Genomic DNA, 205,226 nt, shown 5'->3' with positions numbered 1-205,226 from the left:
ATATTTCTCATTTTTGTTCTCTCAATTCACCACAGAAATTATTTCAAGACTAACTTACAAGGTATTACAGAAGCTAGTCTTTAATTCATACCGTTTTTGTGGATTCTGGCAGCAATGAGGTAGATATAGCCACAGCTTATATTGTTTCTACAAAAGCTTCATTAAAATGATATGTTTATATATGTACTAGACTGCCTAAGAAACTGCAAAACCAGCAGCAATCACAAAAAAGCACCAAGATTTAACTTTTAATAAAGTCAAATTTAATATTTAGAATGAATGTCAAAATATACAGCAGCAAGTAGATAAAAAGTGCTGCTCCAGCAAATAAAGTTTGTTTCAAGTATTGCCCAAGGTGTAATAAATTCTTGTTTCTGCCTTTTATTATGCCTATTACTGAGTGTGACAGAAAAGGATAGCAAGAATAGAGAGGCAAGCCAAAACCACAGCAGTGTTTCAAAGTCCTCGGGAAAAAAATAAAAATAAAAAAAAAAAAAAATAAAAAGCTAGCAAGATTGTGTGAATTCATTTCCTGGCAATTTTCATCATAATGGCTGTAAATATTTTACCAACATAATGGCCTAGTATGGAAAACAATTAATCAGCAGAAGAAAAATTCCTGCGAGAAATTAATTCTACCTGTCTCTTCCAAATGGTGAACAGAGCAAAATTTAGGGCACTGCCTTCTTGGATAAGCTCTTTTTGCTGAAGAAGCAAGTTTTGCAGGCCAGTAGGCAGCCTCCAGAAGCAGGTAGGCAAATCAGATCTTAATTTCTAAAAGAACCTATAAAGGCGATGATGATGAAGACAAGTGGGTACTTGTTCAGTCTGCCACCTTGGCCCCTTCATGTAGAATTTTTGCTATTCACACTGACACTCTCTTTCAGTAGGCTAAATAAGATAAGGCAGTGATAAATTAAGAACTTGGCTAGTTGCCAGCCATGGCCTACATGAGATTGCAGGTATATATTAGAAGGATGTTCATGACAATAAACAGAAAATTATATTGCAGACTCCAATGAGGAATATAAATGCTAATACAGGTGACATGCAGAGACAGAGATTACCTATAATTAAGTGGATTTCTGATATTAAAATGTGGAATTTAAGTTTTCTTAAAGCTTATTAGAATAGACCAAATTCAAACTGTGTAATTATTGGAAAAGATGCACTTTAATTGTCATTATAAACTCAAGACTTTGTGAAAGTGTTAAGAAAGTGTGTTATGTGCATTTGGTTAGAAGGGATTCTGCCAGCAGTGCTGAAGTATAATGAATATCAGACCGCAATCAAATCAGTGCATTCAAATTTCATACACTTATGAGCTTCTAAACCAGGGCAGAGTTTATGGCTTTCCACGTATTTAGCTACTATTTCGTGCATTTTATCCTCCTTCACCTATTAATAAAATTGCAATTTTATACAGGAGTACATTCAGTGGAAAGTTTCCTTATCAATCATCCTTTTCTTCAGCTTCATTATTTTTTCTCTGAACTCCACGGAACTTCACTAATTGAAAATTTTTAATATAAGTTTCTGCTACCCTATTTCAAGTATGTTTGTAAAATTACGTGTGCATCTTTAAGAGAGAAGATTTACATTGCTCCACATTACTTTACCGGCTTTTTACTTAATTTGGTGGAAAACAAAGGCAGAACTTGTTCCCCATTTCAGAAGCTGTGAAGAACAACAGATTCCTTTTCCTGAAGGTAGGATCTTTCCACGATAACGTGCAGTTGCAGTATATGCTTTATTTTTCCCCTGAAAATATATACCTCTTCCAACATATTCTACATGTCTTGGAGTGGGTATCCTGTCCCTGTATATGCCTGTAAAATAGCAAACAGATCATACTGAAAAAATAACAAGAGCAACATGATCACTAACCTAGAATTTTGGTTCTGTATCAAAACACAGCAAAAGGAACCTACGACAGAAATACTCTTTCCTGTATATTTCTTTCCTGAAAGGTTTAGCATCCAAGAACTGAAAATGTTTCACATTGCTTAGTTGTCCAGATTATAATTCAGAGTACAATGACCCTAAACCTAGCATTCAATAATTAAATTTATGCAGTTATATTAGTTCCAGTTGTTTTGCTAAATCACTCAGTCCTAGTTAGTTTGTAATTCCTGTTTCTAACTACAGACTTGGTTCCAATCCAGATTCATATGCGTTTAACATCTGAAAATGGGGCAGCTTATGACAAGGTGCTTCTCCCTGACAAAGGAGCTGCAGAAATTTCCACTTCAAACTAGCCATCTTTCTCAAAGGGGCATTCAGAGAGAGGCATCTGTCTTAGTGCTGCGTAACTGTTTCAGAAACAAACTATCCAAAGGAAAATAAAATTGTCAGACACAAATTGACCCCAGCTACTGCCCTCAAATGATGACTGATCTAATACTTCATCATGACTGAGCCATAGATATGAAATTATTTCATGTAGTGAACAGAACAAAAAAATAATGTGCAAAAGGCTCCTCAAATTTAGAAAGAGCTCTTCTGCTTGCATATAATTTTATACATCTTTCTCATAACTCCAAGACACCAGGGGGATTTGTTATAGCCTCATTGGGATTCCAGGTTTATTAAACCATTGAATTAACTAGATTCATCCATGCATGCGGCTTATTCACCTGTGAGAAATTTGAGTAATACTTTTCATAGAATATGCAAGACCAGATTTTCAGCCAACCTCCAGCCCAGCCTTCATGTTTGTCCTTGCAAATGCAAAGTTACAGATGTAAATATGAAGACATAGTCAATCAATTTATTCTTAAGAAAAACTGTAACTTTAATTATTTATAGATGCAAACATTTACTCACCAAAATGCAGATCTGGTGGTATAAATCAGAAGTTTTATATTAACCAACTATTTGATATTAAGTATATGCAAAGCAAACAAGTGGAACAGCAGCATTTTGTACCATATGGTGCATTTCATTTAATGAAATTAAAGTTCATCACCAGTACAGTATGTTCACCAAGACACCATTTTTGCCACAATATATAATAGATAAAATTCCTGTACTAAGCGTATGTTCACTTTCATTGTTTTTCTGGCCATGTATATAGACCCAAACATATACATGATGAAACACTGGCTCAAAAAATTTTACACAGAGAAGACTAATGTTATGCAATCTGTAGACCTAAACAGATTGTAAAGGCTTCAGGGTTGAATTCCTGCATACATTGCTAGCTAATACTCATTTCTGAGAAGGACTGGGATAAAGATCACATCATGGAAGCACACTGAATCAGAGTGTCACAGCAGTCAATAGAACCAAAGTGACAGCCTAGTTACAGAAAGCACAACAAGCTGGTGTTAGTCCTGCATCTGTCAGCAGGGGTGTCATTGTGTAACCCCAGCCCCACAGAGCCACACATGCACTCCCCAGCAGTGGGATGGGGGAGAGGATCGGAAGGGAAAAAGTGAAAAAATTCATCAGTTGAGGTCAAGATAGTTTAGGAGCTAAAGCAAAAGCCACACTTGTAAACAAAGCAAAACAAGGAATTCATCCCCCACTCCCCTGGGGCAGGCAGGGGCTCAGCCGTGCCCAGGACAGCCGGGCTCCCTCACACGTAACGGTGACTTGGAAGACAAATGCCATCACTCCAAATGTTCCCCACTTCCTCCTCCCCTCCCATACGCTCCCTACGCTGAGCACGATGCTGTACGGTGTGGGATGTCCCTGGGGTCAGTTGGGGTCAGCTGTCCCGGCTGTGTCCCCTCCCAGCTCCTTGTGCCCCCCAGCCCCTCGCTGGTGGGGTGGGGTGAGAGGCAGAAAAGGCCTTGGCTGGCTCTGTGTGAGCCCTGCTCAGCAGTGAGGAAAACAGCCCTGTGCTACCAACACTGTTTCCAGCACAAATCCAAAGCACAGCCCCATACCAGCTACTATGAAAAAAATTGTCTCTAATTCCAGCCAAAACCAGCATGAGGGTCTGCACATCTCACCCTGGGACATACCCAGGCATCACTCCCCCATCAAAACCTTTGCATGTGTGTTTACAGATGTGCACGTTCTAGTTACAGTTGCTAAAGACACCTCCTACTTACACAATTCTGCTGAACGGAGTTGCTGTATACATGTTCAAGTGTACCATTGTCACTGAAAACACAACTTTTGTACTAGAAGTGAACCATTGTTGAGAAATTGGAGTAATAACTATGTATTCTAGGAAAAGAGAGTCAGGACTGGGGTTTGGGGCTACTGCCTGGTTGTTTTGAGAAAATGAGGCTGGTTTTGGATGAGCATTTTCTGTTTCTCACATAGCATAATTTCCACTCAAGTACTCTGTGCAGGTCTTTGTGACATCAGAGAAACAAATTACTAATAAGTTAATTCTGGCATTAATAAGTCTGAATAAGACATATCAAGAATAATACAATCAGTTCAATTCTATATACTGGCAGTCTTTACAGTTCAAGACTGTAAGATAGGCTCAAGACAGAGTACTCTTCTTCAAAGGGAAGAAATATTAGAGGCATTGATAGGGGTGAAAGGGACTTAAGTCCTACATGTAACCGTAAAAACTGAAATATATATATATATATATATGCGCACACACACTGACACTGAAGCCAAAGTCTCCCTAATATGGATGCCTTAGCATTCTAAAGAGTAACTGCCTGATTTTCACAAGTACTCCATGTCCACTACTCCCAGAGGTTGGCCCTTACTGGTATTACAATAAATGTACAGTGAAGTGGACTCTTCTCTGTTTTAGTGGAAGAGAAAATTGAAGTCTTTCTACATCATACTGTAATTTGCAAAGCAACATATATGATCATCTATAAAATCAGCGCAGTCTTCAACACATAGAAAAGTTATGCAAAGTTTATGGTAGAACTCTCAAGTGTAATATTCTTCAAACACTAAACTATAAAAAAAAAAGAAAAAAGTGTCATTCTATTATATTGGAAAACTCTAAATATAATTAAAAATCAGGTATTATTCATCACTAACTTAATCCAAGTGATGGAAATTACAAAGCCCACAGCTGCAGTCTGAAGACAGAACTCAGAAAGGAGTTCAAGTTTAAATTTCTTTTCCAGAAGAAATATTGCAGGTACACAAGCCACATCTAATAGAGAACTGAATTTCAGCACCATCACTGCAGCCTAGATCTGGAAGTACTATGAACATTCCTGATCTAACAGGCATGCTTAACTGTTAAGTTTGTACGTATCTCTATAAATTCAACAAGTTTTGAAAAATCATAAGTTTTGAGTCTCTATAATGATCACAGTGAGGCTTTTTAAATTCTGTCAAGTTGTCTTTAGTTCTCTAGCCACATGTCTTCCAAAATACCATTTCTGGGACCACTGGTCACTCCAAAGATCATTTTATAACTTTAAAATGGAGTCACCAATTTTACTTAATCTGTTATCAGACACTTACAACAATGCTATAATAATTGTCTCTTTTTAGATTGTAATATTAATTAGTGTTGCAGATGAAATATTTGACATGGCTATGACTCAGTAACAGTTTGAGATTTATTAATAGTGTGAGGTGGATCAAAGGTTGAATTTTAGCAGCACCTAATGATTGACCAATTTAAAGATTAACAAGGTGATTTGGTAGAATATATTATAATTAAAACAATGACTTAATTGCAAAGTTGAGAATTACAAGATTCACACCAACTTACTACAAGGTATGCTAAAACAAAGTATATATATGTACATATGCATAAACACAAAACATCCACACAGAGACAGACAGAAATATCTGGATCCAATGAAATATGTAGACACCCACATTCATGAAGACAAATGTGTATATTCAAACACATAGATAGGTAGATAGATAGAAAGGTGCAAGGAAGAGGCTAGGTTATAGTTAAAATTTCCCTGTTCTCAAGTTTAGAATGCATCGGTATTCCTCAATAGACAATAATTGAACCTCAAGAAGTCTGACTTTGCCCTGGCCCTTAATCAGTGTTTTCAGCAGACGGTCTTTAAATCTCAAGGAGTTTATGTCTGAGAGGCATCCCGACTCAGGGTAGATGCTGGTCACAGCCTGCAGTGATCTAGGGCTCAAAGGGTCTTGCTTAGGGTTGTTATCTATATGGTCCAAGATATTTGACTTTCATCAGGTAGTCTTCCATTTCAGCCCAAATCAGATGACAAAATACTCCAGTACTTTCTACCAGATGCACAGGCCCAGAACTTGCTAGATTTTGAATATCACCCTCTCTGGGCCATGACCCAGGTACAGATGTCCTAGGCTGTCAGGAGGTGGTTGATTGCCCTTACTCTTCCCAAGTGACAGGGGAGGCAGAGCAAGGTGCACTAAGGGGGTGCCTTTCCTTGCTGGACCTTGCCAGTCCTCTGCCTTTCCCATTCCACCTTGGAGGAAATCGCACCAAGCGCTGAGCGGCCCAGGAGGTGAGGGGAGTTGCACCACCACAATCAGATAATGGAAAGGTTAAGGTTGTTCTCTACATAGAATCATAGAATCATTTATGTTGGAAAAGACACTCTTAAGATCATCAAGTCCAACTGTTAACCTAACACTACAAATTCCACCATTAAATTATATCCCTGAGTGCCATGTCTATATGTCTTATATATTTTTGTTCTTCCTTAATGCAGAGGTAAATCACAGCTCAAGTCATAACATAAGTGATATTTTCTTTCTTTCATCCACTCTATATTCAGTGGTATCCAAACCTAGTCCTCTCATTTATTCTGCAGAAATTTTAGTATTTTCCAGTTCTTCTATGTATAGCCAAAACCAAAATCTTTCTTAGCTATGTTGCAGAAGGTAGCATTAGCAAACCACAAAATTACAAAAATAAAATCTATACATTAATCTCTTCAAGATAAAGTTGACAAAAATTAGTACAAGATCTTTTCAAAGCATTTTGCTGCATAATACTATGCAAAATATGTTAGCAAACATTTTCTATTTAACAATTCTAAAAGGGGTTATTCACCCACTTGTGATATCACAAGCCGCCTTACATACAGTCAATTGACAACCCATGAAAGTCAAAGAGATTCCTGCATGATCCCAATGGAAGAACAATGTTCATACATCATTCACAGGAGTGGTTCACAGCTACTAAATACTAGATCCAAAGTTAATTAATGTAGTGCAGCAGGATAGATCTGGAGGACAAGATTGCCTGTAATGTAAAAATCAGTACAAATCCTTAAAAAAAAAAAAAAAAAGAAGAATTCTGTAAATTGTCAAATTTCTGATTCAGCTCCATAGCATGAATGGATTGTTTTTAGAAATTTTTCTGGTGGGGATATCAGTTGAGATTAATGCATTCTCTACACTTAGAAGTGCAACTCCACTCCTCCACACAACTCATTCAGGCCCTTTCTCTGCCAGTTTGTGTATGCCATATTTGAAGTACCATGATTTTAAGAGGCCTCGATCTAGGTGATGTTTTCTTACCTCTCAATGACTGTTTTCAGTGTTACCTGAACATGCACATGAAAACATTTAAATCCTTGTATATCTACCGGGAACACGGTTCACTTTGCTCCTGCAAATAATTGTGGATGCAAAATTAGTGGCTGCTGTCTATAACTGTTGTTTGTAATTGACAGTATCAAGAGATCTTATTCAAAGGCTTAGGCTCTCTTGGACTAGATTCTGTAAACATGTTGAATGAGATGTGTGTTGAATGAAAAGATGTATTTGCTTGTTGTAACTAAATAAAACACAAGGAAAAATCATTCTTACAAGATTCTTATGACACTCAAAATGTCAAAGGACTTCCATTTATCACACAACTGAGATACTTCAAAAACCCTCAAGGAAGAGACAATAGGCTAGATTGTTATTTGCTACAACCTATGAATGCTTGAATACTTTGAATGGAAATTCTGTATCATTTATCTTTTAATAGAGATGTGGAAACTGTGACCCAGCAAGGTAAATGGAGTTGCCTGAAACTACCCAAAAAGCGACTGGCAAAGGCAGGGAATGAGTTCAACACAGTCAAGCTCCACATCACATTGAACACAAAGTGTTACACTACAAAAGTATTGAAAACTTAGTATCACTGGTTCTAATTACCACTACATATAGTATTAGTATCTATAACATGTAATATTGTTGTGCATAACATACATAACTATTTACAAAATATTACTTCACACCTCCTCATTTTAGAATGTGAATCAAACCAATATGTCATCTCATAAGTGATGTGTAGGACAAATGGATGTATCCCAAATGGTGTGAAATTATTCCTTGCCTGAACAGGTGTAACAATGACACTTCATTAAGGGTTATGAACACCAAGGTAATAAAAAAGTTAGTTTTTCTATACTTTTTAAAAATGAAAATTAATAACATATATTGGTGATAAATTAAAGATAGCAATTCATGGTTTTAATTATCATATCTCATAAATTATTTACTAAAGCTTAATAGAAGTCATTTTAATGGCAGGAGAATTTAATGTCTTCACAGAAATGCACTAATAAATTTGAACCTCCAGCACTACAATAACTTAGTTCACTATTTACTTTTTGCTAGTTTCACTGATCTTATGGACAGTAAGTCTATTAAACTATTCCTGCAAATCAGGCCTGCCAAATACATGCCCAGCTCAAAGCTGGCATATATGCCAAAAAAAGAGTAATCTAAAACATAATACTAATCACATTTCTCAGTTTTTTGAGATTTGCTCACCTAATAGAGCTAAACAGCATTCACAGGAAAGGGGATTCAAATACAAAAACAAAGTCTTCACCTTCACAATGTAGAAATGTAGAAGGTTAAATACAGAAATGAAGGTTTGAGACCACACTGCAAGACCAGAGGTTACTGAAAAGAAAATGTAGACCAGCAAGAACAAGACAAAGTAAAAGTAACAATTCTGTTCTCACTACCAGTCAGACACAAATTTTACCTCAGTCCCAAACAGAAATTTATGTGAAAAGCATTAGAATCCAAAGGGAAACAAAGCCAAAAGAAATCCACTTTTCTTAAGAGTTATAACATTTGCAGGAAACCCAACACTGAGAGCGTGGAAAGAAAAAGACCATAAGTTGCTCCCAGACTACAAATATACTAGGATCTCAAGGAAAAAGCCAATCTAGATACTACATATATACTCATTAATTCATAGACATAGCATTTAGCATGGTTATCTCTGATTTGGATACTGCAGGACTTGAGTCTCACACAGAAAGGACACTCTCAGCTTGAGGATTTCAACCCCTGTCTAGGTGAAACACTGCTCACATATCTGCTGTAAGAGCCTAGGCCCGTCAGCACCACCTCTGCTTTGACTACAGCTGTGAATTTAGCATCACTAGTCTGGCCACCTAGTCCAGATGTTCACAAAGCGGCTGCCTTTCAACACCTTTTGAGAAACCATGTCACAGGCCTCCCCCCGACCAAAGCAAGCAAGTTCGTTGCGGGAAGAACCCCATTACCAATACCTGTGTAAGGCCAGCTTACACAAAGAGCAACATTTGCTCTTTGCCACGCACCTCCTAAATCATTCAATGTAATTCCTTTAAGGAGACAGAAACTGAAATGTGCTCAGAAGAGAACATTTTCCCTCCAGGTGTCCTATTGGCATCTGCTGTCACTATGTTCAACACAGGACTGAACTATGCTCTGAATGGCTACACTGACTCATTCAGTGCATTTCATGTTAACATCTCTTACTTCTAATTACTGCTGCTTGGTAGCATGGGACAACTGGCATGTAGAGCACTCCAGTAATTACATTTCTTATACTGCTTTCTTTTGCCATCCTACAGCTTGCTTTCTTCCCTCGTGTCAGAGTGTTTTCTATGCCCTCATAAAACATATTTATTACTTTGCTCTAGAGATCTCTCACAAGCAAAAAGTAGGTGGATTGGTACTTATGAATTAGTCTTGGCAGTGCTCCTTTGCCTCCCTAGATCTGGTAGAGTCACAATTACTTTTACAATTCTCTCATTGAGTAGGATGTAAGGAATGATGACTAAACTATGTAGATTTAGTGGTGAACAATTTTTTGACAGGTTTCTCATTTACTGACAATATCTCGCATCTGAGTATCTGCCTGACTTTACTGAGGTTAGCCTCATGACACTGCTGCAAAGCAGAATGGAATGCTATTTTGATTTTATTCATGAGGACTGAAGCTTGAAGATGTTGAGAGACTTATAAAGTCAATTACAGAAAGAGAGATTAATTCTGACACCTCGTCCACCACATTAAGTACCGAGACCTACAGTTCCCTACTCCATCCAAATTACACAAATCTGAAGTTAAATAGTCTTCCATCTGCATGTATTTGCCACCCACTTACTTCAAATTATCTTATCCAAGTCTGTTTTACATTACACCTCCCAAAACATTGTCTTTGCCTACCATGCTTCAAGTTTCAATGTTGTGATATATAACTCACACATTTGATTTTGCTGTTTTGGGTTTTTCTCTTTTGCACTTCAGTCTAAGGCTAGAAGGAAACCACAACTACTGTTTTTTGAAGGGATATTATATATGAGTCAAAGTTATTGGAAGCATCTTAACAGGCTGAGAAATTAAATGACATGCATAGAGGGGAAAAAAAAAAAAAAAAAAACCAGTAAAATCTTCTTCCAAAAGAAAGAGATGGCTATTGGGTTTCTTCTCCCTCCTTGTCTGAATTTTCCTTTATTGGATGTATTAAAGCTCATGTAATAATAATATTATGACTTTATAAATTAATATAGAATATCTTTTTTAGCTTGAAATGCCTATGGCTTAGGCATTTAATTTCTTCCATAAATGTCTAGATACTGACACAATTAGGTTTTGATACATAGATATTTCTGCTTACTGGAAATCTGGTAGCAAAAAGACTCCACATTTTGAATGGGCTCATAAATATATATCGAATTTAATTTTTTAATACACAAAATCCATTTTCCTATTGTTTGGTTGGTTTGGTGACTGCTTGAAAGAAATATTTTCTATAAATATTTTTGTTTTGTACAACTAATTAGTCCATAAATCAGTACATTGTAATATGACAGAGATTACCCTGAAGCCAAGAGAGAGCAACTGATTGAATGTACTTACCTTCTTCATAATTCATCTATCTCTAATGTCTCTGTATTTTCTTCTGCTGCTTTCAAACATTCTTACTACTTTTTTCCCTCTTCTCTTCAAATATATACAGCAGTTTAACCAATAAGCCTGCTTTCTATTAAACACCAGATTTTGCCTGTGTTTTTAACCAAGTGCAACGGGCTGATGAAGTACATAAATAAACAATAACCAGATAATCATAGACTAATCAGTTTGATTCTGTAGTAGGCATTTTTAGATGCTTTCCATTTTCACATTATTTATTAGGACCATTTACTGATAATAAAATGTGCCAACTTTCAAGCAAAAACACGCCTCTAAAAGAGGGGAGAGGAACACCACAAATGTAAAATTCCTGCCACAGATGTCAAAGACTAATTTAGAAGTCAGTTCAGGATGGCAACTATATTAAAAAAAAAAAAAAAGTGTAAGCACATGTTAAACTTGGAGCATGTACTTTAATAACACTGAAGCCCCCTTTAGTGTATTTTTTAAATTCCTAATCTATAATGCCTACTTTATTTTCCTCAGATGGCTTTCAATGGATAAGAAGAGGTAGGATTGTTCTGAGGCACTATCACTTGTGAGTTGCATGCTATTAGTCGTTCAGCCCTCTACAACTTTAAAAAACAAACAAAAAACCCCAAACAAAGACAGGCATGCCTTTGTCACTATTTCTTCTGACTTAAGTTCCTGAGTGGTAATTCTTGTGTGGCAATTAGTTGGCAGTCTTAGTACAGCTGCTAAAGGAGATGTGCACACTGATTAACAAAAGCTATCACTGTTTTTTCCCTAGCTGTCAATCTTAGCAAAGGAAGCCAAGTGGAAGTGGAGTGAAGATGAGCTAGCCTTGCATCTCTCGAAACCAGGCCTCAGAGAAGGAGGAAATAGATTGACAAAACAGTATTAGGAAACATAGAACTTCAGTGTACACGATGCCTCTATTCTGTGGACAATTAGGATTCATTCTCCAAGGACTAAGCAGTTTGCATTCATTAATGACCTGCTCCAGAATCCACTAAATGGAAAGGAAAGCCTCACCTTGATTTCAACAAAACAGAATTAGGTTTTAAATTTGATTGAAAAATTATTTCAGGAAAAGAAAAAGTAATCCCTTAGGCATTATCTCTCTGATCCTACTATAATCTGCAACATTTGTACAGTTCCATGTACTATTTATTGTGCACTTAAATTATTCTCATTTGAATGTTTCCACAGACCCAGCAGTTCTGGTGACAAATGTCTTAATTTTAAAAGCTGGTTTGCATGGCAGGCACCATTTCTATCCAACAGAGAAAGGAACTCCCTAGCTGAAGCTGTTTTCACCAACAATTTGTTTGCCAGCAGCATATTTTCCTGTTTAATCCGTGTTAACATTTCATTCAGAGTTATCCTAACTGGCATGTATTCTATCTGATAAACATCTCCTCTTTTCCCTCACGGAAACATTATTTATTTATGATATTATTGTTACAGACAACTAAACAGCCAAGAGGGAAACACATTTTCTTTTCTACAAATACCTGCACATGCTGTTAAACCTGAATCATTTTTCTTATAGAAACATCTAAAACTTGGTAAAAGGCATCCTAACATGTCTTTGGTATCCACTGAGAACAAGGAACAAGGACAGAAACATGCAGCAGCAGAAAATCAGCAAGGGTTCAGGAAAACGAGGAAAATAATGACATTTCAGGTTGTTAAGCTGATAGATGAAACCTTCTCCTTTCTGGCCCAATTTGTCATGACTCCATGACTAAATGAACTAAACGGCCCCTATATAAAATGACTCAAATTAAGAGCTGCTTTCATTCATGTTCTCTGTATCTTTACCAGCATAGGAACTAGCTACTGTATTATCAGGAAACCAGTACCCATACATACATTGAGCTAACACCAAATAATCTGTGTTGGAGGTCACGGTGCCCTGAGGCTGCTTCATGACGGAGGCTGAATTAAGGAGGAAAAGATAATACAAGTCAAAATTACCAAAGTGCTTAAGAAGCAAATACCCTTAAATTCCCTGTCACTTCACCAGTTCTACCACCTATTGGATCCTTGATGACAGAAACGCATCCATTTACAAAAGGACTAAGACCTACATTTGTTTCATGAATGACACTGAAAGTCATAAAGGGTCATCAGTTTAAGTCACTACTCTGCACCAGACTGGGTTGGCAACCTCCCGTGTCTCTGAAGATCCTGTTCCATCCAGGGTCTGTACTTTTATCAACATAAAAAGATTTTAGTGTGTCTACCTGTAGGTTTCCCACCATTCTTTCTGTATGATCTTGGTCTCAAAATGCAAGCTACTTCATCACATACAGATCTTCAAACTTTGTGACACAGTCCAAGACATAGCACATACTCTCAATTATTATTAACTGACATATTCTTGAATCTTCTCACACTGGGATCAAAATTTTTCAGATACAGATAGGTTAGCCTCTGCAAAAAGGCTCAAGTCTAAGGAGCAATAAGACAAAAACTGGAACAGATGGAATGCATAGACTTCCAACAGCAGGACAAGGGCAACTTTTAAAGACGGACTGAACTGTAGATCTATTATTTAAGTAATACATACTTATGTGCATTGGAATTATGTAAGTGGATATACATACATGCTCATGTGCTTATAGTATTTGCTTACCAGATATTTTATATGGCTTTCCAAATGTTTCAATTCTGTTACACAGGAAAGGATTCGCATATTACGTGAACATACACTTATAACTGTGTTTGAATATCTACCCACCTGCTCATTTGCAAATTACTAAGTTAAATCAACCTTAGCCTCTATACTTTTTCTCAGCCAAAGGATGTTTCTCTGCCCATTACCTGCTTCTTAATATAGAAGATGTAGAGACCTTCTGGAGTCCCTCATCAACAGAATCTGTTTCATTGATATAGTCTTTTGCAGAAAAAAAGCAATGCACCCTGGGAATATTAAATACAAAAGTCACCAAATAGTCTTTTCCATACAAAGTGAGAGCCACAGTGCATAAAGGCATGATGGCAGCAAGTGCAAGGTGAAATTCTGTGCAAAACTTGAACACATACCTACAGTCTGTGACAGTTTTATGAACTGATGTCTCTGTCACTCTGAGTCTGTGCCTTGACTATAGTTGTCCATGTTAATTAAAAGAGAGAAAGAAAGGGGTACAAACCTGTGCAACCAAAGCTGCACTCCTCAGAGGCTGAGCCTGTGTAGTGCAGAGGAGCCACTGCATCACCTCTCAGCCAGGGACTGTGAGGAGCACCCCCAGCAGCATGGGGCAGGGGGGGAGGCAGGGAGAGCCAACATGTGGACAGAGGGTGGGTGAGAGGGTCAGTGATGTGGACAGCAGAAATAACAGTTACTGGCAGGTCAAGGGGGGAAACAGGTATACTTCTCAAAAACATCACAAGCATCATTGACTAATGTAGAAAATTTTTAGTTTAGCCCCTAATTAGATGTTTTTGCTGCATGCCACTGTTCTTGAGAGCAGGTCAGCTTGCCGATTAGTAAGTCCTGCCTGATTAATGTTTCTCTGCTAAATTAGAAGAGCCATGAAGCAGGTCTTACAAAAAGTCAAAAAACACCCCAAAAGTATGGGGGGCCTCCATACAATTTTGAAAAACAGATCTGGTTTCTAGTACACCTTAGAACTTTCTAAGCTTCTTACAACACTGAGCAACTGAGGGTGAAGGAGAGGAGTGATGTTTATAAAGACTTCTTAGAACCATTTGTTGGTTGCATTCTCAGACTCATTATTTGCCTAACTCCAATTCTAACTAAAATCACTGGGACCGCTGACTCAGATGGCAACAGGCCAAACTCAGAATGCTTCCATTCAGTGCACAGAATTTGGCACTACGTGGGCTTTCCACCTAGTTGTGTCAGCACAAAACAGGGAGGGCTGAGAGTTTTAAATCGTTCTATGGAAAGTGAGTATCAAAGTCTTTTGGCTTTAGAATAAACTGATTGTTCTTTAGATGCCTTTAAAAATCCAAGAGTTAACCATCATCATCATCATTTTTACTTTTACATACATATACACACGTATACATAAAGATATCTGCATAGATACACAGCACAGTACTCTAACCCCCGAGTACTGCTCCTTACTCAGATTAGCCTGACATCTTGTGGCTCTAAGGAACATAACACTCCGTATAACCAAACAACTAAAGACCATCCAGATGCACATAAGCATACGAATGCTTGTATAATTTAGGCAAATACGAAAGAGCTCTTGAGCAATGCAAGACAATTATTTCACTTAATTAGGTGTGACATGGTGTCAGCATTGTGTTCTGATAAGACAAGATGGCATAGATTTGTAAAGGCAAACCACAGTTACAAAAAACGCAGAGCTTTGGTTATCTGGACTACAACAGACAGTATTTTGCTCAAAACTATGTACCTATCTAATCTGAAATAAGAATTGCCAGGATATCTGCAGTTGTTGTTCTGATATTGCCATGCTAAATATTACTTTGATTTTTGTCACAAGAATCAACCCACTCCTGCTGCAAGAGCAGAACATTAGTGCAGCGGACCACGGGGTGGGGGGGGAAGGGGAAACACCCATCCTAGGAAAAGTAGCTGCTTTTTCTTTTCCTAAAGAAGTTGGTCTATTGATTCATTTTCAATAAAAGTAACTTGAATCTCAGGAGAAGAAAAAGATTTTTCCTTTTAGGAGGATTTGCTGCACTGTCTGAAGAGGTTTTACACTGACCTCCTGTTCTCCTTTTTGGCATAAAGAACAATCAAGAAATAACACAGAAAAAATAATTTGTGCAGTTTGATTAGTTTCCACACCGGATGTTCCCACATATATTCACATCTCCCCAACTCTCTTTCTCCAGCCAAGAGTGTGTGCAGCTGGTATTTCTGTATTCAACATCAAAGTTATTTAACAGCACTATTAGCATGGGGGGGTTACTTAACGGATCCCACCACTCTTCTCTGGGGGCCTGCTCCTGTTCCCACTGAAGTTAAGGCACCATAGCCACTCATTGTCTTCAGAGGGACAGAAAACATTGCTGGAAAAAAAATTTATCACTCTGTTACATACCAGCGCTTTCACCTCTTCCAGCCTATGATTTCAGTTTAATTTTCTTTCTGGTACAGTAAGGTGCTGTAGCTGTTCATTGATCAGCTCTAGGATTTTCATTCTTTGTGAAATAGATTCCAATGACAAACAATTTTTAAAAGAATTGCAACAGATAAGACCTGTTGCTTGTCTGTTAATTAAGTTTTAATGATCGTAGATTTCAGGAAAAGACAACCACAAAGTTGAATCTCATTAATATACCAGTGACTGAATAAACCTCAAAGATTGACATGAGTGTTCCACAATGAAAACAGTCATGGGTTCCGGAAAATTCACCCAAGGCAAAGACAAGTTGGAAAGCCAGCCCACTAAGCTTTCAGATGGCCACATTAGCAGAAATTCTAAATTCCTAAATCATCTTCTGTTCATCAAAAAAAAAAAAAAAAAAAAAAATTCTTGATTAATATTGACAGAAATGCTGCCATAGCCTTGGAACTTTGTGGTTTGTTCCAGTTGCTCTGGATGCAAGTGAAAGGCTTACTGTGGGATGCAGAAAGGAAAAATTTACTATCCCTTCCTATCTTATTAAGAAGTAAATTATAAGGCTGTATACATTTGCATTTCTAGGAACTGAGCATATGTGAAAATTTTGCAGCCAGTTTGTCTTCACAACTTCTGTGTCTTGTTGCAGAAGACACTCATGTGGGATTCTTTCATAAAGGATTTATGCTTTCTTGATGCAAATTAAAGGTGATCTGAGGTGGAAACATGCTGGTGGAAGCACTGCAGTAACAGCTGGAAAATCATCCTGTATAGCCACAGTGCTGTCCATGGGGACTTTTTGCCGCTAGGTTCTCAGTGTGTGCATCTGAGGACCAGTCTTTTCCATGTGGATGATCATTTAGAAAATAATGTTAAAGACAACTGAAGGGCTCTGATTATCAGATGAAAGCTGTTACTCCCTGAAAAGAGCCATTTTAAATAATTAAGATTAGCCAGATTACCTTAGATAACTAAAAGCACAAGTAAGGAACATTGCTTTTAGAAGGCAAGTAGTTGCAGGAACTGGTCGGTAAGTAGTATGCGATTTGAGAAGAAGGAATAGTCTGTACCTACCCCTGAAGTCCCTGTAAAGAGCCAAGATGCAGCACTGCACTATCCCAACACAGTACAACAGGGTGAGGGCTGACAACAGATTATCAAAGGACATCATGGCTTGGGCAGGTACTACTGGGAAGTAGGAAGTTACATAAAAATAGGACATACTGATAAAGTAGCCAGAGGGGTCTGGGATAGGTTCCCTCAAGGAGCATAGGGAGATGGCGAAAGGAAGATTAGCAAACCAAATCCTCCCACCCTGAAAGGGACAAGCCTTAAGCAGAGAATCTCTTCAGAACAAAGAAGGCAGTGGGCATCATATGGGTCTCCTGAAGCCTTAAAGGCAAGTTATAGGTACAATTGTTCAGACAATTAGATATAAACAAACCTCCTGCTCCATTGCTGGTTTGGACTTGAAATGTCACAATGTTTTAACACTCTCTTGTGGTAACTGCTATTACATTATAGAAGTCTTGTGTAAAACCAGGCAGAAAATGAAAAGGACCCACAAAATAAATACTCCGTTGTTTTCCTTCTCCTTGTTGAATGAAGTGAAGAAGGGCAAAGCAGCACAGAATTAAAGGCAATTTACATGGCTAAAAATGTCTGCATACTAATCATTCAAAGTTGAATCTACTGTGTGAAATCCCATTTCCTGAACTTTGCTGAGTTCTGCCACTGACTTCAGTGCAGCCACAATTTTATCCAGAAAATGTATTAAGTTGAACGCTTTGAGAAAATAGAGGCCTGCTAGCATGTTAAGATATGAGGAACACGGCACACCTCAGATTTAAAATAAATAAATAAAAAAAACTTTGCCATGAGAATTTTTCTCTTCATAGGGAAATAAAATATACCAGCACATTAGCTTAATTCCCCTCCCTCCTGCACAGCTGATGCAAACTCCCACTCTTCCTGTTATAACAGGTGAAACACCTGGGCCTGTTAAAGCTGTATGAGTGGAACCTGATTTTTAACATTCCAAAGATGCAGATAGGACATGGGATTCCCAAATGCATCTGAACACTCTAAAATCTGGCCCACAGGTCCACTGGCAATGGAATAAGAAACAGGATGTTTTATCATGTTCCAAAATATTCTTGAGAGATAACAAGTGAATGCAAACAAAACATGAGCAGGAGAGTAGGGTTTAGCAAAGCAAAGGAGAACTTGCACAAGCAGAAACAATGCCAGAAAATATAATTTTGTCCCTTCCTCCCAGTAATCAAAAAGCTTTGTCATCACAAATGCTTAGAGAGACTATATGGCAACCAAATGCACCCCTTTGCACCCCCCCTTCAGCAAGCTCATTTCAGTTGCAGTTATAAAACATGAACATAAAAAGACTTCAGTGAACCCAGGAGAGAGCAGATGTTAACTACAGCAAAATGGTATCAAAGCCAAACTGAAATTGGTTTGGTCCGGTTTTGCATGATTAGTTCAGCAGTGCTCCCAGATAGCGTAAACTACAGGGTAGGCAAACGCTGACCATTTGACAAAGATATATGTGGACTTGCCCATCCCATGTAACCAAACGTCACCCATGTAGTTATTAGCAATTGCCCTTAAGCTAATGCATCATATGTCTTTTTGACAAGAGTAATGGCTGGGTTCTGACAAAGAATAATTGTCATTTCAATTGAAAATGTTAAAATATAACCAAAATCAAACATGAAATTATTAGTGAAAAATGTAGGAGATGACAGAGTGTATAACTTTTCTGGAATTGTCAGCAGCTTGACTGACCTTAATTTAGTTCTAATAAGCATTCAATGCAGTATAAGCCACAAAAGCAAATGGAAATGGTAGTTAGCTACAGCTCTTTGAGATGAGGGTGCCCTCAGTGCCCAAGGAGCTTCAGTGCTAACCAGGGAACAGCAGCACTCCTAGGAACTCCAGTTCCCACCCAGTCTGGGGCTTAATGGCCTAATTGTTCAGTTTTAAACTAACTTTAAACTGTCAAGCTATTGAAAACACTGAAGCTATACAGTGCACTAAAATGAGGAATAAGACCATGTCCTCCAGGGCTAGCTGCTGTGCTCCTCCAGCACACCATTTCTGGGAAGTAATGAAGAAAGCTGAACAGTAAGTACTGCAAGTATCTCCTTCCAAACCTCAGACTTCTGCAGTATGCCATTGTCTCACTTTCAGTAATTGAAATTAAGCTCTCTAAATATTCCAATCAATTACTTTTTGATTTACTGCCTTCCATGGCATCTTCCTCTTTCATTTATTGGTGTACTTGACTTGTACTTCCTACAGGGACACTGTATGCTAGAATTATATGTCATTCTTTTAAAATTTCTCTTTCCTTCCAGTGCAAGTTGAGGCTGTACCATGTAGGTTGCCCCTGAACTAATCTCTTTTCTCCCTAGTCCTAGAAGAGATCTCTGCCTCACTGGCTAGCAGTTTTTCTACCACAGCAATGAGTACAATATTGATCACAAGCTCCCCCTGTCTCTGTAGGACTGCACTAAGCATAACAAGTTAACAGACTTAAACATCTTCCAGCACAAATTTAAAACACGGTAGTATCTAATTTCCTACATTCAAATGCACTGGTTGTAGTCCTTGTATCCCTCTGAGGAATAATGGATACAAATCATGAGTGGACTTTGCCCACGTTATCTGTAGCACGGGGCAATCCAGACTTTGGGATTGTTCTTTTTATGCTGGCCACTAATCATTGCCAAACAAGTCAGCAGATCCTTGTGCCAGCTGCAGGGCAAATGGGTGATGGAAATATCATTACAGCAGCTCTTCACAACCCACTGACTGTTGCATCACCTTACTGATCAACCGTTACTTGTTTTGCAGTACTTGAAAATGTAGGTGTTTTCTTAAAAGTGAATTTAAAATATGCCTTTGCATTCTACACAGCTCTCAAAACACTCCATCATTCGGGCCCATTGCTTTATCATTGTTACTCACATAGATCATTTTTCTTGTGTACATAAGCCCTCACCCCACCCCTCCCAAATATTATGCTTTTCTTCAGCAATAGAATTCTCAAATTCTCAAAATCAATCAATTTCCAACATCATTATAAAGAGGGAGACCTTAAAAAAGAAAAAGCCTTTGGGATAGTAATCTCAACTACAAGTATCTATTTTTCCCATGTATAAACATTGAAGAATACATCCTTAGGTCTAAGTATGATGTTACTTGTTCTTAAAGTATTAGAAACTAGTAAGGAAACCATGCCTACACTGTATTGATAATTCACAAGGCCAAAGCAAGAGACAGGGTGAGGATTTTCTGAAGTTTTAATTAAACCTAAGAGAATCAATAAAACAATTTGTTTAGTTCCAGCACCTGTTTTTAGGCAATATCTTCATGCTGCTGCTTGTTTAGTTCTATTAGAAATTACATGATCTGCTCAGCTGCAAAAGACTATTGCTTTGTATGTAAAACCAGGCAAAAGTACTGGCTGCTTACAGTGGATTTGTAGTTACTGTGAATAGTGCCTGTAAACAGTCACCCGACTTGAGCGCAACATACTGGCATGCCTCAGAGAAAGCAAGCAAAACAAATCAACAGTCATATAGCACATAGAAACCACTCAGCCACTTTCTTTGTCAGGTAAGAAACGTTCCAAGTCTGACAATATAAATAACACAAGAGACCACATGCTTTTCAACAGCTCCTAAGAGGAAGATTAAGAAAGGGTAAATAAGAGAAGAGGAAAATAAAAGAAATTTGATAATGCATTCAGGCAGCTTTCTGCTATATAATCCTTTCTGTATACCTAGTAGGAATTCTTAGGTACATGAAGAATTCTAAAAATATGAAAACACTTATCTAACTACTAACCAGTGAGCACTCACTGCTCCAGGGCACTCCAGAGCGCAGCATTCACTGGTCAGAGGTTTTTTTGCCACTGAAAGAATAGTAAGTCTGCACTTGACCATTTCTGCCCATGCTACAGAAAAGAAACACAGTCTATGCAAGTGGAATCTTTCTCACAGCCATCACCCTGGAGAGTTTACAACTTATACTCTATGGGATTTAAACAGAGCATCTTAGAATCCTTGTTGACCATTTCTGTAATACTCATAAATTACAAATTCCCAGCAATATCTATTGTGTCTTTAAAAGTGAACATCATCTTATCAGAGACTATAGTAACTGCAGTATCGTAAAGAAATCCTGGTTCCATTCAAGTCAGCAAATTGCCTGAGCACCTGCAGATTTCTTTTGCCAAGGTTCATAGTTCTGTTCACCTGCTTAGTGCATAACACTTCTACAAATAGACCTATAGCTCTTTAGTACTGGTAACGGCATGTTTTTCTTTTCAGTATGTTTAGGTTGAGGTGTAAGCTTGATTTGAACCTCCTGACATTGTTACATGTAGAACAGTTGTTGACCATCTTTTATTATTATGAAAGTAGATGGAAGATTGCCTCTTTTTTTTTTTGTAATTCATAACACTAACATGTTTAGTAAGAATGACATTAGTTTCTCAGTCTCAAGAATTCACGCACAGAGAGACAAAACAGTCTCTTTTCAGCTAACAGAGCTTTGTTGCCTTTTGGGTAAATTGTAACTGAATCCAACAAAAGAGGAAATACTTGGATTTCTTCTGCATTTAGTGTTGGAATCAGAAACCCCCAGCACGCAATACTGAACAGGGAGGATGCAGTCATAATTAATGCTCCTCAAACTTTTTTGAGCAGATTCTTCATCCTAGAGAGTTTTGTCAAAAATATCGGGCATTCAAATTACAAAAAGCTGTTCTCAAAGCATTTTCTTTAAAGGACAACAGAGCTGGGTAAAAGAAACAGATCTTGATTTTTGGTCTACTTTATTTCTGAAACTAGGATTACTGTAGCTTTTAGGCTCAGCCTTAGGAATGCTTAGCTCCCACTGCAGTAATTGAAGTTAAGGCCTCTGTGCAACTTTGGGGTTATGTCTTTAACCTCAGCTTTCATGCATGTGATACAAGGATGCCGACGTGTTCCTCCCTATGCACTGAAGACCAGTTTGCTTGAGATGCATCTGGAATATAATTTTCTGGACAGTTATTTTATGTGGTTGCCAAAGAACTATGACTTACTCTAAGACATGGCCTCAGGCACCATCACTGCTGAAACTCATGCAGCTGAATAATTGTCAAGAGTACACATCTTGACTGATCCATACAGCTTCAGTTTGCGTCTGTCCTTTTGACAATGAAAGCTCCACAGGTACAACTGAACTTATGAGTTCTGGTCAAGCTTGAGCTGCTTCCAAGATGGTTGACTATATTCTACATCCCCATGGTCTGTGCTCCAGATATTTTTTTCATCTTAGAAGCTTATAAGAAAATATGTTTCTAGTGTTATGCTGGAAAGCGCAACAGTGAATTCTGATCTTGAAAGCAACCCGATTCATTTGAAGGATATTTCAGAGTTTTCCTCCCTCCCTATAACAAGCTATTTTTGTTGCATGATTACAATAGACCGCCTAACTAGAAAAACTGTACAAAATATTCTGAAATAATATAAAATCTCTGAAAAAGTTCCACTACTCAGCAGAATGTTGTTAAAATAAGTTTCTGCTCCCTCTTACAACAAACTTCCTCCTGGCCTCACAGGAAGCCGAACCCAGTGTCCCATAAACTCTTATGTAAGAAAATGCCACCACTGAGAAGGTGATATGGTGATTCTTTTTTGGGTTCTGTTCTCACCAAAACGTTCAATATGGAACATTAATATTTTTTCAAAGAAATACATGAAAAATACAGTATTTACAAGAAATGCTCATAAAAAAAAAAAAACAGCAACAAACAAACAAACAAAAAAACCCCAGCAAATGTTGATTATACTTGATTAAGCATGTGTTTTGCCACTGCCTGCATTCCATAGGGTTTTCATATATACGCACCATGCTGTGTTACTGTACTGGAGAGTTCTGAGCTCCTTTAATATGTATACTTCAACAAGTTGAAGTTAATGCTCTACTAAGCATTTTTCACACTGACTATATGAGAAAAAAATGTGAAATGCTTCTTGCACTGGTAAGTATAATAAGAAACTACTGCCTAAGGCAAGGTACTCCTTGTGAAAACCTAACACAGGCTAGCAAAAGGCCTCTCTGGGTATTGCCTCCTAAAACAGGGATGAGGGGTCAACTGAAGTGTTCTTTTGTTCATGTTGTTAGAGGAGAGGGACAGGAACAAAGAAAACAAAAAAAGCGTAAGAAACCAGGGAAGCAATATTCAGGCAGAGAAGAAAGCCACAACTGAGATTTAAAGTGTGGGGGTTTTTAACGAAGTATTCATCAGGAACTGCGATCACTGGAAAGAAAATTGATTCTTGGTCTGGAAAACAGAAAAATTTGTATACTCTTTGTAAGTATACTGGCTGCGTCAATGAAATACACTGTTTTTTCCCTCAACTTCTTATCCTAAAAGCAGCAAGATTCTAAATACTGGCTAACCACACAAACCACAAAGAATATTCTGTATGTACATCTGAATGCATATTAATGTAACACAATCTTATAATACAGACATAGCTATAACTTCAGTGTCTAGATACTATAGTTTTTAGAATTTAATAAAAAATTAATACATCAATAGAGCAAATCCTGACACTTTGCTAACTCTTTAAAGACAGTGTGGAGCCACACAAGGACCCATTAATATTGACCCCAAAACAAGTAGCCACAATGAGAAGAGGTTCAAGCACCATGTCAAAGTTCAATCTGACGTATAGTGGATCATGCACATGCTCCAAACACCAGTCAAGTTAACAGGTTCTGGATTTTTAACCCAGTTTCATTTTGTGAGTGGAGACAAGCCAAACTCCAATGACACAGGGAAGAACAAACAGTGTCACATCACATGCCAATTGTTCTCCAGGCACATTCTGTTATGTCACAGGTTAATCATTGTCACTTCATGCAGCCACACATCACACGGTCCATTAATTATTACTTAATGTCACTAGACTACTAAATGGTTTGATGAATTCTATTAGTAATTAGAACTGCTCATGCAGTGACATTCAAATAAAACTCTTCCCTTCACAGTGCATTCCTGATGAAGTGCCAGAAAGAGAAAATACCTAGGTTTAGTTGTCTTACTGACTAGGTACATTTTATTTGGACTACAGCTGTTGTCTCTGCTTGTTATTATATTTCACTGATAACTACAAAATACTCATGACAGTCCAAAAATTGAGACTAAGTTCAGCTGTATGTAAAACAAACAATTGCATCTCTCTATACATGTTTAGAACAGAGAAAGAAAACCATGCCAAAAGCTAACATTGTTATTTGTTATTAATCTAGGAAAAGTCAATCAGGAACAAGATGCGCTCAGACACCAGGTAGAATTAATCGTAGCACTAGTATTCAATCATTTGACATTAAAAAAAATATTGCAGTCAAGCTGCTTGCTCATTTGCTACTCCCTCTTTTACAGACAAATTTTAATATTACAGTACTTTTGCAAATTCTGCATGAGAATTAAATGAACTGGTTTTATTTTAAAAAAACGTAGTTTTGGATTATTTGAGGGAAGGATGTTTGAAGTGAAGTCATATCTCTCAGAGCTTTCCTTTTCCATTTGTTTGGAACAGGGTAGAAAGACATGGTACCTGAGCTGCTTTTCCTGTTAACCCTCCCTGAAATCAGTGCATATTTAAGAAAAGTTTTGATTTTGATAACACTGCATATGTTGCAGCAACAGTATGTTCTATCAAAAATAAACTTACAAACTGTAATAATGCTGTTTAGTCCATGCCTCCCACTATGAACCAACTCTCAAGACAGTGGTTTTACACAACTTTTACACTACTGTGAGCTAAATATGAGCCAATTGCAACTCCTGAAGAAACTGTTTCAATTCGTAAACATTCAAACTGTATATTTAGCAACCTGCTAGCTCTATGCTGGATGTTCAACTTACTACCGTTCATATATCTTTTCCTCTCTATATTGGTGTAACATTTCTATGGGATTTTGGCAAATACCAGCAGCTGACTGAAGCACTGCACAGCTGAGAGGTAATTACAGAAAGGTAGTACAGGGGGAGATCCAAAAGAACATGTGGTATGTATCTCGGGCATCTTTAACTAAACTATCCCTGACATACATTTAGCTAACTGTATCTTAAAAACATCCAGTGCTGGAGATTGCACAACTTCCCCAGACAATTTTGCACCTAGGTAGCTTGATATTCAGAAAAATTCCCTAAAGACTACATCTCCTTGCTCCAGTTCAAGCTTATTTTTTCTGATACTATTTACACTGACTATAGAGAACAGTTTAGTTTAAGTTATATAAAACCTTTCACTTATTTGGACGCTATTACCACTACCCCCTTTAGCCTGTTCTGTAATTTGGTACAAACAACTCCAGTTTCTTCACACTTCCTTGTTAGTCTTCAGGAATATTTTCAATAAGACCATATCTCATAAAAAAATTTAGTGCCCAAAGCTGGACAAAGTACTTCAGCTGAAGCCTTCCAGAAATGAACTAAATTACACCACATTACTATATGCCAAGACAGTATTTACCTTCTTCATAGTAAAATCCTGTTAATTTATATTCTGTCCATGATTTTCTTCTACTTTTCTCCCTCAGTGTTTTAATACAGTACTGCTTCTTAGCCACAAGTTGCCCAGTCTTAACTGGTGTAGACAATTCTTTCCACCTGTAAATATAACTTCATAGACATGCTTATTTAATCGCTGTCTTCTTTTCTAAATTACCAATTTATCAGTATCCAGAAGTGTTAAAATCCTGTCCTCCAGCACACTCACAGCCCATGCTTGCATGACCTCACCTGGAAATATTTTGAATATATTTTCTAGACAAGAAGTAGTGTTTGTCGGAAATGTGTTTTTTGGGGGAAGGTCACATTTGAAATAGATGTCCCTGAGCACAGTATAAAACTGAACTCCCTATAGACAGACTGAGACCCTCAGAGACTTGCAAGTGAAGAATGTGCAAGCAGGGAATCATTGGTTTTGGAAGCTTGGTTCTTCTAAAGCCACGTGGCTCTTTGGGGTACTAGGCAATATTTTCCATAGTAATCTTTTGCACACTTTTATGAGAGTTTACTAGCATGTCCTAGAAGATACAAAATTAAAAGGTCTTATTTATAAATCTGAGGAGTTGTAATCAGGCTTTGGTGATAGGAAGACTAAGCGTGCATTCCCATGTTCTGGAGAATGTAGGAAAAAAGGTACGTTCTCCCAAAGTGTGAATCAAAGTTGCCAAGACTGAAAAGCTCCATCTAAATTTTGTTTAGATTGTTGGGTCTGGAAAAAGTCACAGTGATGTACTGATTTGGAGAACAATCTGACTTTTAATCTTTTAAATTCCTATCTTTACCTGATCCAATTGGATGTGCTTACATTGCTACACAATTCTAGTAACAATAAATCTCTCTTTTTAAAATAAAGTATGAACAGAAGACCTTATTGCATCCTCTGCTTGGAATTGTTCTTGGGAATAGAGCAGTTGATATAATAAGTAATGAAAGACTGGTCCTGTTCTTCCCTCAACAGTAAAAATTAATATTACCAAAACAAAAATCAGGCATGACTGCTTTTATGATCTGCCTATACTTTTCTTCTCTGCACATTCCTGACAACTTATATACTTAGGGGATTAGGCATGTTAACTTGTAACACACCACCGTTGAATTTTATAACAGTCTTTGTGATTTTGGGGGGTGTAAAGAAAGAAAAAAAAACAACCCTCCCTTTCAGTGTGTAGTACATTCAATTGTTCTTTCAGCTAAAACACTCAAATAGATGACACCGAAGAGTCACACCCAAAACATCACAGAACACAGTTACAGGAAATTTTATCTTTCATCCATCACAAACACAAGGCAGTCCAAGTGTAATGAAGCTATATTCAGAGATACGTCAAAATGAGCGATTAGAACTGGCCTACAAATTCTTCTGAGGTAAGTTTCCCTCACATTAAAACAGAAAGTTTTCTGTATCATCCTTATAGCAATTTTGAGTCTATCTTAAGCAGTAGGGCAGAAAAGGAGAAAAAGCTACCCAGCCACAGCATTCACACTGTATTTAACTAACTGGTCTTTCTGAGATATCAACTTTAAATAGCACTTAACAGGAAGGGGAAGGGAAAACAAACTCCAGATTCCAAAAACAAATTATCTGTGAGAAGAGGTAAGAAAGGTGTTTTGTACATCACCCAGTAACTTAGTAGGGTAGGGGCCTCCTGGCACATTCCACATTGTTAATAGCTTACAAGCTACAGGGACACTGATTGTAAAACTCCTAGAGAAAAAGGTTCCTTCAATTATACATATTTCCTTTAGCCTTACACATGAGTAAGAATTATAATCCTAGGAACAAAACTGCATCTCCTTGAGGAAACCTTTTAATTGCTTTGTGAAAAAATACAACTAATTGAAGACAGATTTATAGAATTATCTGGTAAAACTGGGATCAAGTCCAAGGGTCCTTGATCCCTCTACCGCATTAGCAAACTTTTCCTATATTGCAGCATTAGAGAATTTCTGTTTCCAATCCAGTGCTATCAATAGACATATAATACTTTGGGCAATCATTTAGAAAAGTTATCATGCACCAGGTTGTTTCTAACACATATGGTATCAAGTTTTTACTTCTTGCTCTTTGATCATCTCTATTTCTGTTCTTCCTAAATCCACATATTATGTTATTAATATAAAAAACAGTTCTGAAAGAAGCAAACCAGCCTCATGGCCCTCAGCAAACAGCCACCTCCGAACCTGCCATTTGTTGTAACTATGAGTTTACGTAAGGTCAGATTGCAACATTTTAAAATGAATTCACATATTTTCTGAAAAGCACATTACCAGGTAAAAAAATTGTAACCCAGAAAAAGTGACCAATAACTCAAACATTTCAGGAGGCTTAATAAATAAAATTTAACTTCACAGTCATGTAAGCAGCAGAGATCCTTATAATGAATGGGCAGAATACACTGCCGCAGATCAGGAATTATAAAACTAAATTAGAAACCCAAATCTCATTTGCAATAAAAACAAAGAGTGCTCTGTTCTTGAAAAGGATGTTGCTAAGATAATTCAATGAATCATCCTTCTGCAGTCAATTTCTGATGCTAAATCCTTTTTATATTTCTATTAGCTAATTATACATGCATCATACATCTCAGTATTTTGTGAAAAATTAGGTATCATTAACATCTCATCTCACACCTTTAAGTTAAATTACTCAAAACTACACTTCCTCCATATAATGGACACCTAAGTAAGAGCTAGAATTTCATGGCACATTTCAAGAAAGGCTAGGGAATGTATTGACTTCTTTCTCTTAAATGAATACATCCCAAGGTTCCAAGTTGTATGCCAGTGACGGCCCTACCTGAATTTGATTAAGGACAGCTACACTTGTGGCTTGCTAAAGCACCGTGCATTACATACACACACAGCATCTCCGTCTCTCATTTTACCCTTATACCTGCTGTACTGGGTGAGGCCAAGATAGTGTTAGCTTTCTTCATACTAGCTCTTACAGTGCTGTGTTTCAGATCTGCAGCTAAAACAGTGCTGAAAGCACACTGATGTTTCAGCTGTTACTGAACAGTGTTACACAGCACCAAGGCCTTCTCTGTTTCTTACTCTGTGCCCTCCCCTCCAGGGAATAAAAGCTGGGAGGGGACACAACCAGGTATATGACCCAAACCAACCAAAGACATATTCCATGTCGTATAATGTCATGCTCAGCAATAAAATGGAGAGGAAGGAGTGCTTCCTCTGTCACTCAAATGGAACAAGCAGTGCTCTCTGAACAGAACTTGAATTTCAGATAACATAGTAATGTAAAGCTCTCAGTAGCCCAGGTTGTAGCAAAGAGACAAGAGTTCATTTACTGAAGTGTCAATACAGTTGGTGACGGCACTAGTGCATACATGGTATCTGCCATTGCAGCTCTTTTTCTAAAGTGTTGGCAATATTAATTATGAAATAGAAACAAACATTTTTGCACTGAACATCCAAGTCAACAGAACAAAACCTGGGTCTGAGGCTGGGTCTTTTGCATAAACAAGACCCACTTCTTGCTAGACAGCACCTCTCTCACCTTTATGAACTGTTAAAACTGTGAGAATTGACCTTTTCTTCTCCTTCATAGAGCACTTAGAGTTTGCCTGTGAGGCAAAGGAGAAAGGTATCCTGGTTGGCATAATTTTCATTGTTCAAGTTAGATTATTTTTTTTTCAAGCTGAGATTTTCACATAAGATTCCAAGCCTTACAATTGAAAAAAACTATTCAGAATGCAGTCACAAGTGATTCTTATGCCCTAACTACAGTGCTTTCTCTCGCTCATCAGAGGACACACATCTCTTCTCACATATAAGGGGAAGGAGAACATCTGTGACTGACTGTGATATTGTTAACAAGAGAATTTAATTGGGAAACATTTTTGCATCTTGCATTAGGTGTGACTCTTAGTTATGTGATATGTTCATGGGTGACAGGAAAATTATGCCTTACATCTGTAGAGATGTGTAAATGCCTCATTAAGCTTAATAACTATCTGTTAGGAGGGCAGTTCCACAAGAAAATATCTGCTACTGAAAAATAGATGGGACAGAATGAAATAACATTGCAATTATATCATCACTGACCTTGCTGAATTAATTCACCTGTCCAGAAATCTATTTATAAACATATTAATAATTAATGTTATATTGTAAAAAAATGCATAAATGGGTTACACCATTAAAAGGTTATCAGGTAGTCCATGAAATTAGACACAGATTATATTTTCAGATCTGAGCTCAATTCAACCTGAATTTGTATGCTAATTCACATATGACAGAAGGAAAAAACAGAAGGTAGAAGAAAAAGGACATTGATATGAAACATGACACATAAAAAGAAACTTTTTAAGAACAACTTTTCAATGAAAAAAACTACAAGTATCATCTTTGACAGACAAAAATCAATAGTATATGACTGATTCTACAATGTTCTCTATAGCTAAAAAACAAAATAAAAAACGCTACCACCTTCCTGGACATGGCAGAAGGCAAATTATCCTGATAATAAAAAGCTCTCAAGGAAAACTATACTATCCCACTTACATTGACAGCTCCATTTTACAGCTAAACAAGGATTATACAAATCTGGGAAACCAAAACAGAACATTATCAGCTTCTACTCACAATAAGAAAGTGGTTAGACAAACGAAGCACAATCTTCATACTAGCCAACTGTGCATTTTGACACATACCATTAAACAAAAAATTAACCAGTTTATTATATTTAACATATTTACACAATAGTACAAATCAAAGTACTGTAACTCCATTATTGCATGACAACAAAACCTCCATACAGGCAAAAGTAGCACATGAAAGACACACTCCAGAGTATTTAGGAAGTCTTTGGTACTCAAAATATAGTTTAAGATGCAGCATTAACTCAATCAATACAGGGCATTAAACACAGACAATGATATGTAGATTTATGCCACAAAAGTCAGTTTAGCTATGGCTTTCATTCTTCTCAAAGGCTGATTACTTGACTCAGGAATTGCTTAAAAGCCTTACAGCATCTTTAGGATGGAGAGACTACTCAGATTTATTCTAAAAGCAAGATGTTGAAAATGACTGATGTATTTCTCAACTCATACTGAATTAAACTGCCTCTTCTCAGAACTATATGACAGCAAAGCACTAAACACTTCATTGGCCTAGAGCCTACTCCTCTACCCCTTGAGCAGGCAAAACTGTGAAAGAATCAACTTTGTCTGCTTAAGGAATACAGGATCAAGCTCATAACAGACAATACAACTGCATGGCAAAACATGATCAAAGACGGTATACTATAGTCTACACTGCTGTACAGATCATTTACAAAATATGTTTTATGCATAAACTACATACTTACAAATGCTCTCAATTGTTCCATCAAGTAATGTACTCAACACAATCACAGTTCACATAATTTTGAGGTAAATCCTTAAAAAATTAGAGCATCAGCAGAGATTCATCTGCAAGGCTGAATCTCACAAGTGGAGAACTTCCAATTAGAAGATCCTATGTTTCACCTGGTCACAAAGCAGTGTATGCTAGGTGTAGCAGATGGGTAAAATTCTTGCAGAGATTAAGGGGATTATTGTGAAACCTCTGTGCCGTGCTTGGTTTTCCTGATGGCCAGGAGGAGGCCAGAAAGAAGCAAAGAACACTGGGGACAGCCAAAAAGAATCTGAAATATGTACTAGCAGATTCTGCTCTGTTGATGAATAGTAGATATTTTATTGATTGTAGAGTGGGAAAAAACTGCACTATCAAATAGTGCAGCATCTGTGCACGCTAATTGCAAGAGGTCTATGTGAAAAGAGGACAGGGAAAGACAAAAGAGAGGATGTGGGACAGGATGAATTAACTTTTCTTGATGGGTCAATGTTACCATAGAAAGAGAGATTTATTTTTTCAGAAGTTTTCAAGCCAGGTTAGACATCATCTAAAGATTCAAAACTGCATATCCGAAGAAATTACCCACATTTATTTTAGCTTGTAACTACAGATCTTCTGGCCCTCCATAAATATTAAAACACTGCCTAAGAAGGGGTGGACATCACTTTACACGGCCTGATATTTCAAGCTAGCTAACCTAGACACATTTTTTCTTGGGGATGTTCATAACATTGCAACAAGACCACTCACTCACTGAATTGCTGTTAACATCCCAGGGAACAAGAGAGGAAAGGGCATGAAGAAGTCTGCAAGCATTACCTTATAAGAGCACAAAAGATGATAGAAACTCCTGTCTAATTAGGAAAAGACATTTTAAAGTTGGAAGCATCAAAGCTCATCTGAATCAATCAGAGGTTAAGATAAAGTTTTGTTCAAGAAGTGACATTATCTTGCATTAGTATATTCTCCTGCAGGTCTACAGTATTTATTTAATGTTAATGCTGAAAATTTTAAAACTCATCTTGTCATGACTATCCTCAGTTGCATTTTTATATTCAGCTGCTTAAATGAAAAAACCTTACCCAAAAGAAGTTGGGATGACAAAGGAAGGACCCCACAATTTCACTTTGTGGATACTTTTCAAGCAATACCACATCACTACACCTTTTTAAAATATTGTCTTTAAACAAATTGTTAAAAGATTTAGGCAGGACTTCAAAGTAGTCAGTTAGCTAATTATATATGCATGAACATTACTCATGTTTACTACATATTTCCTTCAGAAAGTTTTTGTGAGTGTAAAAATGCTTGTAAGGTGGTAAGTAGTTTGATGTTTCAAGACAAGTCTACTGACTACACTTTATGCCCACTGGAATGACTGAACTCTGTTTTCTGCATGCCATGATAAGGAATAACAAGCCTTCATCTCCTTGTACCATCACAGATGTTAGCTAGAAGAAAAGAGACTTATTAAATATTCAGCCATAGCTAGTATTCATGGTGTAGTACAGGGTGAAATGAAAAGGAGCATAAAGAAATTTGTTTTCCAGAGATCTTCCGGGAAGGTGAAGGTTGGACTTTGTACTGATCCCCAGTGATGACAAACTGGCAGGTTGTTTCTTGCACAGCTCTGGGCAAGGTAATAATCTGTCAGCACAGACTTCTCCATAAATCCCAACATTAAGACTGGAAGGTTCAGACAGACAAAAATGTTGCTGTTTAAATACTTAACAAGACCAATAACACTTTGAAGATATTAAATGTTTACAATCCCTGAAACTGCTGGTCAGCAGAGGAAAGTTTTTAATTCATTCGTCTTCTTCAACATAAGTTGATGGAAACCAGCCCACCTAAAAAGGGGAAAAGCAGAACAAAATAATACATGAGATGCACAGGTTTTTTTAAATGGCTGAACTAGGCAAAACAAGGATGGGACTCTTCAGTAAATATAAGAATAAGATTACAAAGATAAACTTGACCTGACACAGTTAGGGTAAGTACTCAAAAGAATAACTTGCAGATATGACAATTTGGAGACTAAATCCTTCTCCAGCCCCTCAAAAAAAACCCAAACAAACAAACAAACAAAAAAAACCAAACAAACAAACAAAAAAAAAAAAAAAAAAAAAAAAAAAAACCAGCCAAAACCAAAACAAAGCAACAAGCAAACAAACACAACCCACTTTTGCCCAAATTGGAAGTCTAGACATTCAGAAAAAAAGTCTAGAAATGCCAAGAGCAGAAGTAGTTTTACTACAGACAGGATGCTGCTATTTTTTGAATGAGCAGTTAAATATTTAACAGGCTTCAGTTAGGTCCAGAAAATCCTCTTACAAAGGAAATAGTGACCAATTTGATTGCATTACATGGAGTTAAGTTCCATTGCCACCAACAAGAGTTCTAAATAAGATAGAACTGGAAGGCAGAGTCCAGTGTTTCACACTTCATAAATTATAACATTATCTCAATTGTGAAATTAATGATGTGTCAAATAAGGGTAATATAAGACATACAGGGAAGCAATGTCATGTATTTCTTACTGTTTTATCTATTCGCTTTAGGTTTTTCACTCAGACTTCTTTATACCTAAGTCAATTTAACACTCATGAAAGACCTCAAAACCAAACCTAGAGCGTGATTGGAGGCAGTAACTGTATAAATTTAGTTTTAAGCTACCTTGCCAAAATATCTCCAGGGGAGAGTTTATGATCTCAAGTCCAGGCTGTGAAAGTTATCAGAAAGAACGCCAGCATATAACAGGGCATACTTTAGCACGTGGGCAGCTGCATTAGAATGAGAGGCTTAGTTTTCTTCACATGTAAAATGTACACTGAATGACCACCATTTCTTCTGCCTCCCTGAATCTTCTAGTCTAACTGATCATTTTCACTTGAAGATCATACCCAGGCTCATGTACATATAAAAAAAAAAAAAAAAATCTCCAAATTGCATAAAACAGTAAATCTGGACATCTACTTCAACAAGACTTGCAACTTTCATATCCAGCTTCCATCTGATCTACTTTCTTCCACCTCACATTCCTTGACCCTGCATCTCAGCCCTTTAGACATGGAAACAGTAGCCTCAAACACATCTGACTCATGTGCATTAAAGAGCAACATACTAAGAATGAAATAATAGAACTTTTATAGATCAAAAGTGAAACTTTACTTCCATGCAAGTCTCAGAGTGCAACATAAAGTGACTTTGTAAAATTCAGTGCTAAATATGCCACTTCATACCAGCCACATTTTTATAGATCAAAGAAGCAACCTCCTATAAAAAAGGTGGCTGATTTCATCACATTGTAGGCTGGAAATGTAGAAAGGTGTGGAAATCACTCAGTGTTAAACTGCTAAACAGACTTCCACAGCATCAGGAACCTGAGCTTTGGACCCCAAATACATATGTGCAACAGTTCAAGAAAGTTCAGTCGTAGTTGTACTATTAATCCTTGTTATTTTCCAACCATATAATCTTGCCCAAATATTCAGCCTGGTAGGTCACATTAAATAACCAATTAATTTAGATGCTGGGAAAGCTGCCTGGCAAGAGTTCTGCCTGGCTCATATGAAACACAGATGAGAACATGTATCTTGTGAATTTAAACATACAAAGAGGGTTTATGATGTAGGAATACACCTTATTTTTCTTTTACAAAATTAGCATCAGTGAAGGCAGAAATAAGACAAAGTAAAAAACAAAAAACAATCTTACCCTTCCATTTACTTCACCTCTCCACCAGCCATTCGCACTCATCTTTGTATAAATTTTTACAACATCCCCTTTTAATAAGGACAGTTCTCTCATGTCTCTTGCACAGAAGTCATACCTGGCTATGGCAATGCCTATCACCTTTGGGCTTAGCACTGAAATGAAACAGACATTAATGGTATTAGGGTTTGTTAACTGAAGGCTACTAAAGAGCAGTACAGTAAAACATAAAACAATGATTTCACAACATACACTGGCATCCATGTAATGCAAATGTGAAAGCATCTGCACTACACAGATCAAGGTTTAAACACAGGTGAACGGTGTAAAAGCTGAAGGAATTTTATGTGATTTTTTAAAAATAGTTTTGATTTTTTTAAATAGATTTTTATTTTTATAAAAAAGTCAAACTAGATGAACTATAAATAAAATATCCCCCACTATGCAACTGCTAAACAAATTTGCAATTATTGTATTTTTGTGCTTCATAATAAAACTTGCTGCCAGTTAGATGCATCAACATATTTTACAGGTCACTAGTTTCTTTCCAAAAGAATTATTAGCATTTACAGTTGATTTAACTTTAAACCTCTAATGAAGCAAAACAAACAGAATAAGTTGCTGGTCTTTCAAAAACAGCTCCCAAGTTAAATATTAATGCACTTGAAATTGGAAGCTAGCATCAGCATGAGCAAAAAAAGTAAAGAGTTTCCACAGGAAATTTGTATGGATCATTTGTTACAATCTGCATGAACATCGGCTGATGTAAATCTACTCTTTTCAGTAGTTTATTCTGTAAATCTCCAATGAATTTGTTCTACAAAACTGTTAATGAAGTTTTTACTTTAGAAAACCTTTACAAATTTTTTCCTAAATTTCAGTTAAATTAATACTTAAAAATTTTGAGCTACATCAATATTTAAGCATTTTGCCAATGTAAAAGCCAGATATTTTAAGCAATAAGAAGTTGTTAAATATTTTTAAAAAGCAAATGTGAAAAAAGCCTAATTTCAAAACCCAATCCTCTTCTCCCAAATAATTTTACAGGAAATTATGTTTTCAACCTTGATGTATAATGTCCAAACCTGCAAAAGGAATCCTTGACCCTTCCAAAGAGGTGGGCATGGCAACTAAGATACAAAGGCCTCTGTCTTGGGCAGTTTAGAAAAAACATCTACTACTCTAATGCATTTTGTAGTTGGATTATTTGGTCAAAGCTTTTTTTTTTTTTTTTTTTTCTCCATTAATGCCATTTTTTTCCTACGTAAGTCACTGTAGATAGGAGTTCGGAAGCACAAGCAAGCTTCTTACTGAAAAGATTTCAGTAGAATTCATCATATGATCATGATGGATGACTTGATATAATGCATATATAATTATCTTTTTTCTCAGAACCCTTTCCAATTTTTCAGAAATTGTCTTTAGGAAATACCATTAAGATTCCAGTTTTAGTAATGCCTGCAACAACGTAACACAAAGCATTCATAGCTAGTTGCCTTCAATTTAAATCAGGAACACAAAACATGGTAAACGAGCTAGAAATTCTCCCCAGTTTTTGCTCTGCTTGTATTGAAGAATTTTTCTGACCCCACTGGAGATATTTCACAGAAAGAGAGGCTTTTGCATAATAGTATTAAATATATAAAAATCATTATATATTCAAATACTTTGAGTTTAAAGAGACAATATAAACAATTTATTTTAAAATAACAACAAATACTATGTTTAAAATATTATTAGATATATCACAAAATCAGAATGCCTAAAAAGCTCTTTTGGCAACAGATGATGGCCACTTATATCATGCCATTTAAGTTTAGTCCAACGTTTCAGACTGCTCATGTGAAGTATGCTTATCAGACTCTTGGTACAGGATGCTATATAAAAGAGAATTAACATCTCCATAAATTGTTTAATTTACAATATAAATATGTTGTAAAATTCTAGGTGATATATTAAGTAAATTAAAGCTCAAACAATCTTCTTCCCCTCTAAGCAAGTCAGATGTAGATGCTACTTGTTTAGATCCTGCCATGAATGTTATGTCCTATACCTTATCAGCATTGCAGTAATCAGTTTTACAGGGATAGAACACATCATGGACAGCAATTGTTTTGGAGAAAGAAAAAAAAATAATAGCAGTTATTGATTGTAAGGTCAGTAACCATTCATAGGTGTGCAGCAATATTACTGGCAGATTTGGGAAAGCATTGCAGGGTGGAAGGAGTGATTCTGGGGAGCAGGGTATCATTTCAGATTCTAGAAAGGAGATAAAGGGGCAAGGAAGAAGATTACACAAGGTGAAGATGAATAAATTTGGGAAAACATGGAAGAAAAGAACTAAGGAGGGGAGAAATGCATGGAAGAGTAATAAAGAGGGAAAATACTGAGGAAAAAATAGGATATAAAGAGGGGCAAATCTGGTGGAAAGGAGAACTTCTCTTTTTCAAGTTGTGAAATCAGAGAGGAAAAGGAGAAAAAAGCAAGAGAAATCAAAACCGTATATCTCCAAAAGTCTTGAGGCAGAAAGTAGGAGAATTTATATTAATTTAGAATCCAACATCTATATTTTCAAATAAAAGTGATCCTCATGTTAGGAAATATATAAAAGGAAGCCAGATGAGATATGGAATACAGGAAAATTACAGTACTAATCTTGGAAAAAAATATTGACCACATCTCTCTGGTGACATAGTCACAAAAAAAGCTTGGGCAGAGACTATTGGTCCTGAATTCCCTATCAGAGCTGTCCCAGGATAAATGAAACTTGAGGGACAACAGTCAGCATATGAAAAGGACATCTATACAGATGGGAGAGAGAAGAAACACTGAGTGAAGGAGGGAAAGAGGGAGAATGAGGAAGGAGAGAATGGGATTAATAGCAGAGACTGATGAAAAGAAAGTGCCCGACATCAGTATGTGAATGAGAAATTAAAGAGGGTAAAAAAAGAAAGAGCAAGAAAACAGAAATGTAGCTATTGAGAAAGCAGCAATAAATAAACTTTGTGTATTAGGAGGGAACTACTCAGAGGATTAACAGGAAATAGAGTGCAAAATCTGAGAGAGGTAAATAAAAGGTACATGTGTGAATGAGAAAAGTACACTGTTGCTTAACCTAGCTTTTCCTTCTATAAAGAGGAGGAGCAGAAAAGACAGGGAACTATAGTCAGCTTTGATTCACAGTAGAGTATGTTGGAAAAGTTTCTCATTGACGGTGAGATAGATGTACTGAAAATTAATTTTAAGACTAGTTTGGGCCACTTATGAAGGAACTGGGGTACAAACAAAAGAGGTTCCATGTTATCACAGCAGGCTGGTCTAGCTTACCTTCCTGCCCATGCTTAAATTCCACAAGGGTCAATGTATCATTATAAAAGCTGTGAGTAGTTGTTTCCCTCTCCTGGTATGGCCTTCTCATAATTCTGCAGCTATATCCCCTAAGGGTTGCTCCTGTGTATTAGTCTCTGCGCTCCTTGAAGCAATGTACATACACTTGCACTGTTTAACCAAACCTCAGTTCTATTATACAAACATGGGCAGCACCTCCAGTAGCGCCCAGTAGTCTGCTTAACCCTCCTCCTGTGTTACCAACTTCCACATCAGCAGAACTAAGCCAGCTCTGTGGATCCTTTAGAAAAATAAATACTGCAGTATTATGAAATAAGTTATTTGTTCATTTAATGTAAGCAAATTCTTTGGCTATTTTAAAAAAGATGGTTTTACTAAGAACATATGGAGTAATGTAGCCTATCTATCAGAATATAAAATCCCAAACAGGTCGATAAATTAAGAATTACTAAGCAATACTTTCCTTTAATATTTTGTACTTGTATAAAGAAATACTTTACACACCATATTGTGATATGCAAGGTATTGAATCTTTACTTATTGTGACAGTCACGTAAGAGTTCTCTGATAAAGCAGTTTTCCATATGAAAATAGAAATCTAATTATAATTTGTTGAAACCGTATATGGGAATACATAGAATGTCTGATTGGCTTAAAGTAACCCTGAATCTTGATTGCTGTTCCACCACTGTAGGCCACTTCATAATTTTGTTTTCATGGAACAGATACCAGTTTCAGTAAGAATGTACTTCATGATCAAGTACTGTGCAGCTAAATGAAAGAGGTTATCTCCTATCCTCACCCAAAAGGACAGAAGCTCATAGCATTTACTCATAATAAAGGGCCAGAACTTAACTCCTTTGTGTTCTCTGATTCAAATGAGGTGAGTGCTCCAGACATTCCAGCTGAATGTCATGACCACAGAGTAAATGGCTATACATGAATGGCTTTCTATTCATCTTTTCTACAGATGAGTCCCTTTAGATAGTAAATGTCAACTGGAAGAGTGCCCTGAGGCTTGGAGTCTCACTCAACGTTGTGACTACTGAGAAGAAGTAAAAGTATCTGCTTTTGGAAGAAACAGACTCCTAAACAGTGAACAACTGAGGGGCAAAACATTCAAGAGCAGTATAAGACATCGAGACTGAAATCCCTGACATGAATCAAGGGAGGGCTCATCAGAGACACTCTCAGCACAGGCAAGCACACTGGCCATTCTACTACTGAGCTGCCAACTACATCCTTTTCCCCCCTAGAAACTATGCAAAGCCTTAAGAATCCATCTCAGAGCACCAAGCAATCTGGATGACCTCTGTGGGGCAGGCATAAAACATACTGCCTACTCCGATCTCCTAGTCAGACCATGATTATGGCTACATCTGTGTTCATACATGCTAGACACCTCCCTCTCCCTAGTGTAAAAGCCAGTCTCAATCCTTATTTGCACAACCTAGGCCAAGTCCTCCACCCCCTGTACACAGAGGTGTGTCAATGTAACATGAGTGAACACTGTGTTCTCAACAGTAGTAGCTCCTTCCATACAGTCCTTGATGGCATTTACTTTCCTGCTAGCAAAATTCTTTTTGAATTGTCCTGCAGTGCAGTTCAACTCTTTGAAGATTAGGTCTTAGACACCAGAGCAAGTCATACTGATGCACTAATTGAGACTACCACTGCTACTACTTGAAGCATTTTTATGCAGTCTCTTAGTTTAAAATGCTTGCATCTATTAAATCCAGTGATGGTTAAATTAGAATAAAGAAACCAATATTTAGAAAACAGATGGGTAAAAATTATTAACAATGTTAATGCAGAATTTAAAGAAAGCATTTTCTACAAAAAAACTACTGTATTCTAAGATGCTACTGCAGTATGTTTTGCTACAGGGACGGGACGAATATATCATTTATTGACAAGCAGTGAAATTTTTAGGTTTGTGCATTTGAACAAATACATTACAATATATATAGCTTGTAGATGTCAACTACATAGCAAATTAACAGTCGAGTCATCACTGAATCTGCTGCAACTATTGAGCTTTGCAACACCTATTCAAACTGCTTATTGTAGCATATACTTTTTCAAAAGTTAAGAGTTTGATTTTTGTTACACTCCAAGAACAACATGTAATAACTCCGGTTTTGGAATCAGAGAAGAACTGAAGTATTAGATTCGTCCCTTCCCTCACTTGCTGCACACAAAAACAACAGAAGCAAATTTAGAAGAAATATAAATGCAGTAAAGCAGTACCTGACCAGAAAGGAGTGGAGGAAGGGGGATCAAAGCTGTAGTCTGGAGGAGTTACAAAAGAAAACCCACAGAACAAAGAAGGGGCTTAGAGAAAGAAAGAGAAAAAGAGAAAAGCAAAAGAACATTGAAATATTGGCACAAAATTTAAATAATAGTTTTTTAACTATATAATTCATTGATAATAAGGAAACTAAGGTTCCCTACTGAGGATGTCTGGAAGGAAATTGACTATAATAACTAGAAAATTTGGATCTATGATTTAATTTTTAACAATTGCATTTTTCAAAGAGTAAAGTAGAAAGAAGACACCCATTCAGGGTTTCAGAGAAGCAAATTAAAACTGCAGACTCTTGCAAATATTTTCAGATTTAACAGAAATTTTTTTCTTCTTTAGTTTTGTGTGCCCCACTTCTTAACTGTACAAAAGCAGGAACTCATGCATACGCAAGAACTCCTCTTGAGCCCAGGAAGACTAGTCACATGCCCTTAATTAGGTATATAGTTGAACTGGAGTTTCATAATATCCATGGGGAAAAGTATGCATTTTGCCCTGATAATCTTTAACATCAATAGGAATTCCACAGCTAAATTATATCCTCTAAGGCCCAAACAGTATTGCTCATCTTCGCAGTTTTCCCTGACTTGAAAGAAAACCCTCGAGCGAGAAAAAAAATTTTGACCTAGGCAGAACCAGCACATCATCCTATTCCCTGTAACAGCTTCCTCAGGTGAAAGGTTAGCAGTGCACTTGCTCTATTGTCAAACCAACCTAGGGTCAACATATTTTTAAAAACAAAATTAGATTAAATGAAGAAAAATCACTTCAAATGGAACTAGTTTGTTGACATGTTCTCACATTTTGTCCCTCTTTTGAAGAGGCAACCAAGATATTTAGTTTTCCAAGTCTCATAAGGTTGGGATCTTTGCTCCCAGCTGTGATTCAGAAAGGGAATTCTATCCTCAACTAGATAAATGATAATGTAGCCTCTAAATTATGCCTGTTAATATATATAATTATTGACCAAGAGTGTTCCTTAAAAATGTAGCAGGGTTATATTCATCACATACAGCTGTTTCCCTGAACTTACTCTTGCGACTACACGTGAAACAAAATAATTTTGCTTCAAAATGGTTATTTGCAGGAATGACAACTAGAACTATTTTATGCAATGAATGAACAAAGAATCTATGGAGAAGGTAATGATACAGTTTTGTGCATCTTACCTGGATGAAAATAGGTATGTTTGTGAAAATGAAAATAAAAGCACAAATGAGTTAAACAGGAGTGATACTGTATTTTAACATAAGTCATGGGTTATTTGTTTTAAAAAAAACACAACACAAACCAACAGCAGTTTAGGGTAGTATCTCAAAGTAATACAAAAGAAACATACTCCAGGGCCTCTTGTGAACTAGAAATTCCCTTCAGATCCTTTACAGTGATGATCCTTTTTCCACCTCTGATACTAAATGGATTATCTCAGAATGCATGAGGTTATCTGAGGAACTCCTTTATACTGGAGCTAGGAACCACAGATGACAGCTCTGTATGGAAATACATTACAACAACCAAAAAGGTAACTTGACTGAAGTAGTGTGCTCACTCTTAGAGACAAATAACTGCCTGTATTTCTACTGGAATACAACGATAGTGTGCAAAAGTATCATGCAAGAAGAAAGACAAGTTAGTTGCTATATAGGGGGTGGCTGCTCCTCTCCTGTCCATACATTATCATAATTTTTTAAAAGTTTTTCTGTCCAATCTAACTGGAAGTTTGGTTTTACATGTGAAATTCTGGACAACTAAACCTATGCAGGCATGGAAATCCTACTAGATCTCTACCTGTAACTAGTCCGTTTTTAAATGTTATCAATACGGGTCTTGGTGTCGGCTTTTAAGGAGAAAGGCTAGGTTCTTTTGTTTCCTTAAGGGTTGGGGTGACATTTATTTTATTTTACTTTATTAACAGATACTTTTACACAGTTAATAATGCATTAAGTAGTAAAATGACATGATATAACTAGTTAATGTACCTACTCCTAGTTTATAGGTGATGCAAAACAGTCGCTTAAATAGTACTTGGCTTCATCATTTAGGTTACATTAAAATCTAAAGTTCATAAAGGCTCAGATTTCTCAATATGATTGTGCTCTACATCAGCAGACTGGAATAAAGTGCAAAAATTATTCTGTAGAAGAATGTCAACTTTTATTCCATTTTTGCCTTTATTTCATTAAATGGTCGATTACCCCTCTAATCTAATGTAAGTATTAGTATTTTTCTGTGTAGCAAAACAAAATTTGATCATACTATGTCTAGAAAATCCTAGGACTGAAAAAATAATAAGAAAAAAGGTACCATTTCCCCCAAACTCTTCCTAATTAACTTGAATTTCTATATTGAGAGAAGTAAATGTCTGACAGCTTTTACAACCACATTAAAAGTGTACAATAAACATCAGAACAGAGGGGGTGACTTCTGCAAGACCAGGAGACTAAAAAGCAAAGTTCTAATTAAAGTGGGAAGCCAAATTAACTATTTCCACAAACTGAAGATTTTTGTTCTAAAACTCTAGTAGATGCTGAAGGGAGAATCAAATTCCCTGAAAATTTAAGTTACAAGGTGTTCAAGGTGTTTTATTATGATTCCTATCAGAAATTAGCAAGTAAACTGAAATGCTACTTGATTCTCTCTTTCCCTCAATGGGTAAATGAAAATATGACAACTACCAAAAAATAATATAATCCTTTCTCACATTGTTCTAGAAAGTGAAGTTAATTTGGTATTGCCATTCAATTTCACAGCAGCTCAAGACTTTGGCAGCAGAAAATTATACAGTTCTGTCGAAGTCTACACTGATTCAACTCATGTTTTTTTAGAAACACTTTTCCAACTTATTTTGTCAACTTCATATGCTAAAGACAAGCTGTTTTGAATAAGAAACTGATGTCTTTTGAGAAGATGGCCTCATTAAAAATATCCAGATAATCATGTGAATAGTATAATGCAAAACAGTGAGTTGAAACTCAAAAACCTCCTTAAAATCAGCTTCAAACTGCTAAGGGCCATTGCATTCACTAGCTTCATCCCCATGCTTGTTAAAATATGGTGACATTGAGTAGTTTACCATTTTTTTTCAGTTGTACAAGTCTTTCTCTCTCTTCATCTGACTTGTCTAGATTCCTTTCAACAACTGTTCTTCTTGCACTCAGATTAAGTGGGAAGAGGTCAAAAAAACCAGCTGTGTGGCAGTTGTCACAGAAGGCTGTGAAGTAAACTCAATCTCTGACTGCTGACACATGACTGACTTGCTTCCTCTACTAAACCAAACTGCAGCCTAAATTTTACCAACTTCTTTCCAAATTCAACTCAGCAGGGTTCACACAGTCTAGATGCACAGTTATCCTAACATCAATTTGAAAAACTAACAGGATAGCTTTACAACTGAGCAGCATGGCTCACAGATGGGCTCTTTGGAAATTTTGCTTAAAAACAGATCAAACCAATCAATCAAACAAAAATGCACTCATGGGGACGTGCTAACACCTTAAAAGAAAACTGCCAAATCCATTAAATGACAGCATCATCCAGAGACAATCTAGGTAAGCTAGCAGAATTGTGGAAATCTATTAGATTTTATATGAGGAGTATGAGAATTGAGAGGGTTTTTTGACCAGTTTGGCCTAAGACAAAACCTGCCAGTTCCCACCAGCATAGTTTGTAACAGTAAATGGTTCATATTTACTGTAGCAGAGATGCATTTTCTCTTCCTCTTGACTAAAATAAGAGCATCCTACACTCATTTCTCTTGCTCTTCCATACACTGCCTAAAAGATCTTGTTAAAGGAGATGTTTTCTTTTGTATGTGGCTTGAAGGTAATAAGGATGCACCATAAGTCTTGTATCTTGTAAAGCATTAAATGATTGAGCTAATACTATTGCAGACTAATAAGTTGATGGACCGTACAGACACATTCTAACTGGCCTAAGAAAAGAAAGAAAACAAACTGATTCTGCTCACAGTCAATAGTAACCAAACAAATCCAAAGTAAATTAATCAAGGTATACCCTCTCAACAATTAAAGCCTTAATGCTGTGCATTGGCAAGGGATGAGTAAACCACAAAAGATGACAAGAGGAAGATAGAAGCAAAGGGGGAAGAAAGGATTGCACAGATAAATTCACCAAGAATGGAGATGTACTGAGATACAGCATAGCAGGGAGACAACTGACAGAAGGCCTGGGAAGCAGTGAAAGAAAACAGAAATGGAAGGAATAAAGAGGAATTGGAAGATAGAGACAGAATAAATGAAATGCACAGACACACACTGGTTTCTTAAAATCATCTGTCCTAAATTATCTTCACTTTAATTAGGAGAGGAAGAAAGTCTCCAAAGTTATAGAAATGTTATGGAACAGATGCAAGCAAGTAAACAAAAGCTCACAAACACAGCAAGTGAAAGTAACACATCCAGCTTCATCATCACAAAGACTAGACTGGACTCTACAGCCTTTCACAGCAGTTTTCATATTGTTAAAATCCCCATTAATTTTTATTTTCCTCTTACTATCTGTTGAATTACAAAAATACAGCCACTGTCTGCAGAACTGCAAATCTAATATTTGCTCTTTGACAGAAACATCATATACTTTCCAGAAGCCAGCCATGTGGTAGTTTTTATCATTGGCATTGAATGTGTACATGTCCTAAAAATCATGCTAACTTCCATGTAAATTGTAATAGGTTAAATAAAGGATACCACATGTATTGTAAATTTTCTCAGTTTATTTCTAAAGTTGAAAACTTTTAAACTGCTATTTACATTGTACAGTAGTTCATTTCAGAAGCTTAGCTGCTAGTCATAAACATCTAAGGTGAAAAGGCAGGCGTAAAAATAATTATGATACAGTAAATCTAATGGATTTTTTGAGAAATTTATGTGGTGTTACTGAGATGTTACTTCATATGGCTACACTAAAAGACTGATTTATTTAAATCCCTTTTTAAGGATTAGAAATTGTCACAGATATTATTAACACTTGTAGCTGCATGTATGCAAATGTCTGAAAAAACTAGGCAGGATGCAGTTTAATCTCTCACCAGCATGCCTAATAGATTTTTGAATATCAGGAAGATTTTAAGTTTGGCAACAAGACAAGTTTGCTAGACATGTTTATAAACCTCCTGGAAGAACTGAGTCTGCTTAGCTTCAAAAAATCCAAGCTAAAAGCATTACCATATTAATTGGTTATATGTCAAAAATGGAAAATGAAGATGTTTAAAGTACCTTGTCCTTTTAATATTTATATGACAGAAAATAATATACAAAAATTTATAATACTCACAGTTGCCACCTGTTCTGTTACTCCTTTGTCCCACTGAGTTCTCAGATTCTTTGTATGGAAATTGAAGAGTAGTATCCAAACTTCGAAAACCTTCTTTGAGAGAATGGTGCTTATAGTATTCTACAAGTTCCTTTCAGAAAGGAAAAACACTATGTCATTGAAAATTGAAATCACATTCTTTTCAACATTCTGGTGTACAGTCAATTTTATCATACAAGTAACTTTATTTTATAATACAAAATCCCACAGTACATGTTTAGTTTTAAAAAATCAAGTATCCTAAATATTGACTGCTTTTGCACTGTCACATAACTGGTTTGGGGTTTTTTTTGGTTTTGTTGGGGCTTTTTTTAAGTAAAACATTATTGTCAGAGTCAACACTTATTGCTCCTTTGAACCAGGCTGAGCATGTATTTGCTTTTCTGAAGTCAGGCAGAAGGCAAGGTCAGCTGCTCTGGTAACCACCTGTTTTTTAAAATTTCTTTTGGAATGACAGGTGATATTTATCCACACAGGTCTGAAATAAAGCATAAAGCTTGTATATAAGCATGTAAGTCAACACCAAATTAATGAGCAGATACACAGACCATGTTAAACTTCCAAGGCTCTGCTATTAAAATTTGTAGGGGGGTTTTTTGTTCATTGGTTGCTTTTTTTCCAGATAGTGAACACTGACTGAAAAATCCAGCATTTCACATTCCCCTTGGGTCCAAATGAAAAATTTGTCTCTGTGTGTATATGTGTGCATATATACAAACATACATATGGACACACAGACAAATTTTATATATATGCACATAAATACATATGTAAGAAAATACAAGAAGCTGGATCAAATAGTTTATGTAACCAAGGAGATAAGTTACTTTAGTTTCTACTCTAAAGAAGGCAACACCCACCAAAATACTGACAGCTCATGTTACTCCTTTGCAATCTTCAACCCCTGCCATTGTCTCTTACATTTGAATTCGCCCTAATAATGTCAACATCACACAGTTTGTACACAGAGCCTAAAATAACATTAAAAGTGACCAGGAAATTCAAAGGAAACGTATTTCATCTGATTAATGACACTCCAACTGCGGGTTTTCACTCTTCAGAAATGCAAGCACAAAGCAACATATTTACTGTAAACCCTTCACTCCTACCAGTGACTCAGTTATTCCATTCAACTTATTTACATTTAGATTTCCAAAATCAAAGGTGACCAAGTCAAGCTTAGGTCAAATAAGTACATAGTACTGTGTTCAATCATTCAATCAGTTTAAAAAATAAAAAATTAAAAATAAAAAATTATTAGCCTACAACAGCCTACATCAGTGCTATATTAATTCCAGCCAAACAAAAGGACTCTCAAATTATTTAGTTCAAGTGCATAAACCATAAATTCTTGATAACAGTCTGAAGATGATCTTCTGAACTCTGGAGCACTTCACTCCCCACTCTGTGAGCTGTTGCATGTCTCTGAAACTGATTCTAAGGGAGAGTCCAAAGCTAAGTAAAATCTATACCTGCTTTTAACAGTTGATAATCACAGACCTGCCAGGCACTCCAGGTAAGCAGAAAGGCCAAGAACTGTTTGGGCTTTGCTGTCTGGTATCAGCACAGCATGCAAGTGACAATGTCAGTCAATGCAAGTGACAAAGTCTGTAAGAATTACGCTGTTTGGTAAAGATAGTAAGAATTTCAAATGGACAGATTTTATTTTTCGGTAAAGTAAGTAAAATGGCTCCAAACTGAGAAAAAAAAATTACTTTGGGTCACGAAGATTCAGTTGCTTGCTTTTAAAATCTTAGTTTTTAATATCATTCTTCCATGAAAACAGTCAACAAACAACTGGCCTCTAAAACATTCAGTAGCAAGCTTACAAACAGGTAAGGTAAGTAGACGCAGCCAGTGTGGACGGGGCTCCTCTGGAGTCTGTCCCATGACCATGATTCCCATGAGCAGCAGAGCTCACCTTTCACTGCACCTTGGCCTGCTTTACACACCCAGCACATTTTAATTACTCTCGTGAAAGTTTTTAAAATGTCTATGAGAGCTAGGTACAAGAGTTGTTCTACTTTGGTTACCTTCAAAGTCGTACAGAACACTGTGTTACTGCAGATCACTACTTTAGGTTTCCATGGCTGCTGGCTTTGTCTCTCTTCTGCTCTCAGTTCTATGCAGACTACTTTTGTTCCTCTCTTCTTCCAGACACTGTTACTTTTTCGCTTGCATCTACCCAGAACAAAGCAGTTGTTCCATAGCATATGCAAACAGTACTTACACTATCACTTGTCTATTTAACTCTCAAGGGAAGATTTCATAATATTCTAAAATTGAATTATGAAATTACTTTTTCCTAATTGAATGTTAGCAAGGCTAAAGTGGTTGCGATGAGGCCTTTACACTCGAAATTTCTTTTGTCCTCTCAGTTCATGGACACAATGCATATTCTTTTCTATTTCTTTTTTATCCAAGTTTGTGTCCTGTATTTATACCTCTGATTGTTCATCTCTATTTTGTAACCTGCATCAGTGAATTAAACTGCATCATTGCCAAAAAGGTACCTGGCAGCATGCGAATCCAGCTCACATGCACTGTCAAGATCCTGAGAGCACTCATATGTTCACATCAGTTTCTAATGAATCATTTGCACTGTTTGCAGACTAAGTAGGGACCTCCTTCATGCATTTCAGGAACACCATGATTTCTGTTGCTACTACTGATAAGATCCTAGGGTCCCCAGCCCTAAGACTAAACATTTCACTGGTTTTGAAGTGTCAAATGAAGGCACAGTGCAGAAACACCATAGTGGATTCTTCATCGGGAAATCTCTGTTCTTTCCATTCTAATGAGCACTTATTTCAAATAGGGTCAGGCAAAGCACAGATTTCTGCTTGGTTTTTTACCACTTGCAGGATGCTCTTGCTTTACAGAGTATCAATGGTTAAATGAGACCCATTTCTAATGCTTCCTGGTTTTAAAGCTCTTCTCCCTACTCTTGTTTTGTATTGTCCTTCATTTTTATTTATTGTTTTAGAGTACTCAGATATGCATGCAAGAAGGCTGCAGCATAAGTTTTAATCCAATTGATTGCACTAAATATAATATATTGAATGAGCTTCCTTTAACAATGCATCAGAAAATGCTTAAGCCATAAAATTTTACAAATGCACTAAGGTAATTTATTCAGACACCTTGTATTTATGAGTCTTGTCTGAGGAAAATGAGCTATCAAGAAATTCTTTCAAATTAAAGTTCAAAAAAAGGAATTTCTTCCTAGTACAATATGACTCCGACAAAACATTGAAAACTCACTGATCTGTGCAGCTAGAACACCAAACTCTTATTTCTGGAAACAAACGATGCCTGTAGTTGGAGTGAAAGTTAGTGAGAGCGCCTGTTTTCTGTGTTGTTACTATAGTTTGTTAGAGTGGTTTGTTGACAGAGAGTAGAAATCCGAAGTAGCCACACAGTTGTTTTAATTCAGACTAGTCGATATTGACTCCAAATTACTAATATTCCAACAAGGATTCATGTGCTATTAACAGTTTAGACAGCCCCATTCTCTAGCTACACTTCTTTGCCCGGTGCACCAGGACCAGGAACACCAGCTGCTCCCAAGTTTTTCTGGGCTCTCTGACACACCTGCACCTTATATCCTTCTCCCTCTGAACTTACACATCAACAGATATTATTTATGTGCACATGGACGTGTGCCAGGCTGGAAAGGAACCTTCACCTTGCTCCTTTTAGGGATCAATACTATATTGAGAAAGATTTCCAAAGACATCAAATTCTCCCTTCGAGATTCAGCCTAACTCCATAGCAGGCTGATGGGATCCCCAGATGGGAATAAAATTCCTCCTCTCTTCTACATCACTGCAAGGGACAGAGTCCAGTCCTAAACGTAAATATGAAATTTTATGTACATACTACCATCACTTCGAGCATATTCCATAAATGTGAAATATTATTCCATTAGCAGGTATGGACACAACTCAAATCCCTCACTCTCACAGTCTTCTGTAATTTCACAAACCAAAGTATTTCTCGTTAAATGCAACAGCTACATAGAAAATCACACATTGTTAAAAAGCTAATCAATGCTTACCAATAAATTTTTAAATTTTCTGTTTTCTGCAATGTGGAAAAAGCCATCTCTTGTTAAAATCTTGATGTGTTTCACTTCATTATTGTACCTGTGGGCAATGAATAACTTATGAATATAAATGTGTTTTTAATCAGACACAATCAATAATTACCTGAGGGCATGCCCCGATAACACCACACAAATAAATACTTAAGAAAAAATGTATATCTGTGCCAAACTGAAGTTGACATCTAATTAACCAAATATATTTATTAAAGTACAGCTGAGGAGGTAATCTGTATTCAGGAAAAAAAGTCAAAAGTAACTGCTCATTTTAACTGGGAATTTGCATTTACTTCTTACTTTTTTATTCATGTTGATAAACAACATGAAAGCAAACAAGCCCCTCAGAATAATTTGCATCCACAGAATTTATGAACCCACACTTAGTGAAATGTCTGAGTTGCAAAGGGCTTCAAGTTCTCACTGAAGTCAATGAAACACTCTTGTACACTTCAGAGAAGCAGATCATATGACCCTGCAAACACTTGCTTACTAGATCATAGTTTTTGTAGACCCATTTTCTATATCTGCATTATAAAACCATTGCTACCTTCCTAATATAAATCCTGGGTATTTTTGTCAGCAGCTTCAGTTTTCCTATACTGATTCTCTTAAAGGCTGTGTATGATGACGTAAATTGAAACAGGTTTTTGTATTCCTTATTTATTTCAATTAATATCTAGACATAAATGAAAACAAGAAAACTTTCTGTAGAAGATCTTATTCCACTTACTTAATACTAATTGCATATTCTCCTGACTCTTTGGTCCGGTGTCGCACCAGGTAAGTGCTATTTACTCTGTTAATAAGTTCACTCTCTGCTTGCAATCTTTCCATCGCTCCTGCAAACCTGTAACAGAGAACAGTAAAAATTGCCTGATTTTTTTTAAAGCTACAAAGAAAGGTCTATCAAATATGCAATGCAGAGTCCCAATATTCTGCATATGATGGGGACCTAAAAATTCAACAGCTGCAACTGAATACCACACTTCCAGATCTTTGAGTGAGGAATAAAGCCTAAAAAAATTCTGCACTGGGGAGGGTCTGTGTGAAATTCTTAATTAGAAAAGTACTTGTGCACACTTGAATACAATGCCTGTTAGGGAAAGTACTCAAGCCTGAGCATTAACTGAATAACTGCTGGCTTGAAGAGCTCATAAAAACATTTTCCTGAATCATGTCTTGCAAGTGAAACAATAAAACACTGGTACAGAACTTCTGAACCTCCCTGAGTTCTATGGGGATTTATCTTAATAGAGTGGAGAATCAGCCACCGGTAGTATATTATGTTGAAAAAAGACCTGTACAAAAAGTTGGTATTTATACACACACACTATTTTATTTGGTTTCATAATTATTCATAACCTCTAAAGGATAAAGTATAATGGGTAAACTAAGCATCTACAAGGAAAAAAAAAAATTCAGCCTAGTATGTCTAAATTTGAAAGACATGATGCTTAGAGTTGAAAGCCAAGACAAGTCAGTCACCAATCCTGCAGCCTGACTGCATAAGCAGATTTGTGCTCTGCCTTGCTAGTTTGGGTGGGACTTCATGAGATGCTGTCAGCAGACATTTATTTGCAAAATGAGAGCTTAAACTGTTAATTGAGAAAAGTGATCTAACTTCCGGGGAAATTATGCTTACTTTACCATTTTAGAAAGTAGTCTAAAGGCAGTCATCATCACAGTACACAACTATGTAAAATTTCATACTCATACACAACTACCAAATAGAAGGGAGCTTTAGATATTTAAAAAAAAATAGTGATTTTATGAAACACACTAAGGAACATGCATTTTGAAGTTTATCACAAAATACATGACTTTTTACAACAGTTTTCAGCCTAAAGTAATTTTTCTGTTAAGTATTACAAATCCTTAGAAGATAAAGACCAATCTCAATGATATGCTGCCTTCTAACAAAATTATAAATAAAGCAAATGTTAGAATTTAATTTAAAATACCAATTTTAAATACTAAACATTCTATCTGGCTTGTTATGAAAAATCAGTATTTGCTTAGATCTGATTCTGATTTCACTTTTGGCAAATTAGAGGAAATCTGAACTTGCGTCTAAATGACAAAGCATAAAACCAGTGAAAGAACACAAGTGATGCTTATTCTGTTCTCTCAGAGTCACTGTGTCTTTTTGAGAAGTGAGCTTAATTCTGGTAAAGAGTTCACACACTACATAAGCACCAGACCAGCTGTGGTTGTAGTTTTGATACACTGTCCTTTTCAGTCTCTATAGTCTTTTGTTCTTGCTTTGGTTTGTTTGTTTGTTTGGGGTTTTTTAATAGGAAATGTAGAATTATTTACAAGGCAAGATGTATTTAACATTATTGCTTCTCTTTATTCACTTAACATATAAGATCTACTTGCATGCTTCATATTATATTCATCTCTTATTACCCTGTTTCAGACCTCTGGGACTAAGGCTGCACACAGCTACAGATTTGTAAACAAAATGTCAAAATCATTAAGCACTTTACAACATCAGAAATGCTTTTAGGCAATGCATGGTGTTGCTTTCCCAAACCATTACACCATGCCTTCTTCAGAATCCTAGAAAGGTTAAACCAATATAAATTAAATTGTAATAAACACAATTGCCATTCTATGACTGCTTCTATCAAAGTGATTCTTGTAAGACTAGACAGTGACTCACCACAGTTGTGAAGAGTAGTCTACTGGTTTAGGAACCTAGGACATGAGAAGATATAAGAGAATGAGGATCAAGATTTTTTACTAATCAACACAAATTATGCAGCATTCATCTAATTGTCAATATCCAGATGAAACAAATTAAAAGAAACAGATCATCTAATTAGTCTGCAAGTCTATTTTCTTTCGAAGGAAATTATAATAAAGGACAATATTCCATACCATTCTGAAAGTAGTACAGAATATTTTAACTCTTTGCTGATGTGACAGATTTATTTTCTTTACTTAATAGAACTGTTAGAAGTTTTTCTGACAGTGCCTACATTCAAATTTCATAAATAAAATAGCCCAATAATACATATTGTTGAAGAGTATCATTAAAATGTGCATTAAATTTACAGTAACATGTATAAAATTCACTTCATGTTTTCAGGATTTTATGACCTTAGAAAGATTGTCTACTAGGAAATACAGTATATAATCTTCTGAGTGTGTTGAGTTCACAGATTGTATTGTATGACATCATTTACACCTCTGTATTTGACTTGGTTAACTCTTGTATTGGTTTTGAATAAGCATGGAATTTGATTCAATTTTAATTTCAATTTTTAAAAGTAAGAAAACCACAATCAGTTTGCAAAATGGATGTTATACATGCACATAAGCATGTGCACAGATGAAGTTTATACGGGCAATATGCACAGTGTAACGATCCCCATGAAAATCAGCATTTCATCTTGACCATCTCCAACTGGTGTATGATACTCCAGTATTACCCTGTTGTTTTAAAACATGTGAAATTTGAAAAGTGCCAAAAAATTTATTTTAGTGGAAGCTTAGCATACATTCTGCAGAGTTACAGCCTAATGTAATATATTCTTAGATAAGCAAATGATTTTATTTTTTATTTCCTTATAGTAAAAACAATGAATGTTTTATTATTTTCTGGAATCTAAGAGGGGGAAAAACCTACATTCTTCTCACATTTTTTATTCATGATATATAGAATGTCTTCAACAGAGACTTGCAAACACAGATAGAGACAGCCATTACTATACAGGCCTAAAAACTTAAATCAATTACAATTCCCACTAACTTGATCTCAGGTATCAAACCAAGATCTCCATCAAGTCTCTACACCTGATCTTGAAGTAAACTCCAGTGATGGAACAAACTCTGCCCCCTCAAAAAAACAAACACAAGAAAACCAACACAAAAACCCCACCTCCCTGAATATTTAGTCACAGTATCATGCAGTTAGGCTTTCAAGAGTCAAGTAATGCAAAATTTTTGTGTTAACATATCCAAAACGCTATGGTATATTCTAGCAGTATTGCTGAGGTACTAACAGGCAGTTTTTGAATGGAAAAAAAAAAAGCGGAATACGAGGATATGGAGCGATTATTGAACCAGGATATTGTTAATTAAATGACAACAGGCAATTGAGTTGAGGGAAGGTGCAGAGGAATATTATATTTACGACCACTTGCGCTGGTAACTTAATCTTGCAACCTCCTCAAAAAAGCAGTTAGTGGAATACAAAATTCCTAAATTATTGAAACAAGAATTGTTACAATTTCACCATTTTAAGGCTCTCAACTTCACGCTAAGGAGCCTCAACACTAGAGTTATATAATGCACTTACTCCAAATGTTTCACTTGAAACACTGGTTAAGTATATTCTTAGTTAACTTCAGAACATTTCTTTGTTGAGAAAGTTCTCAAAAAACTTAGAGTAGGAATTAAATTAGTATTTATCCTAACTTCTCTTTCTCCACAGAAGTAAATAAAAACTGCTCAGTTTTTGTGATAGAATAGGGTTTTGGCTAACTTTAAGTTTGCTTAAGATGTAAATTCCAACCCTGCACTGTTAAGATTAATTTCCATGAATCAGAATTTGCAGAGTTCATAAAGCTCTGCTTACTGCCTTTGACATAATGGTCACTCAAAATAAATACACAACCACTTATTCGAAGTGCTCAACCCAAAATTTCTGAATTTTACAGGACAGCCCAAAACTCACATTTTTTCTCAATAACAAAGCAGACACTAGCATGGAACACATTAAGGTTCTCTGTGATAAAATCAGTCACGTTCTGCTTGCACAACAGTAAATCTATTCAGGTATTAAAACAGTCATTAAGTTTGTCCAGGTCTTGAGAGAGAAAAAGGAAACATGTATTACTCCCAAACAGTGTAGACAAAGGGCCCTCTAACAGAAGCATTTGTAGTGCTGGTTGTATGCAAACCCCTTGGAAGTGCAGGGGGCCCAAGACAGCCAGGTACTACCACTGGCAGCAGCAGCAGCTCTTCATATCCGTGCAGCTACTGATGGTGTTACTTGGGTACTTCTGACTCTAATGGTGAGACTTGGAAGAAAATTAACAGATTATGAACATGCTGACAAAGAATTCCTGTGAGAAATGTTTTAGTGAAGCAACCAAGTGAGACATTTCAAGGCCACCTAGGCACTTACAGAGTCTTTACATGCTGTGAGATATTTCAATAATATATTTAATCTACAAAATAATTGCACATTTAATGATTTGTACTATCCCCTATAGTACTAATTAAATAATATACATTCTATCAGCAGCAGAAGAAAGAATAGTTTAAAAAAAATATATTCTTAATTTGTCAAGTAGTCCTATTATGTTGGAAAGGACATAAAAATTCAAAGACGGTTTAAGTCCATTCTCCAGAGCAGTTAAACAATAGATGAGTAGTCTTTTCCATTAATTTTGAATGGACAGATATGTATGTAATGAGAGTTGTTCATTGTCATGAAACAGAGTAAAATCAAACATTATTTCAGAAGCTCTTGGTTCATATTGTGCTATGTATCCAACACCTCTATAGAAATGAGAAAACTGGAGGAAAGCTAGGAGAAACAGATACTACTCATACAGTGCAGAAAATGTCTGCTGACATATACTACTTATTGCAAAGAGGAAAAAAATTGTTTATAGGTACATCTGTGAAAAGTATGGAATATAGGTATTCTGGAGCTCAGCAGTTTTTCATTCAATAGTCATTCCTAAAGTCTTTTGATGTATGTATTTTATGCTGTTTCTGGGCATTTTTATATCAGCTGGTTGTAAAGACTGTTAGACTTAATAATAACAGTAAAAGTTATAGCATGTTTAAAAGCTGATAGATGTTTCAGTATCTTTAACTGCATCATTTATCATAATAAGATGGTTATATTTCATCCTTCCAAGTTAACAGTGGTGAAGCATCAATTTATCTTTTTGTTCTGATCATGACACCAGTTGGTAACATTTCATGAATAATATTTATTCATTCTGTAAAACTGTATTATTTTCAAAGCTCCTCTAAATAGTATATTTTAAATTGAGCTGAAAGCTTTATCACTAGAAAGCAATCTTCACAGCACCCCAGTAGCAGTTTTCCTAACTGGATATCCCATTTCATCTGCTTTAAAGCATAGAGGTGGTTCCTAAAATGTTGCTACAGTTGCTGTCAATGATACTATACAATGACTGACTGTGTGGCTCCAAGAACCTGGTGCCAATACACAGCAGGTACTGCCTGTGCCCAGAACAGCGACACCATGGCACAGCAAATCCACGACTTTTACAATAAGCAAGGGGTGGAGAGAGGAAAGCCAAGTTCATACAACATCATCGTTATTACACATCTGTTCTCTCACCTAACATAACATACCTTGCTCCTACAAATATTTTGTGCATCACTCCAAACAAAATTCTTAACATACAGAGTACTAAAGATGTCTCAAGACCTGCTAATGTATTTATACTCTTTAGGATCACATGTATATTTATTTTAGAAACCAAGGCACAGTATAAGCCTTAAAGGCATACCGAAATGCAGCCACTAACAGCTGATTCCACCTACTTACAAACCACTTAAGTAGCATATCTCAATTGCTGTAATGAATGCAAGTCTACTGATAAGTCAAACTTTTGTGAATCAAATTAAAAGAAGGTAAAGCTGTCTTGAAGCAAAGTAAGGAATATGATTCATTATTGGATTTACAGGTTTACATTAAGCTCAACAAAGGGACATACAGTAATCCGATGCACAGTGCTACAGAGGGCAGAGTGAAGGAGCAAGTGTACAGTATATTAAGGCATCATCACCTCTGTAAACAAAACTCTTGAGTATATATTATAAAATATTTTTTATTATTCTTATCCTGAACTTTCCTAGATTGAGAACATCCTTGTGTGAAATAAAGGCAGACAAGTACACACAGAGAGGAGAAAGCTTACTGAGCCATCTGAATTCAAAGTTTTATATTAGGTTTATGCATTTTTGAACTCACTACTTACGGTGTAATCCCTCTTTCTAACTCAGAGTGACTGAGGAATAGATCAGAAGCACAGCATTCTCGCCTTACTGCTGGGGAAGGAAGGAAGCGCACTTTCACATAAAACGTGTTTGTTTTATGCTTTGGAAACTCTTTAGACAGTTCAATTTATTAATATTCCCACAAGACAAATCTGCCTCTCAAACATGTTTTCTTGACAAGTCCTATTTGCATCCAATAACCAAAAGTATTAGAAAGTTATACTTCAAGCAATACTGAACATAGCATGAAAACACAAAGGAACTAGAAATAATATGATTTTCATAAGGTAAGATTAATAAAGCAACGGTATGAACTAGGCAGTTTTTCTGTAGGACAACAAACAGAATTAAATGATTGTTCTTACACATGGGCTAGGCTTTACTGCATCACTTGGGAAGAATCCAAGCTCTCCTGTTGTTAGATTTCTGCCCTAAGGAAAAAAAAAAAAAAGTTCTATTTTTGATACATAATAGGGATTAACAGTAAATAATAATACATGCACAGAGATTTAGGACAGTAAGAGTATATCAAAAAGTCTTTAAAATAAAATGCTGTTCTAATAAAGTGTTACTCAACAGTTGTGTGGGTTTTGTTGTTGTTTTGGTTGTTTTGTTTTTTTTAATTTATGTAATTAAGTAATAATTATAGCTGATACACCTCAGAGCTCTGAGAGGTGAGATGCAAGAAGGGGGATCAGAGCCTGGGTTGTGATTCCCAGTTCTCTCAATGTCTGCTAGTGTCTGATCTCTTCATTAATGTTAATTATCTTCTTTCAAGTTACTTCCTCGTCAGTTAGCATCACTGTCGTGAGAGCTGTCACACTGCAACATTACAGATCCACAAAATGACTACAGCATCATGCAGCAGCAGCTGCAGCACCTGAGGAATCATGCTAACTCAAACGGCAATTTAGGGCTAATAATCTGCCAATTCAGACACAATGCTCTATAGTTAAAGTTTCAGTAAATGATGCAAATGATTGGAAATTGGTTAGGCACAAGAATACTAGCAGAATTCAATATTAACTCTCTGTCTATGATATATTCACAACATGTTGTAGATTCACCCACACAACTGGGAGACCAGCTGCAGAAAAACATCCAGCACAACCTAAACTGAGCCTTTTATGCAACACAGCTGCTACCCTGAAGTTGCATGACCACCAATTTACTCCCAGCTTCTAAGAGCCAAAAGTGACCTGATCATCAGCAAGGCATGCTTCAGCAGCTCACAATTCAACACCAAGCACTCCTGAAGAACACCTCCTCAGCCAGACAGAACAGCAAAATAAAAACACCTTTCCGGTCCTAGTAAACAGTTGGCTGTGATCATGCTGACCACATTTTTCAGAGCAGGGCAGAGCACACAGCTAACATTTCTAAACACAGATACATAAAATGAAGGCATCCAAATACGTATTTTGACAAACAAATGTTTTCATTTAACAGATTTTTAAAAGTACATAAATGCCTAGCCTCCATTAAATTTAATATCCTGACCACTAACATCATATACTAACAGCATTTGGCAATGAGAGTAAGGAGGAGTACTTTACAAGCATTGTAATCTTGAAAATTATATTTATTTTTTATTTTTGATGGCATACCTGCAACATAAAAAACTAAAAGGGGAAAAAATGCTTTAGAAACAGTCATGGAATTTCTTTGGGGCTTAAATTCATTTTGTTTCTGTAACACTAAATGCGTAATTATACCCTTATACCACCATTCAAAACAGAATTCAGCAATTTCAATCAGGGTGTAGCTGAAAGTAAAAGCAAGAATTAACAAGGCTTTATGAAAAAATGAAAGCATTCCTTCATTGTGATACCTTAAACACAATAAATGAGTGCACCATTTTCCTAGGGAGATCATTATGCAATTTATCACACACAAATGGTAATCCCAGTAACTGCCATCTTTACCAAACATACAGAGAAGTGCAGAGGATGCAGAGGAGAGAGAAAAGCAGTTAATCGGTAGTTAAGCTACAATATACTGAATAGCAATGATATTTAAAAAATAATTATGTGCAAACAACTGACAGTCTTACAGATCTAAACCTATGTTCAGCAAAGCTTCCTTGCCCTCTTTCCCACCATCTGCTTGTACACAGGTTACCCTTTGCACCCATATAATTCTATTTACCCCTGAAACATTAATACCTCTGCATTACAGACTTAACTTACAAGCAGGGCTCTGACACAGTTTCCCATCTAAGTGATACTTATTTACAATACTAAACTCATCTGAAGAGCAAGTGATCACAGTCAGCAAGACAAGCCACTGAATAAAATAAATTAATGAGAAAAAACATCTGAAGGAACACAACTGAGCATTAGTTTTGTATGTGCCCACACACCATTGCTATTCATGAGAAATATTTCTATAAAGTGAAAGAAGCTGAACAAGATAACACATCATGCAACCTATGTCCACAACAACTAGAAAGCAGCCAAGCATCAACATTTGATGAAGTCAGGGACAGACCCTTGTGATACCTTCTGAAAGTGCAAAAAGGGACATTATTTCAAATAGTTCAATAATGTTTCATAATGTTTATAGTGCTTCCTCCTGCAAGTCTGGATACTTACAGGATTGTCTCTAACTGTTTTTCCAGAAATGTATTTGCACACTCCAAAATCTAAAATGAAAGCTAGTTTTGATTTGCAGACATTTAAATGCTTCAATCTGCACTGAACTATACCAAACTGAGCTGTTCTATGACCTAAAGTAAAAACTAAAAAAATAAAAAAAAGGCACATTACAGCCACTGAAGAAACTGTAGCATGTACAGAAAGACTAGACCATGGGAGAATATCATGTATCTGCATTACATCACCTGACTTAGATACTGCTAGCAGTACACAGTGATACGAATCTCATCTTAAAAACCCAGCAGAGCAGTGAAGATCATGACATTAGCTGTTGTTTGTACTAGCTAAATCATTACTGCAATGCAGACATTATCATGTATATACATTCAGAATAAGGAAACTGAACTGCAATCCATAGGCTGTATTGTAACATACTTGTTCACTTTCACTTTAAGTATTCTGTAGGCATCAAGTCGATAGCACTTGCACCAGAAAGTGAATCATCTGGAGGTCACTGAACATTAATTGAAATGAAGTGGTGAGAAACTGCATAATCAGTGGACAGATTTATATGAGAGTATTAAACATTAAGAAATACTCTCTGCCCAAGCAATAATCCTACATTTTCCTTAGACACCACCACTTGTTGGAAGATGATGTTCTGTACAGCTGTGGGGCACAGAAGTGTTGCTTTGTTGGGCTAGAAGAGGCTCCAAGGGAAGTATGTGTGCTATGAACAGTACACCAAAACCAAAGCAAAAGCAGCATTAGAGAAGTCACACAGACAGACTCTCTCATCAAACAAAATATCCCCAAGTACTGTGACCAGTACAAAACTTTGCCTTTGCATTTTGAGCAATACCATGAATGTAACAAGCACTGAGACAACCCAAGAAAGGCTCTGTCTTCTGAAGACAAGCTTCACATGAGATAACTGTAGATGGCTTTGTTAGTTAAATAAAAGCAGATCCTTAAGCAGAACAGGGTTTGATTTATTACACATTGCTGAAGGAAAACACCTCACTTGAAAATGCTCTGTCAATAATGAGCTCATATGAATAATTTTATAATGTCCTTAGGAAACTATGTTATTTTGTTTACTTTAGAAATCCTGGCTAAATTCATCATGGCTTGTTGTCTTTCATACACAAAACCATGACCTGTTGTCAGATGATGATTTCAAAATTTAAGATCTATCCATCAACTCATTAACAACAGCAAAATTATTATGCCACCATACTTCACTTCTGCTAATTATTTCTTTCTACTTTGTTTCCTGCTTGCTAATTGCTATTGTTTGTTGAGTAAGCATTTCCCTTGAACACTGCCCTATCATGGCTTATAGTCACTGTAAAAGCAGAAGCAAAGGACTGGACAGAACTTGTTTTAAAATGTGTATTATGTATGTATTATTACATCGTGTATCTAAATTATTGTATTATATATTAAAATACATATTACATGTGTGTATACATATAAATATATGTAAGGGTCAATTAAGCCCTTCAGTCCATTTCTTTCAATGACAGTCTCAGCAAAACTAGAGGCTGATTCATAACTGTTGTACCTGTTTTAACAAGGGAGACTTTCTGAAGCCATTTGACACATTTGCTCTAAATTTCCAGACTGCTGCCTGCTATTTAGCTAGGCAATGCTCATTAACCTCATTGGACATGCACAGAACTAGAACTCCAGCATAGTTAAAATTTATAAATTACCATGTCCTTCACCCATTTTTCTTTTGTTTACTGCAAGGTATGGTGAAAAGAGGAGGGAAACAGATGAAAAACTGCAAACCAAATCACAAACCAAAAGGAAAAGACGGCACTTTCACAGTGCTGCCTCCCCAGTGTTTCAATTTTAGATCATATTTACAAAATATTTAATGCCTTTTGTCTGTTTACAGCAGGACCACTAGCTACTGAAGCATAAGAATGTACATCTGTAATGGCTATTACTTGATAGGGGTTTAATCTGCATCAAAGAAAAGCTGGTTTTGAAAAAGGAAAGAATCAGTCCAAGAAATATTTGTATTCCTTTGGCATACTTGAGAAACACAATTGCCTGAGGATGGTGGGTAATGGCAATGCAAATCTGTGAAACTAGAATTACATTATAACTTATGACAGGCATTGCAGCACCCCTGAAAGCCTACCCTCAGGTTAAGCAGGTAGCAATTTACTCAAACCAAACTCAGAAGAGGAGACAAATATTCACATCTCTAATAAAAATCTGACTACTTCAAAGCTGCACTACTACGGCTGAAACAACTAATAGTGCTCTGGTCAAGACAGCTGAAATTTCCATTGAAAATACCAAATTTTCTCCTCTCTCCACCTCCAGCCCGCCCCTCTTCTTTTCCTTATTTCATTTTACAAGTTATGGTAGCCAAGCACCAGCTAGGCAAGCAGCACGGGTCTCCTAGTCTTGCACCTTGACTGAGGAAAGAAAAGTTGTCAAGCACAAGGGAAACGCATGGGTATCAATGTAAGACCAGCCTTCTCTTTATATGCAGCCAGGTGTTTACTGAGGAGAGTAAAATATCTTGTGACAGTATCAATCGCCCCTATATTACACATTCTCTTTGAAGAAAGCTTAGGTTTTGGATGATACCAGTGAAGAAGCAGAAAGCAAATTCATGGAATTCAGAAACTATTATCCCAGCCATTTTATTGTGTCTGTGATAGCTCAGTTTGCCTCTCAGAAAAGTATTTGCTGTTTCATAAAGGAAAAACCCCATACTTCTGGTTTCCAGACTGCAAAACAGGTAGATTCATATGTGTATATGGTCTTGAATTAATACAGAACTTACAATTGCTCTATGATCATTCACACATTATCTTAGCAGAATTTTAACATCTATCAAAGCACATTTGATTGCACTTAAGATATAGGTTAAGCACTTAGTAACTTGTGGTGTTTATTTGACGTACTTTAAAGAATGCAAAAATACTTAAACCACACATACTTATCTATTAAAAGCACTTGAATTTCTAAACTGAGTGATGGTCAGCTTAAAAATCCATTCTAATATTAGTCTTGTAGGGCAGTTGTAAATTACTCTAAAGCACCTCTTGAATAAAACTTACAGGTTTTAATACAAATTGTATTTTGCAGGCTTTTTCCTTATTATGCATTTTAAAATGCAGATGTTATTACAAGACTTATGAAAATCCGTATTAAGCAGTCTGTGACAAGAGAGCTTGGGAGAAAAAAAATTTCCTGAATGACACTAATGGAGATGACAATTTCCATTAAGATTCAAATCTATTACCAATGCTTCTGGGGAAAAAGCCTCATGCACTTTCCAGCTTCTGCTAGTTAAACACAGTGAGTTTTTATCTAAATCCTTTAGCATGATAGGTACAAATAACATCTAAGACAAATTCCAGTAGACTGAGTTGATGGATGTATATGAACATGGCAACAGAATCAGTCCCACAAGCTGCCAATAATTCTGGCTTGTACTAATTGTATTAGTCAGATGATTACCTTCTAGTGAGTCCCAAATCAAGAATGGCATGCTCAAATGCTTCTCTGGATCAGAACTCAAAACCTGGCAGAACTAAGCCCTACATGTAAAGCTATATAGGGCAAAATCTGTCAACAAACATTTCAAACAATTTATTTTTAGTGACATGAAATATCTATGGTCTGCTAAATAACGGGGTTTGAGGGGTGGGATTGGTTGCTTGCTTTGTTTGTTTGTTTGTTGGGGGTGGGGAAGTTTACAGTTATTTACATATTTTTTTAATAGATAAAGTGATTCTATTGTTTGTAACTTCCCCCAGGTTACATGTTGTTGAGGATGATGCAGTGACATAGGAACAGAGTTCACTGATTCAGTCCTGAGGAGTTTTGAGAAGATTCAATCCTAACTGAAGCCAGAAAAAAAAAAACAAAAAACAAAAAAAAAAAAACATACAACCTAACTCATGTAACAGATGAAGCAGTTTTTATAATTATATTCATTAACTTATTATAAACTCAAAGAAAAAAGAAAATCATGAAGACAAAGACAGGAACAACAATTCAAGACAACATCAGATGCTTCCCAGTTGTTGTTCTGTTAATATCCTGAAAATTTTTCTATTTAACTCTATTTCTATGTCCAATAATATCAGTAGTACACAGGATTCTAGTACGAACAATTAAGAAAAATGAGACATGCTTTAGTGCATTTATCTTTAAAATGAATGCAAGAAAGCACTTTGAATATGTTTCTAGCTCTCAATTCAAAAGAAATTTCAGTAACAGTAGTAGTGATGTGAATCACATGATACTAATTTTACCATCAACATAATATACGTTTTCCACATAAAGAATTGTCCTTAACTGACTTGAGAGGTGATCAAGAAGTTTAGGTGTGGTTCCATTTTGCAGAGCTATTTCTTTCCCCTATAAATCTGATATTTGTAACTGGGTTTTGACCATACAGCTTTTAGTTCTGCTATGTTAGAGAAGCAATGACTGAAAATGCACAGGACTTTGCTGTTGATGTGCCAAATGCTCTCCTTAACTCTTATAATTTCACTAGAAGGACTGCTACCAGTGCTATGTTCTTGAAGATTTATTCAGCAGGACTTTTACTTGAAGGCTGCAAGAAAGAAGCTTTACCCAACATGGGAACGACCGGCAATTTAAAAGTGAGAATAGTTGTATTAGACATTTATTTTGGGTATAAAACAAAGATACTCATTTGTTGTTCAAAAAGGAAAAAAGTTGCAAGAGCAATGTATCAGTAAGAATTTAATATCTGGGACTGATGGAATACAGCCATTTGCTAAATAATACAATACCTGCCAAAATAAGCTATGTGCATCTCCTCTAATTAGTTCAATTGTGTCCCCAATCTGGATATGCAATGGTGGACCATCTTGTGTTGCTGGCTGTGGTATTCCACTGTAGTTTCGAATAACTTGCATTTTTGGTAAACCTGAACAAACATAAAAAAGAAACAAACAAAGCATAAGTCAGTATATATTTTTAGTTAATGACAATTTATAAAATTGTAGACCACAAAAGCAATCAATCAAAGAGACACTATGTCTTTAATAGGTACCTGACTAAGTCACTAAATCAGTGCCTTAGTATTGTACCATGTACAACCTAATTGAAAAGAACTACTTTGAAAAAGTATCTTTGTCCTCCCTTATTTTGAGAATAAAGTTGATTTCACATCTTGGGAGGGTCTTTCCTCTCCATGAGCACCCCTGGCTCTGCATAAGGTTCAAACATTAAGGCTATTTTTGTAGTGCAAGGCAAAAATTGTGATGAACTAGTATTAAAGACACCAATATGGATAACCTCATCAGTTTTAGGTCAGTAAAGCCTACTGCTGATGTGAGCATGTCCAAAAAAGTAAGGATGACAATGAAGCCTTGTAGGCCTCTCATAAAAATATTTTTTGATACACATAGCAAAGCCTGGATCAATTCCAAGTTTAATTTTCAAGACAAGAACTCTAGCTGCACACTAGTCCTTCCACATTAATACCGGGTGCATCTAAACAGCTGATACTTTAATTACATTTTTAAGGAAGCAAACCACTTCTTGAGACAGAAGATATTTCCCCCAAGATTAGTCTCTCTGCCTGTACAAAGAACTAAACAACTTTTTATAATATAGTTCAAGAGCCTTCCACAAGCATCTATCAAATAGGGAGCTGGAAGAGAAAACTCTGGGTACCGTAACTCCATATTCTTAAAACTATAAAGGCATTAAAAAAACCCAACCAAACAAACAAACAAAAAACAACACACAAAGCATTATGGACAACTAGTGTATCACACAAAAAGAGTGTGCTGTGATATTACAAGATTACTCGAAATCAAGTGAAGTACAACCCACTCCATAACAAACATAGTAAAGACTTAAAAGCTTTTAGAAAAGCATTTTTTTCCAGTCTTCATACTGCCAAGGAAAGCATCATTTTAACAGAACAGATGTATTTTAAATTACTCTCCCTCCATCTTTAAATAAAACTTTCTGTAATAATTTCCCTGGTTTTAACTGCACACGGGATACTAAAAATTGCTGTAGTTAAGGGGGGTATATCCATGTATAAGCTTAACCAGAAACTTCTTGGTTAAGTAAGATTTTATAAGAATGTATAATATTAAATAAAAATAAGAAGGAAAGCATGCAAACTTAAGGTAGCTGAGCTGCCATATTTAAATAGTTTCTTGCTGGAGAGTGATGATTAACATAATTCTAACAAGAAAGGCCTACAAAAGACCTATTTCTGTTTCAAGATCACTACTATAATTTAGGTGGCAAGAAATACAAATATCCATGTTCTCCTCTAACTTGTGTGAAACATGAAAGAGATCACCTTCAATAATTACTACTCTGTATTTAAGAATAAATACTAATCCAAAGTGCTGATGAAACATTAAGCAAAGTAGTACCAGGTCTTGCATTACTCAACTCAAATGACACCATAACTTTTACTATTTCTTCAAGTTATCCAGCATACTTAAAATTAGCACCTAATTATTAGTTAGTCATTATTCCACTTAGGTAAATACTAGACTTAGCTTTATTTCTCAACTGAAAGCTGTCATGCTTTTAACTACAGATTCAGCATCAACAGATGTTGCATCTAGTGCATTGCAAATAGAAGCAACATTGCATACAAGTATCTACTCAAAGCTGACAACTTTGCCCTAATGCAAAGGATCTTCCACATCACAATATAAATGATAGCTCTGCATATGTGATAAACAAACTGTAAGCATGCACTCGTCTTAGAGACATACCTGGAAGTCAAGATAAATGCACAAAACATTATTCATGTTATGAAACCTTTTATCAGGCAATTTGGTTTATCACATTTTTAGTGTGCAGACACAATATACTTAAAAAACCGCCTTTGTATTGATTGCACCAGAAGATAATCACGAAACATCATGCACTTTTCAGTACAAGTCCTGGGGTTTTTTAAAGATATTATACTGCTAAAATTATTCACCATAAACACATGTAAAATGACTTCTCATTTCTATTTCACTGGTAATTATGATTATTGGCATCTGTGATAACCAGGCCAAGAGAATGTGGGAAAAAAAAATCATGCTGTGTCAACTAGCAGAATTATTCAAAAGGTAATACAGAATTAATCATGTTAAAACATATCATGCCTAGAATACTCGTGTATAATTCAGTATGCTTAATTCTGTAAAATCCTACAGCAATTTTGATTATAAAATTCCCTTGGCAGATACAATGTTGGAAGTTTTGATCTAACACCTTGACATCACTAGAAATAATCCTATTCATTTAAATAGGCTTTCAGGTTAGGGTCTTAGTCTTAAGAGAGTTCATTATCTTGCTTCAGATGTCTTAAAACTTCTTTGCCATAAAGCCTGTAGAAACTGTGACAACTACAGTGTGGATGAGCTACAGCTGTTCCTTACTATGGTTACCAATAAATCTTATTCTTTTACTACCTGTTTTTATCCAATTGTTGTGTTTGGTCTACTTAGGAGTTCTTTGTGCTCATCATTGTCTTTGCTATGAATACACATTGCCTAGCGCAATATATACGCACTATCACCAGGCCTATATAAACCAGCATCTAGAATAACAAGGATACACAGCCAGGATTTCCATGCATTGCAATAATACAGAAGAATACTGTGATTTGACTTCATTGATAATTTTATTACTTTCATTCATCCCTTTTAGTAATGATACTGTGTGCTAGCTTCAAGACCACTGATCAAAGATGCATGTAGAAACAAGGGAAATTATTTTCTGGTGCTGATTATTTAATTACACATTACATTTGATTCAGATTCTGAAAAGTACTTTGTACCCTGTAGTACAACAACTGAAGGTAAATTCACTCTTCAACAACAGGAGTGTCTGAGTCACAGAGAATACATTCATTTCAATATCAGCAATACCAGACATGCACAGATAACCTGTATTGATCAAAGATATAAAAGCAGTGAATGTGCAACTAGTATGCTTTACTTGTTCTAGGAAAATATCATGAAAAGGACCTGTCCCTGCTACATCATTTTAAGCATTCTTTAAAAATCAGTTTTTCCAGGAACAAAAAACTAAATTAAATCTTTAAATCAATCAGAAACAAGAACATACTGTTCTGGAAGAGCTATTCTTTCATGTATAAATGTACTTGCAGAACTTTCCTTAAATCACTATTAAGCACAGAAGAAATAAATGGGGTACAGAAAAGTTAATAAATTGAGTTAAAGAGTCAAAGAGCTCCAAACAAAATACTCAACTTTCTTTTCACCATATAATTACAGATTTGATATTAGCTCAAAAACAATTTAGCAGAATAACATTGAAATGGTGTATATTTTATTGGGCAGAATCTGGTCAGCCCCTCACCTCCTGACCTACACAAACTACACAGGGGTGTGATGGATCAAGTTCCATCCATCATTTTCACAGGAACCAGCTCATAAAATCTTTCAGTTGTTTAGCAAGCTTATCCTAAAACTAATTTGTTTGTTCCTACTGTTCATTTCAAAACTTTATTCTCTGAGCATCTAGAATCTTCTTTCCAGTGTAAATTAGTTCATGGCCAAATTATATCCATCTGGAGGCAACAGCCTGAATAGTTCTTTTCCTTCTCTGCATTTATTTTCATAATATAGTTACAGAGAGCAATCATACCCCTTTTTAACCTTCATTTTGCTAAGCTGAATGAGCCAAGTTCTTTTAGCCTCCTCTCATAACAGATCAATTCCTCTGAGGCAGTATACCAACTGTTTTACTGAAGTTGAGACAGATAAGGTCTAGAATATTTTCCTTGTCTATCTTGAAATTTTATTCTTATTTGACATATGGATTCATCACAGATATATTCATTAAGAATCCTGAGCACTTGTAATATAATACTGCAGACAAGAAAAAGCTGTATGATACAGAAACCCGAAATGTTTTAAGTGTAATAAAGGATTATTTCTGATAGAAGCAGTAGAGAAACCATTCATTAATGACTAATGATCAGCATTAGAGACACTGCCATTGTGATGTACATAGCTACAGTACTGAGAGTATCTGACAACTGCTGAAAACTTCTGGAAACATATCTGGGCATAAAAATGTTACTCGTGAATATGTTTAAAAGCAGATAAAATCCCAACACAAGGGACAAGGTCAAGATTTCAGCCACGCATTATTATAATTAATGTTAAAAATCTCATCGGCTTCTGTGAGGTCAGATTTCCACATGACAAAAAGCTTGTCAGGAAACTTCCTAATTTAAAAATGCAAAACCACCCTGGCAGTTTCCAACCTTGAATTCAAAATGCAAATAGATCCAGTTATTCCACCAATAAACAGTTGAAATTCACTGAACTTGAAAACCAGGAAACCCCCAAGATTCCTAGAAAAGTCTTCATAGCCAGGCTCTGGGTCACAGACCTAACACAATTTGATGATCTAAGTTGTAGCACATGAGAAAAGCAGAAAGCATGATAGTGTCAGGGTTTACAAAGCACCAATTTGGCTATATTATAGAAAAATAAAACCTTTAATAAACCATACCAAGTATTTGAGTATTTAATCTCATAGTTATGAGTCAAGGAAGGTCACATTTTAGAATTTACATAGTACATAATAACTTAGAATACCCATTATATATGAAATGAGAACATACAAACAAACTACTTGTACTCACTCGCAGCAGCTCTGCACCTACAAACAGCAATGAATGACCCTCAGTTTCATGTGGAGACTCAAAAATGTTATTTTTTGCTAACAACATGCATAATGCATGTCCTATGATGATCTCTCCCTGTCAAAATTGATTTCAGCATCTGTTATTTCTAAGTACGCAGAACGTGGTTTACGCTTTGGGCAGGGATCATTTTAACATACAGAATAATGACATAAAATATACCGGACCAAGGTTCAAAAGTGAATTTGTGGGTATACTATACATTATTAGCACAAAGACCTAAAACAGCTTTGTCTGCATTAAACATCCATACCTAGTTAATAAGAGTCTTGAAGGAAGACTGTCTTTTTCTCTAGGGAAAATATAGCCTTGTCACCAAATATTTATAACCTGATCCAAAAACCACTAATGGAATAGAAGAAAGCCTCCTGACTTCATGAGGCTGTGAATCTGAAACAGAATTTTAGACTAACTGACAAGGTCACATCATAATGTTTCCAGAAACTCAACCCAATGACATTTGCCTTTCCTATAGGAAAAGACAAGAAGTCTCACTAATTCTGTCCTTTCTTTCACCAAAAGAGAGGTTTGGGTGTCTGTTTGGACACTCTGAACCTGCTTTAAACCTTTCCGGTTTATTTTTTTTTAGCTACAAAAATAGGGAATGCAGCTCTGCTAAGGAACAGACTGACATTTAGTGATTGTTAAGCCTTCCATAGCAAAGACCAGAAGAAATACTCCATCTCAAATCTCAGAGCAGGTGCACCTCCAGCCATCTTCACCCTCTAACCAGAAAATGACAGCAAAGTAACTCATGGCAGTATCTCATTGTCTCATTAGATTAACTATCTGAACAGTGACCCAATGTGTCATGAATCATTTTAACAGCACAAACTAAAGACACACAGGCAAAGGAGACCTTGTATTTAAATAAAAGTGAAGAAATCCAAAAATTAGTATTTACACCACGGTAAATCAAGGTAGATTGTGAATGGTTCAGATCAAGCATAACTGCAGATAATACAGTAACAAGGAGTTATGATAAAAAAAGAAAGAGGAAAACAGATGGGTTGATAAGGACAGCATTATGAAGAGCAGATGGACAGTTATACACGCAATCTAAGCATCCATGACACAAAAAACATCAGCTTTGCCACCCTTTTTGGCAACACCTTGGTTCAATTCTAATTTTGTTAAAATCCAGTTAAAGGGAAGCTTTATTCTGAGCATGGCCTAACAAAGGCCTTTGGCATTCTCTGTGTGTTCTTCAAATCATCTCTGTTAGCTTCAGTGTTTAAAATTCCAGTTCCTAATGATTTTGTTGCAGAATTAACAGTAAACTGGATTCTCCTCTCTTGCATTTATCAAGAGAGCTGCTTCTTAATTCCTAATCAGTGTCATCTTTCTCCACAACCAGTGGAAGTCAACAGTTTTGTACAGTTACTGTCAAAGGGAAAACTTGTCTAGTAGGACTTCTCAGCTGGTGAAGAGACATGAGAAAAGCAACGCTACATTATCACTTACAAAAAAACACATTCAGTTTCTGGGGCTGTTTACTAATGATGTGAAAGAAAACATGTAGGTTTTTTTTTTTTTACTTTTAGGCTGAGTACTTATGACACAAATTATACAACTCTCATGCATGGAACATGCCAGCACAGTCTTTTAAGTGCACTCTTCAGAGTGGCGATGATTTAAATAATTACTATTGGACAAAATTAATACAATGAATAAGCACATAGACATACCTCGAAGAAGATATTTTAATTGAACTTTTAATTCTCCCAGTCTTAAGTCATTATTTTTCTATGTCATCATAATTAGAAGTCTTAATTTTAGATATTGCTTATAACCTTTACATTCAGGCAAGCTGACTGAAGTGCTGACAGTGCCTAAGAATCGACTTTGAATATTTCACTTGTTTATCTTCTCTTTAGCTGTTTCATCTTTGAGTACTGTTCAGTAAAGTCTCAATATTTTTCATATGACTAATCACAAGCCCCGAGTTTGCTGCTTGATTCAATTTTAAGTCAAAAAACTTCAGAAGGATGATTACTAAAACATTTAACAGTTACCATAAGCCTTACTCAACTAACTGTTTAAGCTTCTGTTTATAAAGGTATATAAGCAGAGAAGTCCTTGCATGCTTGCTTCCCCAGAGAACTCGCAAGCACCAGGGGTGGGCAAAAATCTTCACTATCTCATAATTCAGATGACAAATTTGTAATGTACTCCAGACCACATCTGATAAACATTCACACTTCTCTTTCACTTCCACAGAAGCAGAAAATTTAAAGACTGTCATCTGACAGGACAAATAAAACTACTGAAGAAAAAAATTTTTTATAGTCCTTGCCTTGCTTTCTTTGATTGCCTTCCCTCCATCGTTCCTACCATTGTACCTCCTTAAAAACTTTATTCAAGCAGCATTCAGGATCCCCTCCAGTGCTTTACTACCTGTCATATCTTCTATAATTATTCAAAGGCTTAGTTTTCCACCAGTTTTCCTTAATGCTGCTTATAGATATGCTGTATTCTTGGCAGAGACTTCTACAAAAATGGTCAACCATCAACTAAAATCAAGATGTGTGGGAGGAAAAATCTGTCTGCTAACAGTCTGATCAACAACTTGCTATCAGAAACAGAAAAACACCACAACTCAGGAAGTCCTTTTGCTTCTTCAGGTTTTGTAGACCTGATCATTGGCAAAAAGCCCCCTGCTAAGTAGCTGTTTCTCCATTTTCCAGTTAAAATCCACACAAAACTTGGAACTACATTGAAGATCATAGCAAGAGTTGATTACAAGGAAAATAAACAAGTCTAGCTATGTTACTCCATTTACAGGGTTGCATTTCTGAAATTGAGTGACTGCTGAAAATATTTCTAGACGGATTTTGTATTTTTTTTACATTAGTTTGTTTTGCTTAAAGAACGATGCATAGACAAACAGACATCTTTCCCTGCTCTGAAGATCAGTATTTGACTTCGCTCACATGTTTTTTTCAGCAAAGATATTTGAAGCTAACTCTCTCTTTAGGCTTAGTGACAATATGAGCAGCATTAATAAAATCAGCCACATGGGAAAATGGACACTCACTGAGGTGGACAGTCCCCTCTAAGTAGCAGCTTTAAGTTTATTGGTCTTCCAAGTCAAGGACAAACCTAACGCTCAGCTCAGTGCTCCTATAAATACAGCTAGCATTGATTTTGAACAGAAATAAGGAATTTAGCTAAGAAAATTCAGAATCCAAACTGAAGTTTCAAAATTTATTTTTTTTATTTAGAAAAATAACTCTAACAGAAGGCATTTACTTACTTAACTCCCAAGCAGGGACATTTGGCACATTGTGACATTCATTTTAAGGAATCTGGGAGCTTGCCTCTGTGCAAGAAAAAACAGGCACTACAGAAATGCTTCTCATCAGCAATGTTTTTAAAATTAAGAAGAAAAAGCCATAAAGGCTGCCTTTCGCAAAAGGAATGAACCTATCATTTTTGTTTCATGCCCTTAAGCGTGGTTCTCCTCACAACTCTCACAGATTCATTCCTCAGGTTTAAATTTCTTTTTTCTTTCTCAAAACAGAAGGAAAAGAAACTTGAAGATTTGGGAAAGTCAAGGGACAAAATGTTACAACAGAGCAAAAGCAATGTGAAAATTAGTGAAGTATACTAAGGAAATAATCTACTGACATACAAATGCCAACCCATTCTTGTTTGCACAGCAAACATTTTCAGAAGCTGTCTTAAGCATCATTAAAACACTCATTCTCTTAAAATACATACATTTGATTTTGTACATTCACATGTAACTGCAGCAATAAAGGAACCCACTTTCAGAAAGTCGGGAAACAAGTCCTAGAATGATCAAATACCACTAGCTCGAGCTGCACTTGACAAATTTTTTTAAGTATTTTTTTTTTAAGCTTGACATAGCAACTTATGCACATTAATTTAGAAAACCTAGACATGCCCTAGATGGCTAACTGTGGATTGCAAGTGCAAGAAAGGATGTTGAAAATAATAGAAATTTTATGTGTGATTCCAGCACCATGTCTGATTATTTATACTCAAACCAGGTACCTGGCATTTAAAACTGTGATGTCTGCAGTTTGTCCTCTCTCAAAAAAGACAGGTCTCTCCAGGACTGCAGTGAAAGAACACAGAAGAGAGCTAGGAAGGTCACTGGCTTTATAATCGTCATAACTACATACATTTCATATATACATTTTTGATAAATTAGAGTAAAAAAATCTTTTTCTTTCACTGACAGATCTTTGTTTCCCTTTCATAGCATGTCTTCCTCCAAACAAGTGTTAACGACAAGCTCTCATGATCTGTACAATTCTAACTTCAAACGCTTATTCAGGCAACTAGTCCTTACTTGCAGTGACATCAGCAGCTATCTTTGTGAGAGAAATGGATTCTGAAATTGTCTAGATTGAGAATCTCAGCACACTGAACAAAAGTTAGAAATGGTTGAGTGCTACATGTCTTCTTATGTGAATAAACAATAAAGAATAATCAACTTTCAAAAATACAATTTCATTAGTTTTGACAAAGTAATGAAATCTCATCACTTCAATATAGTCTAGTAGGTGAATTGCGTATATAAATTTTAAAAATAATGTTGCCTCAAAACTAGAGGCTTCTTTATTTTCTTTAAAATTGAGCAAACTAGAGTTTTGGCATATGAATTAAGAAGTGTGGTACAAGAGGTGCTGCTTTTTATAAAAGCACAAGGTATGAAAATTAACCAGTGATAATTATCACATCTTTTAATGTGGTGCCATAGACAGACATGGCATTCTAAAATGTGTATTTGTTCAAACAAGTACTTGCCCTGAGGACCTAACAACTTACATTGGGCAGATACTATAGATGAGCTACTAAGGTGTGTCCAGACAGTAGTAGATTATGTGCAGAAAAAGGCTCTGAAAAAAAGGGACAAATCTCAGAAGATAAAAATCCATTATTCCATAGAAAATATTACTTTGAGATATATTTTTAATACTACCTTCTGCCTGCCCAGGGATGATTCTGCAGCAAGTGGTAAGAGGAAAAAGGCTGGAGAAAAGAGCCCCACTTTGGAAACTGAATTTAATACTGTGAAATGTCATGAATCTTGTAGAGGACCTAGGCATTTTTCTGTTAAGCATTCACAGACTAAATAATTTTGAAAATAACTTGCTCAATTAAGCATAAACAATCATAAACTTTGTCCTTTCTAAAAAGTAAATATACTGCAGTAAGAGTATGATAGCCAAATCACACCTACAGTATGTCTGAAAGCATGGCAAGACAAGAGGCAGCCCTACCTTTCAACAAGCCTATTCGGCACAAATGGAATTAGTCATGCTGCTGAATACACTCTACACTTCAGTGCACAGATACTGTACACTAAAATAATAATCTTGTCCAGTAAGATGCTAACCGTGCCCAATACAACCCATGCCACAAAACACACACCTATGCCACCTAGAATATTTCACAAACAAAATTTTAAAACAGGTATTTCTGAAAACGTGCTGAGATTTTATTCATCAAGCACTGCAAAAACGAAAATTAAATTATCTTTCATGAAATGTCTTTTGTGCTCAATATTGACTAATAACAGCTGCCTTTAGAAGATCTTACTCTCCATTTCTGCTGCTTACAAGAAATAAATTTTCTGGCAAGGGAGAAGTTTTAAATTATTACATAATGTGAAGGGGAAGAGGCTGATGCCTGCAAAGCAGGCAGGTTCCAGCAAATGACAGAATCATCTTGCTTGCACGCACCCTCTACATAATCCTTCAGCTTTTCAAGTTAAACACTCTTGTGATCTTCCTCTTGGAGCAATAACAGTTCTTAACTGACATGCAAAAAAATTTCAGGCCATATAGACTTTCTTTGCATGGAAGCATCTGTAGATGAATGCTGCCAAGAATTACAGCTTTTTTATATTAAGCAATGAAAAGACACTTGCTTTGGCTGAAATAAACCTGCTTTCAAAAGTATGCCTACAGATTTCTGGTTTGTATACCTTACAGTGACTAACTTATTTTCTGTGGGGAAAGTATATAACTTGCTTTCATTACAAAATATTTGTTTTCTAAAAATAAAAAGGATGAGTACATATTTCACTATTACAGTAATGTAGTTAAAATTGTTCATCCCTAAATTACATATATGTGTGATATTGTTTTTATGCTGCATACTTTGCACATTTGAAGCATTGGCAATTTGTGAAAATAACACTTAAGAAATGTAAAAAGCATACTATTTTGTGATACCTCTAGCTTTTCCACGAATCTGTAGTATCCCTAGCCTCATTCAGTTGACATACCTATACACAGACTTTCAGACCACATTCTAAGTATCTAATGAGTATAAAAACGTATATATCTTGCACATTATCTGATCTCACTATCTTCATTTAGAAGTTACCCTTTCTTTTATAGCAGGATTATCATACCAAAAATTATGTACTACTATGACACACTAAAACTGCAAACTGCCTCCTTTTTTAACAAAGAAAAATATTTTTGCTTTGTAGTTAAAATTTCTCAATTTTCTATGTTTACTTATAAATAAATCCTTAAGTATGGTTCACATGATGAATAAATAATAAGCAGTAACAGGGTCTTGTTTTAAAGATGAAAATGAAAACATAAAATAAAACCATCCATGATCATTTGACCTTTGTTGAAAAATCAAGGTTATTAGTAAATTGTCATAGTCAATAAAGCTGGGAATCAAGTCCAGTCCCCTGTGAAGATGTCAGCCCTGCAGTAATAATCAGGCTCCATCTTAAAACCTTTTTCTTTCTCTCTTTCTCTGCCCTCCAGCAAATCCTCATATATTCATCTTCCCAATACTGAAGGTTCTCCTTATATTTTCTGTTTCCAGTCTGAATGTGGATTATATACTCCAGCAAATATTGGGTAATTTGTTAGGACATAAACCATACCTGAAAGCACTCAAGCATATGGGTTGATGTTCCATCTCAACCTGGGACGAGTGTATTCTCTCACACCCCCACTAACTGTGCAGCCACAGGACTGAGCTGGTTCAGCAACCCAATCAGAACGAAAATTACTTATTTCCCCATCACTGCTGCTGCCACCACCACTAGCTCCCATGCCAAGTCTTCCATTACCTCACTGAAGAAATTTAGCTCTGTGACCAGATGATCATTAGATTCAAAAGAAAGGGCAGTGAGGGAACACCTGGGCAGGAAAAAGCACCACGCCATGTGGCAACAGCTGATAGTTACATCAAAGAATCACCAGAGATCAAACTGACACCAGCAGAACACCCAGAGTTGGTTCTTTCTCCCAAAAATACTGCCCTGACAAACAACACCCCTTATGCACTGAAATCCCAGCATCAGCTCTTTGAGCTTTGTCGATCATTTGATGTTTCCAAGATGTCTGAGCCATGTGCAGAGCAATGTACAATTACAGGATTTAAATCAGTATCACCAGAAACAAATGCCAAAACCAGCACACAATGCACAAGAGCAGTCAGAGATTTAAGTCTCCATCATTCAGACTCATATTCTTTTCCTTTTGAGCCTTTCTCCTTATTTATCCTATTTTCTCCCATAATCAAGCAAAAAAAGAGCAAGGGGGAAAACTACAGGGCAACTTCTCAGGTCTTAGAGGAGGAAAAAGAAAAAAAAAAACATAGAAGATGTAGTGACATAAAGTGAATTTCACTGTACTAAAATGATCACTGTTCATTGAAAGAAGTCTGCTACTGCCAGGGGAGAGATGTAATTCTGGAAGGAAAGCTGTGGTCCATATATGCAGCCTTTGTTTTTGAATTATATTTCATGTGATTTGTTGCTGTCAAACCCAATTAAGGAAAAAAATCAAGAGCAGTAAACACACTGGTTTATCATCTGAACTAAAAGACATAGTCACTCATGCTCTCTCCTCACCCCACATCTCCAATTCCAAATGTACTGGTTAAAGAATAACCCCCTAAAATGTTAGTGGAACTGAGGCACATTTTCAAGGCATCATAGAATCATATAATGGTTTAGATTAGAAAGGACCTTAAAGATCATCTAGTTCCAACCCCCCTGCCACAGGCAGGGACACCTTCCACTAGAGACCAGGATGCTCCAAGCCCCGTCCAACTTGGCCTGGAACCCTTCCAGGGAGGGGGCAGCCACAACTGCTCTGGACAACCTGTGCCAGTGTCTCACCACCCTCACAGGAAATAATTTCTTCCCTATATCTAAACTAAATCCATCCTCTTTCACTATAAAATCATTACCCCTCATCTTACCCCTACACCCACTGATAAAGAGTCCCTCCCCATCCTCCCTGTAGACCCCTTCAAGTACTGGAAGGCCCCTATAAGGTCTCCCTGGAGCCCTCTTCTCCAGGCTGAACAACACCAACTCTCTCAACCTGTCCTCACAAGGGAGGTGCTCCAGCACTCTGATCAACTTCATGGCCTACTCTGGACCCACACAAGCAGGTCTGTGTCCTTCTGATGTTGGGGGCCCCAGAGCTGGACACAGCACTGCAGGTGGGGTCTGACGAGAATGAAGCAGAGGAGGAGAATCCCCTCCCTCAACCTGCTGGCCACACGTCTCTTGATGCAGCCAGGGTACAGTTGGCTTTCTGGGATGTGAGCGCGCATTGCTGGGTCATATTTGGCTTTTTACCCACCTGTACCCCCAAGTGTTTCTCCACAGGGCTGCTCTCAATCCACCCATCACCCAGCCTGTATTTGTCCTTGGGATTGCCTCAACCCATGTGCAGGACCTTGCACTTGGCCTTGTTGAACCTAATGAGGTTTGCATAGGCCCACCTCTCCAGCCTGTCCAGTTCCCTCTGGATGGCATCCCTTTCTTCCAGTGTGTCAACTGCATCACACAGCTTGGTGTCGTTGGCAAACTTGCTGAGAGTGCACTCAATCCCACTGTCCATGTCACCAACAAAGATGTTCAACAGTGCTGGTCACAACACCAAACCCTGAGGAATGCCACTCATCACTGCTCTCGACTTGGACATGAAGCCATTGACTGTAACTTTTGAGAGCAACCATCCAGCCAATTCCTTATGCACCGAGTGGTCCATCTGTCAAATCCATGTCTCTCCAATTTAGAGTCAAGGATGTCATGTGGGATAATGTCAAATGCTTTGCACAATTCCAGGTAAATGACATTAGTTGCTCTTCCCTTACCCAGCAGTGCTGTAACCCCATCATAGGCAGCTACCCAATGAAGTTACTATAATACCCTGATACACACTAAAGCTTAAGAAATGCAAGTTATTAAAAGTGCAAGACTGAATATGTCTTCTATTTATTTGCAGGTCAGCAAGAGCTGCAATGATGGCTGAACTCAAGTGCTTTCTCTGAATCCCTTTATAAAGGTACGTTACCTTTTTTTCCTGGATAAATTGCATCAAAGGTTTAAAACAATTGGGTTGAATCAATTGATTCTACTGAAAAAATCAATCACCTGAATTTTTATACTGTCAGTACTTTGAAAGACTAAGTACTAAATAAATCCAAATATGAAATTGCTGAGTAGTTTAATTATGATCTGCAACCTATTTCTTAAAACAACCTCAGCACCATATAAATAGGAGGTTAAGTGTGAAAGAAATGTTTTAAAGCAACTCAGTTGTAATCAGTAGATGTCCTAACACAGACATTTGTATGAGACAGATTGGTAAAGCCTACTGTAAAAACAGAATTTGCAAATATATGGATAAATATAATGTAAAGACTTAAAATACTTTTTAAAGGAAAATCGGGGACATTGTTTAGAATTCTTTGAAGTAGACAATGAATTTGAGGTTTAAGATTATATATTTATATGGATTAGCAAAATAATTTTAACAGGACTCACTATGAGGCTCTCTTCCAGTTTTCATATGAAGCAAAGCTCCCTCCAGAAAAATAAGCAGCAAAAGGAAAGGAAGTAAAAGGTTGAAACAGTAACATTTTTTTCAAATAGAAGATGGTTTCCAAAAGGGTCACCAAGAGTAATTCATGCTTTGCCTTCCACTGTTCAAAAAAGTAATAAGCAGTATTGAAATGGGAGTGAAAGTGGACTAAGTCTTGTAGAAGGTGCAAAACTTTGCTTTAAAAAGAACACTACTCGCAAAGATTTAAAGGAAGATTTCATGAAGTACCTGTACAATAGGATTATAAATCACAGCATAACTTTGGCTGGAAGAACCTTTGGAGGTCGTCTGGTTGTAACTTCATGTAACAAATACAAAGTAACATATGGGTTGAATATTCACACATGATGATGGACTCTAAAACAGCTACCATCATATAGACAACAGATCTCCGAGTAATTGCTAAGTATTCTTTAAAATCAGTTCTTTAAGATCATAATTCTGCTGTGTATCAATGCTAAGAAATTTCTCGGAGCAGACCACAGAACTAGAAAGACAAATGACTCTTGGACCTAGAAGCATGTAGACAAGCAAACAGGATGGTCGGACATACAGGATAGTCGGACATACAGAAAAGCTTCTGAATCAGAAGAATTAAGCAGATAACGGCTCTTCAGGCTAAAAGAGAGATGAGTGGAAGGGATATGACATAGACAACTCATGAATGGCATAGAGATACTGACCAGAGATAAAGTATTCATTATTTCTTCATTTATTATTCACTTCCTTGATTCAAAAAAATAGGCGGGATCATGTTAATAGGCAGCAGGTTTAAAACAAACAAAGAAGTACTTTATTCACACAACTAATTATGAAAGTAAGTTAAACGATGTTGTGAACACCAAGATTTTAGATTGGCTCAAAAAGTGGCAATGAAAATACATGGAAGAAAAACTAAGAGCTAATTAAAAAAAAAGCACACGGTACTGGGGGGACTACCACAACATCTTACTCCATATTCTATCCTTAAGCATCCATTTAATTGGCTACTGTTGAAGAAGGGATCCTGGGCTAGATTGGCCTGCAGCCTAGCTCTTCTCTGGGAACCTCAAAGAGGTGAGCAGATTAAAAACTCTCCTGAAAAGCAGCATCAGTTTCTCAGGCTCTTGCCTCTGGCCCCTTCTACCAAGCTGTAAAACTTTCCTCAGGCAGAAGGCAGAAGCAGTTCTGGGAGCTTCTCTGAATTTTCAGCAGTCTTTTTTCTCCCATGGGATGGCTGCTTTCAGTTTTACAATGTTTCCCAAATTCTTTGTGTGAGAATTACTTTGAAGTAGTGATCAAATACTGATTTAGTTAAATGAGTGAGCCACAAAAAAAGAAACCATATGCTTTAGAGTAATGTTAAAATTCAGTAACTTTTGACTATTTTTAATCATTCATTGCCTTATTAACTTTGTTTTGCCTTCTGAGAATAACAGTACCCTGAGGATTAAAATCAGATATGAAAATAGATGGGTAAATGCAATAGTCCTCTTGAAGATGAATAAGAGATTTCTAAGTCCCACTAAACTTTATCAAAACACTATGCAATTTCTTTCTACTTGCCACTGTAACTAAAGGCAACTTTGGGCCATATGATTACTGCATATGCCTTTCTCTTTTTTTTTTTTTTTATTATTATTATTATTAGCGCTGTACTTTTTGTGTATGTGTGTATAAAATGCAAAACAGCGTATTTTTTGTTTTATTGGTCATACTTGTATGCCTATTTTGTCCACTTATACCTTACTCTTCTCTTTTATTCTGCCTGCCAACTCTGCTCTACTTATCCATGAACAGGAATGTTTTGCTTAGAACAGTCCATGCTAAGAGTGTTTTTACACAGAAAAAGAGAAAGATATTGTAGGATCTTTAATCCACTGCACCTTAAAAATTATGATAATACATGCTGAGCACGTATTAAACACCATTATTTCTCCAAGAGAAAAATAAAATGTTAGTTGCTCAAGATATAGAGACAGTCCCAAAAACACATCCAATAAGACAAAAGAGCCTAAATTACTCAACTACAAACTAATCTTGCAATCCAACCAGACAAGGATGAAAGAGTTTGACAAAATAAATGTATTTCACCCTTTGGCATCTAGGTCTTCTGATGTTTAATTAAAAGAAAAGGCTAAAGGCTATGTTCTTCTCTGAATGTTAGCTCACTGCTGAGATGCCAAAGGGACAGGCACCTTTCAAAATACCTCTCCCCAACAGGAATGTAAAAATAATTTTAATTTAAAATATAACAACCCAAATAAAAAACATTAAACTGCATTTGAAATGCTTCATTGGAAGACAAAACTCTGCTTTGCCTTCCAGAAATGCATTAGTGGAAAATTTCTTGGTGCAAAACATTAGACATGTTCTTTCTTGTATCCCAACAAAGCTGAATTCATTATTTTGGGAAGCAACGATAGCTCAGAACATGGCACTAGTGCTGTAATAAAAAAAAAAAAAAAAAGCAAAGATCCTAAATGTAATGTGTACTTATTGAAAATGTGAGATAAATTAATTTGATCTCACAAATTAGGTGTCACAATTCAGTGTATCTCTGAATTCAGCGCTGCTGAGATCCACCTGGAAGAAGCCATCCCATTAACTGCTCCTAAGAACATGGTGACCACAAAGAAATTCACTGGCTCTGGTCTCAAACCCCAACACCATCCCAGCCACATGATCTAAAACCCGTTAAAACATGTCTACCAATACTAAGAGATGGTCGGTTACAGCTGCAATTGGAGTCCTTGAAGGACTCCAGAGCCTTCAGAATTATACAGCACATCATCAAGCAGTACTGCCTCTCCTTCTGTGAAGGAGTCTTCCTTTTGTAGCAAGCACCCTCCTAGATGCCCTGTTAAACTAGTTCCTACCTGCAATTTACCTGGTTCACACAGATTCAGAGAGATATGCACTGTATGCTTTATATGCACCTTGAACAAAGTATACAGATGCTGCGTAGAGAAGGAAAAAACATCCATAACCCAATAAAACCCAGCCAAAACTTAAGCATGTGTGTTATATATATATATATATATATATATATATACACACATATAATCAAAGGTCATTTTTTGTTCTGTAGCTTAATATATTAACATGTAGAGAAGTCTTTAGCTGCCTATAAAATCTGGTGCTCCACAAACATTACAAAATTATTTATAGGGAAAACATGCAGAACCATATATACTTTGTTATGATTGTTAATTATTAGACACACTTTCAAGAGAAGTCAATGTTTGAGTGCCTTCAAGTCTCTAAAACAGTAATTTTTCTCTTTTTTTTTTAAGCCATATAGGCTGCTTTTTTATCTATAATAGGAAATTGTAAAAACTAAATCAAAAGGACATAAACAAGCAGGTCATTCTGGTTAGTCTACATGCAGCAAGTCTTCAAGTCTCCTGGTCAGCTACAGGATGCAACGGAAGTTTTACTACAATGAACCTTATTATGCTATCCCACACCAGCAAGCAGAAAGACCTCAAACTTCACTAGAGGAAGTTTTGTGAAACATTTCTCTTTCCTCCAGTATTCCTTCAGGCTTTCCCTGATTCAATCTACAGTCAGCTGCTCCTTCATGTACATATTCATTTTGACCAGTCATTAAAACACATGGTTATGTTCAATATAAACAGCATCTAAAGCTGAAAAGAATGTCTTACATATACTTTAGTATTTCAGTTCATGCCATCACATCAACTCCCCCAGAAGCTTTTCATAGATATTTAACAGAGAAAGAAATAAGCCTGTGGGACTCTGAGCAAGATCCTGAGGAATGATGCAGAAACAAGTGGACTGCAATGGTTTGATCTACCCAGTCTGAAAGGAAAGACAAGAACTATTAACAGGCAATTGCTATTAACTCCTGCATTTTATTGACAGGAAAAATAATTAAGTAACACTACCAAATGTCTCAGAAAAATACTTATCCATGTATTTCTTGATTCTATACACAGAAGCTCCTTTACTGAAGGAAAAAATGATACCTTGGTCTAATCCATCCTGATGAAGATAGTCATAATGAGATACTATTAGTGACATCAGTCAGCTCCTCACTTCTCATAAGAAAACTAAACACTGAGGGGTTGTTTAATACTGACTTCTTATTCTTGGTAGACTTTTTCTGTGGCTTAAAACCAAGACGTTCCCAACAAGGATACTGACAGCCAGTTAGTAACGAGCAACCAGAGATGCAGCCAGAGTCACAGGTAGCTGCCCCATTGCAGAAATGGAGAAATAAATTCCTGAATACCAGTTTTTCAGCACTGGGCTTCACACTGCAGAAGGCTATCTTTTCTTATCCATGAAATTGGGTATTCTCTATACGGGGCTGAATGAAAAAGACAACTGCCAATCAGGATTACCAAGGACTTGCCTGGATAGCTCATAAGCCAAGAAAATGAGAGACATGATTCAAATTCTCAGTTGAAGAGAGTAGTTTTATCTGTAACTATAGGCTTGGCAAAGAATTATCTGCAGGTTGGGATATACCAGCATTTGAATTTGGGCCAGAGCTTGCTTTTGGCTGGGCATATGGTTGGAGTGGCACTGAAATGGAAAACTGAGTTAGACTTGCATATCATATAACACGCTGTGTCAGAATTTGTTGAAATATCTCTGTTTAATATGCCTTGCTCTTATCTGAAAAGGAAATTTAAACTGTCAATATTATACTATCTCCCCTAATTTCTACTATGAAGACGAGATGCCATCTTTACCACAAAACATCTGAATATTGTTTCACTGCTTAGTAATCAAGTACATATAACAATGACAAAACCTAGCTAAAAGATTCCACAATCCAATTTCAACAAAATATAAAGCACACAGTAGCTCATTTCCCACTATGTCTTATTAAATAAACATATCTCCAGTCTAATTAAACAAACATATCTCCAATGCTGTACTTCTCCCTAGACAGATTTTTTTTTTTAACATATATTTCAGGCTATAAGACCAGCTATTTACTTCAGATCCTTTCCTTTATAATCTGTGTAAAATCAGTATTACAGGATTACTTCACAAAGCAGGTATGGACCAGACACCGATGAGAAATACAAGTACCCTTTTTAAAATTACTATTTGAACTTTGAGCTCCCAGGCTCAAAAACAGCTTTGGCCAAGCTATTGCACTGTATACATTACTTGTTAATATTCTGTCTCTCCCAAAAAAAACAGTCAATATTCTACTCTCTTTGAAAATAAAAGATCTGTTGGTTCTGTTCCTCAGTTCAGAACTAAGGTTCTCTAAGATTTAATCCATGTTGATAAAGAAATGAGCTATTTAAGAAGTCAGAACATGCTCAGTGACATTCTTTCACAGATCAGATTTTGAGTTTAATCTGCAATGAATCTTGAATATAAGGCTTCTAGTGTTCTATTTTTACCAAGTTTATCCTTCTGATATGAAATATACTTTCACACTTTTAGAAATTCAAGTTCCAATATTTATATTAGCAGGAATGTTTAGGGTAAAACTAGTTTTAAAAACACCAAGCTGTGAATCGATCACATTTAGACTCTTTATACCATTAAAAAAAATAAAAAGATAGCAACATACACTGTATTATTCCAACAGCTGAGAAAGAGAAACAAAATAATTTTTACTCTTATTAAAATGCATACAAAATTATTTCTATTAAAAACACTAGTTGGATTGCATCATCGTTCTCAAGGAAACATACAAAACCTTAATTTATGCTTATGCATATACATGAATGTTCCATTTGTCATTTAAGTCAATAGTGCAAATCACACGCTTAAAATTAAACACATGCATAAAAGTTTTTATGACATCCCTTACACAAGGGGAAAAAATGTTATATAATTATCCCTCCATATGCCCATTCTAGGCAAAAGCTGACACCAATGTAATCACTTCTCAAATACATTTAAGCAGAATCATGTTGTTCTACAGTAAAATGCAAACTCTAGACCAAATTTTTCCTGGCTTTATAGGTGCAAATACATTTATAGGTTCATTCTCTCAGTGGCTTTTATTATCTGCTGATTAATCCAAGGAAAGGTTATCTAAAACCTGTCTCCCCTAAAACTTAGTAGATAGACCAATTCAGGAGGCTATCTGCAACTGGACCACAGGCTGAAGTCATAGTGCACAGCATAAAAGTTGTATTTTCTTTTGATTTCTAATTTGTTCTTCACTTGTACAGCCTCTACACACATTTCTTTCTGTACAGTTTCTGCACATATTTCTTTTCTCATGACTGTTTCATTTCCCAGGAATTTCTCAGCTTCATCATACATTATTCACTTCTTCTACCCTTCTTATTCAGCACAAAGCAAATCTCAAGGAGGGAACTGTCACTGTCAAACTTTAACCAAAGTCCAAAGAAAAACAAATGAAACAGCCATGAACAACTTATTGCTCTTAGGGTACTTCAGCTAGATAGGTTCCTCCATCAGTGAGCTTTACCCACAGAAGACAAGAGATATTTTAATCCAGTATCCTCACATTGTTTTGTTTAGACCATCCTTCTACTCACAGTACTTCTCATCAAACTTAAATGATTTTTCATTCAGGGCTAAGCTGTGTCAGTAAAAGTTGAATTGGACTCTAACTGGCATAAAAAGAGAAGCACAACTCATCAATTTGGCTATGCTATGCCTTCCACATTCATTATTCTTTAATAAAATCACCAAAGACAGACAAGAGACAAGAGCATGATGTTGAAAAGTTTGTTCTAAAGTACTTACAGCCCAAAATTATTGTATTTATTGCTGATATCAAACTCCATCAATATTTAGTCACTGCAGATGCCAGTTATTTATTTACAGCAAAAGCCTGCTTTCTTAAATTAGTACCCATGCCTCAGCACCATAACATGCAACACTGGTAGCAGTATAATATTAAACATCCAAAAGACAAAACAGTCTGGGCAGCAAACTGGGGGGATTTTTCTTGTTTTTTCTTTTTTTAATTAAAAAAAAAAAAAAGACAACACATGACTATTTAAATATTATCTTTGAATTTGACTACCTCTCTCAATAAAAAGAGCACCATAGCACGAGGATTTCCAGAGATTTTTATGCCAGTGTTCTTGAAAAGCTTTTAGGATCAATGCAGTAATGTATGTCTGAAATAGCCAATCTGTTACAAGTGCTGGATATCCCTCTGGATAGCATCTTCTGTCTCTCAAGGCAATGTGCAATCTGATGAGCAATATTACTTAGGATATGCAAAAGAGATGCCAAGAGTTTACCAAAGACATTTGTGTCCTTAAAAGTCATCTCCACCAAGTTACAGCTGGACTCAGAATGCATCTGCTGACAAAATGCAAATAAAAAAGCTCACTTCATTTGAAAACCTACAAAGTACACGTACGGAGCACAGTAGTATCTTTCATACTATTATTTATTTTTTAAAAATTAATGTCAGAAGCAATTCTGTAAGACAGTCTTCTGCAACGATATCTCTAATAAAGGGACTTAAACATAATGCAAATATTCTGCATTTCTAGTGGCTTTCAAAAATATAACAGGAACCAAGAACTTTACTCAGTAACACTACCCCAACAACTCAAAGAACTATTATGTGTAGGTAAAGGGACAGGGTGGGGAGGAGCAGAAAGGTATTTTAGGCATTTGTTACACACACCTTTTAAATGTCTATTTCATTCAACTACTCTGGTGATCTGAATTGTACTTATTCTTCAATAAAAACTAATTTTAAAGTATCCTTGTATATGAAGATCACGTAAATACTTCTATCAGATTTCAACAGCAAGTAAAACCACCAGTCTAATCAAAAGGTTCTCAAAGCTAAATTACCTGAACTTTTTAGGAGTCTACATGAGACAGGTCTGTTTAAGGATCTGGACCTCTAAGGACTACTTTCCAAGCACACATTACACTTCACTGCAACATATGCTACTGAATGGGAAGAATTCAGAGTCCCACTTGGAAAAAGTGTTCTCATCCTCTTCTGCATTATTTAATTGATATTCTTGATGTTTCCCCCTCTGTATTTATTTTCAGAGTTACAGGGTGCTCTTTTTTTTCTTTTTTCTTTAATAACTTCGGTCAACAACACACAGAGCAATCTAGGAGTATCATGAAGCAATTTTTTTTGCTAGAGGGAACAAAGCGACGATAGGTGTTCCAAAACATGGCAAAGGTACGTGACTAAGAAAGGTGTGGTCTGCTTCAGCTAGTTACAACATTTAGACTTTCAGAGCCGAGGCAGCTGCAATGCTAGTGGCACAACCAGCATTCCTACTTCTTAAAAAGTGCTTAGCTCTGCCAGGCTGTAATGTGGTGTATAGAGTTGCCATCCCGTTTAATGTTTGACTCCAACTACTCTCAGGTGTCCACATCTAGAAATATTTATTAATCCACATCCTAGTTTTATTCCAAATAATATCTGCATAACAAATCTCCAGTAATTAAACTATACAAGAAACATAAAGGACAGAAATGTAATTACTGTAAAAAATTACACTAAAAATATCACACAGTTACACTGAAAACCATTGAGTATTTTATACAGACACATAATGGGTCTCCAGAGAAAATATTCACCCACTTGAGTACACAGTTGGTAAGCAAGCATTTAATTTTCTTAAGGGCTGCTGCTGTCATAATTCCACGAAAGTATCTACTATAAACTAAGAGGAAGAATAAAATCACTTTGAAATTCTACATAAAACTGCAATTGGTTTATGCCTTTTAGAAAAGTAACTCATATTCAATACAGCTAAGTACCGAGCACCACTACAGTTAAGAGAGTTGAGAATACCCAGAACTTTGCAGATCATAACCTAAGCTTTATAAGCAACTGTCTGCTTTTCATCACTTCGTTCTTTTAAAACTGCAGAGTACAGCAGGGTGGGTCATGTTAACCTAAACCTAAAGCCCAGAGGTGTTTCGTTGTGCAGACAGAACTGAAGCATTGCTTAAAGAAACAAGGGAAAAAAATTAGAGTTCAGTCAGCTGACCTTATCTTTGAAATCACAAAGAGAGCAATCGCTTTAGACCTTCACAACTTTAGCAACAAAAAAAGTTCTCAACATTGTGTGTATTACAATGGCATTCGTAATGCAACTTGATAAAGTGAGTTACAGCTTTCTCGCTCTTTTTATTTAATGTTTAACTATTAAAAAGTCATGACACAAACCTGGGTCCATGTGCCTAGAGTTTCTTCTAATTCCATTCGTTCGTTTCTGCATAGCAAAAATACAAATCAAGGATATGAATAAACATGTTTTCATGTAGGCACACTACACTCCTTTCATTCCCACAATCTACTAGGCAAAGCTGGTTTTCTTAAGTTATTTCCCCCAACCACCACCACAATTATCTTTATCTTGCACAAAGATCATACTTTGAAAAACATTCTTACTCACGTAGATAGCTTTTTCATATATCCTATGTTTTCTGACACTAGGCTCAAAATATTCTTAGTCAGGAAGAAGGTTTGTTCATACATCAACATCTTGTGATACCAAGAACAAATTTATTTTTTAATCATTTGTGAACAGAATAGTGGAAGAATATGCAGCTTGGCATTATCTGCCCTAGATAACGTCCACAAACACAAAAGTATCAAAGCTGTTTGTGCTGCTTTAATAAGGTAGAAATTTTCACTATTGCTACTTTGTATTAAGGTAGCTAGAATTTCCTATGGAATTCTTAATTTTCTTATTTCCTGGTCAAGTACTTAAATATATTTAGTAACATGCCTCCCTCCTTCTTTTAAATTTGGATGAAGCAGAGCTGTGTGAAATCAGAAGCTCTCTGACAAGACTGTGACTTTTTTTAAAAAAAAATTTAATGTATTTTAATGTATCCAAGAGACTTAACACGGATCCCTGAAAATTTCAACGTGAAATAATGCATATCTGCGAACTACTGATCTGCTTTTGCAAACTTGTTTTGACTGGTGGCTTGCACAAAGGTTCATGCATTTATTTATTTTTTAATCAAACCAAGCAGAGAAAAGCACATTGCATAACAAAGGGAACAATTAGGTTGCTCCGATTTACTTGCAGTTGATATAAGCTGATGCAGGACACACACCAAGGCAAGCCAGAAAGCAATAACCTGAGGCACAACCCAATTACTAAACCCTGTAGCAAGCTGGCAAAATGAAAAGCTTGGTTTAAAAACAGCTTTCAAACTCCTGAGTCTTTGGACATACTCTCGCTGTACCCCACAACTCGAACTAAAGAAAGGATTCAAGTTTTGTTTCAGCTGCTGTGGAAAGAAAAAAAATTTGAAACTGATGCTGGAATGAAGGTAATAATACTGAATAAGAACAGAAGGCTCAATTATATCCTAGTTATTTTTTTTTAATGGAGGCTGTATTGCTGATCAGGATTGATGCAGAGTGGTAAGTAACTGCAGATTTGCACAGGAGAGGAAAAGGGGCAGGAATGGGAAAAGCAAGCATGAAGGAAGATACAGGTATGTTTAATTGAAATGAAAAAAAAATATAATTCTGTGATAACTTAAGTCATATGCACCAAAGAACAGGATGGAAAACAATTATAGGAAATAATTCTTGAGCTGTATGAACACATGCTCAATACCCTTCAATATACTACAGTACTAGTATATTTTATTACATTACTAGTATGAAATCTAAAACTAAGTTTTCCAAAATGACAGATCCTCATCTATGCTCAAGTTTTCTTCTGCACAGAGAGAGTTAAAGCAAGCACTTAAACAAGAGTCTTGGTAAAAATAAAAGCAATCCTGACATTTTGGATCTACTCAGTAGTCGATAGCAAATTGATAGCTCCAGAAAGGAAGCCATTTTTTCCTTACAAAAAAGCTTTATAAATCAAGCTAGGGGGTGAGAAGCCAAGGAGCGGGAGGAATTTGATACGACCACTATACATATTTTCTTCATCCAACCACAGTATCTCCAGCACAGTCAGGTTTACCGAGTCTGACAGCATCATCCACAAGGCCCAGTAAGCAATCTGTTCACAGCTCCCCAGCACTGCCTGTCAGCTGCAGTACTGGGAGAGCATTAGTCAAAAGGACCATGCTGTAGTTTCCGTATTTTAGAGTGCCCTTACTTAGCAGGTATTTTTAGGTAGAGACCTAAAAAGCCAGGCAGCAGGTGGCAGAAGGCACGGCTGAGGGAGCAGCAAGGACAGCAGGCAGGCAGCAGCGTCTCGGGCACAGGCACGGTCTGTGGTAGTGCAGCCCTCTCCTCAGCCGGAGGCTCCTTCCCCTCTTCCCCTGCCAGGCCCCCAGGAAGCCAGTGCCCGCTGCCGCGGCCTCTGCCCACCTGAGGCCCACAGCCAAGGAGCTGCCAGAGGGTGCTGGGGCTCCCCTCACGGCCCCCAGCCCTGTCTGGGGTCACAGCAACACCATGACAGCTCACACGTTGGAGAGCACACATGTGGTCAGCCCTGCGCATGACCCCCCCACTCCAGCCATGTCAGCAGTAACAACCTTCCGATTCCATTACCCGTTCTAGTGATAGCATCAAACACATACATGCTGATGGAGAGAAGTAGCATACATGCTCGTACTTTGTTCATGACCAGTACGCCATTTAAACAGTTAAATTACCATAAACTTCTGATCTAAAATAGATGCTAAAAACTATTATACTCTACATCTAAAGTGCTGCCACTCTTTCGTCAGAACTGCCAGACAAAACCCAACTGCCATGCCCTTCTGTACTTCAGTGAAAATGCACCAGGAGCTGAAGGAAAAACAATCCGGGGTACCTTGCAGACTTCTCGGGCTGACAGCAAGGTACACTATGTGCACCAGAGTAGCCCCTCTGTACAGGGCCCATTTTAACATTCTTTCCAGATCATATAAACTCCATAACAACTAGATACCTCTGCAGATAAAGTCCTTTTATGTTTAGAGGCAAACACTGCCCTGCTGATCCTTTATCGCCCCACAGCCTGGCATGGCAGAGACTGGTAAACTAGCATGTTATTCCAGGAGGACATAGTAGCATATAAAAAAAAAAAAAAAAGATTACTTTAAACTCTACTGCCAGATTTGCTCTAGGAACAGAAGCGATCTAGATATCAGTTGTGAAGCAATGTAGTTTTTTACCTGTAACTTAAAAAAACACATCTTCACCCCTTCCAGTGCTCTTGGCATTAAGCCATACCAACTGAACATGGAATCACACTTTGAACAGAATACATTTATATTTAATAATGAATAGCTTGTTTAGGACAACTTATATTTTCCACCACTCTAAAGGAATCTGTTGTTAAACGCAGAATAACATACCTGCTCCAACAGCACATGCACAAAGTAAATAAGGAGCTCTCATGTCACTGACAAAACAAACATCACATGCAAAGGAAAACAAAACCTTACCTCATGTTTCAGGTTCCCGTGTTCTGAAACATAAGTAAAAATTGGCATTATTGGTGACTGTAAATCTTACGCTTTTTGTATAGTGATCTCAGCCTGTGCTGTGTTGCATTACAGAAAACACTGCTGCCTTCTTTCGCTACCTGATACCTGCAGCCTCCCCGGCAGCCGGGGCTGTGCCAGGTGCTGTTGTGCAAGCCCCACTGCACCCTCCGTCCCGCTCATTGGTCCCGCCGGCTGCACCGGGCCGCGGGAAGGGCTCCTTGCTGAGAGCCACACCAGCCTGGGCCGCTACACTTTATACGTTTTTAGAACATTTCAAAAATACTTCATAAATATTGACGCATCAGGGATTCAAAAGCCACAGTTTTTCATTGCAAGCCAAGTTTACACCTTTTCTTGCTTCTGTCTTTTCACTGCATGCCAGTGTATATCAAGGGAAGGTGTATACCTTTAGCTTCACAATTTTCTATATTTAGTGTCTTTAAGTTCAATTCAGCATTGCATTAGTACACCACAGACTCTGAAGCCACTGGTGTTTTATTTGCCTCTTTCTCTATTAATTTTCTTGTACTATTTAAAAATGAGGAAAAAAAAAAATTAAGTACTGTGGGTGATCAGAAATGCATCAAGACGGTAACATTTTTGCACGCACACACCATCACACATGACAAAAGACACAAAAGGATATGTTTTTACATTTTTCTTTGAATGTCTAAACTAATAACAGGTATACTCTAGATTTTGGTTCAGTGCCTTATCAAAGCATAAACAGCTGTATTTACCTGTGTTCACTCTCTAGCACTGCACACGCTGTTGAGGTAAAACACAAAATGCACATGCCTGGTCTGTACTTCATCACATTTGAAAACTTTCACTGTAATACCTTGTAAAGAGTAAGACATATTCACTGTAAACCAACTAAAAAGAATTACCTGCAAGTAGATTTTTTTGTTCTGCCAAAAAAAAATATCACATTAAATAGTAAAGTGTGGGAAAAAAAAATCTTTGGCTTTCTCGCATTGTATGCAAAGATGATAAGGCATGCCAAGACCAAGCACGCCAACTGAGGATTCTGGGCTGGGCTGGGCCGGGCCAGGGAGGCACAGCCTGTTTACCACAGGCAGAGCTCTCTTCTCACGTACACTTTCAGTCACAGTTTGCTCTCTCATACAGTGCACCAAAGATACATCATCTTGTCATCTGCAGAAAATACTTTTATGATTATAACCTTTCCAAAATTATTAATTTGCATTTGTATAGTGAGCAAAGAGAAGAAAAATAAGCCCACTCAAAGAAGGAGATATAGGTAGACTACTGAGGTTTTCTAAGGAGCCTGAGGAAATTATTTGCCTAAGTGTTGCTGAAATTCAATATAATTTTGGTATTTACTTTGGTATTACAATTTTATATGCCTTTCAGAATTTTTGCCAAAATCTGAATAAAATCACCTTTTTTTGAATGTTTCATCTGAGCATTATAAATGACTTCAAATGAAGGGAAGTCATTTAGGCAAATACTTGTGGTGGGGAGATAGGGGGGGCACAACTTCAAATCCAGGCTTAGGGTGTTTTTTGTCGTTTGGGTTTGGTTTTTTTAATAGCCCATATTTAGCTCTGTAAATCTCTTATCAAAAAAAAAAAAAAAAAAAGAAATAGAAAGTCATTCTATCCTCCAATGGTAGTTAATGTAATGGCTGCTGTTGTATATTATTTTTATGTCTAGGAAATATCCCAAACCCAACTAGATGAATTAATTGCACTTGGTGATTGCAGCATCCCAACATTTTTCATAATAAATAATTAAGAAACTCATTAATTAACTTTCAATAATTGGATTCAAGAAATCACTACACAGGAAGGTAATAAATACTCCTGATAATTTGCATAAAATAAATTTAATGAAAAGGAAGGTGGGGAGGGATTGGGGATTGGATTAAAAATAAAGCTCAAAACTTTACCAACACTGATGGGCCAAAATGCCACTTGTCATTTCACTGTTAACACTTCAGGAATAGAAAAACATCCGGTATCTCTATTTCCACAGAAAAGGCTATTAAAAAAATAAGATTTATGCTTATCTTGTTATTTCATTACAGTTTGAATATTCCTGTATTTCAGAATATTCTGTATTGAATTATGTGAATTGCCCCCTCATGAGAGATCTTTTTTCCAAATGTCACACAAGTATAAGAGCAAAAAAACCTCACTGCTATTTATTCCTATTTTTAGAAAAAGATGAATGTCTGAGGATATCCACCAGCAGATATTTTACACATGACAATTTGAATTCAAGTTCCTGCTCATCACCAACATGCCAATGAAATTATCAAGTGAGCGAGTTCTCAGTTCTGACAGCTAGTTACTTTTATTGCCATATTTCAGCACAGATTTTAGGTTTTTTGATTATTCACTGAGGCCATGATACCACTGGGTCACATTTTTATAATTATATTTTACTACAAAAGCAACAGGAGCAGAAGCTGGCCTCTATAAGTGAGGGAGCACAGATCACAAAATGGGAATAAACTGCTCCTCAGGGATGCAACAGAGCAGCTGGACTTACATGCTAACTAAATGGAGAGTAAATAAAAACGGTATGTAGTAAACTACTAACCTTCCTATTTTAAAAGAAAATTCAAAATATTTAAAATGCAAGAACAATAAAGTAAGTCACTTGGAAGAAGCTGTGGGACTACCTGCTCCTTTCCGGTCATTTGGCCAGTCATTGTGTAATCAGAACAAAACCAAATCATGACCTAGAAGTACTACAGAGTAGGACTCTGCACACACTATCAAGCCCCCTAAGTGACTTCTGTTCAGGTTGAGCAAGAACGTTAGTTAAACAACACAACTCAACCTTTGTTGCAGGTAAATAAAAAGCGGCACAACTCCAATGAACATTCTGAGATTTGAGCATTTACTTGTCAATTCTGTTGACAGCGTAGGGTTGGAGGAGAGCCGGCAATTTTGCAACTATTGATCAAGCCAGCAAAAAGGTAAACAGTGAAAGCTGCTGGTTTCTTTTTACATGTCAAAAACACATGCTTTTTATGAATAATCTCTAATGTGCTGTAGCAATAAATTATTACATAAACAGCATGGAGTATATTATTGGGCATATACATTACCATATGAAAGCAACTCTAAACTTAACCCATTCATACGGTAACATCTTTCAAGTTCACCACACAGTTCAAGAAACTTCTTTTCCACCTAAGGAAATATAGTACTTTTTCAAATGGAATTATCTAAAGGAGAAAGGAATCATGCGTAAGTTAACTAAAAATTACGATAAAAATGCCCAGTTAATGTTTTTCTAATCCATTTATGCCCTGATGAGAGATGCTTCAAACATTCCCTAGGAACAATGATATGAAGAAGAACATGTTGTGGGCTTGGCACCATATTTAAAATAATGAAAACATTTTCAGATACTAGAACCGTTACTGGAGTTCATTTAATTGAAATATTCAATAGTCTGTGGAACCAGCAAACATTTGTGTGTGAATACTTAATTCAATATGATTGGATGGACTTGGAAAAAGTCCAGTCTGGCAATAGAAACGGATTGTGAAGTCTGATGTTTTAGACTAGGAAACAGACTGGAGTTTTGCAGTATTTTCTGGGCAGACTGACACTGTTTTATCAATCCTGAAGACCTCTGCAGAAGTTGCAAGGGACACAGAAAAACCTGTACAATGAGAGTGGGAATAATGAGGGACACAGTCTACTACAGGTGTGTGTTACTCATGCTCACTTACCAAAGGTCCCACTCTTAATCATTTCCAAATATAAACCCTTCCAACTAGTGGGAGAGCATCACCAGATAAGTAAAATTGTCCTCTGCCTTGAAATGAGGCATAGGAATGCAGCTGAGAAGCCGGAAGAGGTAGAAAGGGGACACGTCCACATCAGACACCAAAGAAAAGAACACCACATATGTCCTTATAAATGGCCCTATCAGAGGAAAACGTGCATTCATCTTGTAATCCTTGTGTTTAAGGATTTTGTAAGGCCTTGTGTTTAAGACTGTACAATCAGACTTGAAGGAGTTCATCAGAACATTAGCCAACAAAAAAAGGGGATATGGAGGATTTCGAGTCACAGAAAAATTAAGCGATAGGGCATAAAAGTAAAATATATGAAAACGCAGAGGACTTCTTGAGCATGTACAGGGCCGCACTTCAGGGAAAAAAAAAAGAAGTTAAATCAATAATGACAGAAATGAACACAGAGACTTCAACCAGCACTGCTCATTTATGGCAACAAGAGCAGGAACAATAACAAACAAACAAACAAAAGGGCTAAATGCAGACATTTTAATCAGTTGAAATAATAAATAGAACAACGCTGCATCTTTTATCACTGCAACTTCTACAGTCAGTTGAACTGGCCTTCTTTGAAGCAAAACATCTGAAGAGCTGGCATATGTTTGTGTATAAGGCATAGCATGACAACACAGTAATTTATCTTCAGATTTTGTCAATTTTTCTCTCATAAGTGTATCATCTAAATCTGACACTTATTAAACTTGTCATTCTGAAGGTTTCATCTGTCTTTGGATGGCTGTCTTTTGAATTTTCACAAACTGTGACTTGGAAAGAAATACAAAAAGATTTCATCCACTCAGGGAGGTTCTAAGCATCATTTCAGAAAGGCTAGCAAAAACATCTGCTCAGTGGTCTAAAAAGAAAACAAAATCTCAGACTATACAAAAAAGGAAAATGCTGAGGAAAATTCAGATGTCTTTAAGAAACCTAATGGTATATTCTCGTTGCAGTGTTTCGAATTCTGATCACCCCTTTTCAAACAGACCTCTAGAAATAAAAGAAGTCTTCCAAATAGGAATGAAAATTCTTTGAGGCATAGAAAAAGTTCCACTTATAAAGAGATAGTTTTAAAAAGTTTAAGACTATTCAGTTCAGAGATTATGCTAATAAGAGGTCATGGGAAGTTATAAAATAATTTATCATATAGAAGCAGTTGGTCAAGACTTCCATTGACTCTTCTCACAAAAACCCACAAAGTCACATGTTAAATTAAGAAGATAAAAAGGTCAAACATAACCAGGATAAGATATGCAGCCTACAAAAAAAGACAACAAAAAAAAGCCAAGCAAATTTTACAGAACTCACTATTCCAAAATTTCTGAAACACAGTTAGATAATTCTGTCAATAAAAATAGAGAAGCTATGCGAAATCATTAACAAGATATAAAAATTCTTAGAACACAAAGAAGATAGAAAAGATAATTTAACAGGGTGAAGAAAGTAGCATCATTCCTAGGCATTGCCTACCACACAGAGGATTTTCACTTTCCTGTGAAGCATCTGGAATCAACCACTGGCAGAATGACTGAACACCAGATTAAACAGACCACACATATATCATGTGATATATATATATTCCATGTCTGTGGCCATAACTAATAGCACATGACTGGGGAATAATAATGTCCAGTGTCCTAAAATGATGACTGTTTCATGTCCATTATACCCTGTGAAAAAGGCTGCAATAGTCCCCTAGAAACAGAAGAAATACATAGCGATACAATAAATGTTCTAGGCATTTTGCTACTATTGAAGCATTCCGACTATGCTCCACAATTTCTTAGCTAATAGCGCTCTAGGCCACCTTTGCTAATTTCCCACAGGAGCAGAAAATGACACCACTAGAAAAATTAAATTTATCATAAATTAATTTCTCTAAAGATTTCAAAAGGGAAAGCTTCAAAATTAAAACTGTGTTATAATTTTGTGCATGCAGAGCATACTTTTTCCACAAAATGCAATGAAAATGTTGAATTTTACATGATATCTTTGTGTCTGCATTCCTTTAATAACATTTCGTAACTTAGCAGGCATGGCAGATAACTTATGGGAGACTTCATTTCTCAGCATAGCTCTGGAAAAGTGAAATCGGAGCTCTGGAAAATCGTTCATACTAAAGTTACACAAACCAATATTTAAAAGACTCTGAATTGTCCCATCCCTTTCTGGATCATTTAGGGAAGCAGGAACTGATAAAGCTCCTCCTTAAACCTTTCCTTACTCTGTGCACATTATGAATGGGCAGCACTGCTCAATCAACACTTCTTTTAAAAGGCAAATAAAGAGTAAAATGGAAAACAGTAAAGAAAAATCTCAACATTTCCCTTGCTACTCATTGGTCAAAGTCCCTCCTCAGGTGGAGAGAGGACACATTTTCAGCAAGGTGGGCAAAACCGTTCATCCGTTCCATATTCATTCATTTATAGAGCAAGGGGGAGCGTGGCAAGAACTGTAATTTAGAGTTTCCTTTTGCAGCTATGTAAGGAAGCCACAGCCTAGCACCTCCTGTCACGCTGCCTCATAAGTAGGTGGAAGATACACAACTCCTCTGGCTTATATTAGAGGTACAGCAATCTGGGAGCCTTTGCATAGAAGAAAAATAGACTGAAAATGGAAAGAGAAGTTTGAAGAGAGGACAGAGAACAGAATGCTTGGATATAAGCTAAACACATAACACAAAACAGTATTAACAAACCAGTTGCTTCCAATTTCACTAAAGAAAGCCTCAGTAGAGTATCATTCTACAAAAAACAGGGCAGTGATTTAAAGTAAAATCCAAAATAATATTATGCTTCCTTGAAGTTGTAAAATGATAATTTATTCCACTTACAAAGCAGTAGAGATTTGATTATGTTGTTTATTTCGTTCCCTCTAGCAAGTGCACAGCATTACTTAAGTATATATGCAGGATAACAGCAAGAAATCAGACCTTGCGTTATCTAGGCATTTATGGTCATTCTTACTGATACACGTTGCACCGTATGTGTCCACAGACCTTTACAGAGGAATAGAAAGACAAGATCCTGCCCCCCGGGGTCCAGCTATCCAATTAAAATAAAACCTATAAAAACAATTAAAACAGAAGGTGCAAAAGAAAGAAAAAAGTAGAAGTAGGGGCGGTTTATACCACAGAAGATAACTCTCTTGTGAAGAACTGTATATGTTTTTTCTACTCTATTAATTTAGTTGCCTTAAAATATTTAAATTTTAAGTATTTTTTTCTTTAGAATACCCATAGGAAGCTTTATGAAAAACCTGTTTTCCAAAAAATATTTCATTGAGAAATACTACAATTGACTGTATGTTTTTCAGATCTACAGAAGACTATTTTTAAAATGTCCAGACTTGGAAGACAGCATGGAAAACCTCCAATACAGGAAAGCAACTGAGAAAACAAAGTTCACTGACTGCAGCAGAAGTCAGTACGTGCCATCCTGATGATTTCATGAAAGAATGAAGCAGGCAAATAGCAAAGCGAGCCAAAAGCCAAGTAGAAGTCAGGAAGTAATGCTAACAGGGACAAATACAGAAACAAGCTTACACAGTTTTGAAAGGAACAAAAGCCTAAAGCCAAAATATTGAAGCAGCAGCTTAGTGAAGAGCAGTAGATGAAGTCAGGATGTAATTCAAGCAGTGGGAAAGAGACACTCTCTGCAACAGCATTTTGTACAAATTGTAGATAATAATGTCAAAAAGAAAATAACCCAATGGAGGAGGTTGCAGTAGGTTATGTGAGATACATGAGAAACTTTATAAACTATGATGAAATAATTCGGGAAAGGAATGTAGAAGTTTTAGAGAATTAAGAAAGACAATTAATTACGAAACTTCACCAACATATACAACTACACTTTCCAGAAATCACCATGTGTTCCAATGGCTTTTCTCTTTCAAATACATTCAAACAATAGGAAAGAGAAATTCGGGGGATGAAAGGGGTGGAAGGGGTGTTTCTCAGTTGTCCCCTCCATCAGCACCAAATCATCTCTAGAACGAAGAAACAATAGTTAAGAACCTGGACAGAGGGAAGACTCCAAAAAGGCACTAGGGTTATGTGACTAGCTGACGGGAGTGTAACAAGCTGACTGTCACCAGTTGAGGTACAAGGAAGGGAACGGAGCAAATCACGACAGCTAACATTTGGCATTTGCAGCGGGAGATCCAGGAGATGTCAGAGACAGAATTACAGATACAATACTAAGCAGGAAGGGAAGAGGTCATATTTGGAGTCATCTGAGGGAGACCAAATGATAGCTGAGGTCAAGAGAGTCTTTAAGGTCCCAAAGAGCAGAAGAATAGGGGAAGTGCAAAGTGACAATGGCCAGGGAAGAAACTCACAGAGTATAGCAATCGATTAAAAGAAAAGGAAAAATATGGTCCTTAGATGTGGGAAATAGAGAGCCATCAATCACCTTTTTGTGAATATTATGAGTAGACAGAAACCATGGAAACCAAAGAGATGAAAGAGGAAGCTGAGGCAACACAAACTGCTTTAGGAGTTGAGATGTAAATATGAAAATTGGCATAGACATAAAGGGAGAACCACAAGGATGATAGATGATACACTGTACAGTAGGTGTTACATATGAGCAGATTAAAATGAGCGCAATTCCTTGTTGTATACGACATTGACGGAGAAATTGGGTTTGACCTATAACAGTTCTCTCCTGCTTTCAAACATTTCAATTTAGTAGCAATAAAAATCCCTATGAATTCGAAAGGCAATTCTAATTGTGCTTATAAATGGTAGTTTCACAAGTATGTATGTTACAATAAACACAAATTAGAGGTAAATTAAACCTTAATTATATCTAGCAAGCTTTATGTCCTAATTAAAAATGGTATTCTAACAATAAAAATGACTTACCACCTGAATTAGCTCTGCCACAATTGTCTAATCTTCCTAAACATTCTTTGTGTGCTCCAGCTCCACACTTAGAACATAAATAGCCTTGATAAAATGTTCCCCTGTAAAATAAAATTAGGTAGTGATACATTAGAGGTGATAAATTCCATGCATAAAGGAAGTAAGAGACATGGCAGACCGTATTAAAAGTCATTTGCTGTTCTGCATAATGATAGTCCTTAAAGGCTCGAGAAAAAGTGACAACTGACAAGCAGCTCATCTGCCTTTTGTCACTACTAACCATTTTAAAAATCACAACCAGATAGTTTTTCTGGACTACTACTAGAATAACAGTCTTCATTTCAATTTACCCCAAAGCAACTTTCACACAGTACAACTGAAATTGTACCATTATGTATCTATCCTACTATAGATCTACAGTTCGTTTCATCTCTATGTGAATTTGCCTAGACACCATGAAGAGTAAGATCCATTTCAAGAGTTGTAAGTTTGAATATATATTTAAGCATTAGGGAGTTTATAGGCTATATTGCAAACATTCTTGACTTGAAATTTGTTCATTAAAAAAGAAAAGATAGATATCCACGTACATTTTAGTTAATATTCAGAGCTGCTAAATAAGGAGTCACTTTCCTTACTCTAAATGTTCTCCAATTCCCCTTAATGAATTGGAATCTAAACTTGAGTCTGAGGAAACTGTTTTATGGCTTTTCTTGTAGGTACAATTCAGTGAAGGGCTAACACAGAAGCAGCTTTTTACTTGTACCCCCAAGCAATTATATGAGTTCCATCTACTGATGTATCTGCTTATTCATCACGCTAGACTTGTTTGTCTCCAAGATTATCCTGACCAGTTTGGAGTGATTATGCATCCTAGTCTAACATGACACCTTCAGCTTCAAAAGAAAATTGGATGTCTCTCACAGAATCCAGGATTGAGCAAGTTAAACCTGAACAAAATGTACAGTAACTGCTATTTACTACAGCAATTTCTAGACTGTTATGATGAAATATATTTTTAATTAAATTCAGAAGCTCAGTATTTTTAAGTATTGGAATACACAAACTTAAAGACAAATAAGTACAAAGTATAAAAATATTTTAATGCAGACTTCCATTTTTATTTTTTTCCTTATTGCTGCACAGGAATGCAAGATTCTCTATATAAAAGTATAGGACATAACATTATCCTTCACTACAGATGCTTCTAAGACAAGGATTCTACCCCCACTTAAAGAATAGGCACTAAGGTTCAGATTTTTTTCCGAAGTATTTACACGTTAGCTTATGTTTGAAGCTTAAAATGACAATCCATTTTAAAAAGTGATTTAGGCACTTTATGAGGCTAAGTCCAGTAGGCTTTCAATACAACTTAGATATATCCAGGTGCGCGTCTATATACCAGAAGGTAGCACTTGGGGATACCAAAGCTATCTTCAAGCAAATTCGCATGCCTATGCAGAACAATGCAGCATCATGCAGGCTGTGTCCTGAAAGCAAGACAGCCGTTTCTCAGCAACAGCAGTTAACGCAGTAACAGAGACGCAGTGACTCAACTATACTGCTTCAATTTCAGAAATCAGCCCTGCCATCTCGAGGTTCAGGATGTCTGCACCACTCTTCATAGTCACTTAGACTTTACTGCATTGAAGGGGGGGAAAAAAAAATAATCTCTGAAAATCCAGGCCAGTCTCACTGATCAGGAGAAAGGTTGCTAAAGGAAAAAATACATGAGGTTATTTTATTCAATGCCTGTCCTTAACAAAAGCACTACCCATACTTCATACCCCATATGCCCTTTCTAAAATTCTGTAGCTACATTTTTTTGGAATATCAACAATACGCAAAATAGATTCATATTATAGAATCATTGAATGGTTGAGGTTGGAAGGGACCTTAAAGCTCATCCAGTTCCAACCCCCCTGCCATGGGCAGGGACACCTTCCCCCAGCCCAGGGTGCTCCCAGCCCCGTCCAACCTGGCCTGGAACCCTGCCAGGGAGGGGGCAGCCACAGCTGCTCTGGGCAACCTGTTATGAGCACCTGAACTGGCCAAATTTTACAAAGCTTTTGTATGTCCAACTCACACTATGAAATTTAGATTCAATATATACCCCTATACCATTGGACATTCCATATTTACAAAAAAAACCCAACAAGTTAGCTCCTAAAAGACAGCTCAACCAATGAGAAACTACAGATGTATAAGCATGTGTCTTTCAGAGGAAGGAGGGAGAAAGCATGGAATTTCTTAGTTTGAGTTAGCCTTAAAAATCCTTGCTCATGAATGCATTAGTTGCCTGCTAGAACTTCTTAACTAGCTTTGCAATATCTATCCTCAATTTGTCTACATATCTCCAGTTGAGAAATGCCTGTTAATGCCTCACAGTTATTTTCTGTCTCACAAAGCAATCTCTCCATAGCAGACATTTATGAGCATCATCTTAATATGATTTTCTGAAACAAATATTCCATTTGTTCTTGTAACTGATGGTCTACAGCAATGAGCCCCATAGAACAGCCATGGTAGTCAAAACTGTACAAAATGGTTGTCATTTACTCTTACATACCCTAACTCCTGTATTAAATAAAGTAATTCTCATAAAAGAATCATGATAAAGCAGCCTTCTGAAAAAATGAGGAGCATCTTGAGGTTTTGAGATTTTTAACAGCACTCCTGTTAATGTTTGGAAATTTCATTATAAAAACTTGCAAATGCAACAAGAAATACTACATATGACTTCATGGCTTGTCTGTCTTGGACAGGTACCCAGCCAGCCATGTGTTTCCACATGCTCCTTTGACTCAGATACTTCACCTGGGGGTGGGGGGAATCTTACCTCAGAAGCATCTGACAGACTTTGCAAGATGTCACGCGACTGAAGGTATGCATTTTGAACTCATGAAAGCTTGTATCCGCATAGTCTGGCCGTATGTTGGACCTAAAAAAAAAAAAAAAAAAAATGAAAATCATCTTTAAACTGATGAATTCTAGAACACAATGCAGCATTCACAGCAGAACATCTGAATCCATGAACAACTAGTTCTGTTTACACTTTAATAATATCTTCACCGAAGGGAACCACAAATATGGACTTTACCACACACCTTGAAATGAAATCTAAATTATTACATTATGCAGACCTGGTCCTTTAAAACACACCCTGTAACTACCTTAGCTGTCACAGTAACTAGAAAACTATACACCAAAACAAACATCATCTGGTTTTAATTCCTGTTCAGGTAACTAGGATCAGTTTATGGAGCTAAAGAACGCTCACTTTTTCATTCTCAAATATTTTGTTATGGGGATGTACAAGGAAGAGCAGTTTGTACGGAGAACTACCACATTTGAAAACATGAGCAGCAGATTTGGGACAGTTAGGTCACAGTTGTGCAGCAATACACTGGATAACACAAGTGAATTCAAAAGCAATTAGAAAATATTTGGTGGGGTTTGGCTAGTCTTTCTTAAATGTGCTTCCCAATGCCTACAGCTGTTGCTACACACACTTATTTTAACAAATAAAATAGAAGATCACTATTCACACTGCTAAGATACCAACACAATATTGGCAGACTTATTTCCAAAGACCATATATATGCACAAAGCACTGGTCCATTACTGTACATGTGTTTTTCTCCCTACTGATCCCTTTTAAAAGCAAGAGTATAATTTTAAAGTGACCCACTCATCATTTTGTTGTACTGGTGACCGTTTGCAGCCTTATGTAAATTTTATTAAGTAATCCATTCAATTTTTTCAGTCATCTTCCCCATTTCCAAGACTGGGGGGGAAATCAGAAATTTTCAATTGATTTATTATCGGGTTTTTTTGTTACTCAATAACATCCCCAAAATATCTTAACGCTATCCAAACCAGTAACACTGAAATGCTAGCTGCATAATTTAATATTAAGCTAGACTGTATCAGACAAGAAATATATATAGAGAGAGAGTAAGGAGTAATGTATTTTTAAGTATTATTTGTATTACAATGCTTAGGATTCCATACATTTCTGGTATTTTTCTAACAAAAACATAGGAATGCATGATGCATAGGAATCAAAATAGGAAAAAAATCCTGAGCATGTGGATGCAAGAATCAGCAACACTCAAAGGAAAGACCAGAAGCTTTTCCAACACACAAAAATACAAATTCATGCATTAAAGTTGAAGATACTTATTAGATAAATTTCATTTCTATGTATTATAAATAACTTCTAGACTATAACATAGACCAACCACGAATTGTAATGAAACATAAATACAAGTAACATGCAAGCATCAATCTCTTCAGGACTGAATGAAAAGGCTTATGAAAAAAACATTTTGAGAATCTCTTTAAGTACCTAATGTCAGAAAGGTCAGTCTTCTAATCTAACTGCTGAAAATTAAACTGTACTTAAAAAGCAAATGGGATTTCGCTTTTATGCTTAGGAACAAGCTTACACTCAGTACTGTTTTAACTAGCTCATTAGTGTCTCTCTCTCTGCTATGATATGCAAGATGTTAATACCACAACTGCTGCTAACTAAGACAGGCATGGATACTACTCATTCACAACAGGAAGGTACAAGTATCAGGATAAAATTCATCTCAAAAAAAGTAAAGAACTTCTTAAACCATAAGAACGGCATATCATTTCGGGGCTGATAACTCTGCAGAGCAAGGCATTTTTACCAAGGGGCTGCTAAAACCTCTTAGGCTACACACAGTTAACTATGGACAATCCTGAAAACTCCCTAGAACAAGTACTTACACTCCCAACAAAAGCTGCTTTTTGTTGACTGTTTGGTTCAGACCAGGACAGCTTGCAAAACCATGTCAAAAGTATCAGCCTAATGTGCCAAGACTCATCAGATTTGAAAGCATATCAAATTAATCCTAACCATCTGATCATTTTTCAAGGAACAAACTAAAAAAAAAAAAAATTCCATTCCTTTAATCAATCATCAAAAATAATAAGCAAAGTGTATGAAAAGAAAAAAAATTATAACCTCACACAGTTGTTTAACACAAGCACATGACTATATAACTTCCTTTTGTACGTAAAAATTCTCTTCCATTCTTCTCTCAGGCTATCTTCCACAAAGATCGAAATACATTAACTACTGAAAGTATACCTCCTATTAACAGAACAAAGATGACACATTGTGTTTATTCTTCTTTATAATAAAAGTATTATTTAAGTTTCTTTATATTTTATGAAGCCATTTAGTTTCATTTTACAGTCAATAGTAATAGTGATTCTTGAGAGGAAAAAAAAAACGTAGTGCTAAAATGGCAAAGAATTAAGCTGTTGCCTCACAGAAGTTCTGTCACAAAACCCTCCACCTTCTTTCAATGTAAGTTGTTTTATTGCACCTGTAGGCTAAACTATTGGATTATAATGTTCTAAACAAGACAGAAGATTTATCCAGTTAAACTGACTTAAAACTTTGGCTTTCTACTGTATGCTAAAATTTGGATACATTTGTCCAACTTGCATAAGTAGAGAAATAGAAGACTGAAACATATAATACAATAAAACTTTGCTATTTAATGCAAACTTCAGTTTATCTTGTCCACTATTACATACAGGAGGAACTAGTTTGGTTCCAAGTACTACCCAGTTCTTAAGGACCATAAAAATGTATCATGAAGAGTGGATCCTTCAGTTTCGTTAAATCCCACCAGGTTTCATTTTAGTGTTTTTAAGATTCTGATGATTACTTCAACAAATTCTCTATCTAAAAATCCATTCTTTCTTCACCACCTACATATCTTTCATATTCTCTACCACTGGACTACCATATAGCTTCATGTATTTCCTTGTTAGCCAAAGGCATGGTAGCCCAAAGACCTTTTAAAATAGCTTTTTTTTAAAAGACATAAGCCTGAGTAGCTCATAAAAGGGCACACAGCAACTATTCATAAACCAAAAGGACCTTTTAAATTTTGCTAGCCCTTCTTTCAACCACTCAAGAGATATATTTTTTCTCCCTTTTTTCCCTAAAGCCACATCACCTCGAAGGAAAAACCTAAAAATCCCAAACAACAAAAGTTTAGTGAATCAAAGGAGATGCCACTTAAGTGCATCACCAATACATTAAATTATTATGGAAGGGACTGGAGCCTCAGCATATTACAGAGGATGCTGGGCAGAAAGAGCAGGAATCAGCAAGAGAAGAATCCTAATCTGCTGCTCAGTCTTTCTTTTTGTGCAGACTTGGAACATACTTCCAAGCAGTTGTCTTAAAATGAATAATGCCATTGCATTCACTGAGAAGAGCAACATTCAAGTTTTCTTTTGTCTCTTCCTTTCTATTTCTAATCATTCATTCTAATTGTCTCAGATTTTAGGTCAAAGAGGAATGGGAAAATGTCTTGTGCTTTACTTCAGTTTACACATCAGTAAAATATATTCTCAAATTTCAGAGTCCATCATATTTTTAAAAGATCAGGATTTTACCCGTTATCTCATGATTCTCTTCATAAATAAATATTCTATTAAAAATATTAATATTTATATACATTGTTATCAGTTGATTCATGTTATACAACAAGGCGTTTTATGACTTCTCAAAAAAAAAAAAAAAAAATCCCCTGAAAAAAAACAGCATTCACATTTATGTAAAAGCAAACTTTCCAGCCATCAATATTCTCATACGGGTAGTAGAACAGAACAGTGCAAAATAAGAAATAATATGCTTACTCTGAAGACAGAGTAAAGTAAAGCACAATATAGGAAGGTAATTAATGATACAAGAAAAAACAGAAACAACTACAACAGAAAAAAAAAAGATAACGTGTATTATCTACTATAAATGTAGAGGTGGAATAAATAAAGTTTTGTAGAAAAATATGTATTGCACAGCTAACTGTGAACAGGAAAACTCTTGCACATTCTAATACCTGATCAGTCATGGTGCATTATGGCAAATCCAGTTCTGCAGTCACATTACATATCACATCAGACAAGTCTGAAATAATCAGAGATAATGCACTGTAGCAGGATATATCAAGTAGCAAGTCTTTTAATGTAAAGTTTGGGACTTTATGCATCTAGGAGTTTGATATTTTAGTTTTCAATATATTGCTTTTCAACAAATCAAAAATAATGCAAAAATAACCTAACTCGATACCATATGAAAGTCTCCAACCTGAGATTAAGCACAATTCATCTGTGACTGTCTAAGCACAAATACCACAAGGACCGTAAGAAATATTTTTCCACAAAACCTTTCACACTGAATAGCATATACTATTTTTTGAGTTTTTAAATAAAGCTGATAACTTCAACAGAAAAACAGCAGTCACAGCATAGCATACAACTTTTCATAGTCATGTCCAACCACATAGAAGCTCTTTTAGTTACAGCATTCAAGCCTTACACTGATACCCTGAGAACACAGACCAGAGCTGCCACAACACAGTAAAGAGAACATTTCATCATTCTCAAATCTTCTTTTCCCTTCTACTTCCCAACCTGTGGGCATGTTCCAAGACACAGAGAAAAACTGAGTATTAGGTCAATATTAAATTAAGCTTAATACTAAGTATATTTTCTTCTTCAGACAGATGATTTCTTGTGGAGTGGGGAAGGAACCCACACATGACTGTTATAAAATTTCAAATATATTGAAGCAATTTCTGTGGCTAGCATTAAGATAATCTAATTCAGGACTTAAACTGGGTTCCCTCCTCATCACAGTCGAACAATCACCAGCTAAGCCCTCTCACAGGCTTCTCAGTCCTCCCCTTCCACAACAACTTCTACTGTGGGGTGCCCCAGGCTCACACAAATTAGAACTTTTATCCATTTTTGACGTCGAACAATCTTGATGAGTGGCCAGAACAGGAAGTCACCCAATAACCAGGAACTTAATCTGAGATAAATAATGACAGGGAACATGTTCCTCATTTTATGGTAAAACTCTGTCTCATTTCTACAAGCAATGTGGGGAGTCAAAAGTAGTTTCCCTTCCCCTCTTCTACTTTTTTCCCGGGCTGTCTTAACTCCTACACTCTAGCAGAGCCAAAAACATCAGGATACACAGAGTGAATCTGATATTAGGAAAATTTTTCAAATTCTCTCCTCAATTCAGCAGCAGAGTTTGCGTCAGGGACAACCACGAGTGCCCTCTCCTGCATAGAACTGGATCCCCATAACCAGATTTACTCCAGTCACTACAGCAACGTCCTTGGGCTGCCCCTGAGCCTTTTGAGTAAAGCTTTCTCTTTCCAAGTTACTCGCTGAATATTAATCCCACTGGGACTAATTCACTGCTATACCAACAACCCAAAAACCTGCAGATTCCTGTCTTGCTAGTCTCCTTGGTCATTTGGACACACAATTCTCGTCTCTGTATCAGCCATCAGAGCCACTCTTCAAGAAGCAGAATGACCATCATCTTCAGTCAATCCTACATCTCTGAACAGATCTTTTGTCTGTAAAGTTTGCAGTGTTCAGTGTAGAAAAGAGTTATCCAGGTATCTTATTCAGTTGCCCTTGATATCATCAGACTTCAGAGCACTCCATTTTTGCTGACCTTATGCATAAGAAGCATTTCCTTTTTAAAAATACTTCTCCATGTTTGCAGTGACACTTCTTTCTATTGACTCTTACTGCTCAGAAAAGTAAATTGATCATAGGCCTACTCTGTCTTCATCCACCCACATAATGCAACACCTTCATAAACGGCGTCAGAAAGCATCACATTATCAAGTCCTCCACAAGCTTTTGCAGTCAAAATTCATTCTAGTAAGACACTTCACCTAGATTAATGGCACAGCTGACCACAGAGCACTGCTATAGATAACCAAAAACTAACTCATTAGACAAGACACCTAGGTGCTGTCATGGTTTGAGCTCAGAGAACCACACAGATGCTCACTCCCCCTTGTCCCCCATCACTGAGAAGGAGAAAATAAAGCACAAGGGTTGGTGGTTTGAGCTCAGATGGCAAATGAGCACCATGCAGCTGCTTACTTCCCCCCCCAGCTCTGGGAAGGAGAAAATAAGTAAAGGCTTGTCATTAGACATAGGACAGGTAGGGATGACTCACCCATTATGGTCACAGGCTAAAGACAGACTCAGTAGGGGAAGAAAAAGAAGAATATAAATTTAATATAGACACTAACAACAACACTTAACAGACAGGATAGGACAGTGAGAAGCATTACATCTTAAAAATAACTTCCCCTACCCCTCCCTTCTTTCCGAGCTCAGCTTTTCTCCCAATATCTCTACCTCCGGTCCCAGAGCACCGCAGGGGGCAGGGAATGGGGGGTTCAGTCAGTGCTGCTGCTTCTTCCATCTTGAGAAGAGGTTGGGGGGATGTGTGGAACTTCTGGAACTTCTTCCCTCTGCTCCAGCATGGTCCCCCTCTCCCAGGAGACAGTCCTCCACAAACTTTCTCCAACTTGGGTCCCTCCCACCAGCTACTGTATTTCCCCAGTTGCTCTGGTATGGGACGCCAACTTTCTTCAGCCGGAGTCCCTCCCATGGGCTGCAGCCCTTCCAGAGCTGCTCCAGCATGGGATACCTCCACATGCTGCAATCCTCCCAGTGCAGAACTATGACAGCAGCGGCTGCTTCTTCACACAGGATCCCGGCCTCCTTCAGTTATGATCACCTGAGACAGTGTGAGGCCCCGCCACAGACCACATGTCAGTGTCTGCTCCACTGTGGACCTCCATGGATGGCAGAGGGAGCCACCCTGCCATCTCACCACAAGATACAGGGGGGTCTCTGCTCCAGCACACTTCCTCCCCCCTCGTTTCCTCCTCCATTCTTCCACTGACCTCGGTGTTCACATAGATGTTGTATCTCCTCACAACTCCCAATCCTCTTCCCAGGTCCCCTTCTTAAATACATCATCGCAGAGGCACAGATGATTGCCTCGGATTTGGTACAGAGGTGGGTCTGACTTGGAGCTGAGGAAGCTTCAAGGAGCTTCTCACAGGGGGGCACTGCTGTAGTCCTCTCCCCTGCTACCAAAAACCCCACCACTCACTCAAACCCAGGACAGAAGCCTATTCCCATGCCTACAGAACAAGGAATAAATTATTTCTATTATCCTACCTCAAAATACCAAAAATAATTGGACATATGAATAAAATTAAACAGTTTATGCTACAGTTTTCTAACTCTTTCCTACAGCAGTTAGGATAACAGATCAAAAACTAGAAGTAATTCTTAATACTCAAGACACAAACATGTCACAACCAAAACAACAATACTTAAGTCAAAATAAAGCAATGAACCTTGGCAATCTAGACATATCCAACCGTGTAGGTTCTATATGTCATCTTACAAAACTGAACTTGGATCAGCTTGGGTCTAAAGTGTTTGCAAGATGCATACTGCAATGAAAAGTGTACACCATCAGTATTAAGCAGCTTAGATGGGATTTGTTACGGTCATTTTCTTACTTAACCAAAACCATATTCTGATGAGAAAACATTAAGATCAAAATGTACCTGAATAGCAATAACATACAACAGGCATTTCGCTACCTTATAGCAACAATTTAATTTTTTACCAGCACTCTTACATTCATGTTTGTTTCCCACAAGAAAAAACATACAGAGTACCTTTCACAACAGGTTGGACTAAACAAATTAATTTTAATTTCTTCAGTGGCCTAAGCACAAATATACTTTCTTTTACTGTCAGTTTAAACTTCCTCTACACAGTTAAACTTTACAAAATAAAATGCACCAGGAAAACTGCTCAACTTTCAGCCCCAAAACTCTATCTTCTCTCTCTACTAAATATGTAATTACTACAGATAACATGCCCCAAGATAATAAATAAAAGGCTAAGAGATAGATTACTATAGCTTCTTCATCCTATTTCTCCATGTGGAGAAGCAACACGTTAAAATCCCAGTCTTTATTTCCATAAAGGCCATATTTCTATAGATATAAACAATCTAAAAAACCTCTTATTTCACAAATTTTAACATACTGAGTACATCTTCCCTTGAATGTTTTCCCCTTCAGATGTTTCAGGATTACCCTCACAGTCTTTAAGAACTATTGTCTCAAGCTGGTTTTGCATGGTCATATTACTGAAAGCCTACTGGCTCCTAATATATCTGACAAAAAAATAAAATAAAATAAAATAAAGGAATAAAATAAAGTATTATGTTGATTAATTAAATTCTTATAGCAAGTTTAAATTTTAAATAGAAAATTAATGAAATGTAAATCACACTGCCCCAACTGAAAAAAGCACACAAAAGAAAAGAGGTGGGATTATAAAAATTTAAAGAGTAGAAGCAACTAGATTCTTTAGTCTTTGGTTCCTGGTTATGAGTGACAATCTCATAGCACAGCACTAGCAACAAGAAGGTATCCAGCAGCAGAGAGCACTAGAAGTCTACCATGTTGTGGCTTCATATTCTGCAAGGAGTTAAAAGAACTTCAGAACACAGCAAGACGACAAATTCTCATCTTTCGTTTATTCTAAATGTATTTACTATTATCTTTAATGCTACCAGTTAAAACCTGTAGTTTAGGAACCCTGTCTGCAAGGTCCACTGCTGTCCTCCATAAATGACCAGATCTCCTGTCCGTCTTTCTCTATTTTGAGGGTGATTTTTTTTAATTACTTCCTTGGCAGCTTTTCAATACTAACTTGACTTCAGCAATCAAGAGCAGTACAGATTCCCCCATCCCTGGGTCTAGGCCACTGAGAAGGTGTTGCTTACACCCTTTAACAAAGATCTCAATGTTGAAAAATTGCTTCTCTGGAGTACTTAATTGACAACTCAGCTTCTCCTTCCCAGACTTCAAGAATTTTTAAATGAAATTTTTATCTTAAACTGGAAGGAAAAACTTATTATGGGGGGCAAGTAAAGAAAAACGTTTGTCATTCCTCGGATATATACACATCATTTTTCTACCACAAAAAGCATATACACGCTTAATTGCAGCACATGTGGGAAAATAAAGAACAAATACATCACACGGAGAAATGCAAGAGCAACCCTTTGCAAATGGATCAAGAAAGCTCCTTTCAAAAGTGAATTAGCTGCAAAACAAGACAGGATACCAACAAGAGCAGGTGCTGACCTAGGCACTGTTGAGTAGATCACTTCTGTTAAATACAGAGAAAGCAAAGGCATTGTAAACACTGACTGAATTGAGCCATTTGTCTCAGGGGACTGACAATAAACTTCACACATATCATTTAAACCCAGAGATGTTCCTCCAGATTGTCATAACTCAGTGGGACTGTCAACTTGGATGGAAGAGGAACTTTATCTTCCCCCAGCACCAATCTCCCAAGTGTGTCTTTTCAGAGTGACCTGGAACAGCAGAAAGTGCCCAGATACGGAAGCTCTTGGGTTGGGAACAGGCTGTCCAACAGAGTCACAGGTTCTGCATAACAGTACAGTGAGACAGCTGCCCTTTCTTTGGGGTTGACAGTTTCCCCCAAAAAGGTAAAAACTTGCTAGGACATTCTAATGGCACTTCTTGGGTTTGGATTTTGACTCATTTTTGCAGAAATGCTATTTAAGTCAAGTTTTAAAGATCTTTTTCCCATATCAGTCTCCTCGAGAAATCCAATCATGTCACAAGAAATTACACAGTGTTCAATTGTATGTAGATGCTTACAAAATATCCCATAATGTTTTACGTGCATTATATTTGAAACTGCGTAGCCATTTCACTTGATTAAAACTTGGCTTTAGAGAATAGTTAATGTATGTATGCCCACCTGTGAGCCCAGAGGCATAACAAATAAGCAGATGCACGAAGTATCAGATAAGGAGCCTGCAGTGAATTGCAACTGGTTTAAGTAGTAAAAGAAGAAATACTACAGGGAGCTCAGATAAAACTCAATACCTTGAACTCTCCTCAACTCTCAACCCTGAGTTAGACCTTTGCATTTGAGAGCTGTTATTATTCTGCACTCCATGTTATGCTTATAATAATTTAAAATGCTCTGTACAGAACTGTTCAGAATTATGGACACCCTGAGCATGAACTGCTGAAGAACATTTTAAAGTGTATGTGACATGAAATCTGATGCTGTATTCATGCAGTATATCCTATAAAGAAAATGGCACAGGTTAATACCCGAGGACACTGAAAATTTTCATTCCAGTTTTACTTATTGTATTAATTTTTGACAACACTGCAGAAAATGCATCAATAGACCTGGATCTGCCATAAGTGTTTCTAAGTTATTAATTGCTAAAAGAAATTATTTATGAAGACACGCTAAGTTAAAATTCCTGTTTTGTGCCAAAGTGACCTCCTTTCAAAATTTTAAGCACCTTTGAAGTTAGCCATGACAACTGGTACTAAGCAGCTAAGAAAATTTTGGAAAATTTAATTAGACCATAGAATATAGCTAACTTAAAACATTTGAATATGTGACTAATGTAATAACATGGACAGCAGAAGTTAAGAAACAGAAAACCATATTTGTCACTGTTAAGACAAAAAGCTTTCAGCCAAACCTCATATGAGAAATTTCATGCAAAGCTGATCCCAAGAGATGCTCAAACTCACTCCCTGCTCTGATACACAACAAACTTCCTCTAGAATCCTGTTCCTCGCGAACTGCAGAACCAGCCCTACAGTTGCACTATCCCTTCTTTCCACACAAAACATTCTGACTCTGTGCTACTACCACCATTTCAACAGATTACAACATACAACATGCTAGCATCTAATTGAAAGGCACTCGTGTAATAAATTAACATGAGTGCAGAGACACAACCACAAACAAATAATACTTTTTTGATCTTTAGAAGGATTTATTTACTGTAAAAAGGTGAAGAGCGAAACTGGCAATCTTAAGGAGTATTCTCACTAAGAGGTGGTCAATGCCATCCACAAAGGATGATTTTCAGCTTCTTTTCTACCTTCTCAGGAGCAATGCTGATTACTTACAGATAATTAATTTTCTCTGTTCCAGATAGGCTCTTATATTTCAGAATCATCTTTGAAGATGCTATTTACTAAATTAATCAATCAATCAATTCTCCATATGGTAATACTCAAACATTCTGGTTTGTCACATCAAAGAGCCTCCATCAAGATGACACGTTATATAATTAAATTTACCATACCACAAGTAAATTGCGCTTTTGATCAAGAATGCACAACTTCTAAGACTTTGCTAGCAAATTTGCTTATTTGATCATATGATGAGTGGCTTTTTTGAGATCAAGGAAATTATCTTGTTAACTTTTTGGAAATGTACTGCATTGTTTCAAACAAGATAATGGCTCTTCTTCCTTATCAGCCTACTTCCCTGAAAAGTATGGGAGATGGACTGCTTTGAGCTAATCTATTCCTGGATAACGTTTTTAAACCCCATCAGATAGGAACAAAGTTCTGTCATACATCAGTATTTGTAAATCAAAAGCATCAGTACTTTATATACTTTAATATTCACTGGCTGCATCTTATTTGTGAAAGTTCTAAGTCTAACAAATTCAGATTTACAAAGTTGCTTGTCTTGCTAAGCCTTAGATATTTTATCATATATTTACACTTAACTGAAAACAAATATTTATGATTTGGCATAAAAAATGTAAAGATATAGTATGCATACAACCCTAAACTTGTAAATTACTGGACAAACACCTAAATCTGCTAAGAAACCAAAGTAGCATTGGTTTACAGGGAGAAACTAGGATATCTAACCATATAACCAAAGTATCAGGACAAACATGTAATGCGACATTCCATTTTTAAAGACTGAAAAAAACTAAGTTTGTGCAAAAAAAACGGTATTTAGATGGTGGTACTTTATTTTTATGATGTAGTGTCACTACAAATTTATTTCACTGAATTTTGAGGAACCCTTATTAATTTTCATAGTAATATACCTCACATGTTGTAAGTTGTAAAACCATAAGGACTGGGAAATCTTTGATTTTTGCAAACCAGAAAACATAATATCAAAGTGTATTTATCATCTCCAAGAGTTTACAGACTGTTTCCATAAATTCTGGTTTGCTTTCACATTCTATGATGTGCTTACACTGTGCTCTTCATCATATACAGGATGTTCACACAGTTCTTGCTGTGTCTGGAATAATCTAAAGAATTTGCATAACTATAAATAAGTTGTGAATGGTTGCTTATAACCCTGAAAAACATTTGATCAAAAACAACCGGAGGCATAGCAAAGAACAGGCAACCATTCTTCTTTGACAGACATGAACTTGGCATTCATTTTTGCAGTACTGAAATATTTATACTGATGGAGAAGCCCAGCCAGACATGTTTGTTTATTGCTTTGGTAACCTATGTGAGGTTGGTATAAGTGAAACACCTTTGCAAGCTATTTGAAAAATGCAGCAGATATCTAAGGCTTTTAAAGTGTTCTGATAAGAAAGCTTTAATTTAGTATGTCAGTGTTCAATATGTCAGAACTCAAATATTCTCTCAGAAGAAGTCTTAATGCATATGCATTATTAATGCACTATCTGAGGGAACAGATCCATTGGAGCTGAATCTGACCAAAGTTATTAGTCACAGAGTGCAAACCAGATTTGGAAATAGGTATGGTAATAGGTAAGAGAACACTTTTCACCTACCTTGTTTCTTATACAATTTTTCTTTACATCTTAGACAACCAATGAGCTCTATCTACAATTTATATAGCTTGCCTGATCTAAAACGCTGCACACACACCTATCAGTTTTGAGATTCAGTGAATCTCTGGATTATTTCCTTAAAAACAGATGATGTGTTCTGAGTCCCTTGAGTTACAGGGAGTGAATTTATGTCTAACTGAAATGTCAATTTTTCAAAAATAGAATGTACCTGAGCTGCTGCACAAACCCTGTAGTGACCTAAAACTTAAACACAGTGTAATTACAGCTAAAATCATTTTTTTTTGAGGGCTGTACATCTTTCATGTCTGAAATCTATTTTATTTGGATATTTAAACAAAAAAAAAAATCATTAACTCCATGCAATTAATGCATACCCTAATCACTATAATGATCATGTGTTTCCCACTGATTTTCAGGCATTACTAATTAGACATGACATTAATATTGCAACTGCAGTAACAACGTCAAAGCAGAAACTACAATCATAGTACTTTTGAAGGTGAAATTTTAACTAAGTACATTAAAGAAAGGCCTGTTCCTCTGCCTGCAATATGTTGTCATGCACTTCTCAGTTTGTTGAGTAAAGCCTAATTAAAGGGCATGTTAGAATTACAACACTGTTGCATGAGACTTTGAAATATTGGTTCTGTGCATCTTGAAATGCAACAGTACTAAACTCAGGCTGACAAGGCCCTGAGCACCCCTAAGCCCTGCAGCAGGCTGAAGCATACAATCTCCACACACCCCTTGCAACCTAAATTCTTCGGTGATTACCTTTTAAATTGCGTTTCTGTGTAATATGTTCCTATCTAGGAATATATACTGAAGACAAATTTGCTGATGGCCATTTTTAGAGTGGATTACAAAGCACAACTGAGAAACCAGAAAAAGACTTAATTAAATTAGCAGACTGGACATCATGATGACAAGATAAATTCAGCACAAACCAGCATAAGCTATTGCATGTTGTATTACACTAATGGATTCAGATATTAAGTCAGTGGGAAAATACAATATGTGGCCTTTCATGGAAAAGGTCTCTGCTGTTGTGAAAAAGACAGCACACACCTGCTCTATGCTCTGCTGTGATCAAGAAACAAACTACACCCAAAGAAATATTTAGTGGATGGAAGCAAATGTTTAGCATCAACATGAGACCGCTGTAGTAATAATTAATATATTTTCTTTCAGTATTTATTCTATCATGCCATTATGAAATAAAAGAGAATTAAATTCATCACAGCAATGACAAGAAAAGCAGTTGCCACATAAGAAATTAAGCCTGATAATTAGTCAGCTAAGTAGTTCCAAAGTAATATAACTGAGGTATATACACACATACAATAGAGGAGAACTTCAACTTTCAAGGAGTGTTTTCTTTTAATAAAGAATTGTTAGCATAAATTGACACGCAGATTAATCATCTATTTTTAAAAATAAGCACTTTTAAAGTAAGAAAAGCATCTCTAGGAGAGCTTTCTAGAGGACAACAGAAAATACCAATCAATGCTCCTACCTTTTAGCATAACTTGAAGAACATGGAAGTATCAAATGTTTTATGTAATTTGTAGCTATTTTATGAGATATTACATATTTGTTCTGGTTCTTCTGGTTGTTTCCAAAACAGGAAAAAAAGAGATGAGACAGGATATGCTACTAGAAAATCTACCAAAATTGTGTCTCACACTTGCAATCAGTTTTTGAGTTTTTAATGGTTTAATTACAGCAAATAAACCACGCAATTTATCACACTGCTGACAAACTTTCACTTAATACATGATGTCTCTAATTTGGCTGAGTAATTTGGTGCAGTAATTTGGCTGTACACTTCTGTTAATATTATCCTGGATATGGAATGACTTTTCATTTAAACCAATGCTACTTGGCATGCTAAAATCAAACATTCCACATCTAATATAGTAAAGTCTTTGTAGTGCTACCTTTTAAAAGGTGCTTATTTACCCATACAGTTATAGACTTATCCATTACTATGAACAGAATTCCAAGAACAAAATAGCAACTGCTCAAATTAACCACTATCACTGTTAAGCACCACTTCTCTTCCAAGGCAATGAGCGGTTACACTCCCCCTGTGCATGCAAAACTTCCCATTGCATCAGTGAGGGAACAGGCACATCAAGAGAGAACTCAACCATATGATGGATCCTGTTAAAACATCTTCCACTGGTCTCTGCCTGCTAGCTTTACGAAAACCTCTCAAACTCAGCAGATTTATTATTCTAACCAGAGTTTCAGCTTCAAGAGCTTGACTGTAGTGTTAACTGTGCTGCCCCAGTGTCCATTTTATTGTCATCTAGAAAATCTCATGCTCCCAAATAATCAGATATTTTACGTTTGTACACATTTTTTATTTTTTAGAGGGGTGGAGGGCTGGGCCATGGCAGCAGGAAGGAGAGGAGGGGACACAGCCTCGACTGTGGAGAGTATTGTGAGTAGGTTAATAGCATCAAATTCAGTGCAGACATGCCACAGTATCATTGCTGCTGAGGATGTAGTGTATGAACAAGCTTCATCAATAACCCTCGTGAAATTCTTAGGAAAAATAAAAACTGCGGTGTTTTGGTGTTACATACTTTCTAAATAAAGTAGTAGTCTCAGAAAAGCAGCAAATACATACTGTAGCAACAGAAGTGCCATATGAATAAGGACAATTTATTCAGTTTCTTGTGACCAGTAACCCATCGTTCCCAACCCCTCTCACAACAAAACAACTCACAATATACCACAGTAACAACAGAGCTGGCTAAGAGATAGAATATTTTCACAGGTTTGTGAAACTAGTTTTCTAACAGAAATTTACTAGTCTGAGAAGTAACACTCTGGAAATTGCACTAGGATTTCATCCTTCCTTCCTTTAAAGATTTTCCATATCAAATGTGTCTGATGTATTCCTGCCATCCAAACCTAAACCAAGTCCAGCCAGCAAAGCAGTGTTCTCAATTTCATACTTCATCAATAACATAAGCTTCCCAATGTGGAGACAAATTCTCATCTCAATGACACCAGCATCTCAACAGCAGGTGCCTTTTCACTACTATAACGATCATTACTGTTGTTCATACACTGGTATAAACAGCTAAGCTCCTAAAAAATAAAAATAAAAAAATTACACTCTAGCTAACATGGTCATGCCAATAAAGCTGTTTTGGTGGCAATGAGGTTAATTCTTAATTTAAAAATATTAAGAGAGATCCTAACTTGTTGCCTTGTTATGTTCTTAGATTAACACTTGTACAGACCTGACTTAATACAGAATGCTATCCTGAATGCAACAAAGTAGCATTGAAATTTCTGTCTGGAACTCAGTAAACAAAATCATTTCTGATAATCAAAAAATAATGTAATTCACCTCTTTGACTGTGCTGGTTCTGCAGTCTCAGTAAGATTTTTAAGTTATGAGAAGTATTTTGCACATGGAAGCAGCAATTATAATTGAGTATGATGAATAACAGCATAATTTCAATCATGGCCGCTTTTCAGAGTAGAATCACACTAGGACAGATAACCTACATGGTAGACAATGAGATCCCTGAAAACAACACATCAAACCAGCAAATTGTTCAAAACACTTGCCTTAGCTTATTCCCAAATACAAACTCTTGTGCCTCAGCATGCATCAGACCATAATTATCGCTACATACACTGAGATATGTTTTGGGAAAGCTGATGAGGGAAATATGCTATGAAGTCAGACTCATGTAACAGACATGGGGGAAAGGTATAAAAACTTTGGAAAGCATAAAAGGTCCCCATTGTTTTCAATCCTAGTGGTTATAAATATAAGGAAGCAAAAGCATTGCCCGATGCAAATAATGCCATTATGTCCTGTTGCACCTCATCCCTGACCTGCAGCAATCCTGCTGCTCCAGTTCCCATGCCTCTGCATTACAGCCTTCAGTGGGAAAAGATTAAACTAGAGGTATAGGATTGCGAGAAGCACAAACATCCATGCAAGACAAGGCTGACACAACCACTCATTTTCAATGACCAACTCCATCTGCCCAAGAGGAAAGAGTAGCACGTGAATTTGTCAACCCTTCAGGTCCCGTTTGTTCTGCTCACACAGGGAAACTGGCAGCAGTAACCGCTGCTCGCAAAGGCGCATGCACGAGCAGCTCGGGGCACTGGCTGGTGCCTAACGCTGCATAAGGACATGCAGCTGCACTCACTCACCTCACACACGGCAGTGAGAGGGCATTCCTGCACAGAACCATTAAAGTGTTTGGGAAGAACTGAAGATATGCTCCTGGGAAAAAAACATAGCTCTCTTACTGCCCTCCTTGGCTGACTTGTTTGGGTTGGTTGGGATTTTTTGTGCACTGAGACAGGACAACTGAAGAGTGATCAATACTTGCGATGCTACACCTGATAAATCTGAATTCCTCAAGCTTTTCGTACACATTTTACCTATGTTTAAGTAATTATCAATGCCAGTGCACAAAGTGTAACAGGGAGAGTGCAAGGACATAAAGAGGCAAAGTAGTCAGCTTTCTGCAACATACTCATCATACTAAGGTTTTAAATAAATATATATATATAGTTTATGAGCGAGTTTCACTCTTATAAGCTCATAATAGCCTTTTTTCCAAACCCACATACTTTTACCATCATATCCAAAACAATCTTTATTAATGCAGTCTCTCTATTTTCACTGCGAGTATCTTACTCCCCCTCACACTTTTTTTTTTTTTTTTAACCATAAAGTAAGCATTGCCCTGTCATCCGGTTCTCTTGTTCATATATTGTAAATTTAATCAGAATACCTGAGGTGTCAATAATCATGTTTGTCTTTCTGACAAGGATCAGAAATGGAAATAAAGCTCATGCTGCATAACAATAATGTAATCCACTGTGGTACACCTGAAGAACTTTTCAAGAAGTATAAAGCAACCTCCTCCTTTAGGTAAAAACATATAAAGGAAATCAGTCTTCTGAAACTAAATTTAATAAGCCAAGCAACTTCATCCAAATACTAAATAAAACATTAATTAAAAGCCACTAGGAAAGATGCCAGAATCCCCTCTCAAATCATCAGCATCATCTTTCAAAAATATATTTCAATTAATCAAAATAAAAATGGGAGGAGAAAAAGTGTCACTATTATGTTAGATATTTATTGCTAAAATAATTAATATTTCCCCCTGGTTGCTTAAGACGGTATTACTAAAACAGTCTTAGCACCCAAGTTGGAAATTAATACATAGCCTAGAGTGCCCTCTTTCTTTTCCAAGAGGAGTTTCAGGGAAATAATCTGTTCATGAGGATGTTAGTTCTACCTCAGCAAGTCAAATAATATAGGTAACTAGGCTGTATTAAAAAAATCAAAGCATGAACACAGCTCAGCATAATTTAAGTGATATCCTTACAATGGTGATGAACGTGATTCTACTTTAATAAAAAGATACTTACAGAGCCATCTGGAATTGTTCAAGCCATTTTTTCTTCAAGTCTTTAGTTTTGCAATAAACTTCTAAACCATTTTGACCTTGGATATGAATGAGGTAGAAGCCATAAGACCACTGCATAAAAAGATTGGCAATACAAACGTCATCAGTTATGAAGAAAGGAAAGGCGGGGTGGTGGAAAAGAAGCATAAGCATTTATAAAATTCTTAGTTCCCCAATTCTGGGAACAGCAAGACCACATTATTGTGTTCACTTAGAAATTACTTACTCAAACATTTTAATTACATCAAAATAAACAAAGTTGATACACCTTATATTTACTTCAGCTTACATTTAAGCATCAAACTTTGGAAATAGATTGTATATACATTCTGAACTCCTGCAAGATGTTTCAAAATGCTGCTAACAATACACATTTTATATGAATTAGCAACAAATATTTACCTTCTTATTTTCTTTATCAGTAGTAGGGTTATTTGTAATTTTGTATTTCTGAAGATCTATTATTTCCTTCATTTCATAATTATCACCTCTCCGTTTGCAAACAATTACAGCTAGATCAAACAAGAAGATATGCCTATGAAAATACAATATAAAGATGGTTAAAAACACTCCAGAAAGCCAACACCCAAGGTCTTACTTTACATACCTTTGCCCATGGCACTTAAAATTTTGAAGGTGAACAACTAAACTCCTGAATAACGAAACAAATAATACTGGAGGTGTTTTTGCTAGAGACTTACTACTTGCAAGGGACTTGGGTGATCTTAGATGATAATGTAATAGCTAACTTCCCATGAATCACTTTGTAAATTCATTTGGTAAATGGTGGATAGGTTCTGTGAATGCACAGTGAAATGAAAAGTACTCTGAAGAATCATTGAGCTGACGTCTAAGAACGTTACTTTACAGGCTTTTTAATAGAAAACATCAGAAGTCTTGCCATCACCTGTCTTGCCTTGCACGTTTATCTAATGTAGTTATCCTTATTTCCCCATCACCTTGAGGTCTTCCATACTGTAAGAGGGAATGATTCTGCAACAGAAGTAATATGTACAATTCAATATTGCAAAAGTGTCAAGATGACAACATATTCATATGTTAGACCACTCATTCCTCTTACCCCCAAAAAAAGGGCTTTTCAGGCCTGAAAACACCACCTTTTCCTCACTTTCATCTAAACTAAATACATTAATTCATCAGGCCAGGCCATTCCATTTTTGTCTTCAAATGGGAAAAGTGTTCCCATTACAAAAACACCTGAGTCACTGTGCAAATACAAAACTTTAACTATGCAAATATAATTTAACTACAGACCCCCAAAATAGCAGAGATTTCTGGACTTAAATATTCATCTCATTCTAAACCAAGCAAAGCATTCTTAAATATTACCAAGAATACTATAATCTCATATGAAATGGGGAAAAAATACATCTAACAATATATTTGATCAAAAGTGATTTAAAAACTGTATAAATGAAACGTATCACATACCAAATTCTCTATTGATAGTTGAAACTGTCTAATTTCACGGAGTGTTTCATTATCTCTCTTCACTTCATTTACATATTGAGCCAAGTCCTAGAGCATCAACAGAAAAAAAGAAAAAACAGTTTTTCACAACATATCACTTCAGTATATTATATTGGTAAATTTATTTCTAATTTTGTCTTTAACTTATCTGCATATTTAGTAATTTTTTTAAAAAGCTACCTTTAAGGTTCAAGAATTACCAACATGTATGTCTAAATAAAGAAGGAAAAAAGCTTCTGCTTATCTTCAATCATATTTACAACTTTCTTCATCATATCAATTGAAATACAAATTTAGTAGCAAGAAAGAGGGAAACACATAATAAATTGTAAAAAAGGGCTGATTTTTTCTGATTTTTGTTAATGTCTTGTTTTCAATATTAAAGATGTAAGCGTAATTTATGCATCACACTGCCAAAAAAGCAGTCAACAACATCCAATATCTGGGAATAAAACAGAAGGTAAATAAAGCATATAGTAGAAAACATACGTAAGGCAACTCAAAAGCATCATGTAAGGTTTAAACATATCATAAGCCTGGATGCTTATTAGGAGAGAAGAAGCTACTGCCCCAGTAGTAGTGGGATCTTGCTCTTCCCGTGGCACAGCAGCAAGAACCCATTACACATAAAAATTTAAAAGGGGCTTTTAACAGGATATACTACCTGAAGTCGCAGGTTGAGATCATTACTGTCCCCTTTACCAGAACATGTGCTTGTACACATTTCACTAAGCCTTTAAAATGATCTGAACATGCTTGAGTAATACTAACAATTTCTGGGGCTTCTCTGTTTATGGTTAAAGGTGAAGAGTGAGCAGAAGAGGTAATTGGTAAGGTCAGGGATGCTGAGAACAGCAGCTAGAAAAGCCATTCTGATCTTCACAACTTGCCTGTACAATATTCCTTCAATACGGTCACAAATTTGGAGGGTGGGAGAAAAATACATCTTCTTCCTAAGACCTTTTTAATCAGAATCTAAGAATAGCTGCAGTCATTATGCTGGCTTCCCAAATGAATCTGTACTGGATACGTTCACATCAATCTTAAGAGAGTTAGTGTAGAAATTAAATAACCTTTCTTCTTGCTACTAAAAGAAATCTGACAGCATAATCTTTCCTAGAGTTTTCTTTCTTGGGGGGCAGTACCACTTTGCTAATAGTTTTTCCAAAGCCATTTTATTTTCAGCAGCCACACCACAGTTTTTAGAAGCAACATACCAATGCTGCAGTTACTTCTACCACACTGGCACGGAGTATTGTAAGAAGGTACAGTAAATCAAGAGGGAAACAATGCTGCAACCTTAAGAGATATGCTCATACCTCGATTTTTTGGTGGGTTGGGGGAGGGGTGGGTGGTTTGAGGGGTTTTTTTAATTGACTGCTTATGTCCTACTAGCCAGCACGTAAGTGCCACAGCAAGAGATTTCTGATTTGGTCTTTTACTTTCAGTCCAACAGCCACCAAAAACAATGAAGCACGCCAGCAAACAGGAAAGAAAAAGGGGGACCAGGGGGAATAAAGGAACAGGGTTATTTTCCTAGCCAGTTTGCAGCAGCCAGGATGCATGGCTTGCCACTAGATGGAAGCAACACTGTGCCATCCCATTTCAGGCATCTCTCTTTGGGAGATTAAACCGCTGGTGCTCTCTGCATTCGCTGTACAAAAACAGACAACAAAAAAGGGGAACCAAACATCTCATTCATGAGCCTGTCTGTATTCCAGGCATTCAAGGCAGACAGTCACATAATGACACAGCTGTGTGACCCAAAACTAACCTATTCTGACTTCAGCATCTTATGTGGACCATAACAGATTACAACAGGAGATATGACCTATGCCATGTAGGCTTCTTCCCCACTTTCCACACAAAGGATAGAGGAAATTTCACAAGTCCAGCACATGAATCTCACAATTCATGCCATGTAACCAACTGAAGCAGAACTGTGCTTCATTTCTGACGCTCTGTGGTGGAACACATAGTTTTTTACCTTATCCATAAGGCAGTAAAGCTATTTTATAAAGCATTTGTTCGTACCACTTACAGGTGAATATACAGTGACAGATGCTTTACCTCCAGAAAGACACTACTGCTTTCAAAGGTAAACCACAGAGATCATGTTAATAGGACAAAAGAAAAGTCTTATGAAGAAAGATAACAGTCTCTATCTCACTGGGAAACTACTGACCTTGATTAGAATCGACTTAGTGGCAGAAATATTCCTAAATTTTGGACATGAGACCAACATTACTGAAACACTTATTTTTCATCTCATTGTATGACAGAACAAATGATGTAGAAGTAAACTGAAATAAGGAAGCTCCATTTCATAAACCCTCCACTTCAGAAAACTACTGAACTTGTTTACCAGACTTGAACAAAAGCCCTCAAACTATATATTTGCCCTGACATACTCACAAAGCTCATAGTGACCTGTGAAAATATGTTTGATGTGCTAAGAACAACATGATCTCCTCCAGGAAACATAGTTCTGAGCTACCATTTTAACCGCCAACAAAGACAAATACTTCATTGCCATGAATATTTACCTTCATTGCATCAAGTGCCAGTTTTAGATTTGCCTTCTCCATGGGATCAGTAGTGTGCTTCACCAGCTCCTGTGGACAGAGCAATTAAAACTTTTCACCCACTGTCAGTTTATAAATTGAAGTTGTCATTGCTCATCCCCACTGTTCCCCCACCCAAAAAAAAGAAAAAAGTCAAAACCAGAAAATGCAACCCAGGAACTCACATCTTCAACCCCATAGTGAGCAGCCTATAGCTGAGTGCAAGCTACTGCAAACAGGTTATTATCAACTGTTTAAGGAGGACTGCTGTACAGCCTAAACACTGACTTTAGCTGATAAAGAGCCATCATTAGAAGCTAATTTGGTCTGTCTCGCACTTAAAACTTACCAAATCAGATCATTACTGTATGTGCGTGCTGAAAGCACAGGTAAACACCTGAGTTCATTTGCACGTTACTATACAGTATGCCATCCCATTCCAAAGCATGGAATCGTCTGTAGAGAGAGATGTATGCTTGCAATAAAATCTCAGCTAAACTGTGCACTGCTTAAAAGAAGGCACTGTCTCATTATGCGTAAGATAAAGCTCACTCAGAAGACATATTTAAATCAAATGTAAATGTTGAAAGAATTTTTTTAGCCATATCCCATATGGAAAATAAAGGGGCTTTTTTGTTTTTTATGAAGTGAAAAAGTAACCTCTTGCAGTTATTTCTTTATAATTTGAGAATTATACATTTCAGCTAACATAAGAACTTGATAAAATCACAGGAAATGAATGAATAAGTATTTATACTTCACATTTCAATCTAAAAATTTACTGGATTTTTTTTCTTTCAAAACCTGTTAAATATTTCCTTCTTGTACTACGAGTGTCACACAGAGCATAGTGTCACATTGTATATCATCTTTTCATAATATACAGGTTGAGTATAAAATCATGACTCGGATCTCACAAGATTTTTTTAAAAAGCAGTTGTACCATTCATTTTGTTTTTTCCAATTTTCCATTGATCAAAATGTTGATGACTTATTTACAGAAATAGTTCAAACAATTTAATATTATAGAATGTTTGTTGCTCTGCACAGTCAAAATTATGCTTCACATACAAGCAGTACATCTTTTTAAAATGACATTTTACAAGCATCAGCATGGTTGACAGTCTAATATAGTAATATATTTCTTTGCAGCTCAACTAATGAGTCTCCTGGCACAGCGACCAAATTAAATTTATAAGACTCTCCAACCTTATTACAGGACTAACTGCAAAAGCTAATGCTTTGTGGGTTATAACAAGAAGTATTTCAAAATAAATATGGCTTTATTGTAATTTATAACAGTAAAGAAGCATCTTAAAAGTATGCTTTAAGTATGGTCCAGCCTCCTCTTTTTGGGGGTAATGGTTCACATTTCAAAGTACCATGATTATAGTCTGGTACTACTAACCATTTTAAACATACCGAGAACAAAAGGTTCATATATTGAGGAAGAAATTGTGTTTTATTCTTTTTTCCCCAGGTATGCTTCAGCTCTGAGGAATGCTCTCTGAAAGAAAACGCGCTTCACTAGATTTTGTTTCGTAACAGATCAGCTTCACATCCTTGGAAATGTCCATTACCTCCCTTTGATAAAGGCCTTCAGCTCTCATTCTTACAATCCACTGATGATAAACAATCACAGCTTTGCTCTCAGCCCCCTTAAATTTCAAAAATAAAATACCTGGAGCAGTAGGTGATATTTTAGAACTCTCTGCATTGGAACCACCAGAAGATCCCGCAATGTAAATTTCCCATTATTGGCCCTCTTGGAACATTCCTAGTTCAAAGCAGAAAAAAGTAAGAGGGATAGAAATTAAAATATTCAAGTGATATATATGAAAATTCAGTGATATATGCACCAAGCAACTATATGCAGCTTGAAATAAGAATATCAACAAAATGAAGGAAAACAGCTAATATGCCAATAATAGCTAAGCAAAAAAAGACTGTCTAGACACTTGCTCTTAGATATTTCTACAGCATGAGAAAGAACAGAACACACATCACAAAGACAACAGAAATTAGGTGTCCTATTGAACTACAAAAAAAATTAAAAAAAAAAAAAGATATTGTCTATAAGCAGAGAGAAGGTGACAAATATTACATCCATCTTAAAAAAAAAAAAAAAATCTTGGAAACTATAGGCCAGTCAGTCTCATTTCAGCCCCTGCAAGAATTATGGAGGAACAAGTCCTCTTGGAAGTAATTTCTGGGCACATGAAGAAGGTGACTGAGAATATCCAGCTTGACCTATTTGACTTCTTTTCACAATGAAACGGCTAGATCTGTGAAAGGGTGGGGAGAGTCCACCTTGACTTTTCCAAGACTTTCAACATCAGCTCCCCATAGCATCCTGATATCGAGGCTGGGATGCTATGCTCCAGATGAATGAACTACTAGGTGTATGAAAAACTGGCTAGATCAGGAGGCTCAAAAGGAGCAGTGACTAATGTTTCCTACACTACCTGACGGACAGTTGTAGCTAGACCTCCTCAGGGGTCTGTCCTGGGACCCCTCCCATTTAATATCTTTAGCAGTGATCTGCAGGAAGAGACAGGGAACACCCACAGCAAGTCTGCAGACACCACCAGATTAGAGGTGCAGGTGACACTCTTTGGAGCATGTCCAACAGGTTCCCCACATGAAGGCAGCAAGGCAAAGGCAAAGGCAAAGTCCTTCACCTGGCATGCACTAACCAGGGACATGCTAACCCTGAGGGCTGACCAGCTAAGAAGCAGCTCTGCTGGAAAGGATCCAGGGGTTGTGGCTGACAGCAAGCCCTGGGAGGCTGTGGGACTAGGGCTTGTTCAGCCTGGAGGTCCCTCCCAACCTGAGTGATTCTACAATTCTGTGTTCTCGGCTGACGTGTCATGATAAACAGAAGGATATCACTACTGATCACTTCCTGAAAAAAACCCTAACCCTACTGATGTCAGTGTCAAAACTCCATTCACTCAAGTGCCAAGATGTATACCACAACAGCTCACATATTAATTTTATCAGAGGCTCCAAAAAAAAATGAAAAGGAAAACACATTCAGTCTAGATAGTTTTTCATCAAGAAGTTTTTGACCTTGATGTAAGTACAGCATATGCATTGAAACATATGGGGTTTTTTATATGTATATATACATGGTAAAAAATACTGATACCTCTAACTTCAATTTAACATCTTCTTTTGTCTTAGAGATGTTGTCTAAACATGATATCGCTATCTCCACTTGACTGCAGTACTGTCCATAAACAACCAATCTAAATCAAAGCAAGAAATAAAGAATAAAAGCAACATTTGCTTATTTAAGAACAATCTTTGATCATTTTTCACAAGTACATGGTCAACAGTCCTACTTTCGAAAGGAGCAGTGCTTAAATAAGCAAGGATAGGATTTAGCCACAGACTTCAATGGGCAGCATGAATACAAGGAAGAATATTCAAGAAAAGACAATTTTGATCTACCTTCAAAATGCTGTCAAATCATTGCAACTTCCGTTAATATTCACATGGGTATGTTCTGATAAATACAGGACTCATATATAGTATTTACAACATTGTAGATTTCCAAGGTTGTAATGAATAAATCCTGTAGCACAGGCTTAACAGGATTAATTACAGCTATCCTTTAAAGAACTTGCAGGTTATCCAGGCTGATCCATCTCCAACAGTTTCTACCAGGTTATATCATGTGATCTCTCAGATCAAAACAATAGTGTATGAAAACTCAAGAAATTTTCATTAGTTGTCAAGGGCAGCAATGCTTCTTATAAGAGCCTGATTTTATGATAGGAGTTTCTTGCCCCTCTTTGAAGTGCTTCTTCCTGCTAGTCTCATTGCAAAGAGTGCTGTTTTAGTTCACATTTTCCTATATTTCTTGATGTGATTCCTTCTGTGTGCTTTAAATTGGGGGGTTCATTGGGGTTTCCTAAGTTTCTTTTTCTCTTCCCTAATCTTTACCGGGTTTTGGTTTTTTGTTTTTTGTTTGTTTGTTTGTTTTAATTCTTTTTTCACAATTAAAGTAATGATACTGATTTAACACTTACCACTTCTGATTACTTTTATTCACTACATGGTTAAGACACTGAGTCTACCTCCATCTGTTTCCTTTTTGTATAACATAAACTTGAGGTTTCTTTTCAGTGTCCTCTGTTTCCCCTTCTAGCACACATTTCAGAAGTACTTTTGAAAGCTAAGCATTTTCCAGAACAACTTCTTGTCCCCTAATCCCCTCCTACAGCAGCAGAAAGCCTAACTGCCTGGGAAATAACTATGTCCTGCTCCAACATATAAGCTGAGACAGAGGGTCTCTGAAGAAAAGACTGTTTATGGGCAGCCTGGGACACCCTCCTCCCTCAGAAAACTACTCTCCTGTCTAAGGCTTTCTGGATGCTGCTGGCTAATTTCTCACGAGGCTGTTATTACTGCAACAACCTCCTTCCCCATCATCCTCAAGCAAATCCAATTAGCTCCCCACAGGCCTTTCCTGCTCTGGTCCCAGAAGGAACTAATTTTTAACCATAACCCAAGGGTTACTCCAAGGTAGGTCAGCACTATAACCCACAGTACAAGCGTTTTTCATCTAAGTACCACAGACATATAAATTCATCTCTACAGTCCAACAGCTGTTCAGTGCTGGCACAAAAAACAATCTGAAAAGGTGGGTAAAAAAATTGGCAATTAGCCTACAGGGCCTGGCATGCTGCCACAGCTACCCTGTTACCAGCTTAGCTATTTTTCACAGTTTGAAGGTAGAGTGCATTTGCTTTATTGTCACACCTTTGACTGCAGGGTAAGGTAAGACCCCAGTCTCTTCACTTTTGCACCTGCTTCCTCTTCTTTCAAGTTACGGCCTCTTCTGTTTTCCTTAACATGGAATAGCCTTAATATATACCCTTGCCTTATTTTCCCCCTTCTTCCCCTTTTATAATAATTTATCCATTAAACAATGCAGGTACACTCTATGAAATACCTGGGGTTATTTGCATGAAGAAAATGCTGTGCAAAATAAGCTATTTTTTTCATAATACAGATGTTACCTGTCTATGTTTTTTATTTTTTATATTGGCAAAACTGGTGGTAAGAGGGAGGGCTCATACAGCAATAGGTTACATTTTGACTTCCAGGCTCAAAACACCAAATACTAGCTTAGTAAGTATACTGACGTCAAATTCAATCCTGTTTCAGAAATATTCTTCAACAAAAATACAGTAAAATACTTTACCAAATTGAGTAGAAATCATCACAATAAATAAGAGTGCATAAATCTTACCTTTCCTTGTAGCTAATAAAAATCTGATATAGGTTCTGATCATTTTTGTTAACAATGGAATCATTGATGTCCTGTGTTAGATTCCTGTGAATTTTCACCAAATCCTTAAAAATAGTAATGGGGAGAGGGTAAGGTTTTTAAAAACAGAATGACCTAAAGACTTAAATATAAAAATAAATTATTTCATGCTAGATCCATTATTTTCAATAAATTGGAAAACAGATCATTTGAGAGTAGAACCTAATTTCAAGGTTTGCCACGTCTTCCATATATTGCAACAATAAAAACTAAATTCCAAGAACTATCTATTAGAGGCTAATTTATTCTAGCTTGGAACGTGCACTGTTAATTCATCTTCATTTTATAATGATAATTTTAAAATTAAGCAAGTCAAGTAAATGCTTTAGTGACAAGATAAAGTAATGGTTCATGTCCCTAAGCTGTGAAAAATTAGTTTTGTACATTACATTGGTCAATTAGTGATGTTCTAGTGCTAAGTTAACTGCAATCATAATGAGTTTCCCAATACAGCAGACAACTAATGGCTGAAAGACAAGAATATTGCAGAAAGATTTACTCCCTGAGTATAACAACAACTTACCTTACTTGTTCACTACTATAAAGAAATCTGTAAGCAACTGTAAGGAAATTACATCAGTCTAACATTGTATGGATACTGTCAGAGAATTCACAAGAAATTAATTCAAAACAGGTTAAAAAGTTTTGAAATCAGGATAACTGACTGTACAAACCATTGCAATGAAAACTAGAGGACTGTTTAAACAAAAAGCCAGTGAAGATAGTTTAATGCAGTAAAGTATATGTTACAAAAAACAATACACAATGCTGAGCTGTGAACTAAGTGAAAACATTTCACTTCACATTGATAAAAACTGAGAGTACACCACGAGTACACACAAGGTCAATCACATCACAGGTCAGGGAGCAAAACCTTAGATCAAATTCAGTTGCTAGCAATTGTATGGCCATATTTTCAAAATCTTAAGTTGCAGCAAAGACATTATTTACATAAATGCTTCTCAATTAATATATTACAGAAACACATTTTCTCAGGAGTGCACAGGAACTCAAATAAGCAACAGTCCTGAAAAATGGCTTAATGCTAAGGGAATGTCTTTCTAAGCATCTAATTTTTCTATCTCCAATGCAAAGTCAAGTTTTAAAATTAAACTGATGTTAACATCATTAGAAGTCAATGAAACTTCCAACACTTCAATAGCTGTTACACATGCTTCCACCTCTCTTTCCCTCCATATGTCCATATATACATCTCAATTCAAATGCATGTAGGTATGTACAGGTGTACATACAAATGTATACATATATACGCATACCCACACACAAACATAGAGCCATATATACATTTTATAGGACAGAACTTTGAAATATGAGACCTAATGAAAGGCACTCTCTTTAGACTGGCAAGTAGTTTGGGGCAGTTGTTTGTTTTTTTCTTTTTTTTTTTTTCTTAAAAATAAAATATATTTTGACATCAGCAGATTATTTTGCCCAACAAGCATCTTTCAGAGTCTATACAAGGAATATAGTATCACCCTAAATCACCAATCCTTCACCACAACCCTTTAACAGAGGCAAATCCACCCTCTTCTGAGAATACTGCACTTGCTCTCCACATCACAGTTTGCTGTAGAGCTCCGTATAACAGCTATTTTTAGTTTAAAGCAAGCTTCCACTGCCCTCCAGCCTTCCTGCTGAGGAATTGCGGCAGAGACAAGGTCCAAGCAGACAAAGCATTTGCAGGTATTTTTGGCTTGGGCAAGCTCTATATTTATTTCTTTAAATGTTTTTGGATGCCTATGAAATGTTACTGGAGTCAGAAAGAAGCACCACCTTTTAACAGCAGAATACTGAATGCTGATGATGAAAAACGAAGTGAAGCACCCTAAATATAACAGCTTACTACGTGTTTTCCTAGTTTCAAATAAACAGGTTTTGTTCTTTTTACTCCTCCTATCTGATCCCCTAACATTTCTTTAACAAGTGGTGACTAGGCTGGCCTCTCAGTTTGTGCTTACAGCATGTAAGCTCTTTTTATACCCCTGTGCAGTGTTTCACATTGGCTGGCATTAGATCTTTTATTGCACATAAATCAACATGCCTAGGTGCACGGAGCCTTAGCAAAGAGGTTTACAGCAACTTAGGTAGGGCACATCGGGGCCTTATTTGCAATGAATAAGAAACATTAGTGTAGGACAGAATATAAATTTGTTTTCAAACACAAAGGGATCTCTACAGGCAGCTGACATATTTCAGGACAAGTAGGTTACTGGTATCTGTGGTAGTATTTTGGACTAATATTCAAAGAGAAGAAAATTACAGCAATTGACATCGAGGGTGAAAACTTTAATAGCAGGACAAATATGTCAAGATATCAGGTATTATCCTCAGTGTAATAGCTGTTGTAATTTAGCCTCTGTCAGGATGGTGCTGGAACAGCAACTAAAACATTCTTACAGACCAGGTTCCCACAGAATAAAAAAATCAACACCACCTCCTATAGCCCTGAAGCCTGCGGCACGTGCCAGAAATGGCCAAAACAGAGGTGATCTTTTACAGACAATGAAGATTTCATGTGGCCCATGGGCCACACTCTGGGGACCCTATAGTCACAGTGTGCCTCATAAAATTACAGTCCTTTCATTTGTCTGTACTGAGAGAGGCTGCAGACCATGTCCAATGTCTTCCTCTAAAGACATCTGCTGTATATTTACATCAACTAAAAATATATGTAAATTGTCATACTATTATGATTAGGACAAAAATAAATGGAATAAAGTAATAATCGCAGAAACCTTTAAGACTTCAGTCAAAAAAAGAGGTCTCCTAGATATTTCACAGAAGATTTCCTTATCCTTTCCAGTGCCATATTCTGAAACCAGAATAGATTCAAGGTTTTGCAGAGTAGCTATAGAAATCCTCATGAAAGCACCACTTAGCACACAGTGGTAGGCAACCTAACGGTCACAACTTTGTACCATCACTAAAATACCAGAATATATTAGAAGATAACCCATTTTCTATAAACTATTAGCTTCTAAGGGTCAAAGATACTTCAGTTTATAACTATTCACTATCTGACACAATAATACTACTTCTCTTATGCTACTCCCTCAAGCAGAGAAAAAAACAAGCGTGCACATACTTTTTTATCAACTGTCCTAGTAGCTACATAAATGCATTGTGCACCACATTTCAAATAAACATTTTGTGCAGTAGCATACAACACAAATATATCATAACTATCTATGGTTGATGAAAACACTCTCATATTTGTTCATTAAATATGCAATTACTTACAGGAATGTTGATGAAAACAGTATCAAACTCTGATGCTGACAGAAACCTTTTCAATGGCACCATGAAAAACTACAAGAAAAAAAAATGTATATACATCGACTGTGTCACTGTATTTTCTAGACTGTTATAAAAACACAATTCTATAAATAGTATCTTACTTTCTCTATTGATTCCAGAGTTTCAGTGTACTTCTCTTCAGTTTGCTTTATTTCACCGAGACAACAGCTTCTTATGTCATTTTCAGTATATTTCTGCAATTACAATGGAGTCAAGTTTGAGTCATTAACAGGCACCTAATGGATAACAAATATTTGTTTAGAATTAAGCAATTAGGGTAACTGCTTCCTGAAATTTTCTGAGTATTGCAGCTTCCAAAGATGATAGCAATAACCAATAATATTTTGATGTTTAATTAGCTGATGCCTTTAAAGAGTTTTAGTAAAATTCAGCATCAAAGAAATATTATGAAAAGTTAATGTTCAGACATAAAACGCTGGACTCTCTGTATGTACTCCATAAACTGCAGTACAAGGTCACATTTAATTTACATCCAGACTGAGAAATCTTATTTAAAATACTTGGCAGTTAATAATTCCATTAAACTTAATGGGGCTAAATCATGTAAGTAACTTTGCAATGCCATAAATACCGGACTGAGTCTAATCCCTGTGCTTATTTACAGTTTCTCCCTTGTAGTTCCTCAAGGGGAGCTTTCTCTTCAGACACAATATGAGTATGTCCTTAAATCAGGAAGTGCAGTGACCTCTAAGTTCAGCTCTTGCTTATGTATGCGTGTATTCAATGAGACCCTAGGATCTTTCCATGTAAACCACCAGACTCACAGGAAATTGAAGTAATTATCAGCACAGGACTCTGTAAAAATAGTTTACAAGAACTCTTACTGAAGATCAGATTTACAGCATTACAGCTTCAATAGCTTGAAATTTGATTTCAAATAAAAGAATAAATAGCTGGAAGAAGGTATGGAAGCATTCGTGTCAAGAAAGACTTAAAATATCTGGAGACATATAAGTCAGCTTGGAGACCTACCACAGTAACTGGATAGACTCTTACAATTAAAAACAGTAATTGATCCAAAATGTTTTCTCCAAAACCAACAATAAGCAGTGGCTTAAAAAGCAGTAATAGTACTATGACATCCTTTCTGAAGCCTATTCATCCGTTTGTAACATCCTTCCAAGGCATCCTTCAGCATATCTTTGACTGCATCTTACCTTTTTTTCACCCAGCGTAGGGAATCCACACGCTGCATGTAATAGACCTAATGACTAGATGTTACTCAAATACAGGGGGAGTCAGGACTAGAAATTTAGTACTACATTTCTTTCCATTCAGAAAAAGACTTTCAGCTTTTGAACAAAAGAGTTTTCTCCTCCAGTAATAGCCAAACTTCTAGAGTGAAATTTCAACAATTAGCTCTTAGTATGTCCAACAGCTAAACTCTTACCACTCCCTCTCTCTGCTATCTCAGTCTACTTGACACACCTGCTAAACATGCCACAGCAAACAGCAAGACAGACTTCAACTGGCCATGAGCCACATGCAGCTCCTATGTTATTGCTTGGCCACCTAGGAAGGGTGGGAAATATATTCCTGATGCCTAAACCAGTTGTAAAGTTGCAAATGATTCAGGCACAAAACGCTTCGTCACTCTTTGCACTTCATTTTGACATATTTCCTTTAGTTTTCTCCTGTCTCCATGGGACTCTACAAGCAGCTCCTGCAACTGGAACAGACTTCTCACGCTCATCTACAAGGTGCTGCCTTATCTCAGAAATTACTCTTTAAAATCCAATTGGTCAATTAATTTTCCCACGACAAACATTAAAGGGCCATCTTTATCAGCTGCAGACAGAAGTAACCATTTTGCAAAAATACACCCTGTCATTATCAGTAAAAACATACTTTCTCAGCATCATCTGATGATTAGCTTCATCTCAAAATCTATCATTTATTCCCAAATTCTTTAGCAGGGGGAAGTCAGCACTGTCACAGTTAAGCATAGTCAATTAATCTCAATACTGTTAGATTTTGACATTATTCAGGCTTTTAGTTATTTTTCACCTTCACCTTTGTGAGCTCAATACTGTAGAAATTGCTTGCAGTATTTGCACTAATACAGAAGTTACTGTACTCCACAGGAGTTTATATCCATTTGCAAAACATGGGGGTTTGTTATCCACCAACTCTGCTATAAGCAATGCAAACAAAATCCTGGGATTCCACTTAAAAGCATTCACTTCAGTTTTGTGCTCACCTAACCCAAACACAACATCCACATAGGCACATTCAGCAGAAATTAACATATTGATTTTCTACCTGTAACACAAACTTCTAGAATTTGAGTGCAACAAACAAAAGGAGAGAGGAAATAAATAATGTGCAAATACCAGTACAAGTGAGAAAAATTGCCTTTGAAGGTCAGCTACTGCTAGAGAAAATTTAGCAGAACAGTTTACTTCGCAAGATAATGACAACCAAGGATGAGGGAGACACAAAGTATTTTGGCTGCTATTGGAGATTCTGAGAAGTATTGAGTTCTTCTAATAATCTCCTTGAAGATTGTCCTGTGCTAGTGTTTTCATATGCAAGGAATTCTCACATAGGATTCAAATGAAAGAACTCCGCAAAATCATCATGTTAGCATGCAGTGTATTTATAAACCTAAGAGGAAATTATCACAAACTAGAAATATTTACCACATTCAAAAAAGCTGTCACAGCAAAACAATTGTAATGTCTCTATTCATTACATGTTGTGGAATAAACATTTTGCTGTACCATGTTTTCAATTTTCATTTACTTTCCATAAGAAACAAATACAAGTCTGTTCAATCTGAAATATCTAGGCTAAGATGCAACTAAAATTAGAACATGAGATTTCTGATTGCTATATTAATCATTTTCTAGAAACATCGATATGCGAGAGTGACATTTGCAACAGGAAAGAAAGAATCAGAGAAAGTTTATACACTATCAACTGCCAGAGATTACCAACGGTTACAGTTGAAGAAAAAAAAAAAAAAAGAACAAAAAGCAAAAAACAAACCACAACCCACACTTGTGAAACCCAGAGCTTAACTCATTTTGAGTATCAGTATAAAATAAAAACTCAAAACAAGATCACAGTAAAGATTTCCTATGATTCAAATGCTTTTCTAAAACACCCTACATGCAAGTGAATGTGACCTCATTAGATATAAAAGCATTTTTTCAACTCAATTTTTTATTTGAATTTCACTGAATAACCTAAACTTTAAAAGGTAAACAAAATTAAGTAAAATGTGAAAAACTAACATAACTTTGGCATATCTTATCCTTGATTTACATGCACTACCTGCAGGACTTTTATTAACAGAAAAACAGGCTTGAAAACAGTATCGTTATACTCCAAACAATAGAGATTAAAATAGCAGAGATTAAAACAATGCAGTAATCTTCCCAAAGACAAAATAATAGTAACTTTGGGGAATCGCCCTAAAAGCAGAGAACACAAATCATTAGCTATCTCCTATACTTGTATTGGAAAGATACACAAGGTAAATTAAGAAAAAATCCAACAAAACAAAATATTAAGATCTTCGGAATTTCTCACTTCTTCATGTAGCTATATTACTATAAAATGCAATATGGAAAAGTAGAGCAAGTTTCCAACTTAAGACAACAGGAAGCATAACATACCTTCATGTCAATATAGAGGAAGAAAATAACTGTCCTAAAAAATATATCCTGTCATGGCCAGAGACTAACATTTTCCAGATCAGAAAGTATATCTCTGAGGAAGGGCAAAAAGTACATTACGGTTTCTCCCAATTACCAAGTAAATTTTATTGCCTAAGGTTAGATTAATTTCAAGTCAGTTTTGAAAACTGACCATGGTACCTTTATATGATAAAGTAAATAATCTACTTACCACTTTCTCAGTAAGGCCAACCTAATGATCAACAAAAACTACATGATTGAATAAGCAAGAAATTCATTGGTATGAAACAATTATCAGTTGTCCCTGTTAGTTTAGTTGTCCAAATTTTGGCTGAAACAACAACATTTCACAATATTATAACTTAATTTTGGAAGTAGGACACTTCGAAGTAAGCTGTCAATTTAATTGCTCTTAAAATAGCTGGTAAATCTTACCACCTGGCAAACTTAGCAAAGTAATTACTGTATTTTAAAATTATATTTCTTTCAAAAAATTATCATAGTTAACATTTGACCCTTTTCCAAAACAGTCTGCAAAGTCTTACACAGGAGATAATGCTCCAGATGCAACTGAGCATGAGTGAAGTTTCAGTGAAACTAGCTATAAAAAAATAATTTCAAAAATATTAACTTACAAAAATGTAACTGCTATTGTTTGAAAATAGTTAGGAATTGGAAAACGTACAGGTTGCTGTGCTGCTTCATCTTTCATTAGGTCTTCATAAACCTCCCCACCTTCATCTTCTCCATAGACACAGTCATACAACTCCTCATCTTCATCAACACCAGTTTCACTGAAAGGAAAAGACAACAACAGAAAGTTGGGCAGCACAGGCAAATTATCATCAGTTCTGCAGCAGACCACTCCTCATAGAAAAAGATTTCTACTGTAAACAAACAGATTAATTAATAGAACTATCTAATGAAAAGAATCTATTACGGGAAATTAAGTCCATTAATTTTCTTTCCTCAACGTGTTTAAAATATGACTGTATGAAATCAACACAACACTGAAGACTGCATGAATTTAGAACCACACAGGAAATATGCCAGGCACCGAAAGCAGCTTGTCAGGAGGTACTGCCCAGATGCTCTCTTCTCTTCACACCTTTTCCCACCACATCCAGTGAAGAGGAGCTGCCTCTCCCTACAGCCTGGCACCCCACCGCACTGGGGTGCAAGACACTGATACAGGCTGCCTTCCTGACTAATGAAAGAATTATCTGGGGTGAAATGCACTAAAAGCTGCTGAGCCAGCAGCTGAGAATCTGTAGCTCCACAGCATGAGCCAGTATCTTGATCACCTCATGGTAACCTTCAGCTACCCAAAACAACAAAAAAAAAACAAACAAAAAGACAAGCAAAAAAAACCAAACAAACAAAAAAAAACACCCATACCACAACAACAAAGTAAGAGTATGCCCAAGAAGCATCCTTCTATTACCCTGACTACAGAAATGCCTCAGCATAAAGTCAGTGCTCAACTCTACCCTCAGCTAATTCAGCGTCCCTAGAGGCAGTCCTGCTGGAGTTTTGCCTACTTTGCCCTAGGACCACATCTCCTTCACCCACATTTCCAAGGTTATGTCTACAATAGAACTCTAGAAGATATTGAAAGTAGATCAGTCATAGTAATACAAAAACTTGATCAGATGTGTTGATAACTTTGAGATTTTTACTACTGGAAAACCACACTGAAATCCTTCAGAGTAAAAAAACACATTGAGTATTGGTCCACTAGAACTACGAAGGACAACCACTTCTGACTTATCTAACTGGATCATCAGTACTCAAGAACAGGACACCAGAAGCTCTACTGAGAGAGACTAATAATTTCAAATAAATCAAAATCAATGAGAATTGTTACCAACACGGCTGTCACATGGACTACTTGGAAATGCCAGACAAAATCACTATGTCTATAATTAGGACTATATATAGAAACCAAATTAATTTTTTATTTCTCATTAGATACGTTTGTTTAATCAAGGACACCAGAGGGATAAAGTAAGCAAGAGTCAGAAGTTTCAATAGATGAAATGATTTTAAAAAAATTTGGGGGGGATTCAATAGAAGACAAACTACTCACACCAGTTCCCTTTCCCACAGATACCATGCCCCAAGAGAGCTAGAAAGCTCAGGTGCTCCCAGTTAGTCTAACATTTCAGCTTGCACCAGTGATGATGATGTGCTAGCATTTCATATTAAACACTAGCAGCGTGTCAGATGCAGCACAGACACACTCACTCCATTTTACCACTTATGCTCTAGGGAATAAAAGCTGGCAAAAAGGCAGAGTAAGAATAGAAAAATATTACTACTACAGCTCTTTCTGACAGAAAGCCTTAGATTAATTCTAAATTCTTTAGACACCATTTAAACTCAGGGACAACTAAATGAAGTTTAGTCAAATACACTTACTAATTAAGAGAAACTAAAAAATGCGGGCCATTTGCATAATTCACTGGCACTTCTGTTTCTTATGAAGGGAGTACATCTTGAATTGCTGCCTCCACAATTAAGACAGCATATAACTATCAAATTTCAGTGAATAATACTTGTAATTTGATGCAAAAGAAGAGCTACAAATCTCAATTACTTTGGTATGATTTGTTAACTTTTTTTTTTTTTTGAATGAAAGACTGTCTTACAGTACTGAATTTGTATACCTACTTAAGAACTGATAGAAATATTATTTTCAAACAGTGCTAATAAATTAGAATATCACCTCTAGCCCATTTGGGTCTCCTGCCTTCTGCACATGCAGCTACACAGAGTGAAAAGCAGCTACCTACACGACAGCCAGTCAGCTGCAGGAGATAAGGATGAGCTCTGCAGGTAAAGTGATAAATTGAGCAATGTCAAACATGGTGGGGTCTCCCTTCTTTATGGGCAATAAAGAAACAAATCCATGGTGTGAACAGCAGTTACTTCACCACATCACAGCAAACGGTGTACAATGTGGCCAGAGCCAAGATACAGCCAGATTAGCACTAGTGAGGTGAGCGTTGGTGAACTTTCAGCTTTGGGACAGCAAGCTCTGATCCTAGCTGTTGTGCAACATGATTCCTAATGGATCTTGAGAGATCCCAGCCATAGGATAACAAGAGTAGTTCTTCCTGACAGTTTTTTATGCCCAGATGTATTTATCTCACCAGTCTGCAAAATAAAGCTGCAGTCTACCATTCAGTACTACACAGTATGTTCACATCTAACTTAAATGTACCTCAAAGCCAATGTGAAAATTGGCAGTCATTCATAATCCTGCATAAAACCCACAGAGGCAAATGCACTCATACGAACAATTTCATTGGCTTTAGGAAAATGACCCACTTGAATTATGATCCAAACATGCATTTTCTTTGCAAGTTCAGGATAATTTCCTTGGGCCCCTTACAATTGATACTGTAATTCTATGAAAGCATTCTCATAGCACAGATAAATTAAAAGCGCATTTATGATATACTTTGCTACCAGAGCCCTCTATGTAACATGCTTCTTTACATATATAAATGTATTACAGTCATTCAGATCAGCTTTCATAATGAACTCTACCTAGTCACCATAACGACTAACAAAACCTTGTTAAATCAAAGAAATATTCCATTCTCATTAAAACTGTGTGTTCTATAACATCATATAAATAATAGCATGCAGCTGAAAGCCAAAATCTGTAATTTAACTAAGGATTTACAACATACTCTATTAAATCAGGAAGACCTTTGTAGACATCTTCATCATCAACAATTTCTTCTGTAGGGAAGGGCCTATAGAGAGAAAAATAGCATGAATTACAGACAGCACTACTCTAGTCACATAGTGGAGTTTTGTTTGGTTTCTAAAATTTGCACACAGATTACTGTACGTTAAGGTGTTTGTACATTCCCCTTTCTCTGATGAACAGTATACATGTATTTAGATTTCTATATATGAATTGATATTTAATATAATAAAAATTGCTACTGGATAGAGTTATAAATCATCACTAATACACATCATTGTCAGTTTTTTAATTGGGAATATTAACTACTCTTTTTAGCAAAGGACATGACTGGCTAGGGAACTCTGTGTTTTAAAAACATCATTCATTCATTCACACATGATAAGACTGCTGAATCAAACCATTCAAAAAGATGGAGAACAGCAAAGCATGAAGTCTTTCACCTTCTTTCACAGCTCACAGTTATAGTTCATGAGGATGGGTTTAGTTGGGGTTTTTTGGTTTCTTTTTGAAAATTAGAATCTCACAAACTTTCCAGTTTTGCTGATTTTCAGAAGGCAAAAAGAAGATAAAACCCATTTGCCTTTACATAGACCAGCACTGCATCAGCCTGACTTACAATCTATGTGTCACAATTATCGGAGAACTTCTGTAATACTGACTGCTCATTTGTTCACCTCGTGTTTCAGTACATGTAGTAAATGTAGTTCAGGCACCTCAGTAAGTGGTGTGCCAGAGGTAGAAGACAGATTTTGGAGCTCCTCAGAGGTCCAGAGCCTTGGTTAGCTGTCCACTGGGGAATATGGTTTACAACCAGAGAAGTTCTTACTGAGGGATGCTGCCTATACTGCCTCTAAAAACTTTTCCAAGGAACATCATGCAAGAGGTGTTATTCCCACCATTCACTAGGGCAATAACATACCTTATTCCTGTGCCTAATGCAATAGGAGTGCGAGAAAGTTTTGAAAGTGTTTCTATCACCTGGAGAAGAAATAAACAAAACCATGATTAGTTGTATAACAGAAGCAATAAAACATTTTGTTCTCTATTGTCTAAGTAGCAGCAACACCGTTTCACATCAAATGATATAAACAAACACAGAATCTGGCTGGGCCAAACACTGAGTGCACTGAACTTCCATGGATTTCCCATGAGCTGGTCTCCAGTGCTTTTGTACTTGGAGATGTGATGGGAGCACAAAAAGAAAAATTAAAATCTCTTATTTACAAGTTCTAGCACAAGTAAAAGCCGATTTCAGTAGATTTAAAACCAGGTCACATATGTCACAAATTAGACATTCAATTTCAGTTGGACCTGGATGCAACTGTAATCAAATTTTATCTTACAGAATGCTCTGAAGATTTTTCATTATTATTATTATTGTAGCTCCAGACAGAAAATCCGAAATTGTTAATTTGTGCTTTTCCAAACACTGGCCAGAAGAGGGAGCCAAATGCCAAATGAGCAGAAAACCACCTTTTCAGGAACGGCTTGCAAAGGAAAGATAATCTCTTCATATTAGCCAAACAGTTTAAAAAGCTATACATTTGAACCCATAAACTTTGTTCATTCTTAGATGGCGGTGGTAGTCTGTAAGATCTCATTCTAAGAAAATACCTCCTGTAAGTGCTCAAGGTTATACAATAAGAGAGGGACACCATTAGGGAGGATAGAATACAATACATTTATGGTCACATAAATGGACTTATTTTGCTGTCAGCTGTAATAAAGTAAGACCAACTTGTAATCTGCCTAGCATGTCCTCTCTGTCACAAATATTTTCTCTTATTTTGAGCACTATCAGATTGGCAAGTCTTATTTGCTAGAGACAAAGTGACATCCTGTCCAAAATTTCCACATTTCCAAATACAAGGTTTCCCTGAACTTCCCAGAAGTTTCCAGTTGGGTATTTACAACTTAAAATCTGTATTAAGCTGAAGTGAAATCTCAAATAAGCTTTTTCTCAGTAGTATCAAAATTCAGTATAGTAATTCTACATTCCATAGGTATTTGCAAATAATCTCTACAATTAAAATTGTTTATTTCTGAAGTTCTAATTACAAGACTAACCTGACCATAAAATATAAATTTAAAAGTACATCTCTCAAAGAAAGGACAATGACATGTTTATACAGGAGAATGACAAAGTAATTATCACAGAGAATAATTGCCAACTATAGAGCTTAAACTGACTTTACAAAGCCTCCACAAAGTAAATTGGGTCTCATATGCCGATGAGCAAAATTCAGAATGAACTAAATTATACTACTCCTGTGAGAGGAACATTTTTGGTTCATTTAAGCTGCTGTGAAAATTGATGTCACGGAAAATCTAGGTTTGCCTTACAGAGAAGACAAAGAATAACAAAAGTAAATAAATATGCTACGAACATAATCAAAGGTGCAAATGTATTAATTCCCCTATGAATATAAGAACTGCAGCATGACCCAGAACAAGTTTTGGGAATTGTGAATAAAAGCTGATTGAATAAACCATAAAGTAAATTATTTCACATTAGTCAAAAGGCCAAAAAGAAAAAAAACACTCCATTAAAAAGTCTTGCCATTGCAGGGCAGTTCTGGTTTCCGTACCAGACTAGAACCTGCCTCTGCCCACCTGTGAGAATCCCAGTTCAGGACTGCAAGGACTGGTAAGCACATGAGCACAAGTCACTGTGGGAAGTTAACTGGAAACTCAATCGCTGGTAAAATGGTCTGTCCTGACAGATAGGTGAACATCGATTGGTAAAATCACAGGAAAAAGGTTTTAATGATTATCAAAAGAGAGGGGGACAAGTCTGCTGAACTAAATATCCCTTCCTTGTTCCAATGCGTTATTTCGCAGCACACAGAAAATCCTTTGCGAACTATTCCACCCACATAAGCCCTTTCCTTAGATGGATTCACACCTAACTAGCACAATCAAATCCAGAAGTATGGCTTACTCTTCACAGCTAATTATGGTTGCTTCATGATAACACAAAAAAAAAATCTGTACAAAAAAGTTATGAATTTTAGGAAGATAACTAGTAAACTTTACATTTTACAGCTGTCAATAAGAACATAAGCAAGACTTATAAATTAAGAAGAAAATAAAAGAAAAACTGATTCAGGAATTGATGTGAAACCTTCATGGGGGGAACACACACTGAAGAAGCCAGAAAAGTGCTTGTGAGAACATACACACACAGAAAAGAAGAGAGAAAGGAACTATATGACTAGAGACAACAGAAGACTACTAACGAGATTCACTGCTCTTTGAACAGAGGTCTGGCACTGCAGGAACAACAAACTAACATGCTAGCAAGTCAGTAGGCAGATTTCTACCAAAAACTGAACACTGGATAATCCACTAAAAAGCAAATAATAATCATCACAACAGCTGTCAGTATCTCATCAGAGATACACTGCATCCTCCAGAATTACATAATAAAGCGTGGGCACAGAAGGCCACACAGAAGGGAGAGGTAATGGGCAGAGATTGCTATTCCTCTGTTTTTTTAAAAGAGAACAATTAAAGACTTAAGACCATTAACTACCTCAGTGTGTATTTCAGATTAAAATACATAACTGAAAACAGACATAACTTCCATAAAATAAAAGGTAATGCTTGCCCATTGATTGCTGCTATTAAAGCATAGCTTAGAACAGCGCACAGTCAAGGAACAGAACAGTTTGTACTGATGGGTCTTTTTCCTGCTGTTGTGGTTTCCTTTAAGAATTCTGAGAAAAAGTCAGGAATACTTACACAAGTAATCATATATTCTCCTTCCATGTGGAATTTCAGTTCTTTGGTTCTGAGCCACTGCAATAACTTAAAAGTTCCCAAATTTCTAGGTCCATGGGGAAGGTCACAGCTATATATGGGCTGAGTTGTTAGAAAAACCATCAGAGTTTCAACATACATTCGTCAAAAACATCAAACTAACCCCAGAAAAATGTCTGATTTTCAAACTGACAGACTCAGGAGTTTTTCCGAACAGTGCTAGTTTGAAGCCCTATATAATTGACGTAAGGGAAGCCGTAATATAGAGCAATTCTGAACTCCAAAATTACAGTGTACCATACACATGAAAGTCCATAACATTCAATTCCATGCTTTTCATGTGCTTTTTTTTTACCCTGCTCTCTTCCTTTCAGCGAAGCTTTAATCTGTTTTACCAACTAAACCCTAAATTATTGCCCAGTTCTCTTCCATAGGAAGGACTCAGGCAGATCATAGAAAGGTTTGGGTTGGAACAGACCTTAAAGCTTATCCAGTTCCAACCCCCCCCGCCATGAGCAGGGACACCTTCCACCAGACCAGGTTGCCCCAAGCCCCGTCCAACCTGGCCTGGAACCCTGCCAGGGAGGGGGCAGCCACAGCTGCTCTGGGCACCCTGGGCCAGGGCCTCACCACCCTCACAGGGAAGAATTTCTTCCTTACCTAATCTAAATCTACTCTCAGTTTAAAAGCTTTACCCCTCATCCTATCCCCACACCCCTTGAGAAAGAGTCCCTCCCCATCTTTCCTGCAGCCCCCTTTAAACACTGGAAGGCCCCTATAAACTCTCCCTGAAGCCTTCTCTTCTCCAGACTGAACACCCTCAACTCCCTCAGCCTGTCCTCACAAGGGAGGTGCTCCAGCCACCTGATCATTTTTGTGGCCTCCTCTGGACCTGCTCCAACAGGACCATGTCTTTCCTGTGCTGAGAGCCCCAGAGCTGGACCCAGCACTGCAGGTGGGGTCTATCGAGAATGGAGCAGAAGGGGAGAATCCCCTCCCTTGACCTGCTGGCCACATTGCTCTTGTTGCAGCCCAGGACATGGTTGGCTTTCTGGGCTGTGAGCACACATTGCTCCTCTACCTTTGCTCCTGTACCTTTGAATGAGACTAAACTGGACCTTAAGTGCCAAAGTAGCACACCTTGCTTGTATGAAGTCCAGAACAACAGGGCTTCTATGGCCGGCTCTGCTCTGCAACACATAAACATACAAAGGGCTGCAGGGCCTCGCCACATATGCTATTACAAGGAAGAGGCAGTGAAAACTAGATACCAAGGAAAGATTCATATTTCTGTTCTGGCTAGCCACAACACATGAAAAAAATAAATGTTTATATTCCAAAACATCCTGCAATGACTACATCCCTTCACACTGGAAATCTCAATAACTCTATGACTCTCCTGCAGCAAACCTGAAACTGGGAGATGTTAGCAAGAGCCCCTCCTGCACCCGCCTCAATACAGCTCCTTTGCACTGACTAATGCTGTCAGGCAGAGGTTAAGCAAGTCTTTAGAAGTTACATCAAAGACACTACTTCAAGAAGACATGAAATCCAAGTTTGTTTTTCAGTATATAGCTGTCGTGGTTTGGGCCTGGTTGGCAGCCAACCACAATGCAGCAGCTCGCTTTCCCTTCCCCTCCGGCAATGAGAAGGGACAGAGAGCCAGGCTTGGGGTTCGAGATAGGACTGGGATGGGGAGAAAATTCCCCTTTATGGTCACGAGCAAAAGGCAGACTCATTAGGGGAAGAAAAAAAAAAAACCATACATTTATTACAGACACTAACAACACATAACAGAGTAGGACAGTGAGAAGCATTGCCACATCTTGAGAACACCTTCCCCCCACCCCTCCCTTCTTCCCGGGCTCAGCTCTGCTCCCGATATCTCTACCTCCTCCCCCAGTGGCGCAGGGGCAGGGAATGGGGGGTGCAGTCAGTGCTGCCGCTTTCTTCATCTTTGGTGAGGGGAGTGTCCGGAACTTGTTTCTCCTGCTCCATCATGGTTCCCCTCTCACAGTCCTCCACAAACTTTCTCCGACATGAATTCCTCCCATGGGCCGCAGCGTTCCCCACACTGCTCCGTCATGGGTCACTAACTTCCTCCGACTGGATTCCCTCCCACGGCTGCAGCCCTTCCCAAGGGAGGGAATGTCCCACTGCTCCGGCGTGGGACTCCCCCGCATGCTGCAATCCTCCCAGTGCTGAATTACAGCAGCAGGGCTACCTTTTCCCACAAGACCCCGGCCTTCTTCGGGCACAGAGCCTTGATCAGGCGAGCAGGAGCAACAGGCCATAAATCAACGTCTGCTCTACCGTAGATCTTCATGGGTAGCAGGGGGGGCCACCCTGCCATCTCACCACAGGATACAGGGGGGTCTCTGCTCCGGCACATCTCCCCCCTCCTTTCTTCCTCCGTTCCTCCAGTGACCTTGGTGTTCATGCAGCTGCAGCAACTCCTCCTCACAAGTCCCGCTGCCCGTCACCACATCCCTTCTTAAATACATTATCGCAGAGGCACAGCTGATTGGCTCACTTTTCCAAACAGAAGTGGAGCCGACTTGGAGCTGGGGGAGCTTCGAGAAGCTTCTCACAGGGGGCCGCCCCGATAGCCCCCTCCCCTGCCACCAAAAAACTCCACCACTCACTCAACCCAGGACAATAGCCAGTTTATGCAAAATATGACGTGAAATTCAAATCTACGGCCCTGCAAGAGGAGGCACACCTCAACCCGCGCCCAAGCAAGTGGCTCTGCTCTCATTGAGGTTTCAGGCACAGCTGGCAAGAGTAACGGTCTCGCACTACACATGAACTTTTTACTTCATTAATTACTCTAACAGCAGATTTTTTTTCCTTGGTATTTATTATTGATTCACTTGACTTACTGTTGTAGGTCAGAATCTCCAGTTTACATAAGCACTTTTGTATCCCTTGCTGAAATGTTATTTTGTAATTTCCTGCAGCCATACTCTTCACTAAATCACATCAGATATCCCTATGCATACTTACAGCAGCAGTACACTAGAGGGACTATTTTACTTCTTTCCATAGCAGTGGTGTGAGTTTAAAATGCACTTTATTAAGTGTTTTGGTAGGGGTCACTTTTTAATCTTGTTTCTTAAAATAGAACTTAAAAATCATGCAGTTCAAGAACAGACAAAGTATGTTTGAAAAGTACTTTTCCACTTCTAAAAGAAACAGAAGTAAATAATTTTGCAACTTACTATCTCCCTAAACAGGCAACATTTCCTTGCTGTTGACAGCTGCTGTCAGGACTAGGCTCATATTTATATTTCTGATATTTACCTAAACTTAAAACATTAAATTATCAACAAATGTTGATGGCAACAGTTTCACAGTTTATACCAATAAAACCTAGAAAGACTCACTTCCGGGTTACATCTTCAAAGCAGTTGTTCCCATGTATGCACTTAAATTGGGATAGGTTTTTATAAGAAACAGTAAAAGTCACCACAAATTCACAACCATATTATATATCAAGAAAACTTTCATTTATATAAAAGTATAGCAGTGTAAATAGTATATAAAAATACCTGTTTTACATGCAGTTGTAACTACTCTCAAGCCATGGTCTATGCATGAAGAGAGCCTGATGGCTGCATAAGACTGGTTTAGGTACCACCATCTCAAAGGTAACTACAGAGATGCTATTTGCTTACTCAGAGAAACAAGCACACCTGTATTTTGTTATTCAGAAAGATGTTTTTCTGTCTATGCTTGACAAAGTCTTAGCATCCTTCACTTTTGCATACGTTATCAATATAATTAATTATTGTAATTTCAAGAATCAATTCCTTCAAAAGCCTGTCTCAAGGAAACTCAAATTTCCATTGTCTGCCTCATTTAATACAGGATTTGTTATACGAGAGAAATACTACACTCCATTCTACATGAGCTTCCAACTGGTTTCCAAGTAAAATTTATTAGGAAAACCACCATGAATATAAAATAGTTAGATATACTTTAGACTACTTTCCAAGGCTACACTACATTTTGTGTGTTTTTTCCTCACTTCATAACCTGAAAACTTTGGATTGAAAGAGTTTAATTTAGCAGGACAAATTCACCCGAGAAACTTTGAGTCTCAAATAGAGTATTGAAAAGTAGGGAGTCTTACATGTATTAATTATCTGAATACATATATACATTGACCAGAGCTCTGGGCAGATTATGAAAAACAAAAAGCTAGTACAAAGAGAAATCAAATGTTCCTAGAGAAAGCAAGACATACACATTCTGCATCACTAGGGTAAGGCTCTTATGAAGCCAATTCCAAGTGTCTCATATCCAGGATACTTCTGATGCGTAACTGCTACTCATGTCCACATGCTAAGTGAGTTTTCATTAAGTTGTTTTCACTCATAAATTAGATTGGAGAGAGAAGGAAGAAAGAGAAATCATCATTTTGCATCTCTGTCACTCAGATAAGGTGAAATTGCTATACATAAATATATTCTCAAATGACCTAAATTAAGAAAGACGTTTTATCATTTGATACTCTGCAGTTTACCAGGCCCCAGACAACCCTGGAACAATACTTCATTTGGAGGGGGAATAAGACATATCTTTGTATTTTACCATCATCCATCATTACATTTTGAACCAAAAGACCTCTGGGAACTGTTACATTTACATTTGCATTTAACTTGGCTGACAGATGTGAAAAAGGAGATGTAGCCAGACAACTGCAGGGTGATTACACAGCTGCTAACTTAATCAGCATATTACTCCAAGTAAAGGGTGTTCATAAGTTAAATTAAACATTTTCTCTTCATCTGCCTTGTTCTGATATTGTGTTAATACTCTGTGTTGGTTCAGGTTAGTTTTAATCAAATCACAAACCTCTAGGGAAGAAGAAAGGATGAGGGCTTTTTAGGAAAGGCAAATTGAATGAAAAGTCATTAAAAAGCAAAGAAAGAAGAAAAAAAAAAAAAAAGAAAAAAAGCTTAAAAACAAACCCTTCATTTCACATAACGGCACCTCTAACAGGCCCTTAAAAACAAACATCAAATTTAAAATAACAGCTATGCAAATATGTCTCTAATAAATAGTGCTAAGGCAGACATTGAAGTGTCGAAGTCATACAGACACCAACATGTGAAAGAATTTAGAGCCTTGGCACCCACGCCAACACGTCCTTAGGAACATGACAGTCTGCAGACCTCCAGCAGGTACAAATGTAATAGCCTGGTTTTGATTACACAAAGCTTCACTTATAGCTGAATACTGATTTCCATCTCATTCAACTAAGGAAACCCAAGGTGTAGAGCACCAGTAGCTGCAATCCAAAGGAAAGCTATAAATTTACTTTCCACAGGGGTAATCACCAGCTGTGGGATGCTGCTTGTTTCCTCACTGACATCACTTTCACCTACCCTGGGTTCTGGCATCTGTCGTCACCGGTGTTCATTCTTCCATTTCCACTGAACTACATCCTCAGGAAATACACCTGAGGACTACTCCATCCTTCTTTCCCATGAAGGCTTAGCACTGGCACAGCAGCCAGTGAGGAAAATAGCCCAACTGTCCCAGGGAACCATAGCTGAGAAACTCACATGGTTTTTGTGACTGACGAGCCTGCCAGCAACTCTGAAAAACAGTTTGAAACCAGGTGCCAAATGCTTTTCTGCAGAGGCAGCAAGGGTGAGGCGACTGGCGTAAAGGCTGGTTTTGGCAGCCACACGTGCTTCCTCTGAACACTGAGCCCCAGCCCAGCTGCGAGGGGAGCTCCGAGGTGCTGCCCTGCTGCTGGGGGACGCCTGGCTGGCTCCGGCCATGCAAACCTCCGTACCATACAGGCATTGCCCTAGGGAAGTCTCATCTTGCACCCATTTTCTCCAGTGTCTCCACAGTGTCTTCATGGATAAAGTGGCAGGAAAGTCTTTCTCCAGTCTAAAAAAGAAACGGCCAAGACAAGAAAGAACTCCTGGGTGTTGCCTCTTTCTGTTTGTAGATAAGCTAACTACAGAGATGCAAACTGCCTTGGGGAATCAACAACTATGAAATATGCAACATTTTCTCGAAAGCCTTGTAAGGAGAGGTGAGGAGGGGAGGAGCAGTTTGGCACCAGGAAGGCAAGCTGAGCCAGAGAGACAGAACATAGTTTTTAAAAACCACTCTCAGATGGAATAGGACAGATGACCTGATGTCCAAAAGGACAGGTTAAGGCAGGTCATATTTTTCCCTTTTAGTAAAGATAAAACATCTGTCATTAAATTAGAAATACCAGAAACTGAAGAGTTCTTTTATTTTCACATCTCTAAATTAAACCAAGCAACACCTGATGTCATGTTTACATTACAGTTGTAAAGTGTCCTTAGTGTTTTTCTCTAGGACAGTAGTTAAAAGCATAAATGAAGTTTCCAACAGTATCAATAGGCAGGTTGGTCCCCTCACTAACCAAACTCCTCCTCCACCCCTTTTGCACACTGAACATTTTTAACATTTTATCCCTTTCATAGGGAGTGATATGTCTGATCACACAAACTCCAGAACAGTGGGATTTGGCAGATGTAACTACACAGGACCACACACATGACCCCTAAACATTAATTACCAAAACAAAAAACAAACAAACTAACAAAAAAGGAGAGAAGCAGAACTGAATGCTCTCCAGGAATTTGTAAAACTCAGTGCCATATTATTAGGAATATAATGAGCAAGTCTTTAATAATCAGTATCAAATTATGGACAGAAAGGTATACACATTAAACAAAAGTTGTGCTTAAAATCTCATTTTTTTCAAACTTCAGGTCAGTGACAAGGCTACAGTTACTAGTCCAAATGCATGAAAGGTTCCCTAGACAGTTCTGCTCTTAGAAGGAACTGAAAAAATCCAAATTGCACAAGCAGCACAATGCTGTTCATCTCTTGGTTCATTTTGAGCAAAAGGCCGAGAGACTCAGCAAAGCAAGCACAGGTAGAAGGAGTTTTAGCAGCCGCTTCCTGTCTGCAGCTCGTGGTTTTGGTTCTGTGAATATCTTCCAGCCCACACCATGCCTTCAGCAGGGTTAGGCTGGGGTTTGGTTTGTTTGGGTTTTTTTAAGACGTTGCTTAAAGAATGACAAAATTACTTCAAGCCCTGCTGTGGTACAGAGCACTTGAACACTGCAGCTAACAGCATGAGTGCAGACCACCTGCAAGAACACTGTCCTTGTAAAAGATGGAGAATGAAATCGGATTTTGTCCTTTCTGGTGCATTTATTACATTTCAGGTTTTGCATGGATGGCAAAGGAATATAAAAGGATATGCCTAGGACAGTACTGCAAAACCCAGCTGCTATTAAGTCACTCCAGTTCCCTTCATTATAAACTTGATAACCTACACTTACAAACAGCATCTTCAAACTGTATTCAGCTTTGATCAAGTGCTTGCTTTCAATGCTTTGTAGACACTATTACTGATGATACCACAATTTTTTACCATATTTCATACAGGTCATAACACTAATCAAGGAAAAAACAGCTTTTTCCTGCATTTTAAACAGCACATTTTAATATAATCTTAATCTTTTCCTAAACGTAAAAGCACCTATTCTAAAGCCCTTACTGACCTAACAGTGATATTACCAAAGTTGTACAGACTTTGAACAGAATCTTTTTTTTTGTTTTAATAGGAATGGACATAAATCAATGCTGTGTGTTTTTCCAAGTTACATTTCTTTTGCCACCGTTCTTTAACAGACTTCAAAAGACTATTTTTACATGTTTGGAAAGAGCAAGCAAATTTCTAAACCACAACCACCAGTTTGTACACTACGTATACATTTTGAGTGTTCTTGACCTTGATGTTTAAAATTAGCATACAAATGTTTTAGAAAGAAACGAGTGCTTTTATATTCATTATTGATTCCACCTCAAGTCCTGGAGTTTAAGTGACATGTGGATTCTTCACTCCCATTGTTATTATTTCACTTCAATATTTAAACCAATTCCTTGTCAATTTTGATATTAACAAGAAGGATGTTCAGAGGAGACTGCGCAATGGAGCTTTTCTTCCTCTATTCTGCTAAAAGCAGAGGAAGATCTTGTTCTTCCTGTCTTGAGTGAACCAGTCACTGCCACACTTCTCCCTTTTCTAAACTTTCTTTAACATTGACTATATAAATTCAACTAGAGCACGGCTTTGCTGAATGGTACAAAGTCACACTTGAACTGTGAACTGAATTTACTCCAGTACATAATCACTGAAGATAAGGATATCTATTAGGGATAAATACACACTGTATGTCCCCTTATTCTCTGTGAGGAAAAAAAAAAAAATTTCCCCTACTACAGTGGGTAGTGCAAAGGGAAGTGAGCTGGTTTTTTTGATGCAATTACCCTCCAACTCACTCCCAGTGGCTTACAGAAGCCCAAGGCTACCTTTCAAGCCTCGTGTTCTAGAGTTCTCTCTTCTGTACCAGAAGAGACAAGGGGTTGGATCGGTCCATTGCAAAAGCACTGTGCTTACCTTCAACACTATAAAAAGATACACAGTACACAGGATAGCATAATTCACTTCGACCATCTTCCACTCTTAATTTAAAAATCATCATCTTTATTACAGGATTAAAAAAATATATATATACTTGAGAAGACATCCTGCAATGGGAGTGGCAATAACTATCAACTTCTACTACAGAAACCTGGTAAGAGCAGTGGTTTGATTTTCTCCCTAGCCATCTGTTCATTTAGATTTAAAAAAAAAGACACCGCACTCACCATAGTGAAAAAAAATACAAAGTGAGATTTACGTTCTTACTATGTTTGTACCTAATTCTCCTTAAGCTGGATCCTCATACTGAAAATTACAAAATGAATGAGAGAAACTAACTTGCTAATTTTATTTTCTACTGCTTAATTATTTTCTTGCTTTATTCCCTTGAACATGCAGCAGCTTGCAGGTTGTATTATCTATGTGTATATCTTTCTCCTCAGAAAGAGTACTGCACTTCCAAAATGCCACTGCAGAACTACACAACCAAGGGAAAGTGGGAATCATTTCTTTTTCTTTTTAAATGTTTGCAATATATTTGTACTTAGCAGTGATAACCTACAAAATACAACTTCTGGGCTAGTCAATGTCTGGCTGTCATCATATACTTCTTCGCACTGACACTGATGCTGTCCTTATGCTGCCTATGACAAAATTAAGCCAGCCAGACCTCAGAGAGCTTATCATCTAGAAGATGAGCTAGAAGACTGAAAAGACAGAAAAACAAGACACTTAGATGTAGTTCATGTAAAATTACTTCTTTTTTTAATTTTCATTTTTATCTAAAACACCCATCTATTTAGGTCAATGTTTCTTCCCAAGCTAGACACATATTAACATTGTAAAACAATGTACAAAAGTATTTGAATACAAGCAAAACAAAAGTATTTGTACACAAGAATAATTGCAGAAGATCAAAAACAACTCACTTCCATACCAGGCATAACATCATATTAGGTGTTATCCCTATAGTATTAAAAAACAAAGAGTGTGAACCAGATCTCTTAACAACTCTATGTTCTTGGTACGTCCTGTCTCAAATCCCTTCCCACCCATCAAATATAAAATAGAGGTACATCTTCAGCACTCTATGCTCTATGACTTGATGTCATTTGTAGTCAAGGAAAATGATATTTGCTTTAACTCTTCCTGTCATATGGTGGGGAGTGGGGCACGCATACTCAGGAATGCCTAAATACAACTGTGGGGTTTCAGGCACTCTATTTCTCTTACAGAAGAAAAAAAAAAAAAAAAAGCTGTAAGTACTATTTTGAAGAATGCTTTATTCTTCTGTTGTATCAATATCTGAAGAAGCATGGCAGCCAAAAAGTCTGATACTAATCTAAGAACTGCCACACCAGACCTAAATAGCAGAGAGGAATCAAATTTCTTTATAATATATGTAACAATGTTAAGTGACTCATATGAGATGTCTTTCAGATAGGGACTAGTTTTTCAGTTTTCACTTGTCTGGAGATTTAAAAGAAGATTTTGAGTTCTTCAAGTATGTGAGAGGGATCATACTATGTATTTTAGATATAGATACTGTGATAAATAAGAGCAAACCACAGATACCTATCACTAACCATTTAGTTACATTTAATATTAAGATGTCTCTTGGGATTTCACCAGCACTACTGGCTTCAGAAATTTCTGTTCTCTACCTTGTGCTCTTCATGCATTTGTTTCTGCCCTTCCCTTTAGGTTGCCACTGTTTTAGCTCTGCTAAGCCAACTGTTCGCATGGTTGTGTCATAAATTACATCAGAGAATTGATATGCAAAGAGGGAGGGACTGATTTCTTAAAATGTTATTCTAAAAGGCAGATGGGCTCCTCTAATTTCCCAGCTCAGCCACACCAACATGTACACTGGCATGAGGAAGAGAGCAGAGCAAAGGGGAGGCAGTAACTTCTGACTTTAATATTGCCTCTTAAAGTACATAGGACTATACCTCACTTTTACTCTATAGGGTTTATAGGCATTTCCAAGTGGAACTGTGCTTAAAAGCACTTGTGAAAGGGCATAGGACTGAACACATCCCAGATTGTTAACAAGTGATAAAACTTTATCTAAGGCCAATTTCAGTCCCAATTATTGATGACAAAAACACCACTAGCACATAAGAGTTCAGTAAAATCTTCACATGAATTGAGTTGGGCATTTCAGTCCAATACAGTGCATCCAAACCAAACACAATACCCAGAGTGTTATTTAGTCCCAATACAGTCAATCTCAGCAGAGACCTAACAGTGAACAAACACAACATCAACTGCAGACAAGCAGATGCACCCAGAAAACACACCATGGATAACGCTGAAAACTATCGTCTGTCCTAGACAATAAGCTGCCAGAAGAGGCCATGCTTTATGAGCATCAGGCTCCCACATCTTTTGCAATCAATGCACAAAGTCATTTTGGGAAGACAGAACTAGGAAAAGACATACTACAATCATCCAACCTTGTATAATCACTCTGGTTTTATCTAACATGTAATATGAAAGATAAACCTTTCGGATACCAATATTCTCCTAGTAGTTTGTCATGGGCATTATGGTCTCACTGAAATTCAATGTTTGTGGTAAAAGGAATTAAATTTTCATGGATCAACTGCCCTGGGGGAAAAAAAAAAAAAAAAAAGAGACTTTCAAATATCTAAATCTTTCTTCAGGACAGCAATAAAATTCACAAGCTTCACTGTAAACACAGATTGGGATCAAATTTCTTGAAGTTGTAATCCATGTCCAGCATCAACCTAATCTGAGTTACACCTCTACCCTCTCCATTTTTTATATCAAACTTCAGATCTGAAACAGAGATCAGTTAAAATGTACACAAGTTGATGAATGCTAAATAAAGTGACTGAAACAGCCTCAATGCCAAAATTTCAAAGAAGCTGTTAAGCATCAGTGCCTGTAGTTTTATCCCACGCTAATCATAATGTTTCTTAAAATTGTGTCCCTCAATAACATCTAACTTTTTACTTGGCAAGCACTAATTTTACCCCTCACAGATATTTCTGACAGCACAGAAATTCTCTTGCTGCGCTCATACCAAAAATAGTAGCTTCAGGGATGAGACAGCATCAAAAACAGTGAAATAAAGCAATGCTTAAGTGAGACAGATGCATAAAATGTCATCCTCAGACAGCAGTGAAGTTGGAAGGTGTGGAGAAAGAGAAGTTTTGGGAAAGATGAGATATGTCAACAGGAGAAAAATGTGAGAAATGAAGTTGAAGGAGGCAGGGTGAGGCAATGGAGGAAGAGGAGAAATCTCATTTTAGGAAAGTAATGTTGTCAGCTTCTAAAGGGGTGTGAGGTGGCAAAAGCATCTCAAAAACTAGGAAACAAGATAAGAAAACTGAAACCAAACCTGAAGAGCAAATGAAATATAAAATGAGAACAAAGTAAGTCACAGTACCCTCAATGGTATTTTGTTTCCAAAAAAGGTGCTACATGTTTTCCACAAAAAGGAACAAAAATATCCATGTATGGAGTTTCTTTGTTAGCTCTATTAACGCTGTTAGTTTGTTGCTGTAGCTGAGATACCTACAGCATGCACAGCACACACAACATAGATTTGTGAGGTATGTGGATCAGCACAGTACAAGGTACAGCATTTGTTCTGAAGTTAGATTTAACTTCTGAAAAGTTTTAATTACTGCTGTTCAAGAATAACACAAGTAATAAAACTACCCTTATAAAATACTTTTTGTTATCACTTGTACTGCGGACTATGAAGAACACCTTTTAAGACCTGCATTAGAACAAATGATAACAATTTATTTTATGTTAAGATGAAGGTCTAGTTTTCCGTCAAAATTTAGTGTTACATATGTAACAAACAGGCCAGGCTACCATGGTACAAGTTTAATTTGTCAATGGAGTTTTTATTATTCAATTATTTTATTATTCACTTATATTTCCCACTGTGACACTGGGAACATGTACCACATGGCCACCGTCTTCAGAAGCCTACTACAAATTATTAACATCCAACAGAGCAGGCAAGGAAAAAGGGCTTCTGACAGGATTCTCTGCCCCACTAGCTCAAGGCTCCTCTGTCTATGAGAAGCTTCACAGCAAGGGGATTTTTCCCTTAAGAATTTAGTCTGTCAAGTGAACCAACATGGATCAATTTAAAGCCATCATAAGGATTGAGGCCCTCTGTCAGACAGATTCTTTTGTACCATCCAAGCAGCTTTGATGCAATGGTACCAAGCCACAAAACTTTTTTGACAATACTGACATTGCTTTTAACATTTTACCTAACATCATGAAACAAATTTATAGCTGAATTCCCCTGCATACCCAGAGCTCTGCACTTGCAAACAGGTGAGGAAATGCAAGCTACTTTGATACCATACCTATGTGAATGACCAATTTCACTGTATCTGAGCAAATTGTTTTCAACGTGCACGCAAATAGCGGAACAAGATCCAATTTTATGAAGTTTAGTTGAGTAGTTTCATCTACTAGCTACTATCTATTAATTTTTCATTATATCAGGGGACTGAAAAAGTTTTAAAAATAATCTCGTGACTTAGCATAGAAAGCAGCTCAACTTCTATGTGAGCTTACATTATTTTTATTTGGCAAAAGCAATACTTTCTCTCAAATGCTTTTGGAAACAGCTGCCTCTAAACCAGCACCTGAATTCATCTTCACTTTCCATTTCTGGGAAACCACTTGGAAAATAACATTTTCAATTTTCTTTCTCAACAGGATAACGCAATAAAGCATCTGTCATGCCTCCCAGAAAAATATACCTAAGGAGAAAAAAGCTTATGCTCACTAACTCGTATTCACTCTCCTAAGTAAGACACATCTTTATCTTAGCCATAACGAGGAACATCCAGCCTACATTCCCAGCTGGTGTACTTCCACATACTCCATCTATTTCAAGGGTAGGACCTGAAGACCTGTCTTTTAGCATCAAATTGTGCCTATGCTGTTAGGCACAGGTGCCCAAACTGAACAAACCAATACAACAACATCCAAATTAGCTTCTACACAAACAAGCAAATATCACTATCTCAAGCACCCTATCTGTCCCTCCTGAACTAGGCTGAGATTTGAAACCATACTAGGCCTGAACAGTAACACACACAAACTTGATGAGACCCTCCCGTATGCCTCCTGCCTCCCAGCGCTGCCCAGACACTTGCCAGCAGACAGGACAGCAGTAAGAGCAGCACAGAGAATGGCAGCCCTTGCTGGCAGGAGCTGCCACAGAACGCGCTCACACCAACAGCACAAGTGGAAAAAGCCAGGGTATTCTTTCCATCGTAACTTGAAGGTCTTGTTCAGACTTCAATATCAAGCTGTGTCTTTCTCCATGCAAAGGGAGAATGTAAGTAACTCAAGTTACCTCACTGGCCTTCCAGCCTAACTTCACACTGAAGTTTTATACTCACAAAAGCTGGTACATCATTAACTGTCTCAGACTTCCCAACACCACCTCTTTATATGCCTTTTTTCCCCTTATATACCTCAAATAGCTCAGACTGTCAGCACTATACGGAGTCTCTGTTTCTGTAAACGCACACACAACCAGAAACACACCACAAAAGCATGAACATACCATAGAGCATGCTACACTTCCCTGCCTTGCTCTGTACTCTCCATTCAGCCCCGAGCTGTACATGGGCAGAAGACTCTCTTGATATTTCTACTTAGCATTTTTTCTAGAAAAGGTCTTGATCAGCTTCTGGAGTTCAGAATCCAGGCATCTAAGTACCATCACTCAGGTACTTTTAATTGCTTTATCTTCTATGACACAAGCCTTGCTTTCTGTATTCAAACATCAGTAGTAGTTTTCACAATCGCATCTGTGAGTACTGATATGATTAGGAAAAAAAAAAGTTAAACCCTTCTCTCAGATTCAATGTTCTCTAATTCATTTTAAATGAGGAATCAGTTATTGCATCTTGGAATTCGATAAATGAAGTCTGAGAAACTCGGGGAAAGTAAATCAAGTATAAGTCCAAATTCCTGACTTCTTGAGCCATCAACAGCAGTTCATATATGCATGCATCAATCAATATTTGTTATATACACCAGTACATGAATCATGTCTCCTGAATACCTGTCTACTGCATACCAAACTGACTATTTTTAATGTTAACTTTTTTTAAAAATTAAGTGAAGGAAACATAGTGCTAAGAAAAACCTACAGCTCGAAGTTAAATCATCCTTTTGAGTCTTTCCAAATAAATGAAAACATAATTTATGCCTTGAAAATTTTCAAATTTACAATAATTTTATTTAACAATTTGTGTTAAAATTGTGAGTTCCTTCTTTGCAGCTTCATTTCAAGAGTCTTGAAGGTTTTTTCAGTGTAAACTGGGGAAAACAAACTTTATCAGAACTTCAGTGCTAAGAATTCCTTTTTCTTCCCAGAGTTTTGATGGCACCAGACAACACCAAAGACTGGTCTCACTTTAGTATTCAACATGCGAAAATATGTTCTGAATCAAACGCAAGAGGAAGTAAACAAAACCACATTTGAAAATTTCTTCTTTACATGACCAAAATGAAGGAAGACACCCTCATATTCAAGTTCTAACAGATGTTTAAGAGAAAAAGAAGCTGAATTGTAGGATTTCCGATAGACCTACAGTTCTCCTCTTGCAAGTAGCAAGTACTTATCTGGTAGGCAGAACAATTTGAAGATGTATTTAAATAAGCACAGGAATAACAGGACCAGTCTCCTGACCAAAAGCAAGAGACCAAACAAAACTGCAGAAACAAACCTGAACTGCAGAAATGGAAAAGGCCAAGGAAGCACTGTAGGAAGGGGGACATACACCGCACTGCAAAGCAAAGTGATGACAGAGGCGAAGGATGAAGACAGCAAAGGAGACATGGCAGTGAAGAGCAAACGGTAACTAGCCAGGGAAAGATATTTTAAATATTATGTAATGAGAGCATAATGAAGTAGAAACAGTGATACAGATTATGTTCTTTAGGTGTAATGCTAGAGCAAGGGACAACACCAAAAGCCAATCATGAAGGAAGGAAACTGGCAACTTTGCGGCCCAGAGCCTGGGGCAAGTGGTCAGGACACTCTGCTATCTCTGCTCTCCCACCTCACCACCCTCCTGTATCTCATCCCTCATCTCCCTTCCTTCTCATATTAATACGGACCGATAAAACATTGTCTCTATTACTTCAAAACCAACTAATTTTAAGAAATCCCAGCAAAGCTATCAACAAGAAAGCATGAAAACATGTTATCCCGTACATGTCTCATCCTTCTGAACTTGCACTAAGGGGGTGACATGCGCTGCGACTTGGTATGACGATTGCTTTGTTAACATGAAGTTTGTAAGTATCACCTTTTCTTAGTGTTTAGGAGACTAGTGAAGGCACAGCTGGACTACTCACTTGCACAAGGGAAACAGAAGGTAATATCTGAGAGCTGTACAATTTGAATAGAAATGTTCTCATGTACTCCCATTTAGCTCCACATCCAGCATCAGCATGCTCAGTGCTGATGAACCGATGGTTATTGTAATTAATAATACATACAAAGGCAAGATTTAAAACTAGTCTGGTCGTGACTCCTACAGATTCCAAATTTATGCCACCCACCTGTGGGTGGCAAATCTCCATCAAAAAAAACAAAATGTAAATGTGAATTACTCTGTAAAAGTTCAAAATCAAAGTGCATGCTACGTTTAAGTTCCTAGTATTTGAGCTTTTTCACTATGTTTTGGATATTATCTAATGCTTGCTAGATACAGGAAAATTACTTTGTCTTTCCTATATTCTGGAAAAAATTGAATTCATATTCCATTTAGTTTAATTTTATAAGGAAAATGTCTGTAGGAATTGAGACAATATTGGGATTTTTATTTCTTTTAAATCAAATTCCTGGTCTAGAATCCACTTTTTCAATCATAAATCACATGCTAAAGTGTGTTAGTAATATTAATATAAATAAAAAATATTTATCCTAATTTAAAGCAACATTGTACTAGCTTGGCCAGGAAAAACCTGTTTGTTTTCTAATTAAAATACAATCATGCTTTAAACAAACATTTTTTTTTTGCCACCAAATTTGCAACTGAGAAAAACCATCATCTATTCAGTTTACAACCAGCCTCCAAGTTAGCATATACAAAAATGCAGACCTCACCACTTTGAAAATGGTATGACAGCATTTCTAATCGAGTGGTTTAATAACTTTCCGTAACTCCACTCATCTAATACTTCAAGTCTCATAACTAAGCTTCCTTCCAACACTCAAATCATTTCCCACAGATCACACAGACTGTCTGTGTCCATCCACTATGCAGGATACTTGGGTTGTCTAACCTTTCTTTTTAGACAGCTGAAAAACTCTAAAGGATGTTCCTCCACCTCCCCAAATCAAAACACATTAAAATTCAGTCTCAAAATAAACCCAGAACTATGTCACTCAACAATACTTAGTATACCAGAGTAAGTCGTAAGAAAGGCTGCCATATACAGAAGTGCTTAAATCTCAAATGATGTATATATATTGTATTTTTCAAATAAACCAATGGTGACCAAGAGATAAGATAAAATCATAAGAAATCACCACAGCCAAGTAATTATCTTAAATGCAAAAGTAATCTCAAGAGAAGCATGCACAGCTATTCCTGGCTGGCCATTTGTTTCAAACAGCTACAAAATTTCCTATTCATTACCTATCCAAATGAGGAAAGCATCTAAAAGAAAACTTGCAGGTAAAAAAAAATTAAAAAAAAAAAAAAGAAATTTGATCTCACTCTTTGTTCCACTGCTTTTGAAGGGAAAGCCTTTGAAGGCAAGAATACATTGTATGGGATTGTCACACCACATGCAAACTACAACCTCTCATCAGGACTTTGACTGTGATAACATTTAGGCAACAAATAGAGCCAACTATCTGGACAGTGGCTGCCACAAGCTTGGCATTGTTTTCATTCCTAATGCCAAATTTTACTTTGCAAGTCTTCCATGAGGTGCTGGGTGATGTCACAGAGTCATCTCCCCAAGCCCCAAAGCAACTCCTAAGGTATATCCAGGTACATGAGTCAGAGGGCATACAGGTACTGCTATGCCTCATACCACTCAGGAAGATTACTCTCATTTTACTGTGGGAGGAAAAAGCTATATAATGTACTACCGAGTCACTGTGAAATGAAGAGCATCTCTGCTTGACACTTTAGACTGCACTGTGAGTTTTGGACAACAGCATACCCCAGTGAAAGCTGAACAGAAGACTGTGGAATCCTCCTCACCCCACCAGTGACCTACATTCAATTTTTTGCTCTACTCTCCTGAAAGGGCACAGACAGTAAATACTCAAAGTTATTTCCATATTTTGGTAAAAAAAAATGATGATATAGTGCACTGGATTATTCAGTATCAATTAACCCCTGAGAGAAACACACATCATGTGCTTGCACGATGCCACTGATGTATTTTTGCTCAAATCAGTTCTACTTCAGAAACACTTTAAACTTTTTGGCATCTTAAAGATGATTTTTGAGAAATTAAATATCTTTTTATGAGAACTAGTCCGCAATTGGTTTTCTTAAGTAATTCTGCTAAGCATCCCTTAGATGTTCACAGAACAAAATGATTTTAGTTGAAGATATATCCAGATCTATACACAACTCTAATTTGGGAATTTTATTTTACTGAGGTTAAAATTTGCATATTCAAATAATATACTTTTGTCAGCTTATTCAGCATCACCCTACATTGTGCAGTGTACCTATGTTACTACTTCATATTAAAGGCTCTCTACAGGCAGGTCTTGAGACATACATTGGCATATTATAGTTTTAAACCATAACTGGGTGAAATCTAAGAACTGATTTACTTGTAGAGATTAGCAGTAGCTGAATTGCCATTTCACTTTTATTAATCATTTTATTTGACAATACTTTTAATTTATTCTGTAATATTACTTTCTACTTAGCAATTGTCATTATTTACAACTGGTTTTGAAAAGGTTCCCAAGTTTATCAGCTAATGCATACATTATAACATTTTACACTGAATTATTTAATTACTGAATGGTTATTTTAGAAATTAAATCCTCAGTTTTCAACCACCAATGTTTCGTCTTCAAAAATCTCATTAAGCCATGAAAATTAAATCTGTTTAATTGAATTTGTCCAAATAAATCTCATCTCATGCTTCACAGTTAAAAACATTTAAGATCCAAAACTCAAGATCCAGCATTTCTGCTGCAAAATGTTTTGACCAAAAGATAAAGCCACACCTAGTATTTGCGCAGAAAGATGCATTAATTTTCCCAGCAAGATAGTCTTTATGAAATCAATCACCTACAAACAATATAAGCTTTTCAGATTTATAGATACCTATGTTGGAATACACTTTTCTGACTTACTTTTCCATTGCAAAACTATTTCAAGTATCCATCCTTGAAAAGGCACACAGTACATGTGCATCTGACATTTATTCATAACACAACTACAATGTCAGATTGAAAAACAGCCGAACATAGTTCTTCATTAGCAAACCCCTCTCTAGCCCTTTCACCAGCGCATTAACTAAAAGCCCTCTAACACATTTTGTAAACATTTCTCATCCATTTGTATCTATTTCCGGTTTTTTAAAATGCTCAAATGTTATTTCCTGCTGCAAGCCATTCACTGCAGGTTTCACTTTCTACGGAAATTGATCAGAAAAAGCCTGAATGAAATTACAACTAGTCTTACTACCAGAGCACTCTTCACTCTAAACAAACCCTGAATTTTTAATACTTACAAAGAAACAAGCATCAACTACTGTCTTCAAAAGTACGTTATTATTTGGGACTTTTCACTTGAGTGCACTTCTGCTTTACATAGGAGAACTACAAACAATAAACTACTGGCAGGTGGTCTCCCCCCTGCCCGCACAATGAGGGGGCCTCTACAAACTGAGCAGAAAAATCACAGTCCAGCTTTCCACCAGCATACTAACATCTCCCAGGTTTGGCCCAATGATGTCATTAGCATCTGGTCTTGGAGAATGCTTACATGTGCTTCACTAACTCCACAGGAAATCCAACCACTGCATCAGAGATGGTTTCAGACACCATCTCCCTAGATTGCAATTTGTGCAAGAGTGGCCCAAATCTCTCTAGTGGAGCTTTAGCAGAGGCACCCTTCAATAACGTTATAAACTCATTTTATTTTTACATAAATATACATATCTATATATGTACTACTTATATATATAGGCTAGGAGACATCTTGCAGTAAAAGAGAAGTTTAGCTATTTCAAATCATTCCAAGGAAAAAACAGGAGGAAAAAACCCCAAACTTAGGAATTATACTTTCTCTAACTTTTTTACATTGGAATGGAGCAAAGAAAGTAACTAAATTTATTATTTTAAAACTATTCCTAGTTAACATATCAAGTTAATTGGATTGCTGTTGTCATCACTGATGCATACAACAAGAAGACATTTGGCAAGCAACAGAGAGACTGGTAACTATTTCCAGCTGCTCACTTCTTAACTTCCTTTTTGTTCATTTGTTTCTGCTTCTTTGTCTCCTAATCTTTTATTTTTATCAAGATGCAGTCAGCTAAGATTCAAAGTGAGCTCCAGGAAACAATAAGGAAGGCAAATAATAGTGCAAAAATGCATTCTGGGTAATTCACGGTGTTGCTTGTGTCAGGACTAGATGACCTTTAGAGATGCCTTCCAACCCAAACTATTCTACGATTCTGAAGTGCATCAAACACTAATGCACCTTGTACAGCCTGCTGTTGCCTATTACCTAAAAATCTGGAGAGATGATATACTATTTCAATATAGCAAGGTTGTCCTTGACCTGCTTATATTTAATTATGATAACCAAAGCTACTCTTTCACTTCATCTCTTACACCATTTAAGAGTAATAGTGGCCTACTACCTTGGACAGAATAGCCAAGTGTTCAAAACAATCCACCCAATCCTGTAAAAAGACTATACTTGAGACCACATGGCTTAATGAAACATTAGATCTGAATGTGACTGTTATAAGCAGGTAAAAAGTGTAGTCCAAGCCATTGATGAAATTCTCTCCCTAGAAATATTAATATAAATTCTAAACAATGAAGATACAAAGCAAAACCTGAATGTGAACAAAACCAAACAAGTCTTTTCTCATGGTCTAAAAACAGGATGTGTAGTCAACCATGTCAGAACGTACCATTGCGGAAAATTAGTATATGAATTTATATACAGATTTACATCTGAAATGTAGAGAACCTTAAAAACATACACTGTCATAAAACAAGCCTTGAAGTCAATGTGAAGTTCAGTCTGAGACTGCTATTGGGTAAAATTAAATAGGAAAACATCCAGGTAGTTTGGGTAGCAATAAATGTTAATGGTAAAACATTAATTGTTGCAACAGATGTGAATTTAATTTAACTTTGATATAAGCCTTAAAGCTCATATCTCTATGAATCAGATCAAGTCTTCCCTAGCTAGGCTGTGGGAAATTAGTGAGGAAACTAGTCTGGGGTTTACTCAATTCTTGACTAGGGAAGTAAAAGTCTGATATGCAGTGGATGGTCTTCCCCAGAGCTGAGACCATGCAGTGACACAAAGTTCTCTTTCCTTCCTTCATCACTCCCAAATATAAAATGGAAATAACAGGAACAAAACAGGGGAAAAAAAAATAAAAATAAAACAAAACACAAAAACAAAACAGCACAAAATGGAATTCTTTATTAGCATAGTGGTGTTATTTTTTACTCAGAATCTACCACCTATGAGCAAACACATGGAACATCAAGAGAAAGTAAATGTCCCCCAACTTAAAAGAGACAGAGGATTATCAAGTAAAAATTGTAAATCCTTTAGCTCTACAACTGCTCCCTACTTCTATCTTTGACTTGAATATTTAATTTGCACCACTGATGACAAAAATAGAAGTACATTAGTCCAAAAATCAAGGACCAAACCTTTTTATGTTCACTGCAAAAAAACAATCTTGCATCTTAACACGATGTGAAATTCACACACGATTTGTGACAGGCTGATGTCAAGCCCATTTCATGTGGTAACTGGAAACATCAGAATGACCAACAGGCCCAGGTAACAGCAATAGCCATATACTATTTGTTTCTAGAGACATCATAATTTTATAACTATGTCATTTGAATCTTGAAATCCCAGAGCAGACAGAGAGAACAAGCAGAAAACCCCAGCAGCAAGCAGGAGAAACTAGGTCATAGTGGGAGAGGAGTTCTCTTCAAAACTAACCATACTGCAAGCATGAGAGAGCATGGAACAGCTTACACAAACTGTACTTCAACTTCTCCTCTTTCCCTGCCCTCTTCCATCTATCGGGTACTAACAGAAAACTGTCATGCTTTTCTTCTTTGGAAGCTGCCATGCTTTGCAAAAGAGGGGGGAACAAAAAGCCAAAACAAAACCAAATCACATTTGCTACCTTTCTTGGAGGGTGAAGAATTTCACCATCACAGAAAAAAGATACACAGAAAATTCTCCAAACTTCACATGGACTTCATCTTCAAGTCATTCATTTATTGCCTTCTGGTTTTATTTATAGTTTATATTTGTGTTACTTCAACCAATATTTACAAATTCAGGAAGTTTTGGCTTTAGTTACCAGTTTCACCATCAATTTTTGGTTACTGAAATGCTTGTATTGCAATTACTGCAGGGAATTAATTCTCTGTTTAAGGTTTAGAAGCATTTCTATAAACAAAGACATATGTCTTAAGACATGTTAAACCTACTCAAGCTCTAACTGTCCTCTTACTCCAAAACTTCTTCCACCTCAAAGAGAAATGCTACCAAAATTCAATGTTATGAGTTCAGTGTCTCCAGGATGAATGAATCAGATACACCTAACATTCAGACAAGATCATCTTAACAACAGAGAAACATGCTCAGAAACTGTTTTATGCTCTCATATTAGCAGTTGCTCATTAACCTTGAGTTTCCAAACCTGCTCACATTTGCTGAAAAACTGAGCAGAAGCCTACATTACACAAGGATTCAAAGTCTTCTCATACTTTCAAAACATCCCAAGCACCCCCTGGATGTGAATTTTTCATTAATGATCACATATTAGTGATATGTTCAATACTTTGTGATGTGGTTAAAAATGAAGATCATCATTAATGTTTTCATCAGCTGGAAGCTAAAATTGTAACTTGAAAATTTATGCCAAATCTTTAAGACATTTATGAAGATTCGTTTGGAAAGACCAGCGAGGTGATAATCCACTAGTATTCTGTCACAAGAACATTCAAAATCATAACACTGAAATATTCAGGCCTAAATGCATAAGCTCACGCTCATGGTTTTAGATTTATTGAAGTTACATGTCTAGTAATTTGGACAGATTCTTCAGTGAGGATCACTGCAACAAATTATTAGATAAATACATTAAATTTATCTAGTGTTTGTAATTGTTTCCACTGTCACACCATGGCAATCTATTTCCATAAATTTTCAAGAACTTCTCCAAAAGGTGGTTGATGAGCTGAACCATTATTCATTCCACTCATTCACCCACCTCATCACTTTGCCCAGCACTATTATGATCTTTGGGGCTGGAAGTAATTTTTTGTTATGATTTAAGGGAGGCTTTTAGGGAGACAACTACGTGCTTGACCTTTATGTAGTGCTATACAAACAGAAATAATACCTAACAAATAAGGTCTTCCATACATGCCAAGCATTTCAGCAGTTTTACAACAGGCTAGTGTTTTCCTACTCTTTTTGTCCAAAGAATTTTTACAGAGAAGGAAGCTGAAACCTGTCCATATCTTCTGTTTCTTCATTCTCCCACATTCACAAGTACACCTTGAAGGAGTTCAAATGTCATTCATCCCAAACCAGTCCATCTCACTGAAAGACTTGAAAACATTAAAATTCTAGTCCTAAAAGCTAGTTTCTTGAGCAAGGCACAAGGCTTTTTTTTTTTTTTTTTTTTTTTTTTTTTAATTCTACCACTATAAGACAGAGACTGAAGGTACAGAACTCTGTTTTTAATGATAGTCTTGTTTTTACCAGTTTATTTGTCTTTCTCCATTTTAATATCTTTACAAAAATATGCCATGATACCTTGGAATGCTCCCCAATGTTCTGTAGTTTTAATATGACTTTACCAGTTGAAAGTGCTCATATTTTGCTCTGTTACCTCACTCATTAAATTCACCAAATAAAATGTGAAACAACCGAGGCTAATCTCAACTGCTTTACTTTCATTAAAGATTTCCTAGACATTTTTCCTCCTCTCTCTTCCTGGAAAGATACAAAACTCTCTATAATAAGTTGCTGTTTGTTGTGTTGATTTTGGTGTATCTCATGCACATCTGTCTGATCTTCCTGGAATCTGTTAAGCCTGAGGGAATACTAACACACTAGGATCCTCACCTTCTGCATGACTTTCTGCTGCGTCATAGCCTGGATTTCCTTTGCACTAAGAGTGTGACTAAAATGATCACAAACTACATGACCTTAGTATATGCACTATATATTTTCACAGCAGTTGCTTGCTTTTATATAAACTAGCCTTTTAAGTGTCACTGGAGAGTTAGCTACATTATGTTACATGCTTCCAAACAAATAGCTATTTGTTTGATTGGTAGCAGTTGATATTTAAATCCCCTGTTTGCTTTTTTAAAATCATGATTGATTTTAAGCTATTTTTAGATATCTATTGCAGGATCCCTACTGGGGCGGTCTATGGCTATGTTTGTATGAGATGGGTTATATCATAAAAAACACTCTGTGCTCAGTTATACATTGCTTAGAATATCTAAAAGCAGAGTACACAAAGTTCTTTCTCTGACAATATCTGGACACCATTTTGCCCCACAGGACCTCTAACACAGCTCTCTGAGGCCAGAGAGCATCTACTGACATCAACAGGTGCTGGAACTAATCCTCAAATTCCCATTTCTGCAACACATCAGTTGCAAACTTCCTTCAGAGAATTGGGATAGCAACAATTTGTTGCGGCGTACCAAACAGCAAAGACTGCTGTTCGAGGAGTGTGCAAGGCTCACAGAGCTGAAAGAACAAGTATCAACATTATTTGTTGATTCTGGCACACAGGTAGAAAGGAAGAACCTGACAACCCTGCGGTAGTGAGAAATGACTCTCCAGCATGGAATTCGTAATGAAAACACTGTCTGGCACTTCATGTGCGTGGGAGGGCATTTCATGCTCTGTCAGGAACTTAATGCAGCAACAATGAAATTTACTGATAGAAAGGTGAGTGGGAATGCGTGACTACTCTAGAACTCAAGGAAAACCAAGTTTTATGTAGTTTTAGAAAGTATGATTTAAGAACCTTCCTATTTCTGTGTAATTTAGCCGCTCTTTTTTCAAGCACAGTTGGTCTAAAAGTAAGAAAATTTGTGCTATTATACTTGAAACAGAAGAAAACGCTCATCTTTTAACAGCTGATATCAATATTCATACAGAATGTACACATTAAAAACATACTCATGGGGTTACCTGCTTCCCTGTTTCTTTACCTATTCTCTAACTATTTACATGTTGCTACTTCAGCTTTACCTATGATTCCCATCCACACCACGTACACCCTTCTTTTTCTCTAATCACTGAGAGATCAAAGAGTCTCTACAAAGTGAAGCACAAAGTTCAAGTCAAATTTTCATCCCTTATGTCAAAGCATCTGAAAACAGCTCATTTACCCCTAGCAATTAAATGCAAGCTTCACCATTACATCAAACATTTTGTAACCAGTATTTCACAAGGTCGTTAAAAGTCTTATGACTATATAGCCAGTGTACAGCTGCTACTTCTACCACGCACAGGGTTTTGCTGCCATTTTATCTAAAGAGTTGAAAAACATCAGAGTATTTTAAAAAAATTACAGTTTCCATCGCGAGGTCCCTCATATGATTTCTCCCTTCAATCTTCTTTCCTTGATGGCACATTGTTCATTTACAGTTGACACAATTCTCCTGTTCTCTTCACCAGCATGCTTAACTAGTCATTGAAATCTGTCACATTAAGCAAAATATTCCATTGCAAGATGACAAATTCAATAATTTCTTTACAAATTCAATTGCATCATTTAGAAGTACTGGATATGTAAGGCTTGTGAAGTCACCTCAGCTGCAGTTTATTTACATCTCATCACTAATAAATACTTGCCAACTTCTGTAAACTGAAGACAGATTCCAATACATTCAAATGTCTTAGTGTAGATATTGCACACACCCATTCCATCACCTATCTGGTCAACAGTTTGGAAAACAGTGTTTCTAAACCATACTATTCTTTTTATTCGTGCCTGCAATCATTTTAAGATCATTCATATTTTGTACTTCAAAGAATTCTTTTACAAACAGCCAAATGACTTGGTCGCAGTAGCAAGAAAAATCTGCAGCACTTTTTTTGGCCTTCTGCATATATACAACTTCAGTTCAGAAAGGCTGGAGATTTAGGACTATATTGGATTTGTTATTCATAGGAAAAAAATATAGTAAGAAAAGGTAAAGTTGAGAAGCAAATAACAACTTGAAAAAGATAAGCTTTCTTATTCTCACTGCTGCTAGTAGGAATCAGAATTTCCAAAGTAAGAAGTACATGATCAGATATGCAACTGAAATCCCATGCCACTTTACAGATATTCACAGCTAACTGTACAAACAATACGCTTAAAACCACAGAAATAACTCAGCATAAGGCTACCTATACATTTTAATACAGCTGTAATTTTCCCCTCCGCCTTCTTAATGGCCTCAAATTCACCAACTGCTTTAGGAAGCTGACTACATGCTCATTTGCAGAGGCTAATAAAATACACAGACCAGCCTATCTCAATACAGCATACTGCAACCTCCACTTGTGCATGGCAAGCTTCCACACAAGCACGCAATGGAAACAGCTGAACAGCAGAGCCATTATGTGCCTAAAAGCATGCCCAACACAGCTACTGCAAGGATTGCACTGGCTTGTTCAATTTAGCACCTCCACCTCTGCACAAGCAGCTGTTACCGCACACACAGTTAGCCTCATTAAAAGAATCCTACACACCAGTGTCTTTCAAATTCATCCCTGCATTTTTACCTTAGCTTTCCAAGCTTTCCAAGAAATGTGACCAAGGCCACCGAGGAGGCCAAAACTAAAGAAAACATTGTTTGTAAGCACTATCACTGTCGCTAAAATTGAAATACCAGTACCAGGAATAGTTAGTCTATTTGTGCTACAATGTGGCAACGAATAAGATAAAAAAGATCCAATTTTCCTTTGGAAAGACAAATAAAACACTAAATATCGTGTATGGAAGAGTATTTTTTTTTAACCAATTATTCTACTTATACAAAATCATATTCTAAAAAAATTCTGTTAAAATGACAATTAAAGAGTGCCAGAAACATATCTGTTGAGTTAGATGCAGCCATAATTCAGAACTTGTTTACTGGGTATTCAATGATGCAGCAGTAATAATTTGCACTGCGAAATATCTCTTCAAAACTAGACTGTATTAAAAACACAGGCTGGTTTTGTTTATGTGGCATGAAATGTGAAACTCTCAACAATTAATTAGAACGCAGAATATTTTTAAATTTCAGTGCATTAGGCATAGGTATCAAAGATTTGAAGCAAGTATTAAGATACCTGACTTATTAAATACCTTAAGACATTGCTAGCACACACACACAAAAAAAAAAAAATCAAAACCAACAATTTTAATTCCTCTGCTACTTGCACAATCAAAACAAAAACAAATCTAATTTTTAGTAAGCAGTACACTAAATTTGTAAAAAAAGACCACATTTCAGCAAAACCTTTGTCTTAAATATGATTTATGAGGACGAAAGATGTTAAGCATAACTAAAGAACAAGTGGAATTACCAGACAAAAGATTCAGAAAAATAATTAGATATTTTGGTTAACAGTAATCACGGAACCATTTCAAACAGTCATATTGCAGCCCTGACTCACACTTGCACTCTTCACATCACATCTTTACCTCTGTCTACTTATAAAAAGAACAGTGCATAGAAATAGGGCAGCAAAATTATGATCTCTTAAAAAAAGGATTAATGCTTGAAATATACTAAATTTGAATAAGTATTTTTGGTGCTATTTGAGGTAATTTTTAGATCTCTTCCTGTGAAATTAGGGTAATGACACCCTATGACTCAAAAGCAGAAACCAAAGTTGAACTCAACATATGCTGGCAATGACAGATCACACAGATACGTAGGAGGTTGTGAACAACAGACTGGAAAAAGCTTTTACATACAGAATAACTAATCGTAGACTTACAGAATAGACTTCAGGCTGTGTAAATCAGACTAGTCACACTAACCCACCATAGCTGTGTCTGAGCTTTACAGCAGGTTAGAAAAAAACAACAGATTTAAAAACTAAAAAAAAAAAAAAAAAAAAAAAAACCACCAAACACACACAAAACCCAACCTGCAAGAGCAGATACACAGGTGACTTGAGACTAAAGAAACATGTTCTGTGATCTTACAATGTATAGGTCCACGGTTTCTGATTGCACACTATTTATGTCAAAAGTGATTTCACCAGACAGCACTCACTCACAATTTGCCATCTTCATCCATTTCATTTACCTTTAACTCAATATCTTTCAATCTGTTCTTTTAATTTATCTATGCTTTTCACACCTCAGAACATTCCTATCAAGGATTTTTCTCTGCCCTTTATTAGCCCTCCAATGTAAATCTAATTCTTCTGCTTTCTTAATTCTTCCTCACTGTTTTTTACCAGTGAAAGCTCATCCATTACTCACAACTTCTACACTACATCTACCATGAAAGTCTTCTATACTCAAGCAACAAAACACAGGTGTTATTCAGGATATAATTAAAAGGATCCTTACCTTTCCAAAATCTCTCACATCAAACAAATCGAATGCTTCAAAAAGCTCACTCTTCTTCATTCCAAATATTTCACAACATGCCGAAAGAAAAGTCCTTATATTCTTCAAGCAAAGAAACTAGGGGAAAGAAAACAAAAATAATAAGCATCAAGTGTGTCAATCACCAACTCGTGTGCTCACTTTGATCATAAGTACATTGCAAAATTCACCAATACAATTATTTTTAAGTCAGCACTTCCACTATGCTGTGATCTTCCACTGGCTCTTATCCAGCCATAAAGGTTCCCTTCAGACTCAAAAGTGTTAACCAAATTCTGAGTAGACACTTGGTGAACAGAAACTATTTTCTCTCTTTCTACGTAAACAAAGAGAAATGACAATATGCTACTAGATACAAATTAGTCTAAGTACAGACTTACTTTTCAGTTCTCTACTGACAGCATAGACCAAAACAAGAGTACTTTAATAAAATTATATTAATATGAGAAAGTTACTCTTCATCTATACATCAAGCATCTTCAGCTGTTAAGATAAAAGTCTAGTTTGAATGTTTCATGAACATGCACTGTTTTAACACACTAATGACATTATGAATACATATTCTCTATCTGGAACAAAGGAGCAGATGAAATTTGCAGTTGATAAGTAATTTACAATTCAGCTAGCAGAGATTTAAGATGCTCAAACCACCTTGATTTCTGTACTGAATCAAAGGCTATTTCCCCTTGAAGTTATCCACACGCATCAATGATCATCTGAGTCTGGAAAAGAATAAAGCTTCTGCCACAATGCTCTACTTACAAGGTTTTTAATGCATTTTCCTGAAGACTATTTCTTTGAAAGACCTTACCAGTACAAAAGATAGCAACTATCAATAGCATTGCAATAACTAAAGAGGGATAGCTGATAAGTGCAATATCCTTTCTTGATAATGATTAGCAATGATAAGGTACTAGTACCTTATGAGGACATTAGCTCCATAAAGATGCTGTTGTAGTCTTACAATCCACTCCATAGTACAGTTCAAAGGCGAAGATGATATTTATAAGCAACAGTATTTCAAATGACCCAGCATTGTGCTTTGAATATGCATGTTAAAATTACTGATATAGCAACTCAATAAAACTGGGTTCCTAGAGTACTCCATGTTATACTGGATTCATAAGAATGAGGATCATTTACATTAGGACAGATTATAGGATTTCTCTATGTTAGAGCTTAATGTTGTTTATAAAAGCAGAGGGGGGTTAAGTAATACTGACTGTCACAGCCATACCTTTCCTGAGCGCAAAGTAAAAAATACCCAAATTGTTCCCTCAGAAAAAACATGTCACTGTTTCCCTTCAGCATAAGACAATAAAATACCAATTCAACAGGGAGGCCTACCTCATGTCTTACATAGAACTAGCCAGCCAGACACTGAAAAATCAGAGCACCTAATAGACCACACTTACAGAAGGGTTACACATGCAAAAGCACCAATTCAACAACAGAACCTTCAAGAGTAGACAACTCTAGAGATGGTTGTAGACATCAAGACAACAGCTGACAGTCATTACAAAGCATCACAAAAGCAATCCCTGCACAAGGCAAAGCTCCCAGGAAGGCATCAGTGACTGACAACTGCCATATCAAGTGTAAGGGGCCACAGACGTACCAGGTGGAGCTGCAGCCTCCACCCTTCCCTCCGCTCCCAAAGAGCCCAGGCTGCATGTGCTCCCAGCAAACACAGGGCAGCCGGGGCCGGGCTGCATACTGGGCTGCTCGAGAACACTGCAGTTATGCCAGACTGCTTTTATGCCTAGTGAAATTTGACAAATTAGTCTAGCTTGCTTAGTCAACATCACAACCTTCTCCAGCTTTGCAAAGATTACAATTTTCAATTCAAAATGACGAGGTTAGAAGGCTAAGATATGTAAAACATGCGCTTCTTCCACCATGACACTTGCAGAAAGAACCGGATGAGCTGGTTTGGGAGTCCACAAGTTTAAAAACAAGATGGCACATACAAAGTTACTATTTTTTTCTGATCTATTTTTTCCCCAGGTTTTGAATTACTTTTCTTAAGAGCCTCAAGGGCCACTAGGCTTCTCCAATGCTGAATACTGATTCAACTTCAATACCAATTTACTTTCTTACATTCAGATTCTTACAACCACTGACAAATTTTTTCTTCACCAGAAAAATCAGCTGCCTTTTTAAAACCTAAGTTTTGAGTCTGGATTAGTTAGTGCTGAAGCCTGCCAATGCAAAGAAATCTTACAGCTGCATTAAGTTGTTTATCTTTAAAGAAAAGAAGTAGTTAAGGGAGAGACAGGAGCCCTCATGGGCCTATAATCTGGCCTACGTTTGCTAGAGAGCATTTTAGTGAGTTGCATTTAGCTTCTTAATATAGCTAAAAGAACTGTTTAATGTATCAGCAGTTATGCACAAACAAATACCCTTCCAATTCTGCAAAATTTCTCCAATTAGTAACAGAGGTCTCCTTAATCAAAGATGCAGCTGGCAGCATTTTTTCAACAAGATTTATTAGTTACTACAAATTTGGCGGGGAATTTGCGACATCAACCTTTTGTGTTTAAATTATCATTACTATGAATTATATGCAAATAGATGGGACAACATATTCCAAGAAATTAAGTTTCCCTTAGCCCACATGTTTTAAAGGAAATGTTAACGTATATACCCTGTAAGTAATAAATTAAATTCTTTAGAATATTCTAACAGAGAGAAGAATCTAATCCCCCCCCCCTTTTTTTTTAAATAATCACTAATTTATTAAGTGGTAAAGAGCACTTAATACGTGTCATATGTTAAACAGATTTGACATAACTATAATCTAATATTCAATAGCCATATGACAACACAGCAGTTACAGTACATTTCTTACATGCTCTAGAAACCACAGACTAAGCATCTGTCAAAGCTACCTGCACTTGAGATGGGGCCACATCATCAATGGGTGTGCGCCAAATGCTGCTTTTAGCAGAACAGGCCTCCTGACAATACAGCCTAACCCCTCTGCTAGTTCAAACACTGCTTGGTGAGTTTAGCTGGGCATCTAATGATTCAGTATCCATCAATTTTCTCTTGTAAAATGAAAAGCTTATTACTAAAATATTAAACTAACCACAGTAGCTACAAGGATAAAACTGTGACATTAAAACCAAAAATCTGTTCATATTTATATGCACTATTTTGCAGTAAAATATATGATGGGAAAAAAAAAAAAATCTTTAAAAGGAACTTGTTATATGGTATTCATGTTTTGGAAAAGTTATTTAATTATATTACCCAGAAAACTGTCAGAAATATATCCAAAACTTTATATTGCAATCATCTAAATAAACAGTTTTCCTCAATGAAAACAAAGATTTTTATCACTGTGGTTATTGTCTGAAGAAGTACCAATTAGTAAAAGAAACCTCCAAATTAAAAAACAGCATACACCTAAAATCTAGGAAGTTCTATAAAAGACAATCCTCCTCGCTGGCAATAAGTAAAAGGCACCATCATTCTGCAGTCTCTCATTAGTAAGTACAGTCCTCAGGATATTTGGAAACCTTCTACATTATTGTGTTTCTTTTTCAAAGAAAAACATTATCCTTCGGCACACCACAAGGTAGATCATTAAAGGCATAAAGAGCAGTTGGGTACCCAGTTCTCTTAGAGATGCGAGGAGAGCTAGACATCTCTCACTCAGTCTAATCTCCGAAAGTCTCCTCCACATGAAATGTTGACTTCCAGTACAAAAACCAATTTCTCTTCATTAAAACATAACATAACATAAAAACAAAACATTCTCTTTAGAAAGTTAATGCTGCCTTTTTTTAAAAAAGAAAAAAAAAAAAAAAAAAAAAAAAAGTACGTGGCTATATTAGAAGATGGCAGTCCAGAACTCTAAATACACAGATCAGTAAAAATATTGCGGTAGGGTAGTATAAGGCATGAGTCCAAAAATTTACACTAGGGAAGAGTACAGCTTCTATCTGGCTCATCTCTAGGTATACCATGAGAGGAAAGCACACCCAGCACCCAGAGACAGATCAACAAAATCACAGCCCTTTGGGGTTCAGGACCCTGAGAACAATTTTCAATATTAACATCTGTAGATTATCCAGATATTTCTACAGCATCCTAATGTTTCACCAGCAGAAACAGTTACGCTACTACAAACTGATAATGTTGCCATTGACAGGGCTGCTGAAATGGTACAACTCTTGTGATAAGCCACTGTGATTTCAACAATCTGTGAACAGATTCGAGTTTCAGTGGCCTCTGGTCCGTTCCACACTGAATTTAGTTTTGTAAGAGGCATTAACACAACGTTTATTCAAATTAAAAGCAAGTATGGTTTATATAATTGGGACTGTATTTGTCTGAACTTAAAGTGGAAAAGAGTGGAAAAACCAAGTTATATTAAGTTCTACAGAAAAAGCATGCTGCTTTCTACCATAACATTTGCCACTTTACACTAAAAGAAACATTCATTTGAGGCTTTTTCAACACAGTACATGGTTATGTGTCTGACAGGTATGTATAGAAATATTTTACAAAAGGTACTGCATAGAAATGACTAGACAAAAAGCACAGGCAGGACTGTAGCTGCCCACAGGGAAGAAGGATTTCTCTAACCAGGCCTCTAATGAAGTGAAAGCAAAAGAAAAAAAGAACCCCCCCTAAAAAAAAAAAAAAAAAATCAGTTTCATATATCCTCTAATCATATAAGCTTAGAGGTATTTCTCAGAAAATATATTTCAGCAATGAAGTACTTCAATGGAATAAAGTTTGGTACAGACCATAATATTCAATATATAGATGTATTTTTCATACTAAAAGCACTCTTAAGGGTGCTCAGGGACCAACACAAAGAGCTCTGAAGATCAAATTCTGCCGTGAGACATTTATATGAAATTCCAACATAGCAACACATCAGGCGAGTGAAAACTGAAAGGCCAAGAAATGACAAGTATTTAGGAAAGACTGAGTTCTAATCAAGTGAACTTCCTTTTTTTTTAATTACCAATAGTAGAAAAAAACAGTTATTTGTATTTATTTCAACTTCCATCTCCCTTTTACTATAGTGATTTAGTCACAAGCAAGGAAGAAAGCCTGGGAAGCTGGCATTTTTATTGTATTTGTATCTGGATCAACAGACATTCATACTGCATTTAAGGCAAACTGAAGAACATACTGAAGCCTGAGCGTCTGGGACAGTTTAAATAGATGCTAGGCTATAAAGCTGTATTAAAAATAAAATGGACCACTGATACACTATGTCAGGGAAGGTGGGTTTTTTCCAGTGTGATTCACTTTTGCTGACATTGTATACCCATCCCTTCGTCACCACACTTCCCAGGCTTTTTTGCATGTTGCATTCATGGCCCCACACAGAGTGCAGGAGGTTCCCAATACCTGCATGAGAACAGAAGCCAATTGCTCCTAGCCACCATCACGTAGAAGCTATGACAAAAGAGTGAAAACATAGAAAAAGAATGACTCTGCTTAGCCAACTATCCACTAAATCCACTTTGCCTCTTGTGGGAGAAAAAAAGCATGTCAATCAGGGAAAGACCAGAAATCTTCCCCTCCTATTCCTCCTTTAAACAGCCTTAAAGGCATAAATAAAAAATGGTGGGATTTTATGTAACAGCAAGCATCTTATGACAAAAATAGTTGAGGAAAGCCAGACATTCAAAACAAGTATACAGAAGGGAAGTAATCAGATGAGCAAATGTGGCTTCAATTCACCCATCTCAAATGGCACAATCACTTTCTTTTTTTAATTTGTGAAATACTGATGTTACATGCAAGAAGGCACATAACAGGCTTGTGAAGATGGGAGATTTGTCTATTAGTCATTTATGGTCTCTAGAAAAGCAGAATTACACAAGAATAGAAAGCAGAAGAATATGAGAGGAACAGACAACTGTCATAGCACTTGCATGCCCTTCCTACACCTCAGAGCTCACTACATGGGCTCCTGACCTTTCCTGTCTGGTTCTGGGATGCTGATGAGAACAGAGTAGCTAGGACTATGTCATTTTGATTTGTACTCTGTTCCAGAGAATATACACAAAAAGGAAAATAATGCAGTTATACCTCTTGAGCACCAGGAGAAATGTGAAAATTGCCATAATGGATTTAAGTGGAAGAATTGCTTTTCTACGTTCAGTCACCAAGGTTGATACGTGCAAGTTGTTTCAGTGAAAGAAAGCACCAAAACAGAAGAACTTGACTGCTCAAAGTTTCCTTTAAAGAAGTTGGTTAATGCCCTGAGGGCTGCAGATTATTCTCACTTGTTTCAGTATTTGTTGCAACAACTGTCTTGACAGGAGTAACATAAATTCCGTACTAATAGTGTCTGAATCCTGCTAAATTCACATCTAAGAGAGAGATCCAGCAACTCTCTACTGTGACAAACAGCACCATCACCTCTTCTAGCCACAAAGTGAAGATCCTGTGACCACAGGGAAGCTATGCAACAGCAAAACCAAAAATGTACCTTGGACCTATATACATAAAAAAGCAATGGTAACTAGAGATATAGACCCAAGCGTTTCATCAGCTCCCGCATAATGTGTGTGCACAGGAAATGTCTAGCTTCCTTTAAATTCTTTCAGCCACATCCAATAAAGGAAGAAAATTAGGTATTTACAGATACAGCTGCTCATATATCAAGGGCTCCTTTCCATAAGCCAGGCTGAACGGTTCCCTGACATATGCCATCTTTAACAGACCAATCCCAAAAGCAGGGTTACCAAAATAGGAGTACATTATACCTCTATGATATGGCACTTTTTTTTTTTATATATATATCTGTATGTTCATTAACACCAGATTAGTAAGTACTCAGAGAAATTAGGGACCCACTGTGACACTGACAGAATTGTACATTCAGGGTTAACAATTCAACACAGAAATCATTCCTGGCTCCTTCACAGATTTCAGCAGCCAAAGCAGATTAGATTAGTTCTGCTCTGCCAACAGGAGTAATTATCACTATATGCAGTAAAAAATAGCTGTAAGGACTTTTAAGTGAATCAAGTACAGACCCACTGATGAAGTCTTAATTCAACATCTATTAATGTCTTCTCTTAAACCAGCAAGAGGGAAAATCGCAATATCAGAGTAAAGAATGGAAGTTTGAACATTTCTGTTGTTCCTATGCGTGACACTTCTCTTGTAAAGATCTTCAAATCCAGAGTCTTACTGAGGGTAGGCAATGCAAAAGGGCCATAAGGAATTTAAAGACCAAGTCAACACAAGAGGATGAGTGCTCCTATTTTCAGTAAGCAAATGACAGCTACAAGGCTGTCTCCAGAAATTTTTTTGATTTTAAGTGTCACAACACCACAAGTAAGCACTATTCTTTTTCTCACTCTTAGTTTCTTTTTTAAGTGTAATTTGCAAGTTAATATGTTTTATCTAACACACACAGGAAGAACACATCTCAGCAAAGGAATTCAGTTTTATGTTCTGTATTCGGCCTCTTGTTCTGCAAACCATCTCCATCATTCAAATGATCAATATTTTTAAAGTTCTAGACAGAAGCAAACAAGCTAAATATTATATACCTACTAAACTTTGCTCTTCAAAAGGTTACAAAGCAGATACACTAATAAAGATGGAGGAGATGGCACACTGAGTTCTGGAACAGGCAGGCTCATTATCAGTATCTCAGGGGCTTACAGCCTATACCTTAGCTCTTTGTATAGTAGCTCAAGAACCATTTTTGGATAACAAAACAAACAAGAGTACTACCATTACATAACTGTGAAGAATTTTGCTAAGAAATATGCTATGCAAAGAACAACAACATAAGTTCATTAATTCAGAGACTTAAGGAATAGCTAGGGAGATCTGTAGTGCTATTAGCTTACTAGATGTGAGTATTCTTTGCAGGTCTGCACAATGCATGGGATGCTGTATGAACTATAAAATATATTAAGTTCCTTTGAACCACTGCTAACACAGTATGAATATTAATAGCATGTTCTTTATTTGCTCAGTTAATGTAGTAATTAAATATTCATAGAAAAGCTCCTCTTCAAATTCCTAACTGACTACTATTCAATTGTGTCTATTGCATTTTGGCTTGAGTATGAAGTTTTGTTTCTGTGTATTTGCTCTGTGCTTCAAAGAACGAAAATGGAAATTGAAACTTGAAAAAAGCTGAGGAAGCACAAAGGATGCTCAGCTTTTATTAGTACTGATATGGAGTGAACAGAGGGCAGGGTTAAAGAAAAAGGTCAGGACTTGTTATGCATTCCTGAACACTCTCCTTGACTATGCTGGCACTATAGCATTGGTTAAGCAAGTGAGGGCAAAGCAGCACTTAAATTCTCTGTGTTCCTTAAGTCAAGTAGTTCTACAAGCCATGAAGTCGGCAACTTCTAATCAATGGTCACTGAAACACATCCAGCAAACACCTTTCATGTTCTACCATGTGCATCAGAACAGGAGTCACAGGCTTCCTGAAGAAGAAACATTTTCTCCTTTACCTAGGGGAAGACGAAAAATAAAAGAGAGCTTCAGGAAGATATGCAGTCACTAAACAGATGAGGATGTTTAGACCATAGAGCAGCAACTACATAAATTCCCCAAGTATAACTGACAACAGGCATGGGTGGAAGCTCAGGACAGCATCCTGTTGCAAAGGGCAATTTCTTGAGTAGCCCTTTGTTCCCTACTAGCAAGAGTTAGCTAATCTATTCTGCAGTATTTTGTCAAAAAGAACAGCAACTGGAACACGGTATTAAGTATGCGAAGCGCACAGAGATTAGCTGTGGGTAAAGATGTTCCTGTGCTTAGTTACCTTTTCAAATGACTAGCCTTATCTGTCTTACACCCCAAAGTTGCATCCCTAAAATGTCTTTCACTGAGGATCTTGTCTTACAAACAAATGCAAAAAGAAGGAAGACAAAGGGAACAGGGAAAACAGTCCAGAGGAGAACAAGAATAGGAGGAAGACAGCAGCAAGGAAATTAAAAGATGATCACAGGAAAAGGAACAGGAAAGGGACAGACACACAGTGAAACAAAAGTTCAAAAAGAAAATCAAAATAGACCAAAAGAGAGAAAGACCACTGAAGTAAAAAAGGACTTGACTCACTAATGATTCAAATGTGGGAAAACATGAAATAAAAGCCAAACATGACGAAATTATGTGTTAAAATTTTGGTGTTAAAATGCTTCAGGCAAAACTATTTATGAAACAGCCATTTGAAGACAGTAGTCACCATGCTATAAACTGTATTTTCAATTGTGACATGGAAAACTGCTTCTCCAAGGGGCAGAACTGTAAAGGATGCTGATTTTCTACTCAGATGTATTGTCATTGGCCCTAACATAGGGTTCCTAACCACTCACATTTCAACATAATTGATGAAATATTAGCAGTTGTATGAAACAGTTTTATAGACACAGAAACCTGAAAACCTACACCCACCTAGTGTATTTAAATTAATGGGGGGGGAGGGAGGGGGGAGGAGGAGGGGGGAAATAAACAAACCTAAAGCCTACCTGATACACTTCAACAGCAAAATGAATGGAAAACCTCAAATTAACACTCAATGTTTTCATGATCAGAGGAGGAAAAAAAAAATCATATCCACACTCAAACCATGAAAAGCCTTACAGCTACAGTATGAAATACAGATCTTCACATCAGCGTTAAAGAGAACACCCAACACATTTGTTTCATATGGTTAGCTTGACACACTAAGATGCTGCTCCCATTGAATCTAAGTATCTTTTATTCATAACTGTGCTTGGTTTTTACAAGTCTTCTCACATTATTGCACTAACATTAGAGACATCTTACTTTGTCTATGTCTGTGCAAGGGAAAGTCATTTTGGGGTGTAAGGAGCCCTATCAAGGTGTGGCAAAAGACTTTCACATAGGTTAAGGGCAAAGATTTTACCTGAAGGATCCACACTTGACTTCAGTTCCACTACAGAAATACAATCCCTTTTGCTACCTCTGCCCCACCCCTAAAAATAAGCACCACTGAATTCACCATCTGAACTGGATCTCTTTTGTGAATAAATCTGTGGCCCTAGTGCCTTGGACACAGGCCCTACAAGGCCAGATCTGGATCCCAACTATGTAATTCCTTTAAAAACCTACAGTGTGGATTTTTTTAAGACCATTTTTTAAGTTAGCATGTACTGACTTGTTCTCTTCTAAGCATTTTAAAGAGTTTCAAAAGCTGTCAACACTGAATCTTGCATGGAAATTCAACACAACGGGGGGAAAAAAGAAAAAAAAAAATCTTCACAGGGTTAGTCAGTGTCTATTTAAGGTGAATCTAACCCAGATAACTCCTATGCTCTTCTGTTTCTCACCAGCAGATCACACAGACCATGTACTAACTCTATGATTTCCAACAGAAAGGAGCAATATTCTTATTAACATTCCTTAGCATTAATATACATGATTCATTACATACTTGAAATGTTTTCTTGAATTGCATATGAGTAGTCTTTTCCAAGCTCTTATGATCATGAAAAATTCCTAGCAAAATCTTAAGGATGCAAGTACAGCTTTCTACAAATTACCAAATGCAGCTGTCCTCTAGTTACCTATTTTTAAAATACACTGTTCTATTTTTGCTGGTGTGTCACTTCAGGCTTGCAGTTTATTAAACCATGATTTCTGTAGCCAGGACAGGGGTTTCTGATATATTCAGAGAACACTTCTCAAGGATTGCAAGTCAAGTAAGTAGAACAGCTAAATCCAGAAGCTCAAACCACAAACCAGTGAGAATAGCCATGAATTAAAAACAAATTCCAACAATAAATTCGCAGGACTGGAAGTGAAAACTCAGTGATCACAATGTGTACTGACTACATTTTACACCTTACGATATTCTCCGGAGCTTCAACATATTGACCTGGCACCAAAGGTAATCTTTTCACACACTGGGTACCTCACTGTTTGGATCTCAAAAGTTGAGGAAGTCAAACTCTTTTAACTGCTCAAACTTATACACTTGGCATGGAGCTCCATCTTATCAGTCTGAGAAAGTTAGATGCTTCTGCAGTCTTTACTACCACATATATTGCATTTGAGTATTTCCCAGTAACAATAAGTAATCTATTAAAAGCAAATTCAGAGTTTGCTTTACTGGTCCCACATTCTCATGCAATTTTAAATAGACCAATGGGTACCAGATACATCATCTTTTTCTGTTCAGTAGTAAAATAAAATGTCCCAGACTAGGGTGTGACAAAGTTTGCCTTCATTCATCGAGCAAGCACTTAGTGTTCCACCTGCGTTTCTGTCCTCAGTGAAGGCAAGGGTCAGATCAAGCGCTGAGCTCTTCTAATAGCCAAATAATCAAATCATGTCAGAACACAAAACAGCACATCCCTTTTAACTATTTAACAAGGGGGTTTTGTCCCACCCCATAGGAAGGGCTTTCTTCCCCGTTGACTTGTATTAAAGAAAATGAAGAAGAGGATGGCCCTAAAATCTGTATTGCTCTCGACCATGACAGTGAGGAAAAAAAGTCATACAAGTTTATAATACAAGTATTTGTAACTACATAAACTATGATAAATGGACAGAAAAAGCAGCAGCTACCCTCACATACCATTCCATTGTTAATGAAAAAATCATTTGTTATATGAAGATTTTTTTAATGTATGTATTCAGGTGGTTTCACCTCTAAAATGTCTTAAATTATAAGCTTTCAGCATATGTGTAAAGACTAAAGCAAGAGATATTTGAAATATGATTTAAAACAGGGAATAATGATTGTACTACCTTATAAATAAATTATTATTACTGTATAAGTAATCTACTTACATTACTTATATAGTAACCAAAATTTATTCATAAACCTGCAGAAAAATGACTCCTCTTCCCAACACATCAAAAACGTGGGTAGTGTGGGATGGGAACAGGGTCTCCATCTTTTCCAGTCACTGTACAGAGGCGGTGAGAGGTGGTACACCGTCAGCACGCTGACCACCATGGCCTGCTGACTTTCCCAGCAACTTCCCAGAGGCACTACTGGGCTAGGGAGGGCCCAGAGGCAGGGGACAGCCCCAGGACAGCGGGTGCCAAGAGGGAGGGAGGGAGGAAGGCAGGCCTCCGCCATGGCTGCTCACCTCCACCTGCCACTGTGGGTGGCCACATGCCACCCTTCCCACAGCCACCCACCCAGCCAAACCTCTCCGACTACTTCCCGGCGAGCCCGTCAGGACCCTTACAACACAGACAGGCTGAACACTAGCCAGAATAAAGATAAAAGACCGTACTGGATGCAAAATCCTCCAGTGCCCCAGGAGACCTCACACTTCAGAGGTTTATAAAACAACTTCTCAGCAGCTGATAAAACTGGCCAGTATGAGACAGGCCATCCCAAACATCCACAAACCATCATCTTCTAAATTACCTGGCTCACTGAGGGGAACCACAGGGCCATTCATACCCTCTCGTCACAAGAGGCCCCAGCCCAGATACTCATGCATGTTCAAGAGACCCTGCTGCCAGGGTCACCTACACCTTAGGAGACTTTGTTGATCACACCAGGAGAAGGAGAAGCCTAAGATGATACAACTCCACAAATGTTTAGTGTTTCCAGATAACACAGATCAGGTAAGTCAGTATTAAAAGCAGACGCGTACTATACTACAATTCATTTTTTCAACAAGATTTAAATACACAACTCGGCCAGAGACTGTGTTTTAAACCAGCACGCAGCTCGCCTCTGAGAACATGTTCTCAAACAGATGGTGTCACCACAGGACCTGCAGGATCCGCACTACGTATAGAAACATGCATATTTCAAATAAAATACATATATTTATTTCAATGTACAGTGAGGATAAATGTTTAATACGATTTATTCCATAAATAATTACAATGTTCTAAAACTCTGCTGCTTTATCTTATACACTACAGCAAGTCTTTCAGAAGAAAGATCTATTCAAATGCTTTCAAAGACTGATTTTTATTTGGTCCAATAATTTGTAGTACTGCATTACCTCAAATGAGAGTTAAAAACACTTCCAGTGTTAACAACAGCTTTTTGGAAATACTTAAAAGCTACTACATAGACCACAGACAATTTAAATTTCTGGGATTTAAAAAAAAAAAAAAAAAAAAAAAAAAAAAAGAAATCTAGCAGAACACACTTTCTAAGTCAGTTTAGTGAAGAAGTATCCCCTCTAGCTTGCTTTGAATATGCTACTTGCCACTTCCATTAGTCACCCCTGTTTCCATGCTGGAAATGACAGAAAATAATTTTCTTTTTCCTCAGGCCTCTCATATTCTTCCCCTATGTTGGCTCTTTTCAAAACCGAGAAGTCCCTTTTTTCCTATTGAACTGTTCCTTCTTGTTTCATACCTTTGAATACCTCTACAGCCTTCTCCGCACCTTTCTCATTTTATTACATCCTTTTTAAAACAGAAGACCACAACTACATAATACAGGAGCAGTGTGGCTTATGCAGTAGACTGCAATTGCATAATGAGCCATAATGCATATTAGCATAATGAATGTTTTGGGCATAAAACAAGCCTCTGCAAATGCACTTTGCAAAAACCCTTGGGTGCTACATGCTCCTCATGTGTCTACTGGAATGGATCACTGTTCTGAAGAATCTGGTCTGGATTATGAGATTTTGAAGTAGATGATCCGCAACTGCAATTTCTGTGATAAACAGGACACAAAAACATTAATAGTTCTCAATTTCCAAAAATTCTCTTGAGGAAAAATTCAGTTAAAATACAACTTTAAAACTGTGGAGACTAATGTCTTTGTATCTACAACTGTTTTCCCGAGAGTCATCCTGAAATCCAGCCAGTGTTAGACAAACTGCACACCATTTCTTCAGTGACATGTAACCTTCCTAATTAAGGAATTCAAAGTGAAATATTGATACATTGGAAGAACCAATAAGTTTTAGAACAAATTCTATCAACAACATTAATTTACAACATCAACTTAAAATCAGGTGACTCCTTATGAAGCTGCAGTAGTTATCTTCCTTAAGAAGGCTGACAAACAACGCAAGGTAAACCTGACATAAAATGTTTCAGCTGCTCATCATCACAGGTCCTTGCTGTCTAAAAAGCTGCATTCACTGAACTCAGCTGCCTGCCAAAATGAAACATGTCATTGAAGGCAGCCCAAATTTGTGTGGGAGATGTGTCAAAATCACATAAACACCTACTTCTACTAGTATGAATTAACATCTGTGATCATGTCAGCAGAGGCAAATGAGTGAATACTCATGGAAATTCAACTGTCACCTCTATATGTGGCCCATTTGATGTCACAGCTGAATCATGCTGGTGCCTTGCCTCACACTAACATTTGAAGTGAACCAGTGAACGGTCCAAAACTTTATTTCAAAGGATGTCAATTTGGCATCTCACAAAGTAAAATATAACTATGAGTGTGGTCTCAAGAGAAGGAAGAATATTTATAAAAAAATAAATTAAAAAAAAAAACTAAAATCCTAGAGCACAAGTCAGTATTTATTAGATAGCCTAAAACAATCAAATGTCCAATAAACCAGACACTATGAAAGCTCTGCAGCAGAATATAATGTAGAATTATCTGGACTTTCAGTCTGCTGAACAATTTGCTACAGTACAATCAGGGTTTTAAATGAAGTACGTGGGCGCCAGTGAAAAATCTGCATTACTGAACCATACTACGTTCTGAGTCTTAAAATACTAATAGCACATTTTTCTCCAATTCAATTAAGAAAATTATTCTTAAGTTACAGTAATATAGATGGCTGTTTCAAACAGCTCATTATAACCAACATGAAGGCAGGTTCACTAAAGAACACAACGTAATTGTTAAAAGATCTAGTCCTCAGTCTTCATCAGGTGAAATCTGTGGGAAATCATAACAAATGACACATGAAAGCTGCCTTTTCAACAAGAGTGCAGCATGGAGCCCAAGACACGGAACAAGATTAATGCCTCCGCACAGCCTCCAGTGCACCATCTCAGATCCCATAATAATTAAACCCTTCAGTAGTGCAAAAGACAACCAGCATACCGGCAAAAAGCATTATTGTTATTGTATATTGGCAGTGCCTGAACTGTAGGTTACAAAATCGAGGGGTGCTCACGAAGCCCAGGAGCAGCTGTTCAGAGCAGGGGCCAGAACGAGATGTCAACACATGAGAGAGCTCCACTTAAATAACCACCAGGGGAGCTCTACCTCCAATACTTTGTCATGTACAACTATCTTGCCACCAAATATTTTCACTCTCTTGCTACATGATCACCTTGGGAAAAGAACTACATAATATTCTACCAAAATTATTATGCTGATTATAAAATTACAATGTGCTTTGAGTTCTGCCACAGTATTCCAAGTGTCCGTAGATGATGAACTGTGTTAAGGATCATTTTAAAGGAGTTTAAAGAACTCATCCCAGTCTTTAAACTACTGACTTCCAGCTGAATGACTTCAGAACAACACTGCACATACATTGGTGACCTCATGAAAAGCAAATTTCCTGAACCATTGTTAAAAACACCTGTAAAAGGTATTCCCCATCCCTGAAAGAAGGGCTGTGTAAATGTTTACCATTGGTTTCATGCTCATATTTTCATCTCTCTCAAATTTACAAATAGTAGACACATCAGTGACAGAAATGTTCTACCACAGAGGGGACCTGAGAACCACTAACATAGGAAGTCCTCACGCAGTGCTCTGCTGGTCTCCTGAACTGAGTGAGGAGAGCTGAATCCTGCCTATTCTGTTCCTAAAACTAATCCTATTAAAATCATAAGGTGCTCATACATGCAGAATAAATTAATTCAATGTTTACTATTTTAGCAACAGTGTGTACTAGCAGGATGCAGAACTTAACTTGTTTTTATAAATACATCCCTACCATCTTAAATTTAATATCATCAACAAAATTAAGTTAAAGGGACACAAAAATCATAGCAAGATACAGGCTATTTTCATCAATCTACATAAAAATCAACTGTGACTCTTGTCATGGCTAAAAAAATGTCTGCATGAGCAGTAACCTATTACTGTTTTGGCACTGATGCATATGTGAAGGAAAACATAGCAACATAATGTAGGGACAGTGAAAGCATCTGCCTGCCCGCAAGCTGTAGGCAATTTTTTTTTTTTACCTATTATGCAAAAGAACACATACAAAAGCAACACAAACAGCTGCTAGAACATACTTTCAGACCTCTGAACAGGCATCAACTTACTAAATTGCCTAACAGAACATCACTTCAATATAAATGATCCCTTAGATTTTTTTTTTTTAAATAATATTGAAAGCAAACATGGGAACTAAGCTGTAAGAATGTATAGGAAGCCTGGATTTTGTCTAGGAAGCCTGCTTTTATGTCTGATTTTGTTTAGTATTACTTTGTTCTACAGACTATTCAGCTAAACACAATGAAATCTCAATAAAATACAATATGATCCTGCAACAGTCACTATCTCGTGAAAGGTATAATAGCTTGGTGAAGCAACAAAGCAGGTAGAGATTAGAAAGTAACAAAAATCAATATATATGCAATTTGTAACCTGGAATTTAAAACGATGAGAGAGCTTCCTCTGCCTCTCAATGAAGATGGTTCTCAGCACAGAAGTAGGAGGAGTGATTGTCAGACAAGTGAACACGATAATACTGTAAGGCTGATTCTTGCCTTTAAGTCAGATAAGCAGAATAGAAGCATGGAGTCCCTATAGCAATAGACAAACTTGTCGAATTCATTGGAAGAAGCAAGCAGAGTGTGAACAACTAGACAGAAAAAATATTCAGCAACATACTTTTGGATGGATCAGAATAAATGAGGTTATGTGAAACAAGGGCAGGAGAGTAAACAGGCAAAACAATTAGAATAGATCTTTGCAACTAGTTTTGTGGCTATATTATTCAGGAAATATTTGTATTAAGATCCTGTTTGCTTTTTTCAGAAACTAGCATTTCTCCATTTGTGACGATAATACGCTTCTTCTCAATATGTGTTTTTTAAAAAAAATTTAAAAAAAGAAGACCAGAAGTCAGTGTGCAGTAGGGATCTTAAGTATACAGCTTAATTATTTAACTTTTGCAGTGCTCCTTCATTTCTAAATGAAACCACGAGAGCAGCCACACGGGTATTTTCTGTATCAAGGACTGGAAACTCACAAGTCTGTGACTCATTGTTCCCCGGCTGTGCCACACACCACTGACCCAACTGACTGATCCTCTGAACGTGACTCATGGGTCTACCAAAACCTGTGTTGAGCTCTGCTAGCAGCAAGAGGCCACCCCATCAGGAGGCCAGCATCTCCATACGCATTCTTGGCAAACTCTCCCCCAGCCGCTCCGCTCAAGCCTGCCCACCTGCTTCAAAAGTCTCCTCAGGGCGGAAAGGGGCAGCAGCCTAACTTGTACAGACACAAGTTATCCAGACATCTGCTAAATCCTGTTAAATGTACACACTGCCAGCAATCAGCAACGAAAACTAAAGTTTGTAGAAGCTTGTTCTACAAAATTCACAGAGAAAATCACTCTGTAAGGATGGCAGGGGGGCTAATGAACTTCCCATCTATATTATTTTTTACTATGTCCACCCTGTCCACTTATGACAGCAACACCACAGTTAAGAGATGCAACTTCTCTACACTCAATTTATCTTTTATGTAAAAAACAAGTAAAACATCAACTAGATATCAGGGGTAATATTTACCAGTCTGTGTAAGCAATAAATGATAAATGTAACAACAGGTGATTTTGCTTCATTTTTGTAAATCACCAGCAGGAAATAGTTTTGTTGGAAAAAAATATGACTAAATTAAAGAGTAGGACAAATTTTTTAAGGAATTTCCCTGGTTAAAAATCACTCTCAACTACAAAAAAAAATAATGAAGGAAGCATAAAAGAGCGGGACAGAATTTACAATAGAAAACTTCAGTGATGGAAAGCATTGATGCAACTAGAAAACTAAGCAAAAGCCACCTCCTTCCCAGCAGCATATTTCAGTTCTGAAGGGGCATGTGAGGGAAATTATTCTGAAGTTATGAAGAAACCAATACTGAAGTAAAAAAATCACTGACCTGGATTAAGTTTTCATCAGCATATCATCATGAAACAAATAGTTTAAAGCTGCTCTAGTACTTCAAATCATATAAAACCATAAAATCTGCCACCATAGTAGGATGAGTATCACAATTCAAATACTTGTTCTCCATTAAACCAGGATCTGCATGACAAAATTTTCATTTAGACCCATGAGAATTTTAAAAAAAAAAAAAAAGTAACTCTCAAATGGTAATACTGAACTGCTTCACCCTCACAAAGGGAGAAATTATATGAACAAATCAAGACAAGAGGTGCTTCTTTACAGGACAATTACTGACCATTTATACATTGACCCTTCTGAGCTTTCAATTACAGCACATCCACAGACTTTGGTGGAATAGTCAGCTGGGCATCACCTCCTTCTCTATCTACAACACCTATGAATTATACCAGGCCTACAAAGACTGTGTCCGTCCATAGAAAGCAAGCAAGCAAGCAAAACTCCAGAAACCTGAAGAAACAAATTATAGTCAGAATAAAAGAGTTTCTAAGTAATCTCTGATAAAGTTATTCTTAAATTTCCAACCTGATTTATAGTTGCCATTAGCTATCAAGGTAATCCCTCAAGGACACCATCATTTTGCAAATGCTTTCATCTCACAATACAGATACTTAGCTGCAGTGGTTGTTTCACCTTGAGTGTAAGTAGTCCTCTTGCCTCCAGCCTGGGAAGCAGAAAAAAAATTGTCATATCTATCAGCCCCTGAGGACTGAGTGGAGCTCACTGGAAAAAGAAAGGAACGATGGAGACTGATGCCCAACACAAGGGAGCTGCAGGATGCACATGTTGGCTAGCAGGGCTGGTATTTCTGCCTCGCAAGCAACATAGATAATCAATCTGCTAAGTGGTTAAAAATAACTACAATTCCCATCCCTATCTGCTCCCTCAGGACACAACCCCAGAAAAATATTGCTCAAGCACTACCGTGGTGGCACAAACCGCCAGAGGTTGGTGGGAGGGGCAGGAATCAAGTGATGCTGCCTTTGGAAAGAACAAGTTTCCAGCATCAATGGCTGATTCACCCTGCAGACTCCCAGCACTAGCTTTCAACCTCATTACCCCCCACTGGAGTGGTCTGCCCCATCACCTGTAGCAAGCAGCAAAACAATTTTGGAGACATGCTCATATATGTTAGAGACCTCTGACTGCAACAGGAAGGAAGCAGAAATTTTTAAAATAATGGGTAAAAGCAAAGCAATTGCCATTTACAAAAAGTAGTCACTGGAAAGCAGCTTTAAACAGCCCAACATGCAATTGCTATTGCTGTTCAAGCACTGTCTGGTCCCTTCAAACCCCTGTGTTCGCTGGTCCTAAAAGCAGAACTTCCACTCGAGCCTTCCTGCCCAGCACTCTCACCTATGCGGGAAGCAGCTTCTGGAGGAGACACACTCTCACCCATGTAGGAAACAGATTTCAGAGAATCTGCAGAGGGATGAAGCCAACAGGAACAGTGAAGACAACAGGGCAGGGAAAACAGCTGAAAGGAAGAAAGAGCATCAGGAAAGAAGTGAAAAAGGAAACAGACGCATTGGAAGCAGAAGAAAATACCATGGGGAGGGGGAAGGCAAATGGAAAAGGTGAAAGTAGTACAGACCAGATTGAGAAGAGAGCACAGCACAGAACAAGCTGCAGAACTGAGATGAGTCAAAATGAGGTAGAAGTAGAGACAAGAAGAAAGAAAAAAAAAAAATTTTTTTTTCTAAAATGCCCAGACCTGTCAGTGCAATATCTCTTACTAATCACAGAGCAGTCTGGGTTTCTGATGGGTAAGATCAAGGCACCTGAGCCAAGGTAGAAAAATGCAAGAAACAGGGAAGATTGAAAAGACGTTGTCACTAGCAGAGCTGACAGGAAAATTAAATATCCTCCAGAAATCCTAACCTTTCAAAATCTACTGCTCTTTCACATGAAGATGAAAAGTATTTTAATTTCATAAAACCTTAACATGACTTATTGAAACACTGAACTTCTCAGCCTTTCTTCACTGCTAATCAGAGGCCGCTTCAATTCACGGCCACTGTTATACTACTGATCAAAGGAGGATCTACTCCTCAAGCCTATTCCTAGCAAGGTGTACTAAGAAACAATGTTAAAAAACACATTCCCCTCTTGTTTCAGGAGTTTTTTAATTAGCAGTTGTTTTCTTATGTTTCTTCCACTGGCAAACAACTTACAATTTCTTCAAAAAACAAAACAAATAAAAAGCACAAAAAAAAAAAACAACAAAAAAAACCCAAACCTAACACAAAAGCAAACCTCCAGGAATACTTGTCATTGTAACTGGGAATCCCACACATGACAGCAAGAGATTTTTTTTTTTTTTTAGTTCCATAATAGCCATTTTTAACACTAGAGAATAATTCACATTACATTTATTATTGCTAGAGCTTTGTGCTCTTGAAATGATGTGATGCGCTATGGGGCTTACAAACTACAAGAACCTAAATTCTCAGAAAAGAGAATGCAGATCATTTAAATTAAGCAGATTCCCCAGAGGTCCACGAATCTGAGCAATTATAGTTGGGAAGGCACACAAATTTGAAATACGCTCCAGTCTGCTTCTCAGGAGCTTCTCATGAGACACAGCATCCCAGTTCCCGGCACGGCTCAGTCATTCCTACATCTGCACCCTCTCTGATCACCGCGTCTGTGTTTGCATCCAAATCACACGGGTCCCAGCTAGCAAATGCTTTTATCTCAGCTAAACAATTTACCAGAGTCTTCTGCAGGACAGGAAAGCTACAGGACTCAGATACAACTATAGAGGTATTCCAATAGGATTACTGGATTCATTTCCATAAAGCTTCATAAAACCTGCAACAGCACAGAGGTGGTAGCTACAAACATATTCTAAGGGACAGTCCTGCTAATCAACAATAGCGCTTAAAGGCATTGCCAAGAATAACAAATGTGGAGTCAAACCTCAGCTTTTACAAAGATTGCCATCTGTTCAGCGTATTTTACAGTGAAATCAGTGGCCTCAGCTCAATCCACAGAGAAGACACATCACCATATTCTGTGCTGCCAGACGCAACTACAAACTGAATGAACACAGACCCTGAATAACTTTCTCATGACTCCTTGTAGTGATTCACATCGAGGCACAGTGGTGGGTAAATTCACACTGCCTTCTTTGTGATGGATAAAAAAACGATCAGGACATAACAAGGACAGGTAAAACTCAAAACAAAATGGCTCAGGTGAATCCCATTTAGGAGTCCCATAAAACCTCAGTACATTTACACACCTGTGAAAGACCACTTAAGGTTTTAACATATTCTCTGCTTTTAAAAATGCTCTAGGAATTCCCCAGATCCAAACATCCCTAAGAGGATACCCAGAGGGCTTGTTTGGGATATCAGTGTAAGACCCAACAACCATTACTTCATACCAAGAATCCCAAAACTTAAGCAAGATTTACCAAAAAAAAAAAGAGAGCGAGAGAGAAAAAAAAAAAAAAAAAAAAAAAAAGAAGGTGGGAAATCAAAGCTCAGTAGAAATTTTTAAAAATATTTAAATCTAAGCAGTTGCCAATTCAGAGAAGTATGCAATACAGCATAAAATCCTGCACCACTTTGTGCACACACATGAAGAGTAAACCACTAAGAGAAAGTGAAACTTAAATGTTTCCTCACACAATTTGGTACAATTTAGCAAAACTGATACTGCTTGAAATGCAAAACTTGATCCACAAAGTAGCACGAAGAGGTTTTTAAAATATCTGCCTAAATACAAGTTTGGTTTTTAAAGCTTGGCAGAAAGCCCTTTTCCATCAACCAGACATCAACTGACCATGAGCCCAAAGGCAGCAGCTTGCAAGGGCACTTCAGGGAGTTTCAGTCTTTCTATTTTGAGAGTAAAAGAAGCTACAGGCAATAACAATAGTTTGAACATTCTCTCTGCTGTTTTCTACTTTCTACTTATTCTCCATGAAAAAGAAATTCAAAGCTTGATCTAAATCTTACAGAGATAAGTAGGCTTGATGAGCGTTTACCCTGAGTAACAGTTCGCATGGTTGGACTATATCATCACCATACCTCCATCCAGAGACCCTTAAAATCTGATGGATACATTAGTGCAGTGAAGATATGAACCTGTGCCTACCTTCAACCATCTCTGCACTGGAATTAGACATATTTACTCATAAATCCTGAGGAATTCAGAGGGGAAAATCACATGGCCCTCATGGTCTTTTATCAGCTGATTTAAGGCATCACTGCTACATGGGGTGGTACTTGGTGGGAATTTGAAGTCAACCACTGGAGCACCTAAGTATAGTTTAAATCTTGGCTGCCAGTATGCAAGCAAAACACAGGGAATTACACAGGCCATGATGACAGTGTCATTACTGCACTATTAATTTAGAGTGCAGACTAAATAATGCATTAATATTTTTTAGCATCAAGTTTCCTACACAACAGTGAATCGAGGCTGCTTTAACTGTCAAAATTTTCAAGGGCCAGGCTCTAATCTTTCTGCTTTAGTTCACTATAAGGGCTTCTTTCCATGTAGAAACAATGTGAATGTAAGAACAAGCAATGGTACAAAGTATCCTGAGTACAGACTATACAGTACACACCCTTATGTAACTCAGAAACAAATAGGTAAATTTCATGGTATCAAAGATTAAAGGGCATATCTAGGGATTTTGGAAATAGAAATCATCTTGTCCTGCTAAGGTTTAGCAGTTAAAAATATGCTTTTAAAAATGCTTTATGTTTTGTTTTTTTTCAGAAAACATTTGATTATAGCAACAGTGTCAAATATACATTTTGTTTGCTTCTGCAAGGCAATCATACTATATTCTCCATATCATTTAAAATAACTTTCACGTGATTTTTAGAGGGATAAAACTAGTGAAAAATAGGTAATGACAGATTAACTGAATCTCTACTAACCAATTATAAAATAAAATTCCGACTGCAAGTAAAGACAATTTACAGGACCAAAATATTTTTGATTGTAACACAAGAAAGCTGAATTTAATTTTCCCAGTTACATTAGTTCATACCTGTAGGTCTGCAACAGTGTTTTAAATAGTATGAGTGGCTCTTATACAAACTGTTACAATATCACTATATTATGCAATTCATGACTAAGATTTCATGTTCTGAATATACAAAGAATCAAATAACCTATTAATAGTTCTTCAGTGTTTCATGTTACCAAGACATTCACTATTATCATTTAATACAGGATGAAAGAAAGGGTCATTGACTAATATCTTTCTAAAATATATTTTCTCACTTGACAATGTGTTGAACTGGAGCCAATAGCATTCACTGAGCTTTGAGGGAACATCTTTTGCCCAAATATAAAAATTCAAAACCTTAATACAAAGAAGACAGTTCAGACTGCATTTTACAAGTCTTAGCAAACAGCTGGTATTTCACAGTGCCTTAATTCTTAAACTCGGCTTGTCAAAGCAAAATAAGAGGAAAAGGTAGCTCCAGATGATTCCAAGTAAACTGGAAAGTGCATGGAAAAAAAAATAATAGCCAATTTGACAAAGTACACCAATTCATACTTCTTCGTGAAACAGAAGTTTTGAAATACTGAAATGACACACTGTAAGGTAGTACAAAATATTGTGATGGAGTATTGTGGAATAGAGATACAATTTCAGCATTGGGGGGAATTAGTTTAAAAACTGACACTTCTGTATCAAGTACAACTTAAAGAAGATGAAACTGTCAGTGACCTAAAAAAACAATACATCTGTACTCAGAGATGCCCACGCAATACAGGGCACAAGCCAGGACTTCCCTGCCTGGGACGGGCAATGAGGCACTTGGGTGTGGATGCCAGTTCCCCTCTGCCCCAGCACCCAGCCAGAGGGAGTGCACCCCAGCAGGTTTCCTCTGCAGGCACAGGCACTTGTCCTGTTCCCAGCTGGGTCAGCTGCCGGTCACATCAGCAGATAACTGTCTCTTGCTCTGCCTGACTCTATTTTACCAATATCAAACCGTGTTCCAAACGTCCTTCCTGCCCATGGCTCTCACCAGCCTGCTAGCTGCTGCTCCCAGTTAAACCTCCTCCCCAGCACCACCCCAGTCAAGCCCAGGCACAGCTACGCCAGGGCCAGGGGTTGCCAGGTCCCCACTGGCATGGCCAGGATTGACACCCCAGCATGCTCCCTGTGGGGTCCTCACTCCCTGCCCACCAGCCTTGCCTCTCACCTCGCAGCCGTTTCCCTCCTCACCCTCTCCATTTCCTTCTTTACATCCATGATTTAAACTTTACACCTACAATTTAATCATGTCTTTTGACCTTCAAAGGAGAGGGAGAAAGGGATGTGGGCGAGAAACCCAAGATCCTCTCTCTCACCAGTGCACAAATTGTACCATGTTGCACTAACCCATGCTGGTGTGCAGCGCTGCAGCCTGGTAAATAACCTCCTGGACCTCACAGTCCTAAGGCAGTGCCTTATAATGGAGACCAGCACACCACCATTAAATGATAACGCCATTATCATTAAAGAATAACACAGCATATCCACAACTGGTTTTCTGTACTTATCTTGGGATAATTCTTAAACGATTTTTCCTGTCCTCTCTCAAAATTCCTAAGTGTCTTGCTTGCTAACACCCCCTTCAATCCAGCTTCCCAACCTTCCCTGACCATTCTCTCTAGTTCATATTTGTTTCTTTTGTTTCCTCCTACTTCTTACATATTCTCCTTATATATCCTTTTCTCTCCCCTTGAGCCCCTGTGATTTATTAGTTTCTTTTCATAAGCAGTTCTTCAACTTGCCACTATCACAGATCTCCCACCTTTGTCAGACAAGGCTCAGAAAATAACTTGGCTTCTTCCACACAACACAGCAGCATGCCATACACGGACAATAATTTAAATTATCCACTGCTGGCACAGACGATAGCCTCTGTGAGAAACCAGAATGAATATTTTTCCTGTTAATGCATCAGACAGCTTCTAGCACGCTAAAATTTTGTGCAGGAGGGGATATTTGAGACAATTCTTGGCAACATACATATGCTGCATTTAATAACTATGATAAATACAGCATGTAAAATAAGCTTTACAATACAAATGCAGTTTTCCTCTCCCCCCAACCAAAAAGAATCAATGTGAATCTGTTAAAAAAAAACAAACACATTACATCCGTTTTCGAATACTATTTTCTCCATCTTCTTAAGGTAAGAATAATTACCTAGAAAAACTGGGTCAATTCTTTTTTGTCAGTTGCTTTTCTTAGCACAAAGCACAGAGGTCATATTAAGGTTTGGCTTTGAACAAATATTTGTTCAAAATATTTTAGCAAGTCCAACATGTATAAGACATGTGTATGTATATATAACATGCATCTGGATAAAGATATCTTTTATGGATAATACATCTTATGGATATATCTTATGGCCAATACAGTTTTCATTTGAATTAATCATGGAAATAAAGTTAAATGCAGAAAAGACTTTTAGTGGACCAAAGTACCAGCAAAGAGATTGAAAAAAATCTGAAAAGTTCAAAAAAAAAATGTTTTGAATAATTACATTGAATATACATAGTCAGTGTTAAATAATTCAAAAAGATGGTGTTTTTTTGAACACATCTCTTCTTTCTACACACTTAGAAAAATTGAACCAGTTCCCAAACTCTTGTTTAAGCCCCAAAAGTTTTGCAGTTTCAGAAAAACTGTACTAACATAAATGTATCTTGATGGTACTTCATTACCTCAATGACCAAGCACCTAACATAACAAGCAAACATAGAATAAGAGTGATCTTGCACACCAGATCTCTCTGCCCAAGGAAAATAAACTACTGATGTCCCATAACTCCTGGGAAGAGCCACAAGCACAACTCTGAACCCCTTTTATTTTCTTATTTAGCTCATCTGGTCCCTCCTAAGGTCCCACACCTAAACCACGTCCTCATGCACAGAGGTCAGCACATCGATTCACATCCCACTCCTCCTCTTTTAGAGAACATTAGAGAACATGCAGAGTCAAGAGACAATTCCCATTATCCCCTCTACAGAGCCACGCAGCACAAGAAGTCTGATACCCTGACACTTGGCATGCTCTCCTAGGCTATAATTTTGTAAAGTTGCTGGGGGGGGGGGGGGAAGTAAAAATCAAGCAGCACAGCTGAAGGGAGGCACACATAGGGGAAAGCACAGGGGAGCATACCCACCTGCGGGAAGCTTGTGAAGGTGGGATGCACACTCACTGAGCTAGGGGCAAGAGATCAAGGTTAGCATTTACGGGGGATGGGGAAGCTCCAAGCCAAGGGCAGGATCCGAAGAATCAGAGAGGTATGTCTCTTGGCACACCCACATCCTGAGGCTACCTGATACTGCTGTTACCAAGAAAAATAAATTCCTGCTCAAAAGATCAGTTGCCACACCAAAATATAACATCGGTGACAAAGATAATGAACTTCCTTTGGACTATATGGTCACACCAAAAAAAGTAACTCCCTAAAATTAGAAAACGTTTGGACTTTTAACACAAAGTGAGGGTTTGTTTTTTTTCTAGAATAATAGGAAATAGTTATTTTTAATATTTAATCTATGTCAACATCCCCTTTAGTAAACTCCCATGCCAGTATTGCATTAAGTGCAGCTTTCCTGTTTAGCAATCTCTCACAAGTTAACTAAATGCCTTGCAAAAAATGTTTCAAAACCAGTTTGCAAAGTATTAAAGATAAAAGATCAGCATTAAACAGATTACATCTTCTGCAAACCCATCGTAATCCGTTGGTTTAGGTTTTATATTTCTGGTGATAAATTATTTCAGTTCTTATATGATTATGATTAAGCATTAGGATTAGTACTTTCTGTTATGGATCACTTCTATTTTTATAATTTTCACCAGCCTACATTAGCCAAGAGGCAGCATCTGAGGTAAGTGAATTGCTACAGTGAACAGCTCCCATGGAATTTGCAGATGCTGAGCTGCAGCGCTCCATCCTCCATCCCACTGTCACCAAGCACTGATGCTACATGTCAGTCACATCTCCAATTCATTTAGCACGTTACCATTTCCAGCTCCATTCCCAGTAGTTGCAGGGTTTAGTGCTTCTTCAATACCAACTCTCAAGTCTGAATCAGGCCGACTCCCCTATAGTTATGGCCAAAAGACATTATTTGATCCTTCTTCCAAATTTCCTTTTCTGATGGCACGTGTACTGGTTGAAAACAACAACTAATATTGCTAGCTCCTGGGAGTTCAAACAGCAAAGTGTTTTGGGGCCTTGACACAAAAGCTCTTAATAGAGCCAATGCTCTCCTATTCTGTTCAGGCACAGTGGGGGGGGGGGGAAAAAAAAAAAAAAAAAAAAGAAAAAAAGAAAAACAAAATAACAAAACCTGTACTTGAATGTCCCTGAACCTGAGAGTTTCCAATCTCATACAAAGCCCAGGTGTAATTTTTCAAAGGAAACCTAGCCCTGAGACACGCCAGCTTCTCAGACAGGAGCTAGGCAACATTCAGCTGCCAATCCGGAGGTGGAAGATTCACTGGCAAAGCAACAACACTGCTCCTCCTTTATAAATGCGAAATTTATACTTTCACATCTGAAGCTTACTTTCTGGAAAGCTTAACTGACTGAATCAGCTTCTGTTCTTCAAAGGACAACTTCCACTAACCAAATACAAATATTTTCATAAGCATACATAAACGCAGACAAAAACATCCAGCATTCAAATAGCTTCTAAACCCAATGCTTTGCATTCTAAAACCACGGAGACATTTCTCTTACACTTGCACGGTTATCTCCAATAAGGTAGGGGGGCTGAATCCATGGATTTCAAATGCATAAAACAGCCCACCCACGAGAACAGCTGTGACACAAGGTGCGTGGCTGGTGGTGGGACAGAGACGTGCAGATCCCTGTGGTAGCCAGCCCATAAAAGAGAACATGCCCACTGCTGCCATTTGGTCAAGCACGTGTTTGTGTTGCAATGCTGAGCATCACCAGTCTCGGTTTCTATTCCGGCCCCAAGAGCTGGCAACAGTCGGGTTCTTTACAAAGCAAAGCAACAGTGCTCCTGTTTGAACGAGGCTCCACTGAAAAGTGGCATCTGAAGCAGCAGCATCAGTCACAAAATCTCTCTACATTTCTGATGTAGCTTTTAAGGGGTTACCAAGGTCTACCGAGCAAAGCTGATGAGCATCACTGACATCTGAACTGCCACATTCATTCTGAAAAAAATAAAAAAGTAACGAAATGGAAGAAACTTGACTCTCTTACATCAGAGGACTGACGTCTACTCCCAGGTCTGCCTGAGGCACCATCTCTCACTTTCCTGTTCTTTGGTGCTGCTGCATTTTGAACTAGCCCCCAAGACATGAAAACTTGGTTGGTAGAGAAGGGCCTGACAAATGTCAACAGCAGTACAAGACAAGGCTAAAAATCACACAGTCTGCCTTCCATGAGGCCCGTTTGTGAAGCCTTCATCCACCCCTCCCATTCCCTGCTTTTATTGCTCAAAATCTGTACAGTAAGGATCTCCTGAGCCATTCTAAGACTTTGCGGCAGAAAACAAAATCAGATCAGGGAGTACGGGAGCTACAGCTCGGTTCCAGAAGTTGACAGATAAGGACCACATGAGGTTCAAACAGATCAGCTAAGCAGTACAGACACAGCACAGCATGCTCAGGCTGACTGTGCAGTCAGCGGCCAAGACGATTTCCATCCCTAATGCCATCTCTGCTCTGGCACCCTATGACTCCAATGTCTATAAATCACTACCCCACAAGGAACAGGAGAGTTTGCTAGTGTTTCGACAGGACCCCAGGATCCTATGACGCAGCAAATGTATTAGTTTACTGACAAGTATTATTCTAACAGAAGTCATTATTTAGGGCTCAACTCCAAGAAGATCTCACCAAATTAATAACTTTCAAGCCTCTGAGACTCCACCACAACTTATTGCTGTGCTCTTTACAGTCTTAGCAACTACAAGCGACTTGCAGAATTTCAACTTACTACATTTCTAATAACAAATTCTGAAATTTTCACCAAGTGATCCTTTCCAGCAGAAAGTATCTCCCGTCCAAGAAGCTTTTCCTTAAATCCCACAGAAGCTCACTAAGTTAGCCAAATCTCAATCTCACAGAAAGCAAAGGTAACATTCCCAGTATGCTTAATGCTGCGTAGAGATATCCATTATAGTTTCTGATACAGCAACAGTTCCCCCTATTTCAAGGGTGAAATCAGGGTAGGGCAGAGATGCCCCCATTGGAGATCAGCCTGCAGCGCCAGGCCCTGCAGGTTCCTCAGGCATACAGCACACATACAGACAAGGAGGCAATTGTCATAGCTGTGAAACAATTTCAGTAGCTACACTATACATATATAAAGTTCAAGTTCAAAATATGCATTATAAATAATCCAAGATGTACAATTATAATCCATAGTTTAAATTCACTAAGAGAAATAAATATTAATCTTGACTCCCAAACCTGCTTTAAGAAAGAAGACAGCAGTGCATTTTTATACTTATTTTTAGTAGACAGAAGGAGACCACCACAGGTTTAATTCATCAAAAATAAAATTAGGTAATATCGGTCCAGATAAGCAACATTAATCTCTAATTGAAGCTGATTCAATGAGTTTGCTATCCAGAAAATACTGTGTAGTATCATGAAGATACCTTTCCAGCCCATTAAAAAAAATGAAAATCTGTTTCCATACTTTTTATCCATTCTAAGCAGGGCGAGAAACCATTTCCAACACCAAGTATTTATAGTTCTACAAGCTAAACTGAAAAAAGGTCAGTTAGGAAGCAATCAATCTAACTATAATGAAAACATAAACTGGGGCTCCGGTACAGTTTAGCAAGTCTCGAAGCCCTCGCAGAGTTTGGAGAGGGGAGAGGGCAGAGTGAGAACTCCTCTAGATCTCCTCAGCTCAGGGGACCCCACTCGCTGCACCTCCCCATCCCTCGGGTGAAGTGTTGCCTCTGTAAACGCAATTCGGGCAGGCACTTGAGTTCCCAAGCACACCGGGACAGCCTCTACACCACCCACATCTCACACAGCGATCTGGAAGTTTTTATTCTGACTAGCTGAAAATCCCTGACACTTTATTCCCTTTTTGCACTGTGGGCTTCCAGAAAATGTCCCCTTGGTAGTAAAACACAGCTGCTAAAAAAGGGAATTAAAAAGAAAGATGATAACTGGTTTCGAGGACAAAGACTGTTCCTCCCAAAAGCGTAATTCACTACTACAGCTTTTGGCCAGTGTCCTAAACACGAATGGCAATTTTCATTCCTATAAAACAGAATTGTAACACTGAAATGTTACAATGGAGCCATTTCTCAATGTTTGAAAACACAGCAAAGGCTCAGAAGTTTGGTTTCCTTTCAGACATCTGCTTGGTTGCCACCGTCTGCGGAGGCATAGGTGTGTGCGAGGCAGTGACAGGAAGTTGTGTATATAGAGAACCTCTGCTCATTGAATTATTAATATAATCTTATCTCGATATCTGAAATGAGCTTTATGAGGCACAGGAACAAAACATTACTCCCAACTAAAAAAAAATGCCTTTAAAGGGGGATGAATTTGCAATTACACTTCGTTACTACTTAACCAAAATATTAATTTAAACAGCTAATTATAAAAGGGTCTGAAGAAAAAAGAACGCTAAAGCACAAGCAACCAGCTACCAAGTCAAGAACACGACTTTTCCTCACTAACCACGCTTTAGCATTCAATTTCGCAGAACGATGCGAGGGCCAGCTGGCAAGCGCTGCCGCGGCTTCGCTCGCCCCCTTCCCCACAGGCCCCCCAGCCCCCCGCCCCTGCCGGGCCTCGCTCCCCCAGCTCCCGGCCCCCGCGGCTCGGTAAATCCAGAGAAAACTAGAAGCGATAAGTCAGTTTGTATCGTAAACCGCTCATATTAAGTATAAACGTACACAAAAATGTTAAATTGCTGGCTGCGGGGCTGCTGCAGGGAACTTCTCCCCAGGCCAGCCGCCCCGATGGGACGGGGAGGGGCGCGGCGGGGGCTCGGGCAGGCTCCCGCCCCGCCGCCGGCACCGAGCCCCCACGGGGGGTTTGGGAGCCGCCGGCCCGGCGCTGCAGCCGCGGCCTCTCCCACCGCCCGGGACGCGCCGCGCAGGGCAGGAGCGCGGCCGCGGCTCAAGCTCAGCGCCCCGCAGGAGCGGAGCGGGGAGCGCGGCGCATCCCGCCCTGCCCTCCCCCGGGCGCGGAGCCTCCGCGCTTGAGACGGCCGACCGGCAGCCGCGGGCGCTTCCCCCCACTCCGCGCCGCAGACAAAGCCCGCGGAGCGCCCCCCCCCCCAGCGCGGCGCGGCGGCTCCGCTGTCGCACCTGGGACATCTGCGGGCGCAGGTTGATCTCCTTGAGGTTGATGGAGTGGCCGCGCAGGTTGTTGAGGAGCTGGCAGAGCAGGACGCCGTCGCGCAGCGTTTGCGCCAGGTCGAAGACCTGGGCCGTGTCCCAGGTGACCCGGTGGTTGGGCGGCAGCACCTTGCAGCTGATCAGCCACTGCCCGCACTGCTTCCACGGCTCCATCCCTGCCACCGCGCCGCGATGCTGCGGCCGCGGCGGCCCCCGCTGCGCTCTCCCGCCGCCACCGCCCCGCCCCGCGCCCGCCCCGCCCCGGGAGGCGGAGACCGACCGCCCGGCCGACCGCCCACGAGGGACAGCCCCGGCCCCCCCACGCGGGACAGCCCCGGCCCCACCCGCCTGTGCAGCAGCGCGCGCGGGGTGGGTTCCCGCCTCTCTCCCCTGCGCTCAGGGAGCAGCTACACGCGCGGAAGCCGAAGCAGCAAGCGGGCGGGCGTCGGGACAGATGCCCCTCAACTCTTGCTGGAACGTAGGGAGAAGTTACCGCGGCAGAGCGTCACTT

The 205,226-nt window shown here is 37.3% G+C and overlaps 1 protein-coding gene across 3 annotated transcripts; it reads right to left on the bottom strand.

The window, feature by feature from the left end:
* Positions 1 to 32,866: 32,866 nt before the first annotated feature.
* On the bottom strand, positions 32,867 to 204,928 carry VAV3 (vav guanine nucleotide exchange factor 3). Of its 3 annotated transcripts, XM_033000720.2 has the most exons (28): positions 204,686 to 204,928; positions 173,303 to 173,419; positions 142,127 to 142,185; positions 141,185 to 141,250; positions 138,169 to 138,277; positions 133,920 to 134,012; positions 133,762 to 133,830; positions 130,423 to 130,526; positions 128,311 to 128,410; positions 126,841 to 126,936; positions 125,142 to 125,210; positions 122,557 to 122,643; positions 122,012 to 122,097; positions 121,507 to 121,639; positions 121,067 to 121,176; positions 102,899 to 103,000; positions 100,060 to 100,160; positions 91,364 to 91,386; positions 88,176 to 88,221; positions 64,282 to 64,418; positions 57,251 to 57,316; positions 52,555 to 52,589; positions 50,620 to 50,736; positions 49,845 to 49,932; positions 45,746 to 45,875; positions 40,399 to 40,482; positions 34,804 to 34,955; positions 32,867 to 32,936 (listed from the first exon to the last, which is right to left on the bottom strand). In XM_033000720.2, exons 1-28 carry the CDS (start codon positions 204,887 to 204,889, stop codon positions 32,895 to 32,897), a joined length of 2,625 nt encoding a protein of 874 aa, XP_032856611.2. In that variant the 5' UTR covers positions 204,890 to 204,928; the 3' UTR covers positions 32,867 to 32,894. The 3 variants fall into 3 exon arrangements, with proteins under 3 accessions (XP_032856611.2, XP_032856612.2, XP_042639974.1); XM_033000721.2 differs by lacking the exon at positions 40,399 to 40,482; XM_042784040.1 differs by lacking the exons at positions 88,176 to 88,221; positions 91,364 to 91,386.
* Positions 204,929 to 205,226: the final 298 nt, after the last annotated feature.

The sequence above is a fragment of the Tyto alba genome, unplaced genomic scaffold, assembly GCF_018691265.1.
Source record: "Tyto alba isolate M040663 unplaced genomic scaffold, T.alba_DEE_v4.0 Super-Scaffold_1000006, whole genome shotgun sequence".
NCBI lineage: Eukaryota > Metazoa > Chordata > Aves > Strigiformes > Tytonidae > Tyto > Tyto alba.
The sequence above is the reverse complement of the archived record's forward strand: the minus strand, read 5'-3'. Positions and strand labels throughout refer to the sequence as shown.

Excerpts from the sequence above, each read along its gene's own strand:
- VAV3 (XM_033000720.2), bottom strand. The coding sequence starts at position 204,889 with ATGGAGCCGTGGAAGCAGTGCGGGCAGTGGCTGATCAGCTGCAAGGTG. Across the intron at positions 141,251-142,126 it reads GCATTAGGCACAGGAATAAG|GCCCTTCCCTACAGAAGAAA; the intron begins GTATGTTATTGC and ends TTCTCTCTATAG. Across the intron at positions 121,177-121,506 it reads CTGATAAAGAAAATAAGAAG|TGGTCTTATGGCTTCTACCT; the intron begins GTAAATATTTGT and ends CTTTTTATGCAG.